The sequence below is a fragment of the Thunnus maccoyii genome, chromosome 10 (assembly GCF_910596095.1).
Source record: "Thunnus maccoyii chromosome 10, fThuMac1.1, whole genome shotgun sequence".
Lineage (NCBI taxonomy): Eukaryota > Metazoa > Chordata > Actinopteri > Scombriformes > Scombridae > Thunnus > Thunnus maccoyii.
Genome location: NC_056542.1, coordinates 8,040,175 through 8,311,895, shown reverse-complemented (window position 1 = coordinate 8,311,895; position 271,721 = coordinate 8,040,175). Strand labels below are relative to the sequence as shown.

The following is a 271,721-nucleotide window of genomic DNA, read 5'->3' as shown; positions in this document are numbered from 1 at the left end:
TTCATTTAACTTAAAATCTGTTTATTAACGCGTATAAACAATTTTGGTGATTTATTGTTGCTTCACGAGACATTTCCACTTCTAATCCCAACTATAATCTCCATAGTAAATAATAAATATGTTTTAAATATGATACGTATATACATTAACAAACGTCATGGTAGTTATTCTCTATTTTCTTCCCTGTTTTGGTCTAAACAATCTATTTATGGCAATTAAAACTCATCCCTACATGTGTTTATGCTCTTAATATAATGCTAGAAATCGTAATCATTTTCAAAATAAAGAAGAAAAGTACGAAACGGATCATTAATAAGTCCTATTTCGCTCAAATTTGTATAACCAGAGCGCAACATGAGCAGCTGAAGACAAAACAAGAGTGACTGATAGACTACTTACATAACAATATGTCCGCTATAGACAAAAAAAAGGGGGGAACTGTAATTCTCAACTTTGCTTCTACCAAAAGGGAAAGAAAGGAAAAAACCTCACTTAGGGGTCCTGAGTGCAGCTCTGGGCTCGCCGGAGGCCATAAAGTTGGCCCTGAGCTCGGCTTAATTGCTGTCACATGTAACCTTACCTGTCTTCCAATTAGCCCAGTGACTCGCTATTAGGAGATTCCACAAGCTGTAGGCAAGTGACCAAGGGCACCTCAGGGTTTGGGGCCTAATAATTAGAGTGTAATTCTATACAGCCCAGGCTTATGATGAATTTGACCAGGATTTCACCTAGAAGGGCTAATTAAATGAGGATCAAGCTGAGGTTTAGTAATGTATGTGATTTCCACCCACTAAATAAAGACAAAACCCACACTGACATGGATTAAGTCACTTCTTTTTTTGGGACATAAAGGTATTTTTTTCTTTCTCAACTCCTCAAGAAGTGAAGCAAAAAATCGCACGAAATGCAATGTTGTCCTTCAGAATCAAAATAGTACTTAATAAAGGGAAAGAGTGATTGTTTCTGCTGTTTAAATATTCAAGAACATGACTTTGCTTTTTCGAACACGCTGTGATTTTATTTTGTACTTTTTGTACAGTACTGTTGAAAAAAAAGACACCTGCTCCTACAACATGATGGCTAGAAATAGAATAATTTACATCTTGAGGTCTATGTCATGTGCAAGGATAAGTTCACATTGTTTTCCGCTCGCTCACATGCCTATATTTACAGTGAAACAGTTTTTGCTTGCTGTAATTGTTCCTACTGGGTGAGGACAAATCTCTTAGGAATGTGATGTAAGTGAGGTGGAACAAAATACACTTTCCTTGTTGTGTGAACATTTGGAGCAGCAGTCTGTATTAGTGGAAGTCAAGTGGGTATTATCCAAAGTTATCAGCACATCAGCAAGGAAACACTGTCCGGGGGAAACAAAAAGGAAGGGAATTTTGCGTTAAAAAGAGTGTGATTTTGAAGTGTACCTATTTGATTTGGATAAACCAAACTGCTGAAACCTCATCCAACTTATCCTATAAGATGTTTTGTTATAAAACATATGTTTGAGGATGTAAACGTGCATTTCAAAAACCACTTTCAAACCCCCCTCGTTCAAATGCAAGATCATAACCTGTGCATGTCGAGCGAACTTGGGTCAAACAGCTCTTGCAAGGTTTGTTTCATACATGCACGGGTGTCGAAGGCCACGTAGCGCCGTAAAAATGTTCCTCAGAGTTGAAACAATGAGGCGATAGTACTCGGACTGAATTTAACATCTTCTCTGTGATGATTCACCTGACACTACCTGAACTGTCCAATCATCTCTTATGTTATTATACCTAAAAGTATATTAAACAAATGCACAGAACTGGTTGCCACTTCTGTCTGATGCTTAGTGATGGATGGCTGGACCAACTGGTGCAGGAGCCTCTGACACACGAGGGTGTCAGGGTGGGGGCAAGGGGTGGTAAACATGACCGCACAGGATGGCCTAGGAAATGCAGGGGCCACTGGTTTACTTGTTAATTTATGGACAGCCTGACAACACTAGCGCCCACAATGCAACGCTCCAGTTCAGGCGATGCTAAATATGATCCCATTGAGGAAAGGAGCCATCAAGTGACCAGGTATGTAACCTGAGCGTGCTACCGAAATAGAAATTCAAAGCTAAGAATGACATGTTTGTTAGGAGGTCTTGCACGGTTTGCGTCTGCAGCCAGTGTGTTGCATGACCTGTGAACAGATACTATCTGGATGCTCTTGTGCTCACTGGAGGTTAATCGCTGACGTACTGCTTCAGAGACGCTCGCTGATGGACAGACAAGGAAGAAGAAAATTGTGGTTTCGAGGAAACCAACAAAAAGACACGTGAAAAACAAATGAATGGCATGTTACCTAAATTCATGGTTGACAAAAATCTCCTTCATAGACACAAGGTTAACTTCGGGGAACTTTCTATATTGTAAAGCACTTTAAACTCATCACGCAGGAGTGAATGGTCCCAACTTTCAATGCACACAGCAGCGGTTTACACTGCGCAAATGTGCAAGGGTGTTTACTCACTGCAGAGACACAGAGCTGATAGTTTTGAAAGTCAGCGCTGTTTCCTTTGGCCGATTGGGGTTGATTAAGAGGTTAACTGTGGAAAGGCATGGCGTCTTTAAGGGAGATTTATCTGTTCCTGCTCTGACCCCTCGGGGGTAGCTTCCCTCACCCCCAGTGTCCCCAGGATTTATTTAGTTATTTGTTTATCTGTTCGGAAGGGGTCACCCTTTTTCTGCACTACATCTCAGCCCTGTTTGTGCATCTCAAACCCATTTTTCATCTGGTTTTCTTGTGGGATTATGGCGCTGGTTCCATTTGCTGACTAAGCGAAGAGGACACGAGCGAAGGCCCCGTCGAGTCTCGTGACCTTTAACATTTGGCAGCGATACACTCCCAAAATTGGTTATTTTCATTTAACACGTATTTTGCTATCTGTTCAACTTTGGCCCCCATTTGGAGGAATTATGGTGTTTTCCTAATTGCTTCCTGACAGTTTTAATTCAGCTCCACTTTAATTTATTGGCGTTTATTTCCTATTTTTGCATTATTTCATGGAAGTGCTTGCGTATGTCTCACAAAGGCAGTGAACGATGGCTTAGAATCATGACAGATGAAACTATGAAACACCACTTTATCATTTCATGCAGTATAACCTTTTCCAGATTTAAAAAAAAACATCATCAATACACATCGCCAATTAATTATGCAACCCCGCATCTTATGTTTATTTACTTTTTCCATTTTGATTCATCACAGTGTCAGAACATTCAAAACAATTTGTAAGGAGTAATTGTATTTATTTATCTAATTTCAGATCCGTTTTGTCGTAGGAAATCCAACAGCCAGTGTTAAAAAAACACACAACTTTACAGTCATGCCTCCAGTAAGATTGGACCTCATTTGAAATCTTATATATTATAATATATAACTTTGGAGTGAAAGTTTGCATTTATAACAACGGTTGTCAGACAAAAAAAAATAGCTTCGACAACATAAAATCCTCAAGTGATCGCTAGTACTCACTATCTCTCAAAATGTCACACACACGCTTACTCAGCCGTACATACTCTCACACCTCTTGTGTAAGGGGGTTTGTTGCTGTTAAGAGGCAGCAGGCCTTTTGCTAAGGGTGAAGGGGAGGCAGGGTGCGGTTGTGGGGGCTATACAGGGAATGCTATGTGGCTTGCATGACCTGACATGTCTCTGAAGCTGGAGGGGGTCTCGACCTTTGACCCAGGGCTCCAAAACTAGGAAGATGAAAAAAGGGTATAGGGTGGGAGGGTTTCGCCTCTAAACAAGGGCTTCTGTTTCGACCACTCCAGGAATGTCACTTCCATAAAAAGATGCCTACAGAGAGAAAGAGAGACAGAGAAAGAGGGAAAGAAAGAAAGAAGAAAGAGAGGAAGCAGTACAGAGGGAGAAAAAAGGGAGAAAGGTGAAAGTGTAAGATCTATCATCTGTCTGTCTACCTATCTATCTATCTATCTATCTATCTATCTATCTATCTATCTATCTATCTATCTATCTAATCATCATTTTATCTCTTCATTCGGTATTTTAGAAAACAAGAACAATTCACCTACATGAATCCAATCATCATTTCATTTCCTCTTGCCACAGTGGAGACATACTGTCTTGTTGGGTCAGTTGTGGTCAAACAGACCTGATTATAAACTGTCAGACATTTAGACTGTGACCAATGCACTTAACCAAGCAACATACTCTAGCCAGACTCTGATTCTCCACCCTTCCTCCTCCTCCACCTTCATAACGCAACGTTTACTGCCATTTTTACTCCGAACTGCGGTCATGAGATCAGGCAATAAATTAACCTCTGGACCCTGGCTGAAGGCTGAGCCCTTGTGACTTGCCGGTCGAGGCGAGCTGCAGCAGAACAGTGTTGACGCTGCACTGCAGGGGTTGAGTCAGGAGATAACCTTGTTTTTCACAATGTCTTCCTGGTCGTGGACTGGAGTCTGGATGGATGCCCAACACGACCCAGAGAAAGCCTGTAATCTGTTCCCCTGCAGAGAGAAGCTCTGACATTAAGAGCGCTGTGTATCTCATAGAGGACTTGTGTCTTCAGACAGATGTCATCTTTGTTTGAGCTCTGGTTGTGATAAGAAAGCCAGTAAAAAATTAGGCAACAAGGGAGTTCAGTGCAGAGAGATAGTGAGTTTTGATTCATCTCCAAGTGGCTCCTGAGTGGGTTGAACGATCTCCAGATCTGTCTGGAGTTGGCTGAAAGTGCCTGGAACCAATATGGCATTTATTTTTATCACAAAATGCATAAATTAGGTTAAACTTTTGTATACAGTGCTGAAGGAATTAGTTGACTGCTAATAAGGTCATTGACAGAAAATTAATAGGCGAACCAAATAGCCAAATGCAAATTAAAGGATAGGTTCACAATATTTCGCAATATTCCAAGCCTGTCCTAAAACAACAGTCAGGTGCCCATGTGAACACTGACACGTGTTTTTCTTGCTGTAATAATTCCTCCCAATCATACTGGCCATTAAGAGATCCCTTCATAATGCAACTTCAATGTAAATAATGTGGAACAAAATCCACAGCCCTCCTTCCGTGCAACAATGTATTTAAGTTTATTTGAAGCTAATATGAGGTTTCAGCTGTCCAAATTAGTCTTTTTAGTGCCAAATTCTCTCTTTTTGTTACAATCCTTCCACTGCAACTGAAAAGGAAAACACTGTCTGTCGAAACACAGAGGGAAGTATTTACAAAAACGACTGTAACTGTGGAAGATATCCACTCTATTTAATGAATTCGGACAGCTGAAGCCTCATATTATCTTCAGATAAACTTTTAAAAACACTTTTGTCCCCCATCACTTACAAAGCAGATTAGGAGAGGATCTTCTAATGGTCAGTATGAACAGCAAGCAAAACTTGTTTCAAGGTTCATTTGGACACCTGACTATTGTTTTGAGGCAAATTGTGAACCTAGTCATATATCAAGCAAAAATACCAAACATTTGCTGATTTCAGCTTCTCAAATGTGAGGATTTGCGCCTTTACTCTGTATCAAATAATTGTAAATTAAAGATCCCCTCCAGACATGTTTTAAGACATGTAAAGATATTCTGCTTTGAATAATAATTTGTGTCTAAAGTTGTTTTTCCACAAAAAAGTAAAAAATTCTTAAAATCTTCTTCTATGAATCTATGAATATGCAAATATTGTATTAACTGCTGGACAGAAGATGTCTCCAACTTCACTTTAAAGTCCATTCTCAGTGTATATGCATTGGATGTTTGAAGTTTCCACATGTAAGATGCATTTTGGACCACGATTGTACTAGTTGTGATTTCACAAAATCATGCTCACAGGCACAAGTACATAGCATGAACTTGTCCCACATACCACAGCATTTATCGCCTAAGTTAGTTTGCAACGTCCGTCCCAAACTGTTTCAGTTTGAGTTTAAAATGTTCCCAGTCATGATCCATTTTAAGTTCTGTGGGTAAAGAGTTCCACATGTTGATGCCCCGAACAGAAAAAAGCCATCTGTCCAAATGAGGATTTACAAAAGAGCACCTTACAGTTCTCAGTAGATGAGAAACCTTGAGCGGTACCACCAGGTCACCGAGCACCTGAGGAGCCTGGCTATTCATGCATTTATAGATGAGTTTAAGGTTTGCAAATTTAATTAAAAAAAATCAAAACTTTACATATTTCATTTCTTAAGAACATGGCAGTAATGTGATCTTATAAGTTTCCTCTCCAGAATTTTAATTGCTTAATTATAAATCATCATATGAGGCTTAATTGTTGTAGATGCTGCGTGTGACCATGAAGTGACACAATAACTTAAATGTAAAAAGATCAGTGGTCATAAAACTATTTGCAGCATGATAAGGTTAACAGTCTTCTAATGAGTCTAGATGTGTGGACGTTGGCTTATATGTTTTAAACTCAGTTTTAAGGTGAGCATAAAGACACTTTCCTCCTTCAGCAGATTCAGCAGCTTTGGGGATTTTTTTTACTATTTCCTTTCCCATTTCCTTTACTATTTCCTGGTATTTTATAAACTTGATGATAAATCAGTTAATCAGATATATTATAGTCCATAATGAAAATAGCAAGTAAGTTGCAGTCCTATATCTTTGACTGTCCATCAGTTGTCTGAAGTGCAGGTGAGATTGACAACTGGTCAGCAAGCATCTTGATGGCAATTTTAATGAAAGGTCAGAAGAGCTAACTTGTTCTTACAGAATCTATTTGTGGATCATGAATCCCAATTGACTGTGCCAGCAACTAATCGGAGGCTCATATAGGGTTTTCAGACTTGCCTCGGACTGATCGTAACCTCTGATTGGATCAGCACTAATCCTCCACTATGACGTCCCTCTGATGGAATTTCCACAAGCTTACCATCCGACTGTAATTACATGACCCAAGAGATCTTCAATACCCTGAATAAGCAATGCATGTGATGTGAGGATATTCTCTGTGCTGATACTCAACTTTGCTGTCTGGTTGCTCTGGAGCACCAGTCAACATGCAGTATACAATCATCCAAAATCATGCACTAAATCTGTTCAAGTTGAAATGACCCTGCAGTGCCCAGGGGCGTCACTTCACTTAACTTCTCTGTACTTAAACATTACGCTGCTAGCACACAGGTCTACTCAGAGCCTGTCCTCTAACTGCTAAACGTGTGTAGGGGTGGAAAAAGGCCAAATTCCCCTCCCTGCAGTTAAAATCTCAGACGGTGGTCTTTAATGCATTCTCCCACTCCCGCTCCCTCCCTCCCGCACTCCCAATAAAAACCTCTGACCAACAGTTGACCTTTTGCATGGCCCCCTTCTCACTGACTCCCCCATCCTTCTCCCGGTCTCCTCTCTCCTCTCCTTTCTTTCGTTCTCTCTCCTTCTCTCTGTCCATTCCTTCTTCCACTCCGTCACAGCGGCCCATGGTGGGCCAATGGGAACCAGCAGCTGCAGTAAGAGAGGGGTAGTTTTTTGGGTTGGGCAGAGGGGGGTGTCAGGGTCAAGGGGGGTCAGGGTACTGGTAAAGTCATCGCAGGGGCTCCAATGTGGGGGCATCGCTTCCCCCTTCAAAGGCTGCGCAGTGACGTCCATACACCCTTTGCACCCCTTCTCCTCTTCCACCCCCACCCCTCACTCCCTTGCGGCCCCCTTTGGCCCTGCTGTTCCTTGGCTCTCAGGGGTCAAGACAGCCGAGGGTTAATAAAGTGATACCAGGTGTTGGCCAGAGAGAAGCGTCCCCCCCCCTTCTTCTTCTCTCTTAACTCCCACCAGCAGCAAACTGTGGGCCCCCCATTTCACACCACTGAATCCTGCTGGGACGTCAAGCCTGAGAGTGAGCCCGTTGGAAAAGGGTGGCCGTGCATGTCAAAGTATAAACAAGCCTCAGGTAGCGTGCAGGACATGCCCTCTCTACGTTTGTGTGCATATGTGAGTGTCACCCGTTTCCTGAATGAGTGTGTATGCGCATCAGTGTGCACATGTACGTGTTACACAAAGCTGCCACCACAAGCAGAGGGGGGGAGAGATACTAGCAAGCTGAATGGCATCGGAGCTCTAAGGGGCCTCCGGGACAATACGGGGTTAACCGACCCAACAAAGTGGCTGATGATGTCTCAGCGGAGGAACCTTGGAAGCAAAAAGATCCTAAATCCTACCACTGTCATTCCCCTGGATCAGTGGACACACAAACACACACACATCGGGGCGAGGGGGAGAGGGTACGTTTAGCTTTAGGGCTGTGCAAAGAGTCGAGGTGGAATGGTGGTTTCTTCTCTTGATCACAAGAAAAGAGGAGGCTGAATAGCTGCAAAGATCAAACCCAGTGAAAGGGAGTCATTGTGGCGAGAGCAAATGGCCTCTGACAACGAGCAAAGAACAAACAGAAGGAAGCCGTCAGTGTACAAGTGCCTAGCATCGATGAGATGCTGAAATTAACGAGAGAGAGTGCTCCGGCTTCTGTGTGCAAGTGTGGAAAAGTGTGCATGAGAATTTGACCATGTGTGCACAAACATGACACAAACATGACAGGACATTTGCAAAAACACAAGTGGATCGCCCCCACCTTTAAGTCCAACCTGCTAAAATGAAGGGGGTCCTAATTAACGCTAATTAACATCAACGACAAGTTGGGGCCATTAGTCCGGCTAATCCCCCGTTTACATTTTCCCCTCTCACTGGAACCCTGCTGGCCAATTCTTACCCAATCACAGAAAGGACGCATTGTTAACAAACTCGCCATCAAAGATATGAGCCCCCTCGAAAATGAGTTGCCTCCATTAGGCCCTGAGAGCCGGTCCTGATCCAAACACTCTGCTCAAACAGCCCGGGGAGTGGAAAAAGGGAGGGGCAGGGAGGTCAAACCCCACGTTTAGACAGCTCCATCCAATCCATCAATGACTCGTTTGCACTCTTTAATGATCCCTGGCCATCAAAAAAAAAAAAAAAAAAGAAAGACTACAGTGAATCACGAAATGGGCAGTAAGGGATCTGATACCATAAAAAGACTTGAGTGTACAGGCATTTTTAGAGTGTCAGCTTCCTATGTAGAGGAATATGTAAAGGCGGGGGGGGGGGAGTGTAACATGTTCATGCTTTTAAACATGAGCACAGGTGCTGGTGTGAGCATATGTGTGCAACAGTGCATTACTGTGAAATAAAAGCCCTGTGTAAAACTTTTTTAGAAGTGTAAAACTGATGGAGATTTTGATTGTGGAAGTTCTAAATATATGTTCACACATACACACATATACATTGTGCATAAGGACTGGCCAGTGTGTGATATAAAACATACTGGTAGATACATATCTGTCACGTAAAAAACTATGACTGTCTGTTGATTGTGGAGAGAATATTCAGCTCCTTAACATACAATCTTCCCCTTTTTGTTTCCCCTGTTTGTTTTCCCTAAATTTCAGCCCGATATATTCAGTATGATTCAAAACTTCAGGATCTCCTCTAGCATTTAAAATACATTTTCTGCGGGTTTAAACAAAGCTTGGCTGCACAGCATGAGTTTGTAATGACCAATGCCCCCCGGCTGGTTCGTTAAGGGGTTAAATTAATTTGCATACAGCACTTGTGTACAATATTTGTCCTGTGTGATTTCATTGATTCTTTGACCCCGGTTTCTTTCTTCCCTGGAAACAGTGAACATGGCAGAGAGAGGACTACTTGTTCTGGATGCTGCTGTCAAAGTCAAATGATGGCACTTCCTCTGCCCACCACAAAAACCACAAAAACCGCAGAGTGCCAAAGGAATAAATCCACAATTCATATATTGTGAGGCAGTGCAGAATGTAAGGCCAAGGCAAGTGTCATGAGGGAATTTGGGCAGTTTTCTTTGTCACATTGAAACAGATGACTAAGAACTTTTATTGTAACGTAATTTCAGCGTTTGTTAAAATTCTTTCGGACGTGCTTTGAAACGAATTCAGCTGTCTGAAAAGAGTTATCAGAAATCAAAAGTGGTGTGTATTCAGGTGAAAATAATAATGAAATTATGAATTTTACACCCTTTATACAGTTTTCTGAAATCTCAAAGACTTAAATCTGATATTAAGTGTAATTAAAATCCACAAGACATGACTCATGAACAAGGTTATCATTTATTATTTGTCTTTTGTCTCAAGAGTGAAACACTTAACAAGGCAATTCCTTACAGAGATTACACTGCCTTCCCTTTAGATTTTCATGTTACATTATCATCCCCAAAGAAACTTGCATCGCGCCAACATAAATCCCTCCCTGTTGTTCAGTTTCATAAAAGCACTCTCGTTATCCCTCTTAGTGTTTCCTGCATGCTGGACCACTGCGGTTCTTTTTTTTTTCAAACTTTGCTTCTTTAACGCCTTGGAAAGTAAATACAATAAATTCCAGCACATAGCCAGAGTCAGGGTGTTATTTTTCGGCACCGCGGGTAAGCACAATAGAAACACAGCTGTGGTGATCAGTCCGGGCTCCCCGGGAGCCACCGGAGGCCAGGAGCACATGTTCATTAATGATCAGTTACAAAGGCCACAATGGGAGCTGCTAGTCGCTGAGGTCTGTACTCCTTTGCATCTCAAACCATTTGAATGACTGCACCTTCTGCTAAATGTTTAAACCCCGGATGTGTCTCCCTGGATTGATTGCGGTTGAGTCGACAGTTTCAACTCTTCTCTGAGTGAGGTGGTGAAGTTATGAAAAGATTTGAGACTCGTTTAATCAGTAACCTCTCCAAAGATTCTTGGTTTTTCTCAGTTGAGAATGCAGCTTTGTTTAAACCTTAATGTCAAAAATGGTTCTAACCAATGTCTAATACAAGTTTCATCCATCCTCTTTGAAACTGGTTCGTCTTAAAAACAACTCAAGGAACATAATCTACAGTGCACACCACTAAGATCTGTCTATCTTGTCTTCCTGCTCAGTTAAGGAGGCTTAAGCTTTGATCCCCTGGCCCTGTTTAAACTGACTTTGTCTCCAAAGGTTTTGGCCACAAAAGGCAGAATACAGTATTATCTGAACATCTAAGGTGCTTCATCCTAACAAGAATTACCCATCGTTAAAAAAAAAACACATTGCAAATAAGTTGACTGATAGCATAAAAGTAAAGTCTGACAATTACTAGGTAAAAAAAACCCCACACACACATCATATTTAAGAGCTCCTGACTGATGAACAACCCAAAATGGATCTGAAGCATTTTTGGAATAGATGTCTTAAAACTGCGGATGATATGACATTGAAGGTCAGGGGAGTTTAGGTGTTGCCTTATGATGGGTGAGTCTCCTCCAAACGACTCCCACAAAGCAGTAAACATCAAGAGAAAGTTCCAAATGCTCTGAGCACTAAAGCTGCGATGAGATGTTTTTAAAAAAAGGGCTGCCCGAACAAGCTCACACATAAACACGTAGATGTGCACGCCGAGGCGAGCGCACGCACATGCACGCTCACAGCACGTACGTATGTACCCATGCACACAGACATGCTCACAAACACACGCACAGGCACCTATCCCTCCAGGGCGATCCATGACCCTCCCCCACCCTTGAAACCCGATCTGTCGGCATGCAGCGCGGAATTCTCCAATCGCCCTGACTTTTGACCTCTGCCCTTTTTGGCAGTGCACAGAAGAGAAGATGAAGTGCCCAAGCCTCTCTCTTCCCCAACACAAAAAATCCCCTGTTCTAGCAGCCCTCCCACACATGAACGGGCACGCACACACACAAACATAGTAGAAACACACACACACACACACACATACACACACACTGATTCCCATTTGGGACGCCTTGAGGCCAAACACTCTTTGGTTCCCGTGAGGCAAATGATCAAAATGATTCCTGATATGTAGGTAGCAGATATGCGTGTGTGTGTGTTTCTGTACTTGTGTGTGTGTGTGTGTGTGTGTGTGTGTGTGCACGTATGTGTGTGTGTGTTAGAGAGAAACACAGAGATAGAGAAAATAGCTTTGACTTTTCAAATCCTTTCATTGCATCATTCACATAGCAAAGACACAACAGAGCTGTTAAAGCTTTGAGGGTTTTAGTGAAGGGGCAAATACCAACATAACAGCCAGCAGTTGTTATCATTATACCATCATCATCATCATCATTGTCACAATCATCTTCATTGTCCTCATCAACAGAGAGAAAGAGACCGAAGAAAGACTCAGAGAGAGAGCGAGAGTGTCACAGCCATGTGTTTCTGTCATTTGCCCCCTGACACTGTGTTTATGTGGTGTCTGTGTGTGTTTTGCGTCTCTGTAAATAACATTTCTTGTGTGAGCGGAGTTTCACCTGCCCCCCAAATCTCCAACCAAACTATATTCTCAAATGGCAGAGATGTGGCAGTAATAAAATACTGTATATGCTGATGATAAGGTATAATTAATGTTCATAGTAATCTTTACACTTGAAAGTGTTTACACTGCACAAACTCATTTCTGTAACTTAGAGTTGGCCCATATTTCAGTGTGATTCAGCACTCTACATATTTTGTCACTGCCAACAGATGTTTCAGATAAAGATGGTATGACTGGGTTTAGTTGAAGGAGTTTAATTTGGGTTGATCTGTTGCTGATGTTAATGACAACTGACAGACAGTAGTCATTATGTAATATTTAAAAGGTCAATTCACCCTAATTATTAAAAAAAAACAAAAAAAAAACAACATTTGCTCACTTATCCTTAATGGTGTCTATTTTTGTATATAATTTGGTTTTGTTTGGCTTCCACTCAAATACAGTGGTTGTGTATGTTTGTGGTGTTCGAGCAGTGTTCATACTAGTTTTTGTCAAATTCTAGTCATTGATCTTTGGGAGCTTTTGGCCAATTTCAGTCAACAATTGTGGACATTTCAGTCAAGTTTTCGGCAGTAAAATTTTCATCTCATTTTTGTTGAATTTCAAATGTCTTCCAAGTATTTTGAGGCAACAGCTGTCGCCATCTTTGTTGTGTACCGTTACCATGGTTACAGGTGTAGCTTTTATGGGGATTATTGGAAAAGTGGGCTGTTTACTTGTTCACTATATCACTCAGTAAATCCAGTTGTTGTCTCCGTTATTACTGCAGCTACCTGTCCTCTCCAACTGAGAGCGACAATAATGTTACATTTACAAGCACTTGGTAATGTTACATCAGTTTACCTTTCTAAAAATGTTGGCATGCTAGTCTGTTTGCTGTTGCAGCTGTTTTGTTTGGGAAAAAAAAGGACTGCAGATGAATTTAGTCTATAAATCAGTTTATTCTAAGAACCAGTAATATCAGATAACATTACTGACAGAGACAGAATGTGACTGAATGCAAGATGCTTATTTTTAATAGTAGTGCAACAGGTGATGAGACTAAATCAACTTCTGAACAAAAGGTGGTTTTGGGAGGCGGAGGATACTGTTTTGATCAGGAGCTACGATGTGTGATTCCACAGAAGCTTGCAAGGCATATTGAAACATCTTTTAGATCATTTTCCCATTCATCCAGCCTTCACATTATCATTTAGTTTTTATACTTTAATGAAAAATGTACATTTCATCATAATTCTCTTTCAAAGCTGCTTAAAATGTCATGAACAAATATTTTTCTTCATATTGCTGTTGAATTTTAAGAATGTCATTTTTGATGGTTTGAGAACCAAAAGAAATGTCTATACTTAAGACAAACACACAGGGATAGGAGGACATCTAAATAAATGAACAAAACCCGACTACAGTCACAAATAACTTAAGTAACAGAAATTAGTTTTCAGGTGTCTCTTATAATAAGATATAGTCAGATGAGTCCCAGTCTTTAATTTCTAAACTTAATAAATTGCTGCAAAATTTAGATGCCCTAGTTGCAAAAGTTAGATCATCTTCGGTCTGGTTTTTGAAACATTTAAAAGTTCTTTGCTGATGAAAGACTTAAGATTTTAAAATACTGCAGTTACATCTTAAAGTCTGACGTAATGAAATGAACTGATTCCTCAGCTCAACAGATTTTACATGAAACTGTAGCCTGTTTATTTCTATAATGCCACTTTTAAACTGATGGAGAGTAGTTGTAATATTTAATTTCACTTGTGGAATCAAACTCAATCAGATAAGATGTTGATGAGGCTCTTCGTGATATACTGTATGTCGGGCGTGTGAGAGAGTTTCCCATACGTCTGACCCTTTATCCTAAAATGCGTCTTTAAAATCCCCGGAGCACCACCTCTCTCCTCCACCATCTGACCGCTGCCATTTGTGCATTGTGTGTGTCCGGCATGACTGCTCTCGTCATTTTCCCCTTTGATTGGCCTTCACACAATGTAATCAGTGTTGCAGCTGTCTGAAAAGGTCTCTTGTGCAGTATCTGAGCAATGCCGATCACCCCGATGCGTCCACAACTTTGCTTTTAGTTCCATTCAGGCGCTGTGACAAACGGCAAACTGTCTGGTGAGCATGTGTCAAGCCACTTGATTTAGTGCTTTGTTTGACTGCACTGGCCCTTTTCTGAATGTCGCCTCCGTCTTGTATGGCCTTACTGTATTGGTAAGAATTGCCATGGCCGTAAGCTTGAAATTCTAATGTACAGACTGACTGAAAGAATCGGACCATTGTATGTGCGAGTCACTTGATGTACTCCCAATACACAATAGATGACTTATTCCTTAATTTTCTGTTTTGTGAACATGGATGAAATAATTGACTGATGAATCAATCAAAATCATCTTTTGGTCTAATTGCACACATTCAGTTGGCTCTCAAATCTTAAAAAATAACAGAAAAAATATCAGAACCAACACATTTTATATTTTTGGATGTGGAAGAAACATCCAAGTGAGTACGTCTCAGGGAAGTGCCATGTGGTTCAAGTTATATTGTTAACAAGTGATGTGCCAGGTATAACTCGGTGTGCTGAACCCCTAAACTGTGGCCAATCCATTAAGACAAAACTCTCTTGATCCCTTTCTTTAAATCCTCCACCATGGCTGATTAAATGTAGCCGATTTTCACGCCCGTGCTGTGGAGGCCGCGAGGCCTGAATGGCTCCTCACAGCGCGACCACAATGTGCTGTCACTCCGACAGCCTGAGGAGGAAAAGAGCAGATAACCAGCAGACTGCCGGTGGGTGGAAAAGGCTTAAGATGTCTTAAGATCCTGGTAAGGCCTTGATACTTCTGTCCAGATATAACCTGTCTGTGAGACAGACTATATGACACCTTTAATGTCTAGATTTACCTGCTATGCTCAGGATTCAATTAAAGGCACAAAGAAACTTTGACAAAGCTTCTCTTCACAAAATCAATTAAATGACACTGTGGACAAGCTTTTGAATCACAATATCTGCAAGACTCTAAGGGTGGCAGTCAAAAGTCCATCACCTCAATGGTCCAGACTGAAATATCTCAAAAACTATTGGATGGAGTGCCACAATATTTGCTATAGATATCCATGATGCCCAGAGGATGAATCATCCTGACTTTTCATCTTGTGCAATCATCAGGTCAAAATTTGAATCAGTCCAACACCTTGGTTTATGACCAAATACCTGCAAAAGATGGTTAAGATGGTGTAAAATATATCTGCAAAACATCAGCATGTTAGCGTTGTCATTGAGAATATGTTAACATGCTAACATTTGCTCAAGATTAGATTTTATTTGTATGATGCTAGAGGAACTTTTTACAGTTTAAAAATAGAGGTAGAGAAATTATTAAAGTATTAAGCCAAGTGTGGAGAAGAAAAAGCAACAACACGTTGTTGTACGTGTTGATTGATGTTGTCATGGTCTGATTTTTGTTGTGTGACAAGTGTGCAAATGTGTAATTTATTCACAGGGAGAAGACAGATGTGGTCCAGTTTGTTCAGGAAATGTATACATTTATATGACACTATCAATGGGGTTATTAGTGTACCCTGACCATCTTCAAATGTGGTTTAAATCCCCAATTAGTGTGTTTACACTACATGCACTTTAAGCAGGTGGGTTACTGGCAGCTTTCTTCAGTAACTTGATTTCTTCAACATAATGCAAATGAGAAACATGGTTTCTGTAATCAGGGATTGTTTTTAGATTTTTCCTTTAGAGGTATTGCATGTATGTATGTCACCAGGTTTCTAATCAGCTTTTTACATGTGAGCATGTACATAACAAAGACTTTTCCACTGCTGCAGACACCTTAACGCGGTAAGGAAAAGCTGTGCTCTCTCACTGCACTGTCAGTGGTTGAAATCTCACCTAAGTAATCATATTTATTGTGTAGATCTCAATAGTGCTTTATCAGATCCAGGAATGGTGTTCCACAGGGATCAATCTTTGGACTCTTACTATTCCTAATATATGTAAATGATATAAAATGTGCATCAGAAATTAAGTACATGGCTACTGGACAACAGACTCTCATTACATCTGGGTAAGACTGGATATGCCAGTAATCAGATTTCTTCATGTTATCTGCAATAGAGTTACAATAGTAAGCTAGTTAGGTGTGTTTCTAGTTAAATGTATTTGGTAACGCTATGGTTAAAAAAATTACCAGATGTCAGATGAAGTAACTGTTTTATATGCTGTTTATAGTTTGTTTCATTTTGTTTTGTTCCTGCATGTCCATGTTTAATATTCAGTCTGTGTCTTTTTGTATATTTGGATAAGTGTGTTATGTGTATGTTGTTTTATGACAGAACAAAACCAAACCAACCAAAATGCTTAAAAAATAAAGAATCAAAAATCTGGATAAACCTACAGTGCATGTCTGATTTTGGTGTTATCTGATTTCAGTAACTTGACTGCATGTAAACATATCGAATGCATCTCAGATGTGTGCACAGCTTAATTTTCAACTGTGTGGTAGCAATCAGATCATCCAAGACAGATTATAAGAACCAGTCTGGACAGGATCAAGTTAGTTTCTCACATCATAACTCAAGATTTGAGGATTCAAAGACTTTTTGCGTAATTGTCTAGTATTCTCATTAAGACATCATTATGAAATCTGATGTTTTTGACAACTTTACAGACTTTTATAATGGTTCCCATGATGCACTGACCTTTTTCACCTCCCCAATCTTTGTTTCATAAGCCATTTCAAAGGAAAATAACCCAATTACAGGCAAATCCAGTAAATTCCTTTCCCCAGATCAGTCCAAACAAAGCATTACTTATGCATCACTTGACTCCCAATACATGACCCTTCGGACAACAAACTGCCCTCCCTTCTCCGTAGCCCTCCTCCCCTCTCCAAAAGGGTGTTAAGACCTGTCCCTACTCTCCCCAGGGAATGCTGGGAAAGGAAGGCCTCCACATCTGTCCCCAGCCTCAGGCAGACAGAGAGAGGGAATGAGACAGAGAGGGAAACATTCCTCCATCCACGAGGAAGAAGAAAAGAAAGAAAGACAGAAAGAGGCAGTTGACCAACGGAAAGTACGGGAAATAACAAAAGATGTTATCACTGACATCAGAGAGAAACTGAAATGAGATGGTGAGAGATGGACAGAAAATGAAAGAGTCATTTAAACAGAGAGAGAGAGAGTTTGTGAATGAGAGATGGATCTTGTCTCCTTATGAAGCCATCCATCACTCCTTCAATAGCCCAGTGGGCAGAGGGAGAGAAGCAGGCACCCCGGGCCCTCCATCAAAAGGCCGGGAGGAGAGGAGGGAGGAGAGGAGGACGGCTGCAATGTGCTGGTGGAGCTGTGATCTTTACCTTCCTCCCTCCTGTGAAGTCAGCAGGGAAAGTGATTAGGCCTGCCTCTCCTCCTCCTCCTCCTCCTCCTCCTCCTCCTCCTCCTCCTCTCTCTCTCTTCTTCCCTCCATTTTCACTTCTAATGCAAGTTGTAACAGTTTTGGGCCTCTCAGTGAGGCCTGCTGCTGATTTCTTCACCTCACTAATGTTATCACTGATGCATGGCTTCCTTATCTTAATACACAACTGCAATACACAAACCATTGTTATTGTCCTTTTCTTGCTTTTTTCACTGTCAGGTTAAAATAAAATTATTAAATGTATGTCGTTTTTTTTTTTTTTAAAGAATTCTGAGTATTAAAAGTACATCCAGGATTTTGATTGTCTTTTTATGCCATTTGTTCTTGATAGTTTTGAATTTAACCAATCATGTTTTACAAGCGGAAATTCAAAATGTTAAATTTAAAAGCATTTAGGCTTTAAAATAACAACAAAAATGATGAATGAATCCCTAATCAAATGGATCAAAACATAAAAATACATAAAAAGTTTTCTAAAAAATACATATTTTGTATTACCTTGCTACATCTTTCATTTCTTTTTTACATTTTAACAATTCAATTTGCCTCTTCTCCAAAAGCGTGAGCAGTGCTGATACAGAAATGAGATGTAAACACACTTTCACACTGGGGTGTGACAAGTGTGAGATGTTGTTGACCCCTGTCTGTCCCCTCTCGTTCTGTTAAGGTCCCTTAACGTTAAGGTCACAACCTAGCAGTTTTATTGGCCCTCTAAAGTCATCAGTGCTTTGGGATTGGATGAAAGCCCTCTAATGGAGTCAGTAATTGGTCCAGTTTATCAGTTTATTAGGTGGTCTGGCTGTGGGAACAGCTTTGGTGTATTATGTAAAGTATACATCATTAGCACAGAACTGGCTCTTTGGATACAAACAGAACTACCAGGACTACATGTCATTTTGGGGAAAGAGTTTAAAGAAATATTTTAAATTTTGTTGTCAAACAAACTGGAAAAATGGAAACCACACAAGCAAGATTTTGAAAAATGAAAACCTTTAAGACCTGCGTATGAGCTGCTATCTTTAAAAACTAACCTCAATTTTGATGTTTAACCTGTAAAACTTAAACATTTTGCATCTCCATTTCAGTGTTTAATGACTTGAAAGATCAGGGGACAAATGAAACCTGTCAAAATTCAAACATGTCTGTCAATTTTTCAAAAATACGGGTCAAAATTTGAGGAAATAGGCACATTTTTTTCAACTCCAGAAACATTTGCTATTATTTTATTAAATAATTCATTCATTCACAACCCCACGCACAAATCCTTTCTCACTATTCCTAAACCTGGAGGAGCGTTGGTTGCAAATGAAATCACTAACTTAAGCTGTCATCTAGATATATTGTGTCCTATTTGTTGTCTGGTGCTCAGAGGTGTGACAGGCCGTCAAAGGCTCCGTCCACGATCTCCAGTAAAGAGGAAAGCTTTGGTCTTTAGTCTTTTCTCTCGGGTTCCCCATTATCTTTGTGACCCGTCACCTTAAAACACTTGGATGAGTGAAAGGTCCTGACTCTGCACTGAGCTCTGGCATAGATGTCAACCTTTGCTATTCAACCTGCACGCTCATACACCCCCACTGCAATCCGAAGCCACACACTCCTACAAACCTGCAAAAAGAGATACATAAACACATGTAATTTGTATAAAAAATGTGCATAAAGGCACATTGCACATGCATATTGTTGCTATTTGATGCTTGGTTCTTAAGCACACACATGTATCCACACACCTGATTAATCCATTGAAGTTTCAGAAAACCATAGGAACATGGTTCTGGATGAGCCGTCAACAAAGAGGAGGAAAACAACTGTATAAAAGCCCCCTCCCCCCACCCACTCACCATCCCTCTCCCCTCCTCACCCACGGACTCCTTTCTCCCACTGACCACTGTTCAGAATTGCCCCCTCACCCCTGTGACCCCCCCATTGGGCCCTTTCACTCTGCAACAATGGCTGCCGGGGGCCGTGTTATTTGAGGCACTAAAGAGCCGTCCCACCCGCCCGCCCCCAGGACAATGCCCTCCCCCGCTGAGAGCTTTCTTCCCCTCACCTCCCTAATGACAGGTTTCATCCTCTCTGCCCTGACCCCCGGGAGAGGCTGCGGCTCCCAGCTCGGCCCACCGCCTTTCTGCCTGCTGACCCGCTCTGCCAACAGGCCCGCCTCCCGCTCACTAATACACGTGTAGACACTTTCACTCTCTCACTGGACTGTGTGCATGTAGGGTGTCACTTGTCTGACAGACTGTGTTATGATTAATTCCCGTGATGTTTCCGTCCGTTACTGAGAACAAGATGGCTCTGTAGCAAAGAGGCTGGACACTTGTGACCCTCACACATTATAGATACCTGCATACTGTACTTTAGCTGCACTCACAAATTTAGAGGTATTGAAATTCAGCTTCCTACATCCAACAATGCCAATACTTCTATTTCCATTTCTTTCACCCAGATACGTCCAAATTTAGATGAAAACTTCGATTTACTTCATTTTTCATTGCTCTGTAGTCATCAACACAGTGATATCAATTTACATATATCCAACAGGGAGACAAGCATGAGCGGTCATGATTTGTACATGTAGCTATAACAGATAATCTACAACTTTAACTGGAGGTAAAACCTCCTCATGTTGCTAACAATCCAGGAAAATTTTGAGTGTGCATGACTTGGGCAAGTAAAATAGGTCAAATTTGAACGAGGAGGTCAGGCTCTAAGCTGTGGTAGATATTTACCACGGACAGGTTGGGTAATAAATACAGTGCACCTTTAATTTCCCATTTCAAATAAATTTGACTAAATTGACTAAAGTTGTATGACCTATTTTTAGCAATTTCAAAATATCAGCAATCTCTTCTGTTAGTATAATGTTATCATAGCTATGATATAATACCAATATAAAACATAAGTTGTACTCAACTGTAGTTTTACTTTAAATATGTTTCCATCCACCAGTTTTCATGCTGCAAAATATGGCAATAAAGGCTAATGGAAACACATTTTTCAAATAAGCAATGTTGTTGTCAACTACTTCTACTGTAAACAATGCATATGTGTGTTGTTGTCACTCTCTGTTACATATATCTGCTGTAACTCAACTAGAAAGCCCCCGTAAGTCAAGAATACAAAGGAGGAGAATGTCCAAGTGGTTCATTGCTCTAAAGGCATCAGTAGGCTTCAACTGAAGTGCTTATTGGTCACTGGAATTGGGAAAGCTGTGTCCAACAGTTGTTGTCACTTTACAAAACTGTTAATCACACTTACTTTATCCCAACGATTGGCCAGGTGTGTGGAGGTGAGAGAGTGTGCAGGATTTGAACTTCTCTCCCAAGCTCTCTTTTTTCATTCTTCAAACAACTACTTCCTTAATTTTTTGTGCAACATCATGAATACCTTTGCGGAGATACTGTCCAAAAGTGCGCAACGTTATCCTACATTGTACAATTATGGCATCTTGTCCCATTTAATGAAGGCCAGCTCTACAGTGCACCTTTAAGAGGAGCAATTTTGCCTTCAGACTTGTTCGGACGATATACCGTAGCCATGGCAAATACTTGGCTGGCAGGTGTCAATTAAGATACAGTTTAACCACAAATCAGTGAGTAAGGTGGAGACTGTCCTCAAAAGAAAAGCAATAGCCCAAAAAAACGACAACAACATGTATTTATGTTAAAGTGACAAACCAGATGACCTTACAGAATGAGAGAGTCCATGAAGTCCTGGAGTGCATGGACCAAACAACCTATTTTGTTGTTTAATTTGGAGCAGGCATATTAATCAGTTGTAACCATGGCAACAATACTTATATTTTTGGGGTAACTTTGGTTATATATTCCTGTAGGACTAATTCAACAACATCATTTTAGACTTGAGAACTTACTATTTTATACAGTTGTTTTATCATCATGTACAGCACTTATTTTATTTACATATTTAGGCTATATGTGTAACATTTAAGTTGTTTCTTCTTGCCTAAGAGTAATTTTTTTATCTATCAATTACATTCCTAAATGAACAGGGGCACCCCCCTTTAACAACAATGACAAATCTGGTCCATGGTTGAACTTAATTGCTGACCCCTGCCTTATATGCTTTTGTACTACACACACTGTGTCACAGTCATTTCTGCATGAAGCATGCACCAGATATTGTAGGAAATGTGATAATGTTGATCAAATTGTAGTTTTTCAAGTGACAGGTGTAATGTAACCTTTATTTTCTATCATTCTGCCCAAAGTTCACATTACTGTTGGAACACACAGCAGTCTGCTCACCTCACTCCACCTCACCTCACACACAGCTTATGGCTGTTGACATATGAAAACCACTTCTCTTTCACCTGCTTTGGAAATTATTCAGTGCGTTCCAAATGGCCAAAGGGTCATGAAATGTATTTTATAAATTAACAGCCTCGTAAGCTTTCAATTGAAGTAGTAAAAACCAACAAAATTCAGTTGGACATTTTTCTTTGACAGCTGCATTGTTCTCTTGTTCAGGGTTTTAAAGGAAACCTGTAAGTCATCACTTACAAGTTGTCACTCACAGGCTAACATAGGTTACTGGTCACTCATTATCTAAGCCTAAAGCAATGCAACACCTTTCCACACAGGGGAAATCAATCTCTCTGCTCTTATGTAATGTCTGTCTTTGTGATGATGATGTATTACTGTCAAAGAGAACAGCATGTATTGGCTAGTTTAGCAATTAAGCGCTGAGAAGCTGAATTACCTCAAGCTAATGAAGAGAAATTAAGTTTTCTGTAGTTAATTAATGACCCGCTGACTCAGAATGAGAAAGTTGGTCATTTTCATTTAGTTGTGTTGGTGAAATGAGAGGAAAACGTTCTTCATGCTGCTCATAACCGGCATATACTTCCTCAATCATCCAGGCCCCATGACTTTTAGTCATGATCTCATTTGAATCCTGATCAAATGTTTCCTTTTACAGAGCCCCTATCCTGAGAACCTGGATTGGTCCAAATACAATAGGCAAAGCTTGTGAATGTCAAAGTGATATAAAATGTAACATAGACATTATGATCACATGCTAAAACAGCTGCTGTTCTTAAAATGTGAAGATCAACTGCAGATACCCTTGTCATCTTTGAATGTAAATTTTATGATGTTTTTTCTTCACCCCATCCGACTAGGTCTACTAAAGTTTCTGAACCCTGAGAATGGATTTGTAACTTTGTAAAACAAAAGGAGAAATAGTCTTACTGATGAAAACTGTAACTTATCTTATATCAAATAATCAACAGTGTCTGCAATCTGAGTCTACATTGCGTTCTGGTCTCCAGACGCTAATGTCAGTAGAGAAACTGGTCTCTCTGTCTCTGTCCAGTAGACTTCCCTCTGGATATTGATAAAAACTTTTACAGGCAGCTGTGGCTCAGATGGTGGAGCGGGTTATCCAATAATCAGAAGATCAGCAGTTCGATCCCCAGCTCCTCCAGTCCACATGTTGAAGTGTCCTTGAGCAAGATACTGAACCCCAAATTGCTCCTGAAGGCTGTGCCATCAGTGTGTGAGTGTGTGTGTGAATGTTAGCATGTAGTGTAAAGTGCTTTGAGTGATCGGAGGAAAGGAGCTACATATAATTGCAGCTCATTTACCATTTTGTACCTTTGATTCTGAGACTGCAAAACCTTACATTTAAAAGAAATATTTTAGATAGCTGAACAACAATCTGATTACAAATATCTCAAAATCTAATGATCACACCAGAAAGTGACACAGCATGAAAGTTGAGCTGCATGTCTTTGCAAGATATTTGGTTCAAGGGGCATAGTGACTACTTGCAGGGGTAGTTGGTGAACTACTGTGGCTGGCTGCTAACTGCTAATATGCTAGCCAGCCAGGACATGCTAGCGCTTGTCGGTCACAATAGCTCCCAGAGGTCCTTCCTATTTATTCTGTATTGTGTTGTTTACTCCTAGCATTTAGTTCTTAGGATTATACATAATTTATTTTAATGGAGAGGTATTGACAAGGGGCAAAAATCTCTCTGGTCACTAATTGTTGAGTTCTTACTGTAACAAGACACCAGATATGTGAGGTGAATGTTAACCAAACTTTGCTGAGTAACTGCTCACCATCTCCATTATTTATTTGGATATTCCTGGCAGTCAAATGGATTGGCAAAGAGAGGAGTTCAAACTGTCAAACTCATGCTAAAGAACACAATACTAATGGGACAATAAGTTCCCACAGTTTATTCAAGTGTTGTATTTGTACCAGAGGAGGTTAAATATGGTGCAACACAGCTAATAAGCTACTATAGCTTCCTCCATTTTGGGCTCTCCAGCTCTCTGTTGCCTCTAAGGTCAGCATTGTCAAGATAGCTTGCTATTGGTCAGAGGCGCAAATATGTGTTTCAAGGTTTACAGGTCCAGCGTGTAGAATTCAGTGGTATCTATTGGAACAGACTTTGCAGAAATAGAATATAATATTCATAAGTATGTCTTAAATAGTGTATAATCACCTGAAAATAAGAATAGTTGTTTTTTCGGTACCTTTATAGGTCCCTTTCCACAGAGGCCGCCATGCTGCACCGCCATGTTGCACCACCATGTTTCTATGGAAGCCTAGAACGGACAAACCAAACACTCTAGAGAGGGCCTTTCCCATTTTTCGCGGCTATTTAGGTTCTCCTAAATGCTTGGAAGGGGATGGTGAGGGGAGGTGTATTCATTCGGTTGCAATCTGCAACCTCATACTAGATGCCACTAAATCTTGCACACTGGTCCTTTAATTTGAATTCGACACAAAGATGTGAATGCACTAATTGCAGCAAATCCAATAAAATGAACTGATTTGGATACAAAATTTTGCTCCTTTAAATGCTGTTGAGACCAGGCCTTATAGGAGGATAAGAAAAATTGTCAAAACAAGAAAGGGGCTCCAGCAATTGAAACCACAATATTACATTTATGATGAATTTACATTTAAGGCCTTAAACCAAGAAAGAGTGGAAAACCAGTTCATGAAGAATGTATATTATTGGTACCAAAGCTTAAATTAACTTCATACTTTAAGTCTTTGGAGAAAGAGAGACACTTGCTACCATTTAACAGAAGTGGTGAGTGAGTGGTGGTGGGAGTGTCACTGCTGTCGGGCACTGAGGTGGAGAGAGGTCGAGAAAAGCAGCCACTGTGCAGCAGTGACATGAAGGCAACAGGGTGTGACAGGATGAGCCATCAGACTGCAGGGCGCACAAGTAGGAATCCTTCACTTTCTCACTCTCTCTATCTCTTTCTCTGTCACACACACACACACACACACACATAGACACACACACCACACTTGAACACACTTTAAGCAACACACAGATAGATACATTTTTATATACACAGAGATAAAAATGAGATAAATCATATAACATGCTTATAATTTATAACTAATCGCTTTATTAATGTAAGTGATTTATGATTGCTTCATGCATTTGTAATAAACCAATAATAAGGACAACCCTTGGGTTAACACATTATGAAAACATTATAACACTAAAAATGCTAAACTCATGACCTTTTATCAAAGACTAAATTAGTTTCTATTAAGCAATATGCTCTCCACAAGTGGTCAAAGTATTGGATGGGTCTTTCCGATGAATTAAAGGGCTAAATAAAAAGACAAAGCAAGTTAAGCTGACAGACCAACCAAAAGGATTTTTCCACAACCTTAAAGACTTGCTATCGATCTATAAAGTATTAATAGTAACAACATCTATAAAGCCATTAGTTTTCAACTGTGACACCAAAGTAATAGTAGTACCAAACAAACCAAATGATTTTTTTTTTTTTACATACAGAGTGAAGCAGGTATACATGCTAACATAATTTGGTTGGTGAAAGATAAAACATGCAAAGATCTTGTATGCAAAGCAAATGTCCTCAAGCACAACGTCGACACACGACATTTTAGACACAGCAAATAATATACTTGCAAGCATTTGCACACATTCTCTCATACACAGTGTAAACAGTATACTTGAATGGACATGCATACTCACACACTAACAGGTTTAAACACACAAATACACACACATGCATGCACACAACTGTATGAAGCAGGATTTTTGCTTTATCTTAAGAGCACTTACCAACGCTGCCTACCTGGAGCATCTGTGCTCCATTAGATGTACCTGCTGCACATTCATGCATTTCTGCCTCAACATGTGGTCAGTCTGATAGTTTTCTCCTCAGAAACATCTGATGTCTGCATTTGAAACAACCTGCCGACACAGAGAGCACTCTAAACTGCGAGCATTCAAAAGGCCTTGGCTTGGACATTGGAAACTTTCCTGAGGGTGTCAGTGAGTTCACTGAACCATTCTCAATTGTATTTGACAAATTTGTCACTGAGCCTGAGGTTAGGCTGTTTTTCAAGCATGTACAGACAAAGTCTGTTTTCTGCAACTACCAAAGAGTCAATACAATATCTCTTAATGTGTTAATGCATGAACACATACAAAATAAATCTACTGTAGGTTAATGTTACTAACCTGACGCGCCAGATGGTTTGTTACACAGAACCATCTGAGAAGTCGTCCTTGGAAACTGTTTGGAAAATGGCAGGCACTTTCAAAAAATACTTGGCAGGTGAATGAACCATCTGTCTATCACCGTGTATCACCGTCTATCACCGTCTTACCTTGTGAGGCAGCTGGGTTCGCGAGAGAATCTTCATAGGATGCTGGTTGGTCCGAAACACTGGTGGTTCGGACGCTAGCGCATAACTTGAAGCCTGACAAGATAAATTCTCGTGCAATTTCGTAATGTTGTGATCTTGCAAAGCCAGCTGCCTTGCAAGGTAAAACTGTTACATCAGAACTCATTGAAAAATATGTCTTAAACCCGCAAGTATTTTTGGTGTAATCTTACAGGTGTGTGTCAGTTTTTACAAATAAATAGGTGTTTTGGGCACTGATACTTGTTGGTCATGGATTTATGTACTATACATGACTGGTATCACTGCCACATTTTATACCCACATCTTAACTCCACTACACTACCAACTACACCATACATACACATGCCTCACTGCTTGTCCAGAGCTCCACCCTGGGGGGTCACAGTGGCAAGGAGGGAGGGATTTCACGCTTGACCTTCCCCTCACAGTTTTGTGAGCCCCTTTACTCCCGCCTTGATTCTCTTGACCTACTTGGTCATCCTGGAGCAAGCCACTTATAATACCTAGATCTCACCCAGCAGCACACACTCTCTCTCTCTCTCTCTCTCCCTGAAATACGCACACACATCTGTCTCACTGATCTTTCTGTTGGTTTCTCCCTCTTGCAGGTCTCTCTATAGCAGTGGCCTTGTGATGGATGCAAAAGTTGGGAGATAAAGATTTAATCCCTTTGTGTCAAATATTGTTTTTGACTGCTCATTGAATTCTGGGAAATCTGTTGCCCTGGCTCTCCAATCCTTTTGTTTGTTTTTTAATCTAAATCTCTCGGGATCTCTAATGTGTTTTCACATGTGTGGAGGCCAATGCTACAACGTTCACATCAACTATACGAGAGATGATTCCTTTGAAAACACATGCATTCCCTGTCTCACTGGCAAAGAGGATGTAATTACAGAGATAATCTTCAACAATTTAATGCTGCATTACTACCCTCAAAAAATATGAGGACTGTTTTGTCTGTGGTGGTAACTTGTGGATGTCATGATAATCGACCAGTAATGTGTTGTTTTAGAAGATTTAAATCATAAAGTATCACAGACTATTCACCATTTGTTTTGCTTCTGATGATATGCCTCCACTGATCACAGTGTAGTCTCTCTTTGTGCCAAGCTCCGGGGATTCCCCTCCTCTTCCTCATCCTTTATCCCCCTCCCTTGCCCCTCTACACCCACAGAGGAGGTGGTTAGAGCGTCAGCAGCATTCAGTGGCATCCAGATCCTCTGTTTCTCCCCCGGCGAGCACCACTTAAGGCCTCCTGTCTCACACTGCAGCCCCGCCAGTAGTTGGGAACTATTTTCTACTCAGATGAGCGCAAACAAAGACATGCATGTGCGGGAGCGAGGGAAGAGGGAGGGAGGAGGGGTGAGGCAGGACGGAGGGAGGAGGAGGAGGAGGAGGCGGTTGGTGTGTTTGGTAAACAGCAAGAAAGCCGAAGGGAGCGGCCACTCGGGAGGAGAGGAAGAAGGGAAGGGGAAGTGGAGGATAGGGAACGCGAGAAGGGGATCGTACGCTGAGGTATGGCTGAGTCGGAAGCCGGTAAAGAGTTGAGCAAAGGAAATTGCAGGGGCTTCCATGTCACAATCCGCAGATGGGCTGATCACAAAGGAAGGGGGTGGCACACCTAGCACTGAACAAACACATATGTATACACAGACACACAGGTGGAACTGTATATACCGCTCTATGTGGCACGAATGCATCCTCCTGCAATGTAAACCATCAGATAGTAGAAAGTTCAATCAGAGGTAGAACTCATTCATTCACACACTCATTCATAAAGGCACTGCTTCTGCTATTACAAACACACTCCAGAGAAAGTGTGCCCATCCCTTAACGACACTAAGCTCTTCAGTGTTGCCCTGAGCCTTGTCCTATTCTGAGGATATAAGGGTTGAACCCAAAGATGACAAAGTCCTCATATCAAAGCCCACACACTCCCAGTTGACCCAGAGCTTCCCCCTGACCCTGTTGTTTTATTTGAGGCCTAATAACTCTCCTAATTAAAGCCCCTTCCTATTATTTTTCCCTCCACTCCCCTGTAAAAGGCCTGGGTTTCAAAGTGCTAATAAAATAAACTGGAAGGGGCCCATTTCTTTATTTGTATGTGTGTGAAGAGAGTGTGGGAGAAGAAGTCAGGGAAAGGAGGGGGAGTTGGAAGGACAGAGGTTTTAGGTTCAGAGGGGGGTAAAAGAAACAGAGGTCAGTGGAAACAAAGAAGCGCAAGACCCCAGGGTCAAGCTGCCTGGTGTCCACAGTCACCGGGGCTGGCGTTGTTGCAGGGCGAATGGCCTCGCTTGTATAATCGCCAGGGTATGTTTTGTCCACTAGTGTAGCATAGAATATATCACAGCGCTGCTGACAGACGAACAATAGATCATGTTTTGTGGAAGTCCAAGCGGAGCCTTCGCAGATCCTTTGAGTTGGCTGGTACATCTGGAAGAGCCAAGATTAACCCTGTGTTTACTGGCCTTGCGTATGGCTGACCCTTTTGACCCGAACAGCAGCCTAAACAATATCGCTTATGGGTTAATATAGGACTCAAAGACATCCTATAGGGGGGGGCAGCAGTGAATCATCCTCTTAGAGGCAAATGGGATACAATCAATACAAAAGTGCAAGTTGTTGGGGGGATTAACAACAACTGGCAATTTTCTTTTGGATTCAAACTGAAACATGACTAGATGTCTACAGCCGCACTAGCAGCTCTGTGAGGCTGTACTTATGCTAACATGCTCAAATTAAGAGTGCTAACATGCTGATGTTCAGCAGGTAGGTCTATGTTACCATTTTAGCTCAGCTTGTTAGCATGCTAATTAGCACTAAACACAAGACTGATGGGAATGTCTTTAGTTAAGCACATTAAGCACAAGTCAAGGGATCAACAAACTAATTACAATTCATCATGATCCAAAAGTTGTGGTGACATTTCACTCTGAACTAAAAATGTCAAACTGCTAATGGCATCAGAGGAAAAGTCAGGGGATCATTAGTTAAGTGGAAACTTATCCAGTTACAAACCCACTGGTAACTGTAACTGTATATTCCTTGTAAATATAATATAGTTTTCTTTTTTTTGTTATTAATTTCTTCTGTAGTGCTGCTTTTATATACGTATATACTGTTCTATTTTATAGCCAAATTTATTATTTAATTCTATTCCAATTTAAAATTTTGAATATTTGTAAATACATTGTCGATGTGTGTAGCATGGAGGGGGCTGCAACTGAATTTCATTGTGCAATCCTGCAATATATAATGACAATTAAAATTAACTTTAATTGTCTGGGCACCATGGATATACAGTATGTTTATGTATGGCAATCCATTCAATACCTCTTGAGATATTTCACTTAACACCAAAAAGATTATCAAAAGACAATCCAATAGTTGTTGAGATATTTCAGTATGAGATATTTCAGTCTGAACCAAAATGATGGACCAACCAACTGATCAACAGACCAATGTTTCCGTCCCTACATCGCTAAAAACTGAGAAATAATAACTAACACAAACATTTATGTGTCATCGAAAAACCAGGGTACAGCAGGTGCAAAGTGACACCACTGACCGCACGAGAAAACCTGGTGCTAATCAATTGTTTTTTATGATATTTGAAGCTCAGCCATAAAAGTGCTCAATCTCTGTTAACTCTCCCTTTGGTTTTATGATGATAAACATGTCGGAGTTGAGGTTTACGAGTGCGGCTGGGTCTTTCTGCAGTGACTGTAAAAGCAGCTATGTGAATATCATATGCTTCATAAGTCTGCTGCATGTTCCTATATTCTGGCTGTCATTCAAATCCCACAAAATATTCTAAACACTGGTGTTTGAATAACTTACAACCTCTCGACTAAAAACATCAGCACTGAGTAATACCCAAGGGGTGAAGCAATAACATAATATGGTGATATGATAATAGCTTCAGGCTGTGCATGAGGTATAAACATGATCATATAGGGTATCGAGTACTCCAGGGGGTTAAGTGAATGTAATCCTCCTTGAGACGCAGTGCTAAAGAAGGACAAAAAAGGGAGGCAGAGAAAGTCATGTGTCAAGGTTCAGCCATGAGCAACTGGGAGCCCTGGAGAGGCTGAGGAAAGATTCTGGGGAATCATTATACCAAGAGTGGGAACATGGAGCATGTTCAACTAAGCTACACATAAAGAGGGTTGTTGAAAATTGGGAGAAGTTGAATGAAAGTTGATAAGAGGTCAAAAGAAGTTTATGAGGAGAAAGCTGCTAGAGGCAAAGGGTAACTAGCCAAAGTGTGCAAACTGGGTCATGGCATGCACAGAAAATGATGTGATTGACAGCGAGCGGAGATGGACGGGGTGCAATAGGAATGAGGCACAGGTTCAAAGCTAGTAAGGAGGAGTGGAATGATCACAGAGGTTGAGCAAAAAGGTTGAGAGGGAGTTTAGAGAGGGTATAGAAGGAGCCCAGAGAGAAGGCCTTATCTATGACCCATCTGTCTTGACATGCACACTCCTCTGGTTAGTGCCCTTGAGGGGAGGGAAGGGGAGCTGCATGCGTGTCAGTAACTGAGTGTGCAGGGCTTAGGGCTTAGGGCGAAGGCCTTGGCCTGTGCACTCTGGCCCAAAAACCAGCCTAACCAGCCCCATGCCTTAACACCCCCAGGAAAAACTCCCATGACTTACTGCGGTGATCATGTGATTGCCTGAGCTGCGCAGGCGGAACAAAAAAACACATTAACACAAAGGCTGTCACACATCAGTGAAGATACAGATGTTACTTTCTTTGACAAATCACTTTTCAACTTTGTTGTCAGCTGATTCGTCACAAACTTTTGTCAGTGGTGTCTTTTTTGGTCATTTGGAAAAGACTCAGGATCACCAGATCTGCAGTGGGGCTGTCTGATGACTGTGTGTATTCAGGGAATTGTTTGACTTGTAAACACTGAACAAACAAAACGCCATTGTTTGAGATGTCATCAATTCTCCTCGTAATTTTGTCATTAATCGGAAAGCAAACATACAATATAATGTATCTCCCTACATCATTAACTTTTATTGACATTTCCAACATGTGCCTGATTATTCTATGTTTTTTCTCTATAACATAACCACTTGTTTCACTTCTATCATTTGTGAGGAAGGTAAAGTAACAAATTACAACCAGCTACCTACATTTGAACCTCTTGAAAGTATTTTTTTTTCACAACTAATTTAAGGAAAGTATTTCAGCAGGACTGCAGGTGATTACATCAACCCAGGTCTCATCAGTGTTAAGAAACACTGGGGACTGTTCAGCTTAAATTTATATTTCACTTAATACTATCTAATTTCTCCAGAGTGGATTAAACTCTTGACTGTCTCTCAAATCAGTAGTTAATAGAGTTGTCAGTCTAACTGAAACAAAATATACCCATAAATAAATGGTGTCCTAGTTTAATGTTATATAGGTGTGTTATCTACCATGCTGCAAGCCACAGCTGTTATGCATCTGTTACTGAAATTTTATTTGATTTTTTTATTAATAGCAACTTTTAATGCCTCAACAATCTCCCAAAACAAGGTACAGACGTTTACCTAAAATTGCACCACTTCCCAGTGACAGTGCACAATAATTATGAGATGTTAAGCCTATTGTATTTTTTTTAAACAAAAAGTTGTTTTAAAAATCTAATTTAAAACAACATTTCTAAGAATAACACTTCAGCTGTGACTGGAATCAATTTGTGAGGTCCTTGCCAGTTCCCACGTCTACTGTCCACAGCAAATCTTTCAGTCCAAGTTGCTTTGCATCAAATCCAACCTCCTAAGATGTTTCACTTTACTTGCATGTACAGCACACCTGGGAGATTTACCATAATGAATACCTGATGTGGTGAAGCAGTTAATTCCGCCTATAAAATAACTCCCTTCCTCCTTCCTGTGGGCCCCGGCTGTTGTTTATCAAACGAGGTAACGTCCTGTCATGTGACCCCTCCTCCCTCCCAGCAACCCACCTGTGTGGACTTTTCTCTTAATCCCTCTCTAGCCCCCTTTTTTTGTGCTGCGCTTTGAATACTTAGACTACTGAGTGTAACTAATTCTCCCACACAAGGATATTGTCTTCTCCCTATCTCTGCTTTTGTCCTGCCTTTTCAAGCTGGCTATTCACTCATTTCATTAGTTGGCAGTGTGGTGTGAGAGAGAGTTGGCGAAGGTGGGGGGGGGGGCTTTCCAATTAAAAGGCCTTAATAGCCTATTACCATCACCTTAAGTTCAACATGAGGCCTTTTTTTACAACATGAAGCTAAAGATTAATCACTAGACCAGTGTGGGAGCTCTTAAAAGCAATTCTTCATTTATTAAATTGTAATTGGGACTGATGATTTTGAGCTGCTTTCTATAATGGTTTTGCTATTGTACTATTCTGTGCTATGCTATATACTATATACTATAATTAACAATAAAGATTACAGGGACCAAACGGTGCTACTTCTGACAGCTAATGACAAATCATCCATATTGTACAACACCATCAGGTTTATAATTAAAGACAATAAATGTAATGATTGTTGTTCCTAGTGGGGGTTTGAATTAAATGTGTTTAACAGGCTGCTCTACCTACACACATGCTGCACAGATCCTGCAGCTGACCAGGGGGCCAGAGGATGAAGCCAGTCCCCTGGGATGACCACACCACCCTTTCTCAGACACCCATTTGTCGTACCCCACCCCCCCACCCCCCTCCTCCCTCTCGATGAATGACCCTGCAACCAGCAGGGGTCAGCTGCGCAGAAGGAGCCCCCTGCACCACAGCCCTCGGTCCGGAGCCGCAGCGTAAATCAGCGGCTGTTCATCGCGGGAACCCTGCCCTGCCCAGGGTCCCAGCCCAGCCTGGCACCATCTGTCCCGGGGCTCTGACGCAGGAGCAGCGCTGCCAAGGTGGGTTCCCACTGACCTGCTGCACCCTCCAAGCCATATGGGCCAGACCTGAGCCCGGAGACAGATCCATCACCACTGGAGTCTAGACATGGTATAAGAGCTTCAGTGTACATCTATGTGTGTGTGTGTGCATGTGACTGTGGGCAATTAAACCAATGCTAGATAAATTAAAAGGAAATACCTTTTAATAAAATGCAATCCATTACATCAACACCACAATACACCGACAGCAAGTTTCATCTTTTCTGGCAGAATGTCTAAAAACTGAACAATATAAGCCAATATTAAGCTGAGGCTCATTTTTATTGCAAAACTACTGTATTTTATCAAATTACATTATTGTGTCCATGCTCTGCAAATGGGGATGACAATAATTGGGCTTTAATTAGCCTAAAATACTCCTTTCAAATTAACCTTATTTGTACAAACTTTATATAGGCTTTTTAATTAGATAGCTTCAATTAAAAATATATACATAAATGGCCAGTCTGCTATTAAAACTACCAGTTTTCATTACGCTGACAGATCTCCACAAATCTAGCATAACTTCAAGGATGCAAAAACTACAAGAATATCCTTCTTAAGTAGAAGTACTGACACAAGTATTACTAAAGTAGAAGATTACCTGTGTAAAAAGTTACTCAAGTAGAGAAGCAGCCTTTTTGAAGACAACAAAGAGTTACGTAGGGTCAATGTGAAAGGCCAAATGTGGCATCCTGATTGTAACCATTTCAGTAGGAATACATCCTCTCTCCAAGTGAGGATCTCAAAAGTAGTGGCCGTCGTGAGAAAGCTTTCTCACAGACAACCCTGTGGGGTTTAAAGCAAACTTAAGTGGAGTCTTCTTCTGATTAGGTCTTAATTGCATAGCTGTAGGCTACTCTGAAATTCCTGCTTTTCTTGCCAAAAGTTTACTACTTCGTTCGGTGAAAGCAAAATTACTGATTTTATAAAATAGTTGAAAAAAAGTAAGAGTACATGAGAAAGCACTTGCAATTAGTTACATTCCACCTTTGGCCAAAACAATTCACGGTCTATTAAGGTGACCTGACAGACCCTGTTATTTTGCTATAACTGCCACAGACTAAATAGGTGAAGTACTACTCACACATGTAAAACTGTCCGGTGGTTTAAGTGCAAGACAAGTCCCTGCACTCCTCCTCATCACCCTAAGATGACTTGAAGTCTTTTCCCTCTCCATCATAACAGCACCTGGAATTGTGACACGTAAATCTTATCAGCAGAGACAGTCTGCGGGTCCCCGGGCAGTACAGCCAGCTTATTGCTTTCTTCCCAGCCCTGCCTTGCTTCTTGCCCCCTTAGGCCTTTGGCTCTAATGGGTGAGCAGGGTCATAAAGTGGTTGTGTTACTGTTTTCCTTTTTCCAAACCAGTGACACCAGTTGTTCACCCTCCTCACCGGGGCCTTTTGTGAGGCCTGACAGGCTGTCAATTCCAGGCGGAGGATGATTGTAGAAGACAACACGCATTACCTTGAGGTGACACCGCATTCCACTGAAGGCCTGTCTTTATGAGCTAACAATAACTTTGAATAGCATTGCAGCAAAGCATTAAAAGTTTTCTTTGCCTCTGCGGTGACTGTTTGGTGTCGTCTCATTCTTGTGTTGCATCGAATGTGGACAAATCTCTTTAAAAATATCTGGGGCAAATTAATCTGGCAGATGAATGATAATTGGGGTAAAAAGATCATTGTTTATAGAGACTCCCACCAATAATTCCTGATGTATATTTGTTGTCTTATCACTCTCAAAGGCTTGAGGAGTGATTCTTGGCCGTCATCTGGGTTGAGGGAAGGACAAGAAGACCTTCACAGTGACACATACAACCCCAAGACAGAAATAGACGCCCACCCACATACACATGCACACACATACTGTAAAGAGTGTGTCATTCTGGGAACAAGCGCAAACTACCAAACATTTTGTACTTTTGTCCTCTGGTTTGCTCAGCCAGTCACAGTAAAGTCAAAATAAGGGTCATCTGAATCATAAATATAATTTGGCAGTCATTTAATGGATCATAGGTTGATTGTGACAAATACTTGTATGGCCCTTGATTCTTGATTACAGAGGCTACTTTTCTGTGTTTTGTGTCATGTCAACTAAAGCATTTGTTATCAGATTGATAAGTAGATTTTTAAGGTAATAAATTATTAGGTGGTTCAACTTTTCACAAATTTGTCCTGGAATTGATCCTGTATTACTAATCATTAGTTTGTGCTTTTAGTATGACTACATGCACCATCATAAGGAGAAATTTTAAAATGAATCGATAACGGATGTTCAACTTTCAGGGGAATAATGAAGACATCTTGTATTCATCAGCCCAACCGCCCAGTTCACTTTGTCCCATGATATGTTCACATACTGCCCTCATGTGTTGAGCCAGTAGTACTGATATTATCCTCAGGAGCACAGGCATCTCACATGGGAGTTACATTAGGCATTGCTCTGTGTCAAACATCACTGAAATTGATTTTTGCAAAATCAATTTGTGTTACCATTGGTACCATTTATATCAGAATACTGTTATCTGAGATGGTTTGAAGTAGAAAAACACAACTGCTTTTTAAAAAAATATTCAATACTAGCATAATGATGTTAAGGGCTTTGCAGAAAGATGTTAGTGAAAATTAAATTTAATACATTCCACCAACTGGGTAACATACTGGGTTTACACATAGTAGGTAAGGGTTACCTGAAGTCACCAAGAAAGGAACGTACCATGAGACTGACTTGATCAACTTTTGCTTTGATTATAACCTAAACTACAAGGATGGTTACATTCAATGTAGAGGCTTGAAGACTGGGTTAAATAAAGTTGGGGGAACTGTTTCTTCCAAGTTGTAGGCCTACTCCAAATGAAACGACTAAATATGTTGTGACTAAAATTTTGACCTATTGCGTCATTTTTCTTGGGAGGACAGTCTCGATTCTTGAAACTTGGCCTCACGGTTTCAGTCAAATAAAGTTAACATATTCATATACAGACGGGTGACAAATTAAATGAGAAAAACATGTAACAGTAAGTAAACAGTAAGGTGTTGGGTCACCATGGGTCACCATGTGCCACCAGAACAGCTTTAGTGCGCCTTGGTATTGATTCTACACGTTTCTGAACTCTACTGGAGGGATGAGCACCATTCTTCCAAAAGATATTCCCTCATTTGTTGTTTTGATGATGGTGGTTGAGAGCGCTGTCTAACACGTCGGTCCAAAATCTCCCATAGCTGTTCAACTGGGTTGAGATCTGGTGACTGCAAAGGTCATAGCATATGATTCACATCATTTTCATACTCATCAAACCATTCAGTGACCCATCATGCTCTATGGATGGGAACATTGTCATCCTGGAAGAGACCACTCTCATCAGGATAGAAATGTTTCATCATAGGATAAAGGTGATCACTCAGAACAAATTTGTATTGATTTGCAGTGACCCTTCCCTCTAAAGTGACCCAAACAATGCCAGCAAAATGCCCCCACAGCATAACAGAGCCACCAGATCCCCTCACTGTAGAGGTCAAGCATTCAGACCTGTACTGGTTTTTCCTTTACTTTGTCACCCGTCCGTATCTTGCTGTGTTAATTTATTTCACTATTCTGCTACTGTAGCATTTCACAAAAGAGCATCATGACTGGGTTCAAGTGTTATCCCTGCTACTCATAATTTTCCACTTACCAACTGCTTACCAACTTAAGTAATCTTGTTTGACCAACAATCATGAATCCCAAAAATGTATTTACAATTTTTAAGGACACTGTTTATTTTCATTCACATGCAGAAATGCAGACATGACCTTCCATTTTGACTTTTGGCCTGTGATACTATCACACAGACATACTTTCAGATCAGAACTGAAATAGACATACTGACGCACAAACATCTCTATGACACAGTAAATGCCATTGTTTATTAGGCAATAGGGGCTTCTCTGAAAGTAAAATTAGCATTTCAGACAGAGACTGAGAGCTATGATCAGGAGCATAATAATGTATTTGTTCAGCAGTGGTGCCGCATAAGAGTAACTATAGAAACATATTTCTGTATTATAATCTGCAACAGAGTCCTGAGTGCCATTAAGTCAAGAATGTATCATTAAAATTAAAGAATACCTCCAAATATCACTGTGTAAAGAGGAATCACTCATCTTTATACCTCTTCTACAACACCCACCAGCATTCTTCACAGTTCAGTCCAACAGCAAGTGTACAACTGCTTCATAGTTTGACACTTCACTCTCGCCCGGCCTTCAGTTTCTCCGCCATTGTGTGATCTCCCCTTGAGCCTCCCATGCAGGGTGGACTCTTAGCCAGGGAGGGGTTATTCCCCCACTGCGCAGGAGTCTTTGCCTGGATAGCCAGTGCATGAATGCAGTTGCTCAACTCCTCCTTCAAAGCCTCATTAACCAGACGGTGACGCTGTATCAATGGCAGACCCTCAAACTGGGAGCTGACAACCAGAACACGGAAATGCGATTCAGAACCGGGGGGCACGGCGTGCATATGGCTCTCATTGTGCACCTCTAAGTGGTCCGGCTTGAATGAGTCGGTCAGTTTGGTTCTGATAGTCCTCTCAACGGGTCGGCTGGGGTCTGGGTCCATGTGTGGTCTGAAGTGGGCCAGAGGCCGGGTTAAGGCAAGACTGGTGGAGGCGGGCCGAGCACAGCGGAGGACACTGGGCAGCATCAGAAGTTGTGGCGGGAGACCACCTAGGAGAGCCAGATGTGTACAAGTTTAGGTGATGTGCAGTTTACATGAGAGACATTCATGTTCTGGCAGCCATCTTTAGTTAATAACAGGCGTTCGAGTGTATTAATGAAGGGGGTTAGCTCGTAGATAGCAACAGCTGTGAATAGCTGTGAAAAATGTTATGCTAAATCTTGCATGCAGAGACTTTTGTATTGATGTCTACTTTTAATCGCCTACAGGTGTCCTACTTGGTACACATCTGACATACTTCTGAGAATGTCTACTTGAAATTAATCATAAATATGATTGATCAATCGGCTGATGGACAGAAAAATAATCTGCAAGAATCCTGATAATAGATTAAACATTTAAGTTATTTATCAAGAAAAATGTCAAACAGTTGCTGGTTCCAGCTTCTCGAATGTGAGGATTTGCTGCTTTTCTCTGATTTATGTCACTGTGTAGTGAAGACATTTTTGTTTTGGACAGTTGGTCATTTATTCATTATATATGCACACAAGTACAGCATTTTATAACTGGATCTCAATGATGCAGTTAGATGTGGTTGCGCTACAACTGTAAAACATCAACACATTGGTGCTGTATCGATGACCATTTCCCATCGATTTGCTTTTCCTTTACCATAACTCCAACCAACCATCTTTGAATGAACGCTGAACCATAATGATGCGTCATACCAACCTTAACTATGTGACTGTGGCAGAAATCGCATGAGTCATTATTACGGTGCTGGATTTAAGTTGGTGACACTATTTCTAATAACGTTAAAGCCTTTGCTAAACTAAACTTTCTAGCTTTACATTAAATAACATGGCGGTTGCTTTCTAGCATTAGCCGTTAGCTTTCATTATAAACATAAGCTACATGCAAACTGAAACAATGTCACGGAACCTCGGCGCTGATCAGCTCCATAAATAATTAACATACGCATGTATTCAACAGTAGACCCAAATAATAAGTGATAAAACTTTAGTTATCTAAAGTGAAGATGGATTTGTCTACTCACCTTGCAAGTGAAGTCAGTTGCGTCCCTTTGCTAACGACGTTACGCAAAACTCACCGGAAGTAGTAATACAGTTGGGTTTTGTAGTTTTTAAGCGCTGTGTAGTTTTCTAGCAGCATCTCCAGCTGGCAGCAGCAGCAAATTTAAACAAACACGTACACAACAAGTGAACAACAGCTTATGTATACAACTTGTGTCTACAAACACGCCAGGGGGACTAAAGGTTGTAATAAAATCTAATTAATATCTTGTAAAGCTTACAGGAGCTTGCAGGAGTTATAAGTTTTAATAGCTTCTTTGTTTGTATATTCAGACATAGAAGAAATGCATTGTTTGATATGGACAATCAGCTCTGAAAAGTTTGGCTTTTTGCTTAAGAATTTTGATTTGTGAATATAAAATTTGGTCCAAATAGTAAGCAAATTAATTACATAAAACTGCAAGCAGAGATTCCTGTCATATTCAGTGAAACCACATTTTTCCAAAGTAATGTAAAGTGAGGGTGGATATGATCAGCATTATATTGTGGTATTTTACTCTACAGTTGTTTTGTATGTGGGCAAGCCTAAAATAAATACACCAGCGTTTATCTGAGCTCCCCACAAAAGGTACAACTTAGATCATTGTCTTTTTTGAGTAGCAGCAGGCTTTATACAGTTTGCAGTGTGTTCATGATCCACAATATTTATAGACATTTTTAAAAAAAGACAAATATTCTCTTTTCATAACTTTTATTCTTCATGGTTCTTTGTTATCCATTGTGATTCTAAAGGGTCAGGTGCACAACAAAGTGCAGACCCGATCAAAAATCAACAATGAGAAAATATAAGAAAAAAATCTCACACACCTTTAAACAGAACTGATGTTGTCACATTTAGGCTAACTATGATTCATAACCGGTATTTAACATTGATGTATTTACTTATATTTCATTCTCATTTACAAAATACACAAAATCAAAGACAACATACAGCATTGTCCATTTACACTTCTTTTTTTATAACTTTTGTTTTTATATTTATGATTCCACAAACAGTTTCTATACTTACAAACAATCAACTACAGTTTCTACAGCACAGTACAATGACAAAGGTGATAAATTCTTTGTTACATTTAATTAATGGCAATGCAATCTTATTGACAAAAGCCTCAAGGCCTAGGGTTGTTTTAGAGAGTACACACGAATGTTAGCTGTTAAGTCCTGTGTCATCAAGCCAACACTCAGCATTTTAGTGGACAAGGCCAGCTTATAGTAATGTGCTCCAATTCCCAATAGCTTCAAAGGAGAGAATAGAGACAAATACCCAAACACTTATTGCTTTGTTAACTTTTTGCACTCACGATTGACTGTTGCTCAGGCAACAATAATTATACAAAAAAACCCTGTAACATAAGCTTAGATATGTATCTATGAGAGACAATCTTGACTTGAACGGAGCCTGAACTGAGTCACTGAGACAGGTTAGCTTTTTAACAGCATTCCATGTTGAACAAATACAACAGTTATCTTGACATCGTTGTTCATTTCATTGGTGATACAGGACAACATACAGAGAATAGGACTGCTGACTTTTATATGCTGCTTAGCTTTTATATTTGTACAGTTAATGTGCATTTATAATCTATCAATGTGCTTTTAAGAGGGAATTTTGCTTTCTGACTCGGTGGCCAATTTGGCTTCTGAAGCCATTATTTCTTGCAGTTTTAAAACAAGGGCACCTGGACCCTTGATATCCAGCTCATGGGTGAGTTATGAAAAGTTTTCATCATCACATATTAAGTCCATTTGTTCTTGTTTCCCAACTGCTAAATATCACATGACCAATGGCTGAAAACCTGACTTCAATAGTATATTTCTAAGGGTCAAAAGGTTTGAAGAGCTATCTTATTAGTTACATTATAATTATCTTTATTTACATATATTCATATCTATAACAGAGATTTGATGGTGTAATGTGTAAACTCAGGCCATACAAAATATTTGGCAATAATTAATGAAGGGTGGTACTCATGGCACACTCATGGATTATAGGTCAGATGTCAAATTTGGAATCAGATTAGTGTGAGATGGAAGGGGTGAAATGTAAGGGGCAGGTCATTTTCCTGGTAGAGGGCTGTGGTAAAGCTCGAAGCCACTATGTTCACAACTGCACTCATATTCACAATCTTGTCATTTGGTAGGTTCTGGTCATTGTGCTCTTGCTAAACGCTGACCTTGTTCTTCATTAAATCTCTAGCAAGGCTGCATCAGGATATGTCTTGAAGAACTCAAGGCATTTCACAATTGTGCATGTACAACTGTGTACATTTAGTGCAATGGGTTGTCTATTTATTCAACTGTCTTGAGTCTACGTATGGCTGCTATCCTACAAAATGGCAGTTTGGACAAAAACTTTTTTTTTTTTAAATCTGGTTTGTTAATGATTGTTTTTCTTTAATCATGCAATTGTGAACATATCACTCTTATTTTTCTAGATCAGGGGAATGTGGCGATGCGTTCACCAACACTCTGTTATCGGTGTCGGACATATGACAATCAGCCCTTGGCAGTGAGTTCTCTACGGTGAATCTCATGTTATATCTAGCTACATTTGTATAATAAAGCACAAGTTAACACAAGGTCCCGGTGCATTTCAAATGCATACCCTCACTAGCAGAATAATCCTTTTCAACTGTAATTAATCCTCATTGTTCAACATGTTATGTGCTCCAAGGACAAACACATCTCAAATGAGGAAAATACGAAATAGAACAACTCTGTTGCAACCCACTATTTTATTTTGGGTGCAGTATTTTCCAACAATTTGAATAACTACTCTACAGTTGTTGTGCTCTAATTTTCTGGACTTTCTTAAACCCAGAGCAAAAAACCAGGTTAACATTATGAGACAGCTACCCCATATCCATTAACAAATCAAAACAGAATTTGCCAAATGTGAAATGGTAAAAGATGAAAAAAAAAATGAAAAAAACAGAAATTCAATATTGCACAGAGGTTCAATATTGCACTAAGAAGCACACTCACATTTATATAAACATTCAGTTCACACAATTAGATTATAGTTTATCTGTCATCTCTTACACACTTAACACAATTTGCGCCTGCACTAAAACATCAAAACTAAAAGTGTAGCCTTTTTTGTGTAACATTTTTTTTATCCTTTTGATTACCTGTTTTTCTTCCACATGTAATAGTATTATTTAAGTTAATAAAGGAATATTTCCCTTTTGAACCCATCCTGTGGAGTGTGCTCTAAGAAGAGTGTGGTAAGATTCAGTTGCTGTTAGCAACAGCAGAATAAATGCATTGTGCTGCCTTTTTGTGGGTAGGAAAAGTCCAAATATTACGACAACTTAAGCCAGACTAACTGATAAGGAAATGCAACATGTCCAAAATGCTGTTTACATGTTATACTCTCAGTTTTCATAAATTTACATACATACTTTTTGACATGCATAACACCCTCCAAAACACAATTATAAGAGACAAACATACTGTAAGTCTGGGAGGAGAGGTACTAAAAAGGCATTTCTTACAAAGGGATGTACAGTATGATTGAAAAATGATGATTGAGTGTGAGCTTCTAAACATTTTCATCAAGTCAAGAAAATGTTAGGGACATTCACACTAGTAAATGGTTGTGCTTTAAATGTACATTTTAACAAATAGCTTAATCGTTGTGATGAAATGGCAATCATGACAGCACAAAATATTCACTTGGCATAGGAAACGTATCCATTTACTGATTTGAATGGTCTCATGACTGCTTGGAGGTGATCAGAAACAATGTTTTTAAAGGGAAAAGGGGCTCGATTGATCGCCTTGTCACATTCTAACAATAACAAAAACAAACCTGGAATGTTCTATAATCTATAAAATGGCAGTTAGTCTGTACATCAACACAAGACCTCAGGAGATACATAATGAGGACAGGTCTTTGTTAAAGAGAAAGCCAAGAGAGTCGTTTCTTGGTTTTACCCCGCAAAGTCAAAAATGCTTTAAATCAAGGCATAAAATGTTGCATTTTTGATCTATGTCCAACAATGGCAAAGTAGCTACTCAAGACTTGAGAGGTGAGTTGAATTTGCTCAGAAGAATGGAGGTGACTACAGAGAACTCTGCAACAATGGCTAGTGGTCATTTCTATGAGTCTATTTGCATGGCTCACCATCAAGAGCCCCCATCCCCTGACCTCCAACCCCAGGTGTATGTACAAATATTGGGGGGTACCGAATCTAAATGTACTATTATATTCCAGGGAAATCAAGTTTCTCACTCTCACTGAACATTTTAACATTATGTTTGCCTCACATTTTCACTGAAACCAATTCTGAGCAATCATCAATAATTTGTCCAAATCAGCCAGAGGTTTATTCATGGTTCATCACAGCTCCACTAATCTTTATAGCATGGAGGGGTACCTATCAGATAATCACCAATACCAAATATTTACAGCTCAGCAGATCTGTGTGGCTCTTCTGCATTGTGTTATGTGCACAAAACTTGATTCTGTTATTGTAGGGAAGGGGTTAGAGGGTAGAATTTGGAGGGCTCTTGAGCTGTTCGTTCACAGTGTGGCGAAAACTCTTCTGCCCCCCTGGAAAGTTGTTGGCGCCACATTATTGCAGCACCTGGCCCCGCGTTTCTGGTAGTTTGAGGGCCAAAAAACTGCCTGCCGCCAACGCTCCCGAGGCAAAGAGGATGGGCACAGCCTTGGTGATACCGACGAAGGAGGTGAAAATACTTATGCCTAACACCGCTGCTAATTTACAGAGGGCGTTGAGGAAGCCAAATGCTGTAGTTCTGAGAAAAGAGAGGGGACAGATAAAGAGCACAGAGTCAGTTCCTTGTCTATTGCTTGATCATGCTTTAGGAAGAATAAAACAAGCAAATGAGAAAAGAAATTGAGTATTATAGTAACAAGAATACATTCATCTTTTACTTTGTACATCAGGTGCAGCCTTACTGAGAAAGTCTGGTAAGAACTTTCTCTATGTTTACACCATAGACTCTATATAAATAAAGTATATATATAATATATAACCCTTATACACAGTCTATGGTTAAATACTGTATCATAGAGTAAATACATACAACCACAAGGTGGAGCTACATCCTCTTAAATCAAAAGTCTCAAGCGTTTCTCCTGAATACAGAAGGGCAACATAAATGATACATGTTGTTGCTTGGGTGAAAATTTTGAATTATATTCCTCACAAATAGTGATATTTTATTTTATGGTAGGCTCCATTTCAATGAATAAATCAAAGTAGGGTTTACATACACTGCCATTCAGGCAAGAGCACATCCTGCTAAAGCCATTAGATGGCAACAAGGCAGCTAAATGCTGTACATCATAAGCACTACCAATGATTTCCCTCCACAATGTCATCCATCCAAGTAAGCCAACCAATCATGATGGGGCAACATTTATGACATGATTTTAACACATCATTCACTACCACTGACCCTGCCTTCACTGTGTCAAGCAGATTTCAGGGCATGCCTGATTTGCCTACCTCTTGTCAGATGGGTAGAGCTCAACGGTCAGCACATCCAGGGCATTCCAGGAGGCGATGCTGATTCCCCCGAACAGGCAGAGCAGAGCAATCATGGCTGACTCGCTGTTGCCAAAGGACAGGAAGAAACAGCTGATGCAAGAAATCACACTGGAGCCCGCTGGAGATAAGACAAGGGGAAAAAAAAGGAGAGATATTGGACAGAGTGACATATGAAGAAAGGAAGGAAATCCTGCATAATTTCACTGAATATTAATCAGTAATGTTTTTTTTTTTGTTTGTTTGTTTGTTTGTTTTTTTTACTTTTTAACACCTTCAGTGCTCTCTCTGTCCAACTCATTAAATATTCTACAGACAAAACTAAACAATGCAGACAAAACTGAATATTTTTGGGACCTGTATTGAGGGAGTATATTAATACTTACAATACATGGGTACCTGGACGAATGGCAAACCTTTAGAGTACATATCAAAGTATTAATTGATTAACTAAAGGTGAATTCGATCTACTTTTATAGATTATGGTGATGTCATATGCTATGACCCTCCACTCTGAAACCTCGAGGTGTCATGTATTACTCTGCAATCAGATTTGTAACTGACACATCCCTGCACTTTCTCTGTGTAAGATGAGAGCATAGATGGCTTTTGCTTATTCATATAAAAAAAATAAAACTCAATAGAGTTTCATTTTACGTAACCTTAATCCTCATCAGCAGATCTGAAATTTATCAAACTTATTCTGCAGACTGACTTCAATAAATTCCATGAAATTCAGAGTTTTCGACTCAAAAAGTAAGTTTAGACCACATGCATGGCTTGAGTCTATCCCATCATGTAGACTGAGAAACACTCCACTCAGAGTCCACCACAGGGCTAGATAGAGAACTCTTATTCATACCTGCAGAAAATGTGTTAACATGTAGGCTATATGTCCTTGGATATAAGAAGGACATCAGTGGAGACTCATATCATTAGCTGGAAAACATCAAACTTCTAAATATAAGGTCACAGGGGGAGTCACTGACCTATCCTGCATTTTTTTAAACTTTATTAGTGCAGTGGTAACATAGTATGCCTTTCCTTTTTCAGCAGGTTTTCAGCAATCCCACAGAGTTGGGTGGTACAAGTTCTGTCTTCTACTGGCAGAAAACTGAGAGGCTGCACTGCAGCACATGAGCAAAGTAGCCCATTAATGAAGCTGATGTACAAACTTAACTCTTATTCTTATTTTCTTTCAATACACATGGTGCTGATTAATATGCATGTCTCCTTGCTGCCCAGAGCATATTACCTAGCATCCTCAGCCGTCCAATCTTGTCCATGAGCAGCGCAGAAACAATGTTGCCTGGCAACACAGCCAAGGTGCCCAGGAAACTGACAAAGTAGACCATGTAGGCATTATTCTCATCACTGACGTCACTGAGCAGGCAGCCCTCTTTGTTGTGCAGGAAAGTGCTGTTGATAAGCTTGCAGTTCACCAGCCTATACTTGAAGAGATCTGGAGAGAAAGGAGGGGGGTGGAGGGAGGGGGTACAAAGGGTGGTGAGAGAGGAGGCAGAAAGGAAGCAGGGTTAAAACAGAGGAAAAGGGGTTGACTAGTAAACGTGATGATAGGATGGTAAGAAAGGATGCTGATAGTGATTGTTAAATCACAAGTCTCCAGGCCTAGTTTTACCTCAAACCACCTAACTCAATGCATGGACTGCCATTCCAGATTAGACACCCCAAGAAGTTATAAAACTCCACCTTCTAAGTCAATTAGTCCCTTTCCCTCCAAACCATTGTTGTGTGAATGAACAAAGAAATAAAGAATGTGAGTTTAAATACAGACTTTTCACCCTTAAAATTTTATTCTGTTTGTTAATATTCCACGGATTTGTTTGAATGTTTTGTATTGCATTATATTAGATTCTTATGTGTAGTGATGCAGAGGATAACCAAGATTGTGGATGCATTAATGATGTAAGTTAGAATGAGAATCTACTCTACTTTATTTATTCAGTTCTGTTTACTGCCAGTGTTTTCATTTGTAATATTTTCAGTGTAATATTTCCTTTGTATAAAAAAAATCATCCACCATCCATCATCTATGCAACTGTTCTTTTTGATTGCAATTTATACATTGTTGGAATGGCCTTTTGGATCCTGTGTTTAAATGTGCACTCACATCCGATGTTCCACGAGTCAATGCCACCACTATCTACAAAGTTTTTTCGGTGATGATGAATCTGCTGTTATTATTTTGGATGCTTGTAGCTCAGGTAATGAGTGGTAACTGAAAAACTTGAATTTAAATACCCATAAATCCTGAAACATGACATTAGTAAACTCCACCATGCATTCCTGTGGAGTTTTTCCATTTGGTGAGACTTTATAGGGGGCGGCGGTAGCTCAGGAAGTAGAGCGGGTTGTCCACTAATCGGAAGATTGGGGGTTTGATTCCTGGCTCCTCCAGTCAGCGTGTCGAAGTGTCCTTGGGCAAGATACTGAACCCCAAAGTGAGTGAGTGTGAGTGTGTGTGAATGCATTAGATCCCCCTCCTGATGAGCAGATTGGCACCTTGCATGGTGGCCATCAGTGCCATCTGTGTATGAATGTGTGTGTGAATGGGTGAATGCTGACATGCAGTGTAAAGCGCTCTGAGTGGTCGGAATGCTAGAAAGGCGCTATATAAGTGTAGTCCTTTTACCATACATTTCAGAGGGAGAATATTGTACCTTTTACTCCACTACATTTATCCAACAACTACCATGTCTAACTAGTTATTTCAGAAAATCAGGTTTTATACAAAAAATGCCTACCAACAATTCAGGGGACATAATCCTTTCTTGGTAATGCTTTAAATGTGAAACACCTCCAGACAGTGTTACATTTTATTAAAGGACCATTGTGTAGAATTTTGTAGCATCTAGCTGAACAGACTTAGCAGAAATGGAATATAATATTCATAATTATGTTTTAATTAGTGTATAATCACCTGAAAATAAGAATCATTGTGTTTTCATTACCTTAGAGTGAGCCGTTTATATCTACATAGGGAGCGGGTCCTCTTCAACGGGGGCCGACATGTTGCATCATCATGTTTCTACAGTAGCCCAGAACGGACAAACTAAACACTGGCTCTAGAGAGGGCCTTTTGTGTTTTTCACAGCCACTGTAGGTTTTCCTACATACTTGGAAGGGGAGGGTGAGGGGAAGGGTATCAATCTGCTACCTCATCACTAAATGCCACTAAATCCAACACACTGGTCCTTTACCAGCAGCTTATTGTTATTAAAGCAGCCAAGCAGGGTGGATAAGGGTAAATGAAAGGGGACAAGTGGGGAGACACTTACCTATTATCATTTCTGCCATGACAACATAACACATATGATATTTCCCTTTTTATACTCACAATAAGTGACAGCAATGCTGCCCTTTCTAATGATGAATGGAGAGAAAAACTACTTCACATCAAACATAATCTGCAGCCTGAGCTGGTGCATTTGAAAGTTTGTAAGTGTGACAATTCCATTATTTAAAAATATTTATTCAAAAATATTAGCAGAGTTAAAAATCATGAATTTTTAGGTTTTCAGATATTTTTTATTTTTTTATTTTTTTAAGTATAGCGTAATTTATAGAGTGGGAGGAAACTGGAGTACTACTTGTGAAGGAATTTCCATTCATGTGCCATGTATGAAATGCACCTTAGACAAGCAGACGGTGAGGGACAGACAGCTGTCTTCTTCCCTGTAAAGCCGACCTGGTTTTATGATTGTTGCCATAGAGGCAGTGCCAAAGTAAACAATTTTATAGCAATGTTGTAACTAGGGACAAGGTTGCCTGGACCCTGCCTGAATAACTGAGTGTGGTTCAATTCTTTTCCTTCAGACTTGATGTGACATTTCATTGTGTCAACACCGGCACTTCGATATGTAACTATTGTCTCCTTGATCGATCAAGTTTGTCTTTGCTTAAGACGTCTATATCTCCCAGAGTTTCTGCATTTACAAGTTAACCAGTTCTCAATATTTTCATTCACACTACTCCCCTTATTCAATTGATGGAAAAATAGTTGCAGTTTCTTCCAAGAGATCATCGCATAAAGCTTTCTCGTGCCCAGGCCAGAAAAGCTGTGACTCTTGCTCGGGCCCTGGAAAAAGCAGGGGCAATTCTTCTACGGGGCCTGGAATAAGCAGCTCTAACATATCTAAAGAGTGTATAAGGAGCTGAAATGACCCAACGACCCAGAATTACCAACAGACCCTCTTCCTCTGGCTCTAATTCATAGTCACTGGGAAAAAAACCTTCCATTTCTTCGCTGGGCTCGGGAAAGAAAGTTGAAATACTTGCTCTGTCCGTGGAAAGAACATCTGCATTTCCTTCTCTGGTCATGGAAAAACCATCTGCAATTCTTGCTCTGGCTGTTGACAAAACAGATGCCATTCTTACTCTGGCTATGGAAAAATCAGTTACCATTCTTGCTATGGCCATGTTGAAAAAAATTACAATTCCTGCTCCGGGCATGGACAAAAAGGACACAATTCTTGCTTGGGCCATGGTGAAAAACGTTACAATTGCTGCTCGGGCCCTGGGAATAACAGCTGCAATTCTTGCTCTGGCCTCAGCTGCAATTCTTGCTTGGGCCATGGTGAAAAACATTACAATTCCTGCTCGGGCCCTGGGAATAACAGCTGCAATTCTTGCTCGGGCCATGGACAAAAAGGACACAATTCTTGCTTGGGCCATGGTGAAAAACGTTACAATTGCTGCTCGGGCCCTGGGAATAACAGCTGCAATTCTTGCTCTGGCCTCAGCTGCAATTCTTGCTCGGGTCATGGACAAAAAGGACACAATTCTTGCTTGGGCCATGGTGAAAAACATTACAATTCCTGCTCGGGCCCTGGGAATAACAGCTGCAATTCTTGCTCTGGCCTCAGCTGCAATTCTTGCTCGGGCCATGGACAAAAAGGACACAAGTCTTGCTTGGGCCATAGTGAAAAAAGTTACAATTCCTGCTCGGGCCGTGGAAATGACAGCTGCAATGCCTGCTCGGGCCATGGACAAAAAGGACACAAGTCTTGCTTGGGCCATAGTGAAAAAAGTTACAATTCCTGCTCGGGCCGTGGAAATGACAGCTGCAATGACTGCTTGGGCCCTAGGGAAAGCAATTGCAATTCTTGCTCTGGTTTCAGCTGCAATTCTTGCTCGAGCAATGGCAAAAAGCATTGCCATTCCATCTCTGGTCCTGGTGATGAGAGTTAAAATTCCTGCACGGTCCAGGTACACAACAGCAGCTCTGGTCATGGAATTAACTGCTGCAATGCTTGCTTGGGCTGTGGAAACAACTGCTGCAATTCCTGCTGACCATCTGCTAGCAGGTTGTGGCGTCTCTGGTTCAAGTGTTGCGGTATCATCCCTGTCTCCCTCATTCACAGGGCAGATAAAGTGAAGCAGGTAGAAGGAGAGAGGAGGAAGTGCAAGCATATTTCTGCCAGAATCACTCTGGTGAACCACAGAATAGGTGCAGTCATGTTCTTTTTTCCTTTGCTTAGCTTCATTACTCAGACAGTCTAAGCCTATAGAAACGTTGCTAGCCTCCTGGTACAACAACCTGAGTTTACTGTAGCTTCGGACCTGAAAGTCTGTCTTGGCTTGTAGTACGCACTCCTCTAGAAGTGATCCATGGGGCACAGGTTGTGCGAGGTTAGTCCTGGATGAAGTGGGGCAGTTAAGCCCCAGACCAGATATTAAGAGGCGACCAGCAGCTTTGGCGATCCAACTACTTACTATCGAGATTGACATGTTGACAGTATTTCCTCTTTCTCTTATCCAAGTATGGTTGTAAAGATTTATACTACTCAACACAAATGTGAAAAATGAGTAAATGTATGTTTTCACAAACTTAGACTGCAGTCTGTAATGAACTGGAACGCTGTAACGCTTCCATCCTCAAACATCAAAGGGCTGTTGCGTCATAGAGTTTTAAATCGAAATGACGGCATGTGTGTGTGACGTCAGGAGTGTTACAATCATTGAGAAAAAAAACACCTAGTGGAAAATGCCTAAAATGCCATCAACTCCTTGTTGATGTAATGCACTAGGCTTCTTCGACTCGTCGTGTAAATAAAAGGAACTTAAAGTCTACCGTTTCCAGTCACGCTGTGTGACAAAGTAGCTGAGAATACGAAAAAAGTGTGCAGCTTTGTGTTCAAAATCCACTCCACTCATGTGTGATTTTATGAATTCTGTTGTTATAGTTTTTTAGTTCTACTTTTTATGTCCCTCATAGGATTACAAGACACCTCTATATGTTACAGTAGTGCATACAGATATATCAGCACCATGGACAGCGTCCGCCAGGAGCTTGAATTGAATTTCCTGTTTCACATTTAAGCTGCACTGAATACAATATGTAATGTACGACATCTTTAATACTTTGTGCCTATGTAGAATGTTTTTGCATGATAAGATGAGATTGGTGTGTTGTAAGTCAAGTTGCCTATGTGATACATGCGCATACCTTTGAAACATATTCAGTCGCGCTGACACTTTACATTCTTCGCTGCTAGAAACGAAAACACCAAAAGGATGAGCAAAGCGCATTTCAAGGTCAGGCAAATACGGACATACTGTATATTAACGCTGCTTGCATCGTCCGGATAGTCTTTATCTCCCGCTGAGACAGAGACCATTTCGAGAAATGAACTTTAAGCAAGGGAGTGGCAACCTTTACGCACAGGACTTCAACTCTTCATATAAATGACTGGAGATAACAAAGCTCGTGATCTCGACATGACAGCATTTAAACATAACTGCAAACACAGCCGTTCTCGGCTTTCTTATTTTTGCAACCACATGTCCAAATCATATTTTTTGCATAAAAGTGTTTACGGAGGTTGCGTCATGTATTAAATGGAGATCACCTGTGTTTGTGATCAAGGTGTGACAAGTGATTTTTGGCTACACACAGCTGGTATGTCAAATTCCTGCCACAAAGAACATAATCAGGACAAAAGAACATACCGAACAAATCAGTGAAAATGTTTATTGCAAAGTACCAATCAGGGGAAAGTGTACTGAATATCCTTCAGAATGCAGTGGGGTCTATTAAAAAAAAGGACAGTATATTGGCACAGCTGTAAATCTGTCTGTGCCAGATGGGCAGTGGAGAAAGCGGCCACCAGAGGCCTACAGCAACTCTGGAGGAGCTACGAGGTTTCAGGCTGAGATGGGAGACACTGTGTATACAGCAACTGTTGCTTCAACTTCAGTCGCAGCTTAACAGCTGTTGAAAGAGACTCACATGACATCTAGACTCTAGTTTGCTGTAAGGAAGTTGTGAAAAAAGAAGGTTTTGTGGTCTGAAAAGATCAAAATTGAGCTTTTTGTCCGTCATAATAAATGCTATATAAACCTAACAACTACACTGAGTGACCAAAAGAGCCAAAACTCTTCTATACTGTCATTTGATACCATAGTTACCAAATCCAAACTTTTTACACATTTAAATGTTGATGATAGGTGTAGTATGTTTTGAGGCTGCAGCTTGTTGTTTAGTTAAGGATAGGATTTCAGTATATTAAGGCATTGCTAATATGTTTGCTCCTCCACATACTGTATGTAAATTAGGTTGAGAAAATATTAGAAACACCTTTCAATAAAAGTGCAGTCCAGCAACATTGCAAAGTACAGCCTCAAAATGTACTGACAACTAAGGTACTGTATTTATATTGTAGTAAATCCAGCTTTCTTTGGAAAATATACTGACTGCTTTTTTAGGATACCATTTTTTTAGCCATAAATATTTAAATATATAGGCTATTTAAACTTTGCCTGAAGCTCTTCAATTAATTCTACAACTATACTTATGTATACTCTGTACATGGTAGTTATTGTATCCCCCTTGTCTATTGCTCCTCCTGAGGTTTCACCCATTTGTTTCATGCAAAAGGATTCTTGTGTTAGTGGATTTTTTGGTGGTTTTCATGCTTTATAAATACACTTGGCACTAGTTGACTGAGTTGACACTAATAAGTTAATAAATTCTCACTTTTGGTTGGCAGAGAAGTGACCAAGTGATCATTTGAGCTTCTTTGCACCTTCAATATCTCAAATGATTTCATGCAGCTCTGCAGGTATTTTATTATTTTAATTATTTTATTTTATCTGAGGCTCAATATAATCTGCCAAGAGTCACGCTATTGCAGTAAAGGTGAATATGAATACCATCTTCTCACTTACTTACATCTTGCAGTAATAACACTATAATTTGATAAACTGTAAAGAACAGCCCTTTATTACCTCTGGATCAGTACATACAGTACAGACTAACATGATGTCACACCTGTGCAGCCCAACTGCATTCGTCATGTGGTTTATTCCCATCATGCTGCATTGTGATAATAAGGTGCACCATGGCAACTATCAAGCAGCCTAAAGTTCTGAACAGGGAGCTCAAAGAGAGATTAAGTCCTAATAAACAAACAAGTTTAATTCACATGCTAATGAGGAACTCCTGGCCGGCACTGATAGCAGTTACAAGGTGTAAAGACTGCAAACAACTAACAAAGCAAAAGGAAGCTTTGGCTGTATGGACACAGCTGCTGAATGTATAGTGGATACTGTCCTTTTTCTAAAATGTACAAAGATACATCTTTTGTGTCATTGCAGTGGGGAAAAATCAATTGTGTAGTTTGAGATGAGAGACAGTGCTGCAATTTTAAAGAGGGGGAAAAAAGATGATTCAGTCTGGGTTGCTAGGAGACATTGCAGCTCTGCAATGCTGCATTTGGTGTGGTGCCAGTCACTCAGTGGAGGGGAAAAAAGAAAGTAATTGAGCCATTTTGACAAACAGTTGGAACAAATTTTGCTGCTGTTTTACATGTAAGTAAAAGGAAAGAAATGTTGGAGAACACACTGTGCACTAAAGCTGAACATTATATGATACAAAAAGATCACCAAGGATATTGTATTGGATTCTAATAGATTTTAAAGGACTGGCAATAATATGTTTACTGGAAGGTGTAATAGATGGAAATTCAATAGACACCACTGAACTCACATATTTTCTTAATAAAATTGCATTTGTGGACAGCAAACACAGAGGAGTGAAAATGTGCCAACAGCTGCTTATAAAAGGAAGTTATTTATAAAGAGATCTGTGAAAGCTCTATTAATAGCATAGAGAGAAAAGGGACAGAGAGAAAGAAAGATGGGATCACCTGAGGCACCTAAACACAGCAACACATTACAACACATTTTAATTTTTACAATAGATTTTATTCACTATTTTTTAGGTATTACTAAAATTTCAAGTGATGCCAAGTCTGGAAAATTGTTTATCTTAAGAGCAAAATACATAAACTCAGTCTTTTCTGATGATCCTCTGCGGACAGCATTCCCTTACTTCATGACCTCTCCCTGCAGGAGTCAAAATGTCCTTGAGCAAGGCACTGAACCCCAAGTTGCTCCCGATAGCCAGGACTGCATGGCAGCTCCACCACCGTTGGTGTGAGAGTGTTTGTGTGAGTGTGTGTGTGTGAGTGTGTGTGTGAATGGGTGAATGAGAGGCAAAATTGTAAATTGCTTTGTCCAATTAGGTAGAAAAGTGCTACAGAAGTGCAATCTACTTGCCATAAAAATAAACATTTCCCAGTTCCAACTCATGTGTGTTATCCCCTTGTTTGTCCCTCGTTGAGCTGTGTTGTAACAATGTTGGTTATAATTTGTTGCCTAATGGTGTTCACTGGCTCCCACCTTTCTATTTAACACTACTTAAAGATCCCCTCCAGACATGTTTTAAGATGTACATGAAATACTCTACTTGGAATAATTATTTGTGCCTGATGTGTTTTTTCCACCAAATAACGTACAATTATCTTGTTAAAATCCTTAAAATTACATCTCCTCCTTCTCCCTCATTAGAAATTCCAGAATCTATAAATATACAAATATATTTAATTTCAGAAGTTTAATTGCTTGACACAAGATATCTCCTACTTCACTGTAAAGTCCATTCTCAGTTTTCTCAGTCCACTTCAAGTTTTGTCATCACACTTGTGTAAATTGAATATTGGACCAGGATTGGCTTCCAAACTAGATGTGATGTCACAAATCATGCTCGTAGGCCCACCCCTTGAAACAGGATTTTCAATGAGCACAAAGAAACTTCCCACTTTCAGCAGATGAAAGTGAAAACAGCCTTCCAGTGTCAAACTCTGCACATACATCATTCTACAAGAGAAGCTCAAAAATTCAACTGTAGGAACAAGAAGAAAAACACATTTTTGACTGGAGGGGGACTTTAACTGTGTTTGCGCGTGTGAGTTTCCTACCTGTGTTGTAGAAGAGGGTGGCGATGAAGGTGCAGTTCTTGAAGAAGGTGTTGCTGGAGGTGATGTCCTCGAAGTAACACTCCTCAAACAACGAGTCCTCAAACACCATAGACCTCATTTTCAGGTTCATAAACCTGGAAGCAATTAGACAAGAAGGATGAGGGAATTAAGGAACGGAGGCAAATAGGCAATGAATAGAAAAGGAAAATGCAAAGAGATAGAGAGACATGCCTTTCCTGCCTGTTAGGATGTTTATTAACATATTGTTGTTTGAATTTTAACAACTCAAATCAAATGCAGAGTTCAGGTAAAAGACAAAAGGTCAAATGATTCATCAAAGATAAACTTTGTAAACATGAACGTGTCTACTGTCTTTTCTAATTAAAGAAATATTCAGAGCAAAATATTTGCTTTTCATCTGGTTTGTTGTCGTCCACCTCAAATTATTAACACTTAAAAAAATAAATTGATCCAACAAGTATTGAGGATATGGAAAATATTAAAAACTGTTGACATATTCTTTGAACAAAAGGAAAATGATCAAACAAATTTAAGATGAGCAAACAGCTAACTCACTTGTCGTTGAAGTACTCTCCCTGGCGGTGGACTTGGTTTTCCAAGGTGAAGTTAAAGGTGACATGTTCTACTTTCTCCTTGACGAAAACCTTAGTGCGTGAGGAGTACTCCTGTTTCTGCAGGTACTTGATCATGTCGGGGAACCACACTGTCAGGCCGTAGTAGCTGGAGGAGGAAGAGGAGGAGGAGGAAGAGAGAAAAAGACAAATCTAACAGTTTGCTCAGAAAAGATGAACAAAGTGGCACATGAGCAGTGTTGCTGTGTACATGAATATTTCAAATACATATATACTGTATTTGCAACATCTTCTGTCTGTCCACTATGGCGCAAATCTTATATATGCCTTACAATGTGAAATGTGAAACGTTATAACACAGTAACTTATATTGTTACAACATGAGACTCACGTTTGAATGAGGAAACGGTGTGCGGAGAGCAGATAAATTGAAGAATATGGCTCATTTACATGAATTGTTTTAAGTTCTACTTCATACTTGGGTGACACATGGCAAGATTCTGCTGTTATTGAGCACAGTGGATGATATTGTGATAAGTATGCGTACACTAAGAAGGATTTTAAAATGCATGGTGCATGCTGTACAGAAGGACGAATGAGTCCGACCCTCTGGAGATAGCTTCATTTCTCATTGATCAGCTGGAAGGGCATTATTATTCAGCTGACAGTGGAGGAGCCACCAGAGTCCACAAGCACTAACACACGCGCCAAAGAGCGCATAGGTTGCTGTCTTCTGATTTCTTTTAAGAAGCGCTTACCCAGGGGGTGCACGAAGACAGACCTCTCTCCATAGCCTTCATGACAGGATGAAATGGCCGCAGCATGTTCTAACCGTAGATAGAGCTACACCTCTATCTAACACACACCACACACCAGCACTGAACAGCAGACCATTTTGTGCGTAAGTAGATGGAGAAAGTGCAGGATCAAGCCATCCTGTAGTTTCATTGCATAAGTCTGAGTGCCAGAGTACATCACGTGGACTCCACCTCCGCCTGAGACCAACTTATGTCGTTATAACGTGAAACATGTCATGTTATAACATATAAGTTTCATGTATAACACCAAACGTATCACGTTATAATGTATATTGGTATATTGTTATAACAAGAAAAGTTTCTTGTTATAAGTTTGTATGTTGTAATGATGTGAAAATATCTTGTTATAACGTGAAAACAGGATCTTGTTATAACAAGAAACCTTTCATGTTATAATGTGATACTGATCCATTTATCTTTTTCTGGTGTGGCAGCTATTCGCTGTCGTACGATAAAACTCTCATACGCTAACTATGATAACTTAACTTAAGGCTGCATCAAGCAGGCGGTTAGCTTAGATTAGCACAAAGACTGGAAACGGGGAAACAGCTAGCCTGCCTTTTGTCTAATGTCAATAAAATCTGCTCTAACCCTTACTAATGAACTCGTTATATCACATTTGATTAATCTGTATAAAAACCAAAGTGTAAAAGCGACATTTTATCATTTTACAGGGTGTTAAGTGCTGCACTATTTCTTGGCTCAGAATGCCTGCTAGGCAACCAGCTGACGCTCCACTAAGTTATTGCTTGCAGCCAATAATTAGTAGTAATAGTAGAAGAAACGAAGACATATTGTGTCAATTAGTGAACTTTAGAGATGCTGCTAGGCAGATTTTGTACCCGCTGGGCAGAGCCAGACTTGCTGTTTCCAGCTGTTTCCAGTCTTTGTGCTTAGTTAAGCTAACTAGCTGCTGGTGGTAGCTTCATCAAGTACTTCTACTTTTGATATGTTAAGTGTTTTGCTGATAATACTTAAGTACTTTTACTTATGTAAGACTTAACTTGTATATCTAAAATGTGGTATTACTACTTTTAGTTAAGGAAAGGATGTGAATTTCATAAAGCTTTTATCTTCATCTTTTGTGCTTCTGCTTTTCTGTTGTTCATGTCTGTGAAGATTCTCAGTCATCCATGTCATGGTTATCTACTGGACTTACTGCAACCAGTTGTCCAGTTGCCCTTAATTCAACACTCCTTGGATTTCTGTTGTTTACTTATTTTATTCTGAGCCTTGTCATTTGGGCAGGAGATTATGTAGAACATATGAGCATTTTCTCTGCATTCAGATCGCCCACTGCTAGCTGACTGTTGCAGTATGCTGCTGTGATTATCACTAGCAAGCTCTTTTTGGTTGCAGCAAATAAATTGCTTTCACTGACTGATTGCCTGACTAAGTGGAATTGTGTAAGTATGACAGAGAAAAACCTGCAGTAGTGCACTGTTCTTCAACCTTATCTTACCTGAAGGACATTGAGAACCATACAGCCATCATCATGTAGGTGGTGCGGCGGTACTCGGGAGAGAAAACAGCCTGGAAATTAGTCCACACCTGAAGGAACACACATACACACAAAGACAAAGGGGAAACACGGACGGAAAATAATAAATATGTATTGTAGAATCAGAAATAAAGCAAACAAACACTGGCCTTTTTTCCATCGGCTGCAAGAAATAAACATCATGTCCCAGAATCCCTTTCCAGGCATGGGGTAAACAAACTAAGACAGCTGCAGAAGCACACAAACTGAGGGACAAATCTCTTGTCTTGTACCTGAATACACAGACAAAGAGCTGAGCAGAATGTTGCAAAATTTAATCTGAGCTCTGACTGGCGTTTGTGTTTTCCTTAAAAACAAATACATCTTTTGGTTGCCTGCTGTTATACAGTATATTGCATATTATTTAATATTGGTTATAATAAAACACAGATTTCCCTCATTATGATATCAATTTGTGATGGTGTGCACAATATTTTGAGGGTAGTTACACCCCAGTGCTACAATGTCACAAAATGCTTGTTTATTTTTGGCGAGCTCTTAATTATATTCCCATTTATTAAGCTGAAGAGCACAGTTTTTATCAATTGAAACAAATGAGTTGGGTGTAATTCTGAAAAAATAACAATTTTACACAAGCATGCAGCTTTGCTATCAACCACAGATTGCTTATTAGTCCTGATCTGCCCTCAGTGTGCTGCCTTGTTCCTCTGTTTCATTTGAACAGCTACTCTTAGAGTCAGAATAAGAATTAGTGGAATAAAAAACAAACTGCAAGGTTTGTCACCTGATGGAAAAGTGAAGTGAGCTTCTGCCTCCATTTCTGATGCCAGGCAGCGTTGTCTCCCATGTTCACCAGTTCATCCATCTGCTTCACTGTTTTGATGGTCGTCACCTGGAAACAACAGCACAATCATTCAATATTTAGATTTAATTGCTGTGTTTAATGATTATTGTGTTTTTTCTTGAAAGTGCTTTGCAGAATGTTTATTAGAAAGGTTTTCTTAATATTTATTTATATAAAGCAAGGGTTTTTTTTTAAATTTTTTAATATTTATGTGATATCAGGCATACAAAACACAAACGCTGACACTTTATTTTACAGGTCCCTTAATTTTATACTAATTACCTTGAAATTTTCCATGTAATTTGCAGGTATTTAAGAGTTAATTTTTAGGACATTTTACAGAGAGGTTGGTGCAATTTGGTACAAATGATAGAAAAAAACAACAACAAAAATAACAACTATGTATGAACCCAAATTTGATGAATCAGCACTTACCAGCTAAACCAATTTAAGACTTTTTCTGTTTTTACTTAAAATTTGTACCAAATTGCACCACCCTTTATGTCAAAAGTCATAAAAAGCAATCATTAAATACTTGTAAATTGCTTAGAAAATTTCCGGGAAATTAGTATAAAATTAAAGGACCTAAAAGGTTACCACACAAATGTATTGATTGAGTTGTTTTCATTCATTGCTTAATATGCAAAGCGTTTTTTTTGTAATATTACTTATTCTAAGTAGAATTAATATTCCTTCCATATCATTAAAAATTGATTCATGAATCAACACACTACATTTTTTTTTTTACAACAGATAGGAAATAAGCTCTCCCATAAAGGCACACAACTCACTGAGATAATAAACAGGCTCCATCCCATTAACAATGATATAATGAGAAGCACCTGATCTGCTCCTAATGTCTCACCATTAACTCTATGATATATTCAACATGGCCAGTAATGCTAATTAATTTCACTCATTGATGTAGTAAGAAGAGGTTATAAAATTATTTTATGTCAGCGTATTTAAGTATTAATATCAACTCTGTTGCTTGAAGCATTAAGAGATTATAGTAGTTTCAAGAAAATCTGTTTTAACTTCTTAATATGCAAATTTATGCAGCACAGAGCTCAAAATCTGCTGCTCTGTGATAAGCCTGCAGACGCACACACACACACACCCGCTATGATGATGGTATTTCCTACATAGTGTTGAGACATAAACAGGCATTCTTGAGTGAGACTTACAGAAAAGACCCTCTCTGGGTAACCCTTGGCCCTCATGTTGGTGTCATGGACCTGCTTCAGAATCATCCACGCCTCATCATGTTTCCCATTCTGGAGAAGAAAAACAGTGTCATTACGTTTCCCAATTACATATTAGTCAGCACTCACTATGTTATAGAAATATGATGTGAAAACACAGCATGGAGGCTGAAAGGATACCAGCATGTGATGAAGTCTAAAGTCATGTTCAGTATTTTAATGTCTCTCTGTGGTTTGCTGTAGTTTCTGAAGGCCTCTGTTTTCCTGGTTAACAGGTTTGGGGTAAGACTGAGTGATGTTTTGATTCAATTATTAATCAACAGCTTGATGTGAGAAAGTGCACTGACTGGTGACTTCCGCCTTCCCCTTGCTGGGATTTAAGACAAGTGCGACTGGATGTGACAATACCACAAAACACTTTGACACACGTTTGGAGAAATTAACTCCTAAAATGTTAATCTGTTGAAATTCTGCCAATTAGATTTTTTTTTTCATTTTATCAAGCTGAAGTTGAAGGCTAATCAAGATGCGAAAACCTCAGACCCTGTTTTTTTTTCCCAGCAATTTCCTTCCTCACATGTATATAGTTTCACTGGAGCATACGATATGTGGTGTAAGTGCTTGAGGCTTAAGGCCATGTCAGCCAGAGTAGTTGAGGAAGCAGAGACTGTTACTCATTCACTTCTTCTGCACAGATCTGCCAGATTTGTCTGTTTAATATTTTTGCCTAATTTTTATTTTATTAACGATATCTCACTCTGCCATATTTGTATTCTTATGGATATAGTTAGAATGACAATTAAAAAGGGAGAGTAAGGAAGGGGGATTAAAGTCTTACTTTAAATAACTTTCGTTGTCAGAGTGCCAGCATTATATACAATGTGTGTATACATATTGATATATACACGTATATGTCTGTACTTGTATGTCTATGTTTGTGTTTGTAATTGTTATTATTATTGTTATTTTCTTCCATCTATATTATTTTTCTAATCTTATGTAACCACGAGCAAATGTAATACTCTCATGCTTAACCACTTTACTCTCTGAAGAGAAAAAAACAACCAGTAACAATTTGGTCACAAAAAGAGAGACAGTTGAATTGAACTTGAACTAAATATTCAACCCAATTACATTTCAATCAAAACTCCACTTCATTCATTCAAAGTCCAAAGATGAAATTAAAAACATGATGCAGCAATCTGCATGGAGATGTTCAAAAATGAGCAAAATCCTTTCATATTATCAATTTGCAATTTCTATATGTCTATTTCAGGTGTTCTCTGTAACTCTGCAAACATTTCATTTACTTAAACAATTCACTGATGCTTCCTGATGTCAGTGAGGACCAAAGGGAGTGTCTGTGACAACAGGGGTCTTGAAACATCAAAGTTAAACCATAAAAGTGAAAAACAGCTGGAACAAGTGAGGAAATGATTACAGAAGTAAGAGTTTATGTTTGTGTATACCAGCAATTATGGTTAAATGAGGCTATGTAGCAAACAAATAGAGATACTGCAGAAAAAAGTAACATTTGTTCACTTGATGTGGATTGTAACTGATTACACATTTAGACTACAAATCACCTGCACAGACTGAAACTGATTCCTTCATGTATTGAACATTTCGAAAACATTTAAAAATTTTAATCATTTAAAAAACATTGAGCAGTGTTTTATCCCTCTACCTTTCCTGTCTAGTTTTAGTGTGAAAGTATTCAAAATGCGTTGTAAAAGAAAAAAAAAAAACTTCAGCAATTTTTTATGTATTTTACCTTGCAAATGGAGCTATTTAGCCTGCCCCAGGATATATTTATATGCACATATTTATTTATTCAAAATATTCTGGAAAAGTGTGTAAGCAGCACTTTGTCTGCAGCAAAGCATCTTCCACTTTGCAAGTGCACTGATGCTTTCCGTTTTCATGGCTATTTATGCATTCAAAAAGTCAAAAATGTATTAAAATAATATTTCCACAAGGTCTGAGTGTGGTGAGGGCTGACGAGGCTGACCTCCAGGTAGAAGCGGGGGCTCTCAGGCATGGTGGTGAGGGCAGAGATGGCTGCCACAGAGGGGAAGGCACACACCAACACAAAGACACGCCAGCTGTGGAACTGGTAGGCCGAGCCCATCTGGAAACTCCAGCCTAAATGAGGAGAGTGAGGGGAGGTGTCAGAGCAGACAGAAGCTAAGGGGCAGCTGCAAGATTTAAATTCTGTGTTCAAGAAGCTTCCTCTATTGATACTGTAATGCTCTGGTTGCATCCATGTCCTTGAAGTGCAGTGATTAAAAACTGCAATGCGGTAATTTGTCATGCATGTTCTCTTTTTAACTCTGTTTTACTGTTGTTTGCAATGTGACTCATTTTCTTTTCACTTGTGTAAAGATGAATATCAATAAGGTTGAAATGAATTCAATTGAACTCGATGCATGTTAAAATTCTAGGTAGGTGCTTCACACAAAAAGAAAGTTAATGAAACAGAGAAAGAACTTGCACTCCACTGATAATATATTGAACTCTTTAACCTCAGTTGGTCTTTGTCAAAGCATACTATACTGAAAATAACACTGAAGTATAGCCAACATTTAGTTTTTCTGACTCAGACTTGTCATGATCTCAGTCATTACTAGATTTGACAAAAAATTGAGAATATAAAAACTGGGGAGACACATTATATTAACTATTTTTGCATGGTAACACTTTATTTTACATGAGATGTGACTGGAAGAAAAAACGTTTTTTGTCAAATTACTATTTCCAAGATCAAGAATATAATTACAGACGGAATCTGCCCGTGAATTATATGTAAAAGTGTATACACACTTAATAAATGCTTTATAACACACTGTAAGGATTTGGACATGTGTAGTTATACATAAAACATCAAATATGAGGACAGCCATGTTACACTGTGCTTTCAGTCTTTCATGAGCTACTCAGATACAGATGCTTCATCAGAGTTAAAGGAGTTAGGAAGTTAGAATTGTTGACAAATACATACAAACTTAAAATGTATATAAATCTGTTATACTATCTTATTGAGTGTTATAAACAATTGATTATGTCTTTATATACTTCTTATAAATGCTAAACAGGGCAGGTTAATGTTAATTGTTAGCAGATCTATAAAAAACTAAGCCGTTCTTGACTATAACTCCAGACCAGATGGCTGTGATGAAGATGTGGTCACAGAGATCCTAAATTTGAAACTATAGTAAGTGTACTTGCTTTAAAACACAGACTCTCAGTAGATGGAGGTTGTGTTGCAGAATCGTGCATGAACAGAAGCTCATTACACAGATATTCTTATCTTTGTGCAGGTGCCTTTTGAAGACAATGAGGCCTGCAGAAACTGTCCCCCCTTCTTCTCTTTCCTCCCTAAAACTACACTCTTGTATAGCTGTGAAAACCTTCAGACTGGTATTGCCAGATATTCCTCTAGCAAAGCAAGAGCTGCAGTTTACTTGAAATGTTGTTATGCCTTACCTTATTAAGGAAGCTGCTAGAGACTGGAGGAAACAGGATGAAATTAAGCTAATACCTGTTTTGCCAGACATTTAAACCTCCTGTAAATCCCTGGACCCTGGTTTAAAACCACTAATCCAGTTCTCTTTGTTGCATAGTGATGCATCAAATGGCAACAACCACAGATTCTTCATATTTTGTAATGAAAAATAAAATTGATGTCAGGCTGTTCTTCTAACTGACTGATGGACTGGTGTACATATTGACAAAGATAATGATTTCCTGACTGAGTAATCTAACTGCTTGTTTGTTTTTCTCACCATAGTGTGGGATGATGGCCCAGGCCATGGCGGAGGCGTAGATACCACCGATCATCCAGAACATGCAGAGCCAGCTCAGATGCTCTCCTCGCTTCTCCTGGGCCAGGAACTCAGAGTAATAGGAGAACACAATGGGGATGGAGCCGCCAATACTGCGGAAAGAGGAAGGCAGCGATGAAAAAGGAAAGAGAATTAAAAGAAGAGCATGAGGAGGGTTGGTGGGTGAGATAAAAGAGAGGAGCAGGAGCAGATGAAAAGCAGAAAGCAAGGAAAAAAGACAACAGTAATTTAAAATAGTGGCAAAAATGGAAAGAAAACAAATTAGGCAATGTTGTGAAGAAAGAGAGTAAATTAAGAGAAGGAGTTTTGTAAAAATGCAGCAGAAGAGAGTGTCAGATATGAGAAACAGGTTTTTGCAGCCTTGCAGTTAATTAAGAAGGAAATTTAAGCTCGCAAAGTCACCAATAATGGCCCAGCCGATTGCAATCGATAGCACCATCTTTACGGCCTCTGTGCATGGTCCATCAAAACAATTTATAATCTGATACTGATACCGGTGCTGGGAACACATTAAGAATCAGAGCTCTGCAGTTACACAGCGGTAGTGACTGCTAAAGCAATGACACTACTTTGGAAAAGTTTAAAGTTCACCACCCTGCAAATGGCAGCAATATCCATAATAAATAGGCCACCACGCACATTTCACCAGAATGGCTTAGAAACTGCTTCACAGCCTGCAGATTTTTTTTTTTTATTGCAGAGGACAGTAAGAGAGGCAGAGAGGAAAGAATAATCAACGCTTTTTTTCCTGATTGCTGCATTTTCTGAAATCTGAGCTGCAGTTTTTGCAGTTTTCTAATTTCTCAGTTACATACAGTATGTACATTTAGAAAAAAAAATAACTGCCAGATTTCTTTGTCATTGTTCTTTGTACATTAAAGCCACTATCTGAAGAATTTAAATATTTCTGCCTTTGATGCCCCCAGTGGCGTTATCAACCAGATCAAGAGTCTACAGCCATGCTAGCAGCTCTGTGAAGCTGCACGTACAGTAGGCACAGTGGTACTTAGAGCTAAATGCTAACATGACAATGCTAAAATGCCAATATAAAGCAGGTATAATGTTCACCATATTAGTTTAGCCAACTTTAGCATAGTAAGATTTGTTAATTAGCACTAAACACAATGTACAGTTGAGGCTGATGGGAATGTTATTAGTTTTGCAGGTGTTTCTACTGAACAAATTATATTTCTGATTTGATGACACTATGAAAAGTCGGGAGATCACCACAGTTATTGCAGTTCATCGAGAGAGGGAAATGAATGTCTGTAGCAAATTTAATGGCAATCCATCCAATAGTCAAGATATTTCTTTCAAAACCAAAACTGTCATGGTGGCATTGATGGAAAAGTCAGGGAATCACCAAAGTAACTAGTATTCATTGTCTAGTATTCATACAATTCATTGCAATTCAATGTAACTGCCATCTGTCCAATATTTGTTGAGATTTTCATCTGGACTGACATTAACACCGCTAGGGCTGCTGTCATGGCTAAAAACAACTGCACACAGACTGCACCAGTTGACATTTTTTCTACAAACAAAAATGTATGCATGACAATAATTTAATAATTGAGAAGAATTATTTTGTAATATATATAAAAACATAAAATTTTGCATAGCTGATGAAGCCAAAACAACATGATCTCATATTAAAATATTGGATTAAAGTTGGATAAGCTAATATTTAACTGCTGTATCTGAAACAACTAAAATCTGGTGACCATCATGTTTCGATGTCAGACCCTGACAATCAGAGTGAGGGCTACCATTTCACTGACATTTTGACATTGCCATCAGCATTCAACAACACAGGCTGAAATCCACTGACAATAGCCTGGAGGGACCATAATGCAAGGAGGCCACAAATAATTAATTTCAAACTAGTTGGCTCGCTACAGTAGTTACATTTATACTGTATACCTTTACATCCAACTTTAATCAAAACAGTTCATTCAGGCTTATTCTGTGAAGGCTGTTGATTTAAGTGTATGACATTACTAGCATTGCCGGTAGAAAAAAGCTGTTTGAGAAAAATAGGAACACCAAAAAGCACATTCAAACACTTTGCAAAATAGCTCCTGAAATGCATTAAACATCAAAGACATCCAAGTACTGTATCTGAGGGGGATATTTTTCCTTTAACAGTAATACAAGTGCTGTGTTTTTATCTGTCCCCTGATATGTGGCATTGCTCTGTTTGTCAAGTGAACTAATCTATCACGGTGGTTGTGACTGTCTCATTTCCAGGCCTGGCTCGCTCGGCCTGCCTGCGTGACTCATCTGTCTCCTTACCCCACACCAGAGAGCAGGCGGCAGAAGAGGAAAGAGCTGTAGCCTTGGACGAAGGACGAGAAGAAGGCAAACACGCTGTTGATGGAGAGGGAGATGAGGAGGGTCTGCCGCCGGCCAATCCGGTCGGCCAGGCCGCCCCACACGAACGCCCCGACCATCATACCCAGGTACACGATCAGACCTGGAGAGAGGAGGGAGAAAGAGGGAAGAATTAATGGAGAAAGACGAGAGAATAATGGCAGGATAATGTGATGGGAAGAGATAATGAAGATGGGAAGAGAGCAAGAGGGCATGATAATGAGTTATTATTCATCAGTAAACTCGTTGATATTACTTCCAGCCCTCACTTCCAATCTCATTAGATTTACAATGCCCAGTAAATCCGCTAATTGCTCAGTTATTGAACTACTGAAATATTTTGCATAGAGCACAAACCAGAGAGAGAGAGAGAGAAATACAGCAAAATCATCTGAACTGTATACCACCACAGCAGAGGAGTGGTAGGGTCCAACTTTCATATTAACAATAATAATAATAATAATAACTATACAGTATAATAACTATATAATATCTATGTATTTGTATAGCACTTTACAAGGTGCTTCTCATAAGATACCAGAACTATAAAATAATATCTACTGAGGTATATATACTGAGGGGCTAATGAGCAGATGGGGGGCAGGTGTACAGGGATCAGGTGATGGGGGAGTGGCAGGAAGGACTAAGGACATGCTGGTCACAAGAGGAATTAGACAGTACTGGGATAACATGCAAATGGAATGGAATCAGGCAGGCATGAATTATAGGGGTTATATATATATATATATAAATATATATGTAGGATAAACCTGTGACAGTATAGCCTGAATAAGCAGTGGCTTCTCTACCGTGTCAAAAAATCACCACCACGTAGCAGACAGGCCGCTAACAGAAACAAACAGCACCTTTGTCGACCCAGTCTTGTGATTTGAGGCGCTAACATGACTCACATCCCGTGCGCTATCCTAGCCAGCCTCTCTCTCTGTTTCTCTAGCGTTCTCTCTCCCTCTGCGGTACTGATGATGCTCCCACACACACACACGCACCAGTTGCTCGTTTTGAAATCGCTGCCTTATTGACATCCTGTCAACAATCTTTCTCACTCCCTGAGCCTGCAGTGACACGAGTTATTGGTGAGATCACTCTGAATGAATAAGGAGGAAGGAGCACGTGTTCAGTGCCCACTCGTGACATCTTTGTCTGTTGGTACGACTTTGTCAGTTTCCTGGATCTAAGATAAGAATTTAACATCATATTATATATTATTTTTATGAACAGGCAAATTGAACTCAGTGTGTCCAGCATGAAGATGTGTATCAGCTTTGTCAAATACTCCATCCTGATTGGACGCTACTTGACTACAGATGTCAAGTCAATTTTGCTGATTTTAGATCTATTTTACTGACAACATCTTGTGCCAATGAGACATCACTACCTCATTACCACAGACAAATGCATGGCTAATCAATTGGCAAAACAATCTCAACTCAAGGTCCACTTGTTCCGGAGCTTTCAACCATATCTCAATTGAGTTGCAATTGTTCTGTCAACTGATGACATGTCCTGTCAAGTGCTAAAAAATAATGGAAAGTTTGAACATCTACAGTTTCCATGACAACTGAGTAAACTCCTTCTGCTGATGAAGATGGTTGAATACATTCAACACGGCTGAAAATTATGGAATAAGTCAATAAGGAGACCAGTGGTTGAGATTGTTTTGTCAACTTCTGTTTCCAAAGTCAAGAATGAACTGTCAATCTGAAAGCTAAACAGAACTTTTAGTTTAATCTGTAAGTGTTTATTGTTTGACTGATGGTTAGAAGCTGATTGTTATTTGATATTATTGTAGGTTTACTATTAAGAAGGCAAATTTTGGGGCAGGTCAATGTGCTTTACTTTATAAAAAGTGAGACAATGTACTCCAATCTGTCGTATTCTGCATGCCTCTGTTTAATTTGTTATAATGACCAGCTTGCTGTACATTATTTACCTGAAAGCGCCAACAATTGTGTGTTTCCACACAGTGGTAATCGCAGCACAAGAGCTGAAGCCCACACAGGCTTAAACAGAGCCGTTGGATCAGCTCAGATAATCCATCACACAGTCTTAACAAGCTAACTGCTGGGATGATGAAGTTGGACGCCGGATAGTGTTAGCTACAATTAAAATGCTGAGGGAGAAAAAGCAAAGGCCAAGGATGGATGTTCTTGACTGATAAGAATATGAAGAGGGGTGTCCTTTTCTTTTAGATGAAAGACCTTTTAAGGCATTTGTAAAAGTGTGTGTGTGACTCATTCCCTCTTTCCGTCCTCTGTCTGTCTGTCTGTGTAAACACTGCAGTGCTGAATTGGGGAAGAAGGTGACTTTCACTCCCTTTTTTGATTGATTGTAGGAGATTCTTTGTGTGCATGTGTTGGTTTCCATGATGCATGTGTGTGTGTGTGTGTGTGTGTTTCTTAGCTGTGTTTTCCCACATCTTCTATGTGTGTTTTTTGTCAATATTCATGAGTGAGTATGAGTTCACATGAGTGAGTCCTCCTATTTTCCTGTATGTGCACTTTGTGTGAGCGTGTGTGTGTGTGTGAGTGTGTGTGTGCGCACCCTGACAGGGCAGAAAGACAGCTGTGAGACACTTCTCCTGACGATACATTTTGAGGTGGCAACAACGAGCCAGTGAGGATGACTGGGCTCAATAGCCTTCGCCGCAATGCAGCAACACCGAGGACAGACAGATAGACAGATAGACAATCACAGTTTCCAGGTTGACCATAAGTATCACTACTTAAGCTGCAGGCTGGGAATCTGACTGCTGTACTGACCTGTCAACCTTTCAGTATCACTATCTCTCCCTCTCTGTCTCACCTTCAGCTGGCTCAGGCCCGTCGATCTGTTTGACGAGCTACAATGCATTAGCAGCTGCATTTGGCTCAAAGATAAACTGTGTGCCAATTCATCTCTATTTATCTGAGGGGCAAAATAATTGATTATGAGTCTAAGTACAAAGCCTGAGTGAAAGCCAAATCTTGCAGCCATCAATATTCAAAGGTATAGCAGTTTGTGACTTTGCAATCTGGCCACTAAATAACAGCAATTAGGATAATTACACAGAGATTAAGTGATGAATGCCTGAGTTTACCCTTTTTTAATTGCAACAGTTTGACTGAAACTCAAGAAGTTTTGGAGTTTTTTTTAAAGTAAAGACACAAGTGTACACATTTGCACTGAAAAGTATATTTTTCACAGATGTCGTTAACAGGCACATAATTGTACTTAATGATTCACCATAAAGGTACAAAACAGTGTCTGATCTGTGACCTCTGTGGAACAAATCTGCACCGATTCAGTCTGAACAAAAGGTAGAATTACTTAAATACTGTATTTTCATATCAACAACGGATCACATGACTACTTGTACGCAAAAGATGACACCCGAATTATCACCCAGTTCTGAACTTCCCCTCAGCTCTACAGAGCTTTACGGTATCTTTCAGCTCATTGTTTTACAGCTCGGTTTACTTTCACCACCATCATCAGTGTAATTTTCGGCCGCAGCAGGCAGCTGTTTTCTGAGAAAAAGCTCTGAAAAAACACTGTATGCTACCTGCACCAGCACCAAACAGCAGACAGACAAAGTTAAAAACTAGCTGGTGAACATAAGCTGGTGAGGGATCCTTGTACTGTTTTCTTTTTTCATCTGATGACACCTTCTTGACACCAAATGTGGGAGTTATCAAAAAGAAGGGCTGCAATGGCAAATTTACTGCAAACTAAGTTGGGGAGAAAAGGGGGGGCATGCCCAAACAAAAGTAGCACAATGATTTGTCTGATGTGAAATGCCTTTTAGTGTACATTTTTGTACATTGGTAAGTATTATAGGTATTGTATATCAAAATAGACTTACAAAAAGAGTACTGTAAAAGTAATGAAAGACCAAAGGCTCATTTTAATATACAAATGTGAAGTGAGATCATTACATTTTCTCTGTGACTCTCTGTGTGCTTTTGGACAGACATGTTCTTTTGTTATTGTTGAGAGGCTCCACTGGCCTTCTCCATCCTGTTTCATGCCCAAGAAGATATATATATTCTGGGTCCTGGAGTAAAAAGGACATGTTAAGGGGTTAAATGCAACATATGGCTTGGGGCTCTTCCCTTTCTGTGCCTTTGGGAGATGTGGCTCTTATCTAACATACATGCGCATGTAAATGTATACCTCGGGGTTCTTTGCCATTGGCTGTAATCCATAAGTTTGTATGATTTGACCAATCACAGATCATTTCTTTGTTCCTTCTGCAACTATAAAAGATTATGTTTGCTTTTTGTTCGCTGAGACGAACTGATGCAAATCTTTGTCTCCTTATTGTACAATAATATTTTTAATCTTCAACCCAATGTTTTGTGTATTATTTCATATGTGTGTTCAGTGTTTTCAGACAAATTTCCACGACAGTACCTACACTAGTATAGGGTGCAGCCACAAGCTTTTGTAATCCAAAAATCTGCTGCTTCCCTCTGAGTGTACCTGGCATTTGCATTTGTCTGTTTTCAGTGTAATGAAAATAGCAACAAAGGACTTCAAAGGCCATAACAAGGTTTGAGTGTGACACATATTCTGCCAACAGTGAGCCTGCTCTCATCAGCTTTTTTGGATGTTAAATCATCAGCAGTAGTAAGCTGCCAACCATTTCTTCATGTTATATTTCTTTGGCAATTTCACACAGATTTTCTCTTGCTAGAGCTTGGTTGTAATGTTGTTTCTATTGCAATGCTTTTCTGGCTTTTGATATGAGATGTTTTCATAAGGCTGTAAGGCTTTTAATTGCCCATCACTATCAATTTTAGTTTCATATTTATTCACTGTGACTTCCAATTAATTAAAACGCCTAACAGTAAGGTGTAGGGAATATGCAATATCACAGAACAGCTAGAATTTTTTTCCGCTATTATGACGTACTGTAAAAGGTTTTTTTTTTTCCAGATAGAGCTGAGACAAAATGTATGGTACAGAGAAAGAGAGATGAGAAAGAGTGAAAGGACAAGAGAGAGGAGAAGCACAAGGACCCAGACAGCTGAGCACCTCTGCACTTTGGAGAGGAAGTGGGGGGAGGGGAGGATGGAGAAAGAGGAAGAGAACGAGCAAAAAAAAAAAAAGGAGAAAAAAAAGAGAAAGGGGAGGGGGGACGGTGGCAAGTCTGCGCTGTGACAGAGCTCCCAAAGGCTTCAGGGTAGTGTATGTGTGTGTGTGGTTGAACATGTAAAGATGTGTGCGCCACTGCAGGCTTGTGTGTACGTGTGCATGGGTGAGGGATGGGGCAGGGCAGGGGGCCACTATTAATAGCCGGTTTTCCCCTTCCTGCTAGAGCGCACAGGGCTTTTTGAATGAGCCGGGGGCTGAGGCTCTCCAGCACTGGAGGAAAATGCAGGCTCTCATCAGTTGACTTAGCCAGTCAGCCATCACACTCCTTACTGCTTACCACTGAGAGCTGAAAAAAAAACAAATGATGTACGCGCTCTACAGCAGCGATCTAAACCTGTGACAATGAGTGCTGCAATGATGCAGCAGCTGATAAACACACCTCCAAAGGGTGGAAATAACATACATACAGTATAGCTCTATTTGGCACAAGGACAGAAACATCATCATGCTTGATCCACCTTCAGTGTTGGAACATTTTTAAAGACTCCATGTTGTTTGTGCTTCTAATTTTAAAGTAAGCAATATTACTATTTCTTTGTAGTTCTTGTTTATGTGGTATTTTAATGCATGTATTATAAGGGTGCTTATTGGTAGCATAGAGTGTAGATCTAGGAATGTATTTTAGTGACAAGCTTTATTAATGTGTTACTGTCTATAAGAGTATCAGCTTATGCCCAAAAAAGAAAATTAAATGAAAAGGAAAATGTGCAGTTGATTATTTTTTTTAGATTTTCCCCAAAGAAATCCAAATTATGGCATTATTATTTTAAAAGTCCTGATCAAACACACAGGAAATTTTTAAAAAAAATGTAATAATAATAAGGCCCTTTAAGTCACAGCCCTATGTTTGACATTTCTATCAAAACTCTAAATTAAACCATCTGTTGCCTGATAGCTTGTATATTTATTCTAGATGTTAGCTGAATACTGTTATGCAAGCTTAATTCCTTTCTGACGCACTCATTTCCATCTAAAATAATGTGTACTAAATTTTTGTTGCTAAAAATAGTCCATTATATCTATCAGGCTGCAATATCCAACCTGGTTTTCCTACAGTTTCCTCTGCCAGCATCTCCCACAAGAGGCAATAAATCAAACAGACACTGACATCCATTCTGTCTCTCCTTGTCCTTGATCTCAGTTCTTGAGTCCATGTTCATCAAAAGTCCAAAGAGACATTATGATACAGCCTCAGGAAAAAAAAACAGTGCAATAGATCTCTCAAAAAAAAACAGGCTAATGGGGGTGTAGCCACAATGATTAGAGGAGGCCATACAAGCGGTAAAGGTTACAGCTTCAAACTTCTAAAGGGTATATCTTAGAGAGGTATGGCTGAAAATATCAAGATAACTTTTATGCAGTGGGAGGCATAAATACCAGATATTTTTTCCCTTCATCTGTAAAATTGTCCCAGCAGGAAGAGTGCACTAAAGGCAACTGGCTCAACAGTGTGAAATCTACTTGACATTAAAAGTACTTGTGCTTATCCAGCACTTGTCCAGTGCTTCCAGTGTGGCAGAGCTGCTGTACGTAACAAACCCCAGTTTCTTCTTACCATTATGACAAACCAACTACGCTGCAGATTCAAGCTCTGCAGCTTCACAACAAGGGCAAATCAATGACAACCACTCTGTGCTTCTCTGCTACCCTGTGAAAGTGTGTCCTCATGCAAAAACATGCAAAAACACTGCATCAGGAACATCACTGCTGTCATTTGAAAGCCTTATTCTTTCATAATTTTAAATATTTGTGTTGCTGGAAACATGAATATGTGATTCATGATATGCACTTACAACACGTCTGACAATGTCAAAAATGCAAAGGGTTCATGTCAGAATTGCAGAGATGATGAGTTTTTGTGTGTGGCGGCGTTTTGTCAAACTAGCAGTGACATGTTTCTGCCTCTGAATTATTCTCTCTGAATAAAAATTGTTTCCTGCTGTAAGAGGGTTAATATTGCACAGACGATTACTGCTCACACATGCAGACGCTCGCTGTCGCACACTGCATATACAGTACATATAAATGCACATACACACATGATATCAGTCCACCACAGTGCGTCAGGTTAACTGGCACTATGACAGCAGAGGAAGCTCTATTTGGACCGTGATGAGAAGGAGAGTGGTGGTGGGGGGTTGAGGGAGAGGACACTAGGAATCATGGGATGCAGAGCAGACTGAGCAAAGGAGGCTCTCTAGGATGAGTCAGGCATGTTGCGTAACCAGGAAAAGGGAAGAGAATCAGGGACACTCGCGTCTCCCTACTGGCTCCCCCCTGGCATGACACAAACCCAGCCAGAGAGAGAGGAGGGAGGGAGAAATGTGAGTAATTAAGTATTTTTACTCAAGTACAGAGTACAAACACGAGGTAGTTGTACTATACTGTTTCTATTTTCTACTACAACTAACTATTCTTTTTATTATAAATTCATCAGTCAATTATTTTCCCAATTAATCAATATGTCATCTGATCTATAAAATGTCAAGAAAAATTGTTAAAAATGTCGATCACTGTCCACAACCCAAAAATATTCAGTTTATTATCATGGACAACGTATGAAACCAGAAAATATTCATATTTAAGAAGCTGGAACAGGAGATTTTTTGCATTTTTTTCTCAAAAAATGACTTAATATGACTTAATAGAATATCAAACAGTTGACGATTAATTTTCTGTCAATCGACCACTACATTTCAGGGAGGGATATTGTACTTTATATTCCACCATTTATCTGGCAGCTGCAGTTACCTTGAAGACTGAATGCTACCTGTTAATGCCTTGAAGAAGGTCTCTGACCAAAAGCTTGCTGATTAAAAAGATTCCTGTGCAGGTTTAAGTGTGTGGATGCTTTTTTCCCTTCATTTAAAAAAAGTAATAGAAGTTCATACAAAGTCAATAACACAATGTTTTCTTTCTATCCTCCCTTCATGTCTTCATTCCTTCCCTTACTGCCTTTTTCCTACTTTCTTAATGTTTTTTCTATTTTTCATCCTTATTTTCTTCCTGCAACCTTTCCTTCTTTCGTTACTTTATCTTTTTTCCAAAATGTCTGTCCTTTTCTTAGTTCTTTCTGTCCTTATTTCTTTCGCTCCCTTTCTTTTCTTCCTTTATTCCTTTTCTATGTCCTTCATTCCTCATATCTAGCCATAAGTTTGTTTCATTTCCTTTCTGAAAATAAGAAAATCCCCCAAATTTAAGATACAGCATTTTCACCCAGATAGTGAAAATAAACTCTATACTTTTTCACAATTAGTGCTTTTGGATGATTTTCTTTTTTACATTTTACAGCTAATACTTATTTTTTTACTTAAATAAAAATCTGAATGGACTTTTACTTGTAATTTAGTATTTCTCCACAGTGTTATTGTTACTCCTGCTGCTGCTTTTACTTTCTTTGTCACCACTGTAATGGACACAAACACTGTCACACTCACACATAATGACATACTGTACACATGCAACTTGTTATGGACATTTGAGCAGACCAACATACAACAACATGCAACCACACACAGGCTGTCAGCACTGCAATCCATACCTTGTCCTGTGTACGGACCATGGTGAAAATCACACAACCCAGTACCCAATTAAAAGAATGGATGCCCGCCAAATGTAACTGTGTGCCTGCGTGTATTCCTGTTTTCTTGCAAGGGTGCGTATGTTGTTGTATGTTGTTACTGGAACAGCTCCAAATAATCAGACAGGAAACTGGAATGAACTGCTTCACTGACTCACTCACAGTTGTGACAGTCGTATTAGAGCTGAAAAAGAACATACTGTTCTTGATCAGGAAAACTTCTTTTTCAAAGTTTAGAAAAAAATCTAAATCAAAACCTTGTAAAAAACTGCAAATACAAACTGTGACCTCTTGAAAAAAGAATCAATCTGAATTGATCTGGCAGAGAATAGTTAAGGTCGCATAGAGGCCACAGTTAGGTAAGTGTTATTCAACAATATTTCTTCAGCCAGAGCAAGTATTGAATCCATTATGTTCATTTATAAATGGTACATACAGTCAATACTCAGCCATCCTCCATCTGCAGGGTAACAATGTACATCAGCATGGCAGCAGCACAGTCAAAATCCTGTCAGTGCACTGGAAATTATGTAATTAGCGCTCATTTCATTCATCAGAATTAAATAATGCAACTGAACTGAATCTATGTCAAGCTATGGTAGAGTTTATGTCACTAATATTTGGATTCATTTAGGTCAACAGTTCATTTATCTACTTCTATTTTTTAAGTTTGAATCAGTATTTTAGTGCAGCTAAAATAAATCTGTACCTGAATCAATATAATTTATCAGTATTTTGGATTTAGCTATATATAAAACCTGAGTAAAGTGATATTTACAGATTTATCTATTTGTATTAAGGAGGCATTTCATAATTATATTTCACTTTGTGAGACATATTTCCTACATTTTCCAAAATTGCTTCCAACAAGCTGCAGTGAGTGGGTGTGAACTTTGCATGCTGTAAATGTAGCATGCATTTTTCTTGTTTTACATAAATTTTTGTCATTTATTTTGCACTTGCAAGCTCTAATGATGCTGCACAGAAATATCTTTATATTTCATCCGCGGGAATAAAACAAATTCTTAGCTCTTTGTGTATTGTATCTCTATATGGAAGTATATCTGGCAGACTTGAAAAATATACCCTCAGGATAACTCTGACCCTTGTTCACGGTGTCCTTGCTGGGCAGCCAATGACAGATGACGAGGCAGGTTTGGACTCTGATTGGACATTAGCCCTCAGGACAGGAAATGATCATGAGTTCTTTACAGCATACAAAAACACACAAAGACACAGTGACACACATGCATAAACTATGAGGAGGCAAACAAGAGGTAGACAAATGGATTACATGAGCATATATCAAAAAACTGTCTAAAATCACCTTCACACACACACACACACACACACACACACACAGTCTACAGCTGAACTGAAGCAGAGAACATTGTGTTTATAATGGCTGAGGGTTCGATTTAACATTCCACTGCCGTTCAGAAGCTGCACGGGCAGTTGAATCTTAAATAGCTGTAGTTCCTCTGCCAACCAGGCTGTAGAAAAGCAATTACTGAGGGATCAGCTGCGAAGGTAACGGCTAAGATAAGACAGAGATAAAATGTGAAGCTGTGGCGTAAACTCCCAAAGGAGTCATAGAGACGAAAATAAACAGAGAAAGGGCAAAGAAGATGGTGGTCAAAAACATACAAGACTGTGTTGGTACTGGGGAGTTTTCATGTGTGTAATCCTTCCTCCCATGAGTTCATAATTGTTTTATAAAGGTTTTCCCACTTTGAATAAATACAAAGAAGTGTCTATTTCTGTTCTGTTTGGAAGCAAGAGAGTGATATCCGGAAATCTTACCCAGCATTCCCTTGTTGGGCTCAGATAGACACATGTCCTTCTCTGCACTGGGCAGCACGAAGCCGACCACAAAGATCTCCACGCCGTCCGCCATCAACGCCAGCCCCAGAACGAAGTACAGCGTCCACTGGAACTTCCCATGGCCACACTCCTGCAGGATGGTCTCGTACTGCTGGGCCAGCTCCTCCTGGTCTTTCCGCCTCTCACCTTCGTAGGCTGACAGATCCCTGAACTGCTGTGCCTGGGCGGCCGTCACCCCATCCATGCTGCCATCCTTGCCTGAGTCGGCCCTGGGGATGCCTTGGTACTCGCCTTCGTAGATCTCATCATCCTCATCGTGTCCCTCGGTGGAGTCACTGTGACCTTCGTCATCATTGGCCCGGCTGTCATTGCGATAATATCCGCCGTCGTTACCTGGTACACCGGCGTAGTCATCTTCATCATCTTCCTCCTCAAAGCGCTTATAGGAGCGCTTGGTGTACTCGTCGGTCATTTTGTCCATGCCTCGCCCCACCTTCTTGCCAACCTGCTTCTTGGCCACTTTGGCAATGTCCTTGGCGCCGCGGATGAAATCTGAGCGGCTGTCTCTGTAGCGTCCATCGTCGTCCATTTTTGGATGTGGAGGTGGTGATCAGTTGCTGCTAGGAACGGGAGGTATCAGGATCGGCCCAAGTACATGAGTGTGCAATGTGGATATCTGTTGGCTGATGAATTCAGCACCGCGGACAGCTCCCTGCTCCACTGCACTGCTGCTGTTGGGGTTTGGCCAGCGTGCACTCAGATACCAAATCCTGTGGAAAAGCAAAGAAAAGGGTTTGTGTTAGCATGATTTATCACACTGGCAGTGTAGTGCCTTTGAGGAGGAAACAACAATTGTAAGCACATTTTTAAACTGTCTAGATCAGAGCCAATTAATACTGAAGCACAAAGAACCATTGGCATTCACTTTGCATTGGCATTTGCAGGACCCATTATCTGGCTCAGCACTAATGCTGAAAACACAGTGTGGCATTTACAGTGGCGCACCGTAGAACCAACATATAAACGACCATGCTGCGACACAGACGTCTCTAATTAACAAGCAGAGCAGCAATATGGGCCTTTATAGGTCAGTGTGTAGAGAAGGTACTGCCACTGCTGCTAAGGTTACATTCAAATTCACACTTAGGCCACTAGTGATTACAATCTGTAAACTCAAACTAATGTTAAAACCAGACATTTGTTGCTGCAGAACGTGTTACATGTTACGTCATGTTGATCTGATGTGAAATTTAGGAGATAATCATTACATAAGTAAAAAACTTGGTATTTTTTTAAAAGATCTGTCCAAATCAATGAACCAGTCACCACACTAACTAACTAAGAAGAAGTCTTGTTGGTCTATCGTTTAAAATATCTACTTTCCTATTGAATTGATTGCCATTTCAACACTTTTTATTTCACCATCACACCTTCCACTCTGCCATCCTGTGTCATTCTCCCTTCCTCCTGCTCTCTTTCAAACCCTCTTTCATCACTACTTTTTATTCATGTCTCCATTGCCTTCCCTTTCATCATATTTACTAAGAGAAGAGAAGAGAAGAGAAGAGACAAGAAGAGAAGAAAAGAGAAGAGAAGAGAAGAGAAGAGAAGAGAAAAGAAGAGAAGAGAAGAGAAGAGAAGAGAAGAGAAGAGAAGAGAAGAGAAGAGAAGAGAACAAGACGAAGCACAAAAAATTGTGAGTCTATCAGCAGGCCACCCTGCCTTTTTTCCTCGACACTTCTGTCACTGTAATGCTGCCCTTGTTTCTCTTGCTGAAAGAGACATGCTGCACCGAGGAAAAGGCTGTGAGCAATACAAATGGGCAAAAACAAACTCAGCAGGGAAAGGATCATTAGTATCTGTGTTTCAGTGAGCATTTGACAATCTATATTCATATTATACTTTTATACATAAAGCATGTATATGTGAATAAACCAGTTTAGATTAGCAACCCTCTCCTTGATACTCTCCAAACACCAATTGCAGTGCTTTCACCTTAAAGGAATATGTTTACATTTTAAAAAATACAATAGTTGCTGTCTTGGCGAGAGTTAGATAAGAAGATCGGTACCACTCTCTGTCTGTCTGTGAAGTATGAAGCAACAGCCAGAAGACAATTAGCTTAGCTTAGCATAAAGACTGAAAGCAAGGGGAAACAGATAGCCTAGCTCTGTCTCACTAATAACACATTGTATCTCATTTGTTCAATACGTACATAAACAGAAATGTAAGAGCAGCAACTTGTGGTTTCATGAGGGTTTGTCTGCTTGAACTATTTCTTGGCAAAGTTAATCAGATAGACAGATATGAGAGTGGCACTTTTGGTTTCAGAAAGAAAGAAAATAAAAAAAGTATTTCAAAAAATGTCAAACTAATCCTTTAAAAATCAACATAAAATATACATCTACACTGAGTATTAACAAACTCTTAGTGTGGCTGGCTAAGATATTTTTTGTTTTAATATGTTTTTCTACAAAATCCTTTTTTATTTACCAAAAGAAGCCAAACTTCTCAAATATTTAATGTTCTCTTAACACAAGTAGCTGCACAAGAACTTTAAATTAGGACTTAATCTGATAAAAGAGTCTGACGGTGTATTTGATGCAAACTTTTGGTCAAGTTTGTAGCCAAAGAGCATTAAGGTTTAACGCCCAGCCCAATACCCTTGTGTCTTGGTTCCTAACGATGATAAATCTGAGGGGTCAACAGAATAAAGAAAAAAACTGTTGCAGAAAAATGTGTTATTTTTTCTTACTTTTCTCCAATGTTTGCTTTTTCTTTGTAAAATGCTAGACACACTCACCTACAGTATTCACAAAGGCCATAACCTGTGATCACGGGTCACAAGGTCTTCCATTTTAAGGGGTCACGAACAAAGAAGTTTGGGAAAAACAAACCCTGGTCTATTGAAGCCGTAACCCCTGCCTGATATGTGCAATGTCTCTAAGATGAAAGATTGTTTATGGCTTGTCTGCAACAATAACACATCACCAGCATGTATGTGCTGTGCTCTGGAGACAAAGCAAAGATGATGTGCCCCTGGAGAGGAAGTCTTTGGGGATCGACTGCAGCTGTAGCCAACACTGAAGTCATTCTAGTAGCTTCCAACAGTCTCTTTAAAGAGCGCAGTTGCAGCAGCAACTCAGCATGAGGAAGAGAGAGAAAATGTTCAGCCTGAGGGAGCTGACAGTAACGAACAACACGACCACAAACATTGAATTTACTGCAGAATACTCATGTCAGACAGATTGTCCAACCCTGTGTATAAGGTGCTGTATTTTGTTACTTACTTGGTACATAAGTTTTCATACTCTGTCATACAGTTTACCTATTAATACTACAAAACGCCATTACACTTCCCTCCTGGAAAACAACACTATTCAATCAGTGAAGCTTTACATAACAGTTTATCTGAGAAACTCAGAGCCTCTTGCAATAAGCAATATAAAATCAAACTGCAGACAGTACAGACAGATGAAACAACAGCCCCTCCCTCCATTCTATGGTGCATAAAACCTGCAATTCCACAGCTTTTAAAGTAAAATTTGTGGCAATGCAGAGTTTAAAATATTCCTATTCTCTGCTGCCTGCAGTAATAACAAGGGCAAAGAAGGTTCTGCAGGAGCAAGGCAGGCCAGCATCCAGTTCTTCTGAGTCATCCACTGATAACTGTTTAACAACTACACTTCAAACAACGTCAATTAACAACTGCAGTGCGCCATCCTCCCTCCCTATGTTCCTCTTTCCTTTTTCTTTTTTCTTTTTCTGCTTATTTTACATTCTACTAGTATCTAATAGTCCTTCAGTCTGAAGTATATAGGGTTCAATATTGCCTTTTATGTTGTCATATTGTGAGTATAAGAGGCACACACACCTTGTTTCCCTCTGAAATATAATGAGAGATGATCACTTTATCATACTGTGTGTTCCAGAAGTAAGAAAACTTCATTCAAAATCCCACTTTGTAGTAAAAAAATGTAACAAAGCTACCCAACAGAGCGTGATGTTGTTAACTCCATATGTTTCAACAAGGATGGTAATCTCTTGAAAACAACCTAATGCCATATGACTGTTGCAGCTTTTAAGAAACAGCATTTCCCATAAGCCTTAGACCATTGCAGGTTAAACGTTGGCAACCCCACTGGCAAGTCGAGGGGTCCCAGTTAGTTCAGACATGTCTGTAAGCAGGACAGAGAGGACCAGTCAGTGTAGACCATATATACTCAATAGACGGACTCCGGTCCGTATCCGGACTGAATAACAATTTAATCAGGACAAGGAACAAAATTTCACTGCAACCTGACCCGGACCAACAGTTTCAACAATGGAGAGTGGAGAACTCACACCGCAGCAGACTCAGTAATGAACACTTACACCAGTGTCTCCGCTTAAGTTTACGAACTTGGTGTCACTTCTCCTATTACTGTAATAGATATGCTGTTCATGTACACAGTTGTGGAGATTTGTACTGAAATATCATTATTTAATGCACCCTTACTGGATTTTTGATGCAGTGGATATTTGCTCAGTGGACCTCTTGAACTTGAATAGCCCTGGTGCAGATTTTTTAGACAGCAAAGATTATAGATAAAAAGTTGAAAAAATGATGCCAGGAGATTGTGTTGGTGCATTTTATGGATGTGGACAAAACCAAGTTACAATGGCACAAGTATCTGCACTGGTAAATTTTTATATGAGCTGTAGTTTTTTGGATGTTCACAAAACAACTAGACAAACTGGATGCCAATTTGTCCTAGAATATGGAAAGTAAACCCCAGGAATGTGTTTATTTTTTTCAGAAAGGCAGATGAAAGAAATGCTGAATCACAGATCACATTGAGTTACATAAACTAGTGGAAAAGACTCTCTATTAAATCGGAATTTACTCTATTAAATCTTGGCATTTACAAGCAGTTGTCTCAATGTCTAGGAAGTAATCAGACTGCACTGACAGTGTAGTGATCAATAAATCAATGAGCCATGTGATTAATATCAGGCACAATGGGGGGTTGTATTAAATTACACTGGATAACTGCTGATAAACTACAAACTAACCTCAGTGACACTATTATTGTTGTCGTTCCTATTCATTAAAATGTGTTTAACTTGTTAGTACAAGTGTAACAAGTCCTCAATGATTTTATTACAGCAAAAAAAAACACCAGCAGATGTAACCAGAAAAGAGGAGGGAAGGATAGCCGGCAGTGGGAAGGCAGGAGGGAGGGAATGTTTGAAAGCTTCTTGTGTTGCCTCAGGGGTGCTGAACAGACACAGACTACTGCCAAGCCAACATCACATGACCCACAGGTCTGCTGGGACAACTGAGTTTCTAAGAACACGCTTACTGAAAGCCAGCTGAAAGTAAAACCCAAGAAATAGGGGGAAGGCCTCGTTAGTGTTTCCCTTAGATCTCCCTTTACTCCACTTGTCAGGCGTTGTACAGAAGAGATTACTACATAAAAATCTACTTTAGTATGTCTTTAATTAGTCAATAAACTGTAATAATTTTAGCTGTGGTATTATGCAATCAGATGTCAAAAATGGATAGCTTTAAAAGTATTCTTTTAATTTAGTTTGCAATGATATTCTGAGGAATCACATTTCAGATTATTTCAAAAATTCACATGGATATTCAAAATTGCATATTAAGAAATTAGGATGTTAAAATTAGATCTGTGGCTCCCATTAGGCATTTTCCCTGGAGGAATACTAGGACTCAACGATGTGAGAAACAAGGTTCTACAGCTATGCTAACAGCTCTGAGAGGCTGTACTTAAAGCTGGAGTGCGGGACGTTTTTCTCCCCCTTCTGGCAGTGAGAGTAATTACAAACACACTGTTGACACATGCTTACGTCATAGGCTCCGCCATAGCCTAGTCCGTCACTACTGTTGCAGCAGTAAAACGGCGGATAAATTGTTTTGAGTGTCACACAATCTCCGTGAAATGACCCGTTTCACTATCAGAATTTGATCTATTCTGTCCGATAACATTTGGAAAGTCTAGAAGAGCTGCACGATTAAATTATTTTGTCCCCATTGAAATTAGCAAAGAGCTAACCGGAAGTGTGCATGCCCCGCCCATAGAGCATGCACAATGTGCATTCATCCGGCCAGCGCAGGAATATCAAACCCAACACCAGATGAAAAACTCCAGTAGGCTATACTGTGAAATACAGAGAGATTTATCTGGCGGTGATAGGCTTAATAAGCATTGTGTGAACTCATTTGGCAAGGGCTTGAATGTAACAGACGTTCAGACTGCAAAGTGCAAAGTTCTGCGCTGCAGATTTAAGCACAGCAGTCATCTGAGCTAGATGCTAACGTCAACATGCTGCTGCTCAGCAGGTATAATATTCATACACGCTGCTAATGGCGGGCAAAAGCTAAAGACCTCGGTGATGAGACAATTGATTTTACAATCTGCAGAGTGAATCAGGGCGGTTTTACTTTTGAGCAGCTTTGGCTGTGTTTTGTTTACAACTTCAAAAACAAAGCGTTTTGAATTCATTACTGCTCTGATTCCCTCTGAACGGTGGCTGAGGGTCATGGGTACTGTAGTATTCTTAACCATCCGCCATGCCAAAATCCCAGCTGAAAACATTGAAACTGGTGGTCATAATATAAACATATAGATCATTACATTATCCAGGAGAGTAATGTTGAGGATAATGTTTGGTTCATGGCAATCCATCCGACAGATGTTGAGATTTATTATTATAATTCCTATCTGAAGTTTTACATCTCATAATCTGAAATAAACTAATCAGTAGACCATAAATCACGGCCACACGACTAACTTGGATTGAGCCATTGTCTCTCACTGTATTATTTGCTGATGTATTACTTCACAGGCAGAGAAACTACAAGTTGCTGAACTGCATCAGTGACTAACATGTGCGGGTCAAAGACACAAATGCTTCAGGCTGAACTGTGGGAACAAGCAGCCCGAGTTAAATCGATTTTTTGTGTACATCAGTGAAGGGAACCTCAGTACCACTGCCTTTGATTCAGGTATTGCTGATTTTTTTTTTACCTAATAGCTCTGTTCAAGACTACTGCCATAAATTTGTTACTGAATAACAGCTGGATTTTCAGGCTTTTGAGCTCACAAATGTCCCTCAGGCCACAGGCTTTGGATGAATTGGACAGAGATTTAAGGTTCAGACTGAGCTCAAGTTGGAGTACACATCTATTGTACCTCTTATGGTTTATCTATCATTTAGTAGTCCACCCATCCATCCTGCTTTTATGCGGTCATCTAAAAAACTAAACTGAAGCTCTTTTGTTTCAACAGTTTCTCACTTTGAAGGTCAGTATCACATAATGAGCAAATGCTGTGAAAGACATTTGGTGGTTTGTCATCAGCCTGGATCTTGCCCTGTGAATTGCTCATTTTAGTTTTCACTTGCACATTTGTGATAACGCCAATGAATAATTCACAGGGTTCCAGCCTGGAGATTCAACCATGTACCATTAACAGGTGTAGATTTCTTCACTATGGATATACAGGGTGCAGATAAAAATACATAATAAAGTCAGTTTGATAAAGATCACACATTAAAATGTTTTGTATCAGTTGTTCAGCTTTGACTCATGTGTTCAGCTGTTGTTGAGTCAATCTGTTGCTTGGTCAGTTCGTCCAAAAAAAAAAAAAAAGGCTGTTGCAACACAGCCAGGGATTTTGACCCTTGCAGTGAATATGGACATAAACTTTCAAGGGCTCATTAAATTGTTGGTTCTGCCAGACTGCTTTGAAAGGTAGGGTGACATTATATTTTTAAAGCTGCTTCATATTAACATTTCAGAGAGAGAAATATCACCTGCCTCTACAGTTCCCCTCAGCTCTACAAAGCTTTTTAGCATCTTTCAGCATGTTGTTTTGGCCTGTAATTTTACTGTTTTGGTTCAGTCTCACTGTTCTCATCAGTGCCATTTTCCAGCTGCAGCAAGCAGCTGTTCTCGGTGAAAAATTTGTGATAAACCCAAAAACCCATGCTACCAGACCAGCACAGACAAAGATAACAAGTAGCTGGTGAACAAGGTGGAGCATTTAGCAACACAAGAGCCACATTTTTTTCCAGGAATCAACTAAGAAATTAAGAATGGTGAAACCTCTAGAGACAGTTTTATCACATATTGCATACCAAGAAGGAAGAAATAATCCAAGAATTTCTACAGTTATAGTTTGTCTTCATTACAATTTTTGTAAATATTGTTTTTTGTACTGAACTGTGAGCTGACGATATCATTGCTGTACATCACTTGTCTCTAGTAACATGGAGCAGTTGAAGGACGTAGTCACACATTTTAATTTTAACTATCGGAGGTCAGAGTGCAGTATTATGAAGGTTACATAAATTGGATAAAATGGCCACTATTGATTTCCTGTGGGATTTGTGTTTGGAAAGGTCATTGCAACTGTGAACATATGTGGTTTGTATCTTGATTTCATATTTCAGGTCTTTTTGTCCTTTATGTGTCTGCAGTATCACCACTGCCACCTGGTCTATGGGTTTGTTGCACAGGCAGACAATAAAACTGTATTTTCTGTGTCTCTAACTTCAGACATTGTACATCATCTGCAACCATCTTTGCACAGTGACTTAATCAATTTTCTATTTCCCTCTGAGGAATCACCCGGTTGGTTGATCCTCCTTTGTCACCATGGTCACGACCTTTGTACCAGGAGACTCTTGAGGCCTATCTGAATGCAATGAGGCAGCCCATCACCATCTGATTAGCCTTTCACAAGATGAGAGTGGGTGTTGGTTGATTCGCTGCCCATGAATAACAAATACTGTCCTCGTGCACATATGTAGGGTTTCTGATGTGCAGCTGCTCTCTCACTGCAGTGTAAATATCACCTGTATCACTGCTTATCCAATATAGAACTTATATACATTTCATATAAGAGAAACATTGTATGCAGCTGGCCTTTAGTGAGGGCTATATGCTTTTTGGAGTAATAAGAAAATGGATAAGCTTACATTATTATGAAACACAGTATTTTTCCAAACTATTCTGGCATCTCTATTGAAGTGTAAATTGATAATAAATTAACAGTCCAGGAGGGGAAGGAGCAAAAACCCTGGCTGTCGTTTGCTGCTGATGAAAGACTTAATTATGTAATCCCATTTTCTTCTAATGAGCAGAGAAGACGCCAGAGGGACGGGAAATACGGCCTCATACACACACAACCAGCACGAACACATGGGCAACATACAATCTGACTGGCTAAAAGCATGCTAACAAAAGATGGCAACATGCCCTGAAACTCTGAAATACAAACTAGCATGACTGAGGTGATGCACTCATGTAGCCAGGCTCTTACTCTCCTCAACACTATGTGTTTCTGATAATAAAGCAATATGCAAAAGTACAACATAGCTTATTGTGTGAAATGAATCATGATGTTTTAGAGATACCTTAAGTCCATGCTGCACAAAATAATACCACACTTTTACAAATCTTCTATGGTGGAGACACTGAAAACCAAAAAAAATCACAAAGATGTTTCTTTCTGCAAATATTAAAACCAAAACTGTCTCTGTTGAAACATTTTATTACTTGATGTTTCTCAGCTCTGCTGGTAAGTGAGCCAATATTGATGGTAAAACTGATCAGAAGGTTCAGCTTTGTTGTCGTTACACCGTACAGGATTGCCCAATAGAATGATGGAGCCAGGTAAAGATGAAGCCATATTTCCCATTGCTGACTTAGTCTGAGTCTTATTTTGCTTTCCTGCAACCAGAAATTGAACAAAAGTAGGCGGATTAATTTATTTTAGGTCCCAGGTGAGTTAACTTAACTCAATAAATGTTATTGGCAAGAATTGCCTCAAGATCTGCTGAACTTCATATAATCCTTGCACATCCTCTACTGATGTTAATGAATACTACAGTAAAGGTTCAGTAGGCTTCAAATGAACTAGTTAGAACATGTCTAAAGGCTAAACCTGTTCCAAACTGTCACACTCAAAGGCGGGGCGAAGAGCCTACTGTCACACAGAGGGGCGAGACATGATGAATCATACAGGAATAGTGGCACACAGTTACAGACAATCTCTCCACTAAGGTATTCATAATGTGACTGAAGTAGTTGTCCAGTATTAAAAACCATAGAGGAGGTGAGCATGATTGTCAGGTTTTCAGTTTTGGAAAGTATAGAAAGATGAGGAGTTTCAGATATCTTCCCCTGATCCAACAACCCTTTTGACACTTTTATTCTGTCATGCTTCAATAGTTGCACCTAAAATCGTAAAAAAAGAATGACAATGAAGGAGCTATGGGCTGCCATGTTTACAAATCCCACCATCTTGAAAACTGCATATCCTGTAGGTGCCAAAATTTTGAGACACAGTATCTGCCTCTGAAATTTACATTTCCCAAACTTCACCACCACAGGTGTAAAAGTAAAACTAAAAAATATATCATGTTGTAATTTTGGTTAACTGACTTTTTAGAATATTTTTTTCTCCTTCTGTCATTATTTATCTCAAGTGTAAAGATGTTATTATTTAATTGTATCCCTGATAGTGACATTTAAGGTGACTGTGATTGTGACTGATGCAGCAAAAAGCCTATTTCTCAGTGTGGCTGAGTATCATTGATGTTATTTCGCACTGTAAGCTTCGTTGATCTACTACATAGTCTCACTCTTCAGTAGAGTAGTGTATAGGGAATATTATATCACATTAGCTCTATAAGAAGGCTGCCCACATCTCAATTATTCTCTTTCAGAGGACCACTGGAGATTTCCACCTGACACTAAGAGAGTTATAACCACCATTAGTCGGACTCTGATGAGACGCTGCATAACAGCCACATTCATAAGTTGCACTGATGGCCTTAAGCATTTAACAATTATGTTTTACTGCACTATTAAAACACAAACGTTAAGAGCATCTGCTAAACTGAGCAGTTCTAAATAGATTTCCCCTTTCACATTGGGCCTTGGCACTCAATGATGGGAGCGGGACATTTTATTTAGTGGAAATACAAGACCCATTTAGCAGCAGACAGTTTCTGGTAGAGAAAAGGGACAAGTGGTTACAGGCTCAGAGAAGATGGATGAGGATAAAGAAAACCACTCAACAGTTCATATACAGCACCGTAACTGTTGCCCTTAAAGCACTCCGCTCACTGAAAATGTTCTCTGAATAAACTAAGCTTTGATGAAACCCCATCACACTTACGGCTCAATTCATTTTCTTGAAAGCATGAGGTAGACAGAGTCACTATCTTTTCTTCTGCTCTCTCTATCTTTCCTGACACCCAAATAAGACCGATAGAAAAATTGTAAATGATGATACGAAATGCGGTTTATTGCTAAACTCTACTGTTATCTTTGACTTTCACATGACAAACAGGTGAAAATGGTATGTCCACGCTGGCGTTTAATCACAGTTAGTGTAACATTATTCATGTCCACATGGTTAAAAAAGGCACACCGCACTGATCCAGTTCACCAGCTCCACACCTCACTTTGACCTCATTATGATACGTTTGTGTGTGGCAATAAGCTAGGTGCTATAAAACTACAAGTGACACCACTGATAGCTTGTTTCAGCATCTAAAAGCCCCAAGAAACACTCTTTCAGCTGGAAAATTAACAGAGATGCTACAGCTGAAAAATATCTGGTATGAACAGAAATTAAATCTGCATGACATATTATCACCTCTTAAAGCTGTTGGCAGAAAAATATCTGGCTCTTTAGCTGCTAAATGCTTCACTGTGTTCACCAGCTAGTTGCTACTGTAACTTTCTTCTTCACTAAACAGCTGCCTGCTGCTGCTGAAAATGATGTCGATGAGAGCAGTGTGACTGAGTGAAAAAAGTAAAGTTGTGGGCAGTAAAAAAACAAAATGAGCTGAGAGACAGCAAAACTCTGTGTGCAGCTGAGGGGAACAGTAGAGATGATAATAATATAATCTCTGCAAGTTCTTCACTACAAGCGACATGTTTCACCTTTATACATAGTAATCTGAGCTCCTGTTCTTATAAAATATTGATTAGTGCAGCTTTAAGGAGGAGAATTCTCCTATTTAAAGAAGGAAATATCCAGCATTTTATCATCCATAAATGATCAAGAACCACATTAAGTTGTTTTAAAACAAATGAGCCCAACATGGAGAACATCAGCCGTCTTTACCAACCGATAAATTATTTTCACATTCATCAACTGGGTTGGTGTGAGGGGAAGTTGCTTTAGAGCACAAACAGAAACAGCTGATGTTAAAAATAGCTATAAGAGCTGTCAGATACTGTAATGAGTAAAAGACTGCATGAAAAAAACAACCTCAAAACTGTTTAAAGGCCTTTTTAAAACAAGGAACAATCTGGGATTTTATAAAATCTGGTATTAATCTTGAGAAACACTTAAATGTGCAACAAAATACTGATCTTGTATTTTGTCATGTATTTACTGTAATTCAGTAGATAACTCCATACATAATACAGGATGAACTTACAATCAGAGCTGATATGAACAAACATTTCATCTCTATGTCATGCTTCAGAAAGGGTGAAACAGCCTCTGAAATGTTTCTATTACTGTAGCTCTCTGTGCCTTGAGGTAGATTTTTTTTTTTCCATATGAATTTCTCACGTCACAGAGAGATGAAATTCCTGTTGTGAACATGCGAGCAGGTTAGACCACAGCTGGGGGAGCAGCAGCGCGAGTTGAACAGTTTACGGAAACGAAAACCAGGATCAAACAGGGGTAAACGCATTCATTAAAAGTTGCATCCAATTAACAGCCCTGCGTTTGCTGCTAGGATGAGTCATTCCTATCTCCAAATATAACCTCAGCTTTCATCAACACGCGGTTTAACACACCTTCACACATGCACACTCACACACAGACACACGACTTCATGCATAAAGCATCACTCTCCATGACACAGGAACATACAGTAAAGTAAAGCTGGGCAACGTGAATGAATAAGAATGTTTAACAGATATCGACATATTTTATAATGAGGCAAAATTATTCAATTTAAGCATAGTCAAACTGATGTTCAAGAACATTAAGTGTGCTCCAATGTTGCATTCAATCAACAAAAACACTTTAATAAACCATTTATAGCTTGTATTATTATTAAATCTGTGTGTGTGTGTGTGAGAGAGAGCAAATGAATGAAAAAGAAATGCATGCATGCAAAGGTAAAAGATGAATGCAGCATGTGAGTGAGAGGAAGAGAGAGAGAGGGAGTGGTGGTCAGATGGCTGGTAATGTCATGCAGTGCCGAATTCATTTCTCTTGACATCTTTGATTTCTCGCAGTGATGCATGCAGTATATTTTCTCCTCTGATATATTGTCCTTGAGGCTCAGCACAATCCTGATCAAGACGACGTGCTGATAGATAGAAAGAAAAAAAAAAAAAGATCTGAAGAGAAAGCATGAATGCTGAATTTAATATTCCTGAAACACTTAATTTCCATTTTGACTAAAAACAAATAATTAAGTCTAACATTCAATATCATTCCAAAATACAGGCTGGTCTTCGAATTACAAATTACATTCTCAATCTGTGTTTTTTTTTTTTTTTTGGGTTGAATGGGTGGCAGTTTTTTTCTTTTCGGACTCATTGTTTATATGTCAATTCAGAACAAAACTCTTTCAGTTTCTTAGCAACACCAAGCGCTGCGATCATGACGGTGAGAGAAAAAGTTGTGGTTGACGTCCCTTCTGAAGTCAACAAAAGTAAAAGTTGGGCACTTCAGCTCGGCCACAACATCGGTGTGACTCATGCATGCTAATTGCTTAGCAGCAGTGTTGTCTCACCAGTGAAGCTTTGTTCAGCAAGGAAGACTTCTTCCCTCACAATCTGCCTTTATCCTCTGTGACTGAACGTCTGCTGTTTCCTGCTGTATTTTTCTCCGTCACCTCCGCTTTCCCATGCCGTCAAAATCCCTACATTCACAATTCTGATATGAGATGGTATTTCTGTCAATCAATCAGTCCCTGGCTGCTGTTTTTTAAATATCATTATAACTACTATTGCAAAACCCATCTCCTCCCCATCACCACCTTGACCTCACAGATTTCCAGGAAGACTCAATTGAAAGTTTCCATCAACCACTTGCTGACTCTTCTCCACCCCACCAGCCTCTAAATCCTATCCTATCTCCTATCCTCATATGGGCCTACGTTTAAAGGATAAGCTGGTGATTTTCAAAATTTTTTCTCATTGTCAACAAATCTCATGTGCAGAGCAGCAGACCATTTCCGTGGATGACATGTTCCTTCACCCCAAAGATTACGGTCACAGAAATTTGTTAAGAAATGGCTACAGAGACTAAAAACAGCGATCACATTTTCAGAATCTAGACAGTAGTTCTGTGTAAGGCAGACGGCACATGTGCATGCGTGGGAATGCAGTTCTTTTTACAGCACTTCGCACTGAAGTTGTAGAGTAAAGTTAAGAGGTCTACTCTCCAGAAACTGAAAATGTGATCGCTGTTATAAGTTTTTGGAGCCATTTCTAAACAAACTAACGTCACCATAAATCTTTGTGGGGGAGGAATATGTCACCCAGGGCAACACTGTGGCTCACTGACATATTTTTAGTTATTTTTAGACAACATTGGAGGTCTACGGCAGAGAGGAATAACATAAATCAGGCTTTGGATGCATGCACACATGCACAATACTTGTAAGTAGATCACTTCATTGTTGTTTGGGCTCTGCATGTCATGATTTGTTGACAATAAGAAAAATATAGAAAATCACCAGCCTTATCCTTTCATGAAGATGCGTCACATCGATGGCTTGTAATCATCCAAATCTTTCTCTGTTGCTAACTGTTCCAAATGATCACTCCTTCACCACTGGAGAACAAGGGAAAAGATGTCTATTTATCTACTGTATGTTATTCCTCATGAGATGTACATAAAATACTCCTGATGCACACAGACATCAATAAAATCTGAATCCATTCTCTGTCCAATAGACAGCCTCTTATATCCTCAGTTGGAGAGTCTTTTCTGCTCTCATGAGTGCACCAGAAGCATTGCATTGTGGGTAGGGTCAACACAGCCCACGCGCCTGTTCTGTTTGAAGATTTCCCCCCACAAGACTCAGTCAACAAACACCGACGCTCATAATAAAGCACACTGTCTGCTGCCATGATGGGCTCAGACAACAGGAGGAGATTACATTCAACCGTATGTTCATTTCATATCAGCTTGCCAAAAAGGAAAAGAGAGACAAGGCAGCGAATGTTCCCTGTGGACTGTACATATATATATATATATATATATATATATATATATATATATGTGTGTGTGTGTGTGTGTGTGTGTGTGTGTGTATATATATATATATATATATATATATATATATATATATATATGTGTGTGTGTGTGTGTGTGTGTGTGTGTGTGTGTGTGTGTGTGTGTGTGTGTGTGTGTATATATGTATATATATATATATTTTTTTTAATTTCTTAATAAATTTCTATTTTAAACTTTATTTAATCAGGTAGTCTCATTGAGATTGAGATCTCTTTTTCAAGAGAGACCTGAGAACAAAAAAAACATTCATAACCAGACCAGCATACTTTTTCTTAATGGTAGAAATGTTGTGCTTTATGCCACTAAAGTGCTGTGTCACTGGCATAAAAACTCAAACTACAGTACATAAAAATCCAAGAATAATGTATTTTAGGGAGCTTAGGAAGCTCTTGTGGATGTAAATATTGTAATAACTTATTATGCTTGCATTCAAATTCATTAGAGTATTGATCTATTAAATGTAGTGGGCTATATGGTAATTACATGACAAAGATATTTGTCAAGCCATAATTATCAATTTCAATCAATTTACTAAATTACAAGCTCAGCAATCTGCCTAAAATATTAAAAAAATATATTTCATTTCAGAAGTTAAACTGTTTGACACAAGATGTCTCCTACTTCACTGTAAAGTCCATTCTCAGTGTTTGTGAACTGGAGGCTTCGAGTTTCCACATCACACGTATAAGTTGAATATTGGACCACGATTGGCTTCTAAACTAGTTGTGATGTCACAAATCATGCTTATTAGCCCGCCCCTTAAAATCTGATTTTCAGTGAGCACAGAGAAAACTTCCACTTTCAGCAGATGAATGTGAAAACAGCCTTCCAGTGTCAAACTCTGTATATACATCATTGTGCACACATATTTTTGAGTTTGAGTGGGACTTCAAATATATTATTGCTTTAAATGTTTGTGGATGCTGACATTTTGAAAATAGATATCAGTTCTGAAAAAAATTATTTTCTTGTTAAAATGATTTATATTGGCTCATTTTCAACAAGAACCCTTGGGTCTGAGGGGTTAAAGGTTAAATCAATACTATCTTCCGACACTAATCAAAATAACATCAACTCCCTGTGTGAGTTGGTTTTCCTCCCTGGTAAAGTAATTGAAATACCCTCTAGACTATTTCTGACAGCAGGGCGAGGTGGAATATTTAGTATTCTTTTGTCGTACAAGCACACACACATACACATTCAGCACTGGCTTATACTTATCTTCCTGCCTTGTGTTTACTATTTCACCCATCCACCGGCATTTTTCACCCATCCTCATCTATCACTTTTCTATCAGCTACTCTGGTCTGAGCTTCGAGGGGAGTCCTGCTGAGGCCGTGTGGAGGATGCATCAATTATTCACTTGTTTTCTGGCCACAAGGACAGAGGTGCCAGAGCTGACACGTCCCCCTCAGCAGTGATGTATCGGGGCAATAAAACCTCTGCTCACAGCAGCCTGGGTCCAGTCGCTCCTGATCTGCACCAACCACAGTGTGACATCTGAACAGAGTCGCACAGGAAGTGACAGTTTTATTCAGCTGCACCATGTTCCTGCATGGCTTCAGGCTCATCCAGACTAAAGGACATAACAGCAGCCAGAGAGGAGGGTGTGATGATTGGTTGTTAGGCTTACTGGGTCATAGCTCCTCCCCAACGCTGGTCTGTGCATGCACAAGTCCCCTTTGGGAGAAATTTGCAGCCTAACATGAGTCACGTCATTGTTCCCCTGCTTGGGCTCTCAGTGTGCACCGTCACCCTGGTGGCACCACGGCGGCTAGCAACACCATGTCAAACACTGTGACGTCAGCTCTCTGCATCCATTTTGGCTTTGCTCACTGCAAAATGGACTGACGAGGAGTCAGACTGAGGGCAGCTGAGAGGTGCAGTTCAAAACCTGCAGCAGGGTAGATAAAAACTGTTTGCTTAACACCACACACAGCTGTGTGCACGGCGTGAGTTTTTTACAGCAGCTCACATTGGTGTCATTTTCTCTTGTTTAGTTAATTCGCATTCACCACGAGTGTAATTCCTGTATAATTTAATTTTTTTGTGAGCAGCAAAATGCCAAAATTTATTTCTATAGCTGAAGGTGTTTGTTTGAAAAAGACCTGCTGAGAATCCACAAATATGAAGCAGACTAAATTAATTTAAGTGAAAGCTGACAAACTGCTCATTACTAACCCCAGGTAATGAAATATAATTAGACTTTGTTTTATGTCTGTGTTTTGAGACTAATAAGATTATGAGGCTGTATTTTGGCTACATACTAATGTCACCATGCCAACATTGGCATGCAAAAGGTGTCTCCTTTGTCTTCAAACTTTGGCAACCCCATGAAAAAACAAACTGCGACCAACAATATCCAATACCACAAAGGCATATGTGCCATTAATCTTTATGTATTTTAACTCTCTCTAACATTGTCATATTTGTATTTTTAGATTGTCTTTACATGTGTAAATTAATTGTATATGAGTACTTTTATTTGTTTTTTATGTTTTTGTTATTTGCCTCAAATTTCCCCTTGAGAGACAAGCTGTATTTGCATGTATAATGTTCACCATCTTATTTTAGCGTGTTAGCATGCTAACATTTCAGCACTTAACAGGAAGTATAGCTGTGGCTGAAGGCTGATTAGTAATAAACCAAAATATTGGATAGATTAAAATTTTGACTTTATGGTACCATTGAAAAATTAAAGGACACCAAAATGATTACAATTCATCCTGAGAGGAAGATCAACATGTTGAGACATTTCACTGAAAACCACAATGTCAGCCTCATGGTGGCACTTGAGGAAAAATCAGGGGAACCATGAACGTCTATACCAAATTTCATGCCAATCCATCCAATAGATGTTGAGATATTTCAGTCTAAATCAAAGAGGTGGACCGATGTGAAAAAAGAAAAGGGGCCTGAGAGGATACAGATACACTTTGGTTAACATGTTCTTTGTAATAGTGAATTATTAACTGAAGAGCAACACCATTTCCTCCATGGAGGAAGTGAATTCTTTCCAGACACCCAAGAATATGCTGCAGGGATTATACAGGGAGATTACAGAACCCACTATGCAGATATCATTACCACTGCAGATGCTTCGCTGCTGCTCGTCTCTCTCAGTGAACAATCAGTGTAATGTTTTTTATGGTTGCTTGAATTAAATTGTTGTCACTACAAGCTTTGCTCTTGCTTCTCTGTGCATCAAAGCTATTTGTGTTTCCTTGCTGGAGCTGCAGTGTGTTTTATCTCATTACTGCATTCAGTTCAGTCCACTGAACAGTGTGTTTTAGAACAGAGTAGAGCTAGTAACACTTTACAGGCTTCACAATTTCTTGATAATTTTTCAGGAAGTTTCCTGAAAGGACTAACAAAATAAATATTAATTAAAGGGAAAAGAGAGACAATAACATTCTGAGATGTTACACATATTAAAGGAGTAGTTCAACATTTTCAGAAATACACTTTCTTGCCACTTCTTGCTGAGAGTGAGATAAGATGATACCACTCTCATGTTTGTGTGTTAAGTATGGAGCTGAACCCAGGAGGCAGTTAGCTTAGCTCAGCATAAAGTGTAAAAGTAGGGCAAACAGCTAATCTAGCTCTGTCCAATGTTACAAAATATACCTACATACACCTGTAAAGCTCATTAACTAAAAGATTGTATCTTGTTTAATTAATCTGTATGCAAACTGAAATGCAAATAAGACATGTTGTGGTTTTACACACAATTGTGTTCTGCCTCCAGTTTTTATGCTAAGCTAGGCTAACTGCGTCCTGGCACCAGCTCCTCACTTAACGCACAGAAATGAGAGTGGTATCGATCATCTCATCTAATTTTCAACAAGACAGTGAATGTCAAACAAAGAAAATGTCAAACAGTTCTTTCAAGTACCTACTAATTTATTCGGTTTTTAATAACGAACCTGCAAAGGTAGAATTTCCTTGAAAGAACTGCAGAAGTCTTAATGATTGATGACTGGGAAAACTAACATTTTTTTTGGAAATCTTATTATGCCTATTGCTTAATTGTCAGATTGTATACTTTAATTCACATCTATACAGAAAAACAATTTTACATTTTTGAATGTTCAGCTGACCTGCTGTGCCCCGGCTAAAGGGCAGTTTCCTGAATGCTACAAGATTATGCTACCAATTAATTAGTATTTTCCCAGGTACCACCTGAACACTGCATTTGCCTTTTTATTGGTGGCAGATTACGTCGTTTTTTTTCAGAAATCTTAAGAGTTTACAGTTATTTATGAGTTCCTTTATTAGGAAGCTATGGGACCTATAAAATCTCTGATGATTTGTTGCATAATTACAGTAGCAGTTAATTAATCAACAAATATAAAACAGGCAAAAAACAGAACCAACATATATTAATCATATTCAATTGTGTGTAAACGCAAAAGAAGTAGAGCAACACCTCTTCTCTCAGCTAAAAAAAAAGCACTGTTGTTAATGGAGAGTTATGTGCTTGACACTAATCGTGCTTCAACCCCCCCCAAATCTGGAGAAGGGAAGGGAAAGGCCATCGATTATCTCTCAGTCTCACAGTAAATCTTTAGCAGAGAGGAATGTTTCAGCAGCAACATGAACCAAAACCAGATCTTCTAAAAAAAAAAACCAATGCAGCACAAATGAACCTGTGTTTCCTTGAAGCATTGATCTAAATATTGAAACAGCTGATGACCACACCCGGATGGGGTAGCTGAGGTGGATAGCTGTGCTCTACTGCAGCACAGCCTGCTTTTTTTATCCAATATGCTAATGTATCCGGCACCATTGCATTTCTCCCAGCCGCGGCAGAGGCGAGTTGTAACTTGTGACAGGGCTAATCTCTGCGGGCAGACCAGAGCACGGCCCAATCAGCAGGGGTAGTAGGCAGAAAATGAGAACACCAAACAGAGCAGCTCCCTTAGCTCCTCCTGGTTTTAAGTGGAGCTCCTGTGTGATAAGCTGTGTGAACAGTCATTTAAATGGGAATGTCAGCATCACCAGCAACAAGATGTCAAGTCAAGGGCATTAACTGAGTGAAATAACTTTGAAGGGTAGTACATAGCATAAACATTTGTCTTTCATCTTATCTTCGACTAGTGAACATGTTGCTAATCCTTTTCTAACTTTAGCCACAGACAAAATCCATCAAAGGGCATGTTTTGATGCTCAGATTTGGGTTTACCATTTTCAGCTATCTTTGTTAGTCACTGAATCACTGCAAAGTTGGAGCAAACACCATCACCAATAATTACAGCTTTGAGTGTTGTATGTTGAATGACAGCTCAACTACAATTTATATTGAAAACTGTGGAAACTTCATGACAATGATTATCACTGTTAAGAGGGTCTGGTGTTTTACGTGAAGTTCTCCCCCTGATGCTTCAGAGGAAACATCCGAACCTTCTCCAGCTGCAGCACAACACTGTACAAGTGTAGAAAATGGATTGATGGATGGATGGATTGCATTTAAATATTACAACCAGCACTCAGCTACCACTACACAACAGAAATGGAAGCTTGTTAAAAACTGACAACTAATTGTTGTGCGTGAAATGCCTCTGCAGTCTATTTAGGATCCAATCATGACCTTTAGTTTACACCAAAAAGAAAAAAACATACTGTTGGTTCTCTGTTTCATTACAAATATCCCTTCTGGATCCCTGATGAGGGCAAGACCTGTCCTAAATACACTGGAGAATTTTTTTAATCTATTATTTCCATGTGAAATAAAGGTGTGTAGGCATTTTTGGATGAAAACAGGATGCCTTTAATACAGTATACACCTCTGTTGTACAAGGTAATGTCAGGGTAAAGATGTTGTCGCCTAATACAGACTAATTAGGAGGCAAATTATAAGTCAAATAAAATTTAAAAAAAGAAAAAAAAAATGAAAGAAAACATTGTCCTGCAGGTTTGAAACTGGAGCTGCTCCCTTCATGCAGGGCTGGATGCACAAATAGCTCAGAAACTGACTGAGCTGTGATGATGGCTGCCACGGGGACAAGACATTAGCATGCAAAGTTGTAAAACGCATTACCTCCAAACAGGGAATAGATCATAAATCCCTGCAGAGTCATTTTCCAAAACCATTTTCCCCTTTTAAACCATATTTCACAACATTCATAGGATATTCTCACGATATCAAACAACATCCCTCTCAAGGCAAAGTCGTTTTAGCACCACTGACATAAACCACCGCAAAGCAACGCCAAACCACAGAGGAAATCAAGGGGAAAAAAATTGCTCATCACTCTTTCTCCGTCACATTCTCCCCGCTGGGTTTCTACAAGGTCATTTTGGCGCACGACGCAGGACAGGACACCCCAACCACACTGACACTGTTAATCCAGCCTGAAATTTGCACATATTCAATGCAACAGCACATAACCAAGACAACTTTTTATAATAGTAGGGGGAAAAAAGTGTGGTTAAGACAGAAGTACAAATTTATAACCGTGCGCTAATGAGGAAAGGCGACACAGACGACAAAGAGGGACAAGGGCATCGATACCAAAACCGTCGCCAGTTAGACAAAACTGGCTCGATAATGGCAAGCTGCTCATTTTTGCTGTTTAACGACATTCAAACATAACACTCGTAACCTCCTACCCTTCCCTCCCTGCCTCCTCCTCAGAGAAGACCTCTGCGCTGAGATGGATGGATGGATGGATGATGTTCACTATTTAACGCACAAACCTCCTCACAAGTACAAGAACGACGAGAGCATTTTCCCCAAATACGCAATCAGAGATGTCTTTAAAATCTTATCTGACTGTAATATTTCTAATTAATAAGCTATATTTTCTTATCCATAATCCGAGTTAAGCCTTGGTTTCCTTTGGGTACAGGTTTAGGGGTCATCGCGTTGCGCACCAAATTCCTGTAAACATGTTTTTAATGATTAATAAATGTCGAATTGTGTCATAAACACACCGAAATATTACTCTCTGTAATCCTGCTCGTGCATGCACGGTTAATAACGGCCGCAGCAGAGTATAAAGAGCTAATTCGTGCACTGAAATGGAAGGTTAGAATAAATTTACGCATTTAAAGAGTGTTATTTATTTCCTTACCTTTTGGTTGGAAGGTCAGGATATGCTTTTTTTGCTGTGCAGGGAGTCACCCCGAGTACTTAAAGCAAAAAGGTCCAGTGTGCCCCTGTGATGTACACTGACGTAGTAGCAGAGAGAGAGCTGCACCCTCCTCCCCCCTCCGCCCCCTTTACCTACTACACAGCATCCTTCTTGGATGGAGACACCGCCCCCCTCCCCTCCTACTCCACTCCCATCCCTCTCTTCCAGCAGACACCATTCCCCTCAGAGAGAAGAGGGGGGGTTTGCTGGTTTGTATGAAACCAAAATCGGTGAAGGTGATTCGTTTTTCTCATGAGTGATTGAGACATTGGTGAGTCTAAATATTCCAAGGTCACTATGTATTACAAGGTGCACACAACCAGGTGGGAAACGCGCTTTCCACGCTCGTGTCGAGTGTGTCTCGGTTTGACTGTCATTTGCTCCATATGCACCAAATGGTTGGTGCAATGAACTGTGCAAGACGTGCCTCACACTGCACGTGCTTAGGCTCGTGCCTGTAATTGTCCATGTTAAAAAGGAAAAAATATCACAATGATGCCTCTCCTGGAAAACAACTGGAATCATATCTTATTAATTTTATAAGGATGTGATGAAATTATGTTTCAATATAGATGTGATAGACTGACAGTATAAGATAAAAGTAATATATATGCCTTCAATAAGGCCTGTCAGCAGAGTTAATGATTTCTCATGTCACACAATTTACACATATACAGTATTTGAAAATCATTAATTAATCTGCAAAGTATACCTATTTTTTTAAAAGTATATCTACCTATCTATCCAAACTATTGCAGGATATATTTATTTTGTACTATTTTATATATTTATATTTTCATTTCTGTTGGGATGGTAACTGTCAAATCAGTCTGTTGGTCCACCACTTTGGTCCAGACTGAAATTTCTCTACAACTATTAGATGGGTTACCACAAAATGTTGTACATTTATGGTCCCCAGAGGATGAATCCTAATGATTTTGATATTCCCGACTTTTCCCCTAGCACCACCAGTACGTTGAATGTTTTGTATTTTTTTACCGAAATGCCTCAAAAACTTTTGAATGGATTGTCATGAAATTTTCTACAGACATTCATGGTGCCCAGAGGATGAATTTTACTAACTTTGGGGATTCCCTGCCTTATCCTGTAAAACATCTCCACATCTAAATGGATTGGTTCAAAGATTTGTTGACTTTTATGTTCCCTGATTTTCCTCTAGTGCCACCAGCAGGTTCAGATCTTTTCGTTTTGAGTGAAATGTCTCAACAACTATAAGATGGATTGCCATGAAATTTGGTACAGAAATTCATGTTCCTTTCTGAACTGTAATAATTCTGATCAGATGTAGCACCATCATCAGGACAAGGTTGTAATTCGTCCAATACTTTGGTTTATGTATAAAACAGGCAAAACTAATGACAGGAGAAGTGCATTTATGGAGAAATATATCAGCTGGTACAGAAGAGGTCTGTTTCCAAATGTGTCGTAATAAATGCTCACAGAGAATTTCTAAACAATAAAACAACAGAAAAACTCAGAACAAGGTGTAAAAGCACATTAATGAGGATTTGAAAATAATTAAGAACTGATAAAACAGCAGTATAAACACTAACTCATTCAGTAACAGTATGCTTCCCTCTTTTCTCTTAGGATATTAATATCACCGCTTCTGATTGGTCTGAAATCACATGACCTCATTCATATGTGTGTTACACCTCCAGTGTGCCTTCAGCATTTCGGTCTTTCAGTCAGATTTCCACTAACACACCAGCTGTCTGATTGTCATCAGGAGCAGTCAGATCAGATGAGGCCTTTCATCTTGCTCGAGGCTTTCAGCTGCTATTGTCTGTTTGGGTCATCTATTGATCAGCTGGACGAAGGGGCTGCTATCTGCAGGCAGCAGCGCCGACATCCTCCGTCCTGCTCAGTCTGATAATGAAGAGGGATGAAACAGAGCATTAGAGTGACAAAGTGAAAGATTATTTGTCATGGAAAGTCTGGCTGTAATGTTTTATCAGGGTTTTTACTGGAATATGGACTGAAAGCATATTGCAGACAGTACAGCTCTTTAATGATGTAATGGCCTATAGATGTGTATATATGGGACACAAAATGCCTACAATTATATTACTAACTGAGGTTTCTGTTGGCAGTACATTACAGTTCATTTGAGCAGCTTTTAATATGAATTTCTAGGGTGCATTTTCTCTTTCCGGTTTGATGGCGTATTCTTCATATTCATGTGGACACTAATGTGGTTTCCACTTATTTCCTGCAGCTATAACAGCAGCCGAGGGGGGTTTTGGCAGTCTACATCGATGATAAATGTCAGATTTTGTCTCGTGTTGCGTTTGTTGTTAGGATTATGGGTTTCTGTTTTGTTAAGGGAAGTGTGGATTGTATAGAGTATATTTGGGAAATCTAAAAGATAAAATGTCAGATAAATGTCAGGTTTTAGCACCAGATCACAGGAATCAAAGAGCGAGGGCTTCTCTCTGTTCATCATATATTTTATTTCCGCTGCAACGGCTAGAAATGACAAAACTGATCACTGATAACGACCAGAATTTAATTAATTTTCATTTTTACAGACATCTTCCTCTGTATTTTCATGATCATGGTTATGTTATTGTGAAAAGTCTTTTACTGTTATTGTTGCCTGAATTGTAAATTCTGTCACTTTCTGCGCACCTGTGTGGGATTTATGTGAAAAAACATGAACATCTAGTGTTTTCATTATTGATTAATCTGTGTATTATGTTCTTGATTAATCAATTAGTTGTTTGGCCTATAAAATGTCATGAAATGGTGAGAAATGCTGATCACCGTTTCCCAGAGCTCAATCTGCAACCTAAAATGTCTTGGTTTGTCCTGACCAACAGTCCACAACATAAAGATATTCAGTTTATTATCATAAAGGATCAAAGAAACCAGAAAATATTCACATTTAAGAAGCTCTTTCCTATAAAAAATGCTTTAAAATGATTGATCAATTATCAAAATAGTTGGCAATTAATTTTCTGTCAGTCAAGTAATGGTTGCAGCTCTATATTTGAGCACTTTGTTGGCTGGAGGAGAAGCATCAGCACACTCTTACCACCAGAGGATTTATCCCAGTACCTGACACCAGGTGTAACAAACAAGAGATGTAAAAGCTTTCATTAAACGGCTAATTAAAAGGCTAAATCACTTTGTGTTATAATTTTCAATGCGTGTGGTGAAGACAGAGACGGTTCCATAAATTGGGGTCATAACGTCAGTGCCTTTGACAGTCATCATGTCAGACATGAGAAAACCAAACTGATGCCTGTGTTACAAGCAACAACTATCCCAAGGTGATAAACCTCATTTATTCTTTTAATTTGTTTATTATTTAGACCTGTATGATTTACAAGGACGCTGTTTTAGATGCAATATACTGTTTCGCTTGTTTGTTCTTCAGCCAAGTTCCCATCCGAGGCATTCGAGGTTGGCAAGAAAAGGTCTTGGCTCACTATGGATCATTAAATCAGACCTACTGTAAGTCACAAAAATGAGGACTTGAGACTTGATTGATATTCTACGACCTGCAGTTAGTTTCAGCTGAACAATCTGTTGCTCGTTAGCAACCTCTACTACCACAGTTCCTCAGCAGTTTAATAAACTGACTCGGGCTGCCACACTTTTTTTGACATGAATGAACCATCCTGAATCATCACGTGACATTTCACACAGACAGGAAAGAGAGAGGAAGATAAGCAACACCTCTCCATTCTCGGCCCTGCAGAAGAACCTGTTGGTCCACTGACAGAGCAGATGAACACAGCTGCACACGTTCCCCCTGCAGCAGCCGGCAGCTGGCCCGGCTGAAGTCCTGACACACCACATTATCATCTTAACAAACCAAAATATACCTCCAGAGACAAAGTGCAGCTCTACAGAGTGTGTGCATCTACAGCTGTTGACTCTAATTGTTTTTTTTTAAACAGAATCTTCTCATAAAAGCAAGGTCGCACCTGGTTGTCACACAGTTTAATTTCCAAGCAGGATGAAATTTACTGGGCACAATAACATAGTCAGGGCCAATTTAATGATGTTCCCCTGCCAGCTCTTATCTGCAGTTGTAAATGCTTCAATGAATCACGGGAGAAAACCAAGGCTTCATATAAAATTACACAAGTACTTGTGTTTAGCAGCTCAATTAAGATCGTAGCCAAGTCAATATAATTGACCTTAATTCCTCTGTATTAACCATGATGCAATATGACTCATCAACCTCCGTGTGGCATTTAATATCAGTTCCCCTGACAAACAATAATGTATTCATATGGCATTCCTGTAGGAACTGTAAGGATTTAATGTGTTGGCTAGTGTTTATGAGTGTGTATGATAATCAGCAGATGGACAGATACACAGTTGGATTAAATTTGGTCTTCTTTTCTTTAATGGCAGATGTGCAGTTCTTGTTTTAAAAGGAGCAAAATGATGGATGATAAATATTAGTGACTCTTCAGCTTCTGTGTCAAACTGAAGGTTTTTGTTGCCACCTGGTGGTCACTTCAGGTCATGCTTACAAAAAGTAATATCCAGCTGCAGCTGTCAAAGGACTCCAAAACTACAATTTTATAAGGGATCAGTTTAGTAAGTGTGCAAAGTACAAGCTTCCTTTGTTTCAAAATGTAAAAATAAAACCCAGAGGAGTGACGTATTGGAGCTCTAAGTCTTAATTGATGGGGAGACTCAGCCTCAGTTTGTGTCACTCATGCATTGGCATCACATACAAGTCATCGACCTGAGCTAAAAGATAAATACTCATCTGTGTTTGAAAAATATTTTTAACAGTTTCTCCAGAAGCAGAAGCAGGTGTTTACCTCGATAGGAAACAGAGTAGACGCTTGAGAAATGGGTTAAAAATCTTTTTTTGTGCATCAGACAGAATATTTTTTCATCTAGATGGTTGTAAGAGTCTCTGAGGATTCTGGAAATTCCTTCAGAACATCAGTAAGCGTTGTTTAAAGACCTTCTGGGTTTTTCAAACATCGATGAGTATTTATTTTTAACACAAAGGGATGCTCTGTGATTCGTAATGCATGAGAGGCACAAACTGGGACACGTTGGTTCCCTATTTTCAGTTTACAGATTCTCCCTCAGTTCAAACCCCGTGTGCACAAATATCATCATGTCCAGCTACTCCTGCTGCCAGCCGCTATAAAAATCTAAGAGGTACAATTAGATCAGATTAGATTCAAATTTATTGTCATTGCACAAAGGAGGCACCAGAACTATAAAATGCATCCAACCAGACCAGAGATTTTTACCTTTTTACCTTTTGGGATATTATTATCTGAATGAGGGCTGTCATTTCCCAAACAATGTGTTTACTATCTCACAAAAAAATCCAGGAAACTGTATCCTTGTGCACATCAGTTTTCATGGCTGGCTGACATTACCAAGACGCTGACCTTTCAGCTGGAGCTGGTTGATTGTAGACATTTAGACTCTTTGTTATTGAAGCGCTATTTTTCAGCTCAAGGAGCACGCTCAGGTTGTCTTCAGAAAACTTTGCTTTTCTAGTTTTCCTACATTATAAATTGACATTGAGACATGATAGCTGCACAGTGGTTTGAAAGAAACTGAAACATGTTTTGGCAAAGGTCAAATATGAATCACTATTGAACAATGAACTCACCAACACTTTATTATCACCTGTGCAATCTAAGGCAATCCAATACAACAGCTCTGCCATAAATTCTACTTTTACAAAGCTTATACATTTCCAGTTTTTCTTGACATTGTCAGAAAGGTAATAATTCTACTTCATGTTTATTATTGAGGTTGTTGTCGGTGGTGGTGGTGGTGCGTATACTGGAGTGCGTTATATTGAAAAGTGTTCCTAATATTTTGACCCCCTCATGTATGTTGATGGCATGGAAAAAATATTAGGAACAGTTAAGTAGAATGATCACCTTTCTGACAGCGTCAACAAAAACTGAAAATGTTTAAGCTTCATAAAGTAGAATTTATGGCAGAGCTGTTGTATTGAACTGCACCAGATTTCACAGGTGTTCCTAATAAAGTGCTCAGTGAGTGTAAATGCCCATAGAAATACTACAGCAGTAGAATAAAATGATTAAGGGTAAATAACAAGAGGACAGAATCAAATATACATTTAAAAACAATTAATTTAATTTATGATTTAAAAAATAACAGTAAAACCAGAAATTAAATGGATATTATAGGATACAAATCTCATGGGTGTGATAATTATGATCATTTTTTCTGTTAGGAAATATCGGCACAAAAAAAAGACATTTTTATGTTTTAACCCTCAGCAGTATTTGATGTATTTCGAGGCCATTTCAGCCTCCTGCTCCACTTTGAGCTCATTGGCGAGGTCTGGTCAGGCGTGTGTGTGTCTCTCGCTGATTGATGCAAATGAAACAGCTCAGCTGCGCCTCTCTGCGTCCACTTTCTGCTGCTGTTGCTGCGGAGAGAAACCACACCGAGCGATTCAAACATGCACAGCGGCACGAAATGAAAGTAGCGCTTTGTTTACCTCCGTCAAACGCCTGCGGATGATGACGGCGCATCCTTTTCATTCGCATATTTAAAAAAAAAAAAAAAAAACAGCGTGGGAGGGGGAGGTGCAGGATTTTTTTCTTTTTGGGGGGGGGGCTGGGGGGTTTGTTTTGTGCTTAATTTAAAGGCAACAGAGACTCAGTGGTGTCGTGCTTTCTAAAATATGACGCTCGTTAGAAACCAGGTCGATGAAATCTGGATTCTACCATGAGAGGAACCGGCATGGATCTGCTATGGAGGATCCTAGCAGCTTTCAGCTTCGACTGCTTTAAAGATTCATCGTCGACGAGGTGAGTGGAGGCTGTCAACCTGTTTTTAACACCTACTGAAAATTCCCAATATATTCCTGGAATATTCCCCTAGTGTCTGTGGCGACAATCAATTAGTTTATAAGGTACCTTAAACCAATTTTCACAATCTACTATGATGATATTCTCATGCTTTACCACTTTATTTTTCTGTCATACTTGCTTTTAATCTATTAATCCCTAATTGTGTAATCCTTTTTTGTTTCACTGAGGACATTTTTTGAAATGGGCCATGAGATGATTAAATTACAGTCCAGGCTGTGATAACACACCGCTACAATAGATTTTTTTTTTAATATTAAGGGGAAATATCATCCTTCACCTCACAGTTGTTATGACAACAGGTTTTCTGAGTCATTATTTGCATTCATTTTCTCCTCATTGTTGTCAATTTATGTTACACAACATGGAAACAGTGTATCTTAAATCCCACAAAGGTTATAACCACAGTCATGTATAATTTTGTGTCCAATGGGAATACAGAACAGGAATATTAACATACGATTTTCTTGCTCATTAAAATGTGCAGCAAGCATCAACATGTACAGGTTTTATGCAATCACATAATTGATTTTCATGTCTAATTCATCTTCAGACAGTATTCTGTAAGGTTCTGCTCCAGCAGGTGTCCACTGCAGCTATTAATGAGGAGGGTCCAACGTCCAATCAACAGCTTGTACTTGTATCCAAATCTAATCCAGAACATACAGTCTAAATCTAAAGACAGATGAATGTCAGCATGACACATAACACCAAACAATAGACTATGGCGCAAGAACCCAAATCCACCCTAACTGTGATTTTTAGGTCTTGTTTTACCGGTTATTCCCTGTAACACATCTCTACACCAAGATCAAATCTGTGTAAGCGTGCACCAGAAAAGCTTTCACGCAGCTTGTTTCTATTTGTCTCACACAGCTGATGCATCATATTTTTAGGGCTTGAAATATGTTCTCATTATTATTAATCAGCAGAGTATTTTCTTGATTAATCGATTAAAATGTCAGAAAATGGTGAAAAATGCCAGTTGTAATTCACCACAGCTTAAGAAGATTCAAAATGCTTGTTTTATTCTACCAACAGAAATCATGTTTGGCATTTTTGCTCAGAAAATGACAAAAAGGTTAATTTATTATCAAAATTGTTGATTGAGCTCTACATATTTTTGAGAAAGTTGGGTTTATTAGCTATAAATTTCAAGCAAAACATGCTTTAAAGGAGAGCAGCATGGAATAAAATGATACTATAAAACTATAAAATGATACTATAAAAAATATAAAAGTTCATTTTCAGAACATTTGTCAGGCAAAAACGCCAAACATTTGCAAGTTTTTAGCTTCTCAGAAGTGAGGATTTGCTTATTTACCTGTTGTATTTAAATGTAGAATGAATAATAACGTTGACAAGCTAAAGATGTCTCCTTTGGCTCAGGGACATTGTGGTGGTTTTTTCAACATTTTCTGATACTTTAGAGATCAAACAATTAAAATAAATAACATAACTGACAGATTAATCTACCGCAAACAGATAATCTACTGAATATTTGAGGGTGATACCCCAAAATGTTCTATTCCTTTAAATTATGACCATGATTTGTACTGAGCGGGAAGTGTTACAGCTGAAAAACAAACTTACCACTGCTCTCTGGTGGACAAACTATGCAATGGATGGAGACACAGTTTCTAAAATACATAAAAAAAACTATCTTTGGCATTTCTGTACTGATTTCTTGTTACTTATTGGCCAACATACACAGATACCAATAAATCTGTGATAAGGAATCAGCTGATATAGTGGCCAGTTTATCACTGTAGCTTTAATTACCACCTTTACACCTCGTACACGTCATTGCACTGTATTTAATTAAATGTTTTGGGAGCTATCAGGATAATCTTTTGTCTGACTTCTGCCCTCAGATCCTACTATAACTGTTTCCCTCCTTCTCAGGTCTCCCACCAAACTGAGCTCCAGCCAAGCTGGGAGCTTGGAGAGCAGCTCCCTGACTGGCTCCCTGTCACTGGGCCCTGACCTGCCGCACTGCCAGTGTTGCATCACCTTCGAGGCCCGTCTGAAGCGCCTCTCCTGCGGCCACCTCTACTGCGATCCCTGCTGCGACCAGATCGTCAACCTGGCCTTCGAGGACATCGAGGGCTTGTCCGACTACCCCTGCCCCATGTGCAAGTCCCTCAGCCAGCTCGGAGGCCTGGGCCCGTCCTCCTCCGGGTACTTCAACGGGCCCTACAGCATCCTGCAGCAGCAGCAGTTTACGGGGAAGGAGCACGGGAGTCGGTGGGGGTAAACTCGAAGCTCCGGCATGGGAGGGATGATGTCGGACTTAAACCATTTGCTTTTTCAACTATGACCTGGTTGAGTTTTATTGAACTGCCATGACAGCTAGGTGGTGACTTTTGGACTATAGAAAATGACCATCTTACTTTATTCTGTCTCTCTTGCTCTGTTGTCTGGTAAAACAGGTGAAATGTGAGAATGCATGACACTAACATCCATAGATTTAAAGTGCCAGAATGCATCTCAATAAATGGTTGAAAACTTGTACGTCATCATAACAAATGTGGAAGAGGGGGTCTCTCATATTTTGGTCCATTTTATCCCAAAGTGTAGTGAAACAACATAATGATCAAGAAAAGCACCTCATTCATATTTTTTTATTAGCATGCAGGTTTTTTACCTACGTCTGTATAAAAACACAGATCAGTTAAAATAATGTTGGAGAGACAAACCAGAGCTTGACATGACTTAACTGTGCAGTAGATATTTTGTATATTTAACATTTCCTGTCAGGCGAGTTCTTACTTTGTACATTTATTGTGAAAGTATTGAGCATTTTTGCACATTATTCTTAAATTGTTTTATTCTGACTGTACATATCATGCGACATGGTTGGATTTTAAATTTTAATTCTAATGTACAGTGCCATGCTACTTTCTAAGTGTTCCAGATCATATTGTAAATATTTATTTTGTTAAAAAATAAAGTTTGTGAGCTGTGTATGAGAATTTTTGTGGTACACATTCAGATTATAAACACATTTGTTGAGTTTATTAACTGATAACACTTTTTATTTATCAGGATCAAAACATGCTGATACAAAAAAATATGTACATCTGGCAAATTTAAGTAAAGTTCGTACCAAAAAAACATTAAATTATACAATGATGCAGACCAACAGGTGTAGCAGAAGATCATATTTGAATCTTCCATGCAACAGGACGATGATGACCTTGTGTTTTTCCATGGAAGACAAGCAAATGCATTGGCATCACACCTGGAAAGCTCTGAAATTGTAGCTGATATCAATGTGCCTTGATATTGATGTAATGAATATTTACAACAAGTTAATAATTCATAGTGCTATCAAGTGAGGTACCTTTTTGACATGAGAGATGATCAGCATCAGGCATACATCCGTCAACTGTTATCCCACCTAAAAAAAAAAAAAAAATCTAGAAAAACATGCTTTTTTCAAACACATATCCGTGCAAATTCATTCGTCCGTGGGAATGACGCCAGTGCATCTACTTGACACCCACATCATGCGAACAACCTGTTTGGACTTAAAGGCGCAGGGACCAGACGCTTCCCTCTGTGCTTTAAATACAGTCAGACACTTCCAAGTCCTTGACCTAAATGCTGGCTACATACTGATACATCACTAAAGGGGAAAAAAAAAAACTGACAAATGAAAAGTAAACGCAGGAAGAAATAAGCTTCCTTTTGCTTCCAACACTGGTACCTTCTCAAGGTAATGTTAATCAAAAGGCAGAATAACATCTGTGTTTTTCCAATTCCACCACAAAATGATGGAGGCATTTTCAAAATAATACTTAATTTGGTCAAAAAAAAACTATTCAGAAATCACACTACATCTACACGTATGACATCAGAAGTTGACCGATAATGGTCAAAAATTCTTAAACATGAGAAAAAAGATAAACATTTAGGTAAGATTATATTACTAAAGCCCTGAAATGATCTCAGTCATGCAGGAAATGAATTATACTACAATAATATTCAGTGGTCGTATTCTGACACATGATGGCTAACGTAACACTGAGCTGAATCTGGGCCTCTTGCTGCCCCCACGCATTCATGCAAGTGTGGCGATATGAGAGCAGTACCAAAATAGCTCTCATGCCCTAAATTCCACATTTAAGTCACTGGTCACGATGCCTGGAGTTCAAAAAATGAAGGTTTTCAAATATTATCACGTGCTAAACAAAATTCTACTTTTCTATTTGACGCTCAGATACAAAAATCTGGAAATGAATGTGTCTTTTTTGCACATATAATAAAGATCGAATGGTCACACGATGGAAGCTGACGTGTCTATTCACTGCTTTGTGTCCTGTCAAAGTGCCCTTAAAGCATGACACCACTATCTACATCCTGCCCAGTCACTGTTACCCATTTCGGATAAGAACGCCTTCTAAAAAGCTAAAAATGGAATCTAGCAGCTTCCTTGAAGAGCGACATGACACTTACAAAAATGTGTCATGACAGTTTCTACTGCATTGTCATATATTGTAAGATGTGCTTATGAGCCTTTCATTATTAAGCATCTTCAGCCCTTATTCTTTATAAGTCTTTGCTTCACTGCAGTTAGATATATTTCATTAGAGGAATATTGAATATTCAGGAGTTTGTTACATTTACAAATATACAAAACTGTTGTCACATTTTTTTTTATACAGTACTGATGATACGTAGCAGAGTCAAGAGCACTCATTATTTCATACTACTGCAGTTAACTGTGCTCCACCCAAATGTGTCTCATGTTTCTTATCACCTTACAGTCAATCAAATGACAGGAAACACATCTGGGTCTCCTCAGTACATGATACCAGCCAGGGAATGGTCAGTTTCATAATGTGCAGGCAGGTGATTTGGTTATAGTACCCAGTTATAGGATAGAAAGGTCTGTATCAGATCTCAGGAAGCTATCGAGGGCCCGTTGCTCTTAGGCAGCTTGGCGTTATTGGGTGCTGGATAGTAGCGCTGATCAGGACGGGCCTCTGTTACTGAGGAGTGCCCAAAGAGGAAGGTGTGTTTGTTGCTTCCACCGTTGTCTTTGTGGCTGGGCCTGGATGTTGGAGCTGAGGCGGGTGGAGGGCCCCTGGTGGTCTGGTGGTTGGTGGAGGTAGTGGGGGGTGCTGCTCTGGGCGCACCTGCGCTCTGAGGCCTCGACGCTGGAAAGAGGAAGGTGCCGTTGTTGGTGTTCTGGTTCATGTTGGTGTCAGTCCGCCGGGGCTCAGCTGTCTTGGCGGGTGGGTGAGGATCCGTGCCGGTGGACACTTGTTCTAGTTTGTCTTTGAGCTGCTGCACCTCCCGGGCTAGTCGCTCCACGGGGTGGGGGTGGTTGGCAGAGATGGGGTGCGAGAACGCCTGAGGATGGAAAGCAACACGGTTTTTCTTTGGAGGTCACTGACTTAACTTATTCAACCTCACTGCACTCGTCAAAGAATTATCACTCAAATCCACATTAAAATGTATTATGTTCTGTATTTTTCTTATTGTCAACAAATCACATAAAAAAAGACCAAAACCATCAATGAATTGATCTGACTAACAAGTACTGTCTGTGTAGCCAAAGTCTGAAATAACTTATTCCTTTTTACAGTACTGAAGTGCTCCACTGTTGTCCAAAAACTATTAAAAAACACATCAGTGAGGCACACTGTCGCACTGAGTGACATATTCCTTCATTACAATAAACAACAAAGGTGTGTTAAACCACAGCTAAAAATAGTCCCCAACAAATACCCTATTCCTGTTTGATTAATGTTTGCAAAAAACTATAGTGCCCAGGTATTTTAGGGAAATTATTTAGCCTTTTTAAAACATTTAAGTATATTTTCATCAACTGTTTTTAAAGATTTATGTTTTCAATAGGAACAAATGGCTTTAGGGCTGAGTGACAGACAGATAGAGAAGAAGGAAAGTATTGATTGTTGATTGATTGTTGAAAGCATTGCTGGTCTTTTGGTCTTTTCATGGGATTTGTTGTCAATAACAAGAACATATTATAATCGTCAACCTTTTCCTTTAACATCCACATAATGTTACGTTGAGGCACTAGTTTATTACGTTCACCTGTACAATCTATTGCAACCTGATATAACAGCCTGGCAATAAATCCTACCTCCTACTGGATTTAGATTAGATTTAGACTTTTTATTTGCACACATATACAACAGCATAAAAAAAACCCTGAAGATTACAATATTCAGCCTTTCTTAACACTGTGTCAGAGAGGTGTTTTGTCATTTTTAAAGGCTATAGCATATTGATATTGATATAGTATATTGTCATGCTTAAAAACTCTCAAAAAGCAACAGAACTCCAAACAACAGTAACCACATTAAACAACAGTTAGATTGTTTTTTCTCTCTCATTCTTCAGGACTTTCCCAGGTACTGACACCGAGGCTAACTGGTGTTTGTGCAGAGGATCCAAAGCACAAATGGTCAGTGATTTCTGAATGAATAGATATCTTGTGTCAATGCTGCTAAGAATAAAAAGGAATAAAAAATGATTTGTTGGCCTGTAGGGGTTAGTTGAATGGTGTGTGAAATTGTAGGAGAAACACTTTAAAACTACATAGAAGAACATAACACAGAATTGACCGTAATCGCTCCACCAGAAGTTCTGTTTTAGCAGTTTGATTTCGGTTTTACTTGTTCCTCTACCGCTCCCTTAAAATAGATGACTGCACCCACCCACACACCCCTTCACTATTCTCAACATCTCCATGGGGACACTGCTACATGCGCTGTTGTGCTAACATCACAAAGGCTGTCCCATGTCCATATTGGGAGTTGTCGATCAACGGCTCCGACTAATCTGCACATCAAAGAGACGACGTCATCTATTGAGCGAGCGGTCGTGATGTGACAGGATGTAACACAGAGGACATGATGAGGCTGTACACAGCGGATATGTGGAGCCTTCTGGAAGTGTTGTGGGCCAAATTTAACAAAACATTCGTGCAGGGTGGTGCCCACTCAATAACTAGATGGCACATCTCCACTTAGACACATAACCCTACAATGTTAAAATTAGCTAATGTCTGTCGGATGAGTCTGTAGACTGATTACAGTGAACCCTACACATTAGCATCAAATTTTTTCTAATCTATACTGAATGAATGTCTTATGTTTATTACTTTGACTGACAAATCTCACATTTTACTGGCTCTCCAGGTCACGTGGAAACTTTTACCCTATACTGTATGAGCTGGGAAGAAATCGCTTGACTCTAAAAACCTAAAATGCAGTTGTGGAGTTGTTAATAATGAACATTGGATAACAATAGACTTCTGTGGCACCCAGGCAAAAGCTCTATCAGGCTGCAGGCTACACACTGCTTGTTAACAGGATGAATTAATTATATGTTTAGTCTCTTCAGGAGACAGCATGAAAACATAAAATAAGCCCTATCATTAAGAAAAAAAAAAACTTTTCAGCTTTAAGAGATCTTGGAATGCATTTTAAGATCAATGTGTCTACTAACAAAAAACGTTAAAAACTGACCATAGCATTCATGTGACGCCTGATTGACAACAAATTCTAATAAAGAAAAATCTGATATAAGAAGTATAAAGTAGCTCCCACATACCTGTGCATGGAGCGCCCCCCGGAGGTAGCACTCCCTCCACAGGCCCATGCAGGGCCCCATGAGGAGCGGCAGTAAAGGCTCGTAGGGGTCAAGTGGTCCTTGAGGTCCGGAGTTGGAAGCGAGGCCCTGGGGAAGCTCAGTCAGGGACCAAGCTTTCAGTAGCCTCTCCAGGCCGGGCACGTTCTCGGAGGACGGCGCCCTCCGGTGGCTCTTTTTGTAAACGCCCAAACTGCTGCTGCGCCAGGGAAGCAGGTTAGCAGGACAGGTGAAGGTGCCTCGAGAGAGGAGGAAGACTGAGCCGGGGATGGTGTCGGTCAGCTGGTGGGCAGATGAGGGAGGATGATTGTTAGATTAATTTAAGGCAAAGATACCTGCAAAAATAATTTAGGAACTGAACTGAATGAAAACCTCCTATTGTTCTGTACTGTGGGTCCCAAACATGTTCCATGAATATTCCCAAGAAGTCCATTTCAGTCAGATGCATGTTTTATGACTACCACAAGAGGGTGCGGTGGACTGTTGCATATACTCAGGACATTTAAAGATGTCAGTTCAGTAAACAGATTAAACAACAGAATCTGTAACTATTCCTCATACACCCTGATGCTGTTTCCACTGTGTCAACATACTAAGGTGAAGATATCACTGCTGAAATGGCCACTAGAGGGTGTGATGCATCACATAAAGAGTCAGCAGCCTTACTCTGTGTGTGTCTGGGTTGGTGTTGAGGTTTCCATTGAGCAGAGGCTGGAGCGGAGGGATCGGGGGGACGGGTTGGGTGAAATGTGCTTGTCTCTGCTTGCTGTACTGTAGGGCCCAGTCCCAAACAGGGGGCAGAGGAGGGTCAGATGGATCTGAGGAAGAATCTGGATGAAGCATATCTCTCCAGCCATTGACCGGGGTGTAGGACTGACCAAGGTTCTGGGCAAAGCAGGACACAAGGTTAGATAGATCCAGAAATACCCCTAAACCTGTATGTCTGCGGTAAATGATAAAGTAATGGCTTGAATATGTAATAAAATGTCACTTTTAATAGCTTGGATACAGTATTACTATAAATATGACACAGTTAAGTTGCATGATAGTCATAATAAACAATATATTTCACAGGAGAGTGGATGTTTTCAGTTTTATAATCAGAGGCAGAAGATACTAAAGTCCCTCTCAGGTGTCCAGTACCTGGGAGCGTTTGCATCTCTCTCGCTGGCAGTTGGCCAGGAAGCTGGAGAAGAGTGGCAGGTGGATGCTGTCGTGCAGGGCCAACAGGAAGTCATCTGTCAGCTGAAAGCGAGAGGGATACTGGGACCACAGCTGCCAAACACAGTCCAGGAAGAGCAGGAAGACCGGAGCCTGGAGGAAGGCAGAGAGGGAGGGATGGGTGTAGGGAGCAAAGAAAAGAAAGTTAAGAGAGAGGTAGGGGTGATTTAATGAGTAAGAGAGGGAAGGAATGAAGAGGGAAGGAAGTATAAGGGAGGATGAGAATATGATGGGAGGGAAAGAGAAGACAGAAAGCAGAGTAGAGAGATGGAGGAGGAAGATGATTTTTGTGAACTAAGGCGACAGTGCGGTTTTAGTGTGAAGCTTGACTTCTCACCTCCTCCTTATCGTTGTCACGGTGGTAGTTGATGCGGCTGTGAAAGCGGTGGCCGGCCATCACCCACTCCTTCTGCACCAGGCTCTGGAAACCGTGCTGGGTCCGACAGTGGGGATCACACATCACCTGCACCAGGCTGGACACCATGCAGCTCATGTCCCGGTCCTCCGCTTCTGTAACATCGAAACAGGAAGAGCACAAGTTCTTCAATATTTATATGTCGTTACCTGAAGCGTATTTCACAACAAACTGCTGGAGATGTGGTAATCACTGTTGTTTATTTTGTCTGGTTGCTCTGGTTTGACTCATCAACCTCAGGTTTATGTAGACAGGCTTACGTATAAAATGAAATATAAAATGCACATTGTTGACAGTGAGTGAGTATAAAAGCTGTTCTAGACACATTTTCCTTATATGACATTACATGCAATGCACTGTTGTTGTGACCTTATTATGAATACTTTTCTAATTGTTCTGAAAGAAAAAATACTTAGTCATGTTAGTTAATAATTTTAGCATTTGGAGGGGGTTAAGGTATTGATTTCTCTTGCAAAGTGTAATGAATAACTCCCCTATCAATAAGAGAGACAAGTTCTTCACTTGTGTATTGGATTTTCAATTTAGGGCACTTTAGGGATACACAACCTTTTACCTGACGATAACCATTTAATTGTGCTCTTATTCCTCCTAATGCTTTCACCTTTTCTCTTATGATAGAGAAGAGTGAGAGAGAGAAAAAAAAATGATACAATAAGCCAGACTGAAACATGATGATGGAGACAAAAGACACAGACCCAGAGCCAGACAGGATAAAAGAGAGGGAGAGGCAAACTGAGCAACAAAGTTTTTTTTTGGGCTAGTATAGTGAGTCATTGCTGCAGTGGGATGTTTACTGCTGATCCAGCCAACGGCAGAGCTGCCGCAACAAGGAGAACACGACTGATATATGATCCTCTCAGCTGAACAGGCGATATAAGGCCTGGTATAATGTTAAGTCGCTTACAGCTGCAGACTTCCAGAGAAATTCAATCACCAGTAAGAGAGCAGGAAACAACCTTAACTCAGAACAGCCTTTGTTTGAGTGATGCAGTGCTGGGAACCGTCTCTCTGGGTGTCAATGAAGGCACGACAGGCAGACAGAGCAGATGATTAAAAGCAAACAACAGCTTATTGTGTATGAAATGAGTCATAAAATGGTATCTAAGGAGTATTGCAAAATGTTGTTTATATATGACCCTTCTTTTGTATTCTTTTTTCTGGTTTACATCACTTACCGTTTCTTGATAGCCTAAGTAATGTTAATGTCAGGAGGTCTGAACTACAACACCACAACTAATCTGTCTGCAATGACCTCTGCAGGTGAAAGCTGAAGACTTTACGGACATGAGCCTCAGTCAGACACTCTAAGGTCACCCTCGCTGCACGTTTGGGTTTACCTTGTCTGTCTACCAGCGTTTCCCGCCACCTGATCCAACTCACTGCCGGGTGGCGATCAGTTGACACCTCTGCTCCACAATACACAACAGTCAGTGTCTTCCTCTTTGCATAGAGGTGATCCTCTTGTTTGTAGGGGGAAACTCCCCCTACGAACAGTGATGCTAGGCTGGGGGCTTTTGAGTATCCCCATACCCTCTCAGCACCTCTCATCACAGGCGACACCAGAGAAGGAGCGGCTAGCACCTATCAGGATATTTGGTCCAAGAGGGGACAGTTCTGTTGAAGATATGAGCCAAGCTACATCCACAATTGGTTCTGCCCTACTTTACTCGCTAGTTACATCTCCTTTGCCACCAGATAGGTGTCGTTCCATATCCAAAGATCGTGTTTTCATAGCCGGCCATCCTTTTACCAGGGCCCCTGCCTTCACCTAATAATACAACCCTACAGCTGGCCTTGTGGGAGATGGGACCATGTACCTGTAGCAGTAATTGACCTGCATGTTTCAACATCTTTACTGTCAAGTCAATTTTACTTGTATAGTCCAATATCACAAATCACAAATTTGCCTCGACTACAAGCCAACCAATACTGAATTTTAAAACAGGTCTAGTGAACAATAAACTACCAGGCAAAGAGTAAAATCACTGCATCTCTCCTGGACAGGTATGGATACAAATAATTCTTTTGAAATCATGTAAGTAAATGCTGAATGCTTGTTAAGTGAACTTTTGTTGCACATACTGTTTGTGTAGGTGTAAGTATCTTTATTATAGTTTTGTCATTATAAGGACTTCTGAACTACATACCTGAGCGCTGTTTGATTTGAATTAAAAGTTAAAAATTGACAAGTTTTCAATAATATTCAAATGATTTTCATTTTTATTGTCATGTTATAATCATTTACGTGAGGTCATTTCATATATCTAATATGGAGTCCGTCTAATCTCTGGAATGAACCGACAGCTGCAGCAGGAGTAACCGTGTCCTTAAAAGCATGTTGTATGAAGGCCTATTGACAGTGTGCATGTAGGCTCAGTGGAGTGTGCTTGTCCCTGATATATAGCTAGTTCAGGGCAAGCCCTAATGTGGCATTAATGAGAGGGAGGTGCTGTGAATAATGAATGGATCGAATAATACGATCCAGGGTGGCTGAGGTCACGTGACTCACCCTGCAGTGCCACAGTCAGGTGACCGCCGCGAAGCAGGCAGGCTACCTCCGAAGCTTTCTTCAGACAGGACCTGAAGACAGAGAGTGAGGATGATTATATGTAATGGAATCACATAACGCTGATTACAAATATGAATTACAAACACAGGCAACTACTACAATATTGCAAATACTGGAGAAAATTCCTCAATTGTATGTATGTTGATCCCCCATGACTAGAACACTGAAGAGTACTGATGAATCTGTGTACTGTAATTCAATATAAATCTAGTACTTTAATTTTCATCCATTCACTTCTACAAACTTTAAAGTTGTTTACTGACTTTTCTTGCATCTAACACTTGATAAAGATTTTTAAGCTGTGTGATCACAGTTCTTGTGTTATACATGGGGCCACACTGTGGTTTAGGTGTTAAGATCAACCGGAGACTTTGACGTTGCATCTCTTTCCTCTTAATTTCCTGTCATCTGTGTGCTATCTGAAAAATAAACCACAAAAATGCCGAACCCTTCCCCCCAGCAGACTTGTAAAAGACTTAAGATACTCAACATTGAAAAGCCATGACTAGGAAGAACCTGGTGTTTTTTTTTTGTTATGGATGATATGGATTGCAAGACTGCCTAGTCAGAGTGGTTACCTGGTGTAGTCTAGCCAGTGGGTGCCTTCCAGGGTAGATAACCATTTGTCATCAGGCACCGTCACAGATGTGGAGATATCTACAAGCCAAAAGAGAAAACATGTCAGATACGATCACTACAAATGTCTGAAAGCCTGAAGAGGTTTCAGTATGTCGAGCAAACTGCTGTCTACGGTCTCCTTATTCATGTTTATTAAATAAGAAAAGCTACCTCCTAAACTGAACAAATTCAAACACTAAATATAAAACCCACATAATCTCAGGTGGATTAGCCTTTAATACAATCTGCGACGTCTATTTTCATTTTCTATCGAGCTGTTGTGAAGACTCAAAGCCCACTGCCTGTAAGCTGACCAAATACATCTGAGTGGCTGTTATTACAGGACAATCCTCTGAGCCGTGAAGCACTCACCCACAAAAGACAAAACACTGAGCTGACAAATGTGTGAACCGTGATAATCGGTGACCTTTAAACATTGTTCGTGTGCAGGAGAGAGTGGCAGAGTAGAGAGTAAAACTGTGCGTGCGTTTGAGTCTGAGATGGGTCAGCAGATGTAGATGACCGTGGGTTTTGTCATTTCTGTTCTTGCTCAACCGTGGAATGTGCTGTGTGTGCCTGAATGACAAAAACAACAATAAAGACCATCTCACAAAAGCCTGTTTTTAACCTGCCACTATATGAGTGGGAAGACTCAACTAAACCCCTGCAAAACAGTCATTTAATCATAAATTTTGAAATACATCAAGATGCAGTAAAGAAAGCTGAGTCATAGATCGATCAGACCGCATGCATGACAAAAGGTTTTGTGCTGTATGTGAATATATGTTTGCTCAGTTGTCGTGTGTGTGAATATGTGTGTTCATGTCTTATCCCCACCTCCCAGACAGAGGGCGCGCAGGCGGCTGTGTGCCAGCTGGATGTCAGCAGGTGAGGGCAGTTCCTCGCCCAGCTCCACCACCACACACAAAGAGGACTGGCAACCGAACAGGATCAGCTCAAGGTTTCTACGGGAACAACAAATCCTGCTGTTGATACACTTCTACACCTGCAACAAACTTGTATTACTAGTATATAATAGTACAAGTATCAAGTTGCCTTAGACGCTTTTAGTAGATTTTTAAATCATGACGTCTGTGGGCAGTAGATATAATCTCCCAAGACTTAAAAGTTTGGAGTCAAATGCCTTTAAAAATCTATCAGAGTGGATTTCCCAGAGCACACTGTAATGGTTCCGCAGAATTAATTGGTTTAAATCTTCAGCTTCAGTTGGGAGAGAAAAAAAAAAAGCAAAGCTGTAAAATGCTCATTGATAGTGACTGATTTTTACAAAAATCTTAATTATCTATATTAAATCTGCATTAATGTTTCCCTTTCAATATTAAAAAAAAAAAAAAAGAAGAAGAGCAGAAACTCATTAGAGCAAGTCGAGTCTGCTTAACGCTGTATTAGGCTGCTTTTTTTTTTAAACTGCAGCCTCAAGCTCCTGTACAGTCTTGCTGTATTTAGTCTGTGGCCAGCTGCTGTTTTAGTAAAGGCTATTTTGGATGTTAGGTTTCCAGTGTTCAGACGACTATAAAACACATCACTGCATCCTCTGTATGGAAAGGTTATGGAATGCAAAAGGTGACTCAGATGCAGCGACTCAATGGCTGATAGGGTAATCTCTCCGATCTCTCACACAGCAGTCACAGCATCAGATGAGCTAAACATTTTTCCACAAACAGCTGGTGGTTTGAGCAAGCTACAGTTAAACCTGTAATGGGCAACTTTACACTCTGGTAGCCTAAATTAAAGCACAAGTGTAAACTGATCTAATAAAGAGCACACAGACAACTTGGTTGGTCTGTGAACACTCTGTCAGCTGGCAGAAAGAAACACCACTTATTCTTAATGACTGAAATAAATCATCATCAATCAAATGCTTTCACTGATGGGTACACATGCACCTCCTTTTGGAAAAACATCAAACACACACACACACCTGATGTCGTCTTTCTCGTGATAGATGTTATTCTGGAAGCTGGCCATTCGCAGTAGATCGCTGCCTCTGGGGTGTCGCCAACACCAGCGCTGGAACAAAAACAACCAAAACACCGTCTCACGATTTTGCGGATGGTTAATGTGCTGGACTATTTCTTGACAGGGATACTGACATTTACATATCCTGTCTTTTTCTGTCACTATTTTGAATTATTTGGAAATGGAGCAGTGGTATAGTAGGTCACGTAAATTAAAATGCGTGTGAATACTAAGTGCACTCACTGGGATGCGTCCTTCGTTGAAGTGGGCGAAGCTTTTCTTCAGCTCAGTGTCTAAAACCTTCTGTGGAACCGCAATGAACCTGGGCAGGCTAACAGGAAACAGAAAATGATGCTTTTATTGAGAGAATAAAAAGAGGAAAATGACAGAGCCATGAAAGACGGATGAGATTTTTTTTTTGTATTCAATACGCCAACAACTTTCACCTTTCAGAACACATTTTTTGATTATACTGACTGGTCTCTTTTGTGTGTTTTTATAGGAGTTTAGCCTTGGCTTAGCTTTCCTGACAGTCAGTTTCTCTTGTCAAAGACCTGCAAACAAAATGTTCACACATTCTTAAAAAAAAAAGTTTTGTTGTTGATGGATAAAATTAAGCACATGGTTTCATGTACTGGTCAGGAGGTAATGTTGAGGAGAGGATACTGGAGAAAAAGATATACCACTGTACTTCACATTTAAACTTGTGTTTAAAGAACAGACAAAAAGATTTGTTGTGTGTTTACAACATTTCATATTTGGTTACTATTCAACGCAGATGTGAATTTACCTGGTGGACATTTCGAAGCGGTCGTTAACTGAGCTGACTCTCCAGCCGGTGGCTCCACACCTCTCCAGCTCTTGCTCCCAGTCTGAGACAGACTCGAACCAGTTCATGTGGGCATCTCTGCGACGGTTGCTTAGAAACTGCTTCATTTCTGGTGGAGGAAAGTGATTCACACTTTCACACTTCAGCTGAGGTTTGTTTTTAAGATGCATAAAATATCTGAGTGAGAATGCTGCTTTGATGTTTATGACACTTAAGACACTTCATTAGATTTTTTATTCATTGTAATGTAACTGAACTAAGTTTAGAGGGAGATAAAAAAGGTAAAATCATGCCAATTCACTTTTAGACTGATTCAAACTACTAAATACAAATGGTAAATGGTTAATGGTAAATGGACTGTACTTGCATAGCGCCTTTCTAGTCTTCCGACCACTCAAACAGCTTTTTACGCTACGAGTTACATTCACCCATTCACACACATTCATGCGCTGAATGGGTACAGGGGGTACCATGCAAGGTCCCAACGTGCCCATCAGAGGGAATCCAATCATTCACACACATTTAGGGTTCAATATCTTGCCCAAGGACACTTCAACACATGGACTGGAGGAGCTTTCGATTAGTGGACGACCCACTCTACCCTGACAATTTTAGAAAAATGTGTGTGAATATAATGACTGTTGATGACTGACTGTGACATTTCAAATCACGTCTGAGATGCTTGCTTGTCTCAATATGTTATGAAATTTTTTTTGAAAGGTTACGGCGGTGCAGTGACGTCTTCAGAGCGCTGACCACACAACGGACACACTTGACCCCTTGGGCAGAGTTGAGCTTTAGGTCATCTAGAGACTTGGTTCAGAGGGGGTGCTTGCATTATTTATCCAACAGCTGACAGTCAGCCACGGCCTGGTCAGTCTAGCATAGCTTTAACATGTCATAATGTATTGTACAGACAGGCTCATATTTCCCTATATGGTCCAGCTTGTTTAGAACTGTTTTATTAGTGATATGTAAAGTCTGTCCTACTTCTTAAAACTTAAGAGTTTCATTAAAAAACAAAAGGGTTGAATTCCTACCCTCTGACAGCATAATATTACACTTAATTATGGTGGCTTAATCTTTCATTAACTGAACTTTTCATTTGCTGTCAAGATCAGCCCTTGAAACTTTTACTGAGCCTCACTTTCAAACCGCTGAGAGATTTCCACACATCTGGACATGGTTTAAAAGACAGCATTTTTATTCCATCATCACAGAGGAGAATATTTCTAATCTTGCCAACCAGAGGGGGTTTGAGCTCTATATGTCATCATGGTCTGTTTAGAAACCATGAAGTTTCCTGTTTATTAGTTTCCCCAGTATTAAAAGCTGAACGGTAACATCACATATTGATGCAACAGCAGGAAGCAGAAATAGACAGATGCAAAAATAGATGAAACAAGAGTTGAATTCATGCGGAAATGACAAACAGTGATCACAGTTTTGGGTACATTTTGTCTCTGGAGCTGGACTGGGTGTACAATCAAAGTGAGAACAGACTTGTCGAAAGCATACCAGGAGAAAATCTGTAAGTCTTTACAGAGCAAGTACAGCAGATGACTAACAAAGTCAGACTGCAGTTCTGATTCATGTGGCTTCTCACTGTCACTGAGCTGTTATTTCTTTGAATATTTATTACAGTGAAATAGGCACAGAAAAAAAAGATAAATACATTAAATAACAGCGTCTCAATCATTTTCACTAACATCCACTCAGACAAACAGATAAGGCCATACTGACCAAAATAACTTTTTAATTACTTTTCTGAGATATCTCCATATGTAAAGATTATTTGGTTTAGGACTTAATTACATATAAAGCCAAAATTACATGAGCCACGTTTCTTAAACTATTCCTGTATGTTCTTGGCCACACAGTAAAACCACGGCTGTGGGATGATAGACAAACTGCTGACTGACAGACTGATGAGGTACTGTATCAGTGCCAGGCAGGGAATGGATGGTTGTATACATGAGGGTGCATAGATTAAAGCTACTCACCTACACTCCCGAGGGCAGCGTTCTGGAAAGACAAAACTGAGCCTGGTTTGAGAGGCTGGTAGGTCTTGGCAATGGTGTAGGTCATCTGAGGAGGGAAACCACAGTGAGCCCATCAACATGACAAAGGTCATCAGCTTTCAACACTGAGGCCCTGCAGCATCAGATCAATGGTCTATGGTACAGATTGGCCTCTCTAGGAGATGTATTTAGGCTCTGACATGACAGATGTACAGTACGACAGTAACAAGAGCCTTTAATCTAAGCCAATACACATACTGAGAGATTGCATGCAAATATTCACTAATCCTACCACACAATTCTCTAGCAGCAGAATTTGGAAATTTCTTATAAGAAGGTATAAAACAGCGACTGTGTTTGGAGCTGTGCACTAATAAGATCTGTATTTTACCTTATGTCAGACCTAGTCCTGCTTAAATGAGATCAATAAATTCCTAGAAACGAGACGACGGCCACACACCTCTATGACCTGTGCGTCAGGAGTGAGGCGGTCGAACAGGAAGCAGACGACTCGCAGGTCCCTACAGTAAAGCACGAGCTCCTCTGGGGTGAACTTCAGCGAGGAGTTTGGGGTCACAAGCTTGGTCCTGTTTGGGCCCACTGCAGCACAGGTGGGGGGAAGACAAATGAGTCAGGGACCAAAGAGACCTCGAGTATGTAGGTTTTAATTAACTTTACAGAGATCATTTAATCTTAATCTTATAGCAAAAATCTAAGTCGTGTGCTTTCATTACTTGAATTATCACACCACGTTTGGGCTACCATGTCACTTCTGGATCCATTTTTAACTGTACAACATATCAGCTTCCTCATACCTTTATTATAATGAGATTATTAATAAAATGATATCTGATAGAGTTGTACAACTTGAAATAAACTTGTTAACCAAGCAGGAAGTTCTCTGAATTCATTCCACTGTCAAGCACATGGTGTACAGTAAGTACACTATCAGTTCCTCATTAGCTGCAGCTTCAACAAAATCTCAGCAAAAGGCATCATTTACTGTTTACTAGTCTGTGATTGGACCCAAACAGGAGTGCTATCTAAAAGTACCACTAGTCAGTAAATCTCCTGTCATAGTATGAATTAAAATATGCTTTATTGGTTGCAAGTAAAAAGGTGTGCATAAAGTTTCACTCACCAACCACAACCTTCTCTATGGATGCCAAAGCCACATCATGATCTCCTAAAAGCACTGGGTCTGCATTATCCTGCATCATGAATAAAAAAAGAAAACAAATGTGGGACAAATTAAACTTACATAAAACATTTTTACAATGTCATCCTTTATACCGTAATAGAATATGATATATTTTAATAAGTACAACTGTTCTGAGGGACTCACGTCAGGTTTGGGACTGTCCTGGGGCACAAATGCAACTCTGAAGTGTGTACAGAAGAGGGTCCCAGACAGCCAACCTCTTCCTTCCCTGGCAGTCAACTTCTTCCTCACCATAACAGCTCTCTGAAGTACACACTCACCTAGAAGGGAAACATGAGAGATGTATTTCAGAGGTTATTGGATGGAATAAACTAAATAAATGTCAGGCGATGGGTTTTAACTTTGTGCGTGTCTAGTTATGAAGATTGTTGACCACTAATCTGTGTAAAATTGCATAACTGTGTGTATAGAGGGGGGGGGGGCTTCCGGTGAGGATACAAAACAGGAAGCGCATTGATGGAGAAACAACAGCTTGAAAGTTCAGGAGCAGGCTACTGGGAGTGGGTGTAACAAACACCCTTACACAAAAAGGTATGTCCTCAATCGTCGCTTATGTTACAAGTCCTCAGGCCAGAGTAGAGGGGCGCTCATTTGTTGTGCTGGTAAATGCTGTCTAACTTACACGAGTGAAGCACCAAATTAAGTACATGTGCTGAATTTCAAAACTCACAAAACTGACAATTTAAACCTCAGGAACAGTAGGTGTCACAAGTATAAAATTTAGCATGAACTGCATGGCTTTAGAAATTGAATTAAGTGGATACTTTAGTAGAAATCTAACATGTTCAGATGATTAACCATGTTTTTGAAATGTGACAATTAAAAGCAAAGTTTGTTGATGCAGTTATGTGTAGGAAGGGTGTGGGAAGGCCTCAATGAAGTCTCAGTGTCTCAGTGAAGGAGAGCATTGTCCACTGTATAGGCTACTTGAGATGATCTTGAAACTGTACATCTGGATTTTCAGAGATGTGCAGAGACACAACCAGTTGGAAATCTATTTTCAGAGCCCTTGTCCTGGGCAATTTGCAATATTATCAATATTTGACAGGCTGACATACTGTGCAGGACTTTTATTAGTAATCTACTGATATTGTTGAGAGTGGTAGATCCTTATCTTTGGTTAAATGGAGAGGAAAGTTGAAGAGTCATCTTAAATTCCAGGACAATAGCTTCAAAACAAAACTTTTTCACTCGTAAAATTCTCTTTACCTACAAACACAGACGATCATAAACACTCTCAAAGAAATAAAAACGGAAAACAATTTCACCAAAACGCACACAAACACGGCAGTGAGGCGGCACATTTATAACAGTCTCCTGCAGGAATACAAAGCCTTTGCCAGCCAGACTGTGGGTTTCCATGGCAACAGAGTCCAGGATAGGGGTATATGTGGAGAAAATGGCCTTTTTGTCCGTGATGAGAAGAGTTTGGCAAGACACGTGGCAAGGCAAATGTTTTCATAGTCGCTCAAAATACCATGAAAAAGACAGAGAAAGACTGCTGGTTCCTCGAAACTGAAAAAAAAACAACACATTCTGAACATTCGGAAACACAAAATTCCTTCACTGCACATGTGGAAGGAACTAGCACAGACCTTACGTAGAAAATGACAGTAGAGATGTTGGATTGAGCTCGGTCTCTGCAGAACGCTTGCTCCTTGCTCTTAGCTTAATGAATGTTTTGGAGGATACCAAAGCACAAACAGGAAAGAGCCATTTTTACACATGAAACACTTGTTTATGCTGGGAGAGAAAGAGGAAGAGGAGCCTTTGCTTCCAACACCATAATTTGCTGATTGCACAAGAGGAGTTTTAGTCTTTGGGCGTGCTCTATGATTATGCTTATGCCCTTCAGTCTCCAAAACCATGCATGAAAACCCTTGGCTGGACTTATCAATTAAACCCGACCACACATGAACTAGCTACAGAGATTTTAAGATGCTTAGCACAGTGAACACAACTAAACCCTTGTTGGGAGCTTGTCTTTCAAAAAGACAATCTATGGCTTTGCATGCCTCGTTTCAATGTCTCCCCGGGGTCCAACAGAGCCTAAAACATTCCTGCAGGCCTGAAAATTTGAGAGCTGAAAAGAAGATAAAGACAGGGGACAGAGGGTTGTGGTCCTCTTTGCACTCTTTAGTGAGAGTTAAGAAGTTTGTGCTAGTGGCTGGTTCAGCCCCAGCATGAGTCAGTTGAACAAGTGAAAGTGTTTACGAGACAGTTGTCCCTTAATCAAATAAAACGTTTTTTTATGTTCTTCATGGAAATCTCCAGAAAGATTACTAGCACAGCATTATTGCACTTGTAGCTACTTTTGTATTGATTAAAGCCGCACTATTTTACTATTTTAATACATTATAAACTAGGTTATATATATTATCGGTCTGTCTCCTGCTTGTGTGAATATGCAAGCGATGTTTGGGTCAGCCTGGGATATTTTTTTGGTACGCCTTTTGCTCTGGGTGTGCCCCACAGTCAGCTTGGATTAAATATTATTTTTATTGAGCGCAAGACCTCCACAGCAATAACAAATATGGTAGACAATAATAAGACACAAAAGAAAAGTTATGCAGAAAAACCAAACTCACAAAACACAATGTTTGATTTCAGATTCCTGGATTTTGCTGTAGATTCTTCAATTGTTTTATGACTTACATCCCCCCTCTGACAGCGTTATGGACAGCGGGCCAAAACTGAATGTCGGGTTGGAGCTTTGACCAACTGAGGAGCAGAGGGGCGAAAATAACAAGAGACTATGTGCCTCGAGGCAAAATGCTGAACAACATAGTTTTATTACACTGAAACCCAGCGTTTGCTGGCATTTCTTATCTGTATTTGAAGAGTCTCACATGCAGCAACGATGCAGGATGTGACTGACAGAAAGTATCAGCCCCACTTGAGATATTGCTTCAGAGTAGAGGAAATAATTTAAACTTAAATACTGAAGAAGTGGTTAAGTGGAGGTGCCGGGAGGAAGTTTAATCAGGTGCTTCTTTGCAGTCCGACTGTAGTCGTTATGTTTTAAATGTACACGATGTGAAAGCAGTTGTAACATTCTGGCATTTCTTATATGCTGCCAGGCGTAAACACAGTTTTTTTTTCCACATTAAGCTTAATTTTGATTCCCCCTTTAATGTTTCAGCTGTTTCTATTGATGTTGTGGTCCCTGACTTGGATATGAGGCGAGAGCGACCTGAAGGATCAGCCTGAGAAAATACAGCTGAGGAAGATGTGAACCACATGCTCTCGGCCCATTTTTATTTGTTTTTATCCACATTTGTTCCTCATTTTCAGCTGGGATGCGTGCAGAGCAAAAGGTTTTCTGCCCTTCTCAACGTACTAGAGAGATGAGTAAAGACCAGGAATGGTTTATGTTGGGTTAAATCTAAGGGTACAGATGTGTTTATATCCACAAACCGTCAGCTGGATATTTTCCGTAGAAATGAGGATGAGAGAAGCCCTGGATGTCTGGGGCCTTCCTAATAATCTGACACAGCACAAAATGTCCAGGAGTCTGCTCTGTCGTTCTGTTTACAGTACGCACAACCCAAAACCACCAACCACCATGTGATGCAACATCCACCGAGTTTGACTACATTTTCAAAATGACAACCGAGTTAGGTTAGCTCATAATGTGATGGAACAAAAGCAAAAACTTGTCCTGCTTTCCCTTTCACTAGCATGTCCATAAACTGCTTACACTGCCATTGCTATCCAGCAAACCAAAACATTCATCATTTAATATAGGGCCTATTTGATTTCAAACAAGACATGTATATATGAAAAAAATAACAATATTGTGCACTATATCTCCATGTAAATATCACATAAAATCCTGTGTCTTATCTGTGTTGCCCAGTCATGGACTATACACCGCAAAAACCTCCATTCAAAGTAACAGGTATCTCTCTTTCAATATCAAAGTTGAAACCCAAGTATATCAAGGCCCCCGGTCTCTTGTCCATCAATCAGCGAGGAATAAAGCTGATTGACAAGCTTTAAATCCTACGGTAACATAAGACTGTGGAGAAAGGGGATTGTGAAGTTGCTCTGAAGGGGGTCCTGGCCTCTTGGCATTGTGTGTGCACGGACAGTATACCCCCTCCCCCCTCCTCGCAGCATTGAAAAGGTACATGATCTACCTATGGCTGTTTGAGCTGTCCTGACCTGTTCGCCCTCCCGCAGACCGGCTCGGTTTCTGCGGTCCTGTGTCCCGGTGTCACATGAGAACGCTGGGACGCCGAACACCGCCCGTTAACTACTGGGAGAACTGGACGACTTTTGCAAACGTATTTTTGGATTCTGTCGTCCACACGGTAGTTCTCAACTTGTCGGTGCAACTAGTTTTTAACGCAATCTAAGTTAACAGTGACATAACCCTAACATGCGACAACATCATCGCTTTGTTGTTATTGATACGTTTTTTTTATGCAGGGTTGACAAATGACCCATCCCTTTGTAGAGTGTGTGTGTGTTGGAGTGAGAGAAAGGGAAAAAGAGAGAGGGAGACAGTCCACAGGTGCAACGTGAGCCCTTTCAGCCGGTAACACTGACTCGCCACTCCTTTGTGTCTGAAAGTGAACTTGTTCTCACAAATTGTCTCAACACTTATTCTGCAGAGTGTACACAGAGCCAAAAGGACAGATTTCCCTGCCTGTAAATCTGAATCTGTTTAAAAATACAAAATGCCCAAAATATGATTAAATGCCACATTTACAGCAGACTAAAAGTAAGTAATTTTAGCTCACAGAGTAGCTAATATTGACCTCAATGGAAAAAGAGAATAACGGTTTTTAAAAAAGCATGGCATTTCTGCCAGTGCTCATCTGTCTTCTTCTCTTGCTTAATATAAAACAGGTTTTCATGGACAGCTGTGTTTCTAATCTGCCTGGAATGAAGATGGAGAGAGAGGGAAATAGCAAGAAAGTGAAGGAGGAGAGACGTAAGAGAACAGTATGAAGGAGTTGGAAATGGGAGATGAAGTTGAAAGCTGGCAGGGAGGAAAAAAAAAAAAAAAGTAAAGGCAGACGACATTTCACAGTGAAATGTTAACAGCTAAGAATAGGATCCCTGTGTGTGTTGTGAAGGACCAGCAGTCAGAGTCTGGAAAGTATTTGATCAAAACTGCTGGAAAACAAATTAGCTGGGTAAGTGAATGAAATAAGGAAGGAAGTGTGTGTGTGTGTGTATGTGTGTGTGTGTAAAGAGTCGTGTGTGCAATGCATAAACGTGTGTGACTTTAGTTTGTATATGAATATGTTTGCATGTGTGAAAGCTCAGTGTAAGCCCACAACGTCCGGTGTCATAACAAAACATTACTGAGACAATAAAAAAATCCAGCTTAATTAAAAAGAAAGCTAGAGAAGAAAGACAAAATAAATAGAATTTATATATATAAAAAGGATTAAAAAAACCAAGAAGAATAATCTAAGGTGGATGTGAGCATACCCATCTCATAAACATAAACCCATCTCTAAAACACACTCACTCACTCATTTACACATAATCTGCTTTAGTGAAGAGTGCTGAAAGTCACTATTGATGTGCAGTGTTAAAAAAACCTAGCCTGTCTCAGATCACGGCCCTCTGGTCTGCTGCCATTCTTATTAAAAGCTCCTGTACTGTAGGGGGTTGCTGACACAAGAATATGAGCCAGGCTCAGGAAATAACCTACGCTACTGCAGCAGTAGCAGCAGCAGAGAGTTTCTGTAGCTCTCTACTATCCAGCAGATTATCACTGGTATTAAGAGGGTTGACCTTCTGTAGATGTAGCTGAAAAAAAAAACGCTCTCTGGAGCAGGGGTTTGAACAGTTGAGGTTAGGGTGGTCCATGAAGGATTCTGGTAGACACAACTTTTTGTGAGGCAGCTGGATTTGCGAGATCACAACATGACGTGAGAATCCAGCTTGTCGGGCCGTGATCTCGCGAATCCAGCTGCCTTGCGAGATAAGATGGTTCGTCCAATTACCTGCCAAATATTTTTTGAAAGCGCCTGCCCTTTTCCAAACAGTTTCCATGGACGACGTCTTAAATGGTTCTGTGTTACAAACCATCTGGCGCATCAGGTTAAGACACAGTCGGAGGATCGTCTTTTATGTTTAACACGCGTAGAAGGAGAGTAAGGATTTATGGTATAAATTCACCTACTTCCAAGGTACGTAGAGAAGGAAAGAAGTCTGAGGGTGTCAAGACAAGAGAGCAACACTTGCAGTATTAAGAACAATTCTCATAATAAATACAATAATAAAATTGTTCTTCACACCCTTTAATACGTAAAAGAAAACATGACATTGTAGTTCAACAAGCAGCCAGCCAACAGTTTGGAGGTATTTATTGACCATCAACAGCTGCAGGATTTCCCATACATTCATTTATTTGTGGCGGCCTGCCACAATATCAACATTGCTCTCTCTCTCTCTCTCTCTCAAACACATGACAATGGTTTTGTCTGTGAATAGCCTGATGTTATACACTCCAGTACAGTAGGTGTGCACCAGTAAAAGAAGAAGAGGGGTAGGCTATATATGGTTGTTGGCTTTTCCCCGGTTTTCTCCGCAGAGAAGACTCTGACAAGTTAGTCTGTCTATGTACTAAACACAATGTCAGAGACTGAACTCTTCAAATAAGTTATGAGCAAGCATGCAGGGCTTGAGCGGACCTCCTGTTGTCCCAGGAAGGATGTAACATTAAATCAAATTTGGGACAAGAGTTGAAAAAAAAAGACAAAGTGTGTAAAAACTGAACAAGTCCGACTCCAGACAGTGTGTGTGTGTGTGTGTTGACGGTAAGTTAGCTAGTTATTTAATAATCTTTTTTTTTCACCACAATTAATTCTGTGGGAAACACTGAGCTAGCTTATGTTAGCCCCAGTGACTGCATGAAATCCTGTACTGTCAGTGAAGCTGCATTGGTCTCACAGCCTCAAACTCTGAACTAAACCAGTTGGTGATTCTTCAACGTTAGCAAGCCAGCTACAGATGTTGCAGAACATGCAAAGAAGACAACGTTGCAGTTCCCAAGTCTTTGGTGGCCACAAACTGTGTCTCCACACCAAGCTCGCACATACTGGACCAGTCTGTCCACCATATCAGCTCTCCATTAAACTACCAAGAAGACAACAAATATATCAAGGTCGAAAGTAGTGAGGACCCTAACTGTAATTTAATTACTGAATTACAAATTGTAATCCCTTACACTACTTGTTATTGAAAAAGGTAATCACATTACTGTTACAAAGTAATGAATTACTGCCTAAAACTGAGTAATCACTTTGTAAGCATCTACCAGTGCTTCCACTGTAATTGTACAGGCCAGGCGGGCCACCAGGCCAACGAGAACCCCCGCCAGGCCAAGAAAATATTTTTTTAATGCCAAAAATAACATCAAATATCCATTCACTTGGAAACCAATAGCATTTGGGAGCCTCTGTGCAGTGCTGTTCCGAAACATGAGTTAACGTCTGTGTCGTTGCCTAAGAAACTCTTGGTAGCGTAGCTCTGTTAAGGAATAGGGCAGTACGTAATATGTGTGCGTAGCGGGTGAGTGAGTGGTTGAGTGAGAGAGCGAGCGGCAGAAAAGTGACGGTGAATGCGAGTGGAGCAGAGGAAAAGGTTAGCAGTAAGTTGTCAATCTGGTGCTAAATGTACAGTACAGACTGCAGTGAGTCAGTTAAAAAATGTTGCAGCTTGTCAAGACCAAGAAAAGTCACGTGTATTGTTTCCCCGAGTGCTGGAAAAGTGAAGGAGTTCAAAAGTTAGCAACAATGCGTTAGCCTAACCTGAAGACGCTAAACACAGAAATAGAGAACGGAGAAATATGTGGCTGTGTGATATAAATATGTGACTTTTGCTCAGTGCGTTATCTTTTCAACAGCAGATCTTTTACCATCTCAAGGAAAAGCACCTGCTGTGACATTCCTGGTCCAGGTGTGGCTACAAGTTCAATATGGGCATGTCAAACCACAGAGAACAATGAATGCAGTAGCACTTTTCTGCCAAATGTTATTGAGTGTTGATATTTCAGCAGTGCAGTAGCAACAGTGGCAGTTGTCCATTTAAATTTGTGCTGCCATGTGTTATATCATTTAGTGCCTTCACATGTTTGTTGTGTTAAGCTGCAAACTGTTTGTTACAGTAGACTTTTTATTTATTTTCTAATTGCAAGATGGATAGTTCTGTCAAAAGTAGAAGTTTAGGAAGAACAATAAAAACAAGTTATAGTAAGGCATATTTTGATCATAGTAAGAACTATGCCACCAATATCCCCACATATTTAAAAAGCTTTTATATAGATGACCACATACATCAGCTCATAAAAGCACGATCTTACCTGGTAGGCAGCGTAATCCAAACACATCTCGACTCCTCGCGTTCGTCCCGCTCTGACTCAGCATCCTCTCCTGTGAAGGGAAAACAGAGCTGACATTAACACCATGTAATCCCTCTATTTGCAGAAGTGGCTGCTGTTTATTCAAACACAGTATTTCACAATGCAACATTTTGTTAAACACGTCTCATAAGGACTCAGAAGACTATGTGAGCAGTGTTCATTTAAATGGAATACTGTTCTATTTTTAACCCCTATGCCGCAGAATCATCAAATTGTTTACCCAAAGAAACAGACTAAACAGTACACACACACAGAGCCTTATGTCACCTTTGTTCCTGATCATATTTAATCAAGGCGCTGCCTGCTTCTCTCATCAAAGCCTCGCTCGCCTCAGTGGACCCATTTCCAAAGACAAAGAAACAAAGCCACCGCACAATGCTTCATGATTCGAAGTTTCCATGTTGCTGTTTGTTCCTGCTTTCCTCTATGGAACTCATGAGATCTTGTGTATTTGAGACTATTCTACAAGAAACATCCAGCCCCACAGAGCAACAAGGGTTACTATAATCAGACGACGTGCTTACTAGCACATATGGATCCACTTAACTTTGCTACTAACCCCCCTTTGTGAAGGCCATTTACATTTATCGGCTAGAAATCCCATAATATGCCGAGGCCTGTAATGTGAGAGGACGATATGATTATACAGGTGGCGGACAAGCTTTAGAGTAGTACAGAAATAGAGGAAAAGGCCCTGAGTTGACATCCAAGAAAACTATACATTGTACAGTTTCAAACTACTCCCTCAGCGATTCTGGTTGAGTTTTGCTCACAGTGAAACTATTTATCATGGTTTCATTTAAGGCACCGGCTTTATCACGACAACACGGCAGCTATTTCTTTGAGTCAGCAAGTACATGTGAGCGATAACAATGAATCCACTCAAGTCACTAATGTTATGCCAACAGTTTTGCAGTGTGGTGAATTCTGTGTTAGCAGCCTGCTCATAAAAACCTGAGACTCTAACGTTGTAAGCCCTCTATAAAAAAAAAAACAAGGAACGTTTAACAAAGAGGAACTTTTCTCCTTGAAAAGATAGTAAAATCACACTTTCATGGATGGTTGTTTTCTTTGCATGTGAGAACACGCCTCGGTCTCACATAATAACAGCTATGTTGGTCCACAGTGAAAAACATGTTAGTTTCACAATAACAGCTGTAAAATTGTGAGATGCCTACTTTTTTTTTTTTGGCCTATTCTTTTCTAGCGGCCTGTGTCCACATCATGTGACTGTCAAGTTTCTGTCTGCGAAAGCAAAACAAAAAAGTAATTTTTTACACATTTTAATGTGAGACTGGGGTTGAAGAACATGTGGCTACATCAAAGAGAAACTCACAGACTTTCACTTTGATGCTGATGCTATCTCGATGGAACATTTTTTTAGGGCTGCAACTAACAATTATTTTCATTATCGATTAATCTGTTGCTTATTTTTCTGATTGATCAATTAGTCATTTGGTCTGTAAAATTGTGAAAAAAAGTATTTCCCAAAGCCAAAGTCCTAAAATGTTTTGTCCCAACTAACAGTCCAACCAAACTAACCAAAGATATTCAGTTTATTATCATAGAGGACTAAGGAAACCAGGAAATATTCACATTTGAGAAACTGGAATCAGAGCATTTGGAATTTTTTTTTCTGAAAAACGGACTCATTAGTTGCCGATTAATTTTCTTTCGGTTGACTAATCGACTCATAATTGCAGCTATATATTTTTTCAGTATTTTCATACTTTTTGCTGCAATATTTTGCAATAAAATGGTTCTATACATCCAACTCCAAAGTCTAAACCTACAGGAATTAGCCAACATCATGGACTTCTTCCTGACATTGATTTCTAGGCTGTGTTTATTCTAAGACATTTGAAATATGGTTACACTTCCAACAACTTAACTGACCATATTTAAAGGCCAAAGCTATGTGTTGGCAAAAACCGCTGGAGAAAAACAAGACTTTTTTAATTATAAGGCAGGACACTAAACATTTTACAAGACTTACTTTAAGCTTGCCAGAGCATTGTTCATTTTTTTTTTACATCTGGCTTTTAAATGTATTTTGCTTTCCCTCTGTCTCTCCATCAACACCCACAGAAAACCCACAGCTGAATTCCTCATACTCTTTTAAGAACATCAGAGGCTATTCAGATCTTGTTTTGTCATTCCTTTCATAAGTCTTGGGCCTTAGCTCTGTCCTCTGAAGGTCGATAAGACTGACAGACTTGTGCCTCAGGGTCAAATGAACTCAATAGATAACACTGCAATGCACAAGTAGCACTGGCACTCAACTGTAGGCTAGCCTATGTACATAATGTGATAAATGTGGTAAGAAGAGAGCTGCTTCTAGCAAAAAAAAAAAAAAAAAAAGATTTCTGGACTCAGTGAATGTGACAGTTTAAAAATAGCTACAGCAAATGCATTTGAGATTTGAGCTGTTCTCCTCCACTTATATGTTTTGCAATACAGAGGTAAACCAGGCGACACAGATAAGGAAAAGAGGAATGAGATAACATCTAGGCATAAACTTAAAACACAACATTTACAAAGTAAGTCTGCTCAGAAGTCTCTGAGTCACATATCACGCAAAAAGAAACACATTTCCAAGGCTGTGTGTGTGCTTTTTGCTGACATTTCACTTATTTGCCTTTCATTGTGTGGCTTCGGCATCCCCGCTGTATAACTGCCTCTTCCTCCCCTGTGCCGCCTCTCTGCCCCACTTTTGCCCTCCCCTGCTTCCCTCCCTTCATCCTCAGGGACAGTGGCCAAGGCTTATTGCAGTTTCCATTGCTCATGGCTTCCCCTTGCTACTGCGGCCAGACTTCAGCAGTAAGCGTGCGTGTTCCTGGGTCTGGAACATACTTCTCACAAGGAAAACTCACAAGGAAAAGAGATGGGAATTTTGAAGGGACGGTGGAGGAATAGCAATCTTCTATAGCATCTTAATCTCTAAAAATTTGAATCTTCTATCATGTCTTAGAATCTGATTTGACGTGGAACAGTTGACAACGCGATTAGATGAGTAGATAATTTGATATATTTAGTTAGTAAGATAATTAGACAGTTGCTTCACTACAATTCAGTTTCCAAACAACCTTCTGGAGGGAAAGTTTATTTTCATCTGAGGCCGCCATTTCTTCTGACAAAAATCTAACATTAAAAAAGCATTAAAAAAAAAAAGAAGAACGGTCTCAAGCATTTGATTTTCAATTCCAAACAAGACTGAATTACTGAGTCTGTTTTGAAAGCTACTCTTACTGAGAAACGCTCTGCTTGTGGCTTCTAAAATATACATTCGCTTTTAGCCACTGTTCACTGAACTGCGAAGGATCAAAGCCCATTTATTTGTATTGTGATCTCCACTTCCTCACATGAAAGGGGACAGTCATATGACATTGTGATTTGGCTTGGAAGGAAACTTAGGACGTGACGCAGTTTTGCTAAATGTGGCACGCTTTAAAGTGTTTCCCCTTTTTTCCATTCAGAATAAATTCTGAGATTTTTTTTTTTGTCTAGAGAAATAAAATCAACTGAGTCGTCTCATCGTTTCTGGATAGCCGGCAGATCTGTAAAGAAATACTGTATTTGCTACAGTCGAAACAGAAGACCTCATATCAAATATATTCATGCGCTGAAAAGAAAAACCCCCCAAGGGCAAAACAAAAGAAAAAAAAACTGCCTTGAATGTAATCAGCAGTTCACAGCAGAATGAGGTCCTCAGTGGAAATCTATTTTCTAGTGCAGTGTGGTGGATTCCGGCACAAGCTGCATTTTAGCCTCGATATGAGAAAACACAGAAATACCACAGACAGATCTTGACATATAGAGTAAAATAATAAATCAATGTTTCATGAACTGGGAATTCTTGCGGTTAATATTTAATACGAGGATTTCTGCATGGCACTATATCCAGCTTTTAACCCCGTTCTATTGCAAAAGCCTGCAGCAATTAGCATAACTTTCCCTGTTGTAACTTCTCATTCTGAAACCTTCCATTATAAACACTTGGCAACACGGGGGAATATTCACATCAGTGCCCAAACTCTCAGTTGTTCATTATAACACCATCAGTCAGACTTCTAGACGCAAAACAAATGGATAATTACTGGCTCTTTTTCACGGTATCCCTGCTTAACGATTTGTGAATCATTGTCTCATAACGTTTGCATCCTCATTATCTCTTCCTTTTATTTTTGCGGATGCAGTGTGCAGTGCTGACAGAGAGTCAAGCCAGGCTCGTTGCGGTTGCTGATGCACTGTGACATTGGTAAGGGAAGGCTCAAAGGTCATTTAAAGCCAAATAAAACAGTGTTTGAGGCCTTGATTATTACATGAGGATAGTTATTCAACAAGATTAAAAGTATATAGTCTTGCTAGCCACTCTGTGAGGCTGATAATAGGCAAAGCTAATGTCAGAATGTCAATATGTGCTCAATGAAAATGCTATCATGTTAATGATTGATGATCAGGTTAATCATCAATACACACAAAGTACAGCTGAGGCTGAGGGGCATTTGTTAAAAACCCAAATATCGAAAAAACGAAAATTTTGAGTTGATGGTGCGATATTAAAAGTTATTACAACTCATACTGAGGGGGACACAAATGTCTGAGCCAAATTTCATAGTTTTTGAGACATTTCACTCAAAACCACATATGTCAACGTGCTGGTGGCACTAGAGGAGAAGTCAGAGGATCGCCAAAGTCAGTAGGAATCATCGTCTGGGCAGCCAGCGTATACAAATCCACACACTATTTGATTTGACAGCATTTTCATCAGCTTTTCATCAGTCACTGTAATGCCTGTCAGTGGAGCCCTGACATACCAAACTCATACCGTACTGCATTAGCTATATTCTGAGATTCTTCTTTTGGCTACACAGACCGTTCTGCGACTACAAAGTTAACACGTCTGATGCCGACAACAACAGCCGGCGTGTCCATCAACAACAGCAGCATTTACGCCTCATGGTCTCTGGAGCACACTTGTGTCTCTAAACCCATCACTAACAGCTCATCACTGCAGATGAGTGTCAGCTAAATGGCTTAAGTGAAAACCTAATGCTGAATATTGAACACTCTCAGTGCCTCATAATCGTCTCTTGTATGAATTTGACAGGCACTTACTCTGACTGCTAAGATCCCAGAAGTGAGATTATCACTTATCACAACAGACAAACGACCCAGCCTCTTCAGACCAGGCTCTTTTGCGAGTGAATAACACTGCTGGTTAATTATCACCCAACGCCAGATCGATACACCCTCTGATGGGACCATAAATCTGCTCTGACATTAAGAAGAAGCTGTTGTTGTGCTCTGTTTAAGCGGTGGAAGCTCTAGCAACTCAGGGGCCGGTAGCGAATGTGATGTCTGAGTCCTATGGGAATGGGTGTGGGTGTGTCTGTACTGCTTTGACCCACTCCTATCAGGCTCGCATCTTCAGCCACTCTGAATAGAGCTCAGATGATCCCTCCTCTGGCATTTTTTGCTTCTGTGGAGCTTTGTGCTGTGTGCCTTTCCTGCTGACTGCTTCAAAGCTGGCTGGGAGATGCAGATAGAGTGAACACAAGGGGATAGACGCAGCCAAAATAAGCCTGGATATGCCGGCCATCCTGTCAAGATGCAGGCCTGAGCTTCCTCATGTAGCGTTTAGGACTGCAACTATTTTAATCATTTTTCAAGAAAAATGCCAAACATTCTCTGGATCAAGCTTCTCAAAACGGGATGATTTCCTGTTTTTCTTTGTCATATGACACTGAATTAAATATTTTTAGGTTTTAGACTGTAAGTTAGACAAAACAAGGAAACTGAAGACATCACCGTGGCCTCTGGGAAATTGTGAGCACCATTCTTTTCATAGCCGAAACAATTAATCCAGAAAATAATTGGTAGATACTTCGATAATGAAAATAACAAATAATCGCTGTTGTTTTCTTCATACCTCTCAGGTTCATAGTTTCTATCAGCCAAAACGGCTTAAGCACAACGCTCTGATAACAGAGGAGAAGATTCACCAGCACATGGAGACTGCAACACCATCTGGTCCAAATTCAGCCTCTGATTGGATTCAGTTTTCCAAAGCAGTCTTAACACATGCTCATGGAGAGGAAACCCATATGAGTGTGTGGGTGGCCTGTGCATATAATCTACACAGCTTACCACTCTACATTACCATATCTTTGGTTCAGCCACATTCTCATACTTGGACAGTGGTGGAACGCACTGGTAGGGGGGTTGTGATGATTTCGGCGCCTCTCGTTTTGAGGTAATCAAATTCAAAACTCCTCCACCACCCAACTGCTGTCTCCATGGCGACAGACAGATGTTGTGCAGTGCACATCAACCCCCCCCCCCCCCCACTCCACATGCGAGCCTCGCCCCAGGGCAGAGTAAAGGGGCATCTGTTCTTGTTTTCCCCCTGCGGCTGCTGAAAATAACCAGGGAGAAACAAAAAGCCAGGCAACAAAAAAAGACGGTGCCAAGAGACTGCTCCCAAAGGAACAGGCTACTCTGAACACATTCATACTGTGCGTACACATTGCTTTGTGCTGTCTATCAAACTAATGAGTCCACCTACTCTATCCTCTCAGATGCTCCTTAACAAGAACATCTTACTGATCATTTGAGATGCAGTAGTGCAAGGATTTCACCGTCAGCTTCTCAAAGCTGTCGTATCATGTGACCTTTTCAAGCTTTGGCAAATTACAGCAGCTGAAACTGGCTACAGCTGTTGGATGCACAGTTCTCTAGAGATGATGAGTGTGAATACCATTAGTCTTAGTGTACAACAATGTAATCCCATATGAAGGATCAAAGACTGATGAAATTATGCTATGTATTCTTACAGTAATGATGTATCTCCCTGTTGTGCGGACAAAAGGAAACAGCAGCCATATAAAGCCTAGTTTCCTCCTGCAAAGCTGCCATCCTCAGTTGTGAACAGAAATAACTACATTCAGGGGCAGCAGGTTTCTAATCTAGCCAGACTGCAAACTACCTGACTACTCATTTATAGCACAGCATGATGAATGATGGCTGGTGTTTCCTGCATTGTGACATTGCCTGCATCCTGACCCTTTTGGTTTTCAATCACATGAGGAGTGTTGAGTTATGTACTACAAAGCAAAGCAATAAGATGTGATGTGACAAACTTCCATCTGAATGACTTGAAAATCATTACTCAACTGGAATACATACACTCTACACACTGACGTTTTTAATATAGTGTAAACTCCCACAACAGATGTAAAAAAAAGGAAGCTATACAAATAAAAGGAAAACTGGCTTTAGCGTGAGCTGCATTTTCATCATCAAAAGCTTAGAAAATGACATCTGCTGCGTATCAAAAGACAATTACCACTAATAGAATTTAAAGCGCCATTACTCAGACTGAGTTTGTTATTTCTAAATTAAGTTAGTAGCTCAGTCTTTAGCAGTACAAACGGGATACAATTAGTTAGTGTTAGGGTTAGGCTTACACTCAACAGGGCTAACTAGTTAGCGTCAGTTAGCTAACCTAACTTAATGATACGCCTGCCAAATATCGTCATGACCTTACCTTGATATCTGGGAGCATTTGTCTGACTTTGAACGTTGTTTTAGATCCAGTCAACATTTTTAACGACAGGTCAACTCGACTTAATTAAAAAAAAAGAAAATACGAGCGAAATAAAGCCCACTGAAAGAAAATATTTTTTTTTTTAAAAATGTGTGATATTATCAGGTAACGGTCGTGTTGTTAGCGTTCTCCTCTTTCCATTTTTATCCAAGAAAAACCGTTAAAAAAAAAAAAAAACAGGTCCGGAGTCCAGTAACGGCTAGCCTGTATCACCGGCTGCAACAACAGAGGTGTTCAGTGTGGACCAGCAAACTATTTTCGCTCTTTTCATCGCTATTCGCACTGACAGCCTCTGTGTCCTGACCGCACGAAAAACAACAGCACACCCAGCTGAAATGTACCATCAGTCACTGGACTATTAATACTGTTAGTGTTAGTCACTCGCGGAGAGATGTGTTCACCGTTACTGACGCTTTGCTACCCATTGCTTTCTATTTGTTTATTCGTTCGCCATAGTGAAACACATACTGGTGGAAAAAAAAAAAAAAAAAAAAGCTAAGTGCAGCAGTGGAGCTCCTTAAAGGGCCAGTACATCTGGATCATCAAAAAGTGCACCGAAAGCCCCAAACTGACAGTAAGAGTCAGCAAATCTCAGCAAAAATGCACTTACAGTATTAAAAAGTAAAAACCCTCGTTATGAGCAGTGGTGGAAAGCACATTTACTCAAGTGTTGTATTTCAGTATAATTTTGAGGTACTTGTACTTTGCTTGAGTCTGCTACTTTCTACTTCCACTCCACTACATCTCAGAGGGACATATTGTACTTTCTACTCCACTACATTTATTTGACAGCTTTGGTTATTTTTCAGATGAAGATTTGACACAACGGATAATATAACAAGCTTTTAAAATACAACACATAGTTTAAAGATGAAACCAGTGGTTTCCAGTCTTTTTTGGCTTTTGATGTCTTATAAAAAAAAAGCAGTGTGTAGTCAGGGTCACATTTCAGATGTCTGTGAGGTGTTAACAGCTCCACCAAATAGTGATTTTTCCTTTTAAACTTCTCACATGGTTTCATTTCAATAAATGTTCAAATGATCAAATATTTCAACAAATATCAAAGATGAAAGTAAAAGTCCAAATAATTGAAAACAGATTTGTGTTGCAGAATTTTGTTTTTTCTTCTTTCCCTCTCCCTTTAATCATCCCACTACCCCTCAGATTTATCTTGTGACTCTTTGGAGGGGCCCGACCCCTAGGTTTGGAACCACTGGACTAAACTAAACTAAACTGTATATAAAGTAGTTGAAACTAGCTCCACCTCCAGCGGCTACAACAGTAATGTAAGCAGTCACATGCTGTTTACACACTGATGCTTCAGTATTAATAATCTAATGATGTCATATATAATAATATATCAGCCAGAGGGACCAAACCAATACTTTAAGTACATTTTGCTGTTAATACTTATGTACTTTTACTTAAGTAGGATTTTTATGCATTATTTTTACTTGTAATAAGAGTATTTTTACATTGCTGTATTGGTACTTTTACTGAAGGATCTGAATACTTCTTCCTGGTTGTTGTGGAAAACACTGGTTATTTTTCACCACTGCAAGTCATATTAAACTGTATAATTATTTTCAAATTCCTTAAACTTATGATTTATGGTGTCCAAGCTCATTTATCTGGTCCTTGTTCTGATATTAAATTACCGTTTGATATAACTGTGTCATTTGTTGACGCACCTGACAAATCTGTTTAAAGTGGTTCACATTTGACTTTGGTCTCCAACGGTGTTGCCTGCATGATCTGTTTGGCCTTTAATGACATCCATGGAAACAGCTTTTTGTGATGCACACACTTATGAATGAGTCAATTTTGCTTTTCACAATCGGTGATTATGAAATGACTTTGGCTTTGTACTCAGGAAACTTAATTTTAAGGGTCTAAATTGAGGAAGTATCTGATCCAGTCAGCCAACATCCATAAAACACATTAAACTCTTGACCTTCTGGTGTTTCCAGCATTCAAAACCCGTCCAGAAAAATAAAATATTCTAGTTAATTTACCATCTACAGCCTCTTTTGGCTCAGCAGTACCTTTTGATGATCCTTCAGCAAGTCTGTGTGGGGACTGGCTCCTCTTCTCTCTTCATCCAAACTCGTGGCAAGAAACCACCAATGGTTCTCTTTAAGACCAGTACAGGAGACCAATTCAGAAAAAAAAAATTCCTTTCCAGCTAGAACAGGGAAAGTCTGAATAATCCTGAGCGGCAGTCTGTCCTGCTGAACAGGTGGGGAGCCAGTGTCCTTGTGAACTATAATAGAGAGGTCTGGATTTTTGACCACATGGGAAACTGTTCAATATTACATAAGGGTCTCCGATTTCTCTAATACATAAAACAGTCCCAGACACAGGACCTTGCATCATCTGAGCTGGAGGTATTCAACAATGTATAATGCAACAAGGTTAGGGTAATACAGAATGACAGATAACTAGTATTAACAGTATAATATAAGGATAAGCTTTCTTTCCATTTATTTCTGTGCCATTGAAATGTTTCTGAGTGTTTTTTATGTCTCTACTGCTCAGTTTTCTATAATAGTGATGATGATAATTTCGGCAGGACGGATGACTGACACCATCATCCTAAAACCTTATACAAGCTGAGTTTGGGGTTTTAATTATAAAGAAAATGTCAAATAAATGTTGACCAATCCAAGCTACCAGCTAGTCCTTATACTTAATGTATGGATAAAAATATAAAGTGCGTAAAACCAGCTTTTTATTATTATTATATGCATTTTGTTGAAAAAGAATTACACTACAGAAATTTATTCAAGAATACCTTCCATTATATATTTTAAGGAATAAATCCCAGTTCTGTGATAATGTGGTTATTGCTTTAATGATCCAGGACTCTGTGGATAACAAGAGGTGTTTTCATAGGAAATAGAGAACAGAGGAAGCATAGCGTTCTTGAAATACAATGAGAATTTATTCAAACGGTGCAAAAAAAATTAATAATTATAATAATAATAACCTAACATAAAATCTGATGTTCTTTCTATCCAGATTGCACTGTCACACAGCCTTAGGGCTCTCCTCTCAAAAAAAAAAAAAAAAAAAAAAAAATCAAAACATTAAAACAATAAAAAATAAAAACAGATCAAAATACCAGGACAACTGAAATCAAGTTAAAATAATGCACAAATTTGGTAAAATGGATTGCCATTTACATGCAACAGTTCCAGTCCCATGCAACTCGAAGTATTCCATGTTAATGTCACTGATGATGAATATTCTGTTCCCACAGAAATGACAGTATTGTACAAGATATAAAAATATATATCGGGTCAGTTGTGTTGCAAAACAAATTCTGAGCCATTTCTCTTCTGGTCTGGAGGAAACGAGCTGGGTCAACAAGAACATTACTGTCATGTTTTAGCATAGCACGGATTGGTGGCTGTAGAAAAAAAGTAAACGAAATTTACAAATCAAAAAAAAAAAAAGCAACAAACAACTAAAAGCCAGACTGCTGGACAACTAGCCATGTCAGAAAGAACATCCTAAAATCGTCTCAACTAAACATTCCACAAGGAAACCTATTAAAAAAATCTCACTATAAATATATATTCTCAAATGGTATCTTGTTAGGTCAGCATTAAGGAAATTAGTTTGCAGTGAGACAGCCTCGAGTATCGAGAGGCTCGTCTGGGAGTCGCTTTCGACAGCCAAAATGTCACTTTCTGGTAAACACCGATTCTACCCCAAATCCAGTCTCTTACAAGCTTATCATCCACACCTGTTTTAGATCCAACAATATATATTCTTACCCTTTTAAAAACACTGTAAAACTTTGGGCTTACAAAAATAACTTGGAACATATTTATACAACCTCTCATTGTTTTTTTTTCTTAAATACAAAAAAGTGTTTGTAGCCTAAGTCTGATGTTTTACATGTTTCTGAGGCATCCCTGTAAGCTAATTGTAAGCTAATTATTACGTACTTTGGAGGGAGGGAAAGAGAGTATGCACACACACACACACATTATTAAAAACAGGCATCACCTTCCCACAGTAAGGGAACACTTCATAGGTCTCATCTGAATTACAATGCTAGTGCATGAACACTGTCAACACACATAAACACAGCAAATGCTAATGTTTTTGTTTTTTTTGGGAAATAGCGTTATTTAAGTGTTTTATTGTCATTAAAACTCTAGTGTCACTTTAAATGCACATCAAGAAGACTCCTTCCTTCCTTGATCGGCTTTTGTGATGTGGATAATATTGCGATATAGTGTTAAACTAGCACTACTGAAAATGATTCCCCAACATTTTGGTTACTTTTTGTTTGTAGTTTAGGATGTAGGGCACAAGGGCAAATTCCTACTGTAACACTGAGTAAAAAGAAAAACAAAACAAGAGTGCCCTCAACTGGGCAAGGCAGTGAATTGCATACTAAAATTGTGCTTCTCTGATAGACTTAGGCCAAAGAACAGATTCAAATCAACAAGTAGGGCGACGGATGTCACGCTACCACAAATTAAAAGAAGGAATCAAAACAAGAAATTCTCACCACTGCTCATTTTAAGGGACTCAATAACAAATTTAAGTGTTTAAGTAGTCATTTTTGACATGAAATGAGATCATAATAAGTAAGACTCAAACTGAATATTAGCCAGTATCAACTAGTTGATATGCCTTACTAAAAAAAAGAAATCTAAATAGCTTTAACACAAATTTTAAGAACAATAATTTGTTAAATCTTGGGGGGCAGTAGTAATAGTAGAAACTGCAGGCAACGAGGCAAGCAGTGGGTACTTGATGTACGTCTTGCACAACACACAGACAGGATTATGATGCCATGAGGACAAATACTAAAAAAAGGCAACTAGGAAACTGAGTTAGATGGTGACACTGGCACCAAAATGTAGCTCTACAGTAACTGAATCCTTTAGAGAAACCCTTCTGGCCTGTGCCTCTGATTTCCCATGAACAGAGGTGGCAGTGTCTGCAGAGATGAACAAAGGACAACAGTCAGGCCACTTCAAAAAACAGTAAAACATTATGTATCTACGGACATCAGGAAAGTGCTTGAATTTGTGCAAAAAAGAGTTTAAGCAACTGGTTTTGGTGGTTTCGAATGCCAGAAACAAATAAAACTGCCTTCAGTAGAACTTCAAACTTCAGAATTTGTAATGGGCAACCAAACCAGTACGCATTAAAGTATCCTATCTGTTCTGACTCAATGAACGTATGACTTTGAAGTTAACCTTTTTTTGTGATCATGAGATTGTATGAAATATGTTTCACATTTCTCAACCATCAGAGCGCAGAGGGTTTGTCATTTCAAAACAGTGAGTATAAGAATCATACCTTAAACCAGATTTTGTCAACAAAATGTTATTTTTGAGTATCAACATGCAACAGAAGTGCATGTGTCGTATTGCATCATGCAAACAGAAATTAAGAGACAAATGTCACGACCGGAGACATTGTCGCTGCTTCAGAACAACTTTATGTCACTCGTTTAATAACACATCTGTTAATTTGCTCTTACTGACTAACTCTTTACCTGTCTGATATCAAAAAATGTGTTTAGTAACATTTCAATAATTTAACTTAACAACATGACACACAAATGACAGCTGTCTCCAAAAAATCAGTTGTGCTGGATGAGTCATTTTGAGTTTGTAGTGTATAGTATTGCATGCTTGGTTTGGCCAGTAATCAAATGCTGCAGCACCAACCATTGTTACAGAAAGAGGAAGACCCAACTAAGAATCAGAAACATTCCAACAAACATATGGAAAAACTCTGGATCAGGCTCTGGGAATATTATCATACCATAGTGTGATTGTATCGTAGTGTCGTCTTTGTTCAACAATGCCTGGTCGATAATGTGACCGATTGCGCTTTTATCTTCAAAAAAGGATGACATCTTCATAATCCAATTTATACATTAAATGAATTGGATAAAAATGTAGAATTTTTAGGTGCTATTTGTTTTGCCAGAGAGATACTACTAACAGTGCAGAGCAGTTGTCTTAAATGCATGGACTTTTTATGTGTTTGCATTCTGAACGTTAGCACCACGGCAGCCCACAGAACGCTTAATCATTAGCATTGCATGGTAGTTTCATTTTGCAATATGCAAATGGTGGCTGACGAAAAAAAAAGCAGTTTGACAAGGATTAATTCTGCTGTTTCCCGAGGTACATATGACGCAAGCATTTAGTAACAGTAGTGTAAAATCTGTATAACACTGAAATCACCCTAGCCGGGTGTGATTTCAAAATGCTCAAACATCCCTTAATTAACCAATCCAAACATTATCACATACCACAAAAGGAGTGGAGACACTCGTGCCTTTTTTTTTGTTTGTGCTTGCATCACTGTGTATGTAGTAGTGTGAGTCTGACTTAGTGTATAAATGTATATGTACTGTATGTGTGTGAATGAGTGTTATGAAAGGCGCCTGCCATATACATTCTCTCCACTAGGAGGAGACAGTAGCTAGGCGTTAAACTCTGATAAGGGGGGGAGAGCCTGCAGCTCACACACACACGCACACGCACGCACGCACGCACACACACACATACACTCATATACAACGCCTGCATAAGAGCCACAGCAAAATGTAACAGAAGTGCAGTTAGTTAATTCTATGGTCAAACGTGACCCCAGCAGTCAGAAACCACCCTGTTTATTCTGGTGTCGTGTTGACTCTGCGCCACTTTCTGAGGTTGTTTATTCCAACAGGAAGTGACACAGCTTAAAAAGGGAGAGAGCTGCTTGTGCCTTTCTCTTGTCCGTTCCGAGGCTGATTCACCCCAACCGTTATTGTTTTTTTTTTAGCTGAAAAAGGCCACTCATCAAATTTAAACCATGGCAAGGTCCATTCAGAACTTGTGGATGGCTGGTTCTGTCTCCCTCTTCTTCAGCTCTTCCCGGTAGCAGTAGGAGCAGTAGTGGCCCGTCTCGGGGTGTCCGTAGTAGGTGCAGCTGGGTGTCCGACAGCGGCTAGACTGAAGGCTGGCCAAACCGCCGGCACTGCCCAGTGAGTAGTGTCTGACTGGGGGTAGTCCACTCCGAGAGTCTAGGTTGGAGCGCATGTCCCGGAAGCCATTAGTGTAGCTCCCACCACTGGGTTCAGACACGGGGTAGTCTGGTGGGTCGAACTCAGGGGGATAAGAGGGTGTGAGGCGAGAGGGACTCAGGGAGGCGGGGCCTTGTGAGTTATTGTATTGAGGATGGGAGGGACCCTGCGTCGTGGGGCAGTGCCGGGGAAGGGTAGCGTACGAGGGGAGGCCAGGGTATGACGTCGCTGGAGAGCCACCAGCGAGCTGGCGCCGAGTATCCATGTAGCCGTGCATATGAAGGTGCTGGGTGAGGGGTGCTGTAGCAGGAGGCTGGTCTATAAAGGAGGGCCGGGGGATGGGCACAACACCAGAGTACATAGAGGGGCTTAAAGGAGAGGACTTAAGTTGGTTAAATGAAGGTGACAGATTCTCTGAGAGCTCCTCTTTGGCCTCGTAAGGCCGGTAGGTCAGCTCTGTACCACCAACCGTCTCCTTCTTGGGTGGCTGGATGCCATTGGTGATACCCTTCCTCTCTGCTTCACGACGCTGTTGGTCTTGCTCAGCCCGGAAGCGCTCCTCTGCATCGGCAAGGTAGCGCTGGATCATCTCCTCCTGGAAGGGCTGCCGGTTGCTGGTAGTGAGAAGGCTGGCAAAGATGAATTTCCTCTCACCTTGCATGGCGGCTCGCATGATGCCCAGGCTGACCTTGACATCAGCGCTGTATTTGTAGGTATCACTCTCAATACTGCTTCCACCACTGCTGCTCATACTGCTCCCTGTTCCATTGAGACGCTCACTACCTGAGGAGGGGGAGCCTTTCCCAGAATCCTCTGAGGCATGGGCTGAAGGTGAGCTATCCTTGCTGCCCTTCCTCCCCCTAAATGAGCCCTTCTTCTTCTCCCCACCCTCCTGCTTGGCACCTCCAGCTCCGGCGTTCTTTCCTGTCATCAGTCCGCCCACATTTTTCTTCAGCTTGCTGCCGAGGCTCTTGCCAAAACTGCCGAGCTTATTGGCCACGGAGTCTGCCCTCTTCTTGTCTTTATCCTTCTCCTTCTCCTTCTTGGTTTTGTCTTTTCCTGCTGTTCCTGTACCCGCCCCTGCTGATCCACTGCTGGAGGAACTCGATGATGAAGAGGAGCTGTTCTTGGCCAAGGAACCTCCTCCGTTGACCGTTGATCCTGTGGTGGTGTCTCCGTTGCCATTTGAGCTGCTGCTGACTGACTCTTTATCTGACTCTCCTGAGTCAGGAGGGGTGCGGGCATCCTCTCCTGCCGACGCAGTAGGTGACTCGGGCTGGGCCAAAGGGGCTTGCTGAAAGGAGACAAAGCAGAAATACAGGCTAGAGGGAAAACAATGCAGATATATAAATATATATATAAATATATATTCACATTCTGACTAAATTCTAACAGTGAAGGTACATGCCCCTCAGGAATTGGGGAAAAAAAAACAAAAAAAACAGCAAATGATATAGAGGATGTGAAAAAAGGGTGATTCATAGAGCTATTTTTTGTAGACCACTGCAGAAAAACATAATGACTCAGTTTCCAGATGCTTTCTCATCTACAAACACTTTAAAGGAGCTGTAAAATAAAGAATACTGTATTTGGAAATGGCATGGCGTACATGATGACGCAGTATTCTGATCTCAGACAAGGAGCAGTTACAGAATGCTCCATCTTTCAGCAATCACACACCATCATAGAGCTATCCTTTGGGCACAATGGTGAACTGAACAATCCCCTTAAATTATATCTTAATAGAGGGATTCCTGTATTGCCTCTATTCCCTGCAGCGTAACCATGAAACAGCCATGAACTTGTCCTTCCAAGTTGTCTGGCGTTAGCATGTGGCATACAAGAGCACCTTTGTCATAGTGTTTGCTTGGCGTGACTGTATGACCTGAATGGCCCACTGTAGTTTGTTTTCACTTACAATTTGTACAGCAGTCTGGGGACAGCTGGTCTTGCCCTTGTCTGTAACCAATGTGGGAAATTAACACCAACTACTAGTGGCTGTTATATAGTTTACAAACCACTTAATCATCAATCTGATAAATGCATGTTACACACTGGAGATTCTTTTTCATTCCAAAACTATCTGGCTTGTAAAATACTTCAAAATACTCAATCAGCCTTCAAAATGAGTTGGAAAAAAAAATCCCTTCTCTATTTATCACTTACTTATGTTGCCTGTCATTGTTAAAAAAAACAAAATTAAAAAATTAAAAAAACAGGATGTACAATAAAATTATACATGGATCCTGTTGTGTCATAAAATTTTCATCTGTCACGAGCAAAATGAGGAGCAAACATCACTAAGCACGTCTGTGTGGACCTCCATCTTTACCTCACAGGGCAGGGGCAGCCAGCTGACCGTCATGTAGCTGTGTAGCATCTGGAGCTTGGCCTCCAAAGAAAGTGCGACACTGGGAAGAAGAAGGAAAGAGAGGAACAAGACAAAGTTTAGTGGGAGGGGACCATAGCTTTCTGCTAAGGCCCACCAGTGTCATGCTTGTATAAATGTAATTGCTTTAGTTTGGGTGAATGATGTTATTATTTCATGTTAAAATGTAATAGTGATGTTAGACAGTACTGGTCATGAGCTGGATACTAAACCATGATACGAGAGGAAAATGCGTATCCAAAATAATATGCGGAGGATGCCAGAAATCTATGCAGAGTTACACCAAGTTAACATACTTTGAACTCATATATACAGACAAGTATTCTGTTATAAATAAACTAAGCTGTTTCCAGAGATAATGGCAAATGTTATTAACTTGATATACCGTATAATGTCGGTCCTCTTCTTTGATACGGGCCGATAATAAAACTGAACGTAGATTTACATGCTGTAGCTGGTAATTTGGCTCTGAATGGCAAATGCACCAACAGTATCTTGTTTTAAACTGAATATCTTTAAGCTCAACAAATGACATGATGGATAAAGAATGAACTCGATGACCTTTTCCAAACAATGTTAAAAGCCACTCCGTGTAATAATATCTCTGTCCACCATTTCATCTGAATGAGACATCCATAGTGTCAACAACTGAGGTAAACAGAGTGGAAGGTTATTTTTACTGAACTTCTATTTTGGTGTTCCTTCCCTTGGTCCATTCATAGAAGGTATTTAGAGCTAATCTTATTGTCACTGGCGGTGAGTGTCGCTAATCTGGAGTCAGGGGTCAATCCCTACACACCGACACTACGTCCTAAAGGGACAGCTGTCTATAAGGGTATATACATGGTAGTGAACATGTGCCAATCTTGTTTTAGTCAGTGTTCTTTGCGACCCTTAAAAGCATTTCTAAGTTTGTTGTATGACTACATCTGACCCGACAAACTGGATGTAAATCTTTAATAATTACATTCAATTTATGTTATCTGTAAAAAAAATTTTTTTTTTTTTTTAGGAGATCATACCTTGCCAGCATCACGTTGTCCGTGTCATCCTTGCCCCATTCCCAATCTTTCCCAGGGTCCACAGCAAAGTGCAGAGGCAGCATTTTGTGCTCCGAGTCAGTGAGAGGAATCACAACTGCTGGTAGAGATGGAAAAAAAAAAAAAAAATTCTTAGAAAAAAAGACCAATTGTTTTAACCAAGCGCTGTGGATTGTCTGGAGACAGAAATATTTCAAAGTGCAATCAATTCTCTCACTTTCTATTTTAACATTTTGCCTGTTGTGTCTGCCCAGTATTGTTTTTGGATGGTCCCATCTGATATTTTTAGATTGTAAATGTCGGTACTGACTGTTACTTGACTTACAAGGATAAACTTGTAATTTGAGCAACAAAAACAAAAATCAGATTGACCATAAGCATTCAGTGTTTTTTTTTCAAAAGAGTTACTATTTAAATCCATTATACTCTCATTTAAAAACAGCTCTTGATGAAATGCCAAACATTTGACTTTAACTTTCATCAAAATATCATTCAACTTTAATACTGGATGTTGGTCAGTTGCTTGCTTGCTTAATGCTGAGCTAAAGAGATCACTGGATATACTCAAAAGCCCAACGGCCATTAGTCACCATTCTTAAATAAACCACTAAGGTCAATATTAAAAAAAGAACTTCCCCACCAAGCAAAGGCAGCAAGCTGCAAAGTGAGAAAGTGGGTTCTAGTGCTTGCTAGAAAACTCTGGCTTTGCACCTTACACACATTAATATATTTAACTAATTTAAGGACTATTATTTTTTAAGACATCTCATCAGCATAGCATTATACCCACAGTTGATGTACTGTGATATATGACTGTAAAATTTTAGCTGCTTACTAGGAAGCTGCTAAATAAAAATCAATACTCAGATGAAAACAGTGATGGATGATGCAGGGTATTACCTTGCTCTTTGGAGCTGTCCTTCTGTTCCATGGAGACCAGTGCAGAAAAGTGTGCCTGGTCATATGCCAGGACCAGGGGCGAGCGATGGCACTTGGCAGCTGGCACTTCCAGTGGTAGGTAGATGCCTCCGAATGGGATGGGAGCAAAAGCTAGAGAGGAGTAAAAAGGACATTAAACATCTGAAAAGCATGACCTCAGCACTGTTTCCATAGCTGATAAAGCACACTGGGAGGATTTAAGCCAAAAAATAAAAATGGGCTTTCACCTGTATAAATAAATCAAATGTTGGGAGTTCATTTGCATCAATTTCCAGCCAATTATTCTATACCAAGAGTGCTGTCTCCTCAGATATCATTAAATCAACCTTTGAGGGTATCAGTAATGCAAATAAAATTAACAGCTACTATAATTATCAAACTATTAAGGCATTTGTTTCTGTTTACTTTCAGGAAAGCTGTAAGTAGATTTCTATGGGGAAAATGTATGTGTTTGAACAGTTACAGTATGCGACAAATACAGTAGTTCATATTGTTTGCTTTAACCTACTTAACATACCTGATGTGTGGTATTTAATTCATTAGTGCAAGTCATCAATCACTGACAAGTCAAAAGTGTTTTCTTTCTAGTGATTGTATCAATCTTCTGCCAAGTGTAGTGTTAATTCTGTATATGAAAAGCTTATCAATGCGAAACACAAGGAGGACGAAATATATGATGAAATTATGTTGAATAGAATAGAATGATGATTAATTAGCAATGTGAGGCTTAAGGCAAAACTTACCCTCTCCTCCAGAGTCCCTCAGCATGGTGTCGGCCACCACCACTATGGGCCTCCTGAGGACGTGAGCCAGGACGAAGACGTGAAACTCCTCTAAACTCTCATAAACTGGTTCATCAGAGGACTCTCCCCTGAAGACAACAACACGGCTTTTGGTTAACAGAGACACAATTGTTTAAGCTGTTGCAAACCAGAGATTATCAAAATTTCAAGTAGAGTGTAAATTTAATGTCTTATTCAGTGATTCTTTATGACTTATTAAAAACTGTGGATTATATATTTCTTGGTGAACCACAAACACAAATATTCATATAAACATGAAGGTAAGAGTATTGAGAAACACTTGCATTTAAAGTGGTTTTGCACAAAAAAAAAAAATCAAAACCACATCAAACTTGAGTGTTTGGATTATATACTGTACAGTAGCTTTGTTTATATATTAAATCCATTGAGATTTTATGCTCGGCCAACAAACAAACACTGAAGCACCTTTGCTCATACATTACAATAAGTGGCAGATTGACTAAAATGTGCTCAGACACTTAGTTCTGATTGTAAGCTCAGTTGTTTGATTGTGAATGAAAACATGAATGTGACTAAGTGTGTCGGCTTAACAGTCCCCGCATTGTCAGAGCCAGACCTTACCCGTTGGTGCCGTTGGTGCTGTAGTGTATTCTCGGCTCACTGGAGGCAAGCTTCAACAGTTCATTCCACTCTTTTTGCCACTCCTCCTCCGTGTACACCAGACCAGACTGAGGAGAAAGGACACACACATTTGCCATTTAGAGAGGCCGTGTCAAATGTCACAAAAGCATGCACTGACGTTATGGCATCTTACCACAAGGTTAAATGCCGACAACTGAGGAAAGAAATTTAACTAGAGCCTGTACAAACACCTGTGTCGTTCGCACAGTAGCAACAGAACCCTCATTAATATCATGTTCTTAACCTCCGTATATGGACAGAAAGAAACCGCTCATTAACATGTTTTTTTCCTCAGAATCAATGACCCTATTCACATACAGTTACACACATTCACACACACCAAAAAAAAAAAAATGTGGAGCCACAGTCGTCTGCTGCCAGCCACTGATCGGCTCTGCTGGAGAGATTCTGGTTTAAGTGATTTGCTTAAGGACACCTCTGTGGTGGCTGCTGGAGAACGGGTGAACATTAGGCAGTCATTCGTGTGGCATCTCCTCTGTGGGTGTCTGCAACCACTTTAGCTAACATACTTAGTGTGCTGTTACACTCGCTTTCATGGAGAGAAATGTCATTGTGTTCTGTAAAAAAAAAAAGGGATAAAAGATTTTGCCTTTGCAGATTGCCGGAAAGCAAAGTATAGTGCATAAACAACTCCAACAGCAAAAAAATATTAGTGGTGGAGGAAGAGATACCAGGATTTAGAGATAATATACTTTAAACTGCAGGGTAATGATAAAACAATCTTTAAACCACTGTTTCTATTTGATGCGGTCATCAGCCTGTTATCAAGGATGCACAAAATGACAAAAATGACTATCAACTGTTAAATAAAGCAGAATATCCAGTATGAAATAAGAGAGAAAAACTACAAAAGCAACTAATGCTACACGAAAAGAGGGCAAACACTATATGGAAGTGGTTTTGATATCTAAAACCTGCAAAACCTGCAATGCAAATTAATGTTCTTCATAGGACAGTATAGAAAAGTATAGTATTATATCTCCATGAGTCTAGCCTATGATGATGTTACACATTCAGAAACGTTTACATTGTCCCAGTGATGTCCTTCCTGTCTCTGCTGTTGTTTCCCCCCCTTTGAAGGAGCTGGAATTGCATATATCACACTTATCAACAATAGTGAGCTGTGTGTGTTTGACATTTTGAAGTTGTGCAGCATAGAAAGCATGTAAAGGCATTAACTTGAAAAATTATCGCTGTATGTTTTCCCATGCGGTTAAAAGGAATCAAACCCAATAACAAATTGATCACAAGTTCACAAGCTTTGCTACGCTCACACTACCACCGCCCTCGTACAGCTATCGCAGAGTAACAAAGATGACCTAGAGAAATGTGCAGCCTCTATAACAGACCTCTTTGTTCTGCTGGGTCTGCTGCCACCTCCACCTGCGCTTCAGTGCCTCTCTCTCTAACCCGTGATCCATTAGCGCATACAAGGATTTCCGCAGCATCAGGTCCCGGTCATGAAAACCCCACATACCTGCAATTAGAAAAACAAAATTGAGGGCATTTAACACACATTAACAAAACCTTGAGTACAACTGCACTTGAAAATGATAAAATATGGAAGAACGGCGCGTGTTGCAGAGGCTTTTTTAACAGATTAATCACATGAATATTACCGTTCAGGTGATTCACTACAACGTCTGGAACAATCCCTGCACATCAGTAAGGGCATTATTCATTTTCTAGGCTAGGGCTCCTAAGTGGGCCACAGAGGCTAAGTGAATGTGCACTGCAACATTGTAAAATGCAATTAGTGCTTGAGCTAACAATGAAGCTCTCTTAATGAATGCTAATGGAGTGTGAACCTGCACAGTATCGGGGTCTTGTTTGAAAGGTCTGTGATACTCACCGAGCGAGGCTGCGTGTAACAGGCAATTTCCGTCTCCGCTTGTTGCCAGAGGCAGCAGACTCTGACAGTTTGGAACTACTTTTGTCCACCAGTTCAGTCGCCCTGCAAATAAATAGGAAAATTTTTTACTCACCTGTTTACATTACAAATATGGCGTGGTATCAATCCAAAACAATTGCTGTAGTACTTCCCATATGGAAACATGAAGAGCGGTTTGGAACACAATTGTATCAACACTAGATTTCCATGTTGGAAAATAGTCACATGATTCAGTATTATTATAGAAAGTAAGTAAATATAATTCCCCATCAAGGTTTGTTTTTATATTAGCAGTCAAATAACAGTTTTTTAAATGAAGCAAATTGCTGTCTTGTTTTATACTACAATATGGATGTGCACAAACATCTGCACTTTACATATCTGCATGTGTGTGTGTGTTAACAATATGAGTGATTGTGAAATTCTCTGTTATGCGTATAAAACTGAATTATCTGCTCTGTGATGAGGTTGATGCTTTCCAGTGATGTGATTTCATATGTGACTCACTACACTGGTATGTATGACAAGAAGTCTGGGGACGATGTCTGTGGTTTGCGTATTGTGATGATATGCTGAGTGGTTGCAGACTGTGCTTTCTACTACTGTATGTAGTAGCTCTGTATCTACAAACACAGAGAAGGTGTATGAGGTCCTGTAGTAAAAACAGCACTCTTACCAGCAACCTCTGGGTGTAAAACCTTGAAACTCTATGTGGGGTTGGTGTTCATTTCCTCTTACCTGCATGCTCCAAGGCCACCATCATCGACTGCTCGATGAGGTCCCTCTCAATGAACCCGCGGAAGTCATCTCGGTACATGGTGAGGTCTGGTAGTTGGAAAGTGCAGAGGGGTGTGTCCAGAAGTGGCTCGCTACTGCTACCTCCAGTGCTTGAGACGTGAGAGCGGGCCAGGGAGACGATGGTTGAACTGGCGTGGGAAATGCCCCTTGACAGACGCTTTTCTGTAGCTGCAAGACAATTGCAAAGGATGTGGAGAAACGGTGTTATGTATATCATTTTTAAAAAGGTAACCGTAGTTAACAGAGTGCTCCGCTGATTTAGCGTTGCACTTCAATGCAGCCGAACCAGAGGTATCTCCTTTTGTATTCCACGCGTTCTTCTTTCTTGTCAAAACCTGGCCACTACATTACCCACAATGCAACTCAACTGCCGATGTCTAAGATTCAGGTGTGTTATGCTGGTAGCGGCTAATGTAGCTTTGTGCTGCCGGCCTAAAGCAGAGATGAAGAGCGGGCTACAGAGGTCTGGTAACCTCACTTCTTTTTAACTCCACACCCTAAATATTTTTTTCATTTTCAAACTTGAAGTCTTCAAACCCAACCGATGCTCACTCATCAAGTGACATTACTTGAGGCAATTAATCAGATTTGGCACAGCTCCCTCTGGAGCCACAACAGGTTTTATACAACACATGTGCACCCCAAGACCTGTGAAGAGACTTTGATATCTAAGCAAACTCAGATATTAAGGAAATCTGGGAAATAAAAAAAAAAGGGAATGTTACAATGGTTAGTAGTTACTGCCTGCAGGTGGCACATGTGTCAAAACTACATGAGCTATTAACTTTCCTTGTCTGTATGAAGCATATCTGCATGCGTGAACTGTTACTTCTATTACTGGATGATAATAGTCTGGACCTGCCTTCCGGTGCTTCGCATCAGTGTGTGTCCTTATTTAACATCACTTACTGAGCCCAGCACCTGTCAAATTATATTATACAACATAAAAACATCTTGCTGGTGGCCTCACCTTGCACCACCTCATCTTGGCGGTGGAGTATAGGCCGTCCTACTCTGGCCATCTCCTTTTCGGGAGGCAGATATGTCCTCTCCTCTGTGAACGAATATGTCAGGTTCCCAGCATGCACCTGTCGTAGCTGCTCAAAGTCACTGAGGGCAGCAGTGAAGTCCCAGTTCTTGCCTACAGAGAGAAGGATGGTAACAACATCTATCTGAGCCAACAAGTCCAGCATGACAACCTGAACCTTGTTTCTATGTCGAGTAAATGACACATCCTTAATGAGTTTAAATATTTACCATAAGTCAACTCGACCATAAGCTGTCTTATCTTACGTATGTAAAGGCCGCTGGCACATTCCTGTGCTTGAGTAAATATCTGAATTTGGAGCACATCTCACTCACACTGCATTGACTGGTCACTGAATTGCATTACATTTTTAACTGATATTCTTATCTGCAACTTGTGTTGCTGCTAGGCAACAGCAGCCCTGTTGAGTCCAGCTATACCTTCCCTCTGTTAGTGATAGTCTGTAACAGTAACAAGCAAGAAGCACTGACAGAGACAGTGGTCACTTTAGCTGCTGCTCATAAAATCACCTGCTGTCACACAAAAAAACACTCGTATTTTAGTTAGTGGGTTATTTATGGAGCAGAACTATCAAAGATTTAATTAAAAAAACAGCTGATCAAATTTACTCAAAACTGAAATGAGTTGATTTCATAAAGAAATAACAAGTTTGCTATTGAAGTTTAACTTGTGAATGAATGAATGTCATTAATCATTACTCTATATTCTGTATGTGTCACTCTCGGCTGTATTTAAAGACTCTACACACATCACCCATAGTTCACACACACACACAGGTGTTTTCACTTATTTGCCTCATTGGATTTCTTCCGATGGCACAGTCAGACCAGATTTCGCCTCCCATTAATTCCTATGTGGAACGAGGCGAGACGCACTTGCCTCTTTCGCCTTCACACGGAGTTCAATCTGACTGAATTTTGACTCACAAAATCGCAGGGCTCCGATGTTAAGCCAGTTCGAGAGAGGAGGTCGGACTGACATCTTATTCAGGAAATGATTTTTGTTAATATTCTTGTAACTGCACAGAAAAATAACACATTATGCCGTTGGACTGCAGTCTGTCCAAGGACAGTGACAGAGGTTAATGTTTGTTAATGTTACGATGCTTGATAAAACTGGATAATTTACAATTTTGTGGACTGCTTTTATTAGCCCCGGTTTATGTTTCCATCCCTACCCTTGGGGGAGGGGGTGGGGTGAGGGCAGAGTAAATTTCACCCAGCAACCCAGCAAGTGTGTCTGTACACACGTACACTTGCAGACTGTGTTTGATTGACATCTGTTGGATCCTCTGATTAGTTTTGTTGTACCTGTTAGGGTGGAAGATGTTAGACCTTTTTTCCTCCATTCTTATTGGTTCATGAAGTTTGGTGACCTCACATGAACTTAAAGAGTTCCACCCAACTTCAACTTGAGCAGAGATCTAATTAAGTGAAATCATCCTGGAGGACTGCAGGCGTCATATAAATAATTATAAAGCATTCCATTAATTGATATCTGACTGGACAATAAAAACAAGAATTAATAAAAACAATTGCAAATGAATTAATCATATCTAAATAGACAAAATTAAAAAGTATTTCATTAATTTATATTTAAATGGACACAACAGAGCTTTGCTGTGGAAATGTCAGGTGAGGAACCTCATTTTACCAGAGCAAACACTCAAAGTGTCACGGACATGGTAAATGAAAAAGAAAAAGCTGAGAGAGGAAAAGCAAACAGGAAAGGAACTGCCCTTCCAGTTGTCTGATTAAAATCTGCACTCTTCATTCAATTTATTCATTAATCCATTTTTAGACTATTTTTTTATTTTATCTATTCATTGGTGGATTGATATATTCATTTGTAAATTATTTTTAAAAAAAATACTGTCCATTTAAATATAAATTAATGAAATACTATATAATTTTGTCATTTTTTCAAATTAGATAATTTGTTAAATATTTCTATTAATTTCTGTTTTTAATGTCCAATTAGATATCATTTAATAGAGTGTTTTACAACTATTTACATGACACGTGTGTTCCTCCACGTGAGGATGTGAAAGGCCTTTAAATACAACTTCCTGTCTCTATTATTTCATTTCACTGAGTTACCTCCCCATACAATTGAAAGGTGATATTGAGATTTAACGTGTAACAGAACCTGTTAAAAACCCCGTCATATGACAGGATTCTGGAAAGATAATAGTAATTGTATTAGGAGATACTCTGTAACTCACCCTCTAGCAGATCTCTGGCCAATCCTGGTTCAGCTCCAGTGGAACGGACAAAGTCGGACAGGACTGCGTCCATATCCACAGTCATGTGATCATGAATTCACAAGTTGTCGGGTTGCGTCCGGGCAGAGAAAAAGAAAAACAAGGACTCTGCTCTCCCCAGATGGACAGCGAGGGAAGGGGCAAGGGGTAACAGTCCTCTACCTCGCACTACTCTACCAGCCACACCTGAAAAGACAACACAGACAAAATAAGACTAAACCTGCATAAACTCATCAACATCCCAAGACAACAGATGAAAGGAAGTGTTAGAGCTTGAATGAGACTTTGAATGAGAGGCACACATACATAATGACCTTGCTCAACCCCTTTTCAAAAGCTACCCTGTTGTGACCTGGTTGCTTTTGAACTTGACACCTTTGCAGTCACTTGTCCCACCCATGACAACAGCTGTGGTACACAAAGTGAGCTGGTTTCACAAAAGTATTTGCTCGGGTTTGCACTGAATCACGATAAAAGTCAAATGACAACACATGCAGGGAAGCTGCGGCTGAGTCTCGATGTTTGTCCTGTGGGAAACTTTACTGTGTGGTTTCTTTCCATCCTGTTTTGGTGACTACTTTTCAATTATCTGTTATAAATTCAGAGAAGCTGTCAGGATCCATCATTTCAGTGATGACTCATGACCAATGAGAGTTCAATCCCGCCTTCAGATGTGACCTGATGAATATGTACAAAATAAAAAAAAAAGATTTTTTCCACCAGAAAAAAAGGTCATGAAGGTTCTGAGCAGACACCATATCACTCTTAAACCAGGCATGAAAGAAAGTAAGTCATTTGTGTGAAGTTTTCAGCAAACAGCGAAGATAAAGCTGCTTTCATTCTAAATCAATTGGAGATAGTCATATCAGGATACTAATATGACTATCTCCAATTGATTTTATACAATATTTGACTGTTTTTGTGGCGGCTGAATTGAGATTTTGGTTCATATCATCATACTGAACAATTTTAGACTTAGATAAAAGAATAAAATATGAAAAAATACATATTTAAAATGGGGGAAAGGAATTAAACAGACCATTTAAAAAGTCAATTTTTAAGCAGTGTGATGAGGGAAAAGTATGCCTCTTTGAAATCAATTAGACAGTTTCACTCTTCAAATTTCAATGGCAGATCCGAAAGACCCGCATCAGTCGAGCACCGAAATCAATAGAGAAACATTATCAAGACCGAGAGAGAAAAAAAAGAGTCAGCATCGATGGGTTGTTGACACAAAGGATGTAGAGGGCGATCGATACGCAGCCAGACAAAAGGCATGAATCAAAGTAGCCCTGGCTAAAAAAACACGTACCTATAGAGGCCGAGCTACAGCTAAAAGCCTTTATTTTACCAGGAAAGATATTCTAAGCGTGACTTCACTTTTTCAGCAGTGCTTTGAACCGCATTTAGTCAGTTCCAAACCTTGTTCTGTAACGTTTTTTCCTTCAACAGCCCTTTTGCTTTGTTAGTTTATTGTCAAACATGATAATGATGAAGGAAACTTTCAGATATTCTTTATGACTGAGCTTTGGTCAAAAAGGCAAATATAATCTTACATCTTAGGGCTGCAAAACTGTATGCAAATCTCAGTTCTGCTATTTTTACTTGATATCATGACCATGAATATTAATCTCTACTATTAGAATAGAAGAAGAAGAATATATTGTACTTCCTTAATCTCATCCCATACTGACTAAAATACAACATCCAAATGTACTCAACACAGGAAGGATGAAAGTGTTGTGTGTGCTTAAATTACACGATTGTAAAACCATACAGTCATTATGTTACCTTGAAGTTTTAGAAACTGCCTAATCCGGTCTTAACTGACTTTTTTTTCATCTACCTACAGTCATCTATTCCCATCCGTCCCATGGCTCATCCACCACCCAATGTTCCTGCCTCATCTCTGACTCAGTGAACCCTTTTCCACTGCGCCTGATGAGTCACGAGTCTACTCTTCTTACACCTCTCCATCGTTCTCTTGCTTCACGCTCTCCCCTACCTCCCTCGGTTTCTCCATCATTATTAAAAGCCACACAGGCACACAGGGGGGAGGAACAGTACAAAAGGCCTTTCTCAGCCAGCAGAGTATTTCTAGAGCGTTCTCTGCAAAGTCAGGCATTCGGCAGTCTCCCCTGCAGGATCTCCTAACATTCTTGCAGTTAGTCAATTCTCTGATATTCGGGTCTACTGATCGCACACGCCAACTTAGAGAAGTGAAACTGAGGCCACTTAACCGTTTAATACCACTGTGTGTCTAAACAGACTAAGATTGATACAGATGCGGGTTGTTCAGACCAACAATAGCACTGCTTCAAAAAAAACCAGGGGCTGTGTTGGACCAGTAAGATGTAATATGAACCAGCTTGATATCAGACGCTACTCCATAGAAGCTGGATTTAACAACTCAAAGTACTAAAGTACAAAGTTATCAAGGCAGCAATGATTTCCTCCTCTGTCTCGAGTAGGGCTGCAGCTAACAATTATTTTCATTACCTATTAATCTGTTGATTATTTTCTCAATTAATCTATTAGTTGTTTGGTCTATAAAACGTCAGAACATCGTGAAAAATGTTGAGCACTGTTTCCCAAAGCCCAAGGTGCAACCTAAAATGTCTTGTTTTGTCCTGACCGACAATCCACAACCCAAAGATATTCAGTTTATTATCATAGAGGACTAAAGAAACCAGAAAATATTCACATTTCAGAGACTGGAACCAGAAAACCAGACATCCTAAAAAAAACAAACGACTGTAAGTCTCAATGCTTACAAGGTAAACTGTAGAATTAGCACATAGCTATGAGGGGACTACAAGATATCATGTCTAATACGTGCACTCACGGCAATGCACTGTGTTTGTTTATGGTGCGCTACATGAGGCAAAAGCTAAGCCAGCCTCAACCGCTGTATCAGACTGACATACACCAAAGAACATCAGCAGAGCAGCCGTCTAATTGAAATGAATGAGAAACCTGGAGTTTTGTTGTCACAGAGCTATTGTTACATCAGCGTGAGTCATGTGACCTTCTTGACCCTCATCCTGACCTGGGTTGGAGGCAGGTTGGATGCTGCCTGGTTTTGGTGGACAGGTGAAAGGGATCGCTAATGTTAAGGATAGAAATATAACGTTATTGACATTTTAACACGTTTACCCCCACTTTGAAAAAAAAAAACAAGTACACAGATGGGCGAGCGACAAAGATTAAGAGCGAGCAGAAAGCACGGCTGCAGAATGTCGTCCGGTATAACAGTGACGAGCACTGAACAAAACTGCAGGCTCGAGGCTCTGAACGCTGATGACAAGACGTTAAAACTTGTGACACTAGTCTTCTATGAGTGAATCCAAATGCAAGAGGCGAGTGTGACAGTAGACCTTCCTCACACATGTAGGTCTAGTATGTAAAGCCTCGTTTGTTTACTTTAGAGCGTCCCATAAAAAGGTAATTTAACGGTCTGATTATTCTAAGAAACACTATTAAATGGCTTGTTGGCGACAAATCCTGGGCGCATCAACTTACAGCCAGAAAACGATGAAAAGGGTGATAAAAGTGAAGGGCTGTGGACAGAATGTACCGACACAGACCAACAAAAGGCTGGCTGTTGTCACTCTGAGCCTGTAACATCAGCCATTCCTGTGAGCCCACTCGGATGCATTTGATGCAACGTCACATGACTCTCCTTCAAAAAATGCTTATTTTTAAGAACAAGCCAGTATCCTCGCTCCCATGAAGCGTATGTGGTTAACCTATATCATCATAAAAAATCACTTATCTTCTTTATAAATTGCTTTAATTGATTTGTATGCACAGTGGAATGTATTTATTTATTTTTAGATAAGATTTAAGGGAATATTAACAAGTCAGATTACACAAGATTGAGGAAGTCTGTTTCTACGTCTTGGTTATGCTTAGTTCCTTTCCTTTATTAGGAAACTCTACCAAAAAGTCTGATATTATACCTTGCTATTTCATCATCACATGTTAGCAAAAACCAGAGCTCAGAAATGTATTTTATACAAATGTGCATGGAAACTACAGTTAAGCTGATAATAATAACGACAACAATAATACGTTTTATTTATAGAGCGCTTTCACAGTATTCAAAGACCCTTTACATAGAAGAAGAAAGAAAAAAATCTCTATATACACTCTGTAACACACACATTAAGTAGCATGGGAGCAGGGATGTCCACCTCTAAATAGCAATGACGTGTGGAGATGATGCGTATTGTCAAAACACATTTTATTGCCTCAAAATATGAGTTTTTTTGTTTGGTAGCCAAAATGTTCAATTAAGCAGCCAGATGAAAATTCTATATGATATGATAAAAGTAAGACTATGTGTGGTTTTACTGGCTAACGTGAACGGCGCTGCTGCCAACATGGGGCAGTCAGTGATTTGTGTCTGGGATGGCTGAGCTTTTGTCTGGCAGGAGGGCTTACGTAACAGGAGCTGCTGACAACACGTGGGTGCTGAGCTGAGGGCTGGGAGAATGGCCTGGATCACTGAGGGAGACAGAGAGGTCACCACAGCCCACTGCATCAGCCCTCGGTGGAGCGAAAAGGGTCAATTCACCACTAGGACTGGGAACACAAGTTTGCTTTGGCAGCTTTTAGATTATTTATGAAGAAAACATGTTTATACTCTTCTTCTTATGTTACCTACGGCCACACCGGGAGAAACAGCTGAGTACGGCCGCTGTTCTTTTTACTGTTGACCAATGAGAAGCTGAGCTGTTGGGAGTTTAAGTGCATCGTTCTCTCCTGGGGGGGAGATTCAACAAACCAGATTCTCCACCCTGACTGAAAAGACAAGCACAGACTCAGCGGCTTAGCCAAGAATGCCAATGACTTCCTAAAGATGTAGCACAGGAGATAACGCTGATCAGAGAGGAAAAGTGTAAAAAACAAACAAACAATTGGCCGTTTGGTCAAACAGCTGCATAACCAAGCAGTAATACACCAATAAGACCTTTTTAGATATGACCTGCAAAGACGCTAGAGTGGCTGCCATCATTACTACTCTAATACTACTTTACTTACCTATTTCTATTAGTCCAATTCTTTATTGTAAACATGCTATAGCTCGTCACTACAACCTTTTTATGTGAAGCATTTTAAACTGAATTTCTTGTATGAAAAGTGCCGTATGAAAAGAATTTGTTGTTGTCATTATCTTTGTTGATATAAAGTCCAGACAGGATTTAGCAGTGTTAGTACATTGCGTTGTTATCAACCTGGATTGAGGCCATTAACAACTACTGAGCAAGCCAAAATAAGTAAAATTAGGAGACAGACAGACAATAAAAATGTATAACACACAAAAAGGCAAGAGTATGCCTTTTAGTCTACTGTGTGTGCAAAAGATGCTAGTGCTTTTAATGCTTTGTCATGCTTCGTTGTGTAGGTTACTCATGCAAGGTCACTCAATATGGTATGACCTAGATCATGAGAACACCTCAGACTATGTACATCTTTTCACCGTGCTGAAAGGGAGCTACTATTTAACAACATGAGACAATTAATTTAAAGATTCATTACGCAATTTGTTTGGGAATTGTAAGTAAAATCCACATGTATTATGAAAGAGTTTGAGTTATATAAGTAACATGAGCATTAAACACTCTTTTTTTATTCCTGTGTTTGCAGAGATTACAGATGGAAGCAGTTAACATCATAAATCAATTTAGTTTTATGTGCATTTGAGGACATGTCAGTCAATTTAGGAGTGAAAGCAGGTCCCAGTCCTGTGTTTTGATTTTTTTGGTAATGATGAGGTTACACTTTTATTTACATTAACAGGTCAAGGGTTGTACCTTCGCAGAACCGGCTTCTCCACATGCTTGTAAACTAGGCTAAATATACCAGTAGGTCTCTATGAAAAAGGAAAACACAGTCGTGAACTGTAACCTGTCTACACTGGAGGATGCACTTCATGGTTGGCTCACTAAAAGGTTGTTATATTCATGGTGTGAAACATGAGCTTTGCTTTAGAATTAAGAGGGAAAGGAGCCTGGGTCAAAGAACAAGAGGAAGACACTACACCTGAATAGATACTTAACAATGACCTGTGTGGTGAAAGCAGCATGTTAGCAGAGTAGCAGCAGCCGCTTCAGTCATCCGTCTGTATCTACAGGCACCTGTCAGCCAATAAATATCAATACTAATACTAAAGATATGTTTTAAAACAGTGCTGACATTGTAAGATCTCTTACTACCTAGTACATTTCTTGGTCGCAATTATTCATCAAAAATGTTTATTTGCATTATGGGTTGTGTAAAAAATATTTACAGTTGTATGCAAAAGTTTGGGAACCCCTTGACGAATAATATATATTATATTTTGGAGATTTTTTAATTGAAAAGATGTAAAAGCAGCCTCTCTGGGATATAAAAAACACAATATTGCCAGCAAATATTAATGCATAGTTACTTTTTGGCATGTGCAAAAGTTTGGGCACCCTACATAATCAGTACTTAGTAACACCCGCTCTGGTAGATATCACATAACACAAACGCTTTTTGCAGCCAGCTAAAAGTCTTTCAGTTCTTGTATTTTGGATTTTCTCCCGTTCTTCCTTGCAAAAGGCTTTTAGTTCTGCAATATTCTAATTCGGGCTGTTTTGCATGTTGGGCTTGCAGTGAAGGAATTTCCCCTGCGGTGATTTTAGGTGGCTCAACAGCACGGTATACGGTCATATGCGGTATTAGCACTTTTTTTTTGTGTGTGTGTGTGTGTGTGTGTGTGTGTGTGTGTGTGTGTTTGTGTGTGTGTGTGTGTGTGTGTGAGAAAAGGTATGTTAGTCTGATTAAGTGTCAGCCGAATGAAGCAACAATACCTGACAAACACGGAAAACACTTTAGATCGTGTTGTGGCAGGAAACAACGCTGGCCTACAGCCGAGTCCCCTTAAATCTAGGATTTATGAATGGAGTCTGGCTGGACATGCCTTCAGTTTCTATGATTGGTGGAAAACTACTTTACCTTGCAGGTTAAACAGCAGTCTGTTCAGCTGCACGGTGACCCCGGAGTGTTTAAACATGAGACAAAGTATTCATACAGGTGTGTTTTTAACTACAGGGCATCAGCATCAACCCCCGGCACCCCGAGCCCAGCTCTGTTATGAAGCCTGGGCGCCAGGTTAGCTTGTTAACCTGGACGCTAGCTGCAGGAGGCTTGCAGGAGGCTTGCAGGAGGCTTGCGGGAAGCTTGCACGAGGCTCCTTAGAGCCCCACCAGCTACAACTCAGCATGTGAGACATTGTGTGCACAGACGGGATCCTCTGGAGCCGCCGGACCGGACGGACCAGACCAGGCGAGCCGCCAAACATTCAATACCTACGCATTGAAGTGTAAAACAAGAAGGGCCTTGCCTCGTGAAAAAAAAAAAGAAAAAACATAAACATAGTGCACTTGGGGCAGTTGCTTGCCACCCATCGCGGTTGGCTTAAATTTGCTGGTATTTAGTGGAATCTATTATTCCCTTCAGCCGTGCGATGTTTCCTGTACCACTGACTGCAAAACAACCCCAAAGCATGATAAATCTACCCCCATGCTTAACAGTTGGCAAGGTGTTCTTCTCATGAAATGCTGCTCCTTTTTTTTCTCCAAACATACCTTTGCTGATTATGGCAAAAGAGTTCTATTTTAACTTCATCCGTCCACAGCACTTGTTTCCAAAATACGTCTGACGTTTACGATGAGGACGCAAGGTTTTCTTCTACTGACTCTTCCATGAAGGTCTTGTTTGTGCAAGCATCGCTGCACAGTGGAACGGTGCATCACCACTCCTGAGTCTGCTAAATCTTCCTGCAGGTTTTTTTGCAGTCAAATGAGGGTTTTGATTTGCCTTTCTGATCAGCATATGAGCAGTTCTCTCTGAGAGTTTTCTTGCTCTTCCAGATCTCATTTTAACCTAAACAGTTCCCCTAAACCGCCATCTTTTAATTACATTTTGCACTGTGGAAAATGCAAGCTGACAATGCTTTGTCATCTTCTTGTAGCCTTCACCTGCATTGTGGGCATCAATAACATTCATTTTCAGAGTCTCACACGACTGCTTAGAGGAGCCCACGGTTGCTGAGCTCTCGTACAAGGTTTGAACAGTCAGAGTAGTTGTAAAGCTTTGAAACTGGCACCTGCCGACACTTCCTAATGATAATTGTTGACGTGCCTCAGGCCTAACAAGCTGATTAAGGTCTGAGACCTTGTAAAAAAGAATCTTCGTAACTCTTAGGGTGCCAAAACTTCTGCACATGCCACGACAATGTTTTTATTTTTGTTCAGTTTATGACATAAAAAGTAAATTTGCATTAATGATTGCTGAAAATATTGTGGTTTTTTTTCCATATCTTAAAGAGACTGTGTTCACATCTTTTCAAAAAATTTAAAAAAATCACCAAATCTGTTATTTGTCAAGGGGTGCCTGAACTTTTGCATGAAGATTTGCAGATTTTTTTTTTAACTCTCATATGCCAATATCAGTATTGGCTTCAAAAAATTCTGTAGCGGCCAGGCTCAAGGATTTACGGTTTGGCCCAACACACAATTACTGTAGTTAAGTGCGTGAAATGAAAGAAAATAGACCTGAGGAGTAAAAATACGCTTTAGGTCACAGTTACAAATGTATAGCACCAGTGAAAAGCAAGATGAGGTGGCCAGTTGTATAGATTAAAATAGAAACGTATCTGTTCTGTCAGACACGCACAAGATGGAAAAAACTAAAAAACGCTGCCGAAACGCCTCCTACTTCACCAAATGAGGACGACCGACTTGTTCTGTTTCCCTTTAATGGTCAGGACATAATGAATGATAAGGTCTATAAATGTGTCGGTTCTATTTTAGTTCAATCACATAAACCTCTCCTGTGATCTCAGCGAATGTAACACACCCTCTCAGCATCGCAAAACCATATGAGTAATGAGATAAAGTGCATAAGGTAAGCAAACAGGGCAAGGAAATGTGGCTGGTGTGATAAGTGTTCCAGTACTGCATCTCTGGTCCAGAGTGGTGGTGGGACAGAGAGCAGAACCTTCCAGCGTTTTTCGGACACAGCTGGCCGCTATTAAGGGGAATTTGGAGAGACAGGAAATACTTAAATCGTCACAAGATTGATGCACTTAAATGTCAATCAGTCTTATATTGTCAGTGTTGTAAGTGAGTGCTTTGAATGTCTGCGATAGGCGTAGCTTATTGTCCTTAAAACCACAGATGCATGCAGAAAAACTGTGTACACAGAGCAAATTCTTTCTTGTTAATGCGCTTGTTAGTGAGTCGGAGGCCAGTTTTTTTTTTTTTTTGCTCTAGAAATAGGGTTGGGTCCGCTGTGAACAATCAATCACTGTAAACACCTTATGACTTAAGGAGAGACCAGACCAGACCAGACCAGAAAGAGGAAGAAAAACAAAGGTGTGGTGAGATGGCTGTCCTTCAGCTGTCTTTATCTGTGTAGTGCTGTAATCTGGTTACTGACTGAGCCCAGTCAGCCTACACTGACTCATTACATAACATGAGAGCTATAGCTGGGAAGAAGGCTGTGGAAAACCAAGCCCTTTAACCAGTTCTCCCAAACTTTCCCCTAAGCCGAACGACGGCACTTCTGTGATGTACGAAGCAGAATTATTCTCTGCTAGGGCTGTGCGATATGACGATATATATTGTGTGATGATAGAAAAACGTCCATCGTTTCATATTATGCTCTATCGTTTATTTTGTTGTGTCACAAATCACACTCTTTATGGCAATATTTGGGGTCTGTCTATTGTTTGCATGGATCACATTAATAAATTATTCTTATTGGCTTTTTACTCCTGAAGCTTTTATTGCACTTACAGTAATGTAACAGGTGTAGCTTTTGTCAACTAAAGTACTTCCCCTGGTTCACTGTCTCTCCTCTGCTCCACTGCGTGTGCAGCACACACACGGAGGGCTAAGCCCCGCCCTCGCTGAACCACAGAGAGCAGAGAGAGGCGCAACCATAAATGACAGCAAAACGCAGTAGATACTATGTTTATTTATGTTATTTATGTTATTTACCTAATTTACGTGCACTCATTTCATTGCAGCTCAGTGTCTCTGATGCGTTTTGCCGTCATTTATGGTCGTGCTACTCTCCTCTGCTCTCTGTGGTTCAGTGAGGGCAGGGCTGAGCCCTCCGTGTGTGCGGTGGAGCAGAGGAGAGGCAGTGAACCAGGTGAAGTACTCAAGTTGCAGCAAACTACACTCGTTACATTACTGTAAGTGCTTTGTGAGTAAAAAGCCAATCAAAACAAGCCAAAAGGAAAAAAAAAAAGCTGTTATTCATGTATCCAAGTAAACTTCTGTCTTTAGTGGAGCAGAGAACCCTGATGTAGCTGCAGCAAGGACTGGTTATCTTCCCCAAATAAGGGCATTAATTATCTCTCACAACTTGCCTCGGCCTACACTGTAAAAAGTGTCAAGCCTACCTAAATGCTTTTAAAAACTGCAGAAACAAGCAGAAATGTTTTCGACTTCACTCTATAATACGACTTAATGTTTTTGAGATATGACTGAATATGGCACTTATTCAGATGGATCACATTTCTGCAGTGTGAAACGTAGCATGCACATTCCAACCCTGATGAAGGCTTGACCACCAGCTGTGGGCGTTTGTGTGTGTAATGCGTAACAAAACACCAGCGTGAATGCATACACAGCTGATGTCAGAGATTCCACACCATGCCTGCCCTCTCAGAGGCCATGCCACTGAAGCTGGTCTAGTCCAAATGCTGTCCAGTCATCACACAAAAATTTGCCAAGTCTAACTTCCCTCTCTCGGCCTCCCTATCCCTCTTGCTGGCTCAGACACATCCAAACCTGATACATGTGAGCTCAGCAGCCAGTGTTTTTCTCTATGAGAGCTCAAGGCAAAATAAGGAGAGGAGAAAAACAAGATCTAATCACAGATAATGAATTTGACCTCAGTTTTATTGTTTGGAGTGTACTGGAGCCAAAAGACGTGTCGACCTCGGATTACAGTGAGTTTGAACTTTACGACAGAGCTACTGCGGCTGACTAAAGTTCCTCTAATCTGAAAACAGTTCACGGAGTCGATGTTTCACATGAGAGATAAGACAAAAAGACATTCACAAAGTGGTTTTGATCTATTATTAGTATTGTTCATAAGGACCCTTCCCCCTAGACTACTTGCTCTGAGTATCTATCCCTGCATCTAAACCAGAGCGGTAACAACTGTGTAAGCACAGCTATCAATGCATACAGAAAATCACCACCTAATCTCTATGTTGCCAGAATTAGAGCAACCTCCTGTTTCAGATAGTCTAAAAATAATCTGCTCATAATCAGAGTTTAAACATAGAAACTCTGCACTGTGCAGAGTTCCAAAACAGCTAACAACTGACATTTAGACACAAAACGCCCTGGTGAACGCCCCATAGCTCACCATAGATCATATATTAGTGATGTCATCTGTACCGCCCAATTTAAGCCTAATTTTTATTCCTGAGGCTGCACTGCTCTTATGGGCTAAGCAAAAAACCTCTGGTTGTTAAGTAGACCTGAACACAACATAGCATACAGAGTCAGGGCTGGTCATCATTTACAGACAGGATAGACTTGAGTCAGGTTTTGAGATGGCTCAATGATAACTCATCTTCCAGTTTGCCCACTAGTCAAGAATTTTATTGTCATAAGCACTTAAATGCCACCAGTGCACGTTCATACAATTTTATACACAGTATAGTGCACAATCGTTCACATGTACAGTTTCAACAGAGCAGCAAAAAAAAAATTATTTGATACATAAAACTTGGGTGACAAGGTGTAAATTTGGTTGTGGAAATAGGACAGTGTTAGCTTCTGAGCACAAGTGTTTATCAAAGTGTCTGATAGCTGATGTCACGGTGCAGCACTGCATGTAGCGGAGATCTTTAAATTCACTGAGTCTACTGTTCCCTAAAACGCAGCACACACACAGCACGCCACGGACGAAAATGTCAAACTCACATTTTAGTGGACAAAAGCTTGTTTGAAATTGAATTCAACAACAAAACTTAATCCAGAAACAGATCTTTTTCTCCATATAAATAAAGTAATGACTGTAACTTTTAAACAGGTGTTTCTGCAGCACCCCGGTAGCCTACTGTTTAAGAAGCATACCACATAACCTTTGCTGCATATCATACCCCTCTCTCTACCTCTCTATGTTTCCCATCTCTCTGAACTTTCGACTATCAAATAAAGACAAAAATGCCAAACAATAACTCTCTTATTTGAGAGCAACTGGTCCATAATCCCTATAATTTGGCTTGAGATAACTGTAAACAAGGCTGGGCAATATTTCAATAATATGCCGTCTTCAGAAGTGACAAAACTCTCATTGACATGTCAGTTCACGGGTCTAAATCACAAAATAAACTACTTTTACCCAAATCTGACACCGCTTTAAATCAGTCTTGAAAATTTAAGAGCATTTTTTTTTTAAATTAGAGGACTTTATTCTAGTAAAACACACAAGTAATAGATATCGTAACACTTTAGGAGGAAAATGCTGTGATAATGCGTAGCTGTGAGTCCTTTCTCTCGGTCTGTTGGGACGGTTTATTAGGCAGTCTATTAAAGCTGGCCTCAGAGTTTCCTAGTCTGTGCCCGGGGCATGTCACCGCAGTCAGGCCCAGTAATCACCAGTCAAGGAGTGCTAATTAACAGCCACATGAAGCAGGCTGCTGCGGAGAAGGCTATAGGGGACCATAAGTGGCATTCCCACATTCCACACACACAGAGAGACCACATTTACATTGTGCAAAGTGTCACAAAGTGCAGTGGACACCTGAAACAACTAGCCCGAAAGCAGAAAAGTTTAATGAAGGTATCATGATCCTCAAAGTGAGTGAGGGAAGTGGAAGCTTATCTGCTATCGATGCATTATTGTTTTTAGTAATGTGCAAAAAAACCCAAAACAAGACATGAAGAGTTGCTACTGGGAAAGTGTTGTTCTGCCTCTGAAGAAACAGTAAGCTCAGAGGTAGAAGGATAAATTGCTTCGCTTGGTGAACATTATGCGTTGGTTTCAGTATTCCGGAAAGCTGCCAACCTAAACTCCAGACTCTGTGGGTGAGAAGTCCTCATTCTGCCCCGGCGGCCTCTTCATTGATTTTTTGGCCTTTGTGAAGAAATGCAAGCCTCTGCATCCATCTGAACACTGCCCACTTATTTATTAGCAAAGAGTGGGGAAATTCAACAGTGAATTACAACGTATATAATAATATAAATATACAGTTATTAAGATGATTCATATAATTAAAATGTGTTGTAAAAGAGAGAGGGAATAGAGTATACTGAGACATTAAAGCTGGACACTTTGTTTAAGAGGATCTACAAAGTGATGTGCGATGGAGGCAAGAGACCACAACCACAAGACTTCAATTTAGTTTCAGAAAGCTTTTTTTCTTGCAGTCGTTGTGCAGAATTTGTCCTAAAAAAGTACATTTAAAAAAAAAAAAACTACAAGCATCAGCAACTTGATCCTTGAATAAGTATTCATCAAAATGTAATAACGCAGTTAATATCATAAACACACACAGAAGTATCCTAATAGTTTTTTATCAATGTTGTGCAAGCGAGACTAGACAGTCAAATCAAAATGTGAGTCAAAAAACACATAAAATCTAATTCTTCCAAATATTACCTCTCCTTGTTCTTAGGCGTTTTCACAGATTTGACTATACACTAGAAATAAATACTGTCTCAGTGTTGCCAATGATGCCATAATATCCTTTTTGCTTAGTGTACAAACAATGTGCTTGTATTACATAATTCACATTTAGAAGGCAAGCGAGATGACTACCGCTTTAATTAGCATATTTTATACCCTTGAGGAATGCGAGACATTTCTCAGACTTGATGTTAGGCTGTGCTGTTTTAGAATTAACTACATTTGTGCCACTCCTGCGAAAAACAAAATAAGACCGCTGTAAGAGACAAAGTAGCTTCAAAAAAAAAAAAAAAGGTTTAAATGTTACAAACAAAACAGATCTATGACTTGCAGCTAGCATGTAACAAGACAGAACGAATTCAAATGTTCAAGAATTACTATCGCTAAGTCAGCCTGAATGTGAAGCCAACCAAGTCCAGATAGATCTAAAGCCCGGTGGCTAAACAAGCACCCTCCTCTGCAGGCGGGCAGCACTAATGCTCATGTGAATCCCCACGTGCTGCAGGCCAGGCCCTGTACACAGCAGGGCGACTTCACGTCACTCCCTGTGTGATGTCATCCTGGGTGACAGGCTTCTGATCAGGGCTGTGTGTGGGATTACTCCTGCTGTCCTGGATCAACAGGGCAGGGCGGGAGAGGCTGATGTCTTCTAGTCTGGACAGGAAACTACACTTTTGTCCGCAGGCGAAAGTAGTGTCGAAATCTCATTATTCACCTGCTACTATGCTTTGTAATAAATATCTCCCCATAAACAAACGTTGGCCGACTTTGGCTGTAGCTGGTGGATTCATCAAATCCACCAGACACTTTGACAACCACACAAGCCGAACTAACCCTCCTCTGTTAGCTTTCAAATCCACCAACTAACTGTTGTTTTCTGCAGTTTCCTGCTTTATGGGAAAATGACTGGTGTAATTTAATTACAAAAAATCGGGTTGGCCCATATTACGTTGAATGCAATTAATTTGTCAGCTATGAGAGATGTTTTGTAAAGAGTACACTGATGGGAATTTTCAAAAAGACATAAATAAACAGACTGTATCAAATATAGGGAAATTACTTCAACATTAGTCACTATTCATGACAATAAATGCCAAAACAGCACTGAGTAAAAGCAACTCACACAAGTGGCCACAAATGTATATAGGAAGCTGAAAAATACCATTTGCTGGCATGAAACCTTTGTATGGTGTTTATTTATTTAAAAATGCTTGTCTTTTTTTTTTTACAATAAAGTTATTATGTTATATTAACAGCTGTATATAAACAGCTTACTGGATTCAAAATTTCTGACAAAGCAGACAAAACTTGACAGCACATAGCACGTACAATCTTTGGTAATTCCCCACCCTGTATGTGGAGCAGAAAAGGGTGAGGAGCATAAAGTAACTGATACAGCGAGCTCTCATTACCATAGCTTCTCTAGTGGGAGTGGCGTCTCATGCTGTATGGGATTATGACTGCTCAGTTGATACCATAAAGCAATATGCTTTCACATATAGCCGTTCCACCCAACTTCACAGTCACTTATACTGTATAAAAAAACTATGTAAATGATCTAAATATAATCCCAAAGCATTCAGCTTCGGCCAAATATCCACAACGTACTGTTCCAAGACAAGCAGCTGCTGGCACCCAGGTAGATGCCTCGATTCTAAGTCTCTCCACCCTGACACAAACAGCCTTGGGCACTGGCTAAGTTGCTGTGTCACAAGACTGGCAGGCAACCAGCCATGCTGGGGAGGGTGGGGCTCCAGAGAGTTTTATGAGTTGCTGTCTGGACACAGAGGCCTCTCGGAGACAAGCCACCTATTGATCCCCGTCTCACTGTGGCAGTGTGGGTATGAAGGTAGTTTTCTCTTTTGAATCTCATTTGCTCCTGTGTTTCATTTAGAGTACAGATGCATGGCTGTCATTTCTTTCCTTCTTCTTCCTCTTGAAAACAATGAAAACAGCAAAATATCTTCACAGAAGCAGGTGCTAGACTTCACTCAAACCTTATTGCCTATTCTAAGCTGGGCGTATATGCTGCGTAACTGAGTGGAACATGTACACTTGACACAAAAGTCATGCGTTTGTCCTACTAACCTGAAGAAGCACTCATCTGCTTACTTATTAATCTGACCGTGTTTGAGGGATCCTATGGGAATACCTCCACAGCCAAACGGGCCTGGCTATGAAACTGACACTGGATCCCTGATGCACACACATACACGCTAGTGAGCAGCTGTTTTGGGGGGAGCCCGGCGAGAGACGAATTTAAATTTCCATACCCTCTGCTCTGCTGAAGCAGCATGGTTACCCAGTGAAACACTATATACACCAGGGCGGTCATAACAGCCACTGCTGTTAGTATGATAGCTGTTAAGGATTTCAAGGATATGAAAGATAGTTAAGATAGTAACACAAAACCTTTAAATGACGTAATATGCCAGACTAAACATGTTTCCCACCACAAAGACAAGCTAGTTTAACTGCCTGCTTTGTAAAACAATAAACCCGAGACTTATAATACTTTATTGCTCCTCTACCCTCCATTGTGTAATCATATGAATTTGCTATGTGTCATAACATAAAATGTAGCAATCGTCCCATCGCCGCAGGGACTTCCAAGTTTGCAACTTCAAGATGATCGCTCCATGACAAAACCTTTACACGGGCATTAAAAAGTCTGCATTTCACAGGCCGTTTCAAACAGTGAGAACATTTTACAGCGATCGTCACCTGTGTCATCTCATTTTCAACCGAGGCTCCTGTGAAATGTTTACCGCAGCCCATTTGAATACTGTTCGAGATCTCTGGACGATAAGTTGCAAAGCGCGAGCCGCAAATTTTAATTTGGATCAACGAAAATCAAATTGTCCAAAGAAAATCAAATCGCAATAACTTCTCTGTCTTGCTCTGTGTCATTGAAGGCAGGCTGTGAATGGATTTATCTACGGGCTGGTCTTTTTGCACCCACTGATCCACTCAGGCGTTTATAAACGAGCACCTATCATCTATCTCATATTGGCTGAACTGTGTTTTTCTTGCATTGAGTGGTAAGAAACCAAACATTTTGTGAAATGATTTTTTTTTTCCCTTTTACACCCTGCCAGTTTGAAGTCTGAATTGCATGGGAAAGGATGCTACACCCTACTTAAAATACTTGCCCGAGGTGCTCTCTGTGCTGCTGTATGCATCAATATGTTCCTTGAAGTGTTGAGGACTTGCATAACGAAGCCTGACAGTGCAACTTCACAGAGACTGTTCATCAGAGTATAGACATCGTTTTCATCTTCTAGCCACAGTGTAGATCCTGAGAACTGATGGGCAATGTAAATAAATTCCTTATACAGAGGTGCATATGGCTGATTACTTGCCAAAATGAGTGGTAGAACAGACAAACCTACCAGCTGTAGTGGGATTAAGCTGGTAGTTCGTCCTAACTTTCCACACTGCTGCTGATCAGCAGTCTTCTTTGCAACTAGTGAGGCAGTCGCTTGTGTGTACCGCATTTCAAATATCACCCTGCACAGCCACCGCAAGGGACGAGTACAGGTGGGAGGGCTGGATCCATATCTTGTATCTATTAAAGAATACCTCGCTTCTTGAAATTCCATCAACCTTGTAAGATGAGGTTTCTAATTACTGCTGCATGTGTTAACAACAGGCTGACAACAAACATTCCTTGTACACCAAGTGCAGTAAAGAACTTGTACCTACGTCCTACTTTTCATGTTGACTGTCTCTCCTGGTGTCCCAGCAAACAAAAGAGCCCATAAATACAAGCCCTGAATAATTCAAGGCAAAGTGTAACGCAACCCTCTCTCATAGTGATGTTGGAAATGTCGGCAAATAACCCCAAGTCCTAGTTTCAAAACGAGCAAGGAACACTGAACCTAATGACCAGCCAGCTCTGGCAGTAATCACACATATCTGGCAGCAAGGTTTGGGAAGAACTGCCAAGTGCTTCTGACTTGACTCAGTACATGAAACCAATCGTTTTGGATACAAGTTATAAAATAAACATGAGTGAGTGCAAACAGTTAACAGGCAATTTTCTCCAAGTCGGGGTGTTTGAAGCAAATGTTACATCACTTGTGCACCTTAAATAAAATCTGGATCGTGACGGCCAGCTCTCAGAAAGCAAGTTTATAATTAATTATAAATGATAAAAACATATCTTGTAATAGGAAAATACAGAAATGATATCCCATTCAGCAAAACTTTAAAATCTAGCGTTTAAACTGCACAACTATGGCTGGCATCTCATAAAGCTAATGTCATGTTCAGCGACCATTTCTATTCGCCAACCTGCTTACCATGACCAAGTAGATGCAGCTCAATGCTACTGATGATGTCTTGTCTTAAATGCTAACTTTAAGCCTGCTACTATGGATTTGAGGCAAAATATCAGCGAACAATACGCATGCTTACATAAACGCATTTGATGCGTTCAAACGCATGGGATACACGCACCGTTTACACACTGCCCAGGAACTTTATTCACAAGCAATAGACAATTTAATCATCTCTTTGGCAAACTGTCAAACGTGTGCATGAATGCTCATTGCAGAGAAGTGTTGTTTTTTCGGTATGTAGACCGAGCATTAACGTTTGGCGAGCAAGTGGCTACTTCAAGCTTGGCTAATCAGCAGCTAACGTGAGCTAACGTTAACGCTAACGCTAGAGTAGGCTATCCCTTTACTGCTTACCTTGAACGGCCTAGCAGATGTTGTTTTCATCGTCCCATTTAGTTTCCCGACAAGTATGAACTTGAGAACAGCATATACGTTTCCCAGACCTGCAATTCCTAACTTTTCAGCATCTCCGTAGGTGGAACTAAATGTAAAATCCCAAACCGGACCACCACCGACAAAGTAATTTCTCCACCACTTACAACAACAACGTCAACCGAAGCTTTAATCCCGCCCCCCACAAAGAAGCAGCCAACCAGAGAGAAGATTCTATTTTATTGACCTTAATAAGCACCAATGGTCATCCACAGAGACTTTGACTGATGTCCCCCTAAACAAATGAGGATGACAGAGTACAAAACATTCGCCTGCCAATTGGCTGTAGAAAAAAAAGGGTTAGGTCTTTTCTCCCAGATAGCCTATGAGTGTAGCACTGAGTCCAGAGTGACAGGTGCTTTGGAGTTGACAAAATAGCTGGGGCGGTACCAATGCCTGGGTGAGGTCATCCAGGATGATGTAAACCCTACGTCATTAGCAGTGCTAAATAAAACACACAACAGAGCACACATTTTCCTTTTAAAAAGTTTAATATTCCCCAAGTTATATAAAACAAAACAAAATACTCAGGCACAATAAAATACACATAACAGTATGCAAACTGAAACAACATTTTTAGGGAAAATGAAAATCATGAACATGTACTACCTACAAGCTGGTGTTGAAAGTAAAAACATAGTTTCACTGTCTGTTGCGTTGAGAAAAAAAAACGGTCATGTCTAGATGGTAACCCTCGATTTGCGAAACTCTCGCGCATTCCGCAAAGACCCACCCTACTCTGCCTCTGATTGGCTAGAACTCGTTTGCCTTCGGTTGGTTAGGTTTAGGCATGAGAAGTGAGATGGTTAGGGTTACAGTAAAAAAATATGAGAGGGGTCTAATTGCAGTCTTGCAGACTCAGACGACACATCCACTTCACTACAAGACACACCCACTTCACTACACGGCAACCGTGTCGTGAAGAGTACTGTGAGTCCGCAGATAGACCTACTTGTAAAATATCAGGGTCAGAACCAATCTCACGAGTGTTTTGCAGATCTAGGGTTACCATTTAGGCACGACTAGAAAAAAAAAATTCTAAAGCTGGTGTTCAGCTAATTTATTATTTTGTTATTCCTCATCTCAATATTTGAAATTGTACAACTAGATGCCATACAACTGTTACTGAAAAATATTGTACAAAAAAAAAAAATCTGAATTTATCTTTGTATGAGAAGATAAGATTATAAAGCGCCTGTCAAAGTGACTGACACCTCCGTCCAATGGCAACCGCCAAACTCAACGCCGCCTCCTGTCTGGACTTCTGCTGCGTCTCCGTCCGCCAGTCCTGTGAAAAACCACCCATCGGATTAACCAAAAAAAAATACTGTTTTGGTTGTTGAGAAAAATATATATCACTTACTTACTTACACTCAAACTGCAAATTGCTGCACCAATCTGTATTATAATAGTATCTAACTAGGAGTATTGACAGAATATACAGTCCGTCCAGTCAAAATGCAGTTTGACAAAGTGCGACATGTAAAATATTAACACTGTTTTACCAGCGAGTCACTGTCTCCACAGATAACACATCACCCTCACCTCCTCTTGTTCTTGGGGGGGCCTCTGACAAATCCCCAGTCGACACTGATAGGCTGGCCCATCATGTCCTGACCGTTGAGCCCTTCCATGGCTGCCTGGGCCTCTTTGTATGTCTCATACTCCACAAGAGCATACCCCTGGGGACAGTTATCAGGACACCGTGTGAGTTATTACACATCTATGGCAACACTGCATTGGAAGTTTGGCAGTATTTCACAATTTAAAAAAACAAACACAGCACACAAAACATAGCTAGTGATCACTCAATAACCTAATAATAGTCTTTAGGCTGACTGGTATAAATGTGCCCTCTGAAACCACAGTGTGAGATTACTGGGCAAACATATTTTGAACCATAGCTTAAAAGCTTAACCAACAAAATACATTTTATGTCTGTGAATGTGAGATGTTAAAAAGACGATCAATTAAATGTATGAGATTGTTGCTGCATCACGTTAATCTTCAAACAGTCTGTGATGAAAATCAATGTGTGTGTGTGGCTGAAATGACTGGAGAAAGAGTTTCAGGGTTGAAGAGGCTTTGTTCTTACTTCATAATCAAAACAATGCTGCCACCTTGTGGCTAAAACAAAGTGGAGGCAAATGTTTGGGCGGCAAAAAACTACAACAAAAAAAAATGGGTCAATGTAAATGTCAACTTGCCCGAAGCATAGGGGGGGTTAAAAAAAATCTGATACATTCTGAACACTGCAAATGTTTGCAAAACATCAGATTACTTTCATTCTGTCTCTCTTGGCATGTAACCATCTCTTCCACTTTCAACACAGTCTGTTACAATGAGACTGCAGTTCAAATATGAAGACATCTTATTATGGTTTAACAGCCATTAGCAAGTAGGAACAACAGCAAGGTTTACTCGTGATGACAAAGCAAAGACCTTTTTCACAATTTAGAAGCAGTCTGGCTTTGCACACATCAACAAATGACTCGTTCCACCAGACAGGAAGGATGAGAATGAAACAATACTGTTTTTGTAATGTAATTCTTTATATTTATCCTTCTTACATAAGTTCCATTATTCAACTGGGTATGTGGAGATTTTGCTTCTCTATTTGGAAATAATTTATCATTCAAGAAACAATTAGAGTGATTCAGAGAAACTAGGGCAGTTTAATTTTCTGGTTGAGACAACATGATGTTGGGAGCTTGTCTCAGCATAGTTTCAGCCAAAGCATTAAAAAAAAAAAAAAAGACATTTGGCTCATTAACGGCGTTTTTCTCTGGCTTTGAACTCGTACATGGCTTTGTGGTGTCGCCATAAATGGTCAAATAAATTAGTCTAGCTGCCAAGTGTTGTACAAACAATTGCAGGGCACACTTAGTAACAGAGTAACCATTCGGGTTTCAAACCATCTTTCTATAAAACTAAATAATTGCTTCTTTCTACTTCATTTGTTTAACAATTATATGCATAAATTAAGTTAATTTTCAATCAAATGTACAAATGGTGTTCCAGTTTATCATTTATCAGCTACATTGCAATGTTGATGCTGAAATATATGGTTCAGCCCTAAAAGAAAGCTAGTTGTTTGTGATTAGAGCAATTTGATATTCAATCAAAAGGCTCTTTGACCTGGACCTTTCATTGGCACAAGAGCTGCACACACATTTTAACATACAAGGGGTCATCCATTGGATTATTTGAAAAACGAGGTGTACTTTGACTGGTTATATCTATTTTATGTATTTAAAAAAAACCCTCATAAGTAACCTATTAGAGCAAGTAAGTGAACCAGAGGCTGAGTCAGTAAAAAATGTTAAGAAACAGTGACTTCCATGAACTTAAGGACACAGTGAAACTCACAGACATGTTAACTGGCACATGGTTATTTGTCTCACCTTGAGGTAGCCTGTTCTGCGGTCAAGGTTGAGATGCAGGTTCTTGATTTCTCCAAACTCTGAGAACTTGTCATGGATGTCTTCCTCTGTGGCCTCTTCATGTACACCTGTCACAAACAGGATCCAGCCCTCCACAGCTACAAGGAAAGGCACCAGGGTGTCAAATACATAATAAACAAGCAGAAATTTCAACTACGTCATCTAATGAGCCCAAGCAGAATTATGATAAGTAAGATACAGCCTCCTCTTTGGTAAAAGTGCAACAGTACGCATTTTCAGAACCAACACAAGCAATTCATAGCGATTTATGCTGTCAGTAATATACCTTGAAATCAAACTGTTACACTGATATACAAGTCAATTACATTTATTCATACAGAAGAATATCATAATCATAGCACTGTTACTGAGCCAACTGACAAGCAACACTAAACAAAAGAACAAAGCCTTCATGGTATCTGACACACATTAATAATTAGCCAATATCAAAGATTGCTGGTGCTTCAGAGCTGCACTGACACGGATACAGATGCTTACATTCTGTGGCAGCAGCGCATCGCTATATTGATTGCTAGGGATATTTCTTATCCTCTCCTTTTATCATTTATATACAAAGCACATTATTTTGTGACGATACATAAATGCTTGTTCCAAAAGTTATTTGGGTTGTACCCTGTTGCGCGGCAGATGGAAAAGTAATCACTGGCAAATCTCAAGCAACTGTATTATCCAGATATAATTTAATTTTTGAATTAGTGCAGCTGTGTTGACATAGTGCCAATATGGTAGGATACACACCTCATTATCATTCATAACAACATTGAATTGGTTGTTCATGTATAGAGCTGCAACGATCAGTTGATCAATCGATTAGTTGCCAACTTTTACATTAATTACCAATGATTTTGATAATTGATTAATTGTTTTGAGCCATTTTTTAAGAATCCCCCCCACCACCAAATTCTCAAATGTCTAGTCCTGTATGTTAGTAAACTAAATGTCTTTGGGTTGTGAACTGTTGGTTGGGACAAAATTTAAAATTTGAGGAAGTCATCCTGGGAAACAGTGGTCGACATTTTTCACCATTTTCTGACATTTTCTGGACCAAACAGCTAATGGATTAATCAAGAAAATAACTGACAGATTAATTGATAATGACAATAATGGTTAGTTGGAGCCCTATATGTGTACACCAGGTTTAAAACATTGTTGCGAAAGTAATGGTGGTAAAAAACAATAAATGGTGACAAGATAGATACATTACTGTAATGAGTCAACTAATTAATAATACAGAAGATGAGGCTCAGAAAAAGCAAGGACATGTTCACAATTTTTCCAGTCTGTCTTAAAACAACAGTCAGGTGCCCATATGAACACTGAGAGGTTTTCCTCGCTGTAATCCATTCCTCCTGTTCATACTGGCTACTAAAAGATCCCTCAAGTGGATATCTGCTACATTTACAGTCTATTTAGCATCAAATTCCCTCTTTGTGTTTCCCTGTACAGCTGCGGTAGAAGTATAGTAACAAAAAGAGGGACTTTGGCACATTGAAAGATATCTGGTTTGACTAATTTGGATGACTGAAGCTTCATATTAGCTTCAGATACAAATACATGTTTGCACAGAAGGATGCGTGTGGATTTTGGCCTCCTTCACTATGAGCAGGAGGAATGATTATGGCAAGAAAAAACAATTTCAATGTTCACTTGGGCACCAGATTATTGTTTTAATACAGACTTGAAAAATTGTGAACACATCCTTTAAACTTTATTGTATAAGTTTCCAATTGAACTTAATCCCATCTTTAACACGAACAGCAGCACTTACATCTCTGAGGTCCTGGCTCATCCCCATCCTGTTCCACAGTGTCATAGTCCTCTTTGATTCTGGATCTGGCTCCTTCCTCTGGAAACAGCAAAACAGAAGAATACTCAGCACTGCTGAAAAATTCTGATTGACCAACAATTATTGTCTAAGTAAATATCACAAGATCGGTAACTCACCTGAGCCAAAGCCTCGTCCTTTCCTCTTCTTTGCTTTCTCTTTCAACTTGTGGATGCTCTCTGGGGAAAGAAAGTTGAAGAAGTCAGAATCTATACATACCACTACATCCTTCTCTGCGCTCCAAGAGGTTGCTGTCGCTGACATTATTCTAGTCAGCAAACTTCCAGTCCAGTGGTGAAAAGTAACTAAGTAAATTTAACTCAAGTACTGTACTGAAGTGCAGTTTTGAGGTACTTGTACTTTACTTGAGTATTTCCATTTTATACTACTTTATAGTTCCACGACATTTCTGAGAGAAATACTGTAATTTCTACTCGACTACATCTATTTTACAGCTTTAGTTACTTTTCAGATGACAATTTGACACAATGGATAATATAACAAGCTTTTAAAATTCAACACATTATTGAAGATGAAACCAGTGGTTACCAACCTTTTTGGCTTTTGATGTCTTACAAAAAGCAGTGTGTAGACGGGGTCACATTTCAGATGTCTATGAGTTGTTAACAGCTCACATGCTTTCATTTCAATCAATGTTCAAATGATCAAATATTTCACATAAAACCAAAGATTAGAGAAAAAGTCCAAAAACAGATTTGTGTATCAGAATTTAGCTTTTTCTTCATTCCTCTCCCATTAATCATCTCACGACCCCTCAGATTTATCTGGTGACCCTTTGGAGGGACCCGAACCCTAGGTTGGGAACCACTGGACTAAACTACCTAACTGTATATAAAGTGGTTGAAACTAGCTCCACCTCCAGCAGCTAAAACAGTAACATGCTGCTCTAACACTGATGCTTCAGTATTAATAATCTAATGATGTCATATATAATAATAATATATCAGTCAGAGGGACCAAACCAATACTTTCACTGTAATAGTTTAAGTATATTTAGCTACTGATACGTATGTATTTTACTTAAATAGAAATTTGCATGCAGGACTTTTACCTGCGATGAAGTATTTTTAAATTATTGGCACTTTTTCCTAAGTAAAGCATCTGAGTATTTCTTCCAGCATTGCTGTTCTCCAATTAAAACTCGATGGATAAATTTCATGCCATGCCGCTGACATGAAACCGACACTAAAACACACTATATAGATGTTGAAATGGCTAAGTTACAAGTTATTAGTCCTCTGCAATTACATTAAGGCATCTTACAACTAGCTACGGACACTCAACTAACGCGCTAACGGCGGCTAATCACACGCTAATTGTTTGTGTTGACAGATTACGTTAGCGTTCTTAACTATAAAGCCGAAAACCCTTAACCGATGAAAGCTGGAAATGTTTTATTTAAGTAAGTTTTAAGGTTTTTAATAACCATGAGCGAGAGAGCGTTTGAATGAATCGCTAGCGTTTGTTAGCTTAACATTAGCATGTTAGCATCTCGAAGGCCTGTTCCACGCAGTCCGGCGTTTGGTGTATTTTCAGCCAATGCCAGTTTGCTGTAAATCTCAATATTTAAACATAATTGAAAGCCGGGGTTAGGAATCATATTCCACTAATGTGCACAAGTAATATTATTACCATCACCATCCTCATCCATAGGAAAGTCCTCGCCTCCCGCTTCATGAAGATCCAACACGTCCGCCATGATGTCTCTGTGTGTGTCTGTGCTGACCGACGCAACGTGCGTACGCAAAAAGAGCCCCGGGTTGGCGGATGTTGCCAGGTTGCGTAAAATTAAGTAACTACAATAAATCACATTTATGTACGAACCAGTTTAGATTTGTAGATTGTTTCAAATAGTTTCACTCTGTTTTTATGATGTTAAATAGGCTCCTGTTAGTCATTTAGGTGTTTTATTTTCTTGTCACTCATTATCAAAGGATGATTTCAATATCAAAAGATGGGTTCACAATTTTTCAAGTCTGTCTTAAAACAAAAGTCAGGTGCCCAAAATAAACATTGAAATTGTTTTTTCTTGCCATAATCATTCCTCCTGTTCATACTGGCCATCAGAAGATCCTTTTATAATGCACTTACAATGTAAGTGATGGGGGACAAAATCCTCAAAAATATCCTCTATAAATCCTCTTTCTGTGAAACAACGTATGAAAATGTAAAAAGTTTAATATGGAGTTGAAATGAAGCTTCAAATTAGCATTAAAATTAGCCAGATCAATTAGATATCTTTCAACATTACAGTGTTTTTAGTGCCAAAGTCTTTTTGTTACTATACTTGTCACCACATTATGATTTGTTTGTCATCAAAGGACAGGTTCACAATTTTTCAAGTCTGTCCTAAAACAGTAGTCAGGTACCCAAATGAACACTGACACATGTTTTTCCGGCTGTAATCAATCCTCTTGTTCATATGGGCCAGTAAGAGATCCCCTCATAATGCACTTTCAATGATAGGGCAAACAAAATCCAGAGTGGTGTGACCGTTGAAGATATCCACTTTATTTGACTAACTCAGACAGCTGAAGCCACATATTATCTTCAGATAAACTGTTAAATACACTTTTGCTCAAAATGAAGGCTGTGGATTTTGTCCCCCATCACTAACATTGTAAGAGGTTTTAGAGGGGATCCTCGAATGGTCAGTATTAACAGGAGGAAAAATGTAAAAAAAAATTGTGAACCTATCCTTCAAGGCAGTGAACAACAGTTTGAAATCACACATTTAAATGGTTTCACCACTGGATGGCAGGGCTCACTTTCCACTCAACTATTTCTGAGAATCTTTTAGTGGTGCGTGACAACGTTGGCGCCTAGTGGTGCGAGTAGGACTGCATCTCAGAGCTGAGCAGAGGAACCCTCAGAACTTCTGGGGAAGAAGGCTGCTCTGCTTGTCCCATTGCCATTGAAATAAAAAACTACAATATATGCAGAAACATAGATTGAAAAGAAAGAAAGATGTCCATCCTTCCATTTCCAGAGAGAGAGACAGTGGTTTGGTTTATCTTGAGGCTTTGAGCCTTTATCACAGTGGGGCACACGCTGTAGAATCAGTAGGTATGCACGATTTGTCATATGAAGATGATGACAACATAAAAAAAATCTTTGTTGTAATTCCCACATATGTCATAAATCTCAAATAGTTTGTTTAGATGTATGTGTGAAGACTATCCCCATTTTTAAACACAAAAGTATGCTATTTAGGCCTGAAGTCAGTGTAAAGCACGCTAAGGAAAGATAAGAGTTGACCTGAACTTTAATCTTATGGATGTTGAACTAGCATGCAAGCCAACACATCCTCATACCAAAACAACAGGTCTATTTACAATGACTCCCAAAATGATATGAGTGTTTTCAGTGCCCCCTATAGGATGGATGGTGTTTTCAGAATGACCCATAGGCATGTAACATTAATATGTTGCTTTCCAAAACCGTTACAAATCACTGTTAAAAATAACTTTCTTTTATGGTGTGACAACACTGTGCTTAAAGTCTGGTTAGGTTTAGAGAAAGATCATGACTTAACAGGAGCTATAATGAAGCCCAGACAAAGCACACCGACTTTAGCTATTTGAAGCTGTTGTACAGACAACTTTCACTGTTCAAATATGTTTTGAAAGGCAGAATTCAAGATGTCGTTTTAAAGGAATTACTACTAAAAATAACAGCACAGCAGAATTCTAAACACTGAAAAGTATATCATGCCATTTTTGTTAATGACACTTAAACTTTGCATGACGTCTGTTAAAGATATGAGAATTTCCTGTAATCAGTTTATTATACTCCTTGTTCCAGAACAAGGAGTACAATATCAAGAGGTACAAAAACAGATGGCTAAGTAGGTTGCCAGAGTGACATTACTGACACAAAATATCCAACCTTGTCTACAGAAACCAATATGTGCTTAAAAACTAGAAGGATTACAAATAAAATACAAGAATTTAAACCACTTAAAAATGTGTAGAACCATTGTTCGGTGACATTAAGACATTAAGAACTACAGTACCTACTATTCTATTGTTTGTGATGAGTTTATCAGATATTCATCTCACAGCCTAACCACTGACATCACCAAAAGAAAATAAGGCAAATAAAAATAAACTCAGGGCTCATACATTACATACTGTATGTATGTACACATTATTTTGCTGAGAATGACCGAAAAACACGAGTTGAACATTCAATCTTTATAAAGCTGTTAAATAGAATTAAACAATTAAATATAAAACTATGGAAATTTAAGTTATAAGCACAGTTTATACAAATTTTATAATACTAAAATACAAAACTATTAGAATTGAAACTATAAGCACAATATACAGTATATGCAAACTTTACAAGCTAAAAATACAAAATATAAATACAAATTAAAAAACAAACAAACAATATAAACAGATACAAATACAAAATTAAATCCGAATGTAAAAATTTTTTTTTCTTTCAGATGATATATACTTTAGTCAGTTATATATGTGTGAATGGATGCACTCAGCAGGTCACAGCAGCCAACAGTTCCAAGGAGCAGAACGAAGGTGATGGATGACTTTGACACTGGAGATGAGCAGGGCAGGGGAGCTCAGGTGGACAGCCTGAGGACAGAACAGGGGCAGAGCAAAGACCCTCAGGCGGACGGCCTAGAGGCTGGAGGTCAGTGGAGAAGGCTGACTATTGGAGGTCTGGCAGGATGTTGGCAGAGAAAGTCAGCTGCTGGAGATCTTGGAGGATGCTGGCGGAGAAGGCCGACTGCCTGGGAACTGGCTGGGTGTCGGCTTTGGAACAGGCTGTATGTTGACTCGATTGGCCAATGGCCGGGGATCCAGCTGGGCAAAGGCAGCTGATGGATTTCAATGTCAGCAATGGCAGCCTATGGCTCGGGAACTGGAACAGGCTGGGTGGACCTCAGTAGTGCGCTGGGTAGCGGAGACTCTGTGGCGCCGGGCAGCGAACAAAGCCAACGGCCTCGGGAACCATGCTTTCCTCTGGGGGCTCCTAAACAAGGGTGAAAGGCAAGGCGAGACCCATAGAAAGGGGACTGCTTGGGGTTTTCAGGGGCAGGATCAGGCAGGAGGCTAGCCATCTTGGGAGCAGAGGTTGACTGGAGGTTAGCAGACTTGACAGTCTGGAGACTAGCAGGGCCAAACCTAACAGACTAGGTAGTAAAGTGTTGGCTAGAAGGCCCAAAGCTAGTGGAATGGGAGACAGGCTGATTGCTGGTAGGCCTAAAGACTGGATACCTCCAAGCTGGAGACTAGCCATACGGGACACAGGCTTGGAGCTGGCTGGTGAGCTGCAACTCCAGGGAAACATGGGAGGCTGGAATGGTGAGTCTGGGAGAAACAGGCTTTAAATGGATTTTCCACCTGAAAGAAACCAATTCTAAGGCAAACTCAGGATCCTTCTTCCAGATGGCAGTGAGGGGCTTAAAAAATTCTGGCTCTCCATCGAGGAGAATGTCTTTGGGCACACCAAAAGCCTCCCAAATATTCGGCCCGCTAAGCAGGTGAATGTCTGTTAAGTTCATGTCTCTGGCCAGATACGTGGGGATAGAGCAGGTGAACCCAGGTGCAGACACACAGAGGTAAGGAGACAGTAGAACAATTTATGAAAGCAGGCCTGGGGAAACTAGTACTGGTAGATTGGAAACCTGGGGCTGAGGCTTGGTCTCCATTCATACAATCACACACACAGGGAGAGAGAGGGAGAGAGCCACTGGGGAAGTGACAATGGGTATGGAGACATAGGACTGAGGCAGGAATTGTGACACTGGTGAAGCATGATGTCCAGGCTGAGGTGGACAGGATTACTAAGCTCATCAATGACATGTCAACCAGCATCACCAGTGCAACCCAGGACACGGTGGAAAAGGTTCTTGAGGTGACCAAGACTGCCCAGTAAGTAACAACCAACAGAAACATCTACCTTTACTCTCTTGCTCTGTCTTCATTATCTACTGCTTGACCTCCACCCTACACTAACTGCACTCCGTTAGTCTTCCATCATTGTTTTATGAACTAGTAATTGAATCTAAACTCCTCTCAATGAAAGCTGCAAGTTCAATAAGACACTTGTGAAATTATTCAATCATAAACTCAAAACATAAATGGACAATGTGTTAAGATGAATTGCAGAGAGTGACAGAAAATTTGACTTTATTCCTTTATTTTTTTACTTATGTTTACTGGCTATACACATATAAATACATATATTATTTGAAATTAAAAAATACAGAAAATCTCAGGTAATTGATAAATCCCACCACTGACAAAAGTGGCTTCAGAAGCAATAAATGTGTCACTTTTAAGTCAATTTTCAAGATAAACGAGTCATAATTACGATGATAAATTACATGTAAAACATAAGGCTAAAGTTCAATCACCATTATGGGCTTAGGATAGTAAGAGGGTTGTTTTTGTACTATAAAAACATACGGCATATACCCTGATTGGTCTGATGTAGTACCACATGTAATTAGTCGTCACCAACAACAGTTTTTTATGGAGGAATTTTCTTTACACAAAATAATAAATGGTCAGACAGTTTTAGTTCATCTTTCTTTATTAAAATGCAAGTCGGAGTCAGTAGCAGTGATTGTTTTTTTTGTTTGTTTTTTCACTTTTTCCACCTTCCACAATCATAGGACTTACATGGAAGACAGCAGGGCCCAGATCCAGCCTCTGGTTGAAAGGGTCCAGACTGAGGCTGCCAAGCTGCAGGAGCAGGTCAAGCCCTTCATCGCCAACATTGAGGATCAGATCAAGCCACTGACCGACAACTTCAATGCCCAAGTCTTTAAGTCATCTGAGATGTGATGCTTAAAATGCCATCATTAAAGGGGTTGAAAGTCATCAGTTTGAGTTGACTTGTTCTTTATTTTGGCTTGTATGAGTATTTCTATATTTTATTTGCATTCTGAGTACAGGGATCCATTTATGGAAAGCAAAAGGGCAAGTAATAAGGTTGAAATGAAATAAATTGTATTTATTTCATCACCTCTTACCTGGGCCATTGGGTTATTGGGATTTGCTCCAAAATGCTCTGTAATTTTAAGAAATTACCTCACAACAAATTTGTGTTTCTTACCAGTCAAATTCGACTTCTTTCTGTATGCTGTCGTCTCATCCAGACAGGAGGGAAAGAAAAAAACATCACTAACTACAGACCCTGCCAGTTGAAAATCTTTTATACACGTAGTTAAAAATAACCTATTACTTTTCTATCAGTAAATCAGCTAAAATTCAGCTATATTGATTGGTAGTATTTTTGCATGCTATCCTATCTGAGATGACTGTTAGTTAAAATATTTAAAAAATGTATCTTGTATTTCAAAGAACAGTTTCCATGCCTTTAACATTTGATTTTCACCCAAAATTGTCTCCATGGGGATACATCTTTATTTGGTCCAGTTTAGTCCAGTATGTCTGTTGTGCAGAGGAGTAAGGCATCAGGGTGTTTTACTCTTCTTGGAAGGCAGCTGGAGCACTTGATTTTTCAAAAGGATTATTTTAATATGCAACTAGGAAATCAGAGCTCAGTGTCAGATTTTGAGAGAAATTTTACAAAAATGATTGAGTTCAAGGCTGTATCTCAAAGCAGTGAGGGAGACAATGACTTGTCAGTTTAAACACAAAACAACAAAATCACTTGTCTCCCATGCTGCCATGGACTCTCATCCAGACAGTGAAGGCCATGTAAGATTTATCTGTTTTGTCAAATAACTGAGCTTTTTCTAAAAATAAATAAATAAATAAAAAATTCTTCAGGCAGGTGAACATATATATATATAAACTCTCTCAATAAATGCATTATTATTTTCTCCAGTGTTAATTTATCACTGCATACTCCTTCCTGTTCTGTTGCCAAGCACACAAGCCATACTCAAGGTGGCCTCCTTGAGCTAATGTATGATATAAATCCTCCTGTGGAGCCGAGGGAGGACTGAAGGAGCGTTCTAACAAAACCCCCATAGTTCAAACCAAACTTCTATACCCTCAAACCTCTCAGTTAAAGGCCGGAGTATGTTTTTCATAGCAGAACTGGCAGTCCTGAGCGGCCTTCTGTTTGTGCTCACAGATAAAATGAAACAAGAGTTGGCAGCCTGTCAAGAAACAATCTGTAAATGCGCTTGAAGACATGCTTGAAAGAAACACACTTAAATACCTCAATTATCTCTATGTGACTGCTTCATTATCTGTCATCTACCATTTTTCATATTTAAAAACAGGACATAAAACATAAAACATAAAATTATCATCTGTTTCATCTGTGTATGTGCATCACATTTGAATGTTTTGTTTGCTTTTGCCACCACATGGTGTAAACAGCATAAACTGTCATCTATGTACTATACTTGACAAATGGAACAAACATTTTTGTGTGAACCTTTGGAGGGTTCGAGGAAGTCTGAGGCTGAAGGACTGAGAAAAGGCAGAGAGGCTTGAATCAGGGCCAAGGATCAGCATCAGGGTTATCTGCCAGGACAAACTATATGATCCAAGGCTCAGTACAACCCTGCACGCTTGAACAGAGAGAGCAGCCACTGACGAGTTGTCTTTCAGTCACTGCACTGTGTTTTTTATATGCTGACGTCAGTGTTAATCAGTTCAGTGTCAATCAGTGATGCTGCTGAAATAAATCAGGTGAAGGTGAAGGTGCTGTGAGCACATTAATTCCCTTTACACTTCATGCAGCAATGAGGAAAAAATTTAAAACCTCTACTGAAACTGTATCATATATTTTTGAAGCAGATTGGTGGATTTTTTTCATCAAATATTGATTTTTCTCTCATTTCCCAGCAGTTTTAATTGATTACTTATGGAAAGAACCTATAGGGGGCTTCAAAAACTAATTATTTTACATATAAAAGTATTTAAGTTTTGCATTTTTTATCTATGAATTCATCACCTCCAATCGTCTCCAGTGAAATCCCTGTGGTGCCTCAACCCCCCTAGCTGAAAATTGCTGCATTAATTCACCATTTCTTCCACATGCAAAGAAAGTGAATTAAATTTATAGGTTCCAGGTACGGTTTTTATGTTGTCAATAATGATCAATAATCTAACATTAATAGTAGCGTTTTGGACATCTCAAGTCAGCTTTTGAGGGAAGACTTAAAGCCAGTTGTTTCCCACTGGCACTTTGCCATTTTGTTAATGACAGAACAATCAAAACAGCAGAATGAGAGCTCAAAAGACCCACCCAAGGAGGAGCATGTACTCGTCCAACAGTCACACCAGGTGAGATACATTCTGATGAAAACAGACATCACCAAAGCAGTAGGACCAGACAGGGTGTCAGGCCACACTGAAGTCATATGCTGACCAATTAGCAGGGGTGTTCACCAGCATCTTTAAGCTCTCCCTACAACAGGCTGTATTCCCTACCTCTTAAATCCACCACCATCGTCCCTGTGCCCAAAAAGGCAGCAGTTAAAAGCTTTAATGACTATCACCTAGTTGCCATAACACCAGTTATTATTAAGTGCTTTGAGAGGCTTATACTATCTCATATTAAGGCCATCACCCTCACTGATCTGGACAGCCACCAGTTTTCTTATCAAGGAAACAGATCTACGACAGATGCAGTCTCAATTGCACTACATACAGACCTGTCCCACCTGGAGCATCCAAACACATATGTAAGGATGCTATTCGTCGACTTAGGCTCTGCTCTCAATGCTATAATCCCACATAAACTGGTAGACAAACTCAACAACCTGGAATTAGTCACTTCACCCTGTTTATGGATTATGGACTTCCTCATTAACAGACCACAAAATGTCAGAATGGGCAACCACAAATCCTCGACTCTAATCTTGGACATGGGTGCACTGCAGGGCTGTGTGCTTAGTCCAGCCCTCTTAACTCTCTTCAACCATGATTGCACCACCATCCACTCTTCTAACACTACAGTGAAGTTTGCTGATGACACCCCTATAGTGGGACTTATATCTGACAATAAGAGAACACACTACAGAGAGGAGGTCCAACATCTGGTCAAATGGTGTTCGGACAATACTCTGGTTCTGAGCACCACAAAACCAAGGAGATCATTGTGGAATTTGAATGTCAACAACATCAAATTCCAAGGAATCCATATGACAAAAGATGGTCCCTGGTCTCATGGTCCCTTAACACCTCCCACCTGGTGAAGAACGCTCAACAGAAGCTTTTCTTCCTAAGAAAACTCAAACAGGCCAAACTTCCCTCTCAGCTCCTAAGCTTTTACAAAAGCACCATAGAGAGTATCTTCTGCTACTGTGCCATGGTGTGGTATGCCAGCTGCACTGTCGAGAACCGGAAGGACTTGGTCCAGGTGGCAAAGCCCAAATTAATAGAATGAAGAACAGCTTCTTCCCCAGAGCTGTAGTCTCCATCACCACCTACCCTCCCATCCATAGCTGTTGAGGAATGAGGACTGAAGACTGTAAATATTACCAAGTTGTTGTGCAGTACCTTTTTATTATCTTGTTTTAATCTTGTTTTCTATTGCTGCTGGTATCTGAGAGTTACCAAACATAATTTTGTTGTATGACTACAATGAGAAAGTGTCTTATCTGTGCGCTATCTTCCATCTTATCTTAACTTAATGCTTAGCTGGAGACATATTGCAGTGAGGGACATATATTACAGTGAAGGACAAATTGCAATGAACAAATTATACCAACACATTAAATGCATGATTTATATAAGATGAGACACTTTAATTTTAGGTGTTATACCACCAAGTCACCCTATATATTTGAATTATCACATACTTATGTACTGAACTCATTCAGTACATAAGTATGTGATAATAACTCATATTCAAGGAATTAAGAGTAAGAAAAAGCTATTAGCAGTGGGATTGTATTGTCATAAAATAAATCTATTTTTCAATTTTTGCCCTAAAAAAGTGTCCAATTAGTTCTGCATTTTCCACTCTGCACCTATGCTTTGTGTACTATTTCATTGTGTGAAATTGATTCCTACTGAACATAAATGCACAGAATGATGTGAATATTTACTGAAACTTGATAGCACTTCGGCCAAAAGTGCTGCTATCTCACCGGACCCTCTACACAGGCAACCCTGTGTGTGTGTGTGTGTATGGACTGCGCAGACACAATGAAACCTGATCTGCATGTGTGTGTGTATGCTTTTGCATGTATTTGTGTGTGCAGAGACCTACAGTGTGTCAGTCTGATGTATTTTAATTGCTTTTTATGGGAATGATCAAGAGCAACCAGATTTGTGTGGATGTCACATCAATGTGCAGCAGTTTGATGTTAAATACAGGGATTCAGAGACAGAATGGACCAGTTGTACAATTGAAAATCAATAAGAGAAAGTCGGTGACATTGACAGACAATGGCAAGACAGTCAAAAATAATGGGGAAAAATGTTTTACAGGTAAATTGTCGCAATAAACAGAAAAAAAACCCAGTAAATATTCAAAAGGCGGTACAAATATCCTCAATATGTGTCAGGCAAAACAATACGAAGATAACCAGTATGAGAGACACAGATTTATCTGATGGTAAAATTATTGGCACTTACCATTACTGAATTAGGCACCTGGGGTCATCCACAAGGGCGTTGATTGCACACGCACAAAAAAGATAAATTTTCACTGCACAAAGAGAAAGTGCAGTCTTTGTAAAAAAAAAAAAAATAAACTCACTTGAATTCACAAAAAGAGTGTTTGAAAAAAAAGGTAGGCTCACAGAAAATATGCTAAAACCTAAATTGCTTTTGGGGCTAAGACAATACAGGGCTTGAGGGGGCCGATCTCTAACACCTAGCGTTCAAGTCGACAGAGTCGATGTTGGCCTCTGTTGGCCAGTGGAGAACACTGATAGAAATGTTTTTGCTGGCATGGGTTATGTTTTTACTCAGAACTGACAGACAGACAGCCCCCATGCACACAGGTGCTATTCAAGGAAACTGTGTAAAAGTGACATCACTGAGAAAAATCTAGCCCACAAACCTTTTTAGCACTGAAGTCCTGCCCACTACATGTTGCTCTGTTTATATTATTCACATTTTCTCCATTTTCCCCCTCTCTGTATCTCCACTTCTCTCTCCCTCTCTCTCTTTCTTCAGTCTTTGTCTGTTTCTGTTTGTGGCTTTCTATCTCTCTGTATCGATCTGTCAGTTTATAAAGTACATTTCAACAGACTCTGAAGCTAAAAATCAGATCTGCTGTAAATTCACAAAAACCCTTGCAGGCATCTCTTTATCTCAGTTTCTGTTCCTGTCTTTAGCACTCTCTCTCTACTCCAACTTTCTCTCACACACAAATATGCACACACACATATGGTATAGGTTGAAATATAAATTGTTCAGTGTTTGCCATCGCCAGTTGAACACACAATGTGCCGAACCAGGTGCAAAGCCAGTAATGGGCCTGGGTGGCATTGGCCCACCTACATTACTCAGTGGCCGACCCAGCAAAGTTTGATCAAAATACATTTTGTAACAATATTTGATGTATGTGTTGAATATGTCTTCTGATTAAAACTGAACTGTTGACAAAGTCTCCATAATGTAATTGGTTGCTCTGGTTCTGACACTCAGACCTTCCTGAGCTGTCTGCCACCAACTAGCTGGCTTCTGTAACGTTAACACTACAAACTACATATTGCACAAACACAAGCTTTCCATTTGCATTTGAAATTGAACTCAAACAACTGACTTATTTATTTTTACATATAACATCGCATTGCTGAAACCACATAGTTGTATGTTGTTTGAACGATTGTCTTTGCGTTCTGTAGTTATCTGAACTGTTGTTATTCATGTTATTTTATGTAACTGTTTGATGATGTTCTTTCAATAAAAAACAGATTTTAGAGCGCCCGAGGGATGAACTGAATTTGAAATCCAAAATTTGAAGCTTTGTGATTGGCTGACTGGAGGACCCACTGCCCAGAACTATATTCCTCACTGTCACTGTGTTAAGGTTTTATTTTAATAATATCTTTAACAATTCTCAACACAAAAACATGAAAGTGTCCTTAATAACTCAACAGTATGATGTTAAGGCCATCAGTTTCAAGTCAATTGGTTGCTGGTTTTTCAGTTTGTCTATGTTTGTTTTTTTCTTCTAACTAAGTCAGTTTTTATGGGAAAAGACAGCCACACCCACTTTTGTATTGGCCCACCAAAAAATACATTTTCTGCCTATGCCACTGCGCTGATCGTCTTCGCTTCTCCGCTGTTTGCGTGGCTTTTGCAAATGCACGTAGCTCCTGATGTGAAACCACTAAATGAAGCTTCCCCCAATTTTCATAGCCCTCCAATTGGGAGTAAGGCCATCTCTCTCTCTCTCTCTCTAATGCTGAAACACCACTTGAAATTCCACTACAATTTTGAAAAGTAAAAACAGGCAACAGACAATTCAGGTGCTCAGCCTCAGCAACAATGGAGTCCTGGCCTTGGTGATAGTTGCTAGGCAATGGAGGAAACACAACTGCCTCTTCTGAAACCAAGTTCTTTAAGCCTCCCTCCAGTGTACCGTTCAGCAAATATTTTTTGACAAATAATTTAAGCTGTTGCTAAAATGGAACAATGAGTCAATTTATTATCAGTCACAGCTGCTCTTTAACAGAGAATGGAGAAATGTCTGGCTGATTAGTGTCAGTTCAGCTCAGCACAGCTCAGGCATTTAAGTAGCACCAAAATCTGCAGTGTTATTCAGTCCAGACCAGACCAAACCAGACCAGTTGTACCCAACCATACTCTTCCCAGGGTTTTTGGTCATCCATTGGTCGGCCCCTTTGTTGTAGCTCATTTTTAGGCTTCTGAAAAAGGTCCTGTCGAGTGGCTGCATTTTATGGCTGCAGTTGGGCGGTAGTGAAATCATGATGATGCCAAAATCTCTTGCCAGATTAACAGCCTCTTAGGTTTTATATAAGTGGCGCCCATCAAGGATGAGGATGCGTGGATCATTCTTTCTGACATTTACATTCTTTGCAAAGTGGGTGAGCCACTCCACAAACAGGCTGCCGTCAATCCAACCCGAATCTGAAACTCTTCCCACAGATTCAGGAAGTGTCCCTCTCATCAGGATCTCGGTCATTTTCTATCTTGGAAAGATAAACATCGGAGGAACAAACTGCCCTGCAGTATTCATCGTGCACAAAGCGGTAACATTAAATCCTCTTTTAGCATTTGTCATCCTTCATTGACATTAAATATCCCCCTCCACACACACTTCACAAACATATTGCCCCCCCTACACATACACTAACCCTAGGCTACAACCTGACACTTGCACACCACATACTCTGTGCACAACCCACAATTATAGCAGTAAAAGTATAATTTGAATAGGAAATGTATGTAATTTCTGTCTTAGCAATCAATTAAATCCCCAATCCTTGTGACGATGCTGAAAATATTGAGAGAGGTTTGTTGACTGATCTTCTTCTGCCACATTTTATGTGAAACAATGAAAGTTCAGCTGCAAAATGAGGCCAAATTACAGATTCTTGGGGGACAATAATGGCAAGTAGTTTTGCAGTTTTTTTGTTGCAGCTACATCGGACAAGGAGGTTTTGACTGACTGAAAATAATGATGTAAAATATAAAGAATCATTTACAGTAAATGTATTTTTTCTCTCATGTTGTGGTCCTCTTGACAGCCTGATTCATTACCTGATTCAAACTTGAGTGCATTAGTGAAAATAACCTCATTGAATGTCCTTTGTCAAGAGTGAAAAATGAAATTAGCTGTATTAGCGCAACAAAGACAAAAGGCGTATTCAAGAACACAACAAGACCAACTGTAATTTCTTTATTTCTTTAACAATAGCCGTCTCAATTTCAAGGTGAAGCTTGTATAATTACAGCCCAGCGGTTGGGGAGCTTCCTGGCCGCGCCATAAACACTGCACAATAAAATGAGTGGCCAGGCACACGCTGACCTTTTGAGACATTTTTAACAACCCTGAAAATATTAAGAAGGACAGTATCTCTCTGAAGTACTCCCCTTCCCCTTCAATCTCATTTACCCCCTACACATCTCCCTCATCTGCTGGAGAGAACCTGAAGCACCACTTCAAGCCAGCGCTATTATTTGCTCCTTTCAGGGCCCGGCCCCTGAAGTACTGCACTCAGTTAGGACCTGTAATGTAGATTCCATTTCAGCTGCAATTAGGCCTCATCCGTTATAGCAGACCTGCCTTTTCATTATTCCCTCACTGTGCTCTTTCCATCCTCCATGCCTCTCTTCCACACGTGGCCATCCACCCCCACCTCCCTCTCCCCCCTTTTGTTTTCGTTGTGTCATCCCTTCACTCATCCTCTCTTTCCCCCTTGCTCCTCCATCCATCTCTCCACTCCAGCACTCATCTGACCACCCCTGTTTCTTCCTCCCTCCCCTCCCTCCATCCACTTCACTCCACTCCACATCCCCAGTCTTGCCCTCAGGGGAGCCCTGCAAACTGCTTATTCAACAATCAGCTGCCATAAAGATATGTAATGACATTTTCGAAGGCAAAGAGGCCTGTGTGGTTTTTAATTCATATTTAATGGCTGTCAGGCTAAATAGCTCACTATCCTAAATAGAAGAGGCTGCTGCTCTTCCACTTATGACTGAGAGCCGTCTGCTTGTGGAAATCTGCTGGCTGTCCAGAGCTTCTGCTACTGCTGCTGGTCCCTTCTGTTTGTTCTCCTTTTGGAAAAATCACTCAATACAAGTGTTACGGCCACCGCTGACCCTCACCCTATGTGTAACAACAAGGCACAAGCTGATGGTGCAGCACAGTGAAGCTTGAGCATTAATTATCAGTTTTGTTCATTTATAGAGCTATACAGTTTTATATATAGTTATATATAGTTATTTTAAACTTGCAGAAAAATTTAGTCTGTCCATATAGACAACTGAAAAAGTTTTTATTCAATTCATTTTTTAAAGTCCTCCTCCACTCAAAAATGTGCTTTTCTTCATGTTCCTTCAGTTGGATGTTTGAGCTTCACTGTGCATAAAGATGTATGTAGGACTGGAACTTTTTTTTATTATTACCGATTAGTCTTTTGATTATTTAATCAATAAATTATTTGGTCCATAAAATTTCTGAAAATGGTGAAAAATGTTGAAATTTCTGAAAGCCAAGATGCAAACTAAAATGTCTTATTTTGTCCCAAACAAGGTTTACGCTAGACTTTTGCGGCCAATATGGCCATTAATATCCCAGAATTTCAGCCATACAGAACATCTACTGGACATATGATAGCCTACATTTAAACAGCAATGAAACACAAAAAGCACAAACACTATGAGCCAACAAATGTATTTTATTAAAAGTGGTCAGCACAATGAACTCTTCACAAACTTTGCGAACTGAGCATATAGGTTACAACAATAAAGTAAAACAAATAGCCTTGTTAATTTAATGCAGCCACACAGGCAGCCTGCAGCTCTGCCACCACCTCCACCTGTTGCAGTCTCCCCGAGCCCACTTTAAACCTCTTACTGATCAATTTCACGTTATTTAACCATGGAGCTCTGGGCTGATCCATTTGTTTCACTGTGCCAATGCTAGATGTAATGTTACCTGAGAGAAAATGGTAAGACTTTTCCAAGCCATGTTAACTGCTGTCGAGCCAAGGTTCAGGGCTGTTGCTGGAGTGTGCACCGGCATTCATGCCACGCTTAGTCACATGACCAAACACTCAGTGAATCTTTTAATATCTTGACAGTGGAGGCAAAACAAACTTTTATATAAGTATATATTTAAGTTGTCTTGGCAACATACTCTAGGTCACACAATATTAGGCTTTTTTAATATGCTATTAATTAATTTATTTATTTGGCAATCAACATATTTCCCAACTGACATTTTTCGCTGCTGATATCTTCATCTGCCGGACAACTACACATGATAGATAGGCCTAGATTCTGGATTTTTTAATAAAGATGATGTTATTTTGAGGATTTTAACAAGGGATTTGTGCTTTTTTGTGGGAAAACCATTTTAGACACAAATAAAAATCCAAAGATGATTCTTTATATATGTCTTACAAAATGTCTGGAGGGGATCTTTAAGTTTTATTTTATTCAAGATCAACAACCTAATGCTAACACCTGTTTTCCTGTCGTCACTCTGCAGGCTCTTTCATTCTCCACATGCAAAGAAACACTCAGTCGATGCCTGCCGCTAACCTCCGACGGGGCAGGAGCCCAGAGGTTTCAGAGGTGGGACTGTGTGCAGTGTTTCCTCTGACTGGCTGGAAAATGTGAGTGAGAATTGATCTCTTCCCACTTAAGAGTTACTGGCCAACAGTGGAGAAGTTTTGTTGTGGTGGAAATCTAACTGATAATACTGAAAAAAATGTGTAAATCTTCTCAGGATAAATAAAAAATAAGCAGTAAGTTAACACTATACAGACAGAGATGCAGTCTAAAATCTGAAAGAGTATGTGGCATTCATTGCCGTGATTTGTAGTAATTACATAGTAGGCATAAATTAAAACCTTGAGTGCCATTTACTATAATTTTAGATTGCACATTTGGTCTAATATTTGGCACAGCGGGGGTTCTGCACACGTCTTTAAGCCTTTCAAAATGAAGTGACAGCCTGGGCATTTGGAGTGACTTGAAAGTAATCATAGTGTACAACAACTGAGAAGTGCTGTGATGTGCACAATCAGATGTGATATTGCGATCATGTTCATGAAATAGGCATCGGTTAAGTGATATTATAGACAGAATGAATCCCCATGAAATCTGTCCAGCCATCAAAAATTATCTATAGTGGCATAAACTACAGATACACTATAATGGCCAAGAATAATCCAATGACTGACCAGAGCAACATGCAGCATCACCAGCAGTATTAAGTCATTGTAATGAAACAAAGAGCTGGGGGTTGGGTAAAGGAGGATCATCACTACTACAAAATATTGATGCCCTGGCTGCCTCGTATCATTTAGTTCTGAGTGAGGTCCAGGCGCTGAAATGTAAATAAATCTATAAGGGCAAGGAGCTGAGGGCTCCAGTTACCATTCCTAACAATCAAGAGGCTTTTCATGCTGCCCTGGAGGGTCATTCCTGTAATACTATAGCACGCTATAGAGAACCACAAAGAACATAGCGGATCAGAATCAACAACTGACAGCAGCACCTGCAGCACACACAATGATAGCTCAAGTACTTCGGCAAACTCTTTGCCAGTAGCGGGTCGCTTACATTTAACAAGCCAGAGGAGAGGAGGAAACTAGCACTAACAGCACCCCACTGCAGTGAGGAGAGGGGGAAGATATCGCTAACAATGCAGCACATGTAGAGCCGTCTGTAGTACTTGACTCCCTATCTCCCATCGGCGTCGCCGTCATTTTGCCAGGGCTTAAGCCCCGAACATTTTGAGTGTAGCCCTGAATATAATTTTAAATGTATTTGAAGCTTGACAAAAAACAGTGTGTGTGACGCCGTTTACACACCTCTCAAATTCAGAAAAAGTGTAACTTACGCAGACTTTCATCACTTTACAGCTGTTAATTCAGGCTGGCTTCCTACCACAGTTTCTGTTGTAGCCTCTAGGAGCGCTTGTTTTCCGTTTGAACACTGTACCCTGGTATGAGACAGGGAGACAGCTGTTACTGTTAACACGGACCAACAAACCACCGCCCACCCATGCTACAAACGAACCCTCCATGCTGAAGCTAGCAGGCAGACAGCATATTGTAATTCAAGTGGTCTGAGAGAACACTAGACTTCTGCACCTCCTCTTGGCTCTGTATTCAGGTTTTAGAAAATCTAACCTGTAACAGGAGATTTAAGCCAATCACAGATTATTTCAGAGAGTAGGCATTCCTATTGGCTGTTCTACGAAAGCAGATGCCCGTACATGTCGCTTCAGATGGTGAAAGCCTGCTTGTATTTGTGTTATTTACCCCTGATAAAGACTGTCACACAGCGGAAACTTCAGAAAACTTCAGTGGGCTCATGCAGGGCTGTGTGCAGTAACACTCGCAGTTTGTTTGTGGCAGCAGCAGGCTAGCTAAACTAAGGTATTTCCAGTACGCCTGCATCTCAAAAACCTCCATAAAAATGACACATATACCTGGACACACTGCTAGTCACAGAGAACACACACAGATTGAAAGTAAAAACAGACCAGCCGTTTAATTGGAAGATATGCAGTGTTTGTAATAGCAAATCATAGCATGTCTGTGCATATTATTTCCCAGCCTATGTTTACAAACTGTTCTTGCCATATCAGCTGTGAAAAGTGTCCTGCTAGCCTGTTAGGTGGTGTTTGCTATACAGTTGTGTTATCTCTAGTGTAGACAAGATGTCAGGCCTTGTATTGATGTATACAATATAATGAGTTTCAGTATATGCTATAAACTACACTGTTTGTGTACTTAGGGGTGGGTGATATGGCAAAAATCTTATATCATGATTTTCTTCAGGCAGGATCATGATCCACAATCTTATGATTTTTTGTCATGTTGGTTGACTATTTTGCAAGTGACTGAACTATACAGGATTTAGAAAAAAATGTTTTGTCTATCACATGATAGAAATTTGTCTTTGGTTAGGGGCTCACAAACATAAAAACATACACTCATGAAAGACATAAAATTACAGTAAAACACAAACAATTCCATGAATAAATAAGAGCAAGTGTGTAAAGTTGCATTAAAAAGTAGTAGTAGTTTAAAATGGATATTGCAGTGGGAAACCAAACTAACAGTACAACCAAACTAATTTCACAGCTGAAAAGGAAACAGTTGATGTTGTGTAGAAGCGTTAATGTGTCATTTCGGATAACTAGCAGGATGTGTACCATTTAAAAAAGGCACCAACACAGTACATCTGAGCTGACATCACGCTAGCTTGCAGCATTACAGAAGCTGGTGCAACCAGTTAACAGGCGAGCTAACCGTTAACCAGTGGTGTTTACCTCAATTTAAGATGATGTGCAGCAGGTGAGCGTTAGCTGCAGCATGGCCAGAGGGAAGCAGCTAGCCTCCCCTAGCCTCCCAGCTAGCCCCAGCTCTCCATGAGGATCCAACCGGAGCACCGAACCCAAGTTTATTATTCAGGTTAAAGTAGGAAGAAGCAGTGGGTCTGTCGGGCAGCTGAGTGAAGTGGAGCCTGTGGAGGAAGCACCAGGACTGTCAAGGTAAAACAGTCCGCGGAGGGAAGCACAGCCAGGTGGTGGAAGAGAAGGCGACGAATCGGCCTGTCATATCGGCAGAACTTTTCATTGCGGGCCATTCCCGATGACATGCCGATATTATCGTACATCGCTAACACTGGCACTGGACTTTGCTTGTGTAAACTCTAATTGTGTCATGGACTCTGTATTTCTGGACTTTCTGTCGTGTATTTCTTTTGTGTTTTGGGGTTTTTGGTTTTCTGTGAATAACAGATATGAGAGGTTGCAGATTATATTTAATGACCACTTGAGATACTGTTGCTCTTTTAAGAACTAAGTGCTAAAGTGAACTGAAACACTAGTTATGTTGTTATTCAGAGCTACAGTTGTCTTTTGGTCCATTTATGTTGTGACATGCAGCCTCAATATGCAAGCCACCCCGCTTGACAGACTGATTCATTCATGTTTTTGTTAACAGCAATGTATGCTCAAGTTTATTTTGCTTTGTGTACTTGTGACTTGTGCACTTATTTAAGTTGTGTTCATGTGAGTTCTGGGATGGTTTGTACATGGTTATATTATGTTTTTCTAGGTTTTCTGTTTACGCTGTTTCCCTTCTGCGTTCCTGGGCTCCACACCTGCCCTGCATCAGTCTCGTTAGCCCTGCCCTACTCTCTGTGTCTTCCCCAACCAATCAGCTCCCAGCCTGCCCTGGTGTCTTGTCACCTGTTCCTTGTTGTTTCATTAGTTCAGTTTGTATTTAAGTCCTGGTTTTCAGTTCAGTCATGTTGGTGCCTTTGTTCTGAGAAGCTCAGTTTTGCTTTGCCTGCACTTAACCTCTACTAAAGTGTTTCAGTTCCTGCTGTCTAACTAAACTAATGCCAACTAGTTTTTTCAAAATGTAGACTCCACTTCAAGCTATTATTTCATATTATGGCAACTGTTTCTAAAATGTATGCAGTTCTGACCTGTGCTGTGAAGATGGTGTTTTGCATGAACACTATTGATGTAAAACCCAACAGAAGACCTCTGTTACTCTCAGTCCCTGGGTGGCAGAGCTGCTTCCATAGGGGTCTAATGCTACAGCTAGGTTGCTTTCAAGAGCTTGCCTCCCCTAGCTTTAATTTGAAAAAATCAATAACAATACTTACCATTGATAATAGTGGTAGCTGAAACTGTTCTTCATGCACAGGTTGGAAGATGTTTATCCCTGTGATCTTTCAAACAAGTTTGAGAAATGGCATATGAAAGGTTTTGCTGTCACCAACTTTTTTGGTTCACAAGCATGTCCACACATCATTGCCAGTACTCCTAGTTGCTCAGCTATTCAGGAATAAATGGACCCAAGTAGCTTGTTTGTTGTGTGAAAATGATCAGGTACCATTTGTCACCTCTGTACTTTTCCTGTATTTGTGTAACTTCTATAATGAAAGGAAGTCCTTGTGGTTTTTAAATGGACTGTACTTGTATAGTGCCTTTCTGGTCTTCCAACCACTCAAAGCACTTTCACAATACAAATCACATTCATATGCTGAATGGGTACAGGGGCTACCATGCAAGGTCCCAACCTGCCCATCAGAGGAAATCTAATCATTCACACACTGATGGCACAGCCATCCAGTTTTAAAGACTAACACAACAGAACATGTGGTGTTTGGCAGCCACTGGTCAGGTTACAGCATGGATGCTACTGATAGTGACACCAGCATCGACCCTGTTCCCTATAAATTATGTTTTATATGCTACTAAATTGCAACAGCAAAGTTTCAAGAGAAATGTAATGCTGCCCGAATTGCACTGCTATCCACATGCTAGTGGTGTGGATGGCAATGTACGTCGGTCAGTCTGCCACTTTGGTCCACACTGAAATATCGACAACTGTTGGATGGATTTCCCTAAAATGCACGTACATTCATGGTCCTAAGGATGAAGGCTACTGACATTGGAACATGCATGCATATGTTTGTGATTCCTCAAGTTTACACCTAGCGTCAACATTTTAATTTCTCCCAAATACCAAAAAAAAACGTATAAATAGGAATTTTCAACTTCACATTGTATTTAGTGCTACATAGCAAATATTAGCATGCTAACACACTAAACTAAGATGGTGAACATGGTAAACATTATACCTGCTAAACAAAAGTGTTAATATTGTCATTGTAGCAGCATAACTAAGGGCTGATCCAAGGTGAGCCTGTTCGGCCCTAAATATAAGCTTTATCAAAAAGGAAAGTTTTAAGCCTACTCTTAAACAGAGATGGTGTCTGCACCTGGACTGAATCTGGAAGATGGTTCCACAAGAGAGGAGCCTGATAGCTGAAGGCTCTGCCTCCCATTCTACTTTTAAAGACTGTCAGAACCACCAGTGAGCCTGCATTCTGGGAGCGCAGTGTTCTAGTGGGATAATACGGTACTATGAGCTCTTCAAGATATGATGGTGCCTGACCATTGAGGGCTTTGTAAGTTAGGAGAAGGATTTTAAATTCTATTCTAGATTTTACAGGAAGCCAATGTAGCGAAGCTAAAATGGGAGAAATGTGATCTCTTTTTCTAGTTTTAGTCAGTACACGTGCAGCTGCATTCTGGACCAGCTGGAGAGTCTTTAGAGACTTGTTAGGGCAGCCTGATAAGGAATTGCAATAATCCAAACAAGGAACAAATGCGTGGACTAGTTTTTCTGCATCTCTTTCGGACAGGGTGTGCCTGAGTCTTTGAAATTTGATTTATGTGGGCGTTAAAAGGACATATCCTGATCAAAGATAACTCCCAGATTCCTTACGGTGGTGCTGGAGGCCAGGGTAATGCCATCCAGAATAGCTATATCATTAGATAATGTGTTTCTAAGGTGTTTAGGGCCAAGCACAATAACTTCAGTTTTATCTGAGTTTAGTAGTAAAAAATTGCAGGTCATCCAGGTCTTTGTCCTTAAGACATGCTTGGAGTTTGTTGAACTGATTGGTTTCATCAGGCTTCATTGATAAATATAATTGGGTATCATCTGCATAACAATGAGAATTTGAGTGTTTCCTAATAATACCTAAAGGAAGCATACAAGGTGAAAAGTATTGGTCCAAGTACAGTATCTTGTGGAACTCCGTGTCTAACTTTTGCCTTCATGGAGGATTCATCATTAACATGTACAAACTGAAATCGGTCTGATAAATAGGATTGAAACCAGCTTAATGTTCCAGTCTCTGCAAAAGGATTTTATGGTCAATTGTGTCGAATGCAGCACTAAGATCTAACAGGACAAGTATAGAGACAAATCCTTTGTCCGATGCAGTTAGGTCATTTGTGACTTTCACCAGTGCTGTGTCTGTGCTATGATGTGCTCTAAATCCTGACTGAAAATCCTCATTGTTATGTAGAAAGTCACATAACTGATTAGAGACTGCTTTCTCAAGGATCTTAGAGAAATTGAAGGTTAGATATAGGTCTATAATTGGCTAAAATGCCTGAATCAAGAGTAGGCTTCTTAAGAAGAGGTTCAATTACAGCTACTTTAAAAGGACTGTGGTACATAGCCTGTTACTAAAGACAGATTGATCATATCTAAAGAAGTGCTAACTAAGGGTAAGGCTTCCTTAAGCAACCTAGTTGGGATGGGGTCTAAGAGACAGGTTGATGGTTTAGAAAAACAGTCCCAATATATGTCAGGATTTACAGCTGTTTCTAAGGTGCCTGTGTTTGGGAGAAATCGGTCCCTGTTGAGGGCAGGAGGTGGTTAATTTTGTCTCTAATAGTTAGAATTTTATCATCAAAGAAGCTCAAAGTCATTACTACTGAGAGCTATAGGAATACATGGATCAATAGTTATGACTCTTTGTCAGCCTGGCCAAAGTGCTGAAAAGGAACCTAGGGCTGTTTTTTTTTTTTTTTTTTTTTTTTTTTTTTTATTCACTTCTATTAATGCTGAGTAATAGGCGGCTCTGGCATTCCTATATGTTTTAAGACTGACTATATTGCCAGACTAAGCGAGATTCTTCCACTTTGGAACGCCAAATCCTTTCCAATTTTTTTTTCTTTAATTTGCAGGTTTGGGAGTTATACCATGGAGCTAACCTCATGTTTTATTATCTTCCTTCTTTAAAGGGGGCGATGGGGTTGAGTGTTATTCGTAATGAGCCTGCACCACTATCAACAAGATTATCAATTTTGGAGGGACTAAAGTTAACATAAGAGCCCTCTGTAGTATTGAGACATGACATTGAATTCAGTACTGATGGATTTGCTTCCTTAAATTTAGCTACAGCTATCAGACATCTAGTGAAGATATTTTTGTCTAATGGTGTGTAATCCAGTAATAGGAATTCAAAAGTTAAATGTTCAAATTCAATCCAGTAATAGGAATTCAAGTTATTAAAAAATGATCTGATAATAGGATTTTGTGGAAAAATTATTAAATGTTCAATTTCAATCCCATAAATCAGAACAAGAGCTAGGGTGTGGTTAAGACAGTGAGTGGGATTATTTACACAGAGAGAAGCCAATTGAGTCTAATGAGATAAAGGCAGTACTGAGACTATCATTATCGACGTCCACATGAATATTAAAATCACCTACTATAATAATTACTATCTGTACTAAGGACTAAGTTTGATTAAAAACTGAGAATTCAGATAGGAATTCAGAGGACGGTACACTATAACAAATAGAACTGGCTGTAAAGTTTTCCAGGTTGGCTGAGAGAGACTAAGAACAAGGCTTTCGAATTCGTTATAATTAAATTTAGGTCTAGGGTTGATTAGGCTTGAGTTGAAAATGGCTGTAACTCCTCCTCCTCAGCCAGTGTCTCAAGGAATGTGAGTATTAATGACTGGGGGGAGTGGATTCACTTAGGCCGACATATTCTTCATGACACAGCCAGGTTTCAGTCAGACAAAATAAATATGATAATCTGAGATTAAATCGTTTACTAATACAGCTTTAGATGACAGAAATCTAATGATCAAGAGTCCACATTTAATTATCTTTTGTTGTACTATTGCAGTAGTGGTTTTAATTTTTATGGATGACTCTTTTGCTTACTTTGGATTTAATTGATTTAAGTGGTTGGGACAGACAGTCTCTGTGGTTTTGGGATGGTAACTGCTTTTTATTGGTGATACTGTTAACAAGACATAGTGGAAAGGGAAAAAAATAAAAATAATGACAAACAACAGCAATGATATCATTACAATGAAAAAGATAGTAAATGTAGAAAGCAACTAAGCAATATGGATTGTGGGGAAAAGGGAAGGGGGGTGAGTGAAAGTGATGATGATGATGATGATGATGATGATGATGATATCTGGCATAAATGACAATAGTAGTGATAGCAAAGATTTAGTTTCTAAACAATTAGCCTATCATGACACATGTTATGTATAACTGGAATGAGAGGGAGGGAAGAAATAAAACAAACAAAAAAAAGGACGGAAAAGTGAATTAAATTTAAAAAAATTTTTTAAAAAGTCTATTGGTTGGGTATGTGGTCATGTACGTGGCTCTGGTTTTGGTTATTGATTTGGATTGGATTCTGGGTGGAGTTTTAGGTGATTAATGAATATGGTCCATGTTTCCTCAAAGGCTGATATATTGTTTTTGCAAGCTGTTTTTTCTATTGAGATGTGTTCTGAGAGTAAATTGGTCCAGTGAGTGATATGGCAGGGTGGGTAACTGCTCTAATGGAAGCGCAGAGAAGCATGTAGCCAGCGGTTGAATTGAGACATGCAGCTATACATGTCATCACTGGTCAGATTAGGCAGCGGTACAGAGAAAACTACAGAGTCCGACATTGTTTTTGCATATGTACACACCGACTCAACATTAATTTCGGTGACCTCCGATTGGTGTAATCGGGAGTCGTTACCACCGACATGGATGACAATCATACCATATTTAAGTTTATCCTTAGCCAGCAGTTTTAAATTTGATTCTAGCCGTGCTTCCAATTCACTGAGCCTCGCCTCCAGCACTGCAAATAAACTACACTTATTACACGTACCATTATCACTAAAGGAGGCAGAGGAATAACTAAACATTTGACACACCAAGCAACAGAGAGCAGGAGAGAGAGAAGCCATCACTAACTGCTTAGTTTAAGTTAGCTGCTAATGCTAGCTGCAGAGCTAAAATAACTAACTGTGCAATTAGCGAGAAGTCGCTAAGAGAAAGTGCTGAGTGTACTTGTGTAGAACTAGCGAAAGTTTAAATATACAGCAGGTATTAATCCACAGTAATGTGAAATGGCTAAATCAACTGAGTTGAGAGCAGCAACGTTATCAGTAAACACAGATGGCAACTGGAAATGACACAATATGCTTACCGTAGCACATCAGTAGTTTAAATTTAATTCTTTCTAATCAAATGTGTGGCAATTATGTCGTCGCCATCTTCTGGAGTGCCCTGAATCTGCGTTGGTAACATGCGCCTCTTCCCCTGATCTTCATCATTCCTTGGTGAAAGAACAGCTGTGGCATCTCTCCCTGTATATGATGACCTGGAAACAGCAGCAACTATCTTGTCAAGCCACTGTTTTTGTTGGGAAGTCCATCGTTGGGGAAGGCTTTGCACTGGGATGCATGGATCCACGTGTTCCTCTGATTGATGAAATTATCAAATAGACTGAGGTTGGTTGAAGTCAAATGTCTCTAATTCAAACACAAGCAACAGACACGGAGAGTCTCCGTGGAGAATTCTGAAGAAACAAAAGAAAATCACTGGTATATATTGACACCCTTGGAGGCCCTTTGGTTGTTTATAGATTCCGTCTAACAGACCTAGACAAAGCTTTACAGAGCTCTCCCTTCCACATGATGTCCATATGACTATCATTGTTACCATTGAAGAAGAATACACATTTTGGTAGACTTGATAATCAAGTGACATCTGGGACAATCCTCTATCCTGCCTCCTGACCTCTGCTGATTTGCCCGCTTGATTTGCCTTGATCTTGTATGCAAATGCCCTCTCTTCCTGTCTTTGGTTCGCCATTTGTTGGTCACTGCTTTGATCCTTACTGTATAAAATCGTTCCATTTCTTCTGCTCTGGGTCAGTCTACTGTATCAGACCAGCTCTGTCAGTAAGCTCACTGCATTTCTGGAATGCTATTAAACCACTTCCACCACAGCAAACTTTGAACAAGGACTTGAGTGAATTTTCTTCAACAAATGGTGCCGTGACCCGGACGGCAACAGACCTTCAACGGAGACTCCTTTTTCCAGACCAAAAACACGCCAGTGACCAGATCCAAATTTCAGAGGTACAGGTCCTTTTGAAAACCTAATTACTGTCCCAGAGAAGGGTGACGCCATCCTGATTTTAAGTAAGTTTGCTGTGTGGTTGTGTATGGGGTTAATGAGAAGGCTTCTCTGTAGATGTTTAGGAACGCTTGTAGATTCATAACCTAGGAATCTTGACTTTGTTGTGAGGTTGCTTGCTTCTTCCTTGCCTTAGAATCTGACTCGCTCTTCTTAAGGTTTTATATCTCCAGTAACATCCAGACACAGATAGATCCTAGAGAGGATAGGGCCGAGGGTTGGTCCACAGTGTATGGAAACACTGAGAAATAGTCCAAAAGGGGACTAATGAGGTCCAGTTGGGACTAGTGAGAAATAGGCCTATACAGGTTCCGGTAGAAAGAAGTAGGATGATTAGTTCTCCCAATACTTAGGATATATTTCATTTTGTAGGGATCTGATTTACACTCCTTACACAAACGAAAATGACTTGTATCTTCTGAGTAGAATGTTGATTGGAAGGATTTGTAAGTAAGTTGTGGGCAAAAGTAAGTGTAAATGTAAGTTTTTGAAGATGTTACAGAAGGAGAACGGGAAGTTATTTTAGCAGAGGGGCAGAGAAAGAGTTAACTGGTCCTGTTAAGTACATGTATGATAATTATGGTGCCAATAACATTAAATTTGTTGCAACATGGAGTAAGATAACGGCAGATGATCTTCTCAAATTTCCCCAAAATGGGACATTTGACCGGACCAGATTAGAAAATTTGAAAGAGAAATTGAGTTCTTGCGCAGATAAACATGAGCACTTCTCCTCCCTCAGACTTTGGAGGGATGAAAGTAGGCGTCGCCATGCAGAATCCCAAATAGCTTCACTTACAGATCAAAATAAAGTTATAAGCCCAATTGGAAGAAAAGAAAAACACAACGCAGTCAAAAGAAAAATTAGGGACACATTTGAGTGGATCTTCGAAACCCACTAAGCCAAAACAAAAGGATAAAATCCAAAATCTTTATCCTGTGAAAGAGATAAAAGAATCTGATGACACCACTGATGACAATTGGACTTTAGCATACCAAAGATCTGAAGTGAATAATCAGAAGGATAGTGAGGAAGAGCGGGTTACAAAAAATTGGCGCCACTAATTACAATGGTAAAAGGAAGGATGTGTGATGTATCATTCAAAGGAAGAGCTGGCGAAGTTATTTTGAAGACGTTTATTAGACGATGGCCATCGGGTCCATTCCATGTACAAAGATGGTCTGGGCACCGTACCACTGTCGGTGCATAACTTATATAGGGTTACACATCTGTATCTCATCACATGAATACCATATGTTTTCCATGGTCATTAATTCAATTAGGGGCCATCCATCAAGTGATTGACAGCTACCTCACAACATATTATGTATCATAACATACCACATCTGGAACAGCTCCAAGCTTGACCATGGACCCATTATTTGTATCTAAAAGCCCCCGCCCCCCCCGAAGGACTATATCATATTACCTAAGGTGACATGCAGACTATGGAATGTTTGTCACATGTCCAACACCCAAAATCAGTAAAGTATACAGGGTCAGATAAAAGTCATACTAACAATTCCCTCTTTTTTTTCGCATAAGGGTATTATGAAATTAACATATAACCATAAATGTAGCATCTTACACATGCTAGAAAATACATAGTACATGTAAAATCTTCCCTTCCATCTTGTCCTCAAATCTTAATGTTACAATGCTATTTGCAGAATACATCAGTATTTATTATCCTCTGTTATGTTAGACTACAACATTTCACTGGCATCAGGGACGAGGCCCCTATTGGTTCTCCGACCCCCCCCCCCCCCCCCCTTTAACCAGACTTCACCAAATCACTGACAAGCAAGTGAGAATGCTCCCATGTGCGTCTCTTCATACAGAGTTCCCATCATCTCATTATCCCCATCTTCTCCACATTTTCTGACTATTACAATATGTCTCTCAGTCCTTAGTCCACGTTGTTCATTGGATCTTCAGACGATTCAGATGAAACAGACGTCGAGTCGTCGTCTTCATTCATCTCCGGTGGAGTGTAGATGTAGGTGTTTCTGATTGGATTCTGGACCAGTATAGTCTTGGAAACAGATTTCATGATAAGGGCACGGAAAATTGGGAAACAACAACCCATTATTATGGCTATTATCACCACAATGCCTATAATAGGGGCACATAATCCTACCAGCCAAGTTAAAACAGAATTTCCCCCAAAATACCTTAATGATTTTCCATAACTTGTTGCCTCTGTAACCCATTTCCACTCGCGCATTCCCATTAACTGTAACAATGCTTTACTGGATATCTCTCAAATTCTTAATCACAATCGACAAATTGCCACTTCCTTCCGAATCCGAGGGCAAATACGTGCAGCATCCTTCACCCACAATAGCACAGACGCCGCTGTTGACTGCGGTTAAGGCGTCTAATGCTATGATTGTCATTAGCAAATCGCTTAATCAAGTCCAATTCACTACTGATAGACTTAAGCGCTAAGGATGTAGAATTAGCCACTAATGCCAAATCATGTTGTGTCAATGCTATAAGATAATGGTTATTGTACTGCAATTCAGTATTCCAAAATATAGATGTGAACACCATTTGAGAATGTAAATTTGGTACCCATCATCCAATGCATAATTGTTCTGTCAAACGTTGAGGATCAGTGTTCCTCAGATGTATGTATCCTTTTACTTCTGGCTTCTCTTTTGGCTCTAGACGAAGTCACATTATTTCTAATATGCTCCACTACATAAGTTACATCATGTAGTATGCAAATTCCACATCTTCCTTTGAATCGCGGTGAAAGACTATCCCAAACATGTTCTCTACAGCACCAATAAAATCCTTCAATCACTGATACGCCAATAAATGCTGTTGAAGAAATTTCACTCAAGTCCTTGTTCAAAGTTTGCTGTGGTGGAAGTGGTTTAATAGCATTCCGGAAATGCGGTGAGCATACTGACACAGAGCTGGTCTGATACAGTAGACTGACCCAGAGCAGAAGAAATGGCAAGACTTTATACAGTGAGGATCAAAGTAGTGACCAACAAATGGTAAACAAAAGATAGGAGGGGGGGGGGGGGGGGCATTTACATACAAGATCGAGGCAAATCCAGGGGCAAGACAGGAAGGGTCAAATCAGCAGGGGTCAGGAGGTGGAAAGGACAATTGGCATATGTTTGATCAAAGAGTTGTCTCAGACGTCACTTGATGATCAAGTCTCCAAACCAAATGTGTGTTCTCCTTTAATTATTAAGTCTGCTCCCAAAATGGTATTATTCTTCAATCCACACTTTTTTTTTTTTTTTTATGGCTATGGTCTACTTAATCTAAATCTACTTCAATTTTAAACAAAGTCTGCATTTTCCAACTCTATTGGTAGGATAGGTGGAGTTGCAGTGGTGTACATGATTTTAGTGGTTGTTTGAGTGATAAATGAGTTACAGATAGATTTAAGACAGGTGATCAAAAAGCTTATAACAGTTAAGATTCCAAAACCAAACAAGACAAATTCAAGGACTACATAACCTAATGTTCCTAATTTCTGTTTAAACCAATCAAACAGACCAGTGGTGACAGGGTTATGTAATGTTTTGGCAATATTATTCAAATGGTTAGTTATTTCTTGTATGGTGGCATTGTGGTCAGGTATGAAAGTACAACATTCAGCTCCAATTACTGCACAGGTTCCTCCTTGAGAGGCCAGTAAATAATCCAGTGCAGCACGATTTTGTAAAGTCATCATTCTCACCGCAGTCATTTCTTGTGAGAACATGGACATGCCTCTTGCGGTAGTGTTTGCAAGATCTTCAACTGCATGAGAAAGGTCCCTTATTTGATCTAAAGCTGCCATGGCTCTGTAACTTGGAATGAGAGCACTGAAAAATCTTGTCCATGGTGTTTGTGTGTGTGTGTATAAGTCTCTTTTAACAATATGTGCTTTAGGTGGCACGGTAAGGACTCTCATGGCTGGTATCGCATGACCCAAGCCGCGTCTTCCAGACCATCCAATGGGTAAAATTCATACGCTTTCATGCCACAAATCCAATATACACCCTTTGGTAGTGGTATAGAATAATGTCCGATCATTGTAGCCAGGTGATCATAATCATCAATAGGGTCTGATGGTGGTTGTTGTTTTAGAAGTTCATTCCTTTTTGTCTTATCATTGAGTTTTCTGTTGGGGTGTAAATTGTGTCACATTTGAATGTTATGTGAATGGTTCCTTTACCTTCAACACACCATGTTAATGTCTTTGGGACCATTGTGAGGGTGAGAGGGTCAGGAGTGTTGCAAGAGTGACAGTTGGTATATAGTTGGTGGCAGTTTAATTGTCTGATTGGAGGTGGGTTGGGACAGGCACAGTGTTCGTGGGTTGAGATAAAGTGTATTATGTGGCAGGTGTCACAGGAAGTGATGGGCAAGGCCATCAATGGGAGTCCGTCTGTTGTGCTGTGTGGGATGAATCCACATACATAACAGTTTTTTGGGGTTGGGGCTGTTATCAGCTAGCATTTTCACCAGTTGGAGGTATGTGTTTGTTGAGGGCTGTGGTTCATATATTTTGGGTGTGTTCCCCTTTTGTCGTATCGAAAGGTCTCGTTTGTGATGTTTGTAGGATTGTTTGATTTGCTCCTTTGATGGTTGTGAGCGTGTTGGGGTTTGTTGTGTATCTTTTCCTGGGTCTGTGGTGCCTGTTATGACTCTCGGTGGGTGTTGTACATGTTCTTCTGGGGCTCTGGGCCCTGCGGTGTTCCTCTTCTCCTCCAGCGGCTGCGGGCACTGTACCTCTTCTTCTGGGGCTCTGGGCCCTGCGGTGCTCCTCTTCTCCTCCGGCGGTTGCGGGCGTTGTACCTCCTTCTAGGGCTCTGGGCCCTGCGGTGCTCCTCTTGTCCTCTGGTGGCTGCGGGTGCTGTACCTCTTCTTCTGGGGCTCTGGGCCCTGTGGTGCTCCTCTTCTCCTCCGGTGGCTGCGGGTGCTGTACCTTTTCTTCTGGGGCTGTCAGCCCTGCGTTGTCCTTCGGGGAAGGAGTTTCTTCCCAGAGCTGCAGCCACCCCTCTACGGGCCCACAGGTGATGAAGAAGCAAGTCCACAGGATGAGGATGGATCCTGCCGTTTTCAGGTGCATGGTGGGGGAGGCTTCTTCTTACAGTGGGATGCGTAGACCCACGTGGGGCGACCCTCACACTTGATTGCTGTGATGGTGGTAAGCAGGACATGTTGTGGTTTGGACCAGCGGGGTTTTTCCAGCGGAACTCTCTGATGCAGACCCAGTCCCCTGGTTGGATGTTATGGCACGACTGGTCACTAGGAGGAGACTGGACAGCTTTTACTTGCCTGGGAATTGACTGAACAGCAGAGGTTAGAGCAGAGCAGAATGATATCATTGATTCATCCGTAGCATGAAGATCCATTTTCTTCATGCATAGCATTGAATTACTTGGTACCGTCATTGGTCTACCCGTAATAATTTCATGAGGTGTAAGTTTGTGTTTCCTGATGGGTGTGGACCTCATCGACATGAGGGCAATTGGCAATAGTGATGTCCATTTTAGACCTGTTTCAGCACACAGTTTGGCTAGTTTGTTTTCCAGAACACCATTCTGTCGTTCAACTAGCCCTGCAGACTGAGGATGGTATGGACAATGTAATCTTTGTTTAATTGCCAGTGAGTTACCGAGTTCAGTCATTATTTGTCCAGTGAAATGAGTTCCTCTGTCTGAGTTGATGCTCTGTGGGATATCGAATCTTGGAACAATGTCTTTCAGCAAGCATTTCACTACAGAAGCAGAGTCAGCCAGGCTTCAGGCCAGTTTGAAAACATATCTATACATACAAGAACATTATCATATCCATCACACTTCAGCATATGAATAAGATGTAGCTGTAGAGCTTCAAAGGGTCCCTGAGGGGGGATGTGTCGACATTGTTGTTTTTACTGTTTTCCCGGGATTGTGCTGTTGACAGATCAAATATTTCTCACAGTACTTTTGGGCATAGGATGTAAATCCTGGAGCATACCAGTTTTTCAACACTGACACATTCCTCCTTTACATGCGACAAGCCATGTGACATGCGTGCCACAATGCAGCCGTCATTGTGGACCCACAAGTTATTTACATATTTACATCCATGGGAAAAACACAACCTATGCTCCTTCACATCAGCAGTCTCCTGTAAGAGGACCACATCATTAAGAGAAACAAGGTTGTTAGCAGGTATGGAAGGACAGAGCTTTACATGGACAGGATTACCAATTTTGGCAGCTGTTTTGGCCGCATGGTCAGCCAAAGCATTGCCGTTTGAAACAGGATCGTTGGATTTGGTGTGGGCTTCACACTTAACAACTGCAATAGATGAAGGTAGTTGACATGCATTTAACAGTTCACCGATTAATTTGCCATGTTTAACGGGTGTCCCCGAGGATGTAATGAATCCTCGGTTCGCCCATAACATGCCAAAGTCATATAAACATCCAAAAGCATACCTGGAGACGGTGTAAATGGTAACAGTTTTACCTTTGGCCAGGTAGCAGGCTCTCATCAGTGCATACAACTCAGCTACTTGGGCGGAGCTTGAGGGTGGCAGGGCGATGCTTTCAATAATTGAAAAATTATCACAAATTGCATACCCTGCGTATGGCACTCCATTTTCTCTATAAGCAGAGCCATCAGTATAGAAAACCAAAATCAGAGTTAGGGATAGGAGGTTTTGAAAGGTCAGGACGAGCTTTAGATGGACATGAGATGACATTCATGCAGTTATGAGGATCACCATCCTCTTCTGTAGGCAGAAGTGTAGCAGGGTTAAGGATGATACATCTTTTGAGTGTAATGTGTAGAGCAGTGAGTGTTAGTACATATTTTGCCTCTCTGGTCCCTGTCACGTGTCTGTGTGCCTCATGCGGGACCATGACTGAGTGGCAAACCTAGAACAATATCAGCAGAATTGTTAATTGTAAGTGCAGCTGCAGCTACAGTTTTTTGACAAGGTGGAAGTCCTCTCTCTACTGGGTCTAATTTGGAGGAAAAAATAAGCAACAGGTCTGTAAGCAGAGTCATGAGAACAGATTGTGCAAATCCACATTTCTCATGTACAAAGAGGTTAAAGGATTGATTGTAGTCAGGAACTCCTAGTGCAGGAGTTGACAACAGTGCCTGTTTGAGCTTATTAAAAGATTCCTCGGCTTGTTGTGACCAGGTGAGTGGCTGGGAACATGTTTAGGGTTTGGAAATATCTTGGAGTGGTGTTGTAAGTGATGCATAACCAATTATCCATTGTCTGCAGTATCCTGTCATTCCCAAAAATGTTTTCATTTGTGACATAGTAGTGGGTTTGGGTACTTCTATCTCTATATGGCTTTTATTCTGGAGGCAATTATGACTCTTGTTGAACCAAATAGTGTGTGTCTAGATTTTGATCTATCAGGGCTGCAAGCACAGCTATTATGTTATGTTGGTTAGTCTAAAAAGATGCCATCTGGTGTGTAATAGATGGTGCAGTTTAGTTTCCATAACAAATCTCTCCCTAATAGCTTTACAGGTGTGGTGTCTGACAGAAGAAAGGAGTGTGAAGTTGTGAAACTTCACATGCTCTCAGTGAAAGGACCTTCAGATACAGGTCTTCTGCTGGAGGTGCCATAGACAGGGTTGATGTGGATTGGGTTGCTGCAAATGAGCAATTTCTCACCCCAAATGAAGGAATTCTCAATGCCTCTTTTCCAGGAGGTCGACTTTGTCCAAATTGTGAAGTCCTACAGGGATTCTCTGCCATTTTCTCTGCTCCGCCTGTGTAGTGAGATACTTAGAAAAACTGTTATAATTTGATCTACAAACAATTTTGTTTAGTCTCAGATCACCATATCATTCCTACAACAGTCATTTTCTAAGATTTGGAAAAGGAAAATAAAACAAAACGCGTTCCTCAACAGTTACAGACAAAGACACGTGAAGTGACAAACATCAACAAAAACTTTGCAATATGAGATTAAATCTTTTGATTTAATCATTCATATTTGTTGTGGTGCTTCCGGAAGACTTATCCAATTTTTTTTTTTTTTAAAAGTGTTATTTTGTTTTAGATTTTGTGTTGGTCATTTGGTTCTAGTTTTTTCTAGTTATACTGCATTGTTTTATGCTTTGGGTTGTATTGTTTCATTAGTTTTAACTCTGCGTTGTGTTATTTCTTTCTAGTCATTACACTAGTTGCACTAGTTTAATTTCTGCGTTGTGTTATTTATTTTATTTTTTTTTAGACTCTTAGTTGCGTAGGATTTTACATTTGTGGCTAATTTCTTTCTTTACCACATTTTTCTCTTATTTGTTGTAAATGTTTTTCCTTCAACATTTATTTTCCGTACTTCAATTTTTATTTTCTTTATCACGTTTTCTTTTTCTTTTTATTTTTATGTTGCAACAAATTTTAAGCTTTTGGTACCATTTACCATACATGTATTTAACAGGACCAGTCAACACTTTCCCAAACCCTCTGCTAAAATAACTTACATTTTCCTTCTGTAAAATCCCTTCAAAAAAACAACTTTCATATACACCTACTTTTGCCCACAATTCACTTACCAAATCTTTCAAATCAACATTCTACTCAGAAGATACAAATCACTTTTTTGTGTAAGGAGAGCGAGTCAGATTCTTACAAATGAAATATACCTGTTTCTGAGTATTGGGAGAACTAGTCAATCCCTGGGAGAACAAATCACCCTACTTCTTCACTGGAACCTGCGTAGGCCTACTCACTAGTCCCCTTTTGGACTATTTCTCAGTGTTTCCCAAACACTGTGGACCAACCCTTGGTCTTATCCTCGTCAGGATCTATTTATCTGTCACTGGATGTTACTGGAGATATAAAACCTTAAGAAGAGCGAGTCAGATTCTAAGGCAAGGAAGAAGCAAGTAACCTCAGTTATGAAACTACAAGCGTTCCTAAACATCTACAGAAACATCTTACAGAGAACACATCTCATTAACCCCCATACACAACCACACAGCAAACTTACTTAAAATCAGGATGGCTTCACCCTTCTCCGGGATTCCAATTCCACAGACCTCCAACAATACACAGCAACAGTAATTAGGTTTTCAAAAGGACCTTACCTCTGAAATTTGGATTTGGTCACTGGTGTGTTTTTGGTCTGGGAAAGGAGTCTCCGTTGAAGGTCTCTTGCCATCCGGGTCACGGCACCATTTGTTGAAGAAATTTCACTCAAGTCCTTGTTCAAAGTTTGCTGTGGTGGAAGTGGTTTAATAGCATTCCGGAAATGCGGTGAGCATACTGACACAGAGCTGGTCTGATACAGTAGACTGACCCAGAGCAGAAGAAATGGCAAGACTTTATACAGTGAGGATCAAAGTAGTGACCAACAAATGGTAAACAAAAGATAGGAGGGGGGGGGGCATTTACATACAAGATCGAGGCAAATCCAGGGGCAAGACAGGAAGGGTCAAATCAGCAGGGGTCAGGAGGTGGAAAGGACAATTGGCATATGTTTGATCAAAGAGTTGTCTCAGACGTCACTTGATGATCAAGTCTCCAAACCAAATGTGTGTTCTCCTTTAATTATTAAGTCTGCTCCCAAAATGGTATTCTTCTTCAATGCCAACTGCGCATAATCGTTCCCTTTGTCAATGATGTATCTACATTTATCAACCTGCACAAATCCCATATCTTGACCTCCTCCTGTGTCATTTTCTTGTTTTCCTTCGAGACATAGGTCAAAAATGTCAGTGTCATTAACTATTGCTGATGACTTCGTCGGCATCGCCGATAAATCATATGGCACATCACAAATGTGTTTCTCATAGAAACTAGCACATCCCACAAGAGATGGGTGATCTCCTGGTGCGTGAAATTTAGTCACATGAATGTTCACGAGATCCTGTCCATTTGGTTGACTGAGATATTGGAATAAATTGCATATTGTGTTACTTTGTACATGATATTCTCTTGCATCACTAGATTAAGTATCTTACCAAAATACATTCTATTTGTTTCAATTATTGGTCTCGGAGACGAGGTTGTTAACACATGTGTTCCTGTCTTGGTGGTTTTGAACTACGTACATATATGCTAGTGTACATAACGAAGGTAATCCTTCTGGTCCTCTAAAAAGGACCAGAAGGATTACCAGAATGGTTCAACGTAGTAAAATCCTATTTTAGTTTGCATCCATGGAAGGTTAGATATAGGTCTATAATTGGCTAAAATGCCTGAATCAAGAGTAGGCTTCTTAAGAAGAGGTTCAATTACAGCTACTTTAAAAAGGACTGTGGTACATAGCCTGTAACTAAAGACAGATTGATCATATCCAGTAAAGAAGTGCTAACTAAGGGTAAGGCTTCCTCCTATTTGGGATGGGGTCTAAGAGACAGGTTGATGGTTTAGCTGAACAAATCATTGAAGTTAGTTCAGAAAAGTCGACTGAAGAAAAACAGTCCCAATATGTCAGGATTTACAGCCGTTTCCAAGGTGCCTGTTGAGGGCAGGAGGTGGTTAATTTTGTCTCTAATAGTTTGAGCTTCTTTGATGATAAAATTCTAAGTCATTACTACTGAGAGCTATAGGAATACATGGATCAATTGTTATGACTCTTTGTCAGCCTGGCCAAAGTGCTGAAAAGGAACCTAGGGCTGTTTTTATTCACTTCTATTCATGCTGAGTAATAGGCGGCTCTGGCATTACAGAGGGCCTTCCTATATGTTTTAAGACCATCTTGCCAGACTAAGCAAGATTCCTCTACTTTGGTGGAACGCCAAATCCTTTCAATTTTCTTTAATTTGGGAGTTATACCATGGCGCTAACCCCTTATGTTTTATTATCTTTAAGGGGGCGATGGAGTCAAGTGTTTGTAATGAGCCTGCACCACTATCAACAAGATTATCAATTTGTGAGGGACTAAAGTTAACATAAGAGCCCTCTGTAGTATTGAGACATGACATTGAATTCAGTACTGATGGAATTGCTTCCTTAAATTTAGCTACAGCTATCAGACATCTAGTGAGGACATTTTTGTCTAATGGTGTGTAATCCAGGAATAGGAATTCAAAATAGGATTTTGTGGAAAAATTATTAAATGTTCAATTTCAATCCCATAAGTCAGAACAAGATCTAGGGTCTGGTTAAGACAGTGAGTGGGATTATTTATACACTGAGAGGAGCCAATTGAGTTTAATAATGAGAGAAAAGCAGTACTGAGACTATCATCGACGTCCACATGAATATTAAAATCACCTACTATAATTACTTTATCTGTACTAAGGACTAAGTTTGATTTAAAAACTGAGAATTCAGCGTACGGGCCAGGAGGACGGTACACTATAATAAATAGAACTGGCTGTAAAGTTTTCCAGGTTGGCTGAGAGAGACTAAGAACAAGGCTTTCGAATGAGTTATAATGAAATTTAGGTCTAGGGTTGATTAGGCTTGAGTTGAAAATGGCTGCAACTCTTCCTCCTCGGCCAGTGTATCGAGGAATGTGAGTATTAATATGACTGGGGGGAGTGGATTCATTTAGGCTGACATTCTTCATGACATAGCCAGGTTTCAGTAAGACAAAATAAATCGATATGATGATCTGAGATTAAATCGTTTACTAATACAGCTTTAGATGACAGATCTAGAGTCCACATTTAATTCTCTTTTGTTGTACTATTGCAGTAGTGGTTTTAATTTTTATTAGATTTTTATGAATATTTTTTGTTTACTTTGGATTTAAATGGTCGGGGGATGGACAGTCTCTGTGGTTTTGGGTGGGTAACTGCTCTAATGGAAGCGTGTAGGACTGCAGCTCTGGGTTATCATGGTTTTGGTCTACTAATAAACTCAGCCATATTTCTAGATATGAGAGCAGCTCCATCCAAAGAGGGATGTATGCCTAATCAGACCAGGTCTTGCCAATTATCTATGAAGCCCACATCGTTTGCTGGACACCACCTCAACAGCCAGCAGTTGAATTGTGACATGCAGCTATACATGTCATCACTGGTCAGATTAGGCAGCGGTCCAGAGAAAATTACAGAGTCCGACATTGTTTTTGCAAATGTACACACCAACTCAACATTAATTTTGGTGACCTCCGATTGGCGTAATCGGGAGTCGTTGCCGCCGACATGGATGACAATCATACCATATTTACGTTTATTCTTAGCCAGCAGTTTTAAATTTGTTGGTCACTGCTTTGATCCTTACTCTATAAAATCTTTCCATTTCTTCTGCTCTGGGTCAGTAAGCTCACCGCATTTCCGGAGTGCTATTAAACCACTTCCACCACAGCAAACTTTGAACAAGGACTTGAGTGAATTTTCTTCAACAAATGGTGCCGTGACCCGGATGGCAACAGACCGTCAATAGACTCCTTTTCCAGATCAAAAACACGCCAGTGACCAGATCCAAATTTCAGAGATACGGGTCCTTTTGAAAACCTAATTACTGTTGCTGTGTATTGTTGGAGGTCTGTGGAATTGGAGTCCCAGAGAAGGGTGACACCATCCTGATTTTAAGTAAGTTTGCTGTGTGGTTGTGTATGGGGTTAATGAGAAGGCTTCTCTGTAGATGTTTAGGAACGCTTGTAGATTCATAACCTAGGAATCTTGACTTTGTTGTGAGGTTGCTTGCTTCTTCCTTGCCTTAGAATCTGACTCGCTCTACTTAAGGTTTCATATCTCCAGTAACATCCAGACACAGATAAAATGGCCATTGTGAAATAGATCCTAGAGAGGATAGGGCTGAGGGTTGGTCCAGTGTATGGAAATACTGAGAAATAGGCCTATACAGGTTCCGGTAGAAAGAAGTAGGATGATTAGTTCTCCCAATACTTAGGATATATTTCATTTTGTAGGGATCTGATTTACTCTCCTTACACAAACGAAAATGACTTGTATCTTCTGAGTAGAATGTTGATTGGAAGGATTTGTAAGTAAGTTGTGGGCAAAAGTAAGTGTAAATGTAAGTTTTTGAAGGGATTTTTACAGAAGGAGAATGGGAAGTTATTTTAGCAGAGGGGCAGAGAAAGAGTTAACTGGTCCTGTTAAGTACATGTATGATAATTATGGTGCCAATAACATTAAATTTGTTGCAACATGGAGTAAGATAACGGCAGATGATCTTCTCAAATTTCCCCAAAATGGGACATTTGACCGGACCAGATTAGAAAATTTGAAAGAGAAATTCAGTTCTTGCGCAGATAAACATGAGCACTTCTCCTCCCTCAGACTTTGGAGGGATGAAAGTAGGCGTCGCCATGCAGAATCCCAAATAGCTTCACTTACAGATCAAAATAAAAAGTTATTAGCCCAATTGGAAGAAAAGAAAAATTAGGGACACAGTTGAGTGGATCTTCTAAACCCACTAAGCCAAACCAAAAGGATAAAATCCAAAATCTTTATCCTGTGAAAGAGAAAAGAATCTGATGACACCACTGATGACAATTGGACTTTAGCATACCAAAGATCTGAAGCGAATAATCAGAAGGATAGTGAGGAAGAGCGGGTTCAAAAAATTGGCGCCACTAATTACAATGGGAAGAGATCTAGTTTATAAACCTTGGAGCCGAAGGGAACTAAAAACTATAGTGGGAGATTTTCCCAAAGATATCAGAAAAAATAAGCAGAAATGGCTAGAAGAATGGGAATCAGTGTGCACTATACAGTCCCCATATGCCTGACATGATGCAACTGTTAAAACTAACTGCCATCTGACTTGAAAGACAAAGTAATTGATACATGTGAAATTCCCTGCAATCCCACAGAGTTTGCCAGAATCTCACCGAGAAAGCACAGACATTTTACAGCATCATAGCCTTAGCAGTTCAACAGGAGGTAGTACAGCAAATTGATTTACCCCTCTCACCAAAATTAGACAAGGAAAAGATGACAACCCTCGAGAGCTTTATGAAAAAATGATGACAGCAAAAGAAAATTGTGGTCTGTCTCAAATCTGATGGACTTCCACCTGACTACATGCAAAATCTGTACATGAACAGTGTTCAACCAAAGATTAAAACAAAAGTGCAACTGACTGTTGGATGGTCAGGAAAAACAATGACTGAACTGGTAGAGATAGCCCAACTTCCATTATGATAACACAGAACAGAGAGATTATAAAATGCATGAAACGCTAATGTTTGCTCAAGTGTCTCACTATACAGGCAGGGCAACCAGAGGAGGACACAGTGGCAGAGGAAACTCCAAAAGACAGAGTTGGGGCCAAAGACGTGGGCCAAGAGATCACACACACCGTGAACAAAGCCACACGTCACCCTTCTCAAACAAAGATCAAGGGAATTGCTTCTATTGTGGTGAGCCAAATCACTGGATAAAAAACTGTCCATACAGAGCATCCCACCCTAATACCCTGCCTACGGCGCCTCCATTGAATAGACACATGGGAGACCAACAAACCCCACAGCACAACCAATAGAGCTGTCAGGATATTGACCAAATTGAAACAGGAAAAATTGTAACCCAGGCTCCACTAATTAAGTTGGCAGGAACAAACGAAGAACCTCCATTCAATGGTAGATGTAAGTGGAAAATCAACATCATTCCTGGTAGACACAGGAGCTTCTCTTTCAACTTTACAACCAGCAAAATCCATTAATTTGAAAGCATCCAAAGAGACAGTCAGTGCTGTGGGGGTTGGAGGCATTCCAATGTGTATACCTGTATCTGAGCCTACTATGGTATCTATGTCCTTTCACTGAAGGCATGTCAACATTCACAACTTCACACTCCTTTCTCCTGTCTGACACCACACCTGTAAATCTACTAGGGAGAGATTTGTTATGTAAACTAAACTGTACCATCTATTGTTCACCAGATGGCATCTTTTTAGAGACTAACCAACATAAAACAGCTGTGCTTGCAGCCCTGATAGATTAAAAAAAAATCACCCCATTTGTGAAGAGAAAGGGAGTCTGATAGAATAGTGTCCAGTGTGCCCCCGTCAGTATGGGCTTCTTCTTCTAATGATGATGGTTTGATTAACTGCTGAGCCAGTACAGATATTACTAAAACAAAATGTCTCTCTGCCAAGGATTCCACAATATCCTCTTTCTCAGGAAAAAAGAGAAGGCATTCGTCCTGTCATTTAGTCTTTGCTTAACCAAGGAATAATAGTGCCATGCAACAGTCCATGTAACACACCTATACTCCTTGTGAAAAAGCCAACTACTGTATTGTCCTCAAGTCACTATACTGTACTTGACTTCTGTATTGCATTCTTTTCTGTTCCCTTACATACAGACAGCCAGTATCTGTTTGCATTTACCTGTGACGGACAACAATATACATTCATCAGACTACCTCAAGGGTACACTGAGTCACCTACAATTCTTTCCATGAGGTTCAACTCTGAGACAATATGTAGATCTACTTTTAGCCTTTCCCTCTGCCTCGGCTTGCAAGATTGACACTGTTGTCCTTCTCAAGGCTTTGGCTTAAAAGGGTCACAAAACCTCACAAAAGAAGGCTCAGTTGTGACAAGATGTGGTCCAGTACCTGGGACACACATTACAATGTTCTACAAGGAACCTTATTTCCTCCAGAGTAAAAGCCATATTAGAAGTGTCCAAACCCACAAATGTCACAGATGAAGACATTTTTAGGAATGACGGGTTACTGTAGCCAATGGCCTCTGGATTAGGCATCTCTTGAAGCACCACTCCAAGACATATCCAAAACCTTCAGCCTACTCAGTCTCTTACCTGGTCACAACAAGCCGATGAGTCATTTAACAAGTTGAAGCCGACATTGCTGTCAGCTTCTGCACTAGGACCTCCTAACTAGAATCAATCTTTGAACAAGAGAAATGTGGATTTGTGTAATCTGTTCTCACCCAGTGCTATAACTCTTCTTGCAGACATGTTTCCCTCAGACTAGATCCTGTAACGAGAGGATTTCCCCTTGTCTGAAACTATAGCTGCACTTGCAATTAACAAATCTGCCTATGTTATTTCATGTTCATCTAAACTTTGTCCTGACCCTTCAGAAACTCCTGACAACTCTGCTTCTATAAACATGGAGTGCCATACGCAGGGTATGTAATTTGTGAAAATTTTCAGTTATTGAAAGCGCTGCCCTGCCAAACTCAAGCTCCACCCAAGTACCTGAGTTACACACATTGATGACAGCTTGTCACCTAACAAAGGTAACTGTTACCGTTTACACAGACTCCAGAGATGCTTTTCAATGATGGCATTATTTTGGTATACTGTGGGAAAACCAAGGATTCTTTACATCTTTGGGGACACCCCTTCAACATTGCAACTTGTTTGGTGACTTGTTAATTGCATGCCAAGTACCCATCTATGATCTTATTTCATGATGCAATGTTTTGGCTGACCATGCAGTTAATTAACATTTCTGTCTGTCAAATCTTGTCCTCCCATACCTGCCAACAATCTCGCCTTTCTAGTGATGTAGCCCTCAAACAGGAGACTACTGATGTGAAGGAGCATAGGTTGTGGCTTTCTCATGGATGTAAATATATAAATGTTTGTGGGTTCACAATAACGGCCGTGTTGTCAGGCACTGGAGGCCCAGAAGAAGATGCACAACGCCCTCCAGAACGCCTACCGCCACCAAAGGAGAAGAGGAACACCAGAAACCCAGAGGAAGATGCAGAACATCCACCGCAGCCACTGGAGGAGCAGAGGAGCATCACAGGGCCTGGAGCCCCAGAAGATGATGTGCAGCACCCACCTAGGAGCACGACAGGCACCAGAGACCCGAGAAAAGATGCACAACAAACCCCAACACACTCACAGCCATCAAAAGGAGCAGATCAGAATCCTACAAACATCACAAACGTGATGACCTTTCGATATACCAAGAAAGGAAAACACCCAATATATATGAACCACAGCCCTCAACAAACACATATCTCCAACTGGCGAAAATGGTAGCTGATAAAAGCCCAAACACTAAGAATTGTTATGTATGCGGATTCATCCCACACAGCACAACAGACGAACGCCCATTACTTTCTGTGACACTTGCCACATAATACACTGAACACTGTGCCTGTCCTAACCCACCTCAAATCAGACAATTATACTGTCACCAGCTTTATATTCCTGCAACAGTCCTGACCCTCTCACCCTCATAATGGCTCCAAAGACATTAAAATGGTGTGTTGAAGGTAAAGAAACCATTCACTTAGGAATATCCAAATGTGACACAACTTACACGTCAAAAAAAAAAGAATGTGCCTCTAAAACAACAGCCATCATCAGACCCCATTGATGATTATAATCACTTTGCAACAATGATCAGTCATTGTTCTATACCACTACCAAAGGGTGTATACTGGATTTGTGGCATGAAAGCTTATGATTTTTTACCTATTGGATGGTCTGGGTCATGTCATACCAACCATGAGTCAGGTGACACAGCCAGGTTTCAGTAAGACAAAATAAATCAATATGATGATCTGAGATTAAATCGTTTACTAATACAGTGCCAAATCACAACATAAGTCATCTCAAGGCACTTTTCACAGAGCAGGTCAAGACCATACTCTTTAATTTAGAGACCCAACAATTCCCCCATGAGCAAGCACTTGGCGACAGCGGTAAGGAAAAACTCCCCTTTAACGGGTAGAAACCTCAAGCAGAACCCGGCTCTTGGTGGGCGGCCTGATAGCTGAAGGCTCTGCCTCCCATTCTTCTTTTAAAGACTGTAGGAATCACCAGTAAGCCTGCATTCTGGGAGCGCAGTGTTGTATCTAGTGGGATAATATGGTACTATGAGCTCTTCAAGATATGATGGTGCCTGACCATTAAGGGCTTTGTAAGTTAGGAGAAGGATTTTAAATTCTATTCTAGATTTTACAAGAAGCCAGTGTAGTGAAGCTAAAATGGGAGAAATGTGATCTCTTTTTCTAGTTTTAGTGAGTACACGTGCAGCTGCATTCTGGACCAGCTGGAGAGTCTTTAGAGACTTGTTAGGGCAGCCTGATAATAAGGAATTGCAATAATCCAGTCTAGAAGTAACAAATGTGTGGACTAGTTTGTCTGCAACTTTTTGGGACAGGATGTGCCTGATTTGTGATATTATGTAAGTGAAAAAGGCAGTCCTTGAGATTTGAGATATGTGGAGTTAAAAGGACATATCCTAATCAAAGATAACTCCCAGATTCCTTACGATGGTGCTGGAGGCCAGGGTGATGCCATCCAGAGTAGCTATATCATTAGATAATGTGTTTCTAAGGTGTTTAGGGCCAAGCACAATAACTTCAGTTTTATCTGAGTTTAGTAGTAAAAAATTACAGGTCATCCAGGTCTTTGTCCTTAAGGCATGCTTGGAGTTTGTTGGAACTGATTGGTTTCATCAGGCTTCATTGATAAATATAATTGGGTATCATCTGCATAACAATGAAAATTTGAGTGTTTCCTAATAATACCTAAAGGAAGCATATATACACAAGGTGAACAGAATTGGTCCAAGTACAGTACCTTGTGGAACTCCGTGTCTAACTTTTACCTTCATGGAGGATTCATTATTAACATGTACAAACTGAAATCAGCTTAATGCAGTTCCTTTAATGCCAATTAAATGTTCCAGTCTCTGCAAAAGGATTTGATGGTCAATTGTGTCGAATGCGGCACTAAGATCTAACAGGACAAGTATAGAGACAAATCCTTTGTCCGATGCAGTTAGGTCATTTGTGACTTTCACCAGTGCTGTGTCTGTGCTATGATGCACTCTAAATCCTGACTGAAAATCCTCAAATTGTTATGTAGAAAGTCACATAACTGATTAGAGACTGCTTTCTCAAGGATCTTAGAGAAATGGAAGGTTAGATATAGGTCTATAATTGGCTAAAATGCCTGAATCAAGAGTAGGCTTCTTAAGAAGAGGTTCAATTTCAGCTACTTTAAAAAGGACTGTGGTACATAGCCTGTTACCAAAGACAGATTGATCATATCTAGTAAAGAAGCGCTAACTAAGGGTAAGGCTTCCTTAAGCAACCTATTTGGGATGGGGTCTAAGAGACAGGTTGATGGGTTTAGCTGAACAAATCATTGAAGTTAGGCTAGTTCAGAAAAGTCGACTGAAGAAAAACAGTCCAAATATGTCAGGATTTACAGCTGTTTCTAAGGTGCCTGTGTTTGGGGAGAAATCGGTGCCTCTAATAGTTAGAATTTTATCATTAGAGAAGCTCAAAGTCATTACTGAGCTATAGGAATACATGGATCAATAGAGTTATGACTCTTTGTCAGCCTGGCCAAAGTGCTGAAAAGGAACCTAGGGCTGTTTTTTATTCACTTCTATTAATGCTGAGTAATAGGCAGCTCTGGCATTCCTATATGTTTTAAGACTGACTATATTGCCAGACTAAGCGAGATTCTTCCACTTTGGTGGAACGCCAAATCCTTTCCAATTTTCTTTAATTTGCAGGTTTGGGAGTTATACCATGGAGCTAACCTCTTGTTTTATTATCTTTTTTAAGGGGGCGATGGAGTTGAGTGTTATTCGTAATGAGCCTGCACCACTATCAACAAGATTATCAATTTGGGAGGGACTAAAGTTAACATAAGAGTCCTCTGTAGTATTGAGACATGGCATTGAATTCAGTACTGATGGAATTGCTTCCTTAAATTTATCTACAACACTATCAGACATCTAGTGAAGACATTTGTCTAATGGTGTGTAATCCAGTAATAGGAATTCAAGTTATTAAAAAATGATCTGATAATAGGATTTTGTGGAAAAATTATTAAATGTTCAATTTCAATCCCATAAATCAGAACAAGAGCTAGGGTGTGGTTAAAACAGTGAGTGGGATTATTTACACAGAGAGAAGCCAATTGAGTCTAATGAGATAAAGGCAGTACTGAGACTATTATTATCGACGTCCACATGAATATTAAAATCACCTACTATAATTACTATCTGTACTAAGGACTAAGTTTGATAAAAACTGAGAATTCAGAGTATGGGCCAGGAGGACGGTACACTATAACAAATAGAACTGGCTGTAAAGTTTTCCAGGTTGGCTGAGAGAGACTAAGAACAAGGCTTTCGAATGAGTTATAATGAAATTTAGGTCTAGGGTTGATGATTAGGCTTGAGTTGAAAATGGCTGCAACTCTTCTTCCTCGGCCAGTGTCTCGAGGAATGTGAGTATTAATATGACTGGGGGGAGTGGATTCATTTAGGCTGACGTTCTTCATGACATAGCCAGGTTTCAGTAAGACAAAATAAATCAATATGATGATCTGAGATTAAATCGTTTAATACAGCTTTAGATGACAGATCTAATGTTCAAGAGTCCACATTTAATTATCTTATTTTGTTGTACTATTGCAGTAGTGGTTTTATTTTTATTAGATTTTTATGAATGACTCTTCTTTTATTTACTTTGGATTTAATTGATTTGTGGTTTTGGGTGGGTAACTGCTCTAATGGAAGCGCAGAGAAGCATGTGGGACTGCAGCTCTGCTTCCTGGTCTCAACTCTGGGTTGTCATGGTTTTGGTCTACTAATAAACTCAGCCATATTTGTAGATATGAGAGCAGCTCCATCCAAAGTGGGATGTATGCCGTCTCTCCTAATCAGACCAGGTCTTCCCCAGAAAGTCTGCCAATTATCTATGAAGCCCACATCGTTTGCCGGGCACCACCTCGACAGCCAGCGGTTGAATTGTGACATGCAGCTATACATGTCATCACTGGTCAGATTAGGCAGCGGTCCAGAGAAAATTACAGAGTCCGACATTGTTTTTGCAAATGTACACACCGACTCAACATTAATTTTGGTGACCTCCGATTGGCATAATCGGGAGTCGTTGCCGCCGACATGGATGACAATCATACCATATTTACGTTTATTCTTAGCCAGCAGTTTTAAATTTGACTAACTGTCGCCAGCTCTGGCCCCAGGAATACATTTAACTATGACTGCTTGTGTCGCTAACTTCACGTTTCTGACTATGGAGCTGCCAATAATCAGAGTAGGTTTCTCAATAGGTGTGTTACTGAGGGGGGAGAACCTGTTTGAAACGCGAACTGGTTGGTGGTGAACCGTGGGCTTCTGCTTAGGGCTATGCTGCCTTCGGACAGTCACCCAGCCACCCTGGCTTCCCAGATGCTCAGGAACTACTGGGGGAGTGGGAGCTACACTAGGTCGGTCCGCACCGGCTACTGGGGGCTAGCTAACTACATTAGCTACTGATTGTTTTTCCATGTTGCGGAGCTGCGCTTCCAATTCACTGAGCCTCGCCTCCAGCACTGCAAATAAACTACACTTATTACACGTACCACTATCACTAAAGGAGGCAGAGGAATAACTAAACATTTGACACACCGAGCAAGAGAGCAGGAGAACGCGAGGGAGAGAGAAGCCATCGCTAGCTGCAGAGCTAAAATAACTAACAACTGTGCGATTGGCAAGAAAAGTCGCTAAAAGTGCTGAGTGCTTGTGTAGAACTAGCGAAAGTTTAAATATCCAGAAGGTATTAATCCACAGTAATGTGATATAGCAAAATCAACTGAGTTGAGAGCAGCAACAACAACGCTATCAGTAGACACAGTCGGCAACCGGAAATGACACAATACGCTTACCGTAGCATGTCAGAAATGATCATCACTGCCGGTATGAGCTGTCATACATCAAAATGACCCTGCTACCCCTCATCACCATAGGGGTGATCACTTGCTCAACAAAGTATTCTAGCAGAATGTAGTTATCAAATCTGGATGCATTATGGGGCTATGAATGTGTACCCGTTGTATCTTGGCTGCCTGTAATGTTTCACAAGAGCATCTACACATTTGGAGGTGTTGAAACAGAACTTGTTTCCATGAATGTCCATTGCACACACAATTTGCCTCATGCTTGCCGTTATGATAACGAGTCTCAAAATCAAACATTATGACTGACGAGCTCGGTCTTAGAGGTTGAGTTGAAGTTGGCACTCTTTCATCCATGCTGATATATCAGCGACCCACCTATTGAGAGTGAAAGCAGGAAGTGCTCTGTTCCAACGAAGCTTGACTACAGCTACACAATCCCAATCAAACTCCAAAACAAAAACACTCACCAACAAACTGCTATTTCCTATGTTCTAGATCAGAGCTTGTTCTCCCTTTCTTTCCTAAGGAGTTCCTGCATCAGATCCCTTAATACATGTACATACATGAGGTCATCCCTATATACCTCTAACAGTGTCCCTAAGGCATGCAAAGTGTTATTGTTTAGGGCAGAATGGAAGTCAACCTTGTAGGGTTGAGACCAGCTGGGTAAGAACTTCGACTGTCCTACTGGGTTGGTAAACCAGAAGTAGAGTACTTTGTCACCTACGTGGTACTCGCGATGGGACACTTTCCTGTCATAGTAGGCTTTTGCTTCTTCAATACTGGTTTCCAAGTTCTTCTGGGCCCAAGCAAACGTGACCTGAAGATGGTTGCACAGGTCTGCGACATAATGGGCTGCTGTGTAGGCAGTCGCCATGCTCACATCTTCTGGGCAATACAGAAAATGCAGCGACAGAGTCATTTCCCTCCCAGTCATCTTTAAGGGAGTCACTCCTGTGGAGTGGTGCAGAGTGGACCAGATGGCCATCAGCACTAGGGGGAGTTACCCATCCCAATCTTTGCCACTACAACTGATATCCTCAGAATGCAGTTCAGTGGTCCCGATGGCTGAAATTGACAGCAAACAGACTAGTTGCATGTCACAGGCCATGGACGGCCAGTAGGTGACCCGTTGAAGGGTCCTGACGGTGGCCCTATAGCTCCAGTGACCTCCAATGGGGGAGTCATGAGCATGGGCCAGAATCATGCCCCTATAGTCCATTGGGACGACCCGACAAGCCGGTTCCTGACCATCAGCAGTGAAATCAGAGGTCTCATGCTAGCCCAGTACGTTTTTCTGGTCACCTGTAGCAAGAGATAATGTTGTCAGTGAAGTTAGCTTTGTGAGACTAACACTATTTATGTTCCAGTGGTGAAACACAACAAACTCAGGGACCTATAGTCTTGCTTTCATTTCCTATCATTAAGTCCTGCTGGGAGTTCACTCTGTTGAGAGAAAAAAAAGAAGCTTATTACCAATAGTGTACCCCCTCCCTCCTCCTCCCTATAACCATTAAATTCATCACTAACCTCCTAAGTCTCAATAATCATGAACCTTCCAATCAATTCTCCCAGGACCAGAAAGATCCATCTATATCTCCATGCAGCAGGATGTTGCTACAGTTGTGTTAGTATGAGTGAGAGCATGCATGCGTCAAGGGACCCAACTCCCCGGCTCTGTTTGCACCTGGAGCTGCTGGCAGCAGACATCGCACCGGGGGGGGGCAGATGAAATCTCCATCACCATATCCCATCTCTACTCATTATTAACACACTTCACCCCAACCCCTCCTTCTTCCCTCTCTTGCTTTCCGAGGTGTCTCGTGACTCTAGCCCCTGTTATTTTTCTCCTCCCTTCATTGTGGAAGAGAGAGAGAGAAAGAGGCTGTAGCCCACCACCACCATGCCCCCAGAGGCCCCTCCTGCTGCTCAGTACAGCTGTGGCTCAGCACCAGACCCTGGCCAGCTGGGATCTCAAGCCTGCCAGAGAGCCAAGAGAAGAGCCACTGTGTGAGAAAGCTCCTCACCTCTTTTCCCTTGCTCTTCATTAGGTGAACCATAGAGACACTGATGGTATCACTAGCATTCCGGCACTAGCACCACGAGAGCGAGAATGTGACAGATGTGAGTATGATTCCTTCTGTGTCACCTGCTCTGCATGTGCCTCTAAATGAGCATGAGTGTATCAGATGCCTTGTTTGTCACGCTTGATTCTTTGTATTCAGCTTATCACTCTGGGTTTTTGTTGAATATGTTTAAAGTGGCAGAGTTTTGCAACTGGTTTCATATCTGATCTGAAGTTTCATCCAAGGGAAATATTTTCTGATAATTTGGGGTTTGGTCCAGTTGTTGAAGCAACAATCATAGAAATTACAATCACTGATAAGGTTTTCTGAATTGAAATACACAACACTGTTGCTGTCCATTGAGAGGGGGAAAACATTTTTTAAAAAGTGGCTTGAAATTTCAGAATTCATTTTCTTTGACTGGAGATATATTGTCACAGTTCCATAAACTCTGAGACTTTTCATTTGAGACTCAAATGTAAATTCCATTCCTGATGAATGATCTGTTGACCTGCCTGTAACACTGAGGTTGTTCTGACCTAATTTATGTTTCTTCGATGTGGTTCAACTGGAACTCAAAAGATGAATTAGATGGCTATGTTCACTTGGTGCTGTGGTTTGGAGGCTAGTTTGGTTTGATGTAGGTTGCTCTTTGCAGCCATACAAAGTTTATCACCACAGCTTGTGGAGAGAAAACCAACAGGAGGTATGTATTTGAATAACACTCATCTAAGACTTTCAGTCAGCTACAGCTCGCCTGCAGTAGCTGACTGGTATTTACATTGGCTTTTTAAAACTTTGCATGGAAAAAGAAGTAGAAACTGACCACCTGTGATTGAAAGCAGTCTGCTGTATTATTATACAACCCACCATCAACTCCAGCATGGAAAACTAAATGTCACTCTCTGCACCACCACGCTGTTCTCTCTTTGTTCCTGTCCACGGATCTGAGCAATTAGCACTTGTTAAGAGGGAACTACATTTGTGAAAGCTGTTTCGGCGGAGCAAGTCAATTTACTGCCACTTTCTGCCTCTATTCACCTATACCCCACTCTCTCCTCTCCCTCTCATACCTTATAAGTATTTCCTTGTACTTGCAGCTAAATATGTTTTGTAGAGTTCAGGGTGAGGCTTGACATTCTCTGAACCGATCAATCAATAAGTGAGCGGGCCTTACTCGGCTTCTATTTATCATACATGCCAGCAAACAACACTTTGCTTTAATTTTCAGTGCAAAGGAATATAGCCGATATAGGGACAAAGAAGGGGCCATGATATCAAACATGAATAAGAGATTTGTGCGTTGCAGTTGACAAACAGAAGTGGAAGGTTGAAACAATGCCACATGCTGAAATCGGCTGCCATCAACTAGAAATTACTGCAGCTATTAGGTAAAGTCAAACTTCCAACTAAAGAAACAAGAACTAGAAATACAGTTGTATGACTCCACCAACCAGTCAAGTTGCAGTTTACATCCATGTCTGTCCAGACTCATAATATTTGTAGAAAGCTTTGAAGGAATTTAATAAAACCAGTTTAATTCAATTTTATTAGTATAGTGCCAAATCATAAACAGAAGTTATCTCAGGGCACTTTTCCCACAGAGCAGGTCAAGACCGTACTCCAATTTAGAGAGACCCAACAATTCCCTCCTTGAACAAGCACTTAATGACACTGGCACAGAAAAACTCCTTTAAGAGGAAGAAACCTAAAGCAGAACCGGGCTCTGGGTGGGCAGCCATCTGCCTAAACAGGTTGGACAGGCGGGACATAATGTTGGGAGGAATTTGAATTAAAACATTGAAAAGTGGGTATGACAATGAATCTTAGCTCTGTGTCACTAAAAGTTGAAGATTGATTGATGGGTGATGTTTTACAGGAAGAAAACACGATTGGATTTTGATATACGAATTGAAAGAAATTGATTTTTGTATTGTCATATTGTTAAACAGGTGCACAATATAACTGGGGATGTGATCTTAAAAAAAAAAAAAAAAAGGGTTAAAAAAGGCATTTTATCATTTCATCCTGACTTTAATAGATTTGATTACAGATTAGAAAAATTAAGGTTTGATTTTATTCTATAAATGTTTTCTCACTGGTTCATGATGTGTTGATGACAGCAATGAGTGAGCATTGAATTTGCAAGCACATAATTTTCAGATTCTATAGGAATAAAATTATCTCCCTTTTATTTGAAGGTCAGTTTTTCTCCCCACACAAAAAGGAATTTATTAGTAATCAATGCAGCTCCTCAAGAGATAGCCAAGGATCCTTTTTCTTTCAAGACATGCCTCCTAGGCTATAAAAAGTTGTACAACTCTTCTGCTTTTTAGCTTGCTTGCTGACCGCTACTGCAGTGTCTGTGTTTTCTTTTTCCTCTTGGCCTTGCCAGCCATTATGGTCTGTGTTGCATTTCAGGCATTGTCCTTTCATTTTTCCTCTGAGGGCTGAAAGCCCCAGAAAGAGACTCAACTAAGAAGTGAAAGACTGCAAAGATGCCCAAGTCACCAGACAAGCCATGCCATGTGAGTATTTTTGTAATCTCGTATCATGTAGTTAAACTTTTCAAAGACTTTTCTAAGAGCTCCATGCAGACCAAAGCAGATCTGAAGAAAACTCTTTATTTGGCATGAGCAGCATAAACAAAAGCTGACAGAACTGCAAACAGGAGTGCAGGTAGACATCTGAACAGAACAAATGATCCAACAGACTGAATAGAAAACCCGGACTTAAAAACTAACTGAACTAACGAAGAGATGAGGTGCAGGTGGGGAGATGGGTAGAGAACTCAGGAGAGGGGAGTGAGGTGATGAAACGGGGGAACAGACAGAGAGCTGATTGGCTGGGGAAAAACAGGGAGCAAAGCAGGGCTAACGAGTCTAGATGCAGGGCAGGTGTGGAGAGAAAAACAGGCCGGGGAGGAGTGCAAAGGGGTGTTCCATCAAGCTGGCTAACGGGATAGCCTGGCTTATTTCGATAAGCCTCGCTAATTTAAGTGAGAGTTCCGTTCCATCACTACAGCTTATGAGTCCCAGCTCAGTAACCATGGTAACTTAGTCAGCAGAACTAGCCTGCTCTGTGGCAGGGTAACCGTCAAGCTTAACTTAGCTGCATGTCAAAGAATGTCCGATGGACGGAAACAGACTCTCAAAAGACGGTTCCAATTAAGTAAATTTCACCGCTATCTTCGCCTGTTCTGCCGCCGGGGAAAAGAAGGAACTTGTCATTGGCAAAAGTCAGAACCAGCTGCTTGAAATATGTGCATTTGAAACAGCTGTACTGTAGTTTAAAACAGTCAAAGTTCAGTAAATAGCAAAGCTGTCCGTTTCATTACTTTATATTCATGTAGGCTAATAAGTATACAAATGTCAATTAGATGGTATTCTGCATGAGAAATAAAGAAAAAGAAAAGGTTATAATAATCATCTGCTTATAGTGATATTTGACCCAGACAGATGTGATCACTATAAGTGGTTTCCACTGTACTTATATCCTTCTCCAGTTTCTTCATCTCTAACTGTAATTTCCTAATGTTTAACTTTCATTGATGCTTGTAAATGGACAACCTGCGAAAGGGAAAATGTGTCAAATGTTGGTAAGTTGGTTCTCTTAAGTTGCCTACACCATCATTTTAAATATACATCTGATATTATCTAGCCTGGTGGTAAGATAGCCACAGTCACTGATCTGAATGCTCATTTATTAACAAATAAAGATAAAACTATGAACAAGGACAAGTGCTTGTATTGTTCTGGGCTGCTTATGTACTCCGTGCACGCACACACTGCAAGCTTATTCCAGCCTGGCTAGACTTAGCGTTGACTAGACACGGCTAAGCTGTGTTAACGGAACAGCTTGAGCCTCAAGTGAAAGTTGACGTTAATTCTAGCCAGGCTTTTTCAAATAAGCGCAGCTTTCTTTAGCTGCATTGATGGAATACCCCCTCTGGAACACAGCAGGGAAACACAGAGCAAACTGAAAACCAAAACCCAGAAAACACAAACTCAATACAACCTACCCTAAACTGTCCAAAAATAACCATGATCACGAACCCAAGTACACAACACCCTAACCAACAAAGGCAGTGCTCTAAACCCACCACCCAAATCATATTAACAAGCGAAACCATATGACCAAAAGGACTGGACAACAGAAGTGTAACACAGGAACCCCCAAAGAACACAAAGAGTCCAGGCAGGATGTGACATCAAGTCTAAATCACACAACCTTACAGTATGTTTAGCCTGCTATGTGGCTTGGATCCCTTTTCATCCTTCTAACCCTTATATCTCTAAGTGATCCATACATGGTTCTGAACAAGCTGCATTAACCTCCTCTGCTCTTTGTGTGCACTGTCGGCTGCTGCAGGAGAGAATCTGGGGCTCCACATTAGAGCTGGTCCTTTATCTCAACAACGTTTCCTCCAACGACAACCTGCACAACCTGGTGTTTAGCCAAGAACCAAGCTGGGCACTGGAAGGTGATGGTGCAATTGGACATTGAGTGTAAGTTCCTGCACAATAAAACCACACTTTTGAATGCTCATAGGCTAAATAGAAGTCATCGGGGTCACTGGAGATTAGGGCCAAAGCACACTGGGGCATTTTTCTAGTGCAGGCAGGGTGGACAGCCACAGAAAGGAAAAATGCACTGCGCTGATTCCTTCTAAATGTCCCTTCTACAAATATTAGTATGTTCTCACTGTGCTTCTAGCTCTCTGTCATCTGCCACTCAGTCTGGCAACTGGTGAGAAGTGTTAAAATAATATGAGTTAAGTGCAGGAGGTATGGCTTGCCATTTAATGCAGGGATACAATGAGAAATGAGAGGACAAAGGAAAGTGAACTTACCTCGCCTTGCTCTTAAAGAACTCCTTCACCTCATATACACTGTACTTTTAAATTACAGTTGCAGTTTGACCCAGGAGGCTTACTGTTGTTTTCCCCTTTCAGACACATTAGTGCATCTAAAAGCTGAAGAACACTGAGGAATGACAGCACCCAGTGGTCCCACAGAAAGCAATCAGATGCATTAGTGATACGTTACTGAAAATACCGCCCAAACAATATCACATATCACCAATTCAGTGACAGTCATTAGAAAATAAAGCCAAAAAGAGTGGTGGTGCCAATCAGCTGAGGCCAAATGCACAAGCATCAAGGGACAGATAATGAGCATCAGGAAAATGGGGCTGATAACCGTGCTAAGATCTGATTTAGGCCTGTGCTAATGGACTTTTCCCTCCTACTCCGGAAAACTGCTTCATCCGTAGTGATTGGCAGTCTGTAAATGTGTTAGTGCAGCTAATCTATCAACATCAGCCCCCTTGGTGGACGGACACTCTTTAACTGCTAGCCCTTTAATTACTCTTAATTACCTCCCATCCCGGACAACCTGCCTGGCATAATACCAGGAATAATTTTGTGTATTTGCCACATTGTTTGTTGTCTAATTCTGCAATGAGGTCTGAGAACTGGCAGGCTTATAAACATAATTCTAGGCTTCCTTTGAATTTACTAAGCGCTGTCCTGCAGATGAGATTATTGATTATTTCAACTGTTCTGATAAGCATTACATCTCTCTGACCCTCTGTTTGTTTGTTCCACAAGCACATGAGTGTACGAGCTGTGTGCCCCTGTCTCTTTTCTCCCTCTCTCTCCCTATTTTCTTCTCCTGTCCTCTCTTGTCTTTCAGGTATCTCTTGCTGGACCAGCACCCATCCTGGAATTGCTTTCCTTCCCTGGCTGTCAGTGCCATTTCCTAAGGTTTGGATGGTTCTCCATCCTGCAGGAGTTCATCCTCACCTCATGTCTCTCTCTCTGAATGATGTCTTTATCCTTCCCTCTCTCTCCTCTGTGAATAATGTCTTTTCTTATCTCTTCTTCCGTGTATGTGCATGGCACGATGTGAGTCTCCCCTGTGTGCATGTGTAGTCTGTCCTCCTGCCAGGTCTCCATGGAGATCTGGATGGAGGTCACGTGGCTCAGGTCCTATTATGTTCTGGTGGCACTTGGAAGCTGCTTGGCATCCTCTTCATCACATTCTTAGTATATATTATAAATCCATTATAATTTTGTTGTCCTGTTCAATGCTGTATTCTGTAATTTGTGTTCTATATATTGCACATCTGTCTGTCCTGGGAGAGGGATCCCTCCTCTGTTGCTCTTCCTGAGGTTTCTTCCATTTTTTTCCCCAGTAAAGGGATATTTTAGGGAGTTTTTCCTTATTTGAATCGATGGTCTAAGGACAGGGGATGTTGTACTTCTGTACAGACTGTGAAGCCCCCTGAGGCAAATTTGTGATTTGTGGTATTGGGATATACAAATAAAAATGACTTGACTTTTAACCCTTGCAGTGAAATGGCTCATGAAAGATTAGCAGATATAGCTGATAGATTATTATTTAAATGTGATAAAGAGCACTAATTTTCACTGAGTGTAACAGACTTCAGCAAGCTCTGAGTCAAGAATTCTCCAACCAAGGAGACAAAATGCCTCAGTATCAACTTATCACAGTACTTTCTGAGGCTGGGTCATGGGTTAAGAGCAGAACGAGGGGCCTTTGCACTTGTGAGTCATGTTCGATCTAAACGAGGCCATTTCCTTTAACTTCATGTCCAGTGGAGCTTCCAGGTAGCTTTTGCGGTCATGGGCACATGATGATCAGGATTCATTATTCATAGTAGGTCAGCACAGGTTTGCAGTGCAGATGGAGAACATTGATTCATGGAAACTCCACAAGAATATATAGGGCACTTGACCAACTGTTGACTTTACGTAATACATGATCAAGGTGCACATTCAGCATAAAATCATGTCATGTAGACCTGTGCATTCAGAAATTTCCTCCATAATCATTATTTTACTCATTGGAAACATATGATATCTAAATGTTTTATTTATTATTTTGATGTTTAGAAGAAGAAAAGTTAAGTTGATTGGTTGTTGTGAGAAATAAAAACACAATGTGTCACTCAGTTATCCTGCTGATTGTGATCCCCCTTCATGCTCTGCTTCTTCTTAATTAGTGTTTATTTATGGTTGGCAAACCAGCTTATAGGTGCATTACCGCCAGAAAGTGGACTGGAGTTGCTTCACTCTACATGTTCCACTTGGGAGCAGCTGCTGAGTCAAGCGCGACAACTAGTGGTAAAATTTGGTACACCCGTCCAGTCCGGTGTTTGACTTCATAGCAAAAATCAAAAAATGCTACCCAATAAACACAAATCAGCAAGAAGAAAAAGTCTTATGAAAAAGGTGTTGGCTGATAAGGCCAGAGAGAGGTCTTATCAGAAGATCCCTTCATAATGCACTTCCAATGTTAATGATGGGGGACAAAATCCACAAGCCTCTTTCTGTGCAAAAATGTATTTAAAAGTTTGATATGAAGCTGTCCAAATTAGTCATATCTAGTAGATATCTTTCTATCTTTTTAGTGCCAAAGTCCCTCTTTTTGTAACTATACTTCCACCACAGCTCGAGAGGGAAACACTGTCCGATGAAAAGCAAAGAGGGAATTTGATGCTAAAAAAGTAAATGTGTAAATGTGGCAGATATCCACTTCATATGACTAACTCAGACTGCTGAAGCCTCATAAAAGCTTCAGATAAACTTTTAAATGCATTTTTGCACAAAATAACACTATGGATTTTGGCCCTCATCACTTACATTGAAAGTGCATTTGAAGGGGATCTTTTAATGGCCACTATGAACAGGAGGAATGATTACAGTGAGGAAAACCTATTTCTGTGTTTATCTGGGTACCTGACTGACCTGTCATGTTGCACCCATTTTCATCTTCCATCAATATTTTAACGTGATAATATTGCACTACAGCCACTTAAGTAAGGTGATAACAGTTACCTGACACAGTAAGGTACTTACCTCCACTCAAAAATGTATTCTTTTTGTTCTACCTCACTTATGTGCAGAAGGCTGTTTCCACATTCATCTGCTGAAAGTGGAAAGTTCGTCAGTGCTCATAGAAAATCTGAGTTTTAGATGTGTACCCGTTAGCATGATTTGTGACATCACTAGTTCAGAAGCTAATTGCGGTCCAGTTTGCAACTTACAGTATGCAACTTTCACAAGTATGATGTGAAAACTTGAAGCCTCCAGTGCACATACACTGGGAATCAACTTTACAGTGCAGTAGGAGACATCTAGTTAACTGAGCTTTCTTGTGGAAAAATCATTTCACACACAAATTATTATTCCAAGCAAAGTGTTTTTATATGTCCTAAAACTTGTTTGGGTGGGATCTTTAAGGTTATAGCTACACAGTCAACAGTCAAGCTTAATATCTCTTCAAGCTATAACATAATACTATTGGTATAATTCAGTTTCTCAGAGCAGTAATAACCTCTCATTTTATATGTGCATAATCTATATTATTTGGGTTGAATGAATAATTGTTCCCTGTACAAATCAAAATATAAGATGTCTGCAGGCATTCTTCAATAAGCATCATTCTGCTTTATTTTAGCTTGTTTGAGGGTGTGTAACTCCCATGAAGTGAGAAGATGATTGAATTTGTGTTGCTCATTGTTTTAAGAATGCATCACTCAGCAGAGGGTTGGGGAACAGGAAGTACTATGTTTTGTTGCTGATGTTGCTGTAATTGTTTTTTGTAAATTTCTACACCGACCACAAATTCTCACGGTTAAAAGTTTGTTAAAATAAATCACAAGTCCAGCAGAGGGCACTCATGCATCTACACAGGTTCTTGGCCAACTCATGAGGCCTGGGGCTGCATGTTCTGGACACTCAGGTGACGAGAATAACTGTGATTTGATCACCATCTGGTGGTGATATGGATCACTCATCCATTTTATTTGACTAACTTAAAAGCCTCATATTATCTTCAGATAAACTTTTAAATATATTTTTTCTCAAAACAAGGACAGTGGACTTTGTCCCCCATTACTTACATTGTAAGCACATTTTGGGGGCATCTTCTAATGGTCAGTATGAACAAGTATGAACAGGAAAAATGTGAAAAATTGTGAATCTGTCCTTCAAGGCAGTGAACAACAGCTTGAAATCACATATTTAAATGGGAAAAATTTCTTTTCACCGCAGGGTGGCGGGACATTTTTCACTCAGCTATTTCAGTGAATCTCTTTATGGTGTGTGACAATGTGGCACCTAGTGGCTGATTCAAGTAGGACTACATCTCAGGGCTAAGCAGAGGAATCCTTAGAATTTATATGGAAGAAGGTGCTGTAGGCTGCTCATCCCATTACAATCCAAAACCACAATATATGCAGAAACATACTGTACATTGATATATGAATAAAAGAAAAATGTTTCCATTGTCAGAGAGAGATATCTTGAGTTGAGTTGACTTTGAGCATATATCACAGTAGGGCATGCACAGTAGAATGAGTAGGCTAGAGGTATGCAAGGTATGTCATCTGGTGGGTTCATTAAAGTTCATTTCAAGTGAACTATAGATAACCACAATTACTTGAAGATGATCTGACAACATTAAAAAATATTTCTTGTAATTCCCCCAAATGTCATAAATCTTTAATTTGTTTAGATGTATGTGTGAAGACTATCCCCATTATTTAACACAAAAGTATGCTATTTAGGCCTAATGTCAGTTTACAGCATGCTAAGGAAAGATAAGAGTTGACCTGAACTTTAATCTTATGGATGTTTAACTAGCATGCAAGCATGTAAATGTGCACATCACCTCTGTATCAATATGTGGTCACGTAAAGGTCAATAGTCACATCTATAATCTGACATGAATCTACCAAACAATGAAAACTTGTTACTTAATTCTACTTCATTCAGTTGCGGCAAAATATTTTTCTTAAAGTCTTTCTAAATCAACATTCATCCTGAATGGACTCTCAGTTGTATTCATGCAGTTTTAAATTACAATAAGTCTGTTCCTGACTTATCAGGAGCTATAATGAAGCCCAAACAAAGCCCACTGACTTTAGCTATTTGAAACTGAACAGACAGCTTTCACTGTTCAAATATGATTTGAAAGGCAGAATTCAAGATGTCGTTCAAAGGAATAACTACTAAAAATAACAGCACCCTTTAAGAAATACATCTTAACCGATGAAAGGTGGAAATGTTTTATAAAAGTGACCTTTAGGGTTTTTAATAACCATGAGCGAGAGCGTTTGAATGAAATACCAGTGTTGTTAGCTTAACATTAGCATGTTAGCATCTCAAAGGCCTGAACCACGCAGTCTGACGTTTGGTGCATTTTCAGCCATGGCCAGTTTGCTACAAACCTCAATATTTACACATAATTCATCCACTAAAGTTCACAAGTATAATTATTACCATCACCATCCTCATCCATAGGAAAGTCGCCTCCTGCTTCAAGAAGGTCCAACACGTCTGCCATGTAAACACTGAAAAGTATTTCATGCAAGAACATTTTTGTTAATGACACTTAAACTTTGCACGACGTCTGTTAAAGATATGAGAATTTCCTGTAATCAGTTTATTATACTTGTTGTTCCAGAGCAAGGAGTACAATATCAAGAGGTACAAAAACAGATGGCTAAGTAGGTTGCCAGAGTGACATTGCTGACACAAAATGTCCAACCTTGTCTACTGCCTGTCTACAGAAACCAATATGTGCTTAAAAACTAAAAGGATAATAAATAAAATACACATAAATACAAAAGAATTTTAACCATTTAATGTGTAGAAACATTGTTCGGTGACATTAAGTGTGGTGGTTTTAAAAATATGAAGCAACATACAGTAAAACACATGATGACACACATGAGAACTACAGTACCTACTACTCTATTGTTTGTGATGAGTTTATCAGATGCTCATCTCACAGCCTGCTGTAGATTGTAGATACAGTATGGAGCAACTGCTGATAGGACAGAGTACATATGGGTCCAAGGCTCTGTCAGCACAAGTGAGTAAATCTGTTTCATCAGCTGACCCTGTGATAAGTAGACAAACAATCAAGGATTAACCGCTGCTATCACCTAAAAATAAACTCTCATACATTACATACTGTATAATGCATATTAGTAAAAAGGAAAAAAACTCACACACACAAACATTATTTTGCTCAGAATGACCGAAAATCATGAGTTGAACATTAAATCTTTATAAAGTTGTTTTTCAAATGTGTGTTGCCTGCTCTTTCATGGTTATTTTGCACCTCAATAGTACACCACTTAGTTTTTCTTTTTCTCAGATCGAATGAAATCTTTATTGTCATATGCACAGAGAACAGTCAATTGTATTGTGTAATGAAATTCTTACTTTGTGCTCACTTACGGCTGCTGTAGATAACCAGAGTTGAGAATTAAATATAAAACTATGAAAATGTAAACTATAAGCACAGTATATACAAATTTTAACAAGATTAAAATACAAAACTATGAGAATTTAAACTATAAACACAATATACAGTGTATAAAAACTTTACAAGCTAAAAATAGAAATACAAAATCAGATAAAAATACAATACAAAACAGATACAAAATTAAATACGAATAAACTTTTTTTTCAGATGATGTATATTTAGTTATATCTTTGTGAATGAATGCACTGAATTAATAATAAAGTAAAGATTCATCAGGTCTCAGCAGACAACAGTTCTTGATTAATCACTGTTTCTCTTCAACTCACACACACACAAACACTCAGAGTGGACTTTGTGTCTACTTTGTGACAGCTATCAAGCATCAAGGTTCAGCCAACACAATGATTATTCTCCTCTTGTGAGGTCACGTCTTAACGTTGGAAGTGATTAAATTCTGATTAGCCATGACTTACTCATCCCCTGGAGCTATAAAAGCCTTTGGCTACCTGACAGAAGGCACCGTTAGGTCCAAGAACCCCAGGAGTTAAGGTATGTCTCTTGCTGCTGTGCTTTGGTGTTTCTCATTCTTTGAATGGCTGTAGACAGGAATGTACTGTTCACATAGAGAAAAACACCTTTACTATGACTTAAATTGCTTACATTATCAGAAACCACTGTAAATGAGTATGTACTGTTACTGCTTTACCACATGCATATTGTCGGACTAATCCTCTTTCCTAACTTTTTCTAGGTTGATCTTGCTCAGCTGCAGCCATGAAATTCTCCCTTGTTGCCGCTCTTGTTGTTGTGCTGGCTGTTGCCCATGGTAAGACTTGTTTCCACTGATTACAGAAAAATAGTATTTAATGTCATTTAATTTAAAGTCATTTTCTGCACATGAAAACCTTTTCTATCGTACTTTTCAATAGCTAAAAACTGCTTTTATTTTAACTTCACCACCGTGCAGTAAGCATTTTAAAGTATGTTATACATTTTGAAGACTTCTCTGAATCCACAGAGGACCATTTAAATTCTGAATTCAATGAACACCTAAAAATCAACCAAATTCAGAAAACTAGTGCTCATCAAATAGTGTAAATGTGCAGGCCTGTACCCTTAAGACTGTGTGACCGAAGGCATTACTGCACATCCTCTTCACTGTCTTCAAACAATGCAGTATGTACATTTTAATTTAACTTAGTGAATTTTAATAAAAAGCTTAAAATGTGTGTTTGCAGGCACTGAGTCCGTGTCACTGGTGAAGCGTGATGTCCAGGCTGAGGTGGACAAAATTACTAAGCTCATCAATGACATGTCAACCAGCATCACCAGCGCAACCCAGGAAATGGTGGAGAAGGTGAAGGCTCTTGAGGTGACCAACACTGCCCAGTAAGTAACAACCAACAGAAACATCTACCTTTACTCTCTTGCTCTGTCTTCATTATCTACTGCTTGACCTCCAATCTACACTAACTACACTATGTTCAGTCTTCCATCATTGTTTTATGAACTAGTAATTGAATCTAAACTCCTCTCAATGTAAGCTGCAAGTTGAATAAGACACTGGTGAAATTATTCAATCATAAACTCTAAACATAAATGGGCAGTGTGTTAAGATGTGTCACTGAGAATGTATGACAGAAATTTTTACTTTATTCCTTTATTTTTTACTTACTTTTACTGGTTATACACTTTAATAATTATTTGAAATTAAAAAATACTGAAAATCTCATGTAATTGATAAATCCCACCACTGACAAAAAGTGGCTTTAGGAGCAATAAATGTGTCACTTTTAAGTCAATTTTCAAGATAAACAAATCGTATTTATGATGCAAATTATATGTAAAACATAAGGCTAAAGCACAGTCACCATTATGGGCTTTGGATAGTAAGAAGGTTGTTTTTGTACTGTAAAACCAAACAGCATATACCGTGATTGATCTGATGTAGAACCAAATGTAATCAGTTGTCAGCCACAACAGTTTTTAATGGAAAATTTTCACACAAAATAATAAATGGTCAGACAGTTTTAGTTCATTTTTCTTTATTAGAATGCAAGTCATAATCAGTAGCAGTGATTGTTTTTTTTGTTTGTTTTTTTCACTTTTTTCACCTTCTATAATCATAGGACTTACATGGAAGACAGCAGGGCCCAGATCCAGCCTCTGGTTGAGAAGGTCCAGGCTGAGGCCGCCAAGCTGCAGGAGCAGGTCAAGCCATTCATCGCCAACATTGAGGATCAGATCAAGCCACTGACCGACAACTTCAATGCCCAGGTCAAGCCACTGACCGACAACTTCCACGCCCAGGTCAAGCCTCTGACCGACATCATGGAGAAGTTCTTCAAGCAGGTGATGGACCAGACCAAGGCCCTGCTCCCCCCCCAGTAGAGCTTATTGTTGGTTTGTTCCAGCTGCAATAACATCCATGGGCTAATGCTCAGGATGCTTCACTGGTGTTTGTCTGTTATACTCCTCTGTCTTTAAGTCATCTGTGATGTGATGTTTAAAATGCCATCATTAAAGGGGTTTAAAGTCATCAGTTTGACTTGATTTGTTCTTTATTTTGGCTTGTATGAGTATTTCTATATTTGATTTGCATTCTGAGTACAGGGATTAATTTATGGAAAGCAAAAGGGCAAGTAATAAGGTTGAAATGAAATAAATTGAAGGGAAAGTCAATATAAACATTACCCATAACCTGGGCCCTCGGGGTTTTCCATCATTCATAGTTCAATATTCTGAAGTAGGCTGTTAAATAGGTTGGAGTCCAGTTAAGTATAGATACGATCAGGGTGATGGGATTAACCCAAATTCATGGATGTATTGACTTTAAACCAATAATTAACCTAATGCACAATCAGAATGATCTGACTGTGGAAAAGCTGAACAAGTCTTGCTTCATCTGTTTTTTTTTTATCACAGCCACCCTTCAGCTCAGGAGAATGACAAGATAAAAGAAAAGAAAATTACCTCCACAAGCGTGTGAAAATAAGCAGATTAACAACAGATGCATTTGTATGTGGACACAGCTTGCTAAATCAATCAATACCTCTGAGACACTGCAGCTACAGTTTCAGATCATTATATATAGATCATTATAATATCTATTCAAACACAGAATGTTTAGAATTCTAACAGTAATTTGATCCAAAATGCTCTGCAATTTTAAGAAATTACCTCACAACAAATTTGTGTTTCTTACCAGTCAAATTCGACTTCTTTCTGTATGCTGTCGTCTCATCCAGACAGGAGGGAAAGAAAAAAAAAAAACATCACTTACCAAAGACCCTGCAGATATCAGCCTGGATTCCTGTAAGAAAAGTCAATTAAAACAAGTAAATCACTCTGAAGTCAAACAAAATGATCAGCTGAAAATCTGCAATTACTTTTATACACATAGTTAAAAATACCCAATTACTTTTCTATCGATAAGTCAGCTAAATGCAGCTATATTGATTGATAGAAGTATTTTTTTCCCCATTCTATTAAGAAACTGCATTTCAAGCAAGTTCAAATATTTAAAATACATTATTTGTATTTCAAAGAACAGTTACCATGCCTTTAACATTTGTTTTTCACCCAAAATTGTCTCCATGGGGATACATCTTTATTTGGTCCAGTTTAGTCCAGTATGTCTGTTGTGCAGAGGAGTAAGGCATCAGGGTGTTTTACTTTTCTTGGAAGGCAACTGGATTTTTTTAAAGGATCATTTTAATATGCAACTAGGAAATCAGAGCTGTGTCTCAAAGCAGTGAGGGAGACAATGAATTGTTGTCAGTTTAAACACAAAACAACAAAATCACTAGTCTTCCATGCTGCCATGGACTCTCATCCAGACAGTGAAGGCCATGTAAGATTTATCTGTTTTTGTCAAATAATTGAGCTTTTTCTAAAATAAAAAAATGTGTCACTGCATACTCCTTCCTGTTCTGTTGCCAAGCACACAAGCCATACTCAAGGTGGCCTCCTTGAGCTAATGTATGATACAAATCCTCCTGTGGAGACGAGGGAGGACTGAAGGAGCGTTCTAACAAAACCCCCCACAGTTCCCCTTCAAACCAAACTTTTATACCCTCAAACCTCTCAGTTAAAGGCCGGAGTATGTTTTTCATAGCAGAACTGGCAGTCCTGAGCGGCCTTCTGTTTGTGCTCACAGATAAAATGAAACAAGAGTTGGCAGCCTGTCAAGAAACAATCTGTAAATGCGCTTGAAGACATGCTTGAAAGAAACACACTTAAATACCTCAATTATCTCTATGTGACTGCTTCATTATCTGTCATCTACTATTTTTCATATTTGAAAACAGGAGTCATAAAGTTATCATCTGTGTATGTGCATCACATTTGAATGTTTTGTTTGCTTTTGCCACCACGTGGTGTAAACAGCATAAACTGTCATCTATGTACTGCACTTGAAATATGGAACAAACACTTTTGTATGAACCTGTGGAGGGTTCAGTTTCTGAGAGCCTGATGTTCTTGAGGAGGGCCAAGGCCGAGGGATGAGTACAGGCAGAGAGGTTTGAAGCAGGGCCAGGGATCAGCATCAGGGTTATCTGCCAGGACAAACTATGTGATCCAAGGCTCAGTACAACCCTGCACGCTTGAACAGAGAGAGCAGCCACTGACGAGTTGTCTTTCAGTCACTGCACTGTGTTTTTTATATGCTGACGTCAGTGTTAATCAGTTCAGTGTCAATCAGTGATGCTGCTGAAATAAATTAGGTGAACGGTGAAGAAAAAAGATGCTGTGAGCACATTAATTCCCTTTACACTTCATGCAGCAATGAGGGAAAAATTTAAAACCTCTACTGAAACTGTATCATATATTTTTGAAGCAGATTGGTGGATTTTTCCATCAGATATTGATTTTTCTCTCATTTTCCAGCAGTTTTAATTGATTACTTATTGACAGAACCTATAGGAGGCTGCAAAAAAATTAATTATTTTACATACAAAAGTATTTAAGTTTTGCATTTTCTTATCTATGAATTCATCAGTTCTAATCATCTCCAGTGAAATCCCTGTGCTGCCCCAACCCCCCCCCCGGCTGAAAACTGCTGCATTAATTCACCATTTCTTCTACATGCATGTACTGTACTCAAGTGAATTAAGTTTATAGGTTCCAGGTAAGGTTTTTATGTCATCAATAATGATCAATAATTTAACATTAATAATAACGTTTTCGACGTCTGGAGTCAGCCTTTGAGGGAAGACTTAAAGCCAGTCGTTTCTCACTGGCACTTTGCCATTTTGTTAATGCTTTAGGTGGACACATATTACAGTGATGGACACATTTTACAGTGATTGACACATATTGCAGTGAACAATTTATACCAACACACTAGATGCATGATTTATATTAGAAAAAGCACTTTAATTTTAGGTGTTATACCACCACGTCACTCTATATATTTAAATTATCACATACTTATGTAGTGAACTCATATTCAAGGAATTAAGAGTAAGATATAGCTATTGGCAGTAGGATTGTCTTGACATCATGAGCAAACTTATTCTTCATTTCGAATAGATAAAATCGCATCTTTCTTTTAACATTTTTTTATAAATCTATTCTTCAATCTTCACTAAGAAAATGTATCTAATTAGTTCTGCATTCATCGCTCTGCACTTATGCTTTGTGTACAATTTTATTGTGTGAAATTGATTCCTACTGAACGTAAAAGCACAGAATTATGTGAATATTTACTGAAACTTGATAGCACGTCGGCCAACAGTGCTGCTATCTCACCGGACCCTCTACACAGACAACCCTGTGTGTATGTGTGCGTGTGGACTGCACAGACACAATGAAACCTGATCTGCATGTGTGTGTGTGTGTGTGTGTGTGTGTGTGTGTGCTTTTGCATTGCATGTATTTGTGTGTGCATATAACTACAGTATGTCAGTCTGGTGTGTGCATGTTGGAATATAACTGCCTGTTTGTGTGTGTTCTTGTGTATTTTAATCGCTTTTTTATGGGAATGATTAAGAGCAACCAGATTTGTGTGGATGTCACATCAGTGTGCAGCAGTTTGATGTTAAATACAGGGATTCAGAGACAGAATGGACCAGTTGTACAATTGAAAATCAATAAGAGAAAGTGGGTGACATTGACAGACAATGGCAAGACAGTCACAAATAATGGGGAAAAACATTTCACTGGTAAACTGTCGCAATGAACAGAAAAAAAGACAGTAAATATTCAAAAGGCGGTACAAATATTCTCGGTATGTGTCAGGCAAAACAATACAAAGATAACAACTATAATGAGAGACACAGATTTATCTGATGGTAAAATTATTGGCACTTACCATTACTGAATTAGGCACCTGGGGTCATCCACAAGGGCGTTGATTGCACGCACACAAAAAAAAGAGCAATTTTCACTGCACAAAGAGAAAGCGCAGTCTTTGTCAAAAAAATTAAACTCACTTGAATTCACAAAAAAGATGTGTGAAAAAAATGTTTGTAGGCTCACAGAAAATATGCTAAAACCTAAATTGCTTTTGGGGCTAAGACAATACAGGGCTTGAGGGGGCCGATCTCTAACACCTAGCGTTCAAGTCGACAGAGTCGATGTTGGCCTCTGTTGGCCAGTGGAGAACACTGATAGATATGTTTTTGCTGGCATGGGTTATGTTTTTACTCAGAACTGACAGACAGACAGCCCCCATGCACACAGGTGCTATTCAAGGAAACTGAGTAAAAATGACGTCACTGAGAAAAATCTAGCCCACAAACCTTTTCAGCACTGAAGTCCTGCCCACTACATGTTGCTCTGTTCATATTTTTTCCCATTTTCTCCCTTTTTTTTCCCCTCTCTGTATCTCCACTTCTCTCTCCCTCCCTCTCCCTACCTCTCTCTCTCCTTCTCTCTCTCTCTCCTCTCTCTCTATCTCTCTCTCTCTTTCTTCAGTCTTTGTCTGTTTCTGTTTGTGGCTTTCTATCTCTCTGTATCAATCTGTCAGTTTATAAAGTACATTTCAACAGACGATGAATCTATAAACACAGATCTGCTGTAAATTCACAAAAACCCTTGCAGGCATCTCTTTATCTCAGTTTCTGTTCCTGTCTTTAGCACTCTCTCTCTACTCCATCTTCCTCTCTCTCACACACACACACGCACACACGCACACATACATTATAGGTTGAAATATAAATCGTTCAGTGTTTGTTTTCATTTTGCCGTCGCCAGCTGAACACACAATGTGCCGAACGTCTTCGTTTCTCTGTTTGTGTGGCTTTTGCAAATGCACGCAGCTCCTGATGTGAAACCACCAAATGAAGCTTCCCCCAATTTTCATAGCCCTCCAATTTGGAGCACGGCCATCTCTCTCTCTCTAATGCTGAAACGCCACTTTGTGAAATTACAGTACAATTTTGAAAAGTAGAAACAGGCAGCAGGCAATTCAGGTGCTCAGCCTCCGCAACAATGGAGTGCTGGCCTTGATGATGGTTGCTAGGCGATGGAGGAAACACAATGGCCTCCTCTGAAACCAAAGGCCCTTAAGTGGACTGACAGGAGTGAAAGCACACACATACACACACACACACACACACACGCACACACTCGCAAAATAGAGCGATGCAGGGAGAAGGAGAGTGCAAGTGAAGCCGTGAACCTCTGTTTGTAGAAGCTCGACCGAAATATTGCCGTCGTCGTTTGGAACAGGAGTAGGAATTGGACTGAATAGGCGTGAATCTGGTGCAGCACATACAAGAAACTAGCAAAAGTGAGCAGGCTAGTCCTGAATATGTGGATAGCTATGCCTGTGTTGACTGCTGCTACATGCTTTTATTGAATAAATAACTTGTAGACCTTTTCTGTTTTTGTAGACAGCTTGGGACAACCTGATAGTGGTAGATAATGTTTCAGACGGAGCAATGTATTGACCAATCACATGGTCAATAGAACAACAATCACTGGCTGCTCACGTCTGGCAGGCTGTCTGCCTCTCCATCTGTCTGTTCATTTCTTCATCCATCCCTCCGTTATTACATGTAACCATCTATCTGTTCATCGTATATTCATCCAGCTGTCAATCCATCCAATCAGCTGGCTAATGAAACAACATTGTAACCAGTGTGACCGCTATGTTACATGTCTGCATTTTATATCCAGGCGTGTAATCAGAGAGTGAAAAGGGTCTGCAGGTAAGAGCAAATTATAGCAGTAAAAATGTCATTTGGATATGAAATGTATGTAATTTTTGTCTTTGCAATCAATTGAATCACCAATCCTTATGATGATGCTGAAAATACAGGGAAAGATTTGTTGACTGATGTTCTTCCGTGACTTTTTATGTCAAAACATTCAAGGTTCAGCGGCAAAATGAAGCCAAATTACAGATTCTTGAAAACAGCATTAGTACTCTGTCATTGAGGGATGACAATGGCAAGTACTTTTGCACTGTTCTTTTGTTGCAGCTACATCAGACAAGGAGGTTTTGACTGATGGAAAATAATAATATGAAATAGAATACATTACAGCAAATGTATTTTTTCTCTCATTTGGTGGTCCTCTTGACAGCCTGATTCATTATTGTGTATCATAAACTTAAGTGCATTAGTGAAAATAACCTTATTGAATGTCATTTGTCGGGAGGGTATATCAAATATATTTAAATGAAATTAGCTGTATTAGCGCAACAAAGGGTGTATTCAAGAACATAACAAGACCAACTGTAACGTCTTTATTTCTTTAACAATAGCCGTCACGATTTCGAGGTGAAGCTTGGATAATTACAGCCCAGCGGTTGGGGCTTCCTGGCCGCGCCATAAACACTGCACAATAAAACGAGTGGCCAGGCACACGCTGACCTTTTGAGACATTTTTAACAACCCTGAAAATATTAAGAAGGACAGTATCTCTCTGAAGTACTCCCCTTCCCCTTCAATCTCATTTACCCCCTACACATCTCCCTCATCTGCTGGAGAGAACCTGAAGCACCACTTCAAGCCAGCGCTATTATTTGCTCCTTTCGGGGCCCGGCCCCTGAAGTACTGCACTCAGTTAGGACCTGTAATGTAGATTCCATTTCAGCTGCTATTAGGCCTCATCCGTTATGGCAGACCTGCCTTTTCGTTATTCCTCCACTGTGCTCTTTCCATCCTCCATGCCTCTCTTCCACACGTGGCCATCCACCCCTACCTCCCTCTCCCCCCCTTTGTGTTTTTGTTCTGCCATCCCTTCACTCATCCTCTCATTCCTCCTCGCTCTTCTACCCATCTGTCCCCTATCCCATCCTACCATCTCTCCACTCCAGCACTCATCTGACCACCCCTGTTTCTTCCTCCCTCCCCTCCCTCCATCCACTTCACTCCACTCCACATCCCCAGTCTTGCCCTCAGGGGAGCCCTGCAAACTGCTTATTCAACAATCGGCTGCCATAAAGATATGTAATGACATTTTCGAAGGCAAAGAGGCCTGTGTGGTTTTTAATTCATATTTAATGGCTGTCAGGCTAAATAGCTCACTATCCTAAATGGGAGAGGCTGCTGCTCTTCCACTTAAGATTGAGAGCCGTCTGCTTGTGGAAATCTGCTGGCTGTCCAGAGCTTCTGCTACTGCTGCTGGTCCCTTCTGTTTGTTCTCTTGGAAAAATCACTCAATACAAGTGTTACGGCCACTGCCGACCCTCACCCTATGTGTAACAACAAGGCACAAGCTGATGGTGAATGTCACTGTCACTGTGATGGCACTGTGAAGCTTAAGCATGGATTATCTTACAGAAGATAAAAGAAGTTTATTCTCATCAAAATCACACATTATGAGAAGTAATGTGACAGTTCGGTTATGAGGATTGTGCTGTTTCACTCAAGAAATGGTTCCAAAAAACCAGTCAGGGGGAAAGAAACCAACTTTGACCTCTACTTTAAAACCACTCTGTGATTTTTTTTTGTTTATGTTTTCTCAAAATCAAATGCAATTATCATGTGGCATTACCAAGACCAACTAACTATAATAACAGTCATCACATTGGCATTTAGTAGCTGCTCTAATGGACTAACAGGACATTAGCAGGTAGTTGTTTGGTACCATAATTCAGCAGGATGCCCGGCTGCTCAGTCTGAACTTTAGTGTGTCTTCATTTACCGTCTTCTGTATTTTCTCTTCAAGAAAATGATTTGCTCTTATTTTCCACCTCACTGCTTGTACCTTTCTCTAACAGTCAAATTCATCTCTATAGAAGCTGAATTACTGTGTTTTCCTAATTTTCAACCCACCAAATTGCACAGTCCACATTTTTCCAGTTTTGTTCATTAACAGATAGCTACACAGTTTTACATAGTTTTATATGATATTTTTTTTCAACCTGTGGCAAAATTCAGTCTTTCCAAACAGACAACTGAAAAAGTTTTTATTCATTTATTCATTTTTTTTAAAGTCCTCCTCTGTTCAAAAATGTGTTTTTCTTCTTGTTCTTTCAGTTGGATGTTTAAGCATCAATGTGCAGGATGTTGTATGTAGGGCTGCCGCTACAGATTATTTTCATTATCGATCAATCTGTCGATCTGTCTGGACCAACAGTCCACAACCCAAAGATAATCAGTTTACTATCATAGAAGTACATATTCACATTTCAAGAAGTTGGAACAAGAGAATTTTTAGCATTTTTTTTCTCAATGATTAATGATTATCAAAATATTTGGCAATTAATTTTCTGTCGATTGACTAATCAATTGATTGACAATCGTTGTAGCTCTAGATGTATGCGCAGATTTTGGCAGTTTCATCACATTGATCTGATGAAAGTGGAAAGTTTCTCTGTGCTCACTGATAATCTGATTTAAAGGTGTGTACCTAGGAACATGATTTGTGATATCACAAATAGTTTGGAGCCAGTTGCGGTTCAGTACTCACCTTACAAATGTGTGATGTGAAAACTTGAAACCTCCAGTGCACATACACTGAGAATGGACTTTCAATGAAGTAGGAGACATCTTATATCCAGCAGTTAAACTTTTGAAATGAAAAGTATTTGCATATTCATAGATTCTGGATTTTTTTTAATAAAGTAGAAGGAGCAGATGTCATATTAAGGATTTGTGCTTTTTTTGTGGTAAAACAATAGTAGACACAAATTATAATTCAAAGATGATTCTTTATATATGTCTTACAATATGTCTGGAAGGGATCTTTAAGTTTTATTTTATTCAAAATCAACAACCTAATGCTAACACCCGTCTTCCTGTCATCACTCTGCAAGCTCTTCTCTCATTTTTCATTCTCCACTTGCAAAGAAACACTCAGTCGATGCCTGCCGCTAACCTCCGACGGGGCAGGAGCCCAGAGGTTTCAGAGGTGGGACTGTGTGCAGTGTTTCCTCTGACTGGCTGGAAAATGTGAGTGAGAATTGATCTCTTCCCACTTAAGAGTTACTGGCCAACAGTGGAGAATATTTGTTGTGGTGGAAATCTAACAGATAATACTGAAAAAAATGTGTCTTCTCAGGTTAAATAAAAAATAAGCAGTAAGTTAACACTATACAGACAGAGATACAGACTTAAAAAGCTGAGAGAGAATGTGGCATTCTTTGTCTGATTTGTAGTAATTACATAGTAGGCACATATTAAAACTTTGAGGAGCATTTATAATTTTAGATTACACAGTTGGTGTAATATTTGACACAGCGGGGGTTCTGCACAAATGTCTTTAAGCCTTTCAAAATGAAGTGACAGCCTGGGCATTTGGAGTGACTTGAAAGTAATCATAGTGGTACAACAACTGAGAAGTGCCGTAGTGTGCACAATCAGATGTGATAATGCAATCATGTTCATTAAATAGCCATTGATTAAGTGTTAGTTAAAGTCAGTCTATGTTAGTTAAAGTTAATTACAGACAGAACAACTCCCCATGAAATCTGCTCGGCCATCGAAAATTATCTCTAGAGGCATTGTTTTATATTAGGTATCCAAACGTAGACTACAGATACACTATAATGGCCAAGAATAATCCAATGACTGACCAGAGCAACATGCAGCATCACCAGCAGCATTAAGTCATCGTCATGAAACAAAGAGCCGGGGGTTGGGTAAAGGAGGATCATCACTACTACAAAATATTGATGCCCTGGCTGCCTCGTATCATTTTTTTCTGAGTGGGGTCCAGGCGCTGAAATGTAAATAAATCTATCAGGGCAAGGAGCTGCGGGCTCCGGTTACCACTCCTAACAATCAAGAGGCTTTTCATGCTGCCCTGGAGGGCCATTCCTGTAACGCTAGCACACTGGAGAGAGCCACAAATCATCATCTCTCCTATGCTCTCCCTCCCTCTGTCGCACAAGTCTCCTCCTGGTGTCCCTCCTCCTCTTGGACTGTGGTCTTTCTTTCTTTCTCTCCTCCCTTTATCTATCTCTCTCTTTCACTCACACATACACAAAAACACCACTGTCCTCCATTCCTCTGTTCCTTTTTCCTCCTCAGCCTTCCCTCTTTTTTAGCACCTTCCTTTTCTTCTTAATACTCTTCATCATAACCTCCTCATGCTCTCTGCTCTCCCACAGCTGTGTCTATATATTCTCACCCCTACTCTTGGTTCTTCACAGCTCCCAAACACTCTTTAGAGAAGCCCCTGCCACAATAAAATGACCAGAGTGATGCTTTCTACTACATTAATGAAGATCTCAAACACTATGTCACTCTAAGATCACTTCTGTGTCAGAAAACTGCATATCAACATTTTATATTTGCAAAACTACACTAGGTTCAATGCTGCCTTAGAAAGAGCACCGAGCTCAAAATGGGTTTCTTCTACCCATCTCTGTATTTCACCCTCTTCAATTCATCTTTTGCTCTCAGCATTTGGTGATTTCAGCACATCAGGGGCTATCATTTTTTTTACTTTTTTATTTTTTTTAAAAGCAAGATACTTCTGCTGAGTCTGACAGTGGACCTTTGTTGCATGTCATTCGTTCTGTTCTCACTCTCTCCCTCATTTCCTGTCATCGCTTATCTGTCCACTTGATAATAAAGACATAAAATGCACAAAAATCCTTTAAAAAAAAAAAAGAATATGAGTTAACAGTAATACACGTCACACCAAACAATCATTCAATCATTACAAACATGCTACATGGAAAAGTTATATGGGAATGTAGCAGCAAATGATCTAACATGTCAGTACCACGCAAAACAGTGTGCCATAGATTACATAATTATTAAAGTCACATTTTAAGACTATAGACGTTAATGTTTTAAAAGCTTTGCATGTTTGTGCCCTTTTACAATAAATCACATATATTTTACATCACAACTAACTAGGGCTGCAACTAACAATTATTGTCATCATTGATTAATCTGCCAATTATTTTCTTGATTAAGAGATTGATCGTTTAGTTTATAAAATGTGAAAAAAATGGCATTCACAGTTTCTCAGAGCCTGCAGTGATGTTTAGTTTTGTCTGACCAACAGTCTAAAACCTAAAGGGTTTAATTTACTGTTACATATGACAAAGAAAAGCAGCAAATCATCACATTTGAGAAACTGAAACAAGAGAGTATTTGGCCTTTTTGCTTGAAAAATACAGAAATGATTATTTGATTAACGAATCGTTGCTGATTAATTTTCTCTCAATCAATTAATCATGCTGGTGCTCTGAAAACAACAGGCTCATCAGTATTGACAGCAGTAGCAGCTGCAGCAGTGGCTGTGATGCACATCTCATTGATACAATTAAGGTGCTTGAAATAGAAAAACAAAGTGATTTTTGACACCAAGAGCATCGCAACCTAAAACAGGGGCTAAACCCAGATGTTGGAAATATGATGAACAGTACCTTGAGCTGAGACTGAGTCAAGTGACTCACCGTAGTCGCAGTTTATGTTTTGTAAAGAAGTGTTAGCTAATGATAGCATACAACCTGCACCACTTATGTTGAGTTAGTAAATAAGCCTCTTGATTTTCAGAGACTGGAGGCGTTTCAAGGAAAAACAGTTAGCAAGAACCTGAAGGCAATGAGGCCTCATTCAGAGTTGCTATGGCAAGAGAGGCCCACGGCATTGGGGAAACATTCATATATTCAGGTTAAAGATATACAAAAGATGGCAACAATATATTGTTTTTGGAAAGGGGAAGGTCAGTGTCAGAATTCCTGCTGTGTTGACAACAAAAATGTTAAGTATAGGATACAAGATTTGTTGTTAAGGGACTAAAACTTGCAAGGTATGGTCCTTTAAAGGGGACATATCGTGATTTTTATGCTGCTGTTTTTATGATTGATTTATGATGTTGAATGTCTATGTTAAACACGGACAGAGTTCCAAAACTTGAGGTGAACCTATGTAAAAATGCTCCCTGAAAGTCAAAAGTCAGGGCTTCAGTCTGCTCTGAACGCTCTGTTTGCAATGTTACCTCTACTTCCTCCTCATGATGACATCAGTCTTTGCGTCGTTCCATGACTTTTGGTGTTGCTCAGGTTGTTCACATCATCCACTCTCATATTCTGGATCAGATTTGGAATCGAACATATACGGGTGTATTTGTTTCCATTTTGAGAAAAGAATGAGAAAAAACGTGAAATCCTACTACTACTGTTTGTTTATGTAGCCTCCGGAGCTGGTGGAAGCTTCCTGAAGTTGGCCAATCAGAAAAGAGTGGGCTCATCAGGAAGGGGGGCCTTAAAGAGACAGGAGCTATAATACCTGTTTCAGACAGAGGCTGAACTGAGGGGCTGCAAAAAAGGCCAGTACAAGATAAATAAGTAGTTTTTTTTAACTGTAAATCATGCAAAGATATTCCAGTAGAGCCCCAGAATATAAATACAGACCAGGAAATGTGCATGATACGTCCCAATTAAAGATGATCATCACTTTCATGACCAAATGTAAAGTTGCAAAAGAAACAAAAAATTGAAAACAAGGCTGTGCAGATTTAGATTGAAGGTTGGGTTTTTGTGTCCGTCAAATCATGATTCAAGAAGATTTGAAGATGTTTAATTGTCACTCCAAATCTTAAATTGCAAGTGTTTAATTTGTTTAATTATTTGTTTACACTTAAGATTGATTTATTTTATTTTTAAAGAGAAATACAGTAGCCTAATAAGCCTATCCTGTTGAAGATGAGAAGTTATTTTAAAGCGGACAATGCCGTTTATTTAAAATTTTCAAGCCTACTGTTTTATTGTTTTTTATCCAAAAATAATTCCAATCTTAAATAATTTAATTTGTTAATTTATTCTTGTTTAGATTTATGTATTAGTTTTTATATTTAAAAAGAACATAAAGAAGAAGGCCTATCTTGTTGAAATAGAGATTGTTTCATAGTGTTTAATTTGTTTATTATTTATACACATTGTTTTTAATGTTTAAAGTGAAATAAATAAAAAGTTAGCCTATGAGAGCTTGATTTAAACAGAAATACATGTGTGCTGCCTGTCTCATTATTCCAACAAATCCATATGGTAGACCGACATTATATGTCAGCAATTCAAATAGGCTCAAATCTTGCATTATATGCAATTGTCTTTTAATGATTTTAAGTGTTCAAAAATATGTTCCCATGACTCTGTCCGCATTTGATTTTGTTAATGTGGTCGAAATCAGCACAATGAATTTTCTGATTGCCAGATAGTCTATATGAAAATGGAACAAATAATCTAATCCTCATATTGAACAGTCAAATCCAATATGACTGACAAAATTCTGATTCGGGTGCAGCCCTAAAGTCTTTAATAATAAAGTTGTGCTTTTGATCTGCAGACTTTCCTTAAGGCAAAAAATTTAGTCTTTCGCCCCAAAATGATAATTTCTAAATTGCTGTAAATGTAGATAACAAGTACATGTACAGTCTGAGTCACATTTCAATAGAAAGAAAATTTATTTGATCATCCATCAGCTCAACAGACCACAACTGTTTGTGTTGTGCTGTTTACCCCACACTACTCTTTGGTGAAATGCATTTGACAGCATGCTCTTTTGAAAAACTTCAGACTGAGCTGAAATAGTACATGTAGGTGAGGCTGAAGAGGTTTTGAAAAAGAAGCCAGTGAGTCACTGGTATTGATTGACAACCTTACAAACCCTGTGTACACATCTTATCATCAATTAGGGCACTGAAAGTCTTACTTGCTGTACATTTAAGCATTATGAAGACTTATAGGTGATGGAGGTGGATGCCATCTTGATGTGGATGCCATCTTATTCTAGCCTTCACACAAATAACATCTTTACTGTAGCTGCTCCATGTTGAGTGAAAAAGCTATCTTCGTCTCTTGATCAATGATGGCCTGAGTCTGTCATTGATCCGTCTGGCTGAAGCTCTGGGACTCGGCCTGTTCTGTTCTGACCCACAGAGGCCAGCCAGGTCACGCAGGTCATGGCCACAGTTTGGACTGATACCACCAAAGGTTAATATGTACCATGTAAACATGAATATATGACACCAGGAGAGATAATGTTGGGCATGTCACTGCCCGATGGCTCGGAAGCAGAGTTGGAGGGTTTTCTCACTGTCATTTTGGTCATTTTGCAAATATTTCTTCTGTCACTTGATTGAAAACTAATTAGGTACAGCAAAAATGTTTATTATAATATCAAATCATTACTCAACTCCTGGATTCTTCCCTTGTAATGTCTGCAAAATGGCAGAATTCAGATTTTTATACAAACACGATCAGCATCAATCAAGTGATTTTGTTGTCTTGATCAATAAGCTGAAGGATATGTTTACACTAGTGAGCTCCTGCCAATAGGTAATAATTTCATCCTCGTGCAGAGCGTAATTTCTCCTTGCTCCACTTCCTGGGTGTGTAACTAAATCTCATCTCTGTTCCTCAAGTGTGATCCTGAGTGCCCACTTAGATATCAAGCTGCCAGGTGGATTAGATAGTGACGGTCTGGAAAAATGAAGGATAGGAAGCCAAAGCATCAGCTATACATACATACTTACATCCAATTTTTTTTAACTAAAAGTTGTGGTTTATGAGAAATGAATACTAATAAAATTATCTGTGGAATCAGAGAAATTATAAAATGTCATTTTCGTTTACAGATTTGGTCATTAAATTTGCCCTCAACATGTCATCTCAATATGATTTATATAATCATCTCACAGTAAAAAGATGCAGGCAGCACTAAGCCAAACATTAACATGATGCAATGTCTCTTCAAGTATGATCATAAGTGGACAAATGGTTGATTTGAGCTTTAAAAGTCTTGAAAATCTTGACTTCTCATTTATATAATCAACCTCTGAGGGGTCACAAGATAATACAAGGGATGAAAAGTATATTTATATTTATATATATTTATGTTACACATTTTTATCTTTTATGAATACTCTGAATGAATAGTAGCTTTTTGCTTGGATATTTTTTTTCTACAAAATTTTCCAAATGAAACAATTTGAGAATAAAAAAAAAGAAGAGAGTTTTGTTGGAAAGCAAATTAGCATATTTCCCACAGTTGACCTACTCCTTTAAGGAGTCACAAACTAAAAGGCTGAGAACCACAATGGAGAGGGATGTGGTAAATAGAGCCGTGAAAACTCTCATTGAGCATCACAATTATCAGTCATTAAGGTGTTCATTAAATTAATTTCCTGTTCTTTTTTAAAATGTTTAAAAAAGAGAAAAAAATCATTAAGGTGTTTTGACAGGTCATGTGCATCTGCCTCTATTTTAACCCATTCAGAGCAAACAGCAGGAAGAAATTCACTTGTTTTGTAAAATAATACCACTAACACTAATTTCCAATCAGTGTAATTTTTATAATACCAGAACTAAGTGCAAAAATGTATGTATAATCCGTCCAAATTTCACTAATATCACACCAGTAGTCCAACATGTGGCCTAAAAAAGTCTTCACAACTGGCATTGTAAAGCAAGTAAACATGTGATTCCTATTATTATAGTCAGGCCCTTTTGCACCAACCAATAAGTAAAATGTCCATAACCTCCATAAACCAGCCAGGGCGTTTTTGAAAAGATATAGAAAACAGTAACAAGACATGTGAATCTGGTTAGTGGCATCCAAGATCTTGTCTGTGATATAAATACCGTTTATACAGTATGTAAAAATCATTATTTTCAAAATGTTTTGTGAAAACGATATAATGTCTGGTGTTTTCAAACATGAATACACGATGCAAAATACACAGAATGAACTATAAGAAGCTGAGATATGATGTGTGACAGACAGGGGACAGTGACTCTCCAGGTTATGGCCAGGATCTTGTGATTGGCCTTGGTCCAAACCACTCAACAGCACCTTGGAGGACTCCGATGATCAATGTCCAGCTGGTTTGGAAGTGAGCCTATATCTTCAGTATCTCTAGTCACATGACACAGCCTGACATCCGCTGAACCTTACATTTCATACTGCTATTCGTGCCAAGTTTGTGAGTGTGGGCTTGTATATTTATCTTCGTTCTGTGTGTGTGCTCTTTAACCCATACCCATGTTACAAGGTCGATGTGGACACACCACACACAAACCATCCACCATCAATTTACTGTAATTACTGCCAGGCCTCTGGTGGGCCACCTCTCCCAGCACGGTGTACAATCCCCATCCATCCTGCCAAAATGGCAGCTTTATAGCCTCCTTCCAGGACTATCCTCAGTCGGCCAATGGGATGGGGCAAGTGTTCACCTAAACAGCGGGATTCATCTGGTCCATAAATTGAGATGTTGCCCAAGGGTTGTTGGTTGTGTTCTTGGTCAGCACACTCACCAATTAAATCATTATCCAGCAGTCATTTATGCTGCTCAGGGTCTGTCTCTCCCCTCTTACCCTGGTCAGGATATTGCTAATTACTGTGATGATAAGGATTTGTAAAAATTGAGTTCTGTTTAAAAGACTTCAGATCATTTAAGTTTTGTGTACTGATGATTCAGCCAGGAAAGTTTAAAGATCCCCTCCAGATATGTTTTAAGATATATAAAAATACCCTGCTTTGAATAATAATTTGTGTCTTATATGCCCCCCCCCAAAAAAAAGTTCAATTACATTGTTGGAAATTCTTAAAATTACATATTCTTCTTCTCCCTCATTGACAAACCAGAATATATAAATATGCAAATCATTTTAAAAGCTGGACACAAGATGTTTCTCACTGAAAAGTCCATTCTCAATCTATGTGCACTGGAGGCTTCAAGTTTCCTCACCAAAAATGGCTCCAAACTAGTTGTGATGTCACAAATCATGCATAAAAATTGTAAACTCAGATTTAAGGTGAGCACAGAGAAACTTTCAACTTTCAGAAGATGAATATGAAAACGGGTTTCTATTGTCAAACTCTGCACATACATCACTCTGCACAGTGAACCTCAAACACCCAACTGTACGAACAAGAGGAGAAAGACATTTTTGACTGGAAGGTGACATTAAACAACAACAACCAAGCTTCTGAAGTGCTTAGTCGACCATTCACTAAGCTCCACTCACTGAAAAATATACTTAGGACAGGCAACACATGGGTTAGATTTACGCCTTAATGTTGCTATTTTAATAGTATGCTCTACTTATACAAAAGAAAATGATTTGAAGTTGAGGAACAACAATGAGTTTGGCAAATGTAACACTATCTAACACAAGTTTGGCTGGATTTGCTGGTGAGTAAGAGCAGAGCTGCTATCTTTAACTCTGATAAAGTAGCAACTTGGTGTAATCTGCAACACCATAAACTAATGTAGTTACCTAATGACATGCCTCTTGCCTTCAGAGGAAATGCTAGGTTACTACTGTTGGTAGGTTAGTTAGCCGGTTAACATTTACAGCTGACATCAGAGCAGATAAACAAGCAGTTTCTCTACACCTCTGATTTTGTATTTTAGGAGAGGTGATAAAAGACACAAACCTCCAACTCTTGTATATCAAGCATTGCTCCCCTGAGTGCTCCAAGCACACCACTTCAACATGTGGAGAAATCCAAAGCTTGACAGGCCTGCTGTGCCTGGTTACAGTTGCTAAGCTACGATTGGATAATTGCTATTTGGGGGTGTCCTTTCTGCCTCACCTGTGGATGAAAGCATGCGACTGTAGCTGAGGGAAATGACAAAAAGCTGTAGTTTATTCATTAACCAATAAATGCATGTCCTGTGTGATAGATCATAGGATATAAAAATGCTGTATCATTATTGTGATGGCAATGGCAGAGCTGCTATCACTTAGAAGAATTCCATGAATCAAATGATGATTTGCATTTGTGCAAGTCATCATTTTGTGACTAACAGCAATTTACAATCAAAGCCTGTTCATTTGTACTGAATTAAATAACTAATGTGTCTAAGCAGACTTCCTGCATTTCATTCATTTCACTTATTGGTTGAGCTGCCATGTGAACAAGAAGCTGCTGGGAGACCACTGAGTGTTGAATCTATGCTCTGTGATCAGAATGACAGATCAGCTGTTAGTGGCACCAGGAGGAGTCAGTGCAGCTCTTTCCAAGTCACGCAAAACCCTGCAGAGTGAATCTCCAGGGACCAGCAACCCACATGTGTCTGTGTGTGAAAAAGCATACCTGCATATCTGTATGTGCACATCTTTTATGTCTGAGTATATGTTAGCATATGTAAACACATCAGACAGACAATCAGACAGGTCTGAGCATCAATGAGACCACAGTGTTGTTTTTCCAAGCCAGCAATCATTAAAACATTTGCCGGGTGGATGGTTGATGCAATGGAGTCATAAGTAGTCATCCCCAGTCCACAGTATGACAAGGCAGATAATGTGACTTTGGAAGAAATGTAAGGTTATTACCGTATTTTCTCTAATAGTGGCCGGGGCCTTCATTTACCTCAACTGCAGAGGGAACCAGGCCTTTATTGGAAGCAGGCTTATATTAGAAAGAGGCCTTTATTCCTAATTCCCTCTGTATGATAAGTATATTTGCTCATATTTTAGTGCAAAGCCTCCCTGTTTTCAAAAGCCTTCATTTCCTGACTTTTATTGTGAAACATTACACAAACATTTCAATATACTGAAAAACAAAATAAAAGAACACCTTAGTTTTTACTATATTTTATTTACTATTAGGCTAAATAACTTAATTTTCAAATGTGATTCTATTGGACTAATTGTGTGTTTTTATTCAAAATTGACAATACCTTTAAAACATATCGAAAGGCTGTTTTAATGAGTGTTTATTATTTTTTCAACTTCTCCAAAAACAGACCATGCAGACGGAAATTAGAGCGACAGCTGCATTAAGAAAAAAACTGCCTGGATCACAGCTTTCATTTTATAGTTTCCTATAGTGTTCTGTATGTCTGGAGAGAGGAGTGGTGTGGATCTGTTGTAAAAAGGTTCGAAGATAAAGTTTCTTCAGTATGAACAAAATACTTAAGTTCAAATGCAGCTTTTCAACTAAGAGCTGCAAACTAAGACTTTGGAGGCAAAGTGCACTTGAGTGCACTTGAGAAATGTTGCTGAAATAGAGGCAAACTGACAATATTTCTTTTTTTTAACTCAATGCAGCTCCTGTTGCTTTGCTCGCTAACTAAAACTGCTGGCTGCTGTGCACTCCCGTTTCATTCACTCTCGATGCTGTACATTAAGAGATGTTCCAATATTTTAAACGAACCTAAATGGAGCCTTTTTGACAGATGGAGCCTTTGAAGCTAACAGAGGATTGGAAATAGATGTCATGTAGCTGATATGAACTCTTAAAGTAACTCAACACTGGATCTTACTTATTCTTAGTGGAGCTCTTCTCCTTTCTGTTACATTTATGCACCAGTGGTATGGTTATGGTCCATTCTTTTCTGATCGACTCACATCTCTGTGTTGTGAAATTCACTCATGAATGTATATGAATTTATTGACAGCTGACTAAAAATAAATTTGTATTATGCATTTCATTTGTTACTGACTTTGTCTTAACACATATACAGCAAAAATAGTCTCTGAATCTATGATATAGTTGTTCTCATGTATATATTTTTTTGTCAGAGATCAGAAGTAGTGTGAAATTTGATCAAAATGACCAAAAACACAGGTTAATGACTGCAGGTGTGCTGTGAGGTCGGCTATACTGACATTTAAAATGAGGGATTACAGAGAAAGGTAGCGGCAAAAAAAGGGCTGTATTAAAGAAAGTATATATAAAAAAAGGGCTGTTATATTCAAGTACAGCCAGAAAGCATCTGTTACCATCTAAACAAGTTGTAAACATTACTGAAACTGATACTGAAAGTGTGAGTGAAATGTTCAGTGATGATAACTAACTGAAACCACAATCTTTCACTAACCTTAACCAAAGTGATTTTGTTTCCTAAAACCAAACTGTAGATGCATCTTTTACGCCCACTGTCCACCCCAACCACCTCCCTATGACCTCAGCGAGATATTTAAATGTGATTCATTTGAAAAAAACATTGCCTGTGAACATAATCCAGGCAGCGATTACGTTTGTCAACACAACATAATTGGGTTTAATGGGTTTGTAGTATATAAAAAAACAAATTTCTCGGAGACAGGGTCAGCTCCGGACATCCCTCCTAACTACCCAATTCTTCTGTGCAAAAGTAACTGCTTTTCCGGTTCACACAGCCTGACTGGAAAAGCCTGTGATCATAGCACTGTGGTTAATGATTATTGGTTTTCCTGGTGCATCACTTCCTGTACACAAGGAAAGTCTAACCGGAGTCAACAGCAGAGGCTTTTTGTGTGTGGTTGTAATTTGTGAACATTGTGTAAACAGTGAAAACTTTGATAACGTTGAGATGAAAATGCTGCACATTGTTTCTCAGAAATACACATTACACTTACAGCCCGACAAATCACTTATTTTTGAAGGAACATACGGTAACTCCGAAGAGACGTATTCTAACGGTAACATTGCATATATAATGTGGACGTTTCAACGATAACTCAGATATTCTCAATCATCTCTGTTGGCTGTTGTTTTTCTCCATCAGTTAGATCCGCTGTGCTAGATGTTATGCTGTATTTGTACTTTATCACAGAATGAGAGTGGTACACAATTATAATGTTCCCGCTGTGTATTTCATTGCATTATTGACTTTTCCCAGAGCTGCAGAAAGCATATTCCATAAACCTCTTTATCATTAGTGGACCTAGATGTAGATGATGCATCAGTGACAAAATGCTTCCAATGTTAACATTACGGACAAAGACAGTTCTGGGAAGTTTGTGTGTGTGTGTGTGTGTGTGTGTATTGAGAGGGTGGTCATAAAAATGATTGTAACCACATGAATCATCTTGACGACCTCACTTTTTGTTGCTCTGCATGTGTTTTCTGGTGCGTTTTGCATGTGTGTGTGAGTGTCAGATTCTGGCTCAATTTTAAAATAAAACTGAGAAAAAATATTACAACATATAGTAATCAATGTAAAATACTAAGTAAAACACTTGAAGAGTTCTCTGTATTACTTTGTCATCTCTTTGCAGTGATACTGAAGCTCTGTCACCTCAGGTTGAACTGTAGTACACGAGATGAATAGAGGGGTTATGGCTGTGTATTGTGAATAAAGTGGCACTTTGCTCTCATTTTTCAATTAGGATAATGGAGAGCAGCTTTATAAACATGGATATGAGCTGGAGATGTGGCTGCTAGGAGGGAGGGAGGGAGACAGAGCGAGACAGTCAAACAAAGAGAGAGAAGAAAAAGGAAGAACTTCTACAATCTGTTATCTTTTATTCTAACATATTAGGTTTCTACTGTTAGACAAGATTTTTGTCTGGGAATAAACCAACCTTGGGGCAGCAACAGAGAAAAATGTCCCAGCCCTCCTTGAGTTGTGTTAATTTAATTTAGTTATGGTCAGTATTGGTAAATCTTTCTTTTTCAAAAAACTTTTATAACAGTTTCATTTGTACAGCTTTTTCTTTTTTTATTATAAGAAACTATTTTATGTTTTCACTCACCATTTCAGCAGCAGCAACACTGCTGTTTTTATGAGATACAGATACAGTCTAATGTTTTCACCTTCCTCGTTATAAAGAGTAACTATTCTCATTATAACAAGAAAACATATTCGATTTAATATGAATAAGCATCATTATAATGAGTTGTTTTTGTTTTTATAATGAGAATAATGAACTCATAAGAAGTAGACTCTCATTATAACGACAAAACCTTTTAGTTGTAATGTAATTTCTAGTTATATCAAGAAAATTAGCAAATATGGGTTTTTTTGTCATGATGGCAGCAATACATTGCTGTACATTTGTGCTTTTTTCCTATTTTTCTCTTCACTCTCAATTACCAGAGGCATTTTTGTAGCTGTTAACATTACAAGAAGACCTTGTTTACTGTAAACTATTGTGATCAACATCATCTTGCAACAGATAACATAACTTCTGGATGCATGAGGACATAAAATCTTGGTGATAATTATTTGCTATTAAAAAACAAAAGTTCTTTTAAGGTAAAAAAATCAGTGAAAACAGACAATACTGAGCTTTATGTTTAATATCTGCATCACAGAGACACAGAGTGCAAGATATTGTTTTTTAATTCAGAGAAAACACACTATATGCTCATTGAATTCTCTTTTACTATCCATCCATTGAGTTGATGTATCATTGCCTGCCAGGTCTTCTACTCTTGAACTGTTATGGAAACTATTTCTGACACTGTGGTTAGAGAGGAAAAAATGACAGTGAAGGCTGACTGTAGTGAATGTAAACCTACTGTATCAAGTATGAAAGCAAGAAAAGGAAGAAAGCAGGGTGTTGCTGAGGAAAGGTATAGACACAGACAGGGTGTCATTCTTTTTTCTGTCCACTTCCTATTATAAGGAAGCCGTAGCTTATGAACTGCTGTCACTCAACCTTGGCATGCACCTAATGCTGAACGTGTTCAAGTGCTTTGGAAACACTAATGGAGTCAGAGAGGCTGATAGAGAGACAAAGAGAAAGGGTGGCAAAAGAGAAAAATGAAAAGAGTTACATCCTTTTAATAAGTCCTGCAAATTAAATTAAAAAAATACGTAATTTGTAACTGCATGTTTTCGGATCTGATGCCCTTATCATGCATAATTTGCAAAATCATTACTTTACAAATCACTGTTGCAAAAATAAAACAGTTTTCTGATCTTACACAGCTATGGTTAAAGTTTGGTTAGCTCCAGGCACAAAAATGACTTGGTACGGGTAAAGGAAAGATCATGGTTTGTGATCACGGCCTCTGTGGCTTAGGGGTTAAAGCACCAAACATGAACTGCAACCTCCTCTCTCCCTTTTCCTGTCATCGAAATGTTCATTAACTAACCCTCCACCCAAGGAAACGGAGATGGTTTTCAACACGGCAACACAACTGGTGCTTATTTTCTTTCTTTATTTTTTCTCCCAATTGTTTTCTTTTATGAAGGAGCAAAATTTAATTTTCTGAAGGATACAGCCAATGTCCTATCTCAGCTTAGCAACCTTTGGATCTCTCCACATATTGAAGTGTTGTACCTGCACTTTAGGAGGAGCGATCAATTATAGAAAGAGATTGGAGGGTGGCATCTTTTTTTAATACCGTTCTAAAACCAAAAACACAAGACCAGAAGCATCAGGAATGAAATAACAGTGTTTCTGCTTTAAAACAAACTGCAGTCATTAGCATGCCTGGATATCTAGATTATTACCTGCACTAGTAACCTAGTGTCGCTTCCAAAGCCGAGGAGCATATCATCAGCTAACTACATTACTTTGTGGGATTACAGGTTAAATTAGAAAAATCTCAGTTAAAGAGGAACATTCACTGCATTGGAGCCATTCCTGTGTGCTTCACTATCAGAGTTTAGGGTAACATTAGTGGCTCTGTCTCTGGATTTACACTTCAGCTACTCCACGCAAACTCATCACCCAAGATAGCATACGTTTGCCAAATTCATCTGTTTGTTGTTGTCTCATATCTTTTTATTATACTATTCTCTTGTAAAGGTGAAACAGTTTGTAAATACAAACAATAAAGCATACATCTAACTTGTGTTGCTTGTCTAAGTATGTGGACTTCTGTAATAGGCATCCAAACAAGGTTATACTGGAACAGATAAACTATTCATAGGACTGTACCTTAGCTAGTACGAGATATAACTCTGTGCCGTGCAATACAGGAACATGTTTTTTCCATGTGTTCTACACAAACCCCAGGGAACAGCGCCAGGCTCTGAGACCAATTTGACATAGTGGCCAAACCGTGTAATTACAACTTCTGGGTCTGTCACGTGATGCGCACTGGCCCAAAAAGCATTTTTTTCCATTCACAATCACTGGAAAAGGTTGGGCTGTAAAACAGTGAATACATTTTTCTGAGAATCACACCCCCCCGAAATGACTCATTTTATTATCAGATCCATTTATTATCTAATAACATTTGGAAAGTCTTAAAATAACTGCATGATTAAATAATTGTGT

General features: G+C 39.8%; 7 protein-coding genes and 1 long non-coding RNA gene across 11 annotated transcripts; 3 read left to right on the top strand and 5 right to left on the bottom strand.

The window, feature by feature from the left end:
* Window positions 1–37,030: 37,030 nt before the first annotated feature.
* On the bottom strand, window positions 37,031–39,111 carry bola1 (bolA family member 1). Of its 2 annotated transcripts, none has more exons than XM_042424405.1 (2): window positions 39,012–39,111; window positions 37,031–38,004 (listed from the first exon to the last, which is right to left on the bottom strand). In XM_042424405.1, the coding sequence occupies exon 2, from the start codon at window positions 37,979–37,981 to the stop codon at window positions 37,529–37,531; it is 453 nt and encodes a 150-aa protein (XP_042280339.1). In that variant the 5' UTR covers window positions 37,982–38,004; window positions 39,012–39,111; the 3' UTR covers window positions 37,031–37,528. The 2 variants fall into 2 exon arrangements, with proteins under 2 accessions (XP_042280339.1, XP_042280340.1); XM_042424406.1 differs by having other exon boundaries at window positions 37,031–38,019; window positions 39,012–39,033.
* A 4,246-nt stretch (window positions 39,112–43,357) lies between these two features.
* sv2a (synaptic vesicle glycoprotein 2A) lies at window positions 43,358–99,043 on the bottom strand. Its single transcript, XM_042425137.1, has 13 exons — window positions 98,966–99,043; window positions 76,570–77,360; window positions 65,952–66,132; window positions 63,597–63,748; window positions 61,823–61,956; window positions 59,794–59,883; window positions 58,547–58,654; window positions 57,724–57,812; window positions 55,427–55,591; window positions 54,851–54,984; window positions 45,823–46,029; window positions 44,529–44,688; window positions 43,358–43,812 (listed from the first exon to the last, which is right to left on the bottom strand). The coding sequence occupies exons 2-13, from the start codon at window positions 77,177–77,179 to the stop codon at window positions 43,629–43,631; spliced, it is 2,214 nt and encodes a 737-aa protein (XP_042281071.1). The 5' UTR covers window positions 77,180–77,360; window positions 98,966–99,043; the 3' UTR covers window positions 43,358–43,628.
* Window positions 47,762–50,417, top strand: LOC121906329. Its single transcript, XM_042425139.1, has 2 exons — window positions 47,762–49,528; window positions 49,628–50,417. The coding sequence occupies exons 1-2, from the start codon at window positions 48,907–48,909 to the stop codon at window positions 49,963–49,965; spliced, it is 960 nt and encodes a 319-aa protein (XP_042281073.1). The 5' UTR covers window positions 47,762–48,906; the 3' UTR covers window positions 49,966–50,417.
* A 9,900-nt stretch (window positions 99,044–108,943) lies between the features above and the next one.
* On the bottom strand, window positions 108,944–140,873 carry mtmr11 (myotubularin related protein 11). The gene is made up of 17 exons (XM_042424572.1): window positions 140,358–140,873; window positions 132,749–132,818; window positions 124,543–124,679; window positions 124,339–124,408; window positions 123,658–123,797; window positions 123,180–123,264; window positions 121,138–121,285; window positions 120,591–120,678; window positions 120,310–120,398; window positions 119,205–119,332; window positions 118,328–118,406; window positions 117,690–117,760; window positions 115,082–115,254; window positions 114,667–114,837; window positions 114,190–114,408; window positions 113,488–113,805; window positions 108,944–111,255 (listed from the first exon to the last, which is right to left on the bottom strand). The coding sequence occupies exons 1-17, from the start codon at window positions 140,412–140,414 to the stop codon at window positions 110,803–110,805; spliced, it is 2,496 nt and encodes an 831-aa protein (XP_042280506.1). The 5' UTR covers window positions 140,415–140,873; the 3' UTR covers window positions 108,944–110,802.
* A 2,366-nt stretch (window positions 140,874–143,239) lies between these two features.
* On the bottom strand, window positions 143,240–178,276 carry otud7b (OTU deubiquitinase 7B). Of its 2 annotated transcripts, none has more exons than XM_042423842.1 (12): window positions 177,695–178,276; window positions 159,264–159,488; window positions 156,962–157,132; window positions 155,932–156,159; window positions 155,155–155,256; window positions 154,652–154,779; window positions 153,222–153,328; window positions 152,580–152,707; window positions 151,798–151,947; window positions 150,880–150,997; window positions 149,801–149,879; window positions 143,240–148,762 (listed from the first exon to the last, which is right to left on the bottom strand). In XM_042423842.1, the coding sequence occupies exons 2-12, from the start codon at window positions 159,346–159,348 to the stop codon at window positions 147,272–147,274; spliced, it is 2,787 nt and encodes a 928-aa protein (XP_042279776.1). In that variant the 5' UTR covers window positions 159,349–159,488; window positions 177,695–178,276; the 3' UTR covers window positions 143,240–147,271. The 2 variants fall into 2 exon arrangements, with proteins under 2 accessions (XP_042279776.1, XP_042279777.1); XM_042423843.1 differs by having other exon boundaries at window positions 143,241–148,762; window positions 150,880–150,994.
* A 622-nt stretch (window positions 178,277–178,898) lies between these two features.
* rbm8a (RNA binding motif protein 8A) lies at window positions 178,899–184,824 on the bottom strand. 2 transcript variants are annotated; one of them, XM_042423845.1, is made up of 6 exons: window positions 184,721–184,824; window positions 183,181–183,240; window positions 183,005–183,082; window positions 181,177–181,313; window positions 179,318–179,454; window positions 178,899–179,060 (listed from the first exon to the last, which is right to left on the bottom strand). In XM_042423845.1, exons 1-6 carry the CDS (start codon window positions 184,779–184,781, stop codon window positions 179,012–179,014), a joined length of 522 nt encoding a protein of 173 aa, XP_042279779.1. In that variant the 5' UTR covers window positions 184,782–184,824; the 3' UTR covers window positions 178,899–179,011. The 2 variants fall into 2 exon arrangements, with proteins under 2 accessions (XP_042279779.1, XP_042279778.1); XM_042423844.1 differs by having other exon boundaries at window positions 184,715–184,822.
* A 51,314-nt stretch (window positions 184,825–236,138) lies between these two features.
* LOC121905972 lies at window positions 236,139–240,182 on the top strand. Its single transcript, XR_006098506.1, has 3 exons — window positions 236,139–236,626; window positions 238,470–238,606; window positions 239,795–240,182. It is a non-coding gene; the product is annotated as an uncharacterized LOC121905972 (long non-coding RNA).
* Window positions 240,183–245,652: 5,470 nt separating this feature from the next.
* On the top strand, window positions 245,653–248,370 carry LOC121906119 (type-4 ice-structuring protein LS-12-like). Its single transcript, XM_042424802.1, has 4 exons — window positions 245,653–245,953; window positions 246,156–246,230; window positions 246,643–246,793; window positions 247,534–248,370. The coding sequence occupies exons 2-4, from the start codon at window positions 246,179–246,181 to the stop codon at window positions 247,793–247,795; spliced, it is 465 nt and encodes a 154-aa protein (XP_042280736.1). The 5' UTR covers window positions 245,653–245,953; window positions 246,156–246,178; the 3' UTR covers window positions 247,796–248,370.
* The last annotated feature ends 23,351 nt before the right edge of the window (window positions 248,371–271,721 follow it).

Coding starts and splice junctions, on each gene's coding strand:
- LOC121906329 (XM_042425139.1), top strand. CDS start 48,907: ATGGAAAAACCATCTGCAATTCTTGCTCTGGCTGTTGACAAAACAGAT. Junction 49,529..49,627: donor AGTGAAAAAAGTTACAATTC/CTGCTCGGGCCG, acceptor AAGTTACAATTC/CTGCTCGGGCCGTGGAAATG.
- LOC121906119 (XM_042424802.1), top strand. CDS start 246,179: ATGAAATTCTCCCTTGTTGCCGCTCTTGTTGTTGTGCTGGCTGTTGCC. Junction 246,231..246,642: donor TGTGCTGGCTGTTGCCCATG/GTAAGACTTGTT, acceptor GTGTGTTTGCAG/GCACTGAGTCCGTGTCACTG. Junction 246,794..247,533: donor GAGGTGACCAACACTGCCCA/GTAAGTAACAAC, acceptor CTATAATCATAG/GACTTACATGGAAGACAGCA.
- sv2a (XM_042425137.1), bottom strand. CDS start 77,179: ATGGACGACGATGGACGCTACAGAGACAGCCGCTCAGATTTCATCCGC. Junction 61,957..63,596: donor GGCCATCATCCCACACTATG/GTGAGAAAAACA, acceptor CTCCTCATTTAG/GCTGGAGTTTCCAGATGGGC. Junction 59,884..61,822: donor GCCCCCGCTTCTACCTGGAG/GTCAGCCTCGTC, acceptor TTTCTTCTCCAG/AATGGGAAACATGATGAGGC.
- bola1 (XM_042424405.1), bottom strand. CDS start 37,981: ATGCTGCCCAGTGTCCTCCGCTGTGCTCGGCCCGCCTCCACCAGTCTT.
- rbm8a (XM_042423844.1), bottom strand. CDS start 184,781: ATGGCGGACGTGTTGGATCTTCATGAAGCGGGAGGCGAGGACTTTCCT. Junction 183,083..183,180: donor AGGACGAGGCTTTGGCTCAG/GTGAGTTACCGA, acceptor TGCTGTTTCCAG/AGGAAGGAGCCAGATCCAGA. Junction 179,061..179,317: donor CCCCCCAAGAACAAGAGGAG/GTGAGGGTGATG, acceptor GGTTTTTCACAG/GACTGGCGGACGGAGACGCA.
- mtmr11 (XM_042424572.1), bottom strand. CDS start 140,414: ATGTTGACTGGATCTAAAACAACGTTCAAAGTCAGACAAATGCTCCCA. Junction 119,333..120,309: donor CACGAGAAAGACGACATCAG/GTGTGTGTGTGT, acceptor TTGTTCCCGTAG/AAACCTTGAGCTGATCCTGT. Junction 111,256..113,487: donor GGGGGGCGCTCCATGCACAG/GTATGTGGGAGC, acceptor TTCCATCCTCAG/GCGTTCTCGCACCCCATCTC.
- otud7b (XM_042423842.1), bottom strand. CDS start 159,348: ATGACTGTGGATATGGACGCAGTCCTGTCCGACTTTGTCCGTTCCACT. Junction 155,257..155,931: donor GGTGGCCTTGGAGCATGCAG/GTAAGAGGAAAT, acceptor ATTTATTTGCAG/GGCGACTGAACTGGTGGACA. Junction 148,763..149,800: donor GGCTGCCCCTGCCCTGTGAG/GTAAAGATGGAG, acceptor GTCTCCTTTCAG/CAAGCCCCTTTGGCCCAGCC.